Source organism: Actinia tenebrosa, unplaced genomic scaffold (genome assembly GCF_029948245.1).
Source record: "Actinia tenebrosa isolate PJP-AT-01 unplaced genomic scaffold, QUT_ActTen_1.0 PGA_scaffold13__45_contigs__length_12533684, whole genome shotgun sequence".
NCBI lineage: Eukaryota > Metazoa > Cnidaria > Anthozoa > Actiniaria > Actiniidae > Actinia > Actinia tenebrosa.
In genome coordinates, this window is record NW_028292573.1 from 9145478 (window position 1) to 9386746 (window position 241269).

Below are 241269 nucleotides of genomic sequence, written 5' to 3' on the forward strand. Positions count from 1 at the left end.
CGAATCCCTGATCCAAGCGATATTATACTAATTTCCTACTGGTAAATTATTGTAAAACCCTTTGAAGCATAGATAATGTTTTGACGATGAGACCTGTTAGTGACCTAATATAGTGCTAATGATTATTGAGCGTTATATTTGTAATAATAATGATAACTTTAATTTATATACCGTGCATATTTCATATGCATATGCTCACATGAGCGCAATTGTAAGTCAACAATACTGATGAACTAAAGACGCAGCACCTGGAGATACTAAAAATAAATCCGTTTTGTTCCATATATTTCAGGAAATTTTGCATAACATAAATATTTTCAGTTTTTGGTACAAGACCCTTCTTTTGCGGTTTTGCCTTATCTCCAATTGGCAATGAACCCTTTGAAAAATCCACTCCATACCGACTGCATGAGTTTGAAGTTCTTAGTAACTTATTTTATTTGTATTAAAAGTAAACTGACTATTTGTTTTACTGTATAATCATGCTTAGTACGTGTTGCAGCATAAGCTTTTAAAGCATGTTGGAAAACTCTAGATTTTGCTGTACGGCCATCCGTGATACGACTTGGCTGTCACACATACGTATATATATAATAATCGTGTTGCATAGCGTCAGCATTTCATTATTCACTGCCTATTTCTACTACGTTTTGCTCTTTTGTTAGCAACCATGAACTATAAAGTACATGATTATAACTCAGTAGGTACACTTCGTTGTCCTTTTTTGGCACTGTCAAAAATGAAGAAACCTATTGGGTAAGGTATGCCGAAAATTTTTTTTATAAAAACAAGGATTAATGAATTAGAATCGGATCGCCTTCTGGCATGTTCCCGATAAGCCAAATAAAAAGGAAGTGAAAGGTTTGTAATCAGAAACGACTTGGTAAAAATATCGTTATGGGTTTTGGAAGTGAAGGTCACGTTTGCATCCGTGAGAAATCATTTCATGTGGTAGTGCCCTGAGGGAGACACTTATATAGCGAGCTCTTCCGTTGATTACACAAGCAATAACTGAAGCACGTTCAAAGATCTTTCAAAAGACAATCACTTACTAACAACGGGATTCTTAGTTTTCATTTCTAATTTATTGTTTTTGCTCATTGATAGATGTGATTATCGTATATCTATATTTGTATCGTTGCGTCTACCTTCTCAGAAGCATATTCATAAGGCCATTAATTTTGAGTGAGATCATGATTTCTGCACCCACAAATTCTCCTGATAAAAGCATCTTATATTTGCTGTGTTTTCTAGTTTCCTTGCCCCCCACATTCTAACCCACGACATTTCCTATTCCAGTTATCGATCCCACAAGGTTGAGCTTATAACGGTTAATTTAGGACTAATAAATTTAACAATTTCATTTCCAATTGTCGTGCAATAACAAAGCCTTCCTGTGGTTAACCACAATGAGATTGCACGACAAACACGCCTCTTATGGAAGTGTTTTATACTTTCTAATATAAATACGCCTCCGGAAATACCTTTTTATTCGTATGTTGCTCGATGAGCTCCTTTTAGTAATAAGGGCCGCGGGAAATGAGACTCCACATCCTCTGGAACTGGCTTAGATGAGGTGAGGTTGGTTTGGCTGTTGACCAAGCAACTGAAGGCGTGTGAAAACAGAAGAAGGATTAGATTATAGAAAACTGTTTTGTTTTGAGGAAAGTTTGATTACAGAAAAGGAAACTAATTATTTAAAAAATGGATAATGCACAAACCAGTGTTTGAATTTTTTTAAACATGTTATTTCCCCCCCCCCAAGGATTGTAATAACAGGGACACCTCTTCAAGATGGTAGCCGGCGTGTGCACCCCGACTTAATATTTAAATCTGGTGGGTATGGCTGAGTGCGCGCAGGCTACACTATGGTTAATTTTTTAAAGGGGACTTTAAGAAAGTGTTTATTTTTGTGGAACAGGAAGAAAACAAGGAGAACCCGGAGAAAAATCCTCGAAAAACGCAGGAGAGATCCATGCAAGGCCAAACTGTACCCTTGCTAGACATTTTGGGATTGGATCTCAAGTAGCTTTGGCTAGATGGAAGAGAACATGAGCTGCAGAGCACAACAGCTCATATCAGTATATATCTACATTTATCCGAGTCCCTCAAAGGGGGTACCCATCACAGATAGTATATATAATCATAGTAGCTAGCCACTTTTTGATTTCTTATGACTAATGACGGTACAACGCCACCGTTATACGGTACGGAACTGATGCCACCCTTTGAATCAATAAAATAAAATAACTACTATTTCAATCGGATATCTAGACCACAGCAGTTATCACGTCCACGCGGGTTAGTACCGGCTATATATGACAGATGAACTTTTGGCCCGGTTTTACGTAACGTCTGGGATCGGCGTCACCACCCGCCCACCATTATTATATCTCAGTCTTTTTCCAAATATTTTTAGACGGTAAAGATAACACCTACGAAATCAGTTATTTTGAGATCATAAGCGATGATTTGAATTCTATCCCGACCACCTCTTGTACAACAACTGTATAATGCTGGCGCATTATTCTCAACAAAATACTAATGAAGATTCTGGTCAGGCGTTTAATTAGTCACAAACTAAGGAAAATTGGCCAATGTATTTATGGAAAATAAGGGAGGCCATTGCATTTAAGTTATTATTTATTTCACTATTAGCTATCACTAATATTGTTTTAGATCGTCACACACTTTAGCCAAACTATGCATTCGAATAACTGTTAGTAAATTGGTATAAATGAGAGTCAAATGAAATAAAATAAAAAGGAAAGTGGATATAACCAGCTAAAAACTAGTGTGAGCTGTGTCGGTGCGTTTCTAATGAAACAGTAATGATAAAAGGGTAAATTATACACCGTGAAAAGATGGAAAAATTTACTGACGTTTCGGACGCTAGTCCTTCCTCTTTTACTCCAACGAAGGACTAGCGTCCGAAACGTCAGTAAGTTTTTTCATCTTTTCACGGTGTATAATTTACCCTTTTATCATTACTGTTAAAAAGGAAAGTATGAGAAATTCTTCATCCCATGAAATCCTGTTAAATCAGAGCTGAAATCTTCTGGTACCAGCTGTTATTCTAAACTAGATATTTTTGGTTGTCATCATTTGACATTAACATTATCTATATTTTATGTATAGAGAAGCAGTAGTCATAAATTAAACTTTCAAAAATCGTTGGTACGTAGAGTAAATTATTCCCTTTTTTATAATCACTTCAGTGTCAGTTTATAGTTTATTGTTATTGTAAAGCGCATGGGACGATGTATAAATGCGCTATATAAGAACCCCCCATTATTATTATTATTATTATTATTATTATTATTATTATTATTATTACATTACGTGATCATTATTAATATCATTAATATTACATATGGTACAGTTATTCGTTCTTCTATCTTACTAGTACCAGTGATACGGTCAGCCACACAGCCAATAGTATCTATTGTACATCACGTGATCATGGTTCTATTAATATCATTAATATTACATATGGTACAGTTATTCGTTCTTCTATCTTACTAGTACCAGTGATACGGTCTGCTACACAGCCAATAGTATCTATTGTACATCACGTGATCATGGTTCTATTAATATCATTAATATTACATATGGTACAGTTATTCGTTCTTCTATCTTACTAGTACCAGTGATACGGTCTGCTACACAGCCAATAGTATCTATTGTACATCACGTGATCATGGTTCTATTAATATCATTAATATTACATATGGTACAGTTATTCGTTCTTCTATCTTACTAGTACCAGTGATACGGTCTGCCACACAGCCAATAGTATCTATTATACATCACGTGATCATGGTTCTATTAATATCATTAATATTACATATGGTACAGTTATTCGTTCTTCTATCTTACTAGCACCAGTGATACCGTATTTCTATTATTAAGACACGTTTACGATCACTATGCGCGCTAACTTAAATAACGCACTCGCTTTACAGTGTAACACAAATAAAGCATACATTTTCTGAAAGCTCACGGTAAACAGAGTTTATGAAAAAATCTTTAAAATAGACATTTTTTATAATAGTATTTCGCGTTATTGGCTTTGAAGAAATTTGACAATGCCTCAGTAAAAATGTCAACAGACATATAGAATTTATTCTATGTTTGCGAAAAATGAATTCAAGAGATAATAAGCTGAAAAAGGCTGTCTCTATAGTTTTCGATAAAACAATATGAAAAATATATCTTAGCCCGCTGTTTTATTCATTTTAGCCTGCAAAATGTGCCACAATGCCCTGTAAAGCTAATACAATATATGTTTTAGATCTCTCGCTATTTCAGCGATTGCTTTTCGAGAGTTTAATTAGAGTAAAACGGTTCATAACTACGTTTTCTGTACCCAGCTGTTATTTTAATGCAAAAATTCATCTCGTTTCTCTGTTAAAATCTTTTTTTAGCTGTGCACTGAAAAACTCCCTATTTTCGGCTTTCAACATAGGAACATCAAAAAGGAAAATTCCAAACTTCTTCTTGATTTCAGGATAATTTGGCAGCCGCTTTCTAAATATGGCAACTCTAGGACTGAGGGAACGTACACCGGGGCGCTCAAATCTGTAGGATGCCACTAGGATTATATACCTGATATTAGTGTCAAATAATAACAGAATTCTCTCTGGCTTGGGAAGAATTAAAACTGGTACCAGAAGCTTTCACCTGGATGAACTATTTCTCCTATTTTCCTTTTTTATTTTAGCGTTACATTTGACTCTTAGTTTGATTTTCATTTGCTAACGATTATTTGAACAGATAGTTCTACTTAAATCTCTTGTTCATCCATCCTCCTTGTGAAGATCTAAAATTCCTTTCGCAAAAACTGCCGGTTAATTATGTTCAATTATTCAACAACTCTGTCAAGACGTTCGTTACGTAAGTCTACTTGGCCAACCAAGGTCAACTAATTAAATATTAAACAATCCTTACACGAATCGATATTAGAGATACCTAATAACTTGATAAAAATATTAACTTAAACGCACTTGGCCTCCTGAAAATCAACCCACATAGATAACTTTGCATGGTTCAAGACATTTGAAAGTCAGAGTTCTAGAGTACTTGCTGATAAGAAAATATTCTTTCTTTCTTTCTTTTCTATTTTCTTTGATCTTACATCATTATTTGATTATGCAAGAATGCATTATGGCACCCGTCCCAGCCTTCATGGTTGATTACCGTTATTCAAAAAAATCATACATGAAACACCATGAAAAGACAAACCCCGAAAAGAAAGATTCACACAAGAAGACTACCATCCAACCAGTGCGAGAAGATTTCCTTCGTTACCGAAAATGGCGAAACCCCAGAAGATTGCAGTGGTTTGTTTTATGATGGTTCTCGTTGTTCTGACGATTGAGCTAAGCTTAGCACGGGCTGCCATCCATCGTAAGTGATATATATCTGTTTAAAGTACTTTTAACGACATGAATTCTAAAATTTTCCTTTTATATTGGTCTTGAAATTCCTGGACTTGGTATCGCGTGTCAGGGGTGGATCCAGGGGTGGTAATATAGGTGACTAGTCACCCCCCTTTTGCTCAAACTTCTCAGTATATTGTTTGTAACAGTCATCCACCTTTTACTCGAATTCCTGGTAAAACCTTTGTAGTAGTCAAATTCCTGGATCCGCCAGGCTGAATATGATTAGAGTTTGTTAGAACTCTCCCTTGATTCGAGGATTTTCCTCCACTTTTCCATTTCTATACAAAACCTATTTACGCTAAATTTCAAAAACTACCAGACGCGCCTAGTTTCGCTTACTTTTTTCATTATTTTAAATGGCTGTTTGTTTGTTTCGTTTTACAAGGTCTGTTGGACTGTAGCCGAGGAAAGTATGGCTGCTGTCCAGACGGTGTTACCTATGCCTATGGAAATGGTAGCAACTCAGAATGCTCAGGTAGGCCATAACTACAACCTACTCTTTTTACTGATAACAAACACAATGCGAAATAAGAAAACATAACTTGGGCTTCAGTCCAACTTACATTTATGGCTCATCTCAAAGAAAACCGTTGTTGCTAAAACCTTTTTCTTTAACTGTATTCCATTGAAAACTAACCTCCAGCTTGGACGTCCAGCCAACCACCTTGACTATACCTTTCTATCCTACATGCATGTATTACTATTTTCCTCCCTTGTTACTAGAATTAAGATTACCTTTTCTACTCATTCTTTTAATTCCCTTGTAAAATGTAATGTGTAAATGTAAATTATTTTACGTCGAACATGCCTATTTCTGTAATTATATTATGTGTTATAATTTACGCAATTATGTAATAATTGACTTTATCATATAACTATCCATAAAATACCTGTATTTCTCCTTTTCGAAAAAGTGATATTTTCAAATGTAAAAATAACATGTTATTTTCACATGTGAGAATATCGTTACCATGTGTATTTAAGCTATTTGTTTATGAATAAAAACTTTTTATAATAATAAAAAGCTTGTTAAGTCGATGTTATGGATAATTATATAATAAACAGAATATTACATGGCCGCTTGGAGATACGAAATTGATCTTCTCGTGTTGGAAATCTCTCACTCGTTCGCTGCGCTCACTTGTGAGAGATCTTTTCAACACTCGAAGATATATCTCCAAGCGCCCATGTAATATCCTCTATATTATAATTAAATATTAACATACGAGGAGTGATTGATTAGTATCTCGAGTCATGATTAAAGAACGGGATGCCAGATAGAATTGGAACGAATTTTAAAAGCGTTAATTTTTATGGAGGGAGAAAAACCGGAAAACCGGTAGAAAAACCCTCGAAGTACAGGAAAGAACCAACAAACAATTCTACCAACACAAGCCCCCCGTGACACGAACCCGGGTCGCATTGGTGAGAAGCAGCGCAATACAATGCACACTACCCTTGTTTCCCTTCTATTTCCTCCGATTTTTGTTTCGTTTTTTACAGCATCGCTTTGCTACGATAAAGTCAAGGATTGCGCAACTCGTAAGAGCAAAGTTGGATGTTATGGAGAAGGGATGCGTGACCTATGCCCCAAGACATGTAAACATTGCAGAAGCAGTACTAGTAAGTGGCTAAATCAGTCCAACAATGCCCAAATCCATATCGAAAAGCCTTGGATTTTCTAGGCCGCCAAAGGTAGCCCAAGAAATCCTTGCTTTCAGAACAAGATAAAAGATGAGATAATCAGTGATTATACTGATTCAAAGGATTGCCTACATTTCACAGGTCGATACTGGAGAACTGGACCTTCAAAGGATTGCGTCAATAGCAAATATGGATGCTGTTATGATGATGTTATTCCAGCTACCAAAAAAGATAAAAGACCAGGAGTTGGATGTCCTCGTGAGTAGCACTGGAAAGGAAAGGAAAGGAAAGGAAAGGAAAGGAAAGGAAAGGAAAGGAAAGGAAAGGAAAGGAAAGGAAAGGAAAGGAAGGAAAGGAAAGGAAAGGAAAGGAAAGGAAAGGAAAGGAAAGGAATGGAATGGAATGGAATGGAATGGAATGGAAAGGAAAGGGAGGGAAGGGAAGGGAGGGAAGGGAAGGGAAGGGAAAGGAAGGGAAAGATGAGAGGAGAGGAGAGAAGAGGAGAGGAGAGGACAAAAGAAGACCGAGATCAAATTAATTGCTATGACATCTTTTCCCCCAGGCTGTTACGACCTTTTGCCTCACACATGCGGGCAATTTGGAACACCCTCTGATTGTCGTTCCAACGATCCACGCCTTCGGCAATTTCTCAAGAGTACTTGCTTCAAGAAATGTGGCATTTGCACAAGTATGTTTTTAATTCCTTTGTATATAGCAATTTTTCCCCGAAGCAAGACCCCAGGGCCTATACAACCTTTGGATACAAGTCACCTGCTATTCCGACTCGCTGTGTATTTACATTTACATATTATATCTGAATAATGAATTAGTCATATTTTCCACCACATCACTCATCGTATATTTACAATCTTTAATTTCGACTCCCAACTCGAGAGCTTTTGCTATTATCTATTAATATAAAACGTTTTGAACTAAGCCGAAAATACAGTAATTTGTATGGGGTAATGATATATACAAATGACTATATCTCAGCTGATATCGGTCCGATTCACGTCAAATTTGGTGTGTAAACGCCTTTTTTGACTGTCTATGGAAATTGTTAACCAAAAATATGATCAAGCGTCATTACTTGAGTACTCTATTATAGTTATTCTAGAAAGTCGTCATAATAAGAATATTTTGACCTTTTTATCATCTATCCGTCTTCAAACTCGGCACCATTTTGAAAATCGAGAGATGGAACGTGACACCACGAATTAAACACTGTTCCAGCCCTTTGCCCAGAGAAACTCCCTGCCTCCTAGTTCTGTCTCAATACATAATTTGCTTTAACTAGATTTCAAAGAGGTGGAAAAGAGAAAGGAAGTGAAAGGCTGGTAAGTAATAGATTAAATAATTGACTTTTCTTCGAGAATTAGTTCTTTTAATACCAAAAAACTTTATTTTCTTTTCGAGTCCTTTGTTGCTCTACCTTAGCCTCTCTCTTTTTTGAACAATATTTCATGTATTGCAGTAAAGGTCCGTCGAATTTCAAAATGCAGTTTGTATTGTTGAAGTTGTGCATTCTTTATTTTGCCGTTGGTATTTGTGAATTATTGTACACTAACAAAAAGCTAACCCTAACTAATTGAGTGTGTAATTAATGAACGCAGCGGCCAGTATTGTACTTAAGGACTGTGAAAAAAGGTCTTATATTCTCCATTTGTAACCGGCGTAGTAAGTCCCTAGATCTCGCTTACTCTGTAACCTTACTTATCGTACGCCATGGCTCTTATTTTAATAGGAGAAACAAGTTTTACTGAAGACCTGGCACGTAAAGGATCATCATGCACGTTGGCCAACATCTGCAGCAGTCTTAAACTTAATATTATATGAACTTAAACTCAAACTTGATATTAAATTGAAATAAGCTAAAATTATATTAAATTGACTTTAGTAGTCGGGAATTAAGAAAAATGCTACGGTAATCTCTTTAAAATCAAAAACAAGTCCAAAGAAATAAATAAATTACTAGTACAAGGTGTGAGGATTTTTGAGTGCTTGAGACACAACTTGCTGCTTAAGATTTAATTCAAAGAGAAAAACATTGTTTATATGAAAACTCCATCAATACGTAATTACCTGTAGAAGTTACCAGCTGCTCCAGAAGTGTGGGGAAATTACCTTTCTCATACTCATTAGAACACCAGCCAATCAATGGGTTATTTTTTGGGTCACATAGTGTTACTTGAAACCTTGTAAAGTCCTGTGAAAGGACTCTCTGTCATCGTTTTCCTCACTATCAGTAATTCCTATTTCATGAGTAACAGTGTCAGTTTCTTCGTCGCTATCCAAATCTTCAATATCCTCATTAGTGTCCTCATGAATTATCATCATCTTCAGTGTCCTCGCGTACGTGAAGTACCATCTTCTTCATGTTCTTCCTCTGTTGTACTTGTCGTAGTATTTAAAAGCTACATAGACAGCCAAGGATATATTACTTGGACGTTCTCACTTTTGAGCTCGAGCAAGTTGTGCTTTTTTAAAAAGAGGTCCAAGACTGCAACCCTCTGCTTCTTAAGCATTCCGCTTTCTTGAATGTCTTTCCAGTCATAATCTTCGTATGCCTTAAGTTTCTCTGCATGCTTCCTAATTTTTTTCTTTTCATTTGCCCTTTTAATTTTTTTCATTCGAAGGTACTACAGATGTTCTACATACTTCCTAACCAGATCCTCTGCAACTGCAAATTTCCTTGAGAAATTCTGACGATGACAATTATAATACTACTCTATTTTGTAATGGCCCACCCTTTTAAGTTGTCAAATTTTATCAACAGCCCACCCCTTTGAAGGAGTTCAAAATTATGTGACCCACCCCCGGATTTTGCCCCACCCCCTAAACAGAACCCGTTTAGTGTTTGTTCGAGGTATGCACGAAACGTAATAGCCTTCTATACAGACCTGACTCACCCTAAGAGCGTATGCCGGTAGGAGACTAGGAAGCACCTAACCTTTTTTAAAGTACTTCACGTATAATTCCATTTATAAGAGAAGCGTTAAATTTTATAATAACCAACAAACAATAACTAGAACATGTCAGAACATATATAACAGCTAAATTGTTCTCGTTCTCGTTCTCGTTCTCGTTCTCGTGACTTTACCTACTAATTCTCAACTTTTTTTCTCCCGAGTCCATACCATACGAGAGTACGTATATAGAGGTTATCAGTCGGCTAAGCATCTGATACGGCTGTGTATTTTTACGAGTCATGCGGCACGTTACAGTCACGTTAGAGAGTATGCGGCACGTTACAATCACTTAAAAGATAGAAAATGTCGACGATCACCTTACAAGAATAAAAACCGGCACGAATAGTTTGCTTATAAATTTGGAATTGGATCTAAAAAAATAAAAATTTTGCTACATTATGATGATCGTCAATGTGACATAAAGATAAGGTTTCCAGATGCGTCTGACCCCGAGTCCATATTTTCTACCACGGTCCATGTCAAGTCCAGTCCATGTTCTAGACTATGCCATTTGGTCTTTTTCCATATCACGTGAATCCACGCTACACTGACAATGTGATGACGGGATTGCCAAACTAGCAAAGCATAGGTCAAGCTATTAATCTTGAAAAGAACTGAAGAGCATATTTTGTATCATGTTTTTTTCTTTTTCCATATCACGTGAATCCACACTACATTGACAATGTGATGACGGGATTGCCAAACTAGCAAAGCATAGGTCAAGCTATTAATCTTGAAAAGAACTGAAGAGCATATTTTGTATCATGTTTTTTTCTTTTTCCATATCACGTGAATCCACACTACATTGACAATGTGATGACGGGATTGCCAAACTAGCAAAGCATAGGTCAAGCTATTAATCTTGAAAAGAACTGAAGAGCATATTTCGTATCATGTTTCGTAAAGGTTAGTTATATAGTTAAAGAATAAGAGCGTTGTTCAGTCGTGTTACGTACAAACAACCAAGATGAGTGCTGCTGTTCGTGGAACCATGTTTGGTCTGTTGCTGATCTTCTTTATTTTGACTGCCAGCAACAGCATCTTGAATGCAGCCCCAGTTAAAGGTAAGTATGTCTAGATGAGTGAAAAACAACTGAAGACGTGTAGTTCACTTTATTTCCGGGTTTTTTTGTTGCAGATAATGTTTGTTCCAAGCCGATGGACATCGCCTTCATTATGGATGTCTCGGGAAGCATCGGTAGAAAAGGATTGAAAACGATGAAAGGCTACGCGAAAATGGTAGTAGACCATTTTGGCATGTCCGATCAAGGGAATCACTACGCTATAATGACATTCGCTAAAGACCCAAGAATCCTAGTAGACTTTAACACGTTTACTGGAAGTACAGCGAAAAGCGCCAACCTGAAATTTAAGATCCATCAAATGCATCGTATTGACTGGAATGGAGGTTCATTCATTGATAAAGCTTTGCTTGCAGCAAATAGCACACTCTTCACCGTTGGAGCTGGCATGAGACAAAACGCATTGAAGGTTAGTTGTAGTGTTAGGGGTGTTTGTTGGCGCTGATGAAAATTTAATTTAAAATTATTAAATGGAATCAAGTGTATTCTACCAATAAGCTGATAAGCAGCTGTAACCGTTTCTATCCTTGGCTTGGGCCAAGCTCTGCCACGCCGAACTTTTATTTACAATGGCTCTTTTTTTTCTCTCTTTGTGTAGACTTGTAAACACCACAGTAAAAACCCGCGTATAAGAACCTAGGGTTTTTCAAGTTAGCCTAAACAGGTTCTTATATAAATGGTATTTAGTGTTAAATTAGGCTAACTAGGTTCTTAATTAGGTTCTTAACTTTTGTTCAAGAAATAAAGTAGTATTTTTTAATACTGTAGTCTGATCTTTAATGTCCAATTACAGTATTCTTGAAAGCTTGGGTAATCAAAGGTTCATCTCAGTTTCATTTTAACTTGGATTTTCTTTTTTCAATAAGGACATGTTCTTTACAGTAACCATGTACAGTTATAGTGTTTATAGCATTATTGTGTACAGACTGTGTTATAAATATATTTTTGAAAAGATTGATTCTATTTTTTCTTCTTTTTTATAAATAAGAACCTGTTTTAGGATTTTAGCCTAAAATGGTTCTTATGTGAAGGGTGCTTAAAAAATGAAATTTTAGCCTAACAGGTTCTTAAATTTTAGGTTCTTATACGCGGATTTTTACTGTATTGCAATCGTACCGCGAGTCATTTGTTTCTATTTCTGTTTTACCTTCTGCGCAATCTCCGCAATCCCAAAGCCTGCGTTTCTTCAGCGAAGGACGATGGCTCTAGCTGGCATCAGAGCATGGCACAATCCATTTTTTTGAGACCAGGATTTTTTTGGACTTTCGGTATCAGAGAGCGCATGCGTTAAAAGACTTGCCAAAAATAAGAAAAACATGTTCCCGATTTCTAATTCTTACTAGATTTTTTAATTCGATTTTTACTTTGATTACTTTGATTTACTTTTGTTATATTTCACTTCCCGAAAATTGCGCATGCGCCAAAAAGGGATTGTACCAGAGCCCTCGTTCCTCGCCGCAGGCTAGAAGAAACGCAGGCTCTGGCTACGAGATTGAATGACAAATAGCTATATGTAGTCAGACTACGTTTTTTTGTAAATATTCATTTGTTTTGTTTTAGGCTGCTATTATTATGACAGATGGCATTCAAACAAAACATCGGGGACCCTTCACTTCTCCATATAAAGCCGCACGTGGATTGCAAACAAAGGGTGTTCAGTTAATTGCAGCGGGGATTGGCACAGCTGTCGATGTAATCGAGCTCATGGACATTACAGGGAAAATGGAAAATGTTTTCAGTGTTGGTCGTTTACCGGAACCAGCGAATTTAGAGTTGATTGCAAGAACACTGTGCTCAAGTAAGGATTGCTAACAATTGTAATTTCTAAGGTTTTATAAATAATTTACATGAAATAGTCTAAGATAAAGAGAAAATAAAATCCACTTTGTTTCTCGTCTTACCAATCCATCTTCTTTATCCTTCCCTGTCACGCGTTACCTTCTCCTACCACTACTCTCGCAAACTTTGTTTCTTATCCCCATAATTGTGACCTGTGTATTCATTCTCTCTCATAATTTGGCAATCAGTGTATTTGGGAACCCCTTGTTTCGCGCGACCGGGATTCCTGTGTTAATAATCCCATCATGCCCCGGGGAGGAAGACAAGATGGCCCTGCCCTGAATCAAGACGCAGTGAAGACGTAGGGGACTACGATGTTTTACAATCATATTATCTACCGCCAATAAGTACGTTGTTATCATGAAAGATAACAAGGATTAAAGGAAGATTTGTATAAAAACAGCCCCGATCTTAATAATCTCGATCCAAGCGGACACAGGAATTCAGCTTCATTCGAAATCATGAAACTGAATGCATACCCTAATCGGTCCCATAATTCCTTGCCATTCATTTCGTTACCAGTTAAACTTTAAATATTGTAATTATATTTGTCGTTGTTGTTGTTTTACAGAACCGACTGCAGTCCCCACCACTTCAACCCCTTTGAAGTGAAACATCTCTGTCATTCACTGGAATCGTCCCGCAAGACGTCTTTCAAAAACATGATGATTGTAAAGTTTAGAGTTCTAGAATCCCAATGTTAATTAAAGATTGGCCGCATTATGAAAAGAAAGTTTGTCACTTATCTTTATGCCCCTCCACTTCTCTTGACTCTCTTGTCTCCCGAAGCGGGTTTTTATTCAAGCGAAGCGGGAATTTGTCGAGCGGGGACGCAGAGGGTGACAGTCTAGTGATACTTGTGTTTTAACTTGGTAGTCGCATTAGTAGTTATTTCTAAATATACGTTATCTTGAAGGTATATGTTTCTCACTCATACTAAAACCGTTCTAATATTTTACGAGGAGGACCCAGAGAAGGCCTGAGTCTGCATCTCACTTGCCACTTTTCTTTTTTTTATTTTTTCTTTCTTTTTTCTCTTCTTTTTTTTTCTTTCTTTTTTGCCATCATTGGCCAAGTGCCATCATTGGCCAAGTGACACCATTGGCCAAGTGACATCATTGGCCTAGTACCATCATTGGCCAAGTGCCATCATTGGCCAAGTGCCATCATTGGCACCAAAGTCCCAGGGGAACCCTTGTACCAGTGACCCAGCGGCACCCTTGAAGCAATGTCTCATAGTTTTTCTCTGTCTACTCCGGGTTTTATCATGCAACCTGTAAAACCTAACATTCACGCTAAATTGCAATTCGAACTGTTAGGTCGCTCTGCCCTGACGCAATGCTGATCAGTCCCGAGGTCGTTACAGGGTATCGATAAAATTCATTTGATGGTTATATAAAACCTCTAATTTGACTTCCTTACCAACTGAGTCTGCGTGTGAGTACAGGTTGTGGCAAATGTTCCAAAACGCATCCCACATGGAAACAAGGGACCATGCAAGCTACCCCGTCAGCAACACGGGCGACATACTGGGTCTGCTGGTCATAGCAAGGGGTTAATCATCTACGGTCTAGGGGCCGATTAACCTCTCCCTTAGGCTTCGGTCGAGCTTCCTGATCAGTCTGTAAATCCAGGGATAGCGGTGTCGGGGTCGAAATCTCCGGCGTAGCCGTAAATGCTTCGCGCTGCCATACGACGGTTCAGCACTCGATGTCTGGAAGTATGGTCCTCAATTAAAAAAAGTTTAAAAAAATACCAAATTCTAATTTCTTATCAGTTAATTTTTTTTTTTTTTTTTTTTTTTTTTTGATTTCGAAGATAAATTTGGGTAGGGCAAGAGGAGTAGGCCCAATCGCAAAAACCTTAGCAACAAAATAAGTGTACAGCAAACAGATGTCTTTCGCTACAGAAAAAGAAAAAAAGAAAAAAAGATTACCTAAAGATAAAGAGTAGATTTTATTGTTATGACTTAATTTCTATTTTATAATTGATAAGTATTTAGAACTGCAAACATGATACTCTCTGTCAGTTTACTTCATTCGAGTTCCTCCCGATGACAATTAAATGGGATTGAGGTATGGATAAATGGCAATCCCTCTAGCACGTTATTCTATATGACCTTTCTATGTGCTGTCTCGTGCTGTCTATATAACTCTTGCCCAGACGAAAAACTATAAAGGATTCATTTGCGGATGTTTACAGTTTGCACCGGGAGCCCAGTTTAGAAAAAAAAATTGTATTTCTATATATAGACGACATAGTGAAAACAAAAGCGCGTGAACAGCTCTATTTTGATCGTAATGATAAAAGGGTAGATTTTACACCGTGAAAAGATAAAAAAACTTACTGACGTTTCGGACACTAGTCCTTCGTCGGAAGACGAAGTAAACGTCAGTAAATGTTTTCATTTAAAATCTAAAATTTATCCTTTCATTAGAAACACCGACGCAGCTTACACTAGTTTTTAGCTAGTTATTTCTTCTTTATATTTTGATCGATTTTTTTACATTCGTTTTCCTCGATCAGATACAAAAAAGTAAATAAAAAAATAAATAAATAAATAAACAAATAAATAAATAAATAAATAAATCAATCAATCAATTAATGAATGAATAAATGAATGAATGAATGAATGAATCAATCAATCAATCAATAAAAATAAAAATAAAAATAAAAATAAAAATAAAAATAAAAATAAAAATAAAAATAAAAATAAAAATAAAAATAAAAATAAAAATAAAAATAAAAATAAAAATAAAAATAAAAATAAAAATAAAAATAAAAATAAAAATAAAAATAAAAATAAAAATAAAAATAAAAATAAATAAATAAATAAATAAATAAATAACAATAATAACAATAATGATTAAAGTCGATTTTCCTCCTAGTTTATTTTCCTCTTTCAGTGTTATCTAAATTGTGCTCCCTGTGGTACAAGGTATAGACTCGCAGCACAATAATCTATAGTCTTGGTCCACATTTCAATCAAGCTTTTTGCGATCTACCTTCCCAAACTATTTTAAGCGTTTGTGCGAAATGCTATTGAATTTTAAAGTATCATCAAGGCGTTTACAAGAAAAGCCTAAAATGAGGCTTAAACTTCACTAAGTCTTCACTTTGTTTCTCTTCATCTTCTTCGATCTTGATCGTCATGCACCCCAGAGAAACAAGGTCCTTGGATGACATATCGTGGATGGCCGCTGACAAGCAAAGATCGATGCCATTCACGGTTTGTACTACTTTCTTGAGTTGAAGACAGATGGCAGCTTCGGTGTTGTGGAGCTCTACTTTACTACAAGCGGATTTAAAACGACGAGAAACTAGAGTAAAGTTAACGGAAAGAAAATTCAAATTAGATTCCATTCCTGGACTACAACCACATGGTTCAAAATCCCTTGAGGTAAAGATACAATGAAACAGTCACCACGTTGGTTGATCTAACGAGAGAAGCTAATGAGGATTTGCCACCTTCAACCATCATGGAGGCTATGACGTAACATGCACCTTCAACCATCATGGAGACTATGACGTAACATGCACCTTCAACCATTATGGAGGCTATGACGTAACATGCACCTTCAACCATCATGGAGGCTATGACGTAACATGCACCATCAACCATCATGGAGGCTATGACGTAACATGCACCATCAACCATCATGGAGGCTATGACGTAACATGCACCTCATGTATGAATGACTAAGTTGATTTTCTATACAAAGAGATTAGGACCAAAAGGTTGAAATGATGTAAACTCTTCTTCTATATCTCTCTATATCTCTAGCTCTTCCCAATTCAAACCATGACTAGTCAACAAATGCCCACCTTTTTAGTGGAGATAGGTAGCGTTTGCAGCCGTTTTAGTATTTCGTACTGAAATTTCCTCCTCGCTAACATCGTTAGTAGGGGAGGAAAAAGGGGATGAGGGAGAGGGAAACTGGAGGTATGACCAAGACCAAAAGAAAATATGGGGGAGGGGGTGATTGGCTTAATTTGTATACGCACCTGGAGTGTATACTCTGAAATGTTTGACCTCATCCACCGCGAGAGAAACCCATAGTCCCTGGTCAGTAAAACCAAACATGTCCATCAAAATGACATCCTTATACCTAACCATAGACCTTTTATCTTGGACGCAAGGTTTTCCCTTTACAGACTAAATGTCATTCTCTTGAGAACGAGATGTCAAAAAATATAAAACAGTCTTCCGTTTTAGATACTCTATTTCAAGGCTGAATTACGATGCTGAGAGGACTCGAGATAAGCGTAGGATACCACGACGCGGCTCCTTTTTGAGATAACAAATTAACGAAAAACACTGTTTTATTTTTCCTGTAAAAATCGAAATTCAGAGCCAAAGCGCATGCGCAAGTGAGCGTTTTAGTTACCATTATGTAAAATGGTATTACGACCAACCAGAGCGCGCGAAGGAGCTCAGTCATTTTGAAATTTTTGTTTGAACCATCTTCATATTTGTCCTCTCATGCTCAACCATTAAACAAAGAAATGATACTCTAGAGAATGACAAATGGTTTGAAATAGGGAAAAAACTTAACGCCCAAGTTAAAGCGGCTAAAGAGTGATTTCCTTTGAATGCCATTTCTACGTTTACTGGTTGCTCTTGTGAAGATATATATATCGTTATGGAAAAAATTCGAGCAAATAAAGAGGTCTGAAAAGAGGTCCGAAAGAGGTCTGAGACAAGGAAAGATTACACCCAAAGTCAAAGCTATTTCATTTTAGAAATGAAATGAAAAATACGATAGGGAAAAAAGAGTTTATGGACACCTATAATAAACATTGTCATCGTCAAAGGTGATAGGCGATAGGCCATTCCGACATGGAAATGGTTTAGTTGAATACAAAGAACATTGAATGGTCTCAACATTAAGGTCCATTTCAGTTCTTGAAGAGAATAAGAAGCAGAAACACAAGTTATTCCAGCTATTCTTGGATCTTGGAATGACCTATCTCCTGTATCGCTTTTCGCCTATCGACTTTATTGGCAACGTTTATTGAAATAGGTGTATCCATTTGATTGTCCAATTACCTTTCCTTTCTGGCTGGCATCGACTTTACCACATACTGACAAGAAATAAAAAGTTTAAAGTGAGTACAAACTTTTTTAGCCTTGTTCTTTTATGGCAAATAAGCAGCCGTCGCGTGTTGTAGCCATAGTATAGTGACTGCGCTATATTGTTAACTACACGCTGTGATTAGATGATCGCTGGTTACGGTATAGCGTACCGCGTCGTGTTGTAAGTCACTGAGAACAAAACGTTTCACACACATAACGAAAAACACTGTTTTATTTTTCCTGTAAATATCGAAATTCAGAGCCGAAGCGCATGCGCAAGTGAGCGTTTTAGTTACCATTATTATGTAAAATGGTATTACGACCGAAAACCGAAACGCAATTCACCTTTTTTCATACATCGGTTCAATGGTCAAACACAAAGCATTCAGTTGAGATTGAAAGGTTGAAATTTGAATGATCCTTTGAATTATGGTATTACGACCGAAAACCGAAACGCAATTCACCTTTTTTCATACATCGGTTCAATGGTCAAACACAAAGCATTCAGTTGAGATTGAAAGGTTGAAATTTGAATAATCCTTTGAATTATAGTACCTTGGCGCCTCGCTTGAGCGCTTTGTGTTTGACCAGTGAACCGATGTATGGAAAATGGTGAATACTGAAGTTTCAACTTCTCTGTTGCTCAGGGTTAGACTCGATTTTGTGTAGAATATTCATGTGTTCCAGTGAAAGTACGTCGAATTTCAAAGTTTGTGTTCGTTTGAAGATGTACATTCTATACTTTATTGTTGCATGGGCAGTATTTGTGAATATTTTGATAGTACAATAAGGCTAACCCTGAGTCGAGTAAATGAGTGTTTAGTCAAGGAACACAGTGGAAATCGAAGTAGGTATATTTATAACGTATACTTACCTTTTGTTTGGTAGCGAGGAGATAGCACGACCTTTCTACAGCAGATACACTGTCTGGGCTGAGGGCAGGTACAGGTGTTTGAAGTCTTCCCATCCGCGTCGGCTTGTTTCTCCACGTCACGTGGTGCAAAGAAACCAAGAAAGTTTTTCTGATGGGTATGAAAAAATAAACTTCAACCAAGTATCAATCTTAGACAACCCTGCACGAATTAAAAAAAAACCTCTGGGCTGATCTAAGTCAGGGCACGGCTTACTCACAGATCCGATACCCTGAAACAACCTCTGGTCTGATCTAAGTCAGGGCAAGGCTAACTCACATTTCAAACCCTGAAACAACCTCTGGGCTGATCTAAGTCAGGGTATGGCTAACTCACAGATCAAACCCTGAAACGACCTCTGGGCTGATCTAATTTAGGGAACAACTAACAGATTGGATTGAAATTTAGAATGTTAGGTTTTTCGGAGGGAGAAAAGCCCTCGAATCAAGGAAGAAATTAAACATACTCAAATATGTTAGGCCGAATTTTAAAAAAAATTTACTTTTCTTGCTTACCGTTTTTTCCTCGTTTCCTGATTCGTCAGAATCTCTAAACCAATCAGCTTTCTCGAGCCCAGTCTTCTCTGCGTTTTCGTTGACTAGGGCTCTAACAGCCTGGAGGATTTCAAGAGGACTCTTACTATTGGCTTCTTCAATTTCCTTATAGATACAGCCCAGCTTGAAGGTCTTGTGAATCACCAGGGCCTTGATTTCTATCGAGAGACAGGCTCCATGATGGTGGGGTTTGAACGATACATCGGTGAGTTTGAGACAGGCCTTGAATTCTTTAACCAGGGGGATTTTGAAACAGATTGGAGGAGGATTTTGGACTGAAAAGAATTGGGAAAATATCCGTGAGCGGAAAAAGCTTTCTTTGGGGGAAGGGGCGGAGCAAAAATAGACAAACGAAAGAACAGCTGACAGTATTTCTAAAATGGACAAATTGCTTGCTTTCAATCAGCTAATAAGTCTAGACCTTGAAATCTCCTTATCTTTTCCAAATGGTGGTCAAAAACTGATCACCACATGCTTAGCCAATTCTATTGAATGAACATTCCACACGTGACAGGAAATGACGTCAAGTGATATCTAGCAATTGACACCATGCATTGAACCAAATAATCAGTGATCAAGAGAAGGGTTGCTGGGATTGTTACTAGGGACTTGTGTGTTTGCTTACAATGATTATGGCAAGATGGCAAGCATTTTTTCAACCAAAACATCATCATCATCATCATAATAATAATAAACAATAAATACTTAGAATATAGCAAGATGGCAAGCATTTTTTCAACCAAAACATCATCATCATCATCATCATCAATGCTTTATTTAACGAGGGTGGCACATAATAGTATAAAAATCCTAACAAACTTGTGGCCCTCAAAAACTATGCATTAATTACAATATACTATATAAACCGATAAAATCTCTCATATAGAAAAAACAATTAATCCCTTTTTTCACTTTTTATTCTAAAAAGCATTGAGTTTTAGAAATGCGTTTTTTAAGAAATAAAATTATTATTATTAAAGATATAAGAATGAATATAGATACAAAAATAAAATAAACATAATATAAAGATTCAAAATAAACATAAAGGTTTTTCACTGAATGAAGAGAATATTCCAGCAGAAAAGTTACTAAAATATATTGAGAAACTAATGGAAAACTCACTGAGTTACTTTGATCTGAAGCCATTTGACTTTTTTCGTTTTTTTTTTTAATTAAATATTTTGAACAAAGGGTTTTCTTTATAGTAACTTGACTGAAATAAGGATTTGCATTTCATCATAGATTCAAACATTGTATCAAAAGTGACAACCTGCCTGAGACATGTTGCCGTCACGGCATGCACGGCATGTCCCCATGTTTTGACATTCTTTATACTTTATACATGCACTAATGACGCACCTGATACCTCGGTCTTGAAGATGGTTTTACCATCCCACGTGATGCTGATCTCTATACCCTGTTGAGTGATCATGAGTAGACGAGACTTTACTTAAATAATCATAGTTAATAGAGGGGAATGGTTATAAAACTTATTGTTATATGTCTTTGTTCACTTTTTTCAAGCGTGACCCTGCACAATCCTTTGTTTTACCATTATTGGCAATGGCTGAGTGAACAGACAAAACTCTTTCTTTTGGCTGCTAGTTCAAAATACTTTATTTATAAGAGATATTTGAATATTCCTTACAATAATCCCATAGACGAAGTTTATGTTTACTTATTTTGCAATTTCGGATGAGCATAAATCAAACATTGTGCACGGTCAAGACTGGTTCAACATCAAAAGCGAACAAAGACCTGATAACAATAGGTTTCATAACCATTCCCCTCTATTAACTATGAAATAATCGATGATGAGAATGTATGTTGGGGTGCGGCCGTACTCCTAGATTCATTCATCTTTATCCATCAGTATCTGAGGACTGATTCACACCTTACAATACATTTTCAACTGACTCGTCCCCAGTCGTCTCTCTCTCTCGCACGCAAAGCATCAAGGAAAGGAAGAGACGACGTCTCCTTTCTTCCTTCCTTCCCTTGATGCTTTGCGTGAGATAGAGAGAGACGACTGGGGACGAGTCCGCATTTTCAATAGCACGCGCAGAATCATCTAGCGACGAAGTAGGTTACATTTTAGTCGGACGTCAATTAAGGCGCTTCTATGACACTCCACAGGCACGTGCCCTGTTTATCGACATGACATGAAAACACTTTAATTGACGTCCTCAAAAACACTAGTTTGAGCTTAAATTAAATAATTGACTTACTATCTTTGACGCGAAGAAAGCAATTTTCACGCAAACTAAAATGGAAATGAAAAATGTGTGAAACCATCGCAAAGAGAGATAGAGAATTGGAGAAAGGTGAAAGTCTCTGTTGCCTTGGGCGTAATGCTTTCTTATTTCAGACCACGTGTCATTCCCTTTAGAATGACTCTTTTAGAAGATATATTAAGAGGAATTTTTTTCAAAAAGCGCCAAAAACTAGACTTTCGTATGAGTTTTGATCCCAATTTTCGTTTTGGGTTAACACTCAAAGATGTTTTGTTGCATTTGTGTTAGAATGTTGCTTTGCCAGGCTTTAAACCTCATTTTCGAATAAAATTTTTGCTTTGGGTTAACACTTTGATTCCACTTTCATCGATCATCTCCACTTCCAAACAAGTTAAACTTTCTGAATAACAAGATTTTAGCCTTGTACAACAGTATTTCTTCGAGAAAATAGTTTTTGGCGCTCACTGCTTGAATACGAAAAGAATTCTCTCTTAATATGGATGCAGCTCAAATCATGGGTTTAAAATGGGGTAAAAGTGACCCCCCCTCCAAAAAAGGGCATGACACGGGCTAAACTTTCTACTTTCCATCACAATTAAGCATCTCTTACAATTATTTAGCGCATTTTTGAAAAAGTTTGGTTTTAGCGTTTATGATACGCGCACCCCTACATTTTAATATGAAGTGAAATATGATACAATCAGAGGACGACATATATATATGTATATATTATTTTGTGCCTATACCTTCATCATCGACATGAAGTTTTTTAATCTTGATCTTTGTGCAGCGAGAAAAATCATCGACGTTCGTCATGTCGCTTTTATCTTTTGACAAAACCATACGCGAAAAAATCAAAGGCTTAAGTTTCACATTTAGAATTCCACACACACACACACAAAACACAGTATGAACCAAGAAATAGTTACGGGTTGGCTAATTTTTTTCTAACCTTTTGTTGCAGCATTAAGTTGCAAAGTCGTGGCAAGGACGAAGAGAAGAAGAATCAATAGCTTTGCCATGTTGTTCACGCGCCTTTTGAGCTTTGCCACCAAAACTGATTTCGCTCGTGTAGAGGAATTCCAAAGAGCTTGCGAGTCGCGAAATGATGTTTTTTTTCAAAGAGGCCTTTATATGTGAAAACTTTAAAAACTGAAACTAGAAATCGATCTCGTTTTCGTCAGGTTATTTTTTTCTCTTTAAAATGTATCGGTTTCTCATCTTTACCGCGGTGGACCCTCACCCTGAATATCATCTTCTAGTCCATCCACGTCACCGAGTGGTCAAGAAACTGAAAGTTTTGTCAGGAATCAAAACTACATTTTCTTTTGCTCGATTATTTAGAATTATTTGGCTAATTTAGAGGGTTATCTAGCTAGTGTCGCGCTAAATACTTATACATTTTCTCTCGGTTATTCTGGCTAATGCTGAGGGTAATCCAAAGTTGCCGCTTAGCAATAATAACACCAAGAAATACAACCGATAAAAAGTGAAATCAGAACTTAAAGCAAAAGTCATGGACCTGCCGAGCTGTTGTTTTTCCTGACTTGTAGCCAAATGCTATTTCCGTCACACAGGGTGGAACACAACACCAACATATATATTCATATATATGTATATTTTTCCAAAAACAGCAGAAAATGAGCTAGAAAAAGAAACTCGAATAAAGATGTGACAGATGCTTCGAAAGCGAAGAAAGCGAAATAATTCTACATCACGCGGATGACATTATGCCAGTCTTGAGCTTTTTAGATATATAAATTCTTGCATGAATCAGTAACTCGAGAATATTGAAACTTCAAAGCTCACGATGGCAAGGCTTCTTGGAATACTGGCTTTTCTTTGCATACTTGGAAAACTCGCTGCTCTTGGTGGTAAGTATATTCAGAAGAAGTTCAGAAAATCTTTAGGCGCTATTTACGGCCCGTAATAATCGTTAGTTTCTTCCATGTATATAGTTTTAACGACTGAGCCAATCCATGCAGCCAGCATTCACAAAATTTCCTTGGAAAGAATCTGAATAAAGAGAAAACGCCTACAGTCGTTTTCATTACAGTTTGAAATCAGTCGGGCTGAAGTTTTTTTTGGATTGAAAAAAAAAAAAAGAAGTAAATAAACGAATTAACAAGAATTAGTTTCATTAGTATCTATAAAGTAATCACAGTAATGATAAAAGGGTAAATTATACACCGTGAAAAGATGAAAAAACTTACTGACGTTTTGGACGCTAGTCCTTCGTCGGAGTAAAAGAGGAAGGACTAGCGTCCATTAGAAACACCGACGCAGCTCACACTAGTTTTTAGCTAGTTTTAAAAATCAACCACACCCTAAATCCATTGTTTGATGTAGGTTCTTAAATTCGGCGGAAAACCCAGATTCTTAAAGCCGGCGGCGGAATTGATATCAACAGGGGAGAACCGGGCTGAATTATAAACCCGGGATAGGTTTTTAATTACACGGATATATCGTAAGCACTCTATTTACAAGAGCAACAGTATTTATAAGCAACAGTAACCTACCTCTCTGAATTCAATATAATTTAGTATTTCGTGAATTTAGGACTTAGATGATATTTTAAACCAAGCGGCCCTCGGTCTTGAATTCTAATGCAATTCGCCCTAGCGTTTGAACCTTTATATCTCCTCTTAGTATCTAAACGCTAATTTTGCGGAGGGAGGGGGAAAATCGTCGAAGCACAGAAGGGAACTAACAAGCAACTCTACTGACATATGATTGTGAGTCTGGGGGTCGAGCCCATGATCAACGAGGAGGTTCAAACGTGTATATTGAAGTGATATTTTTACCAAATACTAACTTCAGTCCTTTTACCAGAAAGCTTTTCAAACGTTTTTTCCCCAGACTGTTTTTAGTCTTTCATGGTTAAGTGGGCAGTTGAGTTTTATTGGATTTATGGTTGCAGATGAAAACAGTCCAAAGGTAGTGGTCTTCGGTGAGGGCGACTTTGAAGTGAAGTCTGATGAGGGAGCCCGAGACAGCCTCGTGTGGCAAGCAACAAAAGGCCAAAAGCCCGTTGCATTAAGGATTGAAGACCGCAAGTGCCAGTGCTCTGGAACGTCTTGCAATTGCTGCGCTAAAATCAATCTCGTGATTTCTACAATGAGTGGTATGTTATGCCATTTTTGAAATCCCTTTTTGCTGGATGTATTGTATTCTTGGTGTTGCAGGAAGTATTGTATTCTTGGTCAGGTTTCTTGGTGTTGCAGGATGTATTGTATTCTTGGTCAGGCTTGTTGGTGTTACAGGATGTATTGTATTCTTGGTCAGGTTTGTTGGTGTTACAGGATGTATTGTATTCTTGGTCAGGTTTGTTGGTGTTACAGGATGTATTGTATTCTTGGTCAGGTTTGTTGGTGTTGCAGGATGTATTGTATTCTTGGTCAGGTTTGTTGGTGTTGCAGGATGTATTGTATTCTTGGTCAGGTTTGTTGGTGTTGCAGGATGTATTGTATTCTTGGTCAGGTTTGTTGGTGTTGCAGGATGTATTGTATTCTTGGTCAGGTTTCTTGGTGTTGCAGGATGTATTGTATTCTTGGTCAGGTTTCTTGGTGTTACAGAATGTATTGTATTCTTTTAAATATCTTCCATATTTACAAATTCCTTCACAGTCTGTGCAGGCTTCACTTTTAACCCCAGTGCAAAGGTCAGTACTTGTTCGAACACATCAATAGACAATGCCTCCAAGTCGAGGCTGGACATGATAAAATACAGTAAATGTATGGCTACATCAAGTCGAACCTCGACTTGAAGCCATTGTTTCGTGGTCACTGAAGTAAATTTTGTTAAGGTCTACTAGTTTAGTTCACTTTTCGTTAATTTTAATGAAGCTATACTTCTTTTTTTAACATAGACGTTGGATTTCACGGTAACAGTGGATGGCATAGTGGTGTTCAAAAAGACTATTTCAGGTATAAAAAAAACTCCTTGCTTGGTCTGAACCTATTTTGCTAATTAATAATAGGATCAAATTGGAATTTAGAAGTTGAATTTTGCAAGGGGATGATCTCGGGAGAAGACTCAAGGAAAAAAAATCCCCTCGCATCACGGGAAAGAAAATCTTTTACATTTATCATTGCATTTTCTTATTATCATTTTTTAGTTGACAAGCCTGTAAAGTACTGTCGCGACTTTCCAATCGGAGGCAAGAATGCTAACATTTGTCTCGGACTATCGGATATATCCTTCAAAGAAGGTCACACTGGTGCTTGCATCTACATCGAGATCAACTATAAGTTTATTCACTGGAAACAAGACCTGGGTTGTATCTATGAAGTTGTTCAGCCCATCAACAACACAAAGCTCAAAGCTATCAGTTTCTTTAAGAAATAGTTAAATTGCTTGCATCACCTTTGGGTTAAACCTTAAAACAAAGCAATTTGTGATTCGCTAGTTGTGTTTTAGTTCCTAATAATAGTCTGTAATATTGAGTTAAAACTTGAAAGTCAAATAAAAGGGATCAAGAACGCATCGAGAATTTTATAAAAAATAAAACAATTGGACGTGAAATTTTGTAGTTTACTACTTTTTTCGTTCCAAAAATTTGCATTTAGATAAAATGAAATAAAACTGTCTCCATGGAATTCTAATGTTGTCTTAATTTTTAAACAGCAAGTTCTCTACCACGTATCACGTACGTAACGTCCTCAAATTTTATTTTTGAAAAGTTCCGCATCTGGATCCGGTTGTACCACTAGAAATTCTTCTCTCAGCGAACACGATTCAAGGCTATCATCCCAGCAACTTTTACCACAAGAAAAGACGATAACAGTTCCGAATTCAATCCCTTGATTTTTACTTGAAATATCTTCTGAGGGAGTGTCAAGTTCTCTATTTGAATCCTTTCTTCCATTTATGAGTTTATCATCAGATATTTGTTTATATTGAGGGTTTGTTCTAGGTTTATCTGATGTCTCAGGTAAAGCTGAATGTAGTGAAGATTCTTTGATTTTTAGCAAGACTACCAAGGCTGGCATAAGTTGTAATTCATAAACCCTTTGTGAGCCACAATACTGACATCTAGGTACTGCTGACATGATATCTGATGCTGTAGAGGATGAGATCGATAACGGCATGCCATTCCACTCATATCTATCCATCATGTGCATCAAAGATAATAATAATTAGAATTATCATATGACCCCTATCTGCCCAGGCGCGCGCTCTTAAAAAAACCTTTGGGAAAATGGCATGAGCAGGGCCGTACGGCTTTGAGCGAGCAGGGCTGTATGAATCTGTATGGCCCTGCTCAAATCCACGTGCTTTCTCTTTTGTAGCTTTTATTTAGTATTTCTTTCTTTCTTTTATTTTATTTTATTTTATTTCGTAACAGTCATACAATAAAATGCTTATTGACTGAGTGGGAGGGCCGTACGGGAAAATATTTGGCTCTCCAATACTTTGAAATTCCAAAGGCCTTCATTATGGAAAACATTATTAAATATTCTACACAAAACAAGGTGGGCCCAGCTGAGCAAAAGAGGACTGTGAAATGGAGTATTCGGACTGCAAGAGGTCCACCTATGTTTCACAGTTGCTGTCACTTCTTTCAATGGTGGATTGATTAGGGTTAATCAATGACCCTTGAGAGGCAGGGGTTTGTCTGTCAACACCTATCCCCCTCCCCCTGGGGGAAGAAGACTAATTCATTATTTTAGTGTAGTACTAACCTTATGCACTGCTGTGGGCACTGTTGTAAATGCTTCTGGAATCTATGAAACCCCTTGTCTCCATGAGCTACAATGGTCTTCTCATAACACTCTGTTACAATTTCATCTTGCTTGGCATTTGAATGGTTCGGAAGAGATAATACTTCATTTATGCTCACACCCTCTTGTTCTTGGTAACACAACAGAAGTTGTTTTTCATGACTGGTCAAGCTAGTTTCACCAGTTTTTTTGTTGCTATTGTTGGTTTCAAACACATTGATGTAGAATGGATGGAAGCGGGGCGCATCTTGATTCATATTGTTTGATATTAAGGGCTTAGTGCTACTATCGGTTTTCACTGGTAATTGGTTTGTGTCTTTTACTGTATCCATAGGATTAAGGGATAGCTTGCTTGCAGCATATTCAAGTTCTGTAATGACAGGATCATTCCAATCATCTGCACTATGGGAAGTAATCAAAACATAAATGAATAAATAAAAAATTAATAAATGAAGGATTGGAAACATTACTGAAGGATGTAAGAAAGGAAGGGGATGAATGCAGGAATGATTGAATGAATGGATTTAGATGAAGGAAGGAAAGAGGGATGAAACAAATTGATAAAAATGAACAGACTTGTGAATAAAATAATAATTGAATGCAGAAAGGAATGAACAAATGAATGGATGAATGAAAGATGAATGAAGGAATAAATGAATGAACAAATGAATGAAAGAATGTGTGAGGGTTTGAGAAAGCATTTGACATACTCTCCCCAGTCTCCTGTATCATCACCCCAATCATCTACAGAATTACTCTTCACAGCATTCTGCAAGCATAAAATGAAAACAATCATCACACATTATATATCATTTAATATTTATTCCAAGAAGAAATCTTATCTTTCTTTTAAATATACCTTGTCAGCCTCTGGATAATCGTTTTTCTCTAATACTTGGGATCTTAGGATTGTCCAACTAAAATGAATAATGACAAAATAAGTCAATCTTCCTCCTCCTAGTCGGTCTGAGGTGGTTGCATATTGTGTATAGCTCTACTAATCTAACTAGAATAAGCTTACCTTTGTGGTTGATTCCAACAAGATGGGTTAACACAACCAAAGATATACAGCGTCCTGTGGTATAGAGAACCACTAAGAGGACAGTAGATTTGTGAAACAAGAAGAAGTTGTCTTTTACACAGCTTACACGAAGGGTATTGATCAACCAAGCTAGTCATCCAGCTCTGAAAAACAACACAAACTTTGCTTGACACAATCTCTACTATGAAAAATGCTATGTATTAAATAATTAAATGGAAATAAAATAACATACAGGACGTCCACCAAACTTATTTGTACTCCAATTACACAGTTTATCGTCATTTTCTTCAATTCTTTGGTCTGGAAGTCCCAAAAATACCTGACTACTGTCCGCCATTTTTAAATGTTCACCTGCGCACAGGGAACCCATGATATGATACATTATTCCACAGGAAACCCAATTCCAATTTCTACTCATCCACTTTGAACTAGATTTTATCCAAAATCAATTACCACTAGTTTTCAACTGTTTTAGAGGCTATATTCTATTATATCTGGAGAAGTAAACATCCCACAGAAAAAAGCTTCGATAACGATGCCTTTTTTTCTTGGTGTTATTCAGTCAGTTGACAAATGAAAGGGGTCAGTAATGCACAGCCCCCACCCCAACGGGCTTAAATCGCTAAAATTAAGGCATACAGGAATGATGGGAAAAAAAAAAAAAAAAAAAAAAAAAAACGATAAAAGATACCCTAAATTTCGAAAAAGAGGCAAATATTTGCGTTGCTGTAGCAACTTTGTGATTAGTTTGCCCTGGGCGTGCCCTGGGTAATTATCAAATTGTCCACGAAAGCGATTCTTTTAATTAAGAAGACAGCTTTTTAATCAGTTTGAAACGTTCTCTTCAGCAATGGAGATCCCTCATCCGACGAATCGCAGAAGGGTATAGGGAAGTTCAAACGAAAATAGATGAAAACTTAAAAGAACAAGAAATTAGTTTCCGTGGTAACTGTAAACAAACAAAGAGAATCTAGTTCTATAAAATTTATGTATATTCTGTGCATGTTATAAGTAGACTAACTGCTATGCTATGCGTTTACTAAGCTACGAGGCTCGCACTGTGGACGGAATGGATGAGAGGAAATCTCTGCGTATACTTCGATGCAATGAATGTACTGTTTAGGTTTTTGTTGGTCAAAATGTAGCAGGTAAGCCGGCCACAAACTAGAATTCAAAAATTTGAAACAGCCGCAAAGTGAGATTTTTTGTTTTTGTTTTATTGCTTCTTTAAAAAAAAGTGTCGGATCCCGGCTATATTATGTATATGATATACTACTGGTGTATTCACTGCTTGGTTCGTGGTTCACTTTAATATGTAATCGTGTGCTTAAAACACGTATTAGTAAAAAAAAAAAAACGTTTCCTGCCAAGTTACTAAAATGATTTGGGTTGTAATCTTCCTTTTCTATCGAATTCAATTGAATTTAGGTTTTGTAGCTGAAGGCTGAAATCTGCGGTAGTTGTTATAAAATGGTCCATCTGAGATTGTCTGAAACGCCTTAAGAAACTAGAACTTTAGCGTTTTATTGTCGACATCAATCCGCTGGCCAACTCCCAGATGAATCTGGGCACGAGATTATTGATGGCACTTTCATTTTGTGATTTCTAAAAATCCCTTAATGATTAGCATCAGTATTTCTTATACCCTATTCAAAACCAAGTAACTAATATATATATGTATATATATATTTAAGTTCTTTTTCTAATTCACGTCCAATTTCCCGCGGTCTAAAACGGTCCCAAAAAATTCTTTCCGAAGACGTTCCGAAAAAAACCGGTTACTGTTCATTATGTTCCGATGAGTTTCCGATTTTTAGGCGCGCGGCTTCATTGAAACGATCAACAAGATGGCGGCCAGTTCAGGTTCTTCTTTACCACCAAGGCCAGTTAGTGTGCCTTTACTCAGTAGATCCTTGTGTTCTGACTTTCCTTCATCAAGAAATGCAAAGTGCAGGTCCAAAACTCCACTGGTAGGTCAAAATATCCGTTAAAAATGTCAGCAATAAGACATTCGGATTGTTGTTGACAGTTTACACAGGATATCTTTGATCAATTTGTTTGTTTATACTCTTTTGTGCGGCAAATAATTCACGTATTTTTGGCATTGAAGGCTAGATTTTTTATTTCAGTATTTTTCAAAGTATCGCCTTCCATTATAGATCTTGATCAGTGAGATTGGTTTGAGGTGAAAGCCTATTTTTCAGTTGCTAATTAAGGTGAATCGCTGGGCGAGAAACCCTTCAAAACTACAGCTTTGAAAAATGTCTATCCTTCGAATCTAGTTCTCCTCAAAATGAAGCCCTTTTTTTCCAAAAAAATGAATTCAATACATATATTCAAAATAACAACCATATTTATTCAAATGCAACCAAACGCAAAGCTGTCAAGAAAGCGTAACTACAAGAATGAATTTTGAATTGTAAGAATGTTATAATTTGACAGCTGATTAGAAAATGGTAAAATGTCAAAATTAAGAAGGTAAAATACTTCATTTTTCTCCGTTTTTTTTTGCTTATCCACTTCAGATATAAGGCTTAAGATGAATTCAAAACTCCTGCTACGCAAAAAGGCGATATATTATTCATATTTGATAAGGAACTGGAGTTTTTTCGATTGCTTGCTTAGTGGTGAATGTAGTGGATTTTATGGATTTGATGTGTGTTGGTGATAATATTCAATATTTTTCTTATAATACTAGTAATCTTTCTTTCCCTATATTTGTCTTATTTGGTCCCTGGTCCAACATCTGCACAGTGGGTTTAGTCAAATATTACAATAAGATTACAACATTTTTTCATAGAAGAAAAAAACAAAACGAAAAAAAAAAAAAAAAACCAACAAAAAACCAAAAAAAAAAAAGAAAAAAGAAAAAAAAAGCACACACACACACAATATTAGCATTCTAGAATAGTAAAATATAAATTTTGTTTTGAAATAGCTAAGTTATTTATGGGTTCTTTGACATCATTTTCGTGCACAAATTATTTTAATTTATCACATGACAGTAAATGTAAAAATTTAATTCAGTGTTAAATATAAAATTAGGTTAAATTCTAAAATATATTCTTTTAGCTGTTACATTTAAATGTCTTTTTTAAATATTTTTTCCCATGATTTCCATGTCCAATAAAGTGTTAGCTGCTTATATAACATAATGGGTCTGATAAGTGGATTTACCGATTGCTGTATACATTAGATAGGTTATTGAATTAGCAGTGAATGATACTATCCATTTTAAGAATTTTAAAAGCTTATACAGATGCAGTCTTTATTTTGGAAGGAAATTTTCCTAGTACTATTCCTATTGTAATATTCATTTTATTTATAATTAACGATATTCTTTTTCTCTTGTTTTTTTTTTCTTTCTTTCTTTCTTTCCTTTTTTGTGTTATTCCATGAAAATAAGTATTAGAGAAAAAGGTAATTTAAATACTGAAATACTGAAGTGATTGTCATTATAAAAATTAAAATTATTGTAGAAAGGAATTTTAAGATATGTGAAAGAGATGGGTAGATAAGAAATGATAGGATACAAAAGTTGGGTAGAAGTTTAATGGGAGAATGACCAAGGCTATTGACATAGCAAGTATTTAACCCCATTATTATCAAAGCAAGAGTCAATATCTTATGTATCATTTATAAAATTAATGGAACATTTATTCCACAGGATAATAAATCCCTTGGCAGATCATTAAGAGGATTAGGTGGCCTCCAAGATACCTTTGGTACACCAAGTTACCCATCACCGTTAGACCGCATTAGAGGAGGCTTGTCATCATCTTTACAGGACTCAATGGATTTGAATGCAACCTTTCCCAAAATGCACAGACCTAAGGCTATAAAGGAAGAAGTGGAGATGGATACACATAATAAAGCAACACTCCATCAAATAACAGGTATATTGAACTGGTCATTCTGAATGGCAAAAAGGACCTAAAAAAATACAGCTTGTGACAGTGTACTAGCAAATATAGTGAAAGATTGAGAATAAAATTATAATGATATACCTCCTCAGCTCCTGAGCATAATGTTTTCCCATTTCAGACCACATGTTATTCTCCTGAGAATATGATTCATTGTTTGAATTGTATACATATTCATGCATCTTCTCTTGCACAATAGTTAAAAAAAGAAATGATGTTCTAGGGAATGACATGTCTGAAATGGGAAAACATTATGCCTAAGCCAAAGAGGTTTATATTGCTTTCATTGAATGCCACGGCATTTGGCCAATAGCATGCACTTGCCTCTCACCTCTGGCGTCTCAGGTTTGATTCCTGGACTCACCATCTCATATCTGAGTAGAGTTTGTTAATTTTCTACTCTTGATTCTAGGTTTTTTCTGCATGTTCTCGGCCAGCTTTTCTCATTCCACTAATTTTTTTTTAGACCTGCTAAATTCCAATTTGATCTGTGAATTCACCATATTATGCCAATGACTTTGATCAGCCCGATCAGCCCTGAGGTTGTTTTAGGAACCAACCATTTTAGAGTATTGATAAATTTAAAATTTCTTTTTATTTTTTGGTTAATGATATAAAGTTAAGAATAATCTTGTCCTTGCAGGTGACTCCCTGCATAGTTTTAGTTTTTCACCTAGTCACTTCAGAGGGTCTTTTGCTGCCAACATTGACGCTTCTAGACTCAACACCTCTTGGCAGTTTTATAACTTTGTTGGCGGAGCTGGAACTGGTGCCATATTCCCCACCACTGTCAGAAATCCTGTAAGTATCTACATGTAGAGAGCAACATGTAAGTTATTACCAGTATCTACTGTATGCAGGATATTGATAAGCTGAGGCGCTTGATATACATGTAGTGCCACCATATGCTGGTGGAATTATAAACTCCTAAAACATGATTGCATAATGGCTGTAATTTAAGGGAGGAGTTTGTGAAGGAATATGATACTTTATGATGAAAATGTCATACTAATACCATGTTGTCATATAAATTTTGTCGTCATCATCATCATCATCATCATCAAATATTACTGTAGTGTACGCTACACAATAAGTGCCATCACTAGTCCACTGGTCAGTATCATCTCCATCATTCAATGGTTGTACACCTTCACTGTCATTCTGATTATTATACTGTCAAGTTTTATCATCTTACGGTACATGAGGTACCAATGAAAGAGCTTTCAGACTCTATATAAACTTTACTTTTACATTACTTAATGAAATAGAATAAAGCTATCCTGACGATCAATGCCAGAACATCCGAGATCCTGATGGCTAACGACATGGCAGTAGAGCTGTTCAACTACCCAAGAGATGAGCTGATTGGCATGGAGATGTCCACCTTATTTACTGACACCCATAGGGAGAAACAAGAATCCTTGATGGAACAGCATATTGAAGGCAGTGGAGCTGTTGTTATGGTCTCCGGCAAAGTGGTAAGCTTCCTGCAGCCCCACAAATATCTAGTGCTCAATAAATCCCTTTTCCCAATGAGTACTTATCTAGTTATGATGATAATATGACTGCTTTTTGTGGTATGGGTGGCCTAGTGGTTTATCGCTCACCTCTCACTGCTGTGCTCTGGGTTCGAGCCCTGGCTTAGACTGGATCATATGTGAGTTGAGTTTGTTTGATGCACTGTTCTCTCCCTTTCCAGGAGAGTTTTTCTCTAAGTTTCTCTAGTTTTCCTCCCTCAGTAATAATCAACATGATGTTACATGTGGTTGAGTATTGCATATTTGTAAATATGAAATGTAGTGGTAGTGTAGTGTGTGTGGTGCGAACCACACAGAAGAGCCCTGTATGGGGAGTGATGGTTGTAAAAGGTTTTTTTTGTAATGGCATAGTTTCTACCAGCTATATATATCTGTATCTATCTATAAAATCATTATGGACAATAAAGGTGTTGTAGCATTAGTACACATACATGTACATATAGGATCACATGTGAGTAGAGTTTGCTAGCTAAGGTCTCTCCATTAATTGGTTTAACTGTTATTCTTTGGGTTTTTCTTTGAATGGTACCATTCCAAACAACTAACAATAAAAAGTTGCACAATATGTAAAACTTGCAAGTCTTACGTTACAAACTTCTGAGAGTCAAACCTTTTCAAAACCTACTTGTTGCCTCATGTCTAAGATGCTCGCAAATGGCAGAGTAAAAAATCAGTATGTCATGTTCATTTTCCATTTTATGCGATATTTGTAGCTTGAAGCAGTGGACAAGACAGGGATTATTTTCCCTGTGTCGTTATGGATGAAGAAACTATCATGGGAAGATGATCCCCGTTGTATTGCTATAATGGAACCTGTTGAACGCAAAACAGCCATGTTACTTTTCAATGCAGAGGTAAGCAATTACACCCAATACATTAAATATACTAGCCAATCAGAATGCAGAAAACCCTAAGTTGTATATTTCACATGATTGTGTGGTTATTCCACCATTTCTTCCCATCGGGCATTGCAGTATGGTCAGACATACTTGTCTGTTGTGCATGGGGTTGTAAGGATGAGCATTATTTTTTGCCACAATTTGTTTGCCTTTATTACCACACCTTGTGTACCTGACTCAATGATTAGTGACATGGTTTGATTTTTTTTTTTACCTTCCTGTCGCCAAGGGCGTCATTCTAGAGTGTGAGCCACAGTTTGCCTTTCTTCATGGTTTTGCTGATGTGAATGAAGTAAAAGGGAAAAATATCAAGTCTTTTATTCCTTCTCTCGTTCTTCCTACTGGTACAACTCTAGAACGGGTAAGTATTTTTCCCACAGTGAAAGATATACAGTACTGAAAAATCACACTTATAAGGCTCTCTGATTAAATCCCCACTACTCTGCTAACACAAATACAGTATCCTTCCAGTTACAGGGTTACAAGCCTCCCAGGTCAAAAGGCCACAAGTCTGCTAATGAAAATATCCTTCCAGTCATAAACCCCCTTAGTTACAGGACGGTGTATAATCCCACAAGACAAGTGTAGCCAATAAAAATTTCCTCCTAGTTATAAGCTCACTAGCATGCGAAACACAAACATCCTCCCACTTATGACCCACCTCCCCCCTTTGGATTATAATTCCACCTCTGGTATATCTCATGTTTATTGTATTGATGCTATTAAAAAAGTTGACTGGGTACATAAAAGAACTTAGAAATAACTGTTTCCTCTTCATATTAATCTAGTTTGTATTTGAATATATAACCCCACTAGCTCCTCCTGGTTATAAGCCTATCAAAAATATTCATTAATTACTTTGATTTGATTGGTTATAGCATGTAAAAAAGCAGCAAGCCACAGGAAGAACAAAGGATGGCTACAACTTCCCGTTAACCGTAGTCATTAAGCCTAAAACACAGCAAGAGCTTAAGAAGGCCGGATGGATCATACCAGATGGCTCAATAGCATACAAGGGATTAGTATGGGTGTTTGCTAATATCAGTGGTCTGATCAGCTTCACGCCAGATGGTGTCATACAAACATGTAATCACAACTTCTCGTTGTTCCTCTTTGGTTACCAGGAGAGTGAACTTGTCGGCAAGGTTTGTACAGTACTTTTGGGGACCAAGGGTAGTGCAGCAGTTGCCTCTCACCTCTTGGGTTTGATCTTACTGAACTCTGCATCACATACAACAGTGACTGCAGAGAGGGAGGGGCTCAGTTTGCTTATGTCTAGCTTAATGTCGAATAATTTATTTCAATTTCTTGTTATTTACAGCATGTGACAGCCATTCTACCCAATTTCTATGACGATATGGATTTGATTGACGACAGCAGTATGCCCTTCCCACCATTTGACTATGATGACGAAGGGATCATTCATTATAATGTGAATAGCGATGAAACCAGACAAAAAGATTCTTATGCCAAGAATGTTGTGCACACTCTATCTTCACCATGTAAGTGTGCATTCAATACACCAGTTTACATTTCTCTGTTTGAGCTCAAGCGGGGTTAGCCTCGCCTTTCTGTAGAATATTCATGTATTCCAGTGAAGGTCCATGAAATTTCCAAGTAATTGTATTGTGGAACTTATACCTTCTTTACTTTACTGTTGGTGTTTGTGTATGTTTCAAAGACACTGATACGAAGTTAAGCCTGAGTGCATGTAAATGAGTTTGTACTCAAGAAACACAGCAGTAATTTGGAACTCAAAAAAGATCTATTAGCTCAAGGCATAGTAATATTAAAATCCTCTTGAGTCTGGGGTCTACTGTTTTGTCCCTGGTCTCTCTGGACATATCTCTGGTTTTTTTTTTAAATGCCAAATTTTCTAAGTATGATAAAAAGTAATTTTAAAGAATTTTATTGTCTAAGTCTTTAACAAAATCTGCAAATCCCTTATATCAGTCACTGATGACTAACTGCATTATTTATCAAGATAGTAACAAAGATTTTTACATTAATTAACTCTATCAGGCAATACAGCCATCAATGACATTTCAACGCAAGCAATCATGGGTGACAGTCAACAAATCACCAAAAGTTCTTTATTCCCAGGTAAAGTTTTTTGAAAAAAATACAGGTCTTATTAATAAAATACATTTTTTTAATTGAAAGAGATGCACCATTATATGTATCTGCATGGTAAAAGTTATTCACAAATTGCATCCCAAAAGGCATCCCAAGCTGTATTATAGGCATGGTCACATGATGGTGCATATTTTTTAAGGTCTGAAACTCAAGAAAATCAATTTTGCACATCAACTAACAAAGACTTATTCCTATTTTATTTATTCCTTTTTTTAGATCTTTCAAGACTGAATGAATCCAACAGCTCTGACAACACAGCAAGTCTGCTCAACAGCACTAACTCTTCTGCCGCAAGCTTCCACACAACCAAAAGCATGTCACCAAGATGGCTATCAGAAGGAACCTCTACTACAACTAATTCTGAGACAACGTCCGGCATACAAAGATCACATCAAAGTAGCATAACTACTAATTTTGATAGCATGAGTTGTAACCCTAGTATACCAATGACAGAGGATAGCGGCATTGGTGGGTCTGGTGGAAGCACTGATCAACCCATAGTATCCCAGCATTCTTCTGTGCCATCGATTGTCTCTTCACCACAGACACAGAACACACCCTTCAGTAACTATTCGTTTCAGACGGCAGGGAGTCATTTGCTTACTAGTTCAGATTGTTCTCTGCAGCTCAACTTTGGGGAACTCATGATAACTAATGATGGTAAGTAGGTTGTCTGAAAAAAAAAAATCATAAATAAGCAATAATAATATTAATAAAATATAATAATAGAAATACAGTCAACTCTTGCCATGGCAGAATTTCTTGGAACCCTCACAGGGTGTCCATAATAGGATGCATTGCAGGGGAATTCGCTCCAGAAAATGTCTGCAAGGCCATAGTTGACATAAAAATTTGGTTATTAAAGCCAGCATTTCAGATTGGCAACACTATATATACTATATTACATTGGTAGAGAAAAATCATCATGCAGGACCTCTCTGAAAAACACCTTGATGATGTGAGCCTCCTGCTTAAACATTGTTATTAAATTGTTATTATTATTATTATTATTATTATTATTATTATTGTTAATCAACAATATCATGTTTCATCTATAGTATCTGTCAGTGTTAAATTGCAGAATAATTTAATTTTTTTTACACATATTTTTCAGACTCAACAGAAAAATCCTTAAACAACCATGATCCATCAACAGACATATCCACAATGGACGAATCATCATCAACTCAAAACAGCAGCAATAATGCATTCAGTCCGTTAACACCATCCAAACCCCCGGTCACTTCACATGGGTTGACCTCCACACCCAGTATAGTCACAGCGGCATATGAGACAGAGGTGGAAGGTCCTGATCAACCCATTTGTGAAGGCAGTTTCTCTGGGAAGGGAAGACACAGAGACGGAACACCTTTAGCAGTTATTTTCCAGGTCAATACTGCTGCAATTTATCAACATTATTCCTTAAAAATTAATTGTTATCTACCTCCTGGTTGTGTGGGATCAATGTCAGTGGTTCAAGTATTGGTTGGACCAACACTCAGGGTCTCAAAACGACTTAGTAGCCTGCATAGCAGTGCTTTGGGGAGGGGGAAAGGGGATGGGGGACATTCCCCCTTCACAAAGTGCCGCTACTGAGCTATGACTTAGCATAAGATGCTTTCTTTGATCTAAGAATATAATTTCCAAATTAATGGTTTGGTCTACAAGGCAAGAAAAAGTAAATTTGATAGCCCACTTCTGAGATATCCTTTGCTTGCCATGCATGAAGGTTTCAATTTGAGGCTTTGTGCATAATGCTCAGTAATTCATTATAACGTGAGAAAAGAATTAGTTATTTAGCACATCGCCTTGTCCTAAAACCAAGCAAAGCTTTTCTCAGAAGTAGGCTATTTTAACATTTTTATTTATTAAATAATAAGTAAAAAAGTCAGTACCCATGAATAACTCACAGTGAGTCACGTTATGTGTTCATTTCCTGCAGATTAAGAGAATAGAACTCAACGACGGTCGTATGCTGTTCTGTGCATGGATATCACGTGACCCTGAAGAAGACCAGTCAACAAACAATTTTGCTTTATTTGCCAGCTTTAATAGTACACTAGAGAATTCGTTTGCTAATACAGGAGAGGTTAGTACTAATACTACAAAATAAACCAGTCATTCTTGCCCTGCCCAGTGTTTAAATTTGCACTTCTTGATTGACTTCTTGACACCATGTTAGACTACGGTCAAATAAACCAATCATTCTTGCCCTGCCCAGTGTTTGAGTTTGCACTTCTTGATTGACTTCTTGACACCATGTTAGCTATGGTCAAATAAATTCTGTAATTCTGTACCTGAATGTACAGAATGATATGGATATTGTAATTTTAATTCATTATTTGATTGATGGTAGTCTACTGCCAATAACCTGTTGTTACTTTTGTCTTGATTAGCACATGGCAATGAAAACAGTCAGTAATGAAAGTTTGATAAAAGGTTTCTTTTGGATTATTTCTATGAAACCCTAGTACATCAACCCCATATGCTAAGCATTCATCTTCCTTATTTTGGATCCCCTGGATTCTCTGATATCAGAATCAGAATCAGTAGATACTGGTGATTTTATGACTGATTTGTTGATCATATATTAAAATAATTAAATGTAATAACAGATGCCTGTCACATTGACGGATGGTGGTATGGTAGAAGAACCTTCCCCAGGGAGAGGAGAATATGATGAGAAATATCTCACTCAGCATTCTATCGGCAAAGGAGCATTTGGTTTTGTGAAGCTTGCTCAGAGAAAGTCAGATGGATTACAGGTAAAATATTAAGTATTCCAAATAGTAGTTGATGGAAATTCTATACCCATTGACATAACCAACCTGTGCAGATCTGTAGGGGTTGTTTGAATGGCTAGTGTCCCTCTTTTGAGTTTAAAAAATAAGTATTAAGATAAAAAGTAAATAAAATTGAAATGTATAATTTAAAGGGGAAGCAAAAAAAAAAATCAATAATCTGTGGCTTACTCTCTGATCTTTTAAAGTAATGTTCGTCTGTTTTTCTGCAGGTGGTTGTTAAATTCATAAGAAAATCTAAAGTATTACCAGACTGTTGGGTAGAAGATCCTCTAGGCAGTATACCATTAGAAATAGCACTGTTGGCCAAGCTGAAGCACCCTAATGTCGTCAAGGTACACATGACAGTTTGTCCTCTTTCAATTATTGCCTACAATTTTCTGACTCCCTCTCCCACTGGCTCTCCTCTGCCTTTCCCTCTTCCTCTGCCTCTCCCTCTCCCTCTGCCTCTCCCTCTCTCTCTCTCTCTCCCTCTCCCTCTCCCTCTCCCTCTCTCTCTCCCTCTCCTTCTCCTCTCCCTCTCCTCTCCCTCTCCCACTGCCTCTTCTCTCCCTCTACCACTCAATACCTCCTCCTTCCATGTTTCATTTTACTTTTGACCATTTGAGAGTAAATAGGTGCTTAATTGTATTGCAGATGGTCAATGCATTTGAAAATGAAGAGTTTTTCCAGCTGGTTATGGAGAAACATGGTTCAGGGATGGATTTATTTGAGTTTATTGACAGACAGCCAGCTCTGGATGAACCTCTGTGTGCTTACATTTTTAGACAGGTAACCATGATGATTTATTACGTGTACATACAGTGTATCATTAACAATTTATTCTTCCTGTTAACTTAATTATCAAGTCACTGTCAGAAAGTATTGACATGTCTTTTGACCCACTCAATCTCCATTTATGACATGAAAAAAAATTAAGCCCAATGCTTTTTTTGAAAACTAAGATCTCTCCACTGTTTGGTTAAAGTGTGAAAATATTTATTTGGGTGACGAAAGTTGAACTGTGCATAATTTATTAAAGATATTACTAATAATAATAATATTCAATAATAACTTAAAACTCTTTTAAAAACATTTTATGAAGTATTGAAAAATAATGAAGTTTGCAGGTCCCCATTGAAAAACCTTTTTAGAGATATGGGCTCACTGTTTAAATACTGTAAAATATATTAAATACATAATAATATTAATAAGTTTTTATTGACACCTTTTTTGCTTATGATTGTAGCTAGTGTCTGCAGTATCATTCCTTCATAACCAAAGCATCTTACACAGGGATGTCAAGGTATGTAAAACCACAACCTTTATATTTCATACCTTGATAAGAAGGGAAAGAAAATAAAATGGGAGAGAAATGGAAAGAGACAGATCCTCCCTTTGCTTCAATCAGACATCTGTTCTAAGGAAATTTAGCAATGAAGTTAAACAGATTGCAAAAAGTTTAAACATGAGCCACATGAGAGGGTCATGAAGGGTAAAGTGGGAACTGGGATTCATGGGGAAAATGGGATTTAGGTCACTGGGAATGTGGAAAAGATGGGGGTGTGTACATTTTTTCAAAGAAAAAAGTTTGGTATTTGTAAAAAAGGAGAAATTGTTGGGAAATGGGATTGGCACACCCACCTCCCCTCCCCCTTCAGGATCTTCTTACTAGTAAATAGACTCCCAAACAATCATAGTTATTTGAGGCATCAAGCCAACCAAATCACATTATTATGACAGTGTGATCCATAAAATGGTCTTTAACATGTACCTGTTGTTACCTCAACTTACCTTATAATTATTGCTTCCAGGATGAAAACATCATCTTAGATGAAACTTTTAGTATCAAATTAATTGACTTTGGGTCAGCGGCCTACATGAAAGAAGGGAAGTTATTCTCTACCTTCTGTGGAACAATGGAATACTGCTCTCCTGAAGTTCTGCTGGGAAATAAGTAGGTGCACTGATGAAACTGTACTAATGACTTTATGATCAGAAGATATAACTATAGCTAAAAACTAGTGTGAGCTGCGTTGGTGTTTCTAATGAAACAGTAATGATGAAAAGGTAAATTATACACCGTGAAAAGATGAAAAAACTTACTGACGTTTCGGACGCTAGTCCTTTGTCCTTAGTCCTCCGACGAAGGACTAGTGTCCGAAACGTCAGTAAGTTTTTTCATCTTTTCACGGTGTATAATTTACCTTTTCATCATTACGACTTTATGATCAGATTGTTAAAAAACTTATAAAACTTATATTTTACAACCACCCCTTAACACCCCTGAACTAGAGATGTGGTCTATAAGAATTACATTAATTATTCAATGTCCCTCATCTAGATATAGAGGCCCTGAACTAGAGATGTGGTCTATAGGAGTTACACTATATACTTTGGTGTTTGGGGAGAATCCTTTTTATGACGTTGAAGAAACAATTCGTGCTGAATTACATCCATCATTTCCAGTGTCACAAGGTTAGTATATTAGGATATTATCAAATATCAATTAAATTGTTAAACAAAGGGGAGAAAAGAAAGTATGGGATAGGGAATATCAAAGGGAGCAGAGGGTGATAATGCATGCAGGAGATAAAGGGGTACAGAGGGATACGGTATTGGAGCTACAGTGATGTGGAGTGGTAACAAAGAGTTATTTGAGGCAGAAGAAGGACAATATGGCATAGTTGACAGAGGAATACCAGACATGGGGTAGAGGAATATACTATAGGAGATACAGTAATAGAGAGTGGGTGGTAACTTGGAAGAGTTATCTCCTGGTAGCTGCAGTGTAGTAACTGTGTTGTTAATCTACAGAGCTAATGTTTGTTATATGTTGGTTACTGCACCCTGACCCAAAATGGAGAGCAACAATCCAAGACTTAGAGACAAATGAATGGATCATCCAACCAGTAGAAATAACAAAGTACGATTTTGAAACTGTTTTAGGTAAGTTAAAGTAATTCTTTTTCATGTCTCGTATAAGCCTTGTTAGCAGGACGTAATGTTTTCTTATTTTAGATCATGTCATATTCTCTTGAGAATAAGATTTACTGTATTCATACATGTGTCATTCTCATCCACATCTGTGAAACAAAGAAATGATACTCTAGGGAATGACATGTGGTCTCAAATGGGAAAACATTATACCCAAGCTAGAGAGGTCAATTGACATGTGCTGATGTCTACTTGTTGCATATTTTCTATAGCATCAGGGGAAGAGGCAAGCCCTCATTTTCCACCTCCTCCAACATCAGCGCCAAATGATGATTTTGAAGATGAAGACGATGATGATTTATCCCAGGATGAAGTTATAGACTACGAACAATCAGACCTCAAACTACTTCAATCTGCCATGCAAGAGTATCTGAGTAGATCTAGTGATAATAGTGATGGTGACAAGTAGTCTCTGGTAGATTTTCTGCCTCACAATCCCAGATTCATATATTGGATCTTAAACAAGCATCTCCTGTTATTTGCAGGTCATTGTCGGGGCTTAAAATAATGGCTGCACATCATACAATGTCCGGCCAGAGCTAGGACTTGTCCAGTCAAATGTTTGCCTTGCTGGTCATTTTGACCATGTAACGTTGAGCCAAAAATGAGGCAAGACTAAGCTAAAACTAATTAGGGACACTAAAAGATGTTTGAGTATCATCAAGAGAGGTAAATTTCTTAATAACGAACGTGCCATGTAAATCCCTGGTTGGACTATTTTTAGTAACCGGATGCAGTTTTAATTTTGCCTTACCCTATTCCTGTGTGTCATCAACTTGCGCGCGCGTGCGATTTCCGTTTATTGTTTTGATCACTAAGAATGAAATGGAAAGAAAAGGGCACACAAGTTGATGATGCACAGGAGTAGGTAAGGCAAAATTTAAACTGCATCCAGTTTCTAAAAATAGCCCAACCAGGGAATTACCATGGGAATGTACAACTTCCAAAGGGATAAACTTTTAACCAAATGAATATTATCAAAACTTCTAAAAATAGCATTATCTTGGGAATGTGTTAATTTGTTAATTTTTTAAATTTTATTACTCATTCAGCATATTATTATTTAGTGTGTTCCTTTTTTAGCATTTTTCAAAGTTATATTTTTTAATGGAAAAAGCTGAACACATATTTATAATTCATTCTGCACATCCCAGATGTGATGCTATTTTTAGACACAATCTTTTTAAAATTGTCCAACCAATGACAGTAATATAAATCATATTTATAATTATAAATATTATTAACATTTTAGTATTTATTACTAAAAAAATGAGTGTGGTGTTTTAAATAATATTATTAAATATTACAATCATGGTTGTTTTAATTACTAATAACAATATCTCATATTATTGAACATATCAATAAATTAACCATGTACATTTTATCATAAACTTGTGTGAACTTTTCTTTAAATTGTTGATTTATTAGAGGTGCATGAGTAATATCTACTATGAAAATTAGCTAGTATACACCTATTTTTAAAACCTTTGTCATCGCCAAAGGCGATAGGTGATAAGCCATTACGACATGGAAATGGTTTCGTTAAATACAAATATCATTGAATTGGTCTCAATACTAAGGTCCGTTTTCTTGACGAGAATAAGAAGCAGAAACACAAGTTATTCCAGCTATTCTTGTATCTTGAAATGACCTAATTATTGCTTCTCACCTTTGGTGATGACAACCTATTTTTAAATAGGTAAAATTATAAACACGAGCCATCAGGTGAGTGCACAACACATAGTTTACACGAAATTGCAAGTGTCAGGATAAAGCAAAGCGTGTTCTGTGTCATAAAACATTTCAGCAGAGAATACAAAGAAAGAGCAGAATATATTCCAACAAATGGTATACCATATACAAATACTTGACCTTTAAAGGCAATAACTTATTTTAATTATTTCATGTATTTAAGTATAATACAGTTTTATATTGGCTGTAATTTAAATTCTTTATCAATAATTTTAACACTTATTAAGCGGAATAACATTTTACAACTGAGGTTTTATCGGAAATTCCATTCAAATTAATGTTATGTTTTGTGAGCAGCATTTCAGTGAAAATGCTTGCAAAAGCATTTTAGTCTAATATTACTAGTTAAAAAAATATATTTAGTGTGTACTAAAATATCTAATTTCACTTAATAACTGTCTAGGTTTTCATTGATTACTCTAAGATATTTATTTATACATAGTGAATAACATTTTCTTGTTATGTTTCTTATTAAAATTATTCACAGGTTTTCGTGAATGACAATGTTTTTCTATTGTAAATAGTACTGACCACTATGAAGTACTAATAGTACATTGTGTAAAAATACTATAATTAAAGTAACAAAATAGAAAAATAAACTATAAAATCTTAAAGAAGATTGGTCTTGAGTAGGATGTGAGAGGAATTTTTAGATGGGTGGTAATATTTCTATCCCTAAGATTTCAAATTATTTATTAATAGTGTGTATTTCTTAACTCCCTTGCAGAAGTTTGCTGTGACTAATATACCCTTTTAGTTTTGGCATATCATGTTTTATTTCAAACCATGTGTCATTTCCTAGAGTATCATTTCTTTGTTTAATGGTTGTGCATGAAAAAATTGAACCCAAACAAAGAAACTTAAAATTTTAAATTCTCTGGTATTAACAAAAATCTAAAAAAATGACAGTTAAATTCTCTTTAATTAATACATGTACATAAAAATTCATAGCCATGATATCAATTTTTTTTTTTTAATCAAAAATTTCCCTTTGATTAGTTTAAAAAAATAATTATAGCTGCAATTATTTATTTTAATATCTGTGAAAAAACAATTTGTTTCGTTGCAGTTACAAAAATAATTTTCATCTAGTAATTACCAGGTATATATATATATATATATATATGATATGATATATGATATGATATGATATATGATATAACTTAGCAAAGCATGAGTAGTGGATGTACTCCATATAAAGGGGTGGCTAGCCACCTTAAACCGATCCACTTCGATCTGCCCTTGTATAACTATTCATTTTGATAGCTGAAGTCGCCCTTTGCTTCACCATAATATACCACATATGATGGCAAGATGTGATGAGATTTAAAAATGACCAATTCTTTCCCATCAGGGGAGGTGTGGGAATCGTAGCCTGTCTGTAATGGCTCTCCATCGATGAGATGCATGCAGCGATATGCTTTTCCAGGAAGAACTTGACATAGCAGCAGTTTAGACGCACCCTTGATGTATGTCATGGAATAGGAGGGGTACTCACTGAAATATACACCCCTGCCGTAATTACCTGAGTTAACAAAAGAACAGATTATAACTATATAAGGCTGCGTTTATAAAGTATAGCAGAGGGGTAGGGGGGGAGCAGGTGCAATCTTTAAATGACAAAAAAATTCTTAAGACCCACACTTGAAGTCCCCCCAAAAAATAACTATTTCCCTGGGCAATCTCTCAAAGCTTCTTCCTAAAATTTTGCATCCTCCCAATTCTCTGAAAAAAAATTTCAAACCCTCCCATTTTACTGGTAAACATTTTCCCAATCTCCCCTAAATTTTACCTGCCCCCCCCCCCCCCCCCCCCCAACCCCTCTGCCATACATTATGAACGCAGCCTAAGCATCAACATTAATAGAAAATTAATAATGTTGCCACTATAACCTCTCCTGCAGCTGAAAGTGAGATGGAGAAAATGAGATACACATCCTATGCTATACTGGTGTGATTAATATATTAATACATTATAATTAGTAATTATGCATGGTTTAAACGATTATTGGATAGGTAGAAGTATAGAACCCTTGTAGGCTCTTAACCATGAATTCAGAAAACCAGGTTTCTTGGCTTCCATCAATCAAGTTTCCAATAGTATTAGTTAATTTTGGTAATATTTGATTGACAGATACCAAAAACCCAGATATTTTGAGCTGTGCTGGTTGCACGGGTGGTGTAGCGGTGAGAGCGCTTGCCTCTCACCAATGCGAACCTGGTTCGAGTCCCGCTGAGCTCGGTGTCGTATGTGAGTAGAGTTGCTTGTTGGTTCTCTCCTGTGCTTCGAGGGTTTTCCGGGTTCTCCGGCTTTCCTCCCTCCGTAAATCAACTTCTAAATTCCAATTGGAATCCAGTGGAAGAAGAGCCACTCGTGGAATCCACTGTTAATCCCATTATTTATTTATTTATTTAAAATAGGTGTAATGGCTTGCAAGCAAACTGAAAATCTACTTATGCAATTCTTCGATTGCACGTTACGTCATCGAGGCCATGTTGGTGCCATTTAACAAAAGATTTCTCATTAGCATCCATTGTTAACGGCACCACAATGGCCGCCATGGTTTTGTCTTTTGACTCTCTTGGGAATGCTTGCAACTCATCAATATATTAAATTACCAGAATCAGTTGCATGTTCAAAGTTAGCATCACCAGGCAGTCTGAATCCCGTCTGTGCAATAGAATGGATATTTTCTTCTTTGGTCCCATGGAATGCTAGCACAGGATAAGAATCACTCTCTCCTCTCATCTGCTTCAAGTTATCTTGTGCCTTCTTGAACATTCTCAGCAAGATTGGGTTAACGATATAATCTACCTTAGTGACACGGTATTTATTTGCTGTATCAACCAGCCGATAAAACTGGGACTCTGAAAAATTAAATTGTATACATACAAATGATTCAAAAGAATATTTATATTTATAAAACCGCCTCCCGGTTAGCTCAGTTGGTAAGAGCATTGGTCTGTTGTGTGGGAGGTGTTGGCTCAAGCCTTGGCCGGACCAATTAACACTCAGGGTCTTAAAATAACTGCGGAGAAGGTGCTGCCTTTGTTATTACATCTGCAAATGGTTAGACCTTCAAGTGGCTTGGATGACCACTTCGAACGGAGATCCCGTCTCTCAACACCCATCATTACTAACCAACATCGGAGGGACGTAAAAGAACCACTGAGGATGTAAAGAAACCCTGGCAGTGACCACCCTCAGTGACTACACCTCATACTAACTACCTCTCGTTCTTAACTTATTGTAAAGCGCCTTTGAACATATCCATATGGAAATGCGCGCTAAATAAATATCTGTTACTGGATTGAAATGGATTTATGACAGTTATGCCTGAGAGTACATGTGGGAGGGGATATTGTCAAAACTCAAAAGGGTTAATTTGACATCCAGTGCAATCATCCCCCCAGGTCCCACCCTTGAAATTGTCTATCATTATCTTGAACAAAAGACAGATACCTGCTAAACGAAAATGGATCTGGGCAGCAGACCCTTCTTTGTACTCTCTCTCAGCAAACAAAGGGAAATAAACCATCTCATCTTTCTCCAACGCTTCTATTTCCCCCTCAATCTTAGACGTTTTTTCCAGCTGACTGTGTACTCTTTTCAACATCTTATTTTTCTCAGCTATGATCTTATGTGTATCGTTTAGTTCTTTTTTCAACATGTCTTTGAGTTCAAATGCGCGTCGGATAAGTTCTTTGCGTTCGTCTTCAGTCAGGATCGAGTAACAACGAAGAATACTTGTACCTCTGCTGAGAACTGTGTCGTCACGAGGGATTCTAAGCAAAGCATAATTATAAAATAAAAATAAGTATAAATAAAAATGAAGTATAGAGTGCAAACAATATAACCGTGAAACTTTAGCAATACTAAATAGCACAATTTCATGCAAATTCCATTGTTTTCTATTGTTTAATTAGCACTATTTTGTACTATTTAGTAATTACTGTTTCACGGATTAATTGTTTGCTCTATAAATAATAATGAAAAACAATTATAAAAGATCTCGCGAAAAATTAAATTCTATACAAAGCATTTATCTTTAATTTAAACATAATTATAAATAACGATAAAAAACAATACGACTACGTTTATTTTCATTGTTTGAGAAAGGTGTTAGACAATACATAATCACATAGTTAATATGATAATCACACCGGCTGAAAAGTTAAGGGGGAAAAAACGGCTGATTTTTACCGCGAGAACCCGTGAACTGGTATATCATATGGTACTCACGAAGAGCTAGAGAGAGTGTTATTGATGCCATCTTCTTCATCTGGTTTATCTTCGTAGTCATCCATAACTTCTTGTGTGGCCTCACATGACTGATAGCCTTCACTAAGTTCCACTTCGTCACACTCGTCTTGTTCCTTCACCGAGTAGCTTCCATTCTCGTTGTCGCTGTTTTCTTTAGATTCCTCAGTGACCGGATGTCTAAACTCTGCAAAATGAATCAATTCAGTTTCTTCACAGTCTACTCCCTTAGGGCAAAGTGGAAGGCCTTTATCACTGTTTGCATGTCTTGGTTCTTGGTCTCGTGCGTGACACCTCTCTACGCTATTGTTCTCCAAACTTTCGGGGTGTTGAAATTCTTTCTTATGCTGTGAACTACTCTTAAAGCACCGTACACTATATTTACACATAGGTCTTGTATCTGTGGTGATATTTCCATTATCATTTTTAAGATCATTGGGTCGTATTTTAGGCTTTTTCTTGACCGGCTCCAGATACTGTCCCTGATCGCTCGCCATGTTAACTCACACGGCAACACGTGGTGAAGACAAAAAGACTGGAAACTAATTAAACTTATTGTAATTCGACCCAGTCTCTGTTAATCGCACTCATCCAAGATGGCGGACGAAGCGTCATAAATCTTCCTTTTCTTATTTTAGTCTTCTAACTTCCTTATTTTAAACTCAAAATAGCTCTAAGCACATGATTTAGTCTTTATATGCGTTTGTTTAATCTTTCAAGGTTATATTACAGTGAACAGAGTAGTTATTTTGGATATATATTATAAAACTATGGCGAATATTCCAACTCCTGTTATCTCACACTTGTCGAGTAAAGACTATCAAGATGTTTACGAGCCGGCTGAGGATTCATTTCTAATGATGGATGCTTTGGAAAAAGATGTTGAGTTCCTGAAAGAGCGTAGGTGAGAAAAAATTCTAAGTTGATTGGAAAAAATTATTTGTTCTATCTTAGCCATGCCATTAATGAGAAAGGACTTCTGTATGGCTACATGTAAACAATATACCGTTAATATAAAATGATATGGATCCAGTGATATACCTCTTAACATTTCTCATATCAGACCACATGTCATTCTCTTGAGAATGAGATTCTTTGTTTGAGGAACTTTGTATTTATTTTGATACTTTGATATTACGGAACTGTACCATGGAAAACACACCTCCTCCCGCCCCCTCCCCCCCCTAAACACACCTAAGACACTACCCCTGCACTCCCCATGCCGTTGTTCCTACTGAGGGTCCCGGGTATGGGCTTTCTGGCTCGTAGGATTTGTTAACAGTAAAGTATACTAACATCAGATTTGTCTTGTGATCAGACCCACTCTTTGTGTTGAAGTTGGCAGCGGCTCTGGGGTACTTATCAGTTTTCTGGCCAGTATCCTGGGGAATTCTGCTTATTATTTGTAAGTACCTGATAGGTATGTTTTAAATATTTGATATTCCAAAAGCATGCATCAATGGGCTAATTTTTCCTTTTTTGGGGTTAAATGGTGATTTGGTAGTAGTGGTATCAATCTACTTCATCTAATCTATTTTACAGGACAACAGATATCAATGCCCAAGCTGCAGTCTGTACAAGAAAGACTGTTGATGTCAATGGATACCACGTCTGTCCAGTTGTCACAAATCTCGTAAGTATAAATCAATGATCACTCACCACCTCCCATTGTGTGGAAGGGATCACAGTATTGCATAACAACACTTTAACATCTGGGTAGAGACTAAAAATAATGTTATCTGGTAAAGCTAACCCAATCTTTGTTTATGTTAGGCATCCAAAGTCTTGTCCGAAGAGTTTTTCTGTATTTTTGGTGGGCAGTGGGGGGGGGGGGGGGGGGGGGAGGAGGTTGGCAGTAACCAAAAAGCAAGATGACAATGATGGGCTCTGAGGACAAAACTAGCATAGAGTATATACGATAAATGCCTGGGAATTAGCAATATAGAAATCCCAAATGATAGGCTTATAAATGATAATGTATGGTGCTGCCAAAAACAGAGCTTGGGTTAAATGAAATTTAACTCCCAAAATTCACGACAAATCTTTTGACTTTGGTTATGATTTTTTTTCATTCCCTTGAGAAATGTTTTGTTTGTGTTGTATCCATATTTATGTGTCTTCTCATGCAAAACTATTAAAACAATTAAGAAATACTCTAGGGAATGACAAGTGATCCATATTCACTGTAGTCTCATGCACAGCCATTAAGTTTAAAGAAATGATACTCTTGGGAATGACAAGTAGTTAGGAATGAGAAAACATTCGCACATGCACAGTTTTCCTAGTGCAATTAAAATCTTGTCCCACAAACATTTGCACATTATCTCTTTTAAAGAATGCTGCAAGGACTATGAAGCATTTTATTTCATTTTTACAGGACAGCAAAGAATTGAAAAACAATGTATAATCATTTTTCCATGATTAGATTTTTGAATTCTGAGATATTCTAGCTAATGTGTTGAGCTTGTAGAACATGGCAACGGTAACTAAGGGGAGTTGTTCAAAACCATGAATTACACTGAAGGCAAGGAGGTCTATTAACATTCATAGCTTAGCAAAATAGTCATAAGTCATTTTCATTTCTCCCTCTCACTCTTTCTGTGTGTATGTTTTTTGTTTTTTGTTTTTGCAGTTAGATGGTTTGATACCAAGATTAAATGGTAAAGTTGATGTCTTGCTATTTAACCCTCCATATGTAGTAACTCCTTCACATGAGGTCAGCAAAAATAGATATAATTTACTACAGATAATGATTTATTATATTTTTAATTTGCTGCAAAATATTGAATTGTGAAGTGGGCTTCCTGTTGGCACAGGAAACCCAAGAATGGTATTATGTAGTAAGCACTCTAAATGTATAATCTAATTTAAGGTTGGTAGTTTTGGTATTGAAGCATCATGGGCTGGTGGTGTGAAAGGTAGAGAGGTAGGTTATCTATGTTAATATCTATTTCAAAAAAGGTCGATATGTGATTAAGCAATAAGAGAAATTTAGATCATTAGTACGAAAAGTACATCAACAATGTTTCAGTCGATGATATTGACTGCGTCCCTGTAAAGGAATTAATGGTCAACTATTCTTAGTTAGCATTTTTTGTAACATTTTCCTTGTCAATTGAGATTGAATTTCACCTAGCAAAGTTCGACAAGCGTTTACAATCAAATTGAAAGATATTGCAAAAGGATTCATATTTCATGGGCTTGCTTGGTAAAATCATGGGAAATGCTAATCAAAGTAGAATATACAATGCTCAATTCTGATTGGTTGATCTCTAGTTTGTCCTAGTGCTGTCAACCCAGCTGGTGTAGTTTATAATGAACACCAATCATTAACTTATTGCCTATCACCCAGACAACCCTAGTTTTTTTAAATAGGTGTACATAACTACCTTGTGCTTGTATATCGTTTTGCCGTCATTTTAATTATGTAACATCTTTGTTTATGATTTAGGTGATTGACAAATTTCTGCCATTAGTGCCGTCATTGCTTTCAAAAACTGGCTGCTTTTATCTTGTTACGATAGCAGAAAACAAACCAGGTAATATTACAAAACAAGATATCTTATGTTCTTCTGATTAAGGACAGTCTTTCAACCAGCGGTATAGCAGTAGTCCTAGAGTTTGATGCATACACAAAGAGTTTATGATGGAAATGTAAGCAGGAAATGGTTGGCTTACACAATGTAGAATTAATACTGAGAATATTGCAAGAAGGGTTATAGGCACTTAAAGACTTACTGACTGTATAACTCTAAGTTCACAAACTCAATAGTAGGATAACTCCTTTCACATTTACTGATAGTGTCACAAATTTTATTACAGAAGAAATAAAAAAGTTGCTACAAGATCTTGGAAATCTAGGCTGTACTACTGTGATGCAAAGAAGAGCAGGTCCAGAAAGACTATCTATCTTAAAGTTTACTCATTGATACTAGTTACTGATCATCTATATGGATGAGATTCTGAGGGAGTGTCATTATTGTGCAGAAATGGTACCAGTTACCACAGCAGATATTTGACAACAAACTGCTCTGGTCCAGTCGAGTGGTTTGCCTGAGTTACAGCTGAGGTAACAGGAACATTGAGTGAAATCATTTTGTATGATCCATGAGCCACAATTCATCCCACAAGCACAACCAATAGCTTTGTAGCCAGCAGGGCAGGTGGCATTGTTTCCATTGGTCTGTACCGGAGTGCACTTCAGTGTAGGAACCTGACCAGGAGGACCATCTCTACCTGGTACACCAGGAGCACCATCTTTCCCCGGTACACCAGGAGGACCCATAGGACCAGGAACACCATCTTTCCCTGGAAAGCCATATTCCCCCTTAATACCAGGATAACCTTGTTCTCCCTTCAAACCAGGATATCCTTTATCTCCCTTATCACCACGATTTCCACTAGCACCAGTATCACCCTTTGGGCCAGGATGACCAGGATCTCCTTTAGGACTAGGATACCCTTTTTCACCAGGTTGACCAGGAGCACCATCTTTTCCCGGTACACCAGGAAGGCCAGGAGGACCAGTACCTCCCCTTAGACCCATAGGACCAGGATCACCATTTTTACCAGGTACACCAGGAGCACCATTTTTCCCTGGCAATCCTCGCACTCCCTTTACAATAGAATAACCAGCACTTCGTTGTCCAGGTGGACCAGGATGTCCCACACAACCAGGATAGCCTTGAATTCCTTTTGGACCTGGTTCTCCCTTGAAACCAGGATAAACGCTTTCCCCTTTTATACCGGTTAGACCCTGTCTCCCTGTGAATCATCAATATTTACAATTTGTTAGGTTTATCTTTCTATCCTTGTTTATACCAGTCTTGTTATCATAGCATGCTGGCTAAGCGACTTGTGCCACAAGTCATGGTCATCACAGATCGTAGCAGGCAAACAAATTTAGAAAAAGTTGACAAGTTAAATAAAATTGGGAGAAAATTTTCTTCATTGATCATTTTGTGCACGTAATAATTGCAAAACAACAAATTCAGAACAATATGGTTTTCGCGCGCATCTTTGTTTTCCTATTTGTTTTTCCTATAATTAAGTCTACTTTTTATGATTTTAGATATAGTCTTTTACTTTTATCTTGAAATTGGGCTTCCTGTGATTGCGGCCAGATATTTATTTCGATGGAGAGGCAAGATGTGGCTTTTGGAAGTGGATAAATTAAATGAACGGTGTCTATTTGTTTTTGACAACGCCAACCAAAAGTAAAGCTTTATTTTATTTGATGCATTCTTTCAGATTTAAGTTTTGGTTTTTATGTACAACGAATCTGAATATAACGACCAAAATTGAACGGCTTTGGTTCAGGACTGACTAGCCTCGTGTTCACGTGAAAATATAGCCAATCATAATGCAAATAAGCTATTTCAAAAAAAGTTAGTGAATATTTTGTCGCATATTGCATGCTGCATATAACAAGCCTGTAATGCACTATGGGCCTTGTGAATTTTATTTGCAAAAAGTCACGACAATATCTGAAATTTTCCTAAACTTTGTCCGCACAATTTTCTGGTATATTTTCTTTTGTGTTGACATTATTTACACATGAGTATAATAAAGGTTTTCAAAAAGAAGCTTTTTAAGATTTTGTCATGATCATATCACGAATTTATGATGGTTTTTGGAACTACACCAACTTTTATTGGAATATGTATTCCACAGAAATATAAATCTATACGGTGGCCCATAAGGGACTGATACAAATTTTGCTACTTTTTTTCTTTGTTGGTTTTATTTCAGAAAGTTTCTGAATATTTTTTGATTTCCCAAATCAAAATTTTCAGTTGTCACACCACGAAATTTCAAGTTGTCAAGGCAAAAATTTCGAGATGCCAACACAAAATTTCGAGATAAAATGTTGAGTTACAGCACGAAATGAGCAGTTATAATTCGAAATGTGAAATTTGTAACTAGGAAATCCAACTCTTTGAAATGTGTCAAACTTTTATTTGAATGTGAAAACCTAATTCAGGTGTGCATGACCCTTAAGGGCCACCGTAATTTACTTAAATAACTCTACACTAATTCACTTGTGACCTTTCAGTTTATAATAGAACAAGCATAGCATCTATGACTAGTAATAACTAACCCTCAAAGCCATAATCGCCTTTTTCGCCCTTCACTCCTTGAACCCCTTGAGGTCCAGGGGGGCACCTAGGAGGCTGATGATAATAATAATAATAATAATAATAATAATGATGATGACGATGATGATAATGATGATGATAATATAATAGTAATGATGATAATGATGATGATAATAGTAAAAATAATAATGATGATGATGATAATAATAATTAATAATAATAATAAATCATGATGGTGATAGAGTGATTGCGGCAGGGACAGTGATACCTATCCTAGTCCCTTTGCAGCTCAGTAATCACGTGCTGAGTAATTCAGTGAGAACAAAGGGCCTATTATAACAACAATAATGCGATGACGGACATGCAGTGGAAAAAAATGACTTAGACATTAGAGAAATTACTCTTCTTATCGATCACATTTATTATTTGATGGAAATTTTTATAGTTATTCTATTTTAGTACTTATACTCTTTCTTCCATTATTATTTAACCTTTCAACATTATTATATGAATTACCATTAAGGTGGCTCAACTCCCAAGACGTTTTTCGGTAGTTCTAATCAATAGGACATAGTACTCTATGGCTACTTCAGGTTCACACATTGATACCCAACAGTCTAACCATATTAAAGTTTGTAAGTTTAGGATTCAATTTTTATGGAGCTGATCACATATAAGGTTACCATGGTAACACTACGTCAGCTATAATGAAGGTCATTCTTTTCATTAAAAAATTAAAAACTCAAGTTTTCCACGGAGAATTATAAAAAAAACAACACTTTTTATGATGAAAGTGCGTTACTTCATCTTTCATTTGACACTACAGATGTTCAAATAATGCGAAATGTTCAATTAGCCGAATAAAAGAAATTCCACAATACCGAATTTCTGAATATTTTGAAAACTGTTGATGATAAAAAGAATATAGAATTTTGGAGACATTTTATTGTCTATTTTTTGAGTTATTTCAGAAAAACAATTACGTGTGGGAACGATATGTTCGTGACGTCATCAATATAGTTCTGGTTCTGCGCATGCTCGTGCACAACCTAGCTGGCGCGCTCGTACAAAAACTATGTTGAGCCACCCAGTTATAGGCTTTTAGTAAAAATACGCAGGTGATTATAGAAAATCTCGTGCGCTGATTGGTCAAGAAACTCACACTATCACACGATAATCACCTCGAGCGAAAATCCAAAATTGCGGCCAGCCGCTTTGTTGTTGTTACGGGAAAAAAATGCCTTTCATCTTCTTTTTTTCTTTCCTTTTTTGAAAGAATCGCCTGCTTATTTAGACTAAAACAATTATTTGCCTCAGGCTCAGTGATTATTGGGTAATATTTACCTCGCCGCTGGAAGACTCGCGTCTCGGTAAATATTCCACGATATTCACTTCGCCTTCGGCGAATAATTGTTAAATAGGGGAGCTCCCGCGCAAGCGGAGCACCATACCTAAGAAAAAATGGTAAACAGTCGAGTTGATTTTTCATGGCTTGGCTGACGTCATTTCCGTCCGTACGTACGGGCGTCCGTGTACACAACACAACGATCCCGCTTGATGTCAAAGCAAAACTACTCAAATGCACAGAAAAAATCGCTTTAATTATAAACCAACGACAAATTTAAAAAAAAACAAACTTGCATTTCTTCAAAGATGGATCAAGAAGTGTTCTTCAAGAATTCAGGTGTGTGTTTTTTTAGCAAACAATAATATATTACTTAATACTCATTTTGACAAGAATTTCCAGGAATTCAAAGCTTAAAAGTTTTGGTCATGAAAAACTTTGTCGAAGAATCTTCCAAGAACAAAACTAGCCCCTGGGGGGGCTGGTAATGAGTTGTGTAAAAATATCATATAAGTGGGAGAGTATACTCGCGCAAAAAAAGAAAAAAAACAAAAACAAACAAACAAACAAACAAACAAAAACAATGTAGTGCATTTCGATTTGATTTCAATGCATAGTTTTTATTTATGGAAGAAATTATCTTCATTTCGAATAAGAAATAATAGAAGATTTTTTCCCGATCTTATTTTTACCTTTGAGTTTCATTCAAATTGGGCAACCTGTGACTTGCGTATCGGGAGCGTTTTTAGGCAGTGCCTAAATGTATATTAAAGTATTTGTCTAGGAGGTCCCTCGTGGTATCGTCAATATAAGATTATTATTCTTATTATAAGTGTGCTCATTATATTTAAACGCCGTTAATGGATAACTTACATATGAGCATAAGGAATATTTACATATTCCTACATATCTACATATCTTTTATCGTACTAGTCAGTAGTCTTGTACGTTAATGTCGTCACGCAACTCTCACTTCCCTAACGTTGCGTGACGGCACTAATAGCGGTCAGTTACTGCCAAGATAAATTATGCTCTCCAATTCTCAAACCCAAGTGAGTGGTTCAATCAGGTCACTCATATCCCTGATTCGTTCGGCATATTTTAGCACAAAATATTTCCTTGCTACAGTTAGTTTATCACTAAATAGATCACAGTAGCTCAACCAATCAGAGCGCAGGATTTGCGATAGACCGTTGACCGATCTTTATCATCGGGTATAAGAAAACTGATCTCCCTTCGTTAGTGTAAGTAGAACAAGCTCGGTACTAAATAAAACTGGATGGCCAAGTTTCAATACTTACCCTAAATGATAGTGCACAACATATCGTTTGGATCAACACAAACGCTAACACAAGAACCTTGACTCTGACTAACATCATGCAACTACACCAAAAATGGATATGTTCTTGATACCAGGTCTCGGTTTGAATGGGTGATCTTAAAGGACGTTTTGTATTTTATTCCTGTCGAGATCGTAACCAGAGCGAGATATTCTCTGGCGGATTAATGAGGTCAAAAGGTAATCTTCATTTCAATAACACGTATTCCGCCAAAGTCTTAGGCAGAGCAGAAATTATTTGATTCCAGTAGCCAGCTCGATATTCTGCGTGGGGTAACGAAATCTGCTGATGAGGTCATTGAAATGATTCCGGCATCAATATTGGCAGAGCAGAAATGAAACCCAATACTTTAGTTTCGAGTTGTCTGTTGCTCAGGGTTAGCCTCGTTTTTGTGTTCCATGTGTTCCAATGAAGGTCCGTGGAATTTCAAAGTCTTTTTATTGTAGAAGTTGTGCATTTTTTACGTATTTCACTGTTGGTATTTGTGAATATTTAAACACTGATACTAGGCTAAGCCTGAGCAAATTTTTTCTTTGTAATCAAGGAACAGCAGTAGTTTGGGACTCGAAAATGTTTTCAAGTCGTTCTTCTTTGTGCTTGACGGGTATTTGTAGTCGGGTTAAAATGCAATCGATTGTCATGTAAAAACATCGTATTGAATCTGCCCTACGACATGGCTGCCCTACTCCGGCCACTCTGGAATTCTATTCGGTTGTTGATGTTTTTTGCGGTGTATTGTTTTAATTCTACCCTTTTGTACCAGAGGTTCATAGTTGTTCCCTTCAGTCTCTTTTGTTGTTTCGAGCTCTGGAATTCAGGGTAATTAATGAAATTCCGACTTCCGCTAGCTTGTGCCACCCACATCTTCACACTTCCAGTTTCAATTCCGTGCAATTATGTGCCTCGCTGTAAAAGTATATTAATCTCCTAAAGCCATTGGAAAGTAAAAGACAAGTTACATAAAAACGGATGTGAACTAAAACATGTAGCTCTAAAGAGATTTTAAAAAATAAACTCATTTCCTAAATCTTAACTTAAAAAAGCGAACGAAGAGGTTTCATTTCACGCCAATAGGTAGTCGATACAAGTTCAGGTAAATTTTAAATACATTGCTAGTCCATAACGTAGCTAGGAAAGCAAAGATTCAGAGTCATTTTCTTAGATTCGATTGACCGCCTGATCAAATTTCTTCCTGCGCGCTGATTGGCTGGTTTATAATGGGCCGTCAAAACGAGATCACGTGGTTCATGATCATGCTTAGTTACCCCAGTTTACCCTATACCTAGTTTCATGTTCTGGAGATAATCACATCTAAACTTGATATTTTTTACGAAAATTATGGGGTATGACCTAGAGAGCATAATTTATCTTGACAGAAAGACTAGCTGGGTCGTGCTTTTTCCGTAGCAAGAAATAAAATGATGAATTGAGGATGTGTGACCTATTGGACAATTCCCTGGGGTATGAACAAGAGAGCATTATTTTTCCTTGGCAGAAAGATAAGGCCATAAAACCCTGTTCTATTGGGTTACACGTGTCATGCTTTTCCACGAGAAAAAAAAAATTAAAAAATTTGAATACCACATGATACTTTCTCGTAATTGTCTGTTGCTAAGCCTTAAACTTGATTGTGCATAGAATATTCTTGTTTCCGGGTGTAGGTCTGCAATGTGGACATGTTAAAAGTTTCGTACTCGTCTGTAATACCATACCCATCAAAGTTAAGTAGATCCTTGATCACGTTTGATGGGGGTACCACTTGGAATTGGATTTCATTTCTGCTCTGATCTGCCAAGGATTTTGCCGGAATATGTAGTCCAATAATGTTATTAATACTGACATGACCTCATGATTCACAGTCAGTTATGCGCCGGAGAATATCGATCGGCTTACAATCCAAAATGAATTGAAATACGTAAAGAATAACGTCAACAGAAATTGCCCATTCGAACCGAACCTTGGTAGAAACAGTAACAACCATTTTTGGTGTAGTCGCATGATGTCCACATTCAGACTCATTGTTATTTTGTCGGTGTTTGTGTTGATCCCAACGTCATGTCATTGCGAACTACAAGGAGTCCATCAAAAAAAGGTGAGTAAAAGTTCATTCAAATCAGTATTTATCCGCTAGTCATGTTTTACATATAATTTCATACTGACTGACGAATGAGGATTGTCTATTTGACTATTTAGATGCAAGCGATGCAGATTTAAAACTGATGAGGTTTGGATATGGGGAGGTGGGGAGGGGAGGGGAGGGGGGGATCATTTGAAAGCATCATTTCTTAGTTGTGCACGCTTTTACATAGTCAATTGCGATAAAAGCAAGATATTCAACCACAGAATTTGCGCAGAATTTGTGTTCAACCAACCATGCAATATCAAGCTTAGGAGTTACTTGTTGTTTCTCTTTTTGTGCTTTAATTTTTTTTCTTTTTTTCTCGGTGTGGAAACGGGAGATAGTAAAAGCGCCAGACCGGTTTAATTTAGCCCGCAAAAGTTTTTAGAAAACTTTCTAAGAAAGCTACTGTATTTGGATTAAGAATTATAGGATATCCTATGCTTGTTTTCAAGATGTTGAAAGATGTTTTCAATAGAAAAATGGTGGAAACTAAGCCTAATTCGCACAATTGATTCATAACTCGAAAACTAAGACGTTACTTTTTAAAAACATTGTTTGCAATAACTAACTCTGTTTTTTCTATATGCCAAGTCGATGATGGAAAGGAGATTTTATAAAAGCGCCAGACTGGTTTGATTTAGTCTGCAAAAGCCGTATTAGAAAACTTTCTAAGAAAGCTACTTTGAGGAATTAAAGCTAGTTTAAAACAAAAACAAAGAAAGGAAAAAAAAGAAAGAAGAATTATGGGATGCCGTGAGTATTTTCAATATATTGAATTTTTGATATCAACATCTGGTAAGCCTTTTAAAAGAAAAATGGCGGAAACAAAAATAATTCGCACAAGTGATTCATAACTCGAAAACTAAAACGTTATTTTAAAAAATATTTCTTATAATTGTATAAAAGTTTTGAACTGATCGTAAAAAACGTTCTCAAACGTTAAAAACACCAAAAACACACGCTTTTTTATGAAGCTTTTTCATGAAGTACTAACTACTTTTTTTCTTTTCCAAATTACAAAAAAAATTCGCCTAAGTTGTTTTAGGATATCAAAAAAAAAAAAAAAAAATTATAAATTTCCAAGCACTTCCCGAGATATTTGCATTTATGCTTTGATATATAGCTTAGACATGTTTTGTGAGTGACCTGTTGAACCACTCACTTGAATAGCGCAGCGCGCTGATTCTAAAAATAGCATAAAGATTCGGACAAACATTGCATTCTGTTTAGCCGCTACGAGGATTATACGAACCGATTTATTATTTTTACTTAAAGTTACAATAATAACCCATGTAAATTAAGATCAACTGCGATCGACTGTGAAAATTATCTGCTTAAAATAAACTTGTAAGTTTGTTTGTCCGAATTTCGTCTTTGTCTTCGTTTTTATGACGTCACGGCTGCGCTGCGCTATTTGAGAATTGGAGAGCATAATCTATCTTGGCAAAGTGACTGTGATTAAGCAGAAATTGGTCCTTGATCAAGTGTAGTTATCATTAACAGACTTAATAGACCCTAATTTCGTTGTTTTATTTTGTGTCTATTTGACTACACCAGGAATAATAGTATGTGTTTTTTTTGTTACAGGTTAAATACCTCCACTATGAGTGAAATGTTCTGCTATCCTATTCGGCCCTAAAGCTATTTTGCCCGTTATTCCGTATTCGTATGTTCATATTTTTTCTTTCTTTCCTAGGGGAATACTTCATGCCCTCCTTGCCACCCTGGACCTGCAGGTTTTAAAGGACAGAAAGGAATAACTGGCGAACCTGGAAGTGATGGTAATTAATAGTTCAATGTGAAATGCATGGTTTTGGTAGGCATTCCATGGAATATCCCATGAAATATCACAAGAAACCGTTGAAATATCTGAGTTCGCAGAATATCGAACACTAGACTTTCGTATGAGTTTTGATCCCAATTTTCGCTTTGGGTTAACACTAAAAACCTTTTTTAAACAGTTAGAAACTGATGTACTATGATAAAATGCCTTTTTGAAGCGGTATTGTACAAAGGTGTTTTGTTGCATTTGTGTTACGGTGTAGCTTTGTCAGGCTTTTTTATAGAAAATATATGGGAAATAATTAAATGAAGGCCTAAACCTCATTTACGAATAAAATTTTTGCTTTGGGTTAACACTTTGATTCCACTTTCATAGGTCATCTCCAATTCCAAACAAGTTAAACTTTCTGAATAACAAGATTTTAGCTTTGTATTGGCAATAATTACACCTGTTGTTTTAGAATAATAATTGATTCCTATTTTTATCTTATTTTTATTTCCTATTGTTCAGTATATGACAGCGCTCTTACAATTTCCTGTAAGGGACTGGTCATAAAGTATGTCCCCCTCTCCCCCCCCCCCCCCCCCCCCCCCCCCCCCCCCCTCGCTATACTTTATGACCAGTCCCTAAATAATTAACAAATAGGTCTTTTCCTAATTCGCTTGGATGACCATGAAACAATGGTTTGAAGTCGAGACTGAACTTGATTCTTTTATTCATCAAGTTCAACCTCCACTTAAAACCATTGTTTCGTGATCAGTCAAGCGAATTCGGGAAAGGTTTATTTCCGATATAGTATGGCGTGGTATGTCCTCTTATGTACCACGGCTGTTGACCAATCAGAAAGTGAGAAAACTTACATTTGTGGTAAAAAACCAGAATAGAAAGAAAAACATGATAACAAATGGTATATATTGATCAATCACAGGGTTCCCCGGTTATCCCGGTCAGAAGGGAGAAATAGGTGTACATGGTTTCAAGGGAGATGCAGGTCCAAGAGGATATCAAGGTATACCTGGTCCTATGGGACCTCCTGGTGCTCCGGGAAGACTTATTCCACGTGGACGGGATGGTTTGCCAGGGAAAGATGGTCCTCCTGGCGTACCCGGTAATAAGGGTGCTCGTGGTGCTCCGGGACCTCGTGGTGATTGGGATCATAAGACAATGGGGCGTACTGGTCCTATTGGTCCTCCTGGTATACCGGGAAAAGATGGCTTTAAAGGCGTAAAGGGAAGGAGAGGTTTTACGTATGCTGCTCCTCGTGGTGATCGTGGTGAATTCGGTGAACCTGGTGAAGTGGGACGTCCTGGTAGAAAGGGACAAAAAGGTTCGCAACTTGTTGGTATGAGAGGAGATCCTGGCATTGACGGAAAGCTTGGTGATCCTGGCCAAGATGGTGCTCCTGGTGATATGGGTCCTCCTGGTGTACCAGGGAAAGATGGTTCTCCTGGTGTACCGGGGATAAATGGCGCTCCTGTTCCCATTCCTACACTTAAGTGCATCCAAGTAAAGACCGAATGGAAACAATGCTAATTGCTCTGCTGGCTACAAAGTCACTGGTTGTGCTTGTGGGATGAACTGCGGCTCATGGATCATACAAAATGATTTCACTCAGTGTTCCTGTAACCTCAGCTGTAACTCAGGCAAACCACTCGACTGGACCAGAGCAGTTTGTTGTCAAATATCTGCTGTGGTAACTGGTACCATTTCTGCACAATAATGACACTCCCTCAGAATCTCATCCATATAAATGATCAGTAACTAGTATCAATGAGTAAACTTTAAGATAGATAGTCTTTCTGGACCTGCTCTTCTTTGCATCACAGTAGTACAGCCTAGATTTCCAAGATCTTGTAGCAACTTTTTTATTTCCTTTGTAATAAAATTTGTAGCACTGCTATAAACCACTCTGTTCTGTGGTGCTTGTTGTAGTTTCGTTTTGTAGTTGCTGTATTGTTTTGATGAAATTTAGATATATTTAGGCTAGCTTGACACCCAAATTTTCACACTTTTGCAGAATCAAATTAAAAAATAAAAGACAAGTAGTTACTTAAAAATGAAAAAAAAACAACAACACACACACACACACACAAACCAAAAAACAAAACAAAACAACAACAACAACAACAACAACAACAACAAAATAAACAACAACAGGTAGCTATATAGAGATTACTTACCTCGTCCTGATGCTTCAATGCAATACCCTTCCAATATTGCACATTGCCTGATTTATTCAAGCCGAGAAAACATTACTTAAGAAATAGAAAACGCGCGCGTGTGCTGTGTGCTGTGTGCTATTATAAACCACGCGGGGATTGGCAGAACACAAGAGAAGTGATAGGAGAAGCACAAAGCGTAGAGGAGTGCGGTGCTTCTGACAATTATTTGAGTGTTCTGCCAATCCTCAAGTGCTTTATAACTCCACACAGCACAGCAAGTTTTTTATTTCTTTTATGAAATGCAAAGGGCGCGTTCGTGCTGTGTGCTCTCCTAAAGAACAATCAATTTTCCAACCAATTAAAACGCGAGATTTATAACAGTTATTGATAATGAGTTATAATAATGATGGTTGAGCATTGGGACTACAAAAATGCCGTTTGCATTGCAATGAGCGCAAATAAAGAAAGATATTACACGTATTACAATCAGACTTTGTTCTTGAACTCAGAATAAATTCTAATTTAAAAGCTAGTCGGCTATAACTTATGGGGCTTTCCGATGGTTTTGGGGGCATTTTAGGGTGTCTATATAGTTATCATAGTTACCAAAGAGGCCGCCGTGTTTTAAGCTCTGAATGACCTGGGCATAAGTTTAGTTACAGCTCCCGATTCCGATTCTGATTCCGATTCTTTGGTTCACACTTGATCACAAGCGTCATAATCGGAATGGGAGTTGGAAGAAAAAAAGCCTTCCGATCCTTTCGATTCCGATTCCATCTCCCAGATGTTAGCAGATCGTCCATAATAACGCGTTTATCAATCGTCTTTTGTCATCTGGTTACGAACATTACACGAAACTTACTTCCGATTTCAAAGTTCGTTGGGCAAATCCCCAGTGCACTACTTCGATGATACGGCAGCCATCTTGGATCGCGATGCATTGTGTGGCATCCAGGGGGGAAGGAATGAAGCTTTGTTAAAGTAATGACGTTTGCGTCATCTTTGTTTTGCTTTGCCCCCCGCCCGCCTGGCAAGATGGCTGCCGTATCGTCGAAGTAGTCGTTTTAGTTCCATTCAGTGTGAACTTGGTTAGATGAAAATTTACGTCTATATATAATTTAAATATTTATTGAAGACGCAAGATTCAAATGAAGAAATATTTCACCATTCAACTATTCACCTTATTTAGAATCAATACTGAAGGTATCATATTAGGGCCGGGGTCCGGTTAGAGGCACTTTGAGCTTATTTTGCCAGGCTGTTGGTTATCAAAGCCCACCCTAGACATATATTAGACAACATGGGTTTTAGAGTTCACAAAATCAATAAGATTTTCCACATTTATACTGACATAAACTTTATTGCACAGGAAATAAAAAAGTTGCTAAAGATCTTGTAAATCTATACTGTACAACTGTTAGACAAAGAAGAGCAGGTTCAGAAAAACTGGTATCTATCTTAAGGTTTACTATTAGATACTACTGATCATCTATATGGATGAGATTCTGAGGGAGTGTCATTATTGTGCAGAAATGGTACCAGTTACCACAGCAGATATTTGACAACAAATTGCCCTGGTCCAGTCGAGTGGTTTGCCTGAGTTACAGCTGAGATAACAGGAACACTGAGTGAAATTATTTTGCATTGCCCATGAGCCACAGTTCTTCCCACAAGCACAACCAATAACTTTGTAGCCAGGAGGGCAGTTGGCATTGTTTCCATCGGTCTGTACTTGGATGCACTTTAGTGTAGGAACTGGACCAGGAGGACCATCTCTACCAGGTACACCAGGAGTACCATCTTTCCCTGGTACACCAGGAGATCCCTTAGGACCTGATGCACCTTTTCTTCCTGGGTAACCAGTGTCTCCCTTATGACCAGGAAGACCTTTTTGTCCCTTGTCACCAGGATTACCATCATCTCCCTTTTCTCCAGGATTTCCCGGCCATCCCGGATATCCCTTGATACCGCGTACACCAGGATTGCCTTTAGGACCAACAGCACCATATTGACCGTGTGCACCAGGCAAACCAATTTCCCCCGGTTCACCAGGTTCACCAGGAGGACCAGGATACGTCTTTAAACCCGAACCAGGAAGTCCCTTAGGACCAGTGGCACCTTTTTTACCGGGTATACCAGGTTCACCACGAAACCCTGACAAACCAGGGTCTCCATCCATACCAAGGTAAACATCCATTCCTTTTACACCAGGAGGTCCCATTAGACCAGGTTCACCTTTTGGTCCCTCACGACCTTCCTGTCCCTTAGGACCAGGATCACCTTTAACTCCTTTTGGACCGTGTAGACCCGGTAACCCTGTGAATCATCAATATATTCCATATGTTATGTTTCTTTTTCTACCCTGCGCGCGCATATGTTTTTTTTGGGAGAATGGGGGTGGGGGGGAGGGGGTTAATTCTTTCTGATCAGTTTTAACGTTTCATTTATAGAAAGAATATGAAAATTATTTGAAAATTATTAGTTGCCTATATTTAAATTTTGGATATGACTTTTTCAGGTGATCTAAGCACGCACTTCCGGTTACTATTAACCATCAGAAGCATTTTTGTTCCATCGCCAAAAGTCCCATGATATCTCCAAAATCGAGGAGTCGTATTTCAAGTTCACCTTACATACATACGTCCTGAAATATAGCTTTACATTGAAAAATTCTATGTTTCATGTACCAGAAGAGCTCCCTTTTGTCCTATCAGTAGTTAAAATTAATAAAAGCAAAACATAAAGGCAATTGAAGTAAGCGAAATCACCGTTTTCTTAATTAATCACCAGCCGCCATTTTGATTACCGTGAGATATTATGAAATAGGAGACTGGGTATTAGGAACTCTTCGATTTGACAAACAATCGGCCTTTGCGCGCTTCGAGCCGAGATCACCTGATTCCTACACCGTTGAAAATACAACCAATTTAGATTGAGAAAAATCGCTTCGTATATTCGTCGGTAAAACACTGTTCCTTCCCATCAGGCCTTTCAGCCTAGGTCGCCTATAGGTGTATTTTCAATCGGCCATGAAATACCCAACGAGGCACTTGTAAATTTTGTTACATATGTATACAGAGCCATATGCAAAAACTTTGACCCTCTTGTTCATACATACAAGTATATAAAGAGCATATTAGAAATCATGGGATATCCTCCCTGATATTGTTTTCGAGATGTCCATCACTAGGGCTTTCTGAAAAAGAAGAAGAAGAAGAAGAAGAAGAAGAAGAAGAAAAAACGGCAAAGATATCCCATAATCTTTGATATACTTTTGATATACTTTATAGATACAATCCGTACGGCCCTGCTCGAATCCTGCGACCGTATTGACATAATTTGCAACTTTTAAAATATCTCTTTATTTAGGGTCATATGATAAAATGCTTATTGACTGAGTAAAGTCGGGTCGTACGGGAAAATATTTGGCTCTCTGCTGAGCCTCGTGTTTTTAAGCTTGCTTCTCTCGTGCTCTACAGCTCCCAGGGTGTTTATATCATAGTACAGAGACATGGCCGCGCGTTTGTCACACATAACTAGCCATTACTTACCTGCGTCACCTTTAGCGCCTTTAAAGCCCTTCTCGCCTTTCGGTCCTCGAAGACCTACAGGAGGACACGTAGGAAGCCTAGGAAGCCTAGGACGCCTAGTGGACGGACGCTGTTGACGGATAACATTAAAAAGAACTTAGATTGCTTAATTACACTAGAACGGTGCAAAATTACCCTGGGTTCAAGAGGGATACTTTTTCGCGCAAAATAGATCACATATCTAGTAAAAGGAAAGTGAAATATAATGTTTTTACATTAAATTAAATGCTTTTATATTAAGAGAGAATTCTTTTCGTATTCAAGCAGTGAGCGCCAAAAACTATTTTCTTGAAGAAAGGCTGTTGTACAAGGCTAACATCGTGTTATTCAGAAAGTTTAACTTGTTTGGAAGTGGAGATGACCGATGAAAGTGGAATCAAAGTGTTAACCCAAAGCAAATATTTTTATTCGAAAATGAGTTTGGCGCTTTTTGCCATTATTGCTCATTATTGAAAAAAATTTCCTCTAATATTAAACGATGAAATATTAGTTTGTCTCTATCATTGAATTATCATATGTGCAGATATGACTTGATATTTTATCTGCATTTCATGAGTAAGTAACGGGCAAGATAGCTTATAGGCCGGACAAGGCATAGCAAAACATTTCACTCAGAGTAAAGGTATTTAACCCGTAACGAAAAAAACACTACTATTCCAGGTGTAATAGTCAAATAGACACAAAAGAAAACTATGGAATTAGGGACTATTAATGTGTATTAGTCAACGACGGAGGACAAAGTAGCGTCCGAACCGTCAGTAAGTTTTTTCATCTTTTCACGGTGTATAATTTACCCTTTCATCACTACTGCAACATCTATTGCATGTATGGGTTTAGTGAATTCACTCTAACCCGTGAAATATTCAGTAGACTTAATTGAAGGTAATTCCATTGTTTTATTAAATTGCGTCTGGTAGTGATTACTACGCTACACTTGAACATGTAAATCAATCTAACAAACAAAAGTAGTGAGATAATTGAAATTAAGCATTTTGGGATGACAATCATAGTATTTTAAGGCCTATGCATATGATGCAATAACTTTCATCAGAGCATAAAGATCTGGAGCTGACCTATATATCGTTCATCACTCTAGTTTACTTGCCAAGATAAATTATGCCCTCATTCTTAAACCCGGAAGTGATAACCCAGTTCAATATAGGTCACCCATATCCCTGATTTGTCCTACACCGGCTTTCGTGAAAACAATATGAAAACACTTCCGGCATCTCATTTTAATGAGTAAAAACAAGCATAAAAAGAGCACATCAATACACTAGACTAGCTTGCAGAAAAACATGTTTTTCGCACAAAGCAAATATTCCAGACTGCACTTGGCAAGGAAATGGGATTAGTATCGATTACCGAATCTGCTCTCATTTGAGTCAATACGAAGTTCCTCATGATAGACCGATCGTCAAGTTTACGTAGCACTTGAATAAACTAAAAAACCTGTTGTCCCTCCATCCTGTCGCCAAACTATTGGAATTTAAAAGATGACTTGGGGATATTGGAAAATCATATAACTATGAGAAAAACTTTCAAACCCATGAATAAAAGTACGAATTAGGCTTTACTCATATTTTTACAATAATTTCTCGCGCGCTGATTGGTTATTTTTTTAATCATCAATAAGAGAACAGACAGATGAAGATGACGTCAAAGAGCGCACGCTCTTTCAATTGGTTGTTTTGATCGCTAAAAATGAGAAGTTTTTATGGTTTTTGTTATTGTAAAAAAAACAAATAGACATCAGTTTTCTATGTGTCTGTCCTCTTATTGACTACAAAAAATAAATATAAAATAGAATAAATAAATAAATAAATAAATACAATGATCTTTATTTAAGTGTCTAGTCGTTCTAGCGTTTCGCACTAATTGGGGACACTTTTCGCTCACACGCACTACCACTACATTCAGTGTTCTATGCACACGACGCTCAACTCACATGTTGATTTTTATCGGCTACGCCTAGTGGATCCACACTACTTTGACAATGTGATGACGCAATTTATCGTCAATAAGAGGACAGACACATAAAAAACTGATGCCTATTTGTTAAATGATGGCGAGTATTAAAGGGATCGGACCACAACAGCAACAGCAGCGAGAGACGGCGCATTAACGGCTAGACATTATTGATTGACAGAAACATCATAGGCTCCTATAAACACATAACATTACTACAGTACTGTATTTTTCATGCGCAACTTGTTTGTTCGTATGATGTAGTTAGTTAGCTTTAAAAGTTGAAAATTGACTAATTTACAGACGTTTGTATGTCTGGGGTATACGCTAAATGATAGATGTGAAATGAATAACCGTGAAAAAAAAAAAAAAAAAAAAAAAAAAAAGACATCTGATCCAACAATCCGCCCTTCTCCCCCTCCCCCTCTCCCCAGCGAAGCTCACATAGATAAAAAGCGGTTCCTTAGTATGAGCTTAGCAATACATATACTTCAAAAGTCCACGAATCTTCAATAAAACACAAGAATATTCTACACAATATAGAAATAGGCTAAGGTTTAGCATTCAATCTCCATCCCTTAGTGTGAAAACTGAGGAACAACAAGCTAGGTTCGTATACTAAATACAACTGAGTGATCAACTTTCTGCTTACCGTATATTTCCGCTGAAAAAGGAATGCACGACATATCGTTGGGATCAACACAAACGCTAACACAAGAACCTTGACTCTGACTAACATCATGCAACTACACCAAAAATGGATATGTTCTTGATACCAGGTCTCGGTTTGAATGGGTGATCTTAAAGGACGTTTTGCATTTTATTCCTGTCGAGATCGTAACCAGAGCGAGATATTCTCTGGCGGATTAATGAGGTCAAAAGGTAATCTTCATTTCAATAACACGTATTCCGCCAAAGTCTTAGGCAGAGCAGAAATTATTTGATTCCAGTAGCCAGCTCGATATTCTGCGTGGGGTAACGAAATCTGCTGATGAGATCATTGAAATGATTCCGGCATCAATATTGGCAGAGCAGAAATGAAACCCAATACTTTAGTTTCGAGTTGTCTGTTGCTCAGGGTTAGCCTCGATTTTGTGCGGAAAATTCATGTTTCAGTGAAGGTCCGTGGAATTTCATAGTGTTTGTATTGTAGAAGTTGTGCATTCTTTACTTTACTGTTGGTGTTTGTGGATTTTCAAAGACACTAATATGAGGCTAAGCTTGAGTTAATTTTATTTTGTACTCAAGGAACACAGCAGTACTTTGGGACTCGAAAATGCTTCGAAGTGGTTTCCCTTTGTGCGTGATGGGTATTCATGGTCGGGTTAAACTGTGCAATTGATTGACATGTAGAAACATTGTATATATTGAATCTGCCCAAGGGCACTAGGACACCGAATGTGGTTGGATTTCTATAAGTTTTTTTTCCTTTCGATTATTTGAATTAAATTAACGTTATACTTGTTTACTTATCTTGTGTCCGTGTTCCTTCGTTCGCTGTTGTAATGCAGACGTTTTCATCCCAAAGGTCAAACGGTTTGAATAGCCTATGAGCGTTACTTCTTTAACGGCCGTTCCCAATCTCGTACCCAGAGTCCTTATTTCTTACTGCGCGTGCTCGACGAAATAATTGGGCTCTGGAAAACTCCAATATTTCCTGTGCTGTGATTGATTCTCGAGAACAAAGGAAGATACCGGAAGTAAAAATTACAGTACTAGGGAAAATAAACACGATGGCGTCTCGAATTAAGTACACCAAAAAAGCCTGTAGGGCCGGATTTTTCAAAGTTTTGCCGGTTTTGTAATGGAAATTGTATTGATGTCCATCCAATAGATATTTTCGGAGTTAATTAAACTGAAAACCATCTTCAAAACCTAATTTTCCAAGCGCAAATTCACATGCTCGTTGAACATCGTCCGCCATTTTGAATTTACCTAGTCTGTCATAATGCGCATGTGCGAGAAACCCAGAATCTGGGTCTTCCGGTTTGGAGTTTAATTTTCCAGAGCCCAATTATTTCGTCGAGCATGCGCAGTAAGAAATAAGGGCTCTGTGTACGAGATTCGTACTTGACTCTGTTTGTACCAACACCAACGCGACCGCGCGATGCTCCTCACGTCAGTAATATTCAATCGTCCAGAGTTAATATGGTTAATCAAATATATGGAACTTGAGGTGGCTGCCCTATAAAACCGGCTACTGTGGAATTCTATTCGGTGCCATATTCTATTCTATTGTTGGTGTCATCTAAAAACATAAATTCAGGGAATCTTCAACGTTAATTTTGTGTGTGTGTGTGTGAAATGTTTAATTGTCAAATCTTTCAGTCCTTTGGACAAAAGAAAAAAAAAAGCTTTTTGTGATAAATCTACCCGCTTTTAAAAAGATTTGATGTCCACTTTACTAGATCACGAGCAAAGATTGTATTGGAACTGCTATTTACTCAAACTTCAGTCAACCACGTTTTAGTAAGTCATCCGCTAAATATTCACATAAACTTTGGTAACCAAAAAATATTGAGAATTTGCGCTAAAATAAGATGAATAGACAGAAAGACAATGCGCTTGAGTAACCTATGAACCACTCACTTGGGTTTGACAAGAGAGCATAATCAGTTTACTTGGCAAAAAGACAAGGGTGATGAAAGTCAATTATGTATCATTTACCGTTAGAACAGGTAAAGGGCTCAGATGTTCTTATGCTCTAAGGAAAGGTATATCTCTTGTCGCAGGGTCGTGACGAGGGATGTGGGATCAGGGGGGGGTTAATTGTAAAATTTGTAAAAATATATAGGATCTTTTATACCACAGCTCGGCAGTAGCCTGTGCTCACTCTCACCAAAAAAATTCGGAGACTTGGGAAGCCATTCAAGTAGGCAAGAATCGGTTAAACTATGATAAAGTAATAAAAAGATATAACTAGCTAAAAACTAGTGTGAGCTGCGTCGGTGTTTCTAATGAAACAGTAATGATGAAAAGGTAAATTATACACCGTGAAAAGATGAAAAAACTTACTGACGTTTCGGACGCTAGTCCTTCGTCGGAGGACTAGCGTCCGAAACGTCAGTAAGTTTTTTCATCTTTTCACGGTGTATAATTTACCTTTTCATCATTACTATGATAAAGTAAGTTTAATAGATATTTTATAATTTTTCAACTCCAAAAACAGAATGAAAAAAAATAATAAATAAAAGCAAAAGCTTGAGTAGGTACAGCTTTAAGGTCACCCATCCAGGTATTAACCCACCTTAGACGGGCTTGACTCAGTACATATTGAAAACCTAAGTTTTTACCAGTGGGTCACGGTTCCATGAAATTTACACAACAATAGCGGTGAAAAGAATGCACCGGATAGACTAGATTTTTTTAACATTACATTTTCAACCGATTCCGTGCGTGGCAGAGATGCAAGGGATTAGCCGATATGGTCTGGGGGCCGGCTGGTCTCTCCCCTGATGCTTCGGCTAGAACATTTTCTTGCGTAATTCGTACACCCAAGGGCAGAAGGATTTAATTGCCGTCAGGTCCGAAGTCCATACGACGCCCCAGCTCTGCGGATGTCTCGGGGGTATGGCACAGTGGAATCGATTTTTTAAAACCTTTTTGACTTTGGTTCAAATCCCACCGTAAATAAATTTGGTTTTTTGCCAGCGCTGTGTTAGGATAACATAGCAGGTTCGTGACGAGGGATTTTTTTCGATTGATCCCAAGCTTATACGCCTTTGCATCGAAGCGAGACGAACGGTGAACTTCCAATGATAGAGGCATGCTAATAATTGTCGAAGGTGTTACTAAAAGGTCCCTAACTTTGCATGCTCACCGTTCGTCTCGCTTCTATGCAAAGGCACGGCTACCTTTCAAGATGGCGCAGGGAACCGTGAAGGGGACTATTCCAATTGATATTCATCAAATCATCAAAACTTTTCAAGGTCAATTTGAAATTTATTTTGATTTCAACACAGATTTAAGAAATAACTCTAACTCTAATTTCATGATTTTTTTGTGTGTTAGTGTGCTTTTTTCTTTTTCTTCATACTTTCATTAAAAATAATCTTGTCCACTAGCACTTGTAAATTTACTATTTGATGTGGCTGTCGACTCGAGAGTTTTTACCATTTCGACAGCCACGCACGACCAATCATGAATTGCTATTATTTCATTGTTTTTTTAAAATTCAATTTTATATTTGTATTTCTTTCCTATATATTTGAATATTGTAAACAAGTGTGTGAATAAATAAATTTTAAAATCTAAAGTCTAAAGTGGTATAAAGGGGGAGTCTAGCTTTCCAGCGAAGGGTGGCGCACCTGGTGTACTGGTGCTATGGGACCTACAGGTGTACCAGAGAAAGATTTACTATTTCGACACTAAAGTACATCCAAGAACAGACCAATGGAACAATGCCACCTGCCCTGTTGGCTATAAAGCTATTGGTTGTGCTTGTGGGATGAACTCTGGTTCATGGGTCTTACAAAATGATTTCACTCAGTGTTTCTGCTGTAGCTCAGCAGTAGCTCAGGCAAACCACTCGACTGGACCAGGGCAGTTTGTTGTCAAATATCTGCTGTGGTAACTGGTACAATTCCTGCACAATAACAATGATACTAACTCAAAATGTGATCTCATCTATATAGATGGTTATACTTGTAGTTCAGTTGTGAAGGTTGAGATGGGCATGAAAAAAGCTTATTTATAACCTGTAGGACGTTGGGTCTGGGTTTTGGAGCGAGAGAGGAAAACTAAGGCAACAAGTGAACCCAACCAAAACCATGATTTTCCCTCCAAAAACCGCGCGTTTACCCGTCAAACTCAAAGACGCAGGCTGCTATGCCACTGGCTCTAACACTTTGATCCTTAATAAGAATAATATATATATTGCCTTGTCTTATAGGGCTTACTTCTAATGAACAATCACAATAATAATTAATAAAAGATAAGTTCTCCTTAAAAATTGTATCACGATATTCAGAATAACTTCAAAATAGAGTGCATATATAGAGGGAATACAATACACTCAACAAAATTACTCGATTCAGATTGAACAAGAGGAGTACAATTAAATCCCAAATTGTACTCTGTAGAGTCCCAATTAAATTCCTCTATTTTGTTGAGCGTATTATAAACAAAAAATTGCACAATGTTCTCGTACAATTCGGAATTTACTTCTGTACGTACGTCCGTGTACACAACACAGGAGTCTCGCTTGATATTTCAAAACATTGCTTTGGAACAAATTACAGACCAACAACATATATTAAAAAAAACTTCCATGTAGTCAAAGATGGACCAAGAAATATTCTTCAATAATTCAGATTTGTGTTTTTTAGCAAGCAATCGCATATTTTTACTTTCTATGACAAGCATTTTCTTTCGACGAATTGACAAAAAAAGACTTTCTTTCAAAACTTTTAATATTTCTATAAATAAGCTTAAATTATTTTAATGCTGAATGAAATATAAGGAGGAGAGCATATTACAACGAATATTCGCCCTTTATTTAGCTCTATAAATCTTCGAGAATTCGGTTTTTTTAAATCAACTGATCGCATCGTATGTTTTTCCGGCGTTCAAGACAAAGGAGCTTCACCTCCTATCGTGCGGTCCTATCGACAAACTTTCAGCTAGTATGTTATACAAATGAGCTTAAATTTGTGATGTTGAGAGATAAGCTTAGTGTTATTGTATAAAGAGCGGTACCTTGTCTTTCATAAGCTAAAAAATATTCAAAAACATTTAAAAATGCCAATTTGCTGACAAAAAAAAAAAAATTGTTATTTTGTATTTTGCATTGCATCTCGCATTTTTTAAATTATTTTTAACTGACACATTTGGTTCTCACGTTCAGGGCCTTCATTTGACTAGTTTATTTAGTTAATGATCTCCAGATAGATACCAGGAATTCAAAGCGTAAAAATGTCGACCATGGAAGACTTTGTCGAAGAATTTTTCAAGAACAAAACTAGCCCCTGGGGTGGCTTGTCGTGGGTTGTATACATGTGACAAGTACTCAGCACCATTAAGGCATGGCTCTTTTGAGGAAGTGATGGGAAATCAGTTATTTATTCATATCTTTGACAATTTACTATGAATCTTTCCCAAATTTGGCTCGTAGTAGTAATTCTTCAAGGCAAGCAATTACCGCATATCTGTTACCATGGAAACCAGGTCACGTGACCACAAGGCGGCCATCTTGGATTTTTTAAACAAATCGTTTGTAGTCGTATTGAAACTACTTCAAAAGTCCTGAAAATCCATATTCCTTTTGATATTTGCAATACCTATATGGATCTAATTGGATATCTTGGAAATTATATTAAGTTTAAATTTTTAGAATATTTTTAATTTTTTGGAAAAAATAGAAAATATTCTAAAAATTAAACTTAAAATAATTTCCAAGATATCCAATTAGATCCATATAGGCATTGTAAATATGAATAGTAATCTGCATTTTCATGACTTTTAAAGATGTTTCGGTACGTTTACAAACGGCTTGTTTAAAAATCCAAGATGGCGATCTGGTTGTCACGTGACTTAGTTTCCATGGTAACCAAGGCTCTAAGGTTCCTTCTTTTCACAAAAGACATTAACTTGCCAAGTTTGGGGAAGAATCGTAGAAAACTGGCTATGATATAGCTAAACGGTTTTTCATTTGAGAGCCATGCCTTAATGATGCTGAGTAGTAAGGTCGAAACAATCATTCGAAAAAAGATTCGCCTAAAAAGCTCGTCCAATTTTGAAAAATTTCAAAACATCACTCTTTCTTATAAATTCCGAGTTGTACTCGAGATGTACGTGCGATTTCCTATACAAATTGTACAAATTCATAGTGCAAAGTTTTGAAAAAAGAAATATTTTCATTTGTAGTTGCGTAAAAATCCAGAAAAATCAAATCACTCGATTCAACTTGTTTTCTCAGCGAACTTGACTCCGGTTTACTGATCGTACGATAATAATTTGTGCACTTTCTTTCAAAGTTTTTCACAAATATATGGTATGCACTCTGAGATGTCGATGTTATTTACCTGGTTCATCACAAGAAATGTGGCATCTTTAGTTATATCGAAAATCCCCCTCAGATTTTTCAAAATGTACAACATATGAAGGTAAAATATGACGTTCGTTGAAGATAATGAGTTGATGCATCGCTGGTGAAAGATGAGAGTCAAAACCGTCTTTCAAGGCTTCTCCATCAATGCGTTCCTCACAGTGAAACGCTTTTCCTACCAGAACCTGACACAGCAGTAGTTTAGATGAGACTCCACCTCTTTTCATGTATTCCCTTGCATAGGAAGGGTATTCACTGAGGTATATACCACGACCATACCATCCTGAGAGGTAAAAACAAGTACTGAGCACGCACACAGCGTAATACCAATAGCAATAATAACTTCGCCTTTTCATACTTCTGGGGACTCAGCTTCGATTCCTGGACTCTGAAACACACAGTTTCCGAATTTCGATTTCCGAATTTCGATTTCCGAATTTCAAATTCGATTTTAATTTCGATTTATAAAATAATTGGGATACTACACGCGCTATGATTGGTCGAAAATCATGTTTGATGAGAGTATCAAAACACGCTACCGTCAATTTTAATCTATCGCGCGCGCTCATTGGTCAGTTTGAATAAGACTGCACGTAGGGAGAATTTTCTTAGACTTTGCATTTTTTAAATCTTTTCGCGCGTTTGTTATTTTATAGACAAATCAAAAACAGTTTTCCGTATTTGATACTCTGATCAAAACACGCGGGATGTTGAGAGAACACGAGAGGAGCGTAGGAAACCACGACGCGTAGCGGAATACTGTTTTTGATCTGTTAATTCATTTTAAATAATCGTTCGTTTTTCCTTATTCATAGTAATCAACTCACCACTATCGTTTGCTTGTTTATAGCCAGGATTACCTGGCATTCGAAACCCTGTCTTAACAATAGACAATATACTTTCTTCACTCGTCCCATGGAAGGCAAGAACAGGTTGACAATTCTCTTCGCCTCGTGTAGATCTAAGCTTTTCTTGTTCCTCACGAAACCTTTTCTCAAGAAAAGGGTTAACGATATATTCCACCTTAGTTACGCGGTAGTTCTTGTTGTCATCCTCTAGACGAAAAAACTGAGATTCTATGAAAAAATTTGAGTAAGTTAGTGGAAAATATGAACGAAGTGTCTAGATACCCAGCACCCGGCAACCAATTTCAAAATACTAGATACCCGGGAGTTTTTGATTTTTGAAAAAAATCGTGAACTAAACACATCTTTGCCCATTGAAAGTATTCTTACTTTATTTGGAATAGTCAAGCGCTTTTGCTAGCGGGTATCTAGTATTTTGAAATTGGTTCCCGGGAGCTAGAAAGTTTTCTAAGTGTCTTCGAATTGACTTTCGTATTCTATGCTGAGAAAACAGCAAAAGGGAAAATACAGATCTTTTATCGTTAGCAGAAGCGCTTGACTATTCCAAATAAAGTAAGAATACTTTCAATGGGCAAAGATGTGTTTAGTTCACGATTTTTTTCAAAAATCAAAAACTCCCGGATATCTAGTATTTTAAAATTGGTTCCCGGGTGCCGGGTATCTAGACGCTGACAAACACGAACAAGGTTCAGTTTCTCTTCATGAAATTTAAAACCGTAACAAGCTGACTGTACTTAGATCAGCCCAGATATCATTTCAGGGTTCGATCTGTGAGATAGCCATGCCCTGACTTAGATCAGCCCAGAGGTTGTTTCAGGATTGAATTTGTGGGTTAGCCGTGCCCAGACTTTGATCATTGAGCTAGCCAGAGGTTGTTTAATTTTAGGAGTTAAAGAAACGCTTTGGCGCATGCGTACATTTCAGCAAGTTTTCCTAGAATTCAGCCGCGGTTACGTACTTCCGAAATCTAATCATCAGACCATACAAAATATGTAAAATTCTTATATTCTTTGCCCTAGTCACGGGTACATAATTTTATTTTTATTACTACCAAATATGTGTTTAAAGAACCTACTGAAACTCCTTTGGAGCTATGGAGCTAAATTCAGTGGTTAAAGATTTAGTCCTTATTTTGACCAGATTCTATTGATTTATAGGGAAGTCGGTAAATATCAGTGCTTTGATACGAACCTGCTAAACGAAAATGCATTTGAGCGTAACTATTAGGTTTATGATTCCTCTCTGGGTGAAGAGTAAAGCGAGTGAACTCGTCTTCTTCTTCTCCTTCCATTTCAGGCAATCCTGGGAACTTGGTATCCTTTAATTGTCTTTGTAGTTTGTAGTTCGCTTTTAACATGGTTTTCAAAAACATTTTGCGCTCATCTTCTGAGAGACGAGAATAGAGTTCAAGTAATCTGAGAAAGAGATAGAAAAAACAATCTTTTATTAGTGCAATTTGTTTTTTCCCCATCAGAATCTTGCACATGAAGCTTAATTAACAAGCGCTGTAGCTTTGGTCACTCTTTGAAATAATATTTTTTAATATAAAATTCCTCGATAAAATTCCGATAATTCGTTTCTTCGATATGTTTTGACGTGCAGAAGTATAATAGCAGTGTACGAAAACCCAAGTACTCACCTCCGACATTCAAGGTGCTCAGTGTCATGATTGGTTGGTAAGCCTTCGTCTATCTTCTCCTCTTCTTGTACTATTATTCTCGTTTCTTCACCACATTGTTCCATGATATATGTTTTATTTTTTTTAAACGATTCACTGATTCAAGAAACCTTTAATGACTAAACGATTCAATAAAAATTATCAACCTGGTTATAACGTTCCTTGCCTGCCCGTAATTTTTGGTTTTGTTCACGAAGTATATGCTGCATTATTAAGCGTTATAAGTAAACGAAAAAATTTTTTAATAGAAAATTGCATAATCAGACAAAAATGACATTACGACCAATTTCCACGAATTTTAAAGATATTTTTAAACTGCTTTGAATTAATATTGTTTAGGCCTGACATTTGACGTCATCGAAACGATGTTTCGCTCGGACTTATCGCCAAGTATTTAGTGGCCTTTGGCTAATATGTTAGGGTATAGAGTTCTTTCGCGTGTCACATCTTAAAGTGTAGTTTGTGGTACAGAATCAGAGAAATATATACAGGTTTTACGAATGGAAAAATGGAAGTTTATAATTCAATTTATAGTGTGACCTTCCCTTGATCGATTACCGAATACAATAATGCTAAAATAATGTAGTCAAAACATGTTAAATCAGTAGCACCTGTTGTGGGGGAAAACCCTAGTCTGAAGGGGAATGTTTGTTTGTTCCTTCATGACATCTACCTGCTTATGTTATGATATGGGGTTTGCCCAAAACAAGGAAATGGGATCTATTTCGGAATAAAGACAGGGATCGTCACAACGCGTGCCCAACATATTTACTAAAACTCACTATTTGAGATCTTCAATGAGCACGAAAACCCCAGACAAACACTCAAAAATATGACATGAAATAGCAAAACTTATTTTCTGAACACTGCGACGGTGGCAAAGATATTATATTTATGTTATTAATGGGAAAGACAAACACCAGGGGAGGTAAGGGGAAGCTGGGGGGGCAGTTTATTACTTTGTGACTTACCTAACCGGCTAAATAATGAAATAGAGAGTTTTAGATTGACTTTTTTTTCTCCCCGCAAACGGCAAACGTGACCACGTTTTCATAGTTTTCCTGTATTTTACTTTATCTTTTACAAACCTTCTCACCAAGCGCAAATACTCTTTTGTTTTTCTACTACTTGGACTTTTTACCATTCTTTTTCAGTAATTTAAAAGAATTTTTTGCTGGTCAACTGACGTTTCACGTTTGCCGGGAACGTAAATCTAAAACTCTCTAATACCTTCACATTGTCCTCATTAGTTTCATCAAAAAACAGAGTTTAGGTATTGATATTGTTACAGTAAAACCATTCTAAACACATTTCAATTTACAGGTGTAACCCTTTTACTAATACTATAATTATGCATTTATAGACAATAAATAACATTATCTCTAACTAGAACTCTTAAATTTGCAAACTGCAAACCTTCTCGGCAAAGACAAGTATTCTTTTGTTTATCTACTACTTGGAGATTTTTTCGATTCCTTTTTTAATGGTCAACTGACGTTTCACATTTGCCCTAAACGATAATCTTAAACTCTCTAGTGTCTTACGACGGTGGGTGGCAATGTTTGTTCTCATGAGATAAAAAGCCTTTGTTTCACCCGCATAAATCTATTTTCAAGCACTTGAATGCGAGGCCATGCGTGCACAACCTTTTGTTTAAATCAACATGGCTACCGCCGCGTGAATAACAAGGCAAACACCAGGCAATGTTCTGAAGGTGTCAGCTTTTAAGCGAGTACCTCTATTAAAATAGAGGTACTCGCGTAAATGAGTCTATTTTTTAATCTTTTCGCCATGGGATTCAACTAAAATTCATTATCTGACTCGGTAATTCAATAGAATTTCACTCGAAAAACCCGCGATATCGCACTAATCGCTTCGTGATTCGTGCGATATCGGTTTTCTTGTGAAATTCAACGTGAAATTCCCTTAGTCTCCCCCATAGACGTTTTTAGTGTCGTCACGCAAGGGAACGTTGCGTGACGACACTAAGAACGGCTGCAGGGGAGTCTAGAATTCCCTTGTCACCCAATGGAATTTACTATAAAATCAACTTCTATTCAGCAGACACCAGACAAGATCCTAAAAGAGACCCCTGAATAGGTCTAAACCACTTTACTAGGTTCGAAACAAAGAAATTAAAGGTTTTTAGACGTCTGTAGCTCCTTCAACAGGGCCTAGATTAATGTGAATCTTGTGTCGTTGAGTCTCGATTCTTGTTTCCGGTTCCTGTCCACCCTTGATCAATGTTGATGTGGTATGCTTGTAGTCATACTGCATTATCATAGAAAACTGAACAAAAAACGAGTGTAATCTTTGTTAGTTTGATGTTAGAAGAAACTGATATGAGTGGGAAACCGTATACCACAAATTTGTTGCGTACTGTAACAGTACCGCATCTTAACATAGCAGTAGCTATATCCAACGTTGTAGCATGTCGTACGGTGTACATGCTGTAAGTCAGTACCTTACATTACCCACTTAAAAAAACATTCATGGGAAGCCATATAAATGTTATGGTATGTGTCGTACCGTGTACATGCTGTAGATCAGTACCGTACGTTTCCCACTCATACTTGAACCATCCCTATGGGAAGCCACATCAATGTTACGACATGTCGTACAGTGTACGTGCTGTAATTCAGTACCGTACGTTCCCCACTCATATGAAAAGACTGCAGGTTGGAGAGAGACTTTTTGGGGGGGTTCAACTTTTTTAGCTTGGGCGTAGTTTTCCCATTTAAGACCACGTATCACTCCACCTTAGAGTGTCTATGTTTGTTTAACGTTTGTGCATAAGAAGACATGAATATGCATGCATTTCAAACAACGAATTTACTTCTCAAGAGAATGACACGTGGCCTGAAATGGGAAGACATTACGTCCAAGGCGAAAAGCTCTATTTCTTCACTAAGCTTCAAGGGAAAGACTTTTTCCTCCTACCTTCACATCCCCTACTGGTTTCTTGGGCGTAACCTTAACATAGAACCATAGTTTGTTGGCCTGCCTATCAGCAACCACTCTACAGGATAAAAAAATCCAATTAATGCTCGTGTTTAACTGATAGCTAAATTTAATTGAAAAATAATCTTAGTTACTCCGACGAAGGACTAACATCCAAAACGTCAGTTTCACAAAGCTTTTTACAGTGATCCAATTTATCCACAAGTTCCTGCTGTTTTATTCATCAGCAAAACCCATGAAGCTGTGTCCTGATTTTGATCAGCCCCGATGTTGTTTCTGGGTGCGAACTGTAAAATAGCCATGCCCTGAATTAGATCTGCAAAGAGGTTGTTTCAGGGTTTGATCTGTGAGTTAGCATTGTCCTGACTTAGATCAGCCCAGAAGTTGTTTCAGGGTTCTATCTGTGAGTTAGCCGTGCCCTGACTTAGATCAGCACAGAGGGTGTTTCAGGGTTCTATCTGTGAGTTAGCCGTGCCCACACTTAGATCAGCCCAGAGGTTGTTTCAGGGTTTGACCTGTGAGTTAGTCATGCCCTGACTTAGATCAGCCCAGAGGTTGTTTCAGGGTTCGATCTGTGAGTCAACCATGCCCTTATTTTGATCAGCCCAGAGGTTGTTTCAGGGTATCGATTTGAAAGTGTTTATTGTGTATAATAGTTATGATGTGATAGCACAATTGGACCTAAAATCACCTCGGGTCATCACTGAACAGTTCTGCAGTAGTATCAGAGTCATCGAACTCAGCAGCCTCATCACGTGCTCCCAGAGCTAGAGCACATGTTGGTAACACAACCTACGGACAGACAGACAGACATCACACAAGCTAGTAAATAATACAGCACAGATTGCAATTATCATCGTCATCACCATTACTAGTAACGTCATATTGTTCACCATCCTTATCATCATTACTATCATAGTTATTAACATCAATGTCATCATTGTGGTTTATCACCACCACCATCGGACCATCATTTATCACCATCATCGCCATCATCATCATCATCATCATCGTCAACATTACATCAACATAATTATCGTCATCATCATTATCACCATAATCATCGTCGTCATTATCATTTATTATTATCGTCGTCGTCACCACCATTATCATCATAATCTTCATCGTCATCATCATCAAGATCATCATCATCATCATAATGACAATGATGGTGATGATGTTTAGAAGTAATATTTTCCTGCTCTACCGTATAAACGACTTACCTCTGCAGTAGGAACAAACGCTCTACTCTCACAGCGATTGTCCACACGTCGTTCTGTCTTCCTATCAAACAAAGCAGATGAAACAAGGCTATCTGTTTTCCTTTTATTCTTCGCGTCTTTCTCTTGTTCCGCTGTTTCACTGGCTCCTTTTTCTTCATCAGCATTGCTTTTATTTTCCTTGCCGTCGTTTCCCTTCTTTTCTTCAGTTGGCTCATCTTTTTCTTCCTTGACAGAATTCTCTTCAATCTTCTCATTTTTTTCATTCTTAATTTCCTCTCCTTTTTTTTCGTTGTTTTTCTCGTTCTCTGAATTTTCTTTGCTGTCTTCATTTTTCTTATTTTCATCGTCTTCATCATCATCCTTTTCATATGAGTGAAGAGTGACTTTAACAATGCTCTCTACTGGATTGGTCATCGATAGAGTGATCTGTGCCTCCTGCAAAACAAAACACATGTATAGACTGAATTATATAGTACCTGCTATGCAGATGACGAGGTGGCCGAGTGGTTAAGGCGTTGGACTGCTAATCCAATGGGCTCTGCCCGCGTGGGTTCGAATCCCATCCTCGTCGAATTATTTTTTTCATTCTCTACACCATCAAAAAAAAATTATAAACTCTTATTTTATGTTTAAATTTTAACCCCCATATTTTTTTCCTTCTATATTTGTTTAAATGCAAATCTTTCTCCTTTGCTTTAACCTGTTCAACAAACCTGGTTATAAAAAAGGCTCGGGACTTGCGCTATTCTTAGTCTTGGCACATAATAACTGGACAAAGAAAAGGAAACAATATAGGATTAGCATTTAATAAATTATAAATATATCTTTTTCTTTCTTGAAGATTTAGTGAATAAAAAAACTTCTCAATGGAAATGCCACTCATATGAATCTGCCGTACATTTATCCACCCATTCCTTCATTCCCCCAATTATTAATTCCATCCATCCATTCGTTTGTTTATTCATTAAGTTTATCGATACAAAAATACCACTGTGTTCCTACAGAATATTCGCGAATACTGACAGTAAATTAAACAATGCACAACTTCAACAAAACAAACACTTTGAAATTCTACGGCCCTTCAATGGAACGTGTGAATATTTTATGCAAAGCCAAGACCGACTCTGAGCAACAGAGAATTGGAAACAAAAAAGCCCTAAACACAATGAACTATAGAGGAAATGAATTAGGAATGAATTAGGGGTCAAGAGAGGAAAGCGTGGCGGTGTGGTGGAATGGAATGAGAGGGATGTGAAATGAGATGCATGCATCTAAGGCAATCACAGAATGATACGCACACAGATCCAAGCTGTATCTTGAACTTGATGGAAGAAGGATTGAACTCAGGCTTGCTTAGGTTGTGTTCACACTCCTGTAAAAAAAAAAAAAAAAAAAAAAAAGAAAAAAGAAAATTATTCTAGCCAATTACATAATATCTCAATGCTCTTACAATAAACACACTGGGAGTTACTGTAAGTAAAGTGACTAATATGCTAATGCTTTTTTTATATATTTGTACACTGCTGAGAATAGCATATTAAACACAGTACCTTCACCTGTGTAATGCGATAGTATTGACAACATGTTAAACTCTATAATTACCCTGCATCGCTGTGATCTCTTGGCTAGCAGATGTTTGTGTCTTGTGTGCAGGGATCTGACAATGAAAAAAAACCGTATTACAAAATCTGCAACCTAGACCTAAGAATAAATTTAGTTTTTGCTTTTAATTTTCAAAACTTAACAGCCAGGTCAAAAGTGAAAATGATGAAGGTTGTATGCTAGGGCACTACCCCTGCCCCCTGCCCCCCTCCCCTCTCCTCCTACACACACACCCTACCCCTCCCATCACCACACAAACACACAATTTATGCACAATGTGCCCCCACATTGGTCTTGATACAATCAAAAATCATGCTTTCAAAAACTGATGACTAAAGTCTATGCAAACAGACTTAATTCCAAATATTGATCTTTGGGATATCTATGGTCAGACTTTGATCAGCCCAGAATCTGTTTTGAATTTCAAAGGAAACTGATTGATTTTGATATGAATCGAAAATTCCTGAATGAAATCTAATAGACAATTTTAAATAGCTTTAACTAGTACCATGCATACAATGGCTCTTTAATTTCTGTTGAAAATAAGTTTGTCCATAAAATATATACCAAGAAATGAGAGATGGACACAAGAAAAACGGCGTAGTAACGTAGCTACATACTTTATGCCAGTAGGTTGGAGGTCTGGGTTGGCAAGTCTTTGTGATATATGAGGAACTGAAAGAAAAAAACAAACAAATTATCAACTTGGCCACCCTTGCTCCAGCTGGAAAAAACAAAGATTTTATTTAAAGTTTATTTGAATTATTCTTGTTACTTACCTCTTTCTAGAAACAGTGGTAGAGTGTAGAATTCCTCAGGAAGAGTTTCAACATCTTCTGTTGCTTTGCTTGGTTCTTTTAAGACTATTTCAACATCTTCCATCTCTTTGCTGAAAAACCAAACAAATGGTAATACCACATCAGAGCCCAAGGCAGTATATATAATGGTACCTTCAAAGCCTTGGGGCAATACAAAACTGCTTGTCCATCCATGTTCATAGTATTGTGCACATAATATTTCAATAAAGTTGCTGGTGACCGGCTCGAAAAGTCTTTGCAAATTGACTGTATATGTACATTTTATGCTTTGAAGTCTCACCTCTGGGGTCTCAGATTCGATTTCTTGGGTCAGCCTAACATGTGAGTAGAGTTTGTTTCAGGAAAAGATAAGACTTGCTCCAAGCAGACCTCTCTGATACTCACAAAGTCACAAGCAAAGCAAGGGGGAAATCTAGTGTTGAAGTCGTGAGAAATCGACTTGTTCATCCTGAAGGATTTTCATTTGCCTTTTGCGCCAATAATGGCATGCATTTCTGTAGCATGCACTAAGTCATGTATGTTGATAAAGAATGTGAGCATAATTCAGCGACTCATTTTTGGGCCACCAAAATTGGCAGGAAACTTTGTCCAGCACTTGTGATCCTGGTTGTACTGCCTGTGCTTTATTCAGCAAGCGCGAACTAATATATGGTAGAAGAAGGTGCGAAAGTCTAGTAGGAGGTCTTTCCCTTGAGTTTAGGGTTTTTCTCAGAGTACTTTCTCTCCTCATAAAATTCAACAAGCTAAATTCCAATTCAATTCGTGACTTAACATGGACTGACTTCTCTAAAGATCAGCCCAGAGAATGTCTTAGGTTTTTGTTAGAGGAATCAAATAGAAATCAGTTGTTCTTAGAGTATAAAGCACACTTACCCTTTACCCAAATGAGCAGTTAGATAAGAAAGACTGCTTTTTCTCCTGCTCAGAGAGGACATGCCCAATCTATCCTATAATCATAAAGATTGATATTAAAGTTGGTTCATATTCTGGAGTTATTCAGGGTAATGAGAGTCAGTGTTAGTAAAAAATCAAACTTTTAAAGGAACTTTAAACATGTTCTGATCATCCGCATACTCTGATACCATATTTGCCAGATCATTTGAAATGAATTATTTTCTCTTTAACCTACCAATATTTAACTTTTTTAAAACAGTGTTTAAGGAATCACATTATTAATTTATTTGTTTTACAGGGGCTATTCAAGTGCCTTAGCAGCTTTAATAGATAGTCTTCAAATTCTAATAACTTTTCAAGGATCGAGTTGGCTAGCAGTAGAACAAATCCTAAAGGGTGCTATTTAGCTTTCTTATTTCAAAGAATATAATTATACTTTAAAACAGTAGGAACTTGTAGATAAATTGGATCACCGTAAAAAGCTTTGTGAAACTGACGTTTCGGACGTTAGTCCTTCGTTGGAAAAAGTCAAGGCTTAACCCTCAAGGCTTAACCCTTGAGCAACAGAAAACTCAAAACTGGAGTAATTTTCGCATGAACTGCTTCCAACTTGGATTCGATTACGAGTGAAAACTGGGCTTTAGGGATGACTCAAAATAATCAGATAAAATTCAAAATCTTTAAATTTTTTGATTCAAGGTTAAAGAAATGTCAAGACAATCAGTTTAATGGCTAGTATGTCTTGCACATTTTTTATTAATGCACAAGAAACAGGTTATTTTGATTAATTAAAAATTAATTTGTTGATATTCTCGGAAAAAATTCAGAGTTTATGCTGGTGCTTTTAAGGGTAGAAATCATGTATAAACTTTAATATCAATTATTATAACAAAAGTTTAAGTGTTTAAAGGGCTTTACCTTTTTCTTTTTTGGAGTGAACTGTCCATTCATAGAAGTACCAGAAGTAGTCATCAGAATAAAGTTAATTGGAGAGATATTATTTCAAATTATTATTTGAAAATCATAATCGGTGGATAATATTACAATTAATGTGTTTTATATGATTTATTTAGGATAGATATTGCATGTACATCATGCTTGCTTTGAGTAAATGGGAGAGACTGTTTTAATTATCAAATATTGATTGATTCATTCATTCATTCATTCCTTCATTCATTCATTCAGTCAGTCGATCAGTCAGTCAGTCATTCATGTATTTCATTCAATTATTCATTCATTCAGTCAGTCAGTCAGTTACTCATTTAATCATTCATTCTATCATTTAGTCAGTTGCCCTGTTGGTCAGTTAGTTGGTTAGTTTATCGGTTGGTTGGTCGGTCAGTGGGTCATTCATTCCATCAGCCAGATCTTAACATACATGTGTTATAATCTACATGTATTATTCTATTACTTACAGCCAAATGCATATAGTTACGTCTCTTGGATAACTTCTTCTTTTCTCTCTCTACTTTCTCTTTTTGTGCAAGCTGCCTGTAGAAGTCAACTAGGGTTCCAATCTAAAAAGAGAAAAAAATGAATAAATGGATGAATAAATAAGTGGGATGGATGGATAAGTGGATCCATGAGTAAATTAATGAATAGTAAATGGTAGATAGATGAGTCAATGAATATTTCAATAAATGTATTGGCCAAATGAATTAATAGGATGGATGAATAAATGAATGGGATAAATAGATGAATGGATGAATAGGAGGAATGAGAATAATTTCACTTTAGATAAGGAATCTATGTAAGAGTCTATTGGCAAAAGTTTATTTGAATTATCTGGATTTTTAACCAGTTGACCACTCACCCGTTTAGCAGATGGATTTTCAGGGTCTGGCCACCCACCACTTGCTGAAAAAAATTTGAAATGATCAAATTGACACCTTGATGTACCCTCAATAGGTATGGATATTATCTGGAATCACTTCATTTTGTGCTCACCAACAGTCCGGTCCTCCATATTAACATCTCTAGAAGACCACCTACAAAATCCACAAGCAAGATAATACACTTTCTTTGCCTGAGGTGGTGTCTTTTTGTCTTCAGAAGGAATAGCCACAGCAGTTGCGCGTGTTGATAGAGTGTTTCCACAGCTGGGACAGTCAAAACAGTTTGCACACCTAAACCAATAAATGAATAAATAAATCAAAATAACAACGATAAATATTTTTATTGATAATATCAAACTCCCATCATTGGATTAATCTGGATTCTGTTTGGCAATATAACATAATCACTAAACATGGTGGTAATCAAACACAAATCGAACCTTTGAGAATCGAATAATTCTTTAGTCAATTACCCAAATTGAACTGTACTTAGTCCAGCAATCAAGCTTACCAAAACATTCCAGTTTTTTTTGATTGCTTAACCATTCATAAAACAGCAGGAACTTATGGATAAATTGAACCACCGTAAAAAGCTTTGTGAAACTGACGTTTCAGATGTTAATCCTTTGTCGGAGTAATTCATAAAACAATTGAATGATTGTCTTTGAAATACTTTTTTGTTTGATTTTATTCAATTAGTAACGTCGGGTTAGAGAATAGTACTATGCAGCCCCCATTAGTAGGAGACTAGTTAGAGAAAAGGAAGAAATATTTTGTAAGTAAGTTTAAGTTATATTTATACAGGGTAACTCCAATTAAAGTAAGCTCAGTAAAATAGCTCATTTAATTTAAGGTTAATATATTGTTATTTTTTACATGTCTGTTTTATTCATTTTTGGTAGACAATTTCTATTAACTTATAAATACAAGCCACCCATATTAGACTGCCTACAAGATCATGGTGAGGGCTTTTACGTATATGTATTATAAATGCATTTTTCTCACAAAACTGGATGATACTAAATTATGACAAAACCCAAGATTGAGAGATACTGAGGGAATAAGTTGGCAAAACAGATTTCAGATATATACGTGATGAAGAAGGTTGACCATGAATTTTAAATGAGACAATGAATGATCTGTGTGTTGGGTTGGTTTATAATATAGTCTAAGAATACGTTCTTTTTACCGGTTTTTCTTGAGTTTTGCTTCAGCTGATGGCATATTTTCGAGGCAATTTGGACAGTAATATGAATCAACCTGATGACAAAATAAAAATGGGACATTAACTAAACTTCTGTGGACTGTAACATAATTTTAAATGGTCCAGATATTGACCAAGGGTAGGGCTAATATAATTCAAATTTTCGCCCAAAAAACTAACACTGTTTGCTCTTACCTCGTGTGAAACGCAAAGCTGGCACCTTAGTTTAATACAATGGCGGCAGAAATAGAGTCTAGTGAGAGGAGAAAGAGCAGAACAAGTGCAAGAAAGAAGAACATGTTCACCGTCAGCATTGAGAAGCGACGCCATCTTGGATGTGACAAGGTGGAATATTTATGTTACTGATCACGAAATGCAAATCAGCCAGCTGTGCATGTGTAAGACTCCATGGAAATAAAAGGGAGACTGAAAAATTTAATAAATCTGGCGACTATCATACCTTCAAGATGACAAATATAGAATTAGGATATAGGTCTTAGATATTTATATTTTTTCAATGATAGCTTTGAAAGTTTGTAGACAAATTCGCAAGGCACAGGGGAGGGGTGGGTAGAGAGGCCGGCCCTAGCAAAATTTGTGCAAATGTACTACACAGAACTACACAGTACCTGAATGGTAAATATAATATAGTAGTCTAAATAAATACCCTTAACTCTGTATTTGAAGCAATAGATAACACTGAACCTGATAATCAAATTAATGGAGGGAGGGGAGGCACCACAGGTAGCCCAAGCTTGGTTTCTGTGGTCATGTGGTTATTGTTTTTTTCCCTCTTATTCCTTACTGGGGGGGATCTTAAGACGGGCTAAATTAAGAAATAACCACACAGAGCAAAAGAAGTGCTATTTATCAATGATCATACATTTCCTTATAACATGACACCACCGAAACCAAGCTTGGGCTACCTGTGGAGGCACGGGTCATAACTGCGCGATTCAGGAACGCCTGCGCAAATTGAACACAATGTGTATCAAAAGAGATCAAAAGGGAACAACTTTTGTATTAGAACAATTATTTTGACAAAGATCTCTCAACCATGATGAGAAATAAATCCTGTTTATGCACGAATAGACGCCAGTCTAATATTGCTAGGCTAAGATCTGGAAGGAATGTGGCTATGAATAATATTGATAATTATAGCAATGGTAATGATATGGTAGAAGTTTTTGAAGACACATTCTGTTGTCAAGGATTTCTCACACGTAAGGACGGAACGTGCTCAGTTCTTGTTAAATTGAAGTTAATGTGTCGATGCTCGATCAAGTAGGGATTCTTTCAAGACTTTAATACTGGTCTGTACACGTTTATCTATGCGTAATCAACGTTAATTCTTAGCTGAAATCTTACAACGAACTGTCATTGCGAAATTTATTACTTCAAAACTTATAAAAAAAAGACTATGGAAGACAATATTCGTGACAACGACTACGAAAATGAAAGCACAATATATTCCAACGACATGATCACTTCAAAGAATGAGTTTAACGGGGATTCAAATTCAAATTCTTCCGAACAAGATGTCGACAACTGCAACGAAGAAAGATGTTCTGACGAAGTAACAAAACTTCGAGATCTCCTTCCCTTGAGGACGGACATCGACTTTAAAGATTGCGATGATTTATTCTTGTTAACATTTTTACAAGCTAGACGTTTTAATGTTGACTGTGCATTTGATCTTTTGTGTAGCTACTTCGATTTCCGAAAGAAAAATCCCAACTTTTTTAAAAACGTTAAAGCATCTGAACTTAGATATATTCTTGAAGATGGCTTTCCCTGTGTTTTGCCATATTCGGATCCAGAAGGTTCCAAAATAATGGTATTGTTTGCTGGGACATGGGATATTGAAACTTTTAATGTAGAAATAATCCTCAAAGCCATGATTCTAAGCTTTCAACATCTAAGTAAAAACATTCAAGTACGGCAGAAAGGAATTCTTTTGTTGGTAGATTTCAGCGGATGGACCACAAATCATGCCAAGAAACTTAATATTGGCTATATCAGAAAAATTACTTCAATATTCCAGGTAATTATAGAAATGATAATAATTGTGGTATCATTAGGGAAAGAATGTTAAACTGATAATTATATGTTACAGCCTTGATGACAAAAAGGTCATAAAGTAAAGAGGGTTGGGGGTAAAAGTGGATTTGAAGGAGTTTTCTTTCTGTTGGTCCAATTCCTGCAGGAAAACATGGGGGGTTAATCACTTTTCCAACCTTAAAGTGATGAACCTCCGAAGTTTTCCTGCAGAAATTGCAAATGTCTAATGTACAGTTTTAGACAGCTAAAATTGTGTGATGATAATAGTAAAAATAATAATAAATAATAATAATAGTAATAATTTTCCACTTTAGCTTATGAACAGTCCCTAACCACAACTTTGCTACATTTTTCCTTAACAGGAATGTTTTCCAATCTGGTTTCGAAATATTCATTTCATCAATCAGCCTTGGTATGTGAATGCTCTCATTGCACTGATGAAGCCATTTATGAAGGACAACATCCAAGAGAGGGTAAGTGCATCGATCAACGTAAGGTTCATGGTTATATTGAAAAAAAGCTAATTGCCTGATTGTATAGCCAGGGCAGACTTGCCCCAAGTTGACGTCTCTTGTCTCCTGTGATAGCATTTTATTTGAGTGAAGCAAGAATTTATCAAGCGCAGCAAGCAAGAGATTGTTGCAAGATTTGTCACGAGAGGTAGAGATACACAAAGGGTGGTGGGCTTTGTGAAAGTCTACCAGGACAGGAGTAGGGATTATGGAGTCCCCCCAACTATTTGAAATCTGCCAGGGACTGTGAAGAGGAAGGGGTTGGAGTTGGCTATATCCACCCTCCTACCTGTTCCACTTTTTGCTAATATCCATTAAGGCACATGCAACCATCATTGAATATTTTTGTCAACTTCAACAGATTTTTCTCCACGGTAACAACATGACAACTCTCCACAATCATATCCCACCAGAGGACCTCCCTGCTGAGTTTGGAGGTAACAGAACAGAAGTTGACCAATGCTTTTGGGCCAATCATCTTTTGGCTGCTGAGAAGAGAAGTCTTAAAAGAGTATCAACTATACGAAGAGGGAATAACCCTCTAAGATTGTCAGCCATGGGTATTGTTGATGATGAGCCTTCAGAAAGTGAACCTTTGTTGAGCAGTCTTTCATAATTAGTGGCAGATCCTGGATCTTAAAGGGTGGGGGGTGGGGGGGTTGTACAAAAATGGTCACCTCTTAGAAAAAAACTGAATCACCCTAGGATTTGCCATTGATGACATTCAATGACGGCTCCTTGGACAAACAGTCAATGGCTAGTCTGCCTATGATGAAGGCGCGTTTTCATTTTGCCTTTTATCTTTTGATTTTAAACTGTAATAAATAGTGCTTTTCTTAGTTTAGGTTAGCTTAGTTTTATCTCTTGTAAATTAGATCTGAAAAGCCCTTTAGAGGGAGATCGATAAAGTTATTGTATTGTATTGTATCTAAAGTTTGTTTTAAATATATATCATTTTTAATCCGCTAACCATTGTCCAGAGTTTCTAGAAGTAGGCCCTGTCACCTCATGAAGGTTGCGTTGTAGTAGGAGCTGAGGTTAAAAATTATCAATGAAAACTAGTATGCATTTGACGACTTTTTTTAATAGTGAATGTCAACAGCGCGTGTAATTTTTAATGCAGCGGCGGCTATAAAAGCGCGCATCGTATATACGTGTATAGAGGGCCATTCTCTGATAAAAATGTTTTTTTTTGAGGGGGTGATTCAGTGGAGAAAAAATAATTAGAATGCTAAGAAAAATAAAACTTACTGAATGTTGGTTTATGCTGCCTTACTTATGTCGGGAAAATATCACGAGTTCATTAGCTAGCCGCATGCCGTCCAGTTGTGGCATCTTTCAATCGACTGCCACAGGTACATCGTCCATTTCCCAAAAAAGCTTTACATATTTACCCTTTATTGGACTTCCAAAATGTATTTACTATGTCAAGGCTTTGCCCTTGACATGTAAATACATAGGAAAGGATTGAAATCACAGCCCTAGTAGCTACAGACTGCAGAGTACATGCCCGGGTGGGGATAAATACAGGAAAAAAGTTACGGTGGGGCACGGTGCGCTGCGATCTGTGACGCCGTCTATTTAGACTCCGCTCTAACAAAAGCATCCAGCTAGCATATATATAGTGCGCGTTAAAAGGGTGCCAAATCAATTTTATATTGAACCCCTTTAAAGACTATAAGTTCGAAAGATTTCAATGTCAGTTGTCTTTCAGCAATTTTGCCGGACTGGTTCATGGAAGAAGCAGAGTAACTGGAAGCGAGCAAAATGTTCTCCCGTGTATAGTACCTAGGGGATATAATAGTTATTTACGGAAAGACATCCAACTCAGATGGGATTCATTATTTTGAATGGTCTAAGTAGCTCTAGTGAAAATCAGTAAAGTATATGATGAAAGGATCTTGGACATTTTTTTAAAGGGATGGCATATTTTTTATACGGGATTGCGAATTTCTCCTAGGGGGTGGTAGTGAAGGGATATTGTTAAGTCCGACAAGTGACCTATATAACGCTTCAGTCGTCAGTGATCGGACGGAGGTACAACAGGCGGTGCAGTCAAGTAAGTTTGGTCTGGGCTCTCAAAATAAGGTCAAATGGCTCTTCCTAAAAGAAAAAGCAACGAAAAGATGAATAAAGGTAAGTCTCGAAGAGTTTAAAGCAGTGAAATGAAATATTTTCATACAAAAAAGTTCATGATTATTGCGGCAACTCCCCGACTCTCACACATCCGGCTTGAAGCTTCCAGTCATTTAAACTCAAGAGTTTCCTCGACAAAACTTTAAATATGTCCCTAGATTTGAGCAGCGATATAGACTCGTTGTCCCTTCATTTGATTCGCAATTTATAAACTGTAGCTTGAAGTAGTTATTAACTCATCATGAGGACGTATTTAGAGCATTATTTTAAGTGCAAGCTGCCTGATTCACAATGGCGGTCGTGAGTACGCTTCATATAACTCTACACAGGTACAATTTCAAAAGTATTTCAAACTTTAAAATGTATGCAAAAATATTTTTCTAGGACTTAATATATATTTTTAATCTAAATTCCAAAATTTAAGGGTTCAATAACAGACTTTGATGGACTTTGGTTAAAGTTTTTGTGAATATAAATGTGTTTATTTTCATGTTTGATCAGCTCTGCTGTCAATTTTTAATGTATTCATTTCTGGTCGATTTTTTTATTTTCACCGTCCCGAAATAAGAAAATAATTTCAGATGCCCACTTAGCTTGAAATCTTTTGCAATTTTTTGCCTAAAAATATATATTTGGGCAGTTTATATAAATTAAGTTAAAATCAACAACAATAAAAAATACATCAAATTTTGTGTTTAATAAATTAATTTAATTTTTTCTTTAAGTAAATAATTAAACAACTGTGTTTTATTTTAACAAAAAAAGAAAATTAATGTTACTTTTGAAGAAATAAAACTGTTCTCACATATTAAAAAAAAAATTTTTTACATGATTAAATTATTACCAAACAAAATTTTTTGACTGGATAACGATGCTATGCAATTTAGATATGTCTCCTCCGTATATATATATACTTGCAATACTTGCAATACTTGCAAGAACGTTGTCATACGAAAATAGAACATTAGTGATTAGTGGGATAGGAATTATATTAAAAAACAAATGAAGATCACTGAAGCTGAACTTTTTCTTTTGTCTTTTAATGTATTCCTTTCTCACTAAATCACTAATGTTCTATTTTCGTATGACAACGTTCTTGCAAGTAGGTGTATATTATTTTTTATCTAAAATTTAATTGAACAATTTTGTAAGCAAATATTTTGTTAAGAATTTTCTTAAATATTTCATTGCGACATCTTGTTTAAGCTGTGCAACCCACCTGGTTTTTTTAACAAAGTAAGTGGGTTTTACTTTAACATTGGTAAATTTTACAGAGTTCAAAGCTTTTCATTCACTGAATTTCAATTGGCATTTCAATTTTCAATTTAGAATTTGATTTTTGTGGTAGGAGGAAAATCAGAGATCCCAGAGGAAAAACCCTTGAAGCACGTACAGTATATATGTTGTCAAGCATAGGACTTGAACCTGAGTTGCTTGGTGAGAGGCAAGCTTTCTCACCCCCACATCAGCTTACATCACTTTTACTTTACTGATGTTTTATACCTTTAATTCTTATCAGAATAAGAAATAACAGGGCTAAAGATATGGCTGGTCAAGATCATGAAGCCCTGTCTGGCCAGATTCAGAACTTATCAGGATCAGCAATATTTTCGGCCAGATTTAAATGACTGAACAAAAACCTAATTTGGCCAGTCGTCATGATTGGCAACTGACAGCTGCCATTTTTTGCAAGCTGTATGTATAGCAGCATTAGAGGATGGGGTGGGGGTGGGGAGGGAAGGTGTCAACATTTTTGGGTAGAGGAAATTAGAGAGCAAATCTTCTGCAAAGGTGGTAGCAATTACATTTAGCAATCACATAAAAGCCACCTTCACTAGGACTTATAACTTCTTTTTGTTTGACTTTATAGTCTTAAATTTATCCTATTAAACTCATACGCTTTTTTTTTAATCAATTTTTTTCATTTTTCTTCAAGATGACAACAAAGCACAACCAGAACAAAAAAGGAAAAAGAAATATGAAGAAGGAATCCCATCACCATTGATTTGGCAGGCTGTCATTCTTGTGGTGGTAGCAATATTTGTAGCTTGTATAGTGTATAATACAAACCTGTGGCCTAAAGGTGGCAAACTACACTCACAGACAGACACAACACAAGACAAACAACAATCAGTGAGACAAGAGAAACAAACAAAAAAAAATACAAAAACTACCAGTTCGTCGAGTAAGAATAAAGAGCCAGAGAAGCAAAGCATACAGCCCAAAAAGGAAAGCTCTGCACCTACAGGGACAAATAAAGAAGCTAGGAATGTAGCAGATCAGAAGCCTGATCAATTTGCAGCAATCACTAACAGTTATGACGCGAATATATCAAAGGAACTTAAGAAAGCAAATAACTTGCTGGTGAAAGGCAAAATAGAAGATGCCTTGAGAAGGTGAGTTAACAATTTTTTTATCCATTCATTAATTTCAGAATTTATTCTGTTTCATTATTTCATTTATTCATTCATTCTAGAGGTAAACTTTATTTAGGCAGGGTGGCCCATTCAGCAACTAGATATAGGCTGGTATTCATTCTTTTACCCATCCATCAATCCATCCAGTTCATATTTTTCAAATGTTTTTCATTTCATCTACCCTAAAGCCCAGAGTTATATTATTCTCATTCCTCCATTTGCTGTTTCGGTGAGAAGCTGGCACTTAACTTTATAAACCTATGCTCAAAGCAAAATAGAACCAACCTGATTCAAGGGTATATCAATCCTTAGATTCATTCAATCAATTACCTTATGACATGAAATTTTCGCGAATTTTACGATTTCGTGAAACTTGTTAATGGATATCGTGGTCAATCAATGACTCAAAAATTCATGTACAAGCGTGAATTCCTTATGGATGTTGTGAGAACTTCTTTGTTGTTTATGTTGTCATTTAGACCCGCCGCTGCATCTTTTGTTAATTTTGACGATATTGTAGATGAAAAGTCGTTCTATTTGATTCAAGGATAAGTTAAAATAGTGCCTTACTTAAAAACGCGAAATTAAAGTGATTCAAAATACATAAATTTCCCAAAATCAAGAAATTAAAGTGTCGCGAAAAACACTCACTGTAAGATCGCAAAATAAACGTGTCACGAAAATTTCATGTAATAAGGTATGCCTCTTTGTGACTCTAGATTTCGTGGATTACTTGATAAAAATCCCAAGAGTCCAAGAGCCCATTATGGTAAGGCACAGACTCTAGACAAACTCTCAGAGAAGAGACAAAGTAATGAACTACTACAAGAAGCCATTGATTCCTATGCCAAAGTCCCAGATGTGTTGGATTGTCCTTTAGAACTAAAGAAGCTGGCACTCACAAGAATGGCTGATAGACTGAGCTTTTTTGGAAGATTGAGACAAGCAGCACAAACTTACAAGAAGCTGTCAGAACTCTTTCCTGATGACATGGGAATCATGAATGACCTTGGGGTGCAGTACCTTATGTATGGTAATAACAATGATGCTAAGAAAATATTCAGAAAGGTATAATAATTGATCATCAACGGATATTAATTTATTAATCAAATATATTTTATAAAGGTTCGTCAAGAGTGCATAAATTTAATATCACGCTTGTCATCATGTCAATTCCCGGTTGGGCTGTTTTTAAAAATCTAATGCAGTTTAAATTTCGCCTTTCAACCAGTGCACACTTTCTTTCATTTTATTCTTCTGTTTTGACGAAAAGAGTGCAACTACATTTTTCCTAAAGAAATCATCCTCTTTTGAAATAACTACCAAAGGGGAAAAAAACATGCTACAAAAATATTATACTAGAACTACCATTTAAACCAATCCATGTGGTTAGAGGTTTTTATAGATTCGTTTTCATAGAAGGTGCCCACTAACAAGGTCATGTTTCTAGGTCTTGAAGATAAATCCAAACAGTGGCTTTGCAAAAGCACATCTTGGGTTTATACTCAAATCAGAGCTGAAGTATGAAGAGTCAGTTCCTTTACTTAGAGAGGGTATACAAAGTGGAGAGCCAGAAGCTAATGATGGGCGCTTTTATTTTCACCTGGGAGATGCTTTGAACAGATTAGGGAAACCACAAGAGGTGAGTGAAACAAAGTCTACAGGTTACTGTCAACCTTCACGGGCAGTTTCAGTTAAGAATTGTTATGCACGTTTTCACCCATCCTATATATAAATAATATATTTTTCATATAGGCTTATGAGGTGTATGTACAAGGTGCTAACAAAGGTATCTTCTTGTCACCTTATCAACGATCCCTCTACAATGCCGATACACCTTTGAGAGCAAGACCTTGGTGGAAGCCTGAAGAAACTGGGTACATTGATGCTATCAGGTTAGAGGACTGTGTGAGAAAATGTTAATGAACCATGTTTATGATATAATACCTTCCATCTCTCACATCCCACTCTTCCATTCATCCCATTCCATCCCATCCCAACTTAACGTATGTGAAAGTCTAAGGCAGCACCTTCTCCTAGTTATTTTAAGACCCTGAGCGTTGGTCTGGCTAAGGCTTCAACCTCAACCTCCCGCACGGCAAACCACCCCTCTTACCAACTGAGCTGACTGGATGGTGGTGTATGCATCCATCCCATGCATCTTTTCAATCTCATCCATCCATCAAATCCCATCTGTTTTGATCCATCAATTAATCCACTCATACTATCCAATTCCATCTATCTCATCCCATCCCAACCTAATGTATCCATATCATCCAATCCATTTAACCCCATTCGTTTGATCCAACAAGTCATCCATACAGTACATCCAATCCCATCTATCTCATTTCATACATTCTATCTATCTCATCCCACCCCATCCTATGCATCCATCTAATCCCATTCCTTCTATCCATCAATCTATCCTCTCATCCATACCATCCCATTCATCTAATCCCATTCCTTTTATCCATCAATCCATCCTTTCATCCATACCATCCCATTCATCTAATCCCATTCCTTCTATCCATCAATCCATCCTTTCAGCCATACCATACCATTCATCTAATCCCATTCCTTCTATCCATCAATCTATTCCTCTCATCCATACCATCCCATTCATCTAATCCCATTCCTTCTATCCATCAATCTATCCTCTCATCCATACCATCCCATTCATCTTATCCCATTCCTTCTATCCATCAATCTATCCTCTCATCCGTACCATCCCATTTTGGCCATCTTATTCATGCATCCATCTCACTACATCCCATCCATCTAATCAATGTCATCCCATTTTACCCATTCAATCCCATTTCACTTATCACATCCCACCCATGTATCAAACCCATCTCATCCATCCATCCATCCATCTATCCATATATGCTTCTCATCCCATCCATCCATCTATCCATGCATCCATCCATGCATTCATCCCATACATCTATATATCCATCCCATACTTACATCCATGCATACTTATCCTTCCTTTTAGATTAATTTATTTTGTCCCAATTCATAGGAAGCTTGAGAGTAACTGGAAAACTATAAGAGATGAAGGGTTGTCTATCATGGATGAGAAATCAGGTGGATTTGTCCCAGAAGAAGAGAACCTAAGAGAAAAGGGTGATTGGCTACAGTTCACCTTGTACCTACAAGGCAGGAAACTTAAGAATAACTGCAGAAAGACTCCTAAGACGTGTGCTATAATGGATAGTATCCCTGAGTCAACAGGATGCAAAAGAGGACAGGTAATAAAGTAGAAAGGTTTTGCAAAGTTTAATTTAGTGTGAATTTATCTTTAAATTCGTATATGGATTAGAGCAGTATTTGTAAAACTGTGAAAAACTCAGTGCCGTGATCGTGATGTTTTCTGGAATTTAATTGGCTGATTGTTTTTCCATGCAATGGGATTGGACTTCCAGTGCCGTGAACCCTGTTTGCCAGTGTCCACACAGTGTTTAGGCCTTGCTCAGGGTATTTTATTGGATGCAGAGTCTCATGCAATGTGATTGGTCTCATGCATATACCTTGCCCTATCATGACTGTGTTTGTGCTGCAAGCAGTCATACGAAAACTTCTCTATCTAATGATAAAAAGGTAAATTATTCACCTGTGTTTTACTCTGACAAAGGACTAGGGTCCAAAACGTCAGTAGGCTCGGTTTTTTCATCTTTTCACGGTGTATAATTTACCTTTTTGTTATTACTGTTTCGTTAGAAACACCTACGCAACTCACACTAGTTTTTAGCTAGTTATCTCTTCTCTATGTAATGAGTTTAATAAATACCATAATGATAATAATTTAATATCTTCAGGTGAAATTTTCTGTAATGCATCCTGGTACACATATATGGCCACATACAGGGCCAACTAACTGTCGCCTGAGAGCACATCTTGGACTGGTTATCCCTGAGTCTGTTGCGATCCGTGTAGCAGAGACCACAGGGTAGGTCATTAATCAGGATATAATTATAATATTAAAGGTCATTGCATCATTGTGACAGTATTTAGCCAGGCTTTCTTACTAACATCTGATGCCTCTTTGCACTCTATTCTACTCTACTTATCAGGCCCATCACTAGGGCCTTGAAAGGGCGTTTTTCTACCAATCTTAGTTATGCCATTTCTTGGAAAATTAAAATAGCATTCTTATGAAGGTGGAGAGGAGGGGTGGGGGTTGGTTTGAACCATCAAACCACCCCTAGCGACAGACTTGCTAATTGTCTCTCACTTATTTCCTGACTAGCTTTTTCCTGTAAAAGTTTTCTTGATTCACTTGATTCTCTTCATGTTGCGTTGCACTTCTCTGGGATCGACTGCATTGCAGTGCACTGTTGCACACCTTGGCATGTGACTGCAGTCCCATCTCTTGCTACCTGCACCCAGCATTGCACTGCATTTAACTGCACTTCTGATACCGAGACATATTTTATTCAATATTGTGAAGTGTGTATTTTATATTGGCTACTTGTAAATAAAATAATGTATATTGGAGTTTATAACCAATAAAATGAAATATAATGTAGTAATAATGAATGATATCAGCAACCACAGCCAGCTGTAATAATCAGATTCCCCTTTTCCTTTTCCTTTTTTGATATATTTTGTATATATTATCCTTCCCCCACCCCCATCTCCCATTCCTTTTCCTAATTCACTCACTAAGGATGCTGTATAATATCTTTTTAGGACTTGGGAAGAAGGCAAAGTAGTTGTAATAGATGATTCAATAGAGCATGAAGTATGGCACAATGGAACCAGTTTTAGATTAATACTCATAGCTGATTTCTGGCATCCAGACCTAACGCTCCAGCAAAGAGCAGCTTTATCTCCTATATAGATGAATAAGCAGCCTAGATGTTTAAAGAGTGGAAAGCGCTATCTGGTAGATAAATCCTTATCCCGTGGATAAGTCGGTGCTGTTATTTAATAAATTTATGCACTGGTCTGATAAGATTTATGCATTGGATAGCACTGGTGACTTCGGACACCCTCGGGACCCTCACTTCATATCTGTAATAGTGAGCATCTGCAATAGTGAAAATTATTTATGGTAATTTCCTTCTCAATATTTTCCTAAGAGATTTTTCTCCTATCTGTAATAGCATGTTGTCCATTATATCGGGGTGTCTGTGAGGCGAGAGTTCACTGTAATTAGTACAAAATAGCAACAATAGACCTCATTTGTGGTGTGACAAATGTTTTTCCAATTCAGCGTGACAAACCTCTGTGGGAATGAAGAGCTATTGTTTTGAAACTCTTCGGGATATCGTTATTCTTTTCGTATCCTTTGGGATACTCATGAAGTTTTTGAAGAGTAAAAACAAAAGGAAATTAATCCCCTGGAGGTTCGTCACGCTGAATTGGGAAAACATTGTCCCATCACGAATAAGGTCTATTGATGAAACAATTGAGAACAATTTATATATGTATTTAGTGCTGCTATAATTTCTGTGCTATTTCATGGTTACGATGTTTGCTGATTGCAGATTTAATCGGCAAGTACATAGTACATTAACATAAGTATATGCATGTTCCATTTAAGCTGCTCTACTCATGTGTTGAATTGATGAATTAAGAGAAGAATCTGAATTAGTTTGGTTATATGGCAGTTGATTTTTGTTGGCAAACACTGCCATGTTTGGCATGCAATGCTTGCCACATTGTGGCAGTGGCACACTGGAGCAGCAAATGATTCAAATATGGACCTGACCCTACAGTTGTAGTAAAAAATAAGTTCTTTCTGTCTGAATCAGTTGTTACTCAGAAGCTGCTCTGGAATCAAAATTAGTTGTTATTGATACAATTCAGTGTATAATAAGCAGCATAACACGAATGCACTAACATTTAACTCCTGATTGTAAGCTGCACAGCTGGTAAAAGCCTGTAAAGTAGTTTACTGACCATGTAGAGCGAAATGTTAATGGAAATGTCAATGTGAAATTGTGCCACATAAGAAACTAAAGTTATTAGCAGCATCTGTACGTTATCTTTGTTTTTTAAGGCATTTTAAAAAGAAATTTTATGCATGTAAACAGAAAAATGAGTTAAAAATAGATCCAATTCATTTCACACCAGATTATATATCATTATTAACAATTTTATAATATTGTTTATTTATATAGAGTTGTAATTTGCAACATTTCTAATTGCTGAAAGCAGAAATTGATTATTAAATGGTCATTAATAAAATCTATAAATATAATTTATTTGTTTTTATGGTATATTGAATGAAACTAAAGCTATTTTAATTAACTCTTTGGTTACTTTTTTTATATTTTAGAAATATTTTTACATATTCAGTTCTAATCACAGCAACGACTGCATTCTTTTTGGCTTAAATTTACAAAGGTAGACAAACACAGGGGTGCCCCTCTTTAGGACTTTTAATTGGACTGGTTGGTACTTGCTATCTAGTAACTCCCAGAGGGGATTTTCGAACCAATTCGTGAGATCGGTCATACCTCTACTATATACATGAGCAGGGTTTGTACCTCTTTACCTTGGTGTGTAATGTTTTCCCATTACCAATCATGTGTCATTGTGCAGTTCCAAAAATTATCCATACCCCTCCCCACCCCTCACACAGAGGAATTTTTTTAAGACACCCCCCTACCCCCCAGAAATTCCAATTTTCTTCCATACGAACTCTCTAATTTTTGTTCTTTCTCTGACCCCCCCACCCATCGGAAATTCCAAATTCCTCTGTGGGGTGGATATGGATAATTTCTGGAACTAAACATTCCCATATTATACATGTGTCATTCCCTAGTTAAACAGTTTTACACGAGAAGATGTGGATACGAATCAAAATTTCAAAAGAATAACACCTGGTCTGAAATTCACCATTTTCCATATATTGGTTCACTGGTCAAACACAAAGCACTTAGTCGAGGTTGCAAGGTTCCAATTTAAATAATCCTTTGAAAGTACCTTGGTGCCTCGCTTGGGCGCTTTGTGTTTGACCAGTGAACCGATGTATGGAAAATGGTGAATGGACCATTATGCCCAAGGTTAGTCCAACGTAAAAAAATCAACTGTTGGGGATTTCATAAGGATGAAGACGAGAATATCTTAGGAGGGTGTTAATCTACTAATAATAACAGCAACCACCATACACTTTGAAAAAGAAACACCATTAATATATTCTATAAAAAATATATAAGCTTTGAAAAAATATCTGTAAGTTTGATAAACATTAGGACATTCATTTTGATATTATTAACAAATTATTGATAATTATATGAACTTTAAGCAAGGTACTTTTTAAATTGATGGTAAATAGATAAGGTGCCTGGGTAATGGCATGAATGTCATTTTTTTTCGATTTATAGAATGATTACATACACTTATTTTAATAAACACTGTCATTGCCAAAGGCGATAGGCAATAGGCATTAGGTGATAGGTTATTCTAAGATCCAAGAATAGCTGGAATAACTTTTGTTTCGGCTTTTTATTCTCGTCAAGAACATGGACCTTGGTGTTGAGACTAATTCAATATTCTTTTTATTCAACAAAAACATTTCCATGTCAGGATGACCTATCGCCTAACGCCTTTGGCAATGGCAATGTTTATTCAAACAGTAAACTAATAAAGGGTAGTAGATCTTATTTGCATTGTTTTCTTATACTCTAGCTTCTAGAAACTGTTTCATGATCTGAGGAAAATCATTCTCATTCTTCCAGTTAGTGTTCTTAGAAGATGTTTTCTTTCAAGGAAGTTGAGACCAAAAGAATGAAAAAAAATATATCCTGGAAAAAAATGACTGATAATTTCCCTATATTTCAGTGGTTAAAATAGAAAGGATGAAGAAGTTTACAAGATGGTTAAAAATGCTATTTAATAAATATTCCCTTTGAAAGTTGTATTGAAAAAAATCATGTGGCCTCATTACCTCAAACCCTATATTATATAATGCCATCTCTAGCTTCCCATGACCTCAAACTAAGGGCCACTTTACATGGAATTGAGTAAGTGTAAAACTAGGATATTTTACCATGGATATTTTGAACCTCCATAATTTCAAAACTTTTTGCCTGGTCCCCACGAGGTTCAAGATAACTATAGACTTCACTGTATTTAAGGTATCTAAGGTATCTATGTAAGCTTTGGTTGTTTCAAGTGATATCTAACATGAGAAAGAACATTTCATTTGATAATCAAACCATGAGTAGGTGTGTTGAAAAGCATATTATGTATGTACAATTTGTTTTCTTGGACAATGGACGGAGCCTGAGGACAGAACTTTACTGGATAAAAATGCTTGAATGACTTAAGAACATTTAGACTGTGAGCTGTTCTACTTTTCCTCCAGACTCAGTTTCTCCACATGTGTCCATAGGAATCCTAAAACACCCCTCTTTACTGAGTCCGTTGGGAAATGTGGGACTGCTTGCAGCCTAAAGCAAATTTGGAAAGCGTCTATATTTAGTGAATGTATGGAACTAAGTCTTTTGGCCCTTTCATTTCAAATGTTGTCATATATTACCTTAATTATTGAAGTAATGTTATTCTACGACTCAAGGAGCCTATATCTCTTTCTTAAATTTGACACAGGATCTTTATACAGTAATGGGTCAAGTCTGACCTGGGACTTAACTAGCGGCATGTAACCAAACACATCCACTAATGCCTCCAAACACTTCTGAAAAGTATGGAACTGTTGTCTTAATTTAGACCTTTTGGTATTCTTGCCAAGACCCTCGTGATAGTTCTTGATTGGCAGGATCTTTATTGGGGGAAGTCTGGTGACGTCAGCAACTAAGAAGTTCATTGCTAAGTGTTCACACATTCCTTTATGATTGACCATATGATGGACTTTCTTGGGTAAATAATTGGTATATAAAAAATTATAATATCTGAAAAGAAAAGGATTGAAATGATTTAAAATCAATTTATTTAATTAATATGAAAAGGAAAATGGGGTGTCCTGAGCTTGTTTTCAAGATAATCAGAATTTAATAGATGCCTACGTGCGAGGTTTTGAAGCAAACCGCAAACTGGTTGGCTCAGTTGGTTGTGTGTTAGAAAAATTAACTTTTCTTAAGAATTTGATATAACGTAGATTTTTATGAGTTTTTTTGAATAAGCTTATAAAAAGTGTAGAGTCCCGTGCAAACTTTGAGGATTTTGCCCTCTTGAAGTTCAAAACATGTATGGTTCTTCGTGAGCACTCATCGTGGGCTCAAATCGAACATTCAAAAGCAAGCAGTCACCTTAAATGAATGAATGAATAGATTTCATGAATGGAAAAGAACACATGCATAGGATGGAAATAGAAATGGGAACTGAATGGATGGATGGATGGAAGAATATGATAGCAAAAAGAATGGATTCACTACAATATGACCTATATAATCAATGACAAGCAATTTGATTTTTACCTATGATAAAAAGCATCTGTAGTAAGAACAATGGAAAACTCATTCTCGTGGACTGAGGAATACATCCAGTGTGATTTCCCGTTATCCCAGTAATGATCTCTAGATTGAAAGCCAACAATCCTCTGAGGGAAATCTTTCCACACGTTAAAAGCAAAGTCAATCTGAAACAGATACCTGCAGTTATATTCCTACTCAATTTAAAAATACTGTAATAAATAAGTGAGGTTAAAAGGGTAATCTTGTACTTCAATGACCAGCCAACACATGTCGGTGCACTATCCCGACTGCTAGTCGATAGTCGGCCAACCATCGGCCATGTGTTAATAATAATAATAATAAGGAATAATTTATATAGCATCGATATCCTTAAGTTCAAAGACGCTTTACAATATAAAAATGTGACTCCATAGATTTAAAATTGAAAATAAATTTAAGAAAAGAATTACTATTTCATGAATAAGAGTGAGTAATGTGTTGAGTGATGATCAGCCGAAGCATGCCCCACAGTTCTGGTACTTCTTGGGGTTTTGTTGTGGGTCGATGCAGTCGGTAAAATGACAGTGAAGTGTTGTTGACTCATTTTTTTCTTAACCTCGGAATAGCTACAGTGATGCTTCTATTTAAGCTTCATGTATAATGTTAATATCTAGGTACAAACCTCATTGACATTTAGCTTCACATCATCATTCAGTGATAATATAGCGTCTGTCTCTATCAGAGACCGAGGGATAAAGCGACTATTTACTGACTGGAAATGAGAAAGAAAACAATTTGAGGATTTGCATTAAGAAGTCACATGATCATTACGAGCATTAAGAAGTCACCTGAAATATTATGTTGACCTAATGAAATTCCTCTACACATAAAATCATAAACAAAAGAAATCACTCAGAGTGACTTTAACACCACAAGTAGGACCACAAGTTTTTAGTGTTTTTACACTATTAAGTCACATCCTGTGGTGTATTTTCTAAATAATAATCAACTACACTAAACCATGTGCTTTGATGCTCGTCTCTTTATTACACACATGCGCACTCGCACGCTTGCAAACCTAACAGGGGTGGGGTGGGTAAATCCACCAACACTACATCTCTCCCTTTTTTTAAAACATGAGTTCACACATGGTTGAGCAAAACAACAATAAACTAAGATGCCCAAAGTCTTTAACTGTCATAACATTTAAACATCATAAGCTTTAGCAAGCTCACAGTCAGACAAAAGTTATAGGCCCAACATAGCCCAGTACATAGTCATCAAACCTTGCAGGTAGCATCCTTGCACGAGTAGGTCGAGTAGCTTGAAGGTTAGGATTGCAGGGTTGACCCGGATGGTCAACCTGGCTGGCTTGGGTAGGTGACATTCCTACTGCTGTGGTCGCCTTGAAAGTTCCTCCAGGAGGTTGATCATCAAAGCAGGGGTCAATCTCATCAAGCTCTGAGGTTGTGGTCCTGGGTTCAGGCACATTTTCTCTGCTGCCGTAGAATTTCTTTAAATGGGTGACATTCCTGTGATACTGAGATCTTCCATCACCAATGAGAACACTGTTTCCTTGCTTCTGAATCACTGTGAATGGTGATGGTTTGAATGGTGTAGATAGCTTGTTCTGTCTCTCCTGTTTGACCAGCACTTGATCACCCTCCTGGATCTGACTGTCTTGTGCTCTCCTCTTGGCGTCTGCGTACTGTTTCCCCTTCTCTTTCCATTCACTGTCTCTATCTCTCACCTCATAGTCCCAACTGGTTTCAGTCAGTTGGGGTAGTTTTGTGCGAATGTTCCGCCCATATAGAAGCTGTGAAGGGCTTATTCCTGTTGTGCTGTGTGGTGTGCTACGGTGCATTATCAGAAACTTGTTCATCTCTCCTCTCCAGTCCCTTCGTTCCACTTGAGCAATGCGTAACCTCTTCAGGATACTGCGATTCTGACGCTCAACTTCTCCATTGGCCTGGGGCCAGAGAGGAGTGGTTCTCCTATGTTCAATGCCATTCTCACGCAAATACTCCTCGAACTGCTCACTTACAAACTGTGTTCCATTGTCTGTTCTTAATGACAGTGGTAGGCCATAAGTAACAAATGCTTGGTCCAGGAGTGATATGATCTTCTCGGAAGTTATGGATTTGGTGAAATCTATCTCAAAGAATCTACTGTAGTAATCCACCACGACAAACAGGTAGTCACCAGAGGGTAATGGACCCAACAGGTCAGCAGCTAAGTGCTCCCATGGAGCAGAGGGCAACTCAGTGCGGGTCATGGGCTCGGGTTTGTGAGGTTGGCTAACCAACTGACACCCATAACATTCTTTGCAGTGCTTTTCAACTTCCTTGTCTAGTCCCGGCCACCAGACTTTAGACCTGAGTCGTTGCTTCATGGCTACAATACCTGGGTGGCCTTCATGGGCTAGCTCTAGTACTTGACATCGGAGTTGTTTGGGCACTACAATCCTTGCTCCTCTCAACACAAGTTGACCAACCGCTCCTAACTCATTCCGCACTGGCAGGTACTCTTTAAATTTGATGTCATCCCATCTTCCATTAAGCAGACACTCCCTGATGCACATCAACTCTGGATCATGTTCTGACACTCTTTCCATCTCGTGTGTGGTCAAGGCACATGGGGTCGCCTCCCGAGCTACAAACCTAATATAATGTTCGGTGGTATCATCTGAGCCAGTAACTGATGATGGGGACAGAAGTCGTGACAGTGAATCAGCGATGTTGCTTGGGCCAGGGATGTACTTAACAGTGTATGTGTAGGGCTGCAGTCTTAGGAGCCATCTCTCAATCCTTGCACAGGTCTTTGACTTTGGTGTAAAAATACACTCTAGTGGCTTGTGGTCTGTCCACAGTTCAAAATCAGCACCAAAGATGTAGGCATGGAACCTCTCGCATGACCAGACTATGGCCAAGGCCTCTTTCTCCGTCTGTGAATATCTCTTCTCAGTGTCACTTAAACTGCGGCTGGCATAACTAATTACTCTGAGTTCTCCTGCTTGTTCCTGTACCAGAACAGCTCCCAATCCGACCGGACTGGCATCTGCAATCACTTTGGTGGGTGCACTTTGGTCAAAGTATCCCAGGGTCTCTGCATTGGTGAGTCTCCTCTTCAACTCCTTGAATGCTCTACTCTGCTCTGGACCCCATTGAAATGGCTCTTGTGCCTTTGTAAGCTTTCTCAAGGGTGCAGAGATGGTAGCTAGGTCTGGGATGAACCGTGCAGTGAAGTTCACCAGTCCTAGGAAACTCCGTACTTCTGCGGCATTTGTAGGCTCTCTAGCCTCAGCAACTGCTCTCACCTTTTCATCTGCTGGTCCAATTCCTCTTTCTGACAATACATGACCCAGGAATTCTATCTTTGGCATTTTGAATTGACACTTGGCACGGTTGAATGTTAATCCCCTTTCTGCTAGCACCTTAACTACCTCTGCGACTCTTCTATCATGCTCCTCTTCTGTTGATGCATGCACAATGACATCATCAATAATATTCTGAGCACCATCACATCCTTGCAGGACTTGCTGGAGAACTCTCTGATACATTTCCGGGGCACAGCTGATCCCAAACATGAGGCGTTTGTAGCGGTATAGGCCTTGGTGGGTTGAGAATGTAGTAATATCCCTCGATTGTGGAGCTAACTCAATTTGATGGTAGGCTGACTTAAGATCCAATTTACTAAACACTTTGCTTTGTGTCATGTCTTGGATGACTTCATCAATGGTAGGTATAGGGTACCTCTCGCGCTTCACAGCCATGTTTGCCTGCCGCATATCAACACAGAGTCTGATATCCCCTGTGGATTTTGTAACAACTACTACTGGGGATACCCAGGAACTTGGACCCTCAACCCTCTCTATGATATCAAGTTCCACTAGCTCATCAAGTTTTTGGCTCAGTTTATCCCGCAGGTGGTAGGGTACTTCGACGCATTTTTTGGGCCACTGGTGTGACCTCTGGGTCTATGGGGATCTTTAGTTGGAAATCCTTCAACTTTCCAATACCTTCACAACAATTTGGATGTTTATCCAGAATACTAGACTGTCCCTGGGACCCATCTAAAGACATGTTAAGGGCATTGATTTCTGGTCCCAGCTTTAACACTTCCTAGCAATATTGCGGTATCCCGACCAAGGAGTGCTGGACCCTCTTCTTCAATCACAATGAAGTCAACACCACTTGCAAGTCTTTCCCCGATGGACACTTGGGCTGTAAACTTCCCAGCAACTGTCAAAGGTTCTTTACTCCCATATGGAAAGAGGTTCTGTGGACTACGGGTGGAGGTACATTGAATCTTGCTATCTTTCAGGTGTTCCCACAACTTCCTGTCAACAACATTACAACTAGCACCAGAGTCAATGATCATTTCAATTGGTATTCCTCCCACTTGAACCATTACTCGACCATTAACTGTACCATCGGAGCTACCATGAATACTAAATGCATATTTATCTTTACCTGGTCCTTGGTCATCATCATCATATTCAACTTGCCTTACATGTTGTCTCCCACCTTTGTTTCGCTCACTTGGCTGGGTCCTACACACTCTCTCGAAATGTCCAGTTCCTTGGCACTTCCTGCACTGCTTACCAATAGCTGGGCATTTAGGGTCTTTGGACCTGTGTCCTTCACGTCCACACGAGAAGCAGGTGATCTGACCCTTTCTTCCATCTCTCCTTTGGTCCCGCTGTACATAGTTTGTCTCAACAGTCACCTTATTGACTTCCTCTGATTTCCCTTCTATAGCACGGGCTTGCCTCTCTGACTGTTCCATAGCTCGAGCAATCTCTTTTAACTGTGCGAGGGTCAATCCTCGGCCCTTTTGGAGTAGCTTCAAACGAAGATTGTGCGATGAGCACAATTCAAAATGCCAAAGATAGAATTCCTGGGTCATGTATTGTCAGAAAGAGGAATTGGACCAGCAGATGAAAAGGTGAGAGCAGTTGCTGATGACTTGATCCCTTATTTGCTCGTCCACTGCTGTATTTTCTCCTGAATTCGCAGGTTTGGGCCTTCTGTCGCAGTCTGGTGATAAACTGATCCACAGTTTCATTAGGAAGTTGACTCATTTCGCGAAAACAAAGTCTCTCGTACGGCACGTTTGCCTGAGGTTTGAAGTAATTATTCAATGCTCTAGTCGCTAGAGTATAAACACTCGCTTCATCATTCGTCTCCTCCATCAAGGTGAAATAAATATCCTGTACATTCATTCCAGCAGTGTGTAGAAGTAGTGCTTTCTTCTGTTCCGGGTCAGCGACTCCCTTGCCCGTAGCAAACAGCTCAAATGCACGTAGCCATCTTTGCCATCGGGCATCAAGACCAGCCGAGTCCGTGCAATCAAATGGCTCCAAGCCACCTAATTCAGATAAAAATCTGGCCATGTTGTCTTAAAACGATCAATCTATATCTAAGATTATCTTTGTGGTGATCCTCGTCGCCAAATGTGGTGTATTTTCTAAATAATAATCAACTACACTAAACCATGTGCTTTGATGCTCGTCTCTTTATTACACACATGCGCACTCGCACGCTTGCAAACCTAACAGGGGTGGGGTGGGTAAATCCACCAACACTACACATCCTACACATCCTCTTTAAGTAAAGTCTTTATTATATTATTATTATTATTATTATTATAACAACCATATGAAATAAGAACTGAGAGCTCAGATTTTTTCTGAGTTCTTACATTTCATGTGGTTGTTGGAGAATAATTTCTTTCATGACAAATACTACCTTGAAGTCAGGTCTTATTATAACCAATGGCACTTTAATCTGTGGCCATCTCTTGTTCTCAGGAATTGCAGTGTTTGACATCCACAAGACCAAAATCTGAAACAAAAATAACATAACAGAGCTAAATAAAATAATTAAATAAATTCAAGAATCAAGGATAAATGCTCTCACAGACTCCTAATGCAGAGGATAACAAAAAAGCCAGCTCAAAAATTCATAAAATAGATTATGCTAAAATATCTCAGTAACTGACAGTTACTATTGCAACCAATTTCAAGCAACTGTGCCTGAAATAACCTCTGGACTGATCAACACTTGGGCCAGGGCAAACTCACAGACTGAACTGTAATTTAGCTTGTTGGTGTTGCAGAGGTGGGTAAACTGGGGAAGCCATGGAAAACCCTCAAATTGATGGAGAGACCTGACAAATTTAATACGCTTGAAAACACAGAGGTGAGAGGCAAGTGTACCATGCCACAATCGATGCTCTCAAATGAAAATATATAGTATCTACAGGTATTCACCATCAACACTGATAAATTACAATAAACTCACCATTGCAACATTTTTAGATTCTGCAACACGTTGAATTAGTCTATAGAGAGGAGAAGATTCTTTGATTTCAGGCAACGATGTATAAATAACAGCAGTAAATGCACTCTTTTCTTTGCATTGCTTTGAATTGTAGAAAGGAAAGTCATCAAGATTTCTTGAGTAGGATGAAGAGACAACAAGAGCTCCTGGATAATTATTCCACATGGCGTAGCCTGCCGCTTTACTTTTTAATATTCTTGACCTAATGACCTGGAGCAATGCAAACAATTTTAAAGATTATTACACATATGACAATAAAATACTAAGTGCTACTTCTTAATATTAATTGGACACCCTTTATTAAATAGAGATTCCAGCTGAGCGAAGAATACAGCGCTCAAGGCATGAGTGGACAAAATGACTGGCCCTAAGCATAAAAGAAGCTTGAAACAACGAAGCAAACTGACTGTTAAGTGAAATGGTTTTATTCTTCCTTTCAATATTTCTGCTTCTTGTTGGTATATGTATATTATATTTTAGTCAATTTAAGAAAACAGAAAAATATACAAGTTGGGATAAAGTAGCCTGGGAATGAGGACCAGCAGCCAAACACCTAAACGCCCTATGATTTCCAATCTTACCCCCCCCCCCCCCCCACTTTTTTTCCCATACTTGTCTCTTATACAAGGTCATAAATATATGTAGATGGAACGTTCTTACCTCTAACGCAGTAAAAACAATTTTTTCGACTGAAGAAAAATATGCATTCCACAAAAACAGTGCTTGTTGTTTCATTGTGAGTACTTGACTTTTACTGTAGGATCTAACAATCCCAGGAATCTGCATCAATAGCTTCTCGTCACCATTTATTAATGCTTTTTTCCAGTTTATTACTTCATCAAATGGTAGTTGCCAGCCATCGCTAAGTAGGACAGGGATACATCCAGCTTGTAAAGCTTCTAAAAACCGAAATGAGCCAAGACGTCTGCCCCTTGGCACTAGACAAAAAGTTGCGTTTTGTAATAATTCTTCATAGGAGTACCTAAGAACAAAATAACACATCAAATTGGTTATGCTTATTATATTTATTAATAGCAATCGTAAAGTGTAAAACATCGTAAAGTGTTAAATGACAATAGCATATGTTAGCGCCATATAATGGGCTGCTTAGAAATTTAGCTCTTTATGTCTTTGTAGAAGAGCCTTCTCTAATGCGGCTCCTGAATTATGGAACAATCTACCACAGAACATTAGATCTTCTATTTCAATATCACAGTTCAAGCAAAGGGTTAAAACCTGGCTTTTTTTAGTTTTTTTTAGATATCTATGTTTTTACTTTTCAACGAACTTTAATAATGATTATTATTATATATAATAGCCAATTAATGTTGAAAGTTATTTCAATCATTGATTCATAATTTTATATAAAAAAAGTCTATCAAATGTGTATGTATTTATAAAGTTGTTTCTAATAATTGTTTAAAGATTTTAATGTATACCACTTAACCACACTAAATATCTATATAGTTATACTTTTATATGTTTTATCAGATCTTTTTGTAAAGCGCTGTCAGAACCATGGGGATATTAGCGCTATATAAATCATAATTTATTATCATTATTATTATAAAAACACACATTGGAATATACTTAAAAGGGATTAGAAATCCAATACTAAATATTACATTCCATGCTGCTCTTATGATCCTCAGTAATATGTGATACAATTATCATTATGCAGTATACTGTACTTTTAGTGTCAGTAACAGCTATGTTGTAAAGTAAGGTAGCTTTATAGATTAACATAAATGGCAAATATATTACATATTCTATAATATTTCTTAAGGTGATTCCATCTAAACTAGAATAATCCTAAAAGCTCAGAAGCTCGAAATTTCTTTAATGAAATAAGCTTTAGATAGGTCTACATATATCAGTATCTAGTCAAGGAAACATTTGAATGAAATATTCATTTATAAAAATATTTATTAAAAACTAAAACATTTTATGGAAGTCTGAAACAACCTCTAGGCTGATCTAAGTCAGGAAACAGCTGTGAGCTGTGGCTGATCAAAGTCATGGCATTGCTAACTCACAGATGGAATCTTAAACAAAATAACTTTTGCACTAATCCAAGTCAGGGGATGGCTATCTAACTCACAGATGGAACACTGAAACAACTTCTGCACTGATCTAAGTCAGGGAATGGCTAACTCACAGATGGAACGCTGAAACAACTTCTGCACTGATCTAAGTCAGAGAATGGCTAATCACTAATCAAATTGGCATTGAGCAAATTTACATTAATAAAAACAATGTCTCTCACCCACAGGAAGGCTTAACCCACTCTGGCAATCTTCTATCAACTTAGGGATCTGCTAGCTTTGTTAAAAAGCAGAAACAAAGCAATTAATTAAGTTATGGAAAGAATAGCAGCAGGACCGGAACTACTGTAGTATACAATCTCCTGGAATAAAGTCTAATACTTGACCAACTGAGCCAACTGGCTGGCAGTTAATTTTATGTGTGTGTAAAATTACCACATGCCAACCTTTTTGGTGTATCTACCTCTAGAGTTCAAACCAGACGGTCATCATACAACAATGACACAAAGCCAAGCAAAACAGAAGTACTAATAAGATTAAGTATTTTAGAATTAAGCTACATGCATTCAGATCAAAAATGATGCTTAAACACATCAATATATTATACAGTATGTTATAAACTAGTTTTTCAAACTCATGAATAATTCATTAGGAAAACACAACAGAAATCACGACCGTGAAGAGTGTTGTAAATCTGATACAAAACTGTGTTCATTTGCATAAACTTTAAGTTGTATTTTCTTGGCCAAATTCACTTTAATTTTGAAAATTTTAGTGAAACACAAAGGTACTAACCTAGACGTTTGATAAGTCATATACAGTATTCGTGTCCGTGTTGTATCAGATATACAATCACTCGGCTACGCCTCGTGGTTGTATATCTGATACAACACTGCCACTCATACTGTATTATATTACTTATTGGACCTAAGAACTCCAATTTCGAGAATAAATATTATAATAAATCAAAAATTTAAGATAAGAAAAGATTTAGTGACATTATTCCAGCATAAGGAAGAACAAGATCACAGCATGTAGAAATGATAAAAATTAACACATTGCGCTATTCTGATATATATTTCCATAGATTGTTTGTTATTTTATGCAAATACTAGACAGTAACTGATTCAAAAATAGCTACAAAATATAATGAACTACATGCTAAATTTATTTTGTTGATAAATATAACTTTGAAACAGGAAAGCATGCATTTATGTGACAAATTATCCCCTTGGTAATGTTTACCTTTTGATATCCAAAAGCTAGTTTATTTTATAAGGCATAAGGTACATTATAAGCCCTTAGAAAAAGTATATTTTCATTTTACATAATCCCTATTAGAAAAAATTCAAACGTTTCAAATGTTGAATTTGAAAAAAAACCTTTATCTAATTCAAAATCAAAAGTTGATTCAGGCATTTCATAAATTACATACAATGTTTTATCAGTGAATTTGCATTTTGAAATTTGTATTATCAGGAATTCAATCTCAATAGTTTCACGACAGGATTAGGGGCTTATGTAAGCTTCTAATAGCAAGAAACCTCCTTCATAAAGGACGGGGTTTAAAGCAGTGTATAGCCATTCCCTGTGTTAACACCTCACCTAAAAATTACTAGAACATAACCTCAATTAAACAATCCAAAAGGATAACCACAAATAAATAATCAATTCTAGAGGGGGGAAAAGAATAAAGAAGGGCTTAAAACATTTCTTAAGTTAAGCCAGACGTCGTTTATATGAACCAAATCATTTACCTCACACAGGATTTATCTTAACCATTTTAGTCTAGATCGCTGAAGATTTATCTCGAAATGGTCGTTTTGTTGAATAATATCTTAAAGGCCTTGGGAACGGTGTGAAAAAAAAGGAGTTTTGTCGCACCTATTCAGTTTCTATGGCAAAACATTTGAATAAGAATAATTACATCACTCTGATAGAACTGGCTGTGTAGAAATTAAAGCTGGGAGCTACAATATCAAAGTATAATTCCATATCAGACAATCACTATCGTTAATGAATTTATATACAATTACTAAAAGAAAACTCGAATTTGCTCTAAGGTTCCAAAAACGACAAATCATCAACGATCGAACGGATTTTTGACATCAATTCATGTTTATTTCACACCTAGTTCATATGTCAAGGAAATCTACACGCAAGAAATGTAAAATAAATATCTTGACTCGATCGGGATAATTTGTCGATCTAGAGTAAGGAATAAGTTTTAGTATTATGATATGGGGTGTTAATACACAACAATAGCCATTAGCTACATACTGTACGCTAATGAATTACCAGATTGTACTTACTTGTCATACTCAGCGTTGTCTCGATCACATCGTTCGTCCTTATGTTTGGCCCAGTTTTTGCCATGCTTGCATGTTGTCAATAGTACTATGTCTTTAGCGTTGTGTATATGGTATAAAGCATTTCTAGACTCGCTTCCGATTCCATGGAGATAACGCTTTCCTTTAAACGCTAGTTTGTATTTTCTCTCAAGGGGGAAGACACTTGCTGAATTAGGCAAATTTCCCCCATTCTTGTATGGATGAGTTTTAGGTAGAAGCGGTAAGCTGATATCATAACCTGGTCTAAGTGTACTCGACGACAAAGATGCTTTAGCTAAAATTGCCTTTTCAACGTCGAACCCTAAATCTTCCACGTAATCAGGCCATGTCCCAGAAAAGAAATTCAAAATTACATGATTTGTTCCGGAATTCCAGTACGGTAACGAACGAATTTTCTCACCAACTTTCCTAACATAGTCAGGACTTATCCGATCTCGATCGAGACTATCTACACTTGGAATAAATAGGCAAGCTTCGGATGGATTTTCTGTGTAGAAGCTACTCTCTTTTATGACTTTTAAAATCTTTGCAAATAATGGACAAAGTTTTTCGCCAGGGCGGATAGGATAGACGTAAACCTTGAAGTCTTTCAAGCACTTGGTTCTATCAAAGCATGTCTCCATTCTGCACTTCTTGGTCTCAGATGAAAGAGTCCGAAACTTCTTACGATCCATTGGGGAAGATAACACATCGTACAGTTTATATTCATCATCATGAGTCATAAAATCAGGCTTCAAAAGTTGTTGTTGTAGGTTTTCGAGGTTGACATTTGAAGAACGTGTTAGCTTAGAGCCAGTGAAGATTCTAAACGCTACGAAAATACAACAGCCGATTAATCCGACAATAATAATCAAAGAATATCTCTTCTTTGCGTTCATGGACGTCCTTCAGGTCTGGAGACATCTATCCAGCTATACCTCATTCACAGAGAAGGATAAAAGCTAGGGGAAAGTCGTGGAAAAAGGACGAGAATGGTTAGAAGCGCCTTTTGCTTGATCCATGTAAGTGTCAACTGGAAATGATTGTATTTGCCGCATGCCAAGATGACGTCACATTTTACCGGAAGTGGGAGAGTCTTAGACCGGAAGCTATTAACACATACTATATCCTATCTTTGTTTTTTTGCAGTCAGTACAATAACTGAGGTCACCGAGCTTACTCATACATACATACATACATACATACTTTATTCGTCCTCTATAAGGCTTTTCAGAATAAAGGGCCTAATTAATTACAATTAAAATAATACTATATATAATTATATAAGAAGCAAAAAGAAAAGATCAAAGAATAAAGTAAATAAATAAATAGATAAATAAATTGTACATTTAAATTACATTAAGGTTTTAGAAAATCTGAAATAAGATGTTGTTTTAATGTCCGTTTAAAGTCTTTCACGGTTGAGCTCAACTTAAGGGCAGAGTCTAGTGAATTCCACAATTTGACAGTTCTATAGTAAAATGATCTTTGTCCAGTAGTCGTTCTGCAAAGAGGTATCTGCAGCTTTTGCGAGTTTCTTGTCGTACGCTGCGTGATGCATAAGGGAATAGTAAACTTAGGAACATTAGAAACAAAATAGAGGCAGGAAGGAAAGCTCAATCACAACTTTGATGCTTTGAAGAGCGTGCATAATTTATGAACTTGGGGGTTGGGTGGATGTTGATATAAAGTACGCCTTTGGTGGCGACCCTGCAACTACCCTTCTTTACCCACTTTACCCTCCTAACTCTTTTTTGGGTTCCTGTGGACGCAAGTAGCACCGCGCTTACTATGCTCCAATCTCCTCACGCGTCCACAGGAATCCCAAAACACTCGTTTTTACTGAGGGAAAAGCGGGACCGCTATCTAACAGTCTATTACCCTGCACAAAACTAACGAATGTTTCCAACCCCCATTTTCCCTGAAAAGACCGGCAGAATATCAAATGAGTATGATACACATGACTGCTTTATATTTCTTGGAATTTTTCTTGGAATTTTTCTTAGAAATATTCTTTTATAGTTCTGCGTGTAAAATGTAGATGTTGCCATATTTGCATCAAAGATAACTGTAATGGTCAACTGCAATAATAATAATAATAATGATGATGATGATGATGATGATGATAATAACAATAATAATAATAATAATGATAACTTTATTGAAAGTATCTATGGATTTAGCAGTTAAAACTAATTGAGGACACTAACTAAAACTAAATGAAATGAATTAAGATATATTAATTGTCGATAAAATTTTATATAGCTGTTTCGTTTAGGGCTTTCTTTCCAGACCTATGGTCGTTTCCGTGAAAACCAGCATTGAAACGAAGGAGGGAAGAAATACAAAGAAAGAAGAAGGAAGCGCTCGTGACTGGAAAAAAGGAAAAAAGAAAATTAACTTAATCACGAAAAAAAAGAAGGGCAATATAAATTAAACTATCTTTTGTACTGTCTTCGATTATATTGAGCAAGCAAGACGCCCTACAGGCGTTCACTGGGTTGCCTGATCATACACAGAGGCCTAGGACAACTGAAGTAGTTTATGTTAGCCAAAATTAAAGATAATGGAATGTTTCAAAGAAAAGAACAATTTCGTTTAACTCGTCTAAGTTGATCTTCTCCCTTAAGGTTTTCTCTACATAATGCCTCAAAATAATTGCAGGTTCTCGGCCCTTTTTTAGGCTATGAAATAAACAGTTTTGCGTTATGCATGTCACACTACTTGTGAATTTGATCTTATATTCTCAGACAGAATCACCAATTCATTTTCTTATATTCTTACAATCCTTTGTTATTATGTAAATTACTGGGGTAGCTGTTTATTTTCCTTGTCAGGCAGAAATTGCGCAATAGTATCCAGAAGTCTTCACTGTACCACCCACTAGTCCTTTGCGGGCATATGATATAGAGAGCCAAGTGCAGTAAATGTTCTTGTCAGCAAACTTTGCCAGGAAATAGGAAAGGATAGCTCTACTTTTCGCGGATTGATATAGCTTATGTGACTGATAGAACGTCTGATCGAACTTTTACAGTCTTATAAGCAACCGACTATAGGAATAAATCTTTTTTCACTAAAACGATTCATTATAAGCTTATTGTTGAAGATTTAAATCTGATAAAACTATGAACTAAAAAATAAATAAATAATATTATAAGATGAGTTTCGAACACACGATAAGATAAGATTTTTTAACCCACCAAAAGAAATTCAAAAAAAAAACAAAAAACAAAACGATTCCACTGTGCCATACCCCCGAGACATCCGCAGAGCTGGGGCGTCGTATGGACTTCGGACCTGACGGCGATTAAATCCTTCTGCCCTTGGGTGTACGAATTACGCAAGAAAATGTTCTAGCCGAAGCATCAGGGGAGAGACCAGCCGGCCCCCAGACCATATCGGCTAATCCCTTGCATCTCTGCCACGCACGGAATCGGTTGAAAATATAATGTTTAAAAGTCTGGTCTATTCGGTGCATTGTTTTCATGGCTATTGTTATGCTGATTCACCTGGAACCGTGGTCCAGTGGATAAATCGTTGTGTTCAAGATATATACTGAGTCAAGCTCGTCTGAGAAGGTTAAGCACTTGGATGGGTGACCTAAACATTATACTTTTCACGCTTTCGCTCATTTTTCCGGGTTTTTTTATTTTTTATTTATTTTTCAAAATAATAGAATATAGAATAGTGATTAGTGAAAATTTTGTATTTTTGAGTAGCCATTGAAATTCCTGTCTTGAATTCTAGCAAACGAAAACCCCTCGGAGAGAAACTGACGAAACTTCCGGCCATTTAGTACTTTCTTTTCTTTTCTTTCTTTTTTCTTTCTTTTTTCTTCTTCTTCTTCTTCCTCTTTTAGGAAAAAATGATTTTTTTCGTTGAAAAATGATTTTCAGTTTTCGCTTAAAAAGATTACAACCAATCTCAAAACACAGGAAACCCAGGCTGAAAAGTCCGGAAACAGACCAGGTCATCCATGACTGCAACAAATTATGCATGACTGTTGTCAGGAATACAACATACAAATGGAGCTCGGATTTTATTCTTTTTGCATCTTATCTGGACTTCTTCTTGCCGTCCTAGTCATTCTCTGGATTTATACAACAAACTCAAAGAAATCCAATAAAACAGTTCCCTCAGGAGTGGTGCTTCTACACCAATCGAAACCTCACTCTACGATTGTCAACCTCTCTCCGCCATGTTTGAAGTTGGAAACATTTCTTCGCATGGCGAAAATTCCTTATGAGTGTGACTACTCCTTAAAAAGCTCAAGCAAAGGAAAGAGACCGTGGATAGAAATCAATGGAATAGCAGTTGCAGATTCCAACTTTTGCATTGAGTTTCTCAGCAAGGAGTTTAAGGTTGATGTTGATAGTCACTTGACTGACGAGGAGAAGGGTTTAGCTACTGCTCTACGTGTTATGCTGGAAGAGAACACCTACTGGTAAGACTAACTATGGACTGATAGACCGATGTGTTCATGTTTCTGTGACCTCTACAACAGAACTTCAAGTGGTCATAGTTTTTGTCTTCCCTCTTTCAATATTTCTGACCGTTGTAAATTAGATGTATAAAAGACGACAACGAAATACGAAACACGTTAACAGGGACGGGCCCCTGGGGTGTACAGTAGAAGACATAAAGACTCCAGCAGGTAGACGTTAAAGCTGAGAACTTGTCTACATATATCAGTCTCTCACCTCTACTCTCTCGATCATCACTCTATCAACAATAATCTCTCCTTAACAACCTTGGCTTGTCCTGTTTGCCGTGGCCTGTTACGTGATCTTAAGAATCACTACAGGGGATGGGGTAGGGGATTGTGTTTGGGAGACGTACGCTACTGTCAATACGTATGTGAGGGTCTGAGGAATAAGAGGCATAGCCGAGTGTTTCTCTGGCTCTTCGAATGTTTCGCAGCTAGCTCACGGCACGGATTGTTTATATCACAGTACAGAGACATAAGCAGCCGTTTTATATTGCTTTTATAAGATTTTTGAACGATTTATGGCACGAGCGTGTCTCTGTTCTCTAATATAAACATGGTAGCCAGCCAATCAGCGCGCGTGTTATATCTCAAATATTTTATCCAGTTAATCTGCACATCACATTTATTATTATTATTTTTTTTTTCATTTAGGACGATTGTTTATTATCGTTGGTGTAGTAGCTATGCACCAGAGTTTGGTCGAATTGTACTTGATTCCATTCCATTCCCTCTGAGAACTATCGTGTTTTGGATAGCTCAAAGACGTGTCCAGGGCTACTTGTAATGGCCATGGAATAGGACGCCACTCGGAGAAGGAAATCTATGGCATTGCTGAAAGAGATCTTCGTGCTGTGTCCGCATGGCTGGGCAAAAAGAAGTTTCTATTTGGCAACCAGCCCTCACTGGTTGACGCCGCTCTCTTCGCTCTTGTTGGTAATATTAGCTGGCAGATGGTTGAGAGTCCACAGGCACATCTAATCGAGGCTGACCTGAAGAATCTTGCTGAGCATGCGCATAGAATGAAAGAATTGTTTTATCCTGACTGGGATGAAATAACCCGTGGCTCACAGAAGACAAAATCTACTTGATCGAGTACGACATGGCAGTCACTACATCCTCTGCTGGTTAGTGTATTTTTTCTCGAATGTTTGCTCAGGTAAACCTAGAATGCTTGAAAATACTCTTGTGAGTTACGATCTTTGATGCTAGGTGGAGTTAATTGGTTAATATAACCCTGTACTTGTTGCTAGGCGGAGTTGACTGGTTAATATAGACATGTACTTGTTGCTAGGTGGAGTTGATTGGTTAATATAGACATGTACTTGTTGATTGGTTAATATAGACCTGTACTTGTTGCTAGGTGGAGTTAATTGGTTAATATAGACATGTACTTGTTGCTAGGCGGAGTTGACTGGTTAATATAGACATGTACTTGTTGCTAGGTGGAGTTGATTGGTTAATATAGACATGTACTTGTTGATTGGTTAATATAGACCTGTACTTGTTGCTAGGTGGAGTTAATTGGTTAATATAGCCCTGTACTTGTTGCTAGGCGGAGTTGACTGGTTAATATAGACATGTACTTGTTGCTAGGTGGAGTTGATTGGTTAATATAGACATGTACTTGTTGATTGGTTAATATAGACATCTACTTGTTGCTAGGCGGAGTTGACTGGTTAATATAGACATGTACTTGTTGCTAGGTGGAGTTAATTGGTTAATATAGACCTGTACTTGTTGCTAGGTGGAGTTAATTGGTTAATATAGCCCTGTACTTGTTGCTAGGCGGAGTTGACTGGTTAATATAGACATGTACTTGTTGCTAGGCGGAGTTGATTGGTTAATATAGACCTGTACTTGTTGCTAGGCGGAGTTGATTGGTTAATATAGCCCTGTACTTGTTGCTAGGCGGAGTTGATTGGTTAATATAGACATGTACTTGTTGCTAGGCGGAGTTGACTGGTTAATATAGACATGTACTTGTTGCTAGGTGGAGTTGATTGGTTAATAAACATGTACTTGTTGCTAGGCGGAGTTGATTGGTTAATATAGACATGTACTTGTTGCTAGGTGGAGTTGATTGGTTAATATAGACATGTACTTGTTGATTGGTTAATATAGACCTGTACTTGTTGCTAGGTGGAGTTAATTGGTTAATATAGCCCTGTACTTGTTGCTAGGCGGAGTTGACTGGTTAATATAGACATGTACTTGTTGCTAGGTGGAGTTGATTGGTTAATATAGACATGTACTTGTTGATTGGTTAATATAGACCTGTACTTGTTGCTAGGAGGAGTTGATTGGTTAATATAGCCCTGTACTTGTTGCTAGGTGGAGTTGATTGGTTAATATAGACATGTACTTGTTGATTGGTTAATATAGACCTGTACTTGTTGCTAGGTGGAGTTAATTGGTTAATATAGCCCTGTACTTGTTGCTAGGTGGAGTTAATTGGTTAATATAGACCTGTACTTGTTGCTAGGCGGAGTTGATTGGTTAATATAGACCTGTACTTGTTGCTAGGCGGAGTTGACTGGTTAATATAGACATGTACTTGTTGATTGGTTAATATAGACCTGTACTTGTTGCTAGGCGGAGTTGATTGGTTAATATAGACCTGTACTTGTTGCTAGGCGGAGTTGATTGGTTAATGTAGACCTGTACTTGTTGCTAGGCGAAGTTGATTGGTTAATATAGACCTGTACTTGTTGCTAGGCGGAGTTGATTGGTTAATATAGACCTGTACTTGTTGCTAGGCGAAGTTAATTGGTTAATTTGTTGATATGGGGAAGTGATTCGTTACTAGACACGATATATTGCTATAGGCAGACCATTGTTAGAGTTAGATATGCGTTTCTACTTTTGCCTATAAAAGTTCTCTTAGCGAAGGTATAGTAACTTTTAAAAAATATGCATGGTCAAGCTGAAAGCAATGTGATGGCATCTAGGCAGCCATCATACTGTCCATGTATACGTACGTACGAATACTGTCTATCTCAAAACATGTTTGCCAATAGACCAGTTCGAATTCCAAACTACCGCTGTGTTCCTTGATTACAGACACATTTACACAGGGTTAGGCTCGTATCATTGTCTAAATATTCACAAATACCAACGGTAAAGTAAAGAATGCACAACTCCAACAATACAAACACTTTGAAACTCGACGGACCTTGACTGGAACGCGTGAATATTCTGCACAAACTCGAGGATAACCCTGTGCAAATGAGTCTGTAATCAAGAAACACAGCGGTAATTTGGAATTCTAAACAAGTCTATCCTAGAGTTCTTTTTTTCAGATAGGCTAATTGTATTTATTTTCCACTAATTAATTGGTGTTGATTGCGTGCTTAATAATAAAACATGATTTACTTCCGTCGAGATGAGTTTAAGCAGTCATCATTTCGGAACCGCTCTAATTCCTATCCAATTAGCAGTAATTTTAATTAGGCAATTACTGTTTTTTGTTTATTTTAAAATCATATTTCAATGCCTTAATTGATAGTTCCGGGACGTGTGTTGTCACTTTATATTTACCACTGCGACAATACTTGACGCTTCGTCGTCGTCGTCGTATTTAATTTTCACAGTCAGTTTTCATTTTTTCGCTGCTTAAAAATATTCCTAACATGGGCTGTCCTTCTTCTGTGTCGGTTAAACCAAGCCTCAATGGTAGAGAAATAGCCCTTAACCGCAAATCACTTTCGTATGAAAAGGAAGAATACCGTAGGATGCTATTGCCTGTCATCAAAGAAGAAAACGATTCTATCTACGAAGGTATGACAAGGAAAAAGAGTAAGATTTCAGTGGAAATAACGTTTATCGATGGGCCCAAATACATTAAATCTAAAGCCATGCAAAATACTATTCAGGAAAGGTTATTTAGCCCAAATTACGACAAAAGTCGGCGATTGAGGACCGGAGAAGAATGATACCATACTACAGACTGTACATCTCAGATCACTGACGATGTTGGCCAAACCTCGAACTCCTTCACATAAGGCTGAAATAACGAGCGTTCGACATCGTGTAATGAAGACTATAGTTATTTAACAGACGCGTTTGGGCGTTAATCCTTGGAAACTGTAGATGCTACTCCATTGCACCACTGACTCCATTATTTAAAAAATTGCAATGACCAACTCTCAGTCAAGAGATAATTATATATAAATGTTACTTTAGGCTTTTAATGTATGTCTTCATACAGAATATTTATCTCGACAATAGGCCACGTTCGAGATATTAAAATTCTAGCAAGATACCGTGATATAATAATAATCTTTATTGGGTAAACTAATAAAGCAGTAGGCTTATTTCCAATTAAAATAATAATATTTAAAATAATTTCAGTTGCCGAAGTAGGAACGTCGTATAAGGTACATTATTTTATTCCAACACTAATGATTGTATTTGGTGATCAACATGTTTGCACCATACATGTAGTATTATATATGTAGTATTGTATATTATAAATCCTCGCAATCAAGTCTGAATCTTAAGATATCGACCTATATATAATGACTACACAATAATAAGTAATTTTATATAATAGATCAGATATTTTTCAGTTAAGGAATTTGTTAAAAAAACTATCTTTATCCGTTGTAAATATTAATAAATTTCATGTAAATATTCTAGTAATAGAGTTCGATTGATTTCTGTTTTTCCTGAAGCGTCATTTAAGGGAATGGCATGATCTAAAATGATGGGAAATTATTACGCTCAGAGTAAAGAAATACATATTAGAGAGTTTTAGATTGACTTTTTTTTCTCCCCGCAAACGGCAAACGTGACCACGTTTTCATAGTTTTCCTGTATTTTACTTTACCTTTTACAAACCTTCTCACCAAGCGCAAATACTCTTTTGTTTTTCTACTACTTGGACTTTTTTGCGATTCTTTTTCAGTAATTTAAAAGAATTTTTTACTGATCAACTGACGTTTCACGTTTGCCGTGAACGTAAATCTAAAACTCTCTATTCCTGTGATTTAACTTGGCCCGTAAACGAATAGTATGCACAATGACTTCCATTGTTGCTTTTGTTTTTGCTTTGTTTATTTGTTGGTTTTTTTTTTTCCCCCTTTTCTTTTCTTTTCTTTTCTTTTTTCCTTTTTTTTTTTTTTTTTTTTTTTTTTTGCTTTGACTGTTAGTCACTATAATTATTAGCCATTTTGTGGTCGAGGAAACTGGGTCGACGATTAAGTATTACTGTGCATCGTGGGACTTTTTTAGCCAAGATAGCCGCCATCTTTAAAATGAGCAACTCGACAGAGTTTTTCTTCAAGCAGAATAAATACGCTATTTTTTTAAACAGGCCAATTAAAATCACCCTAATGCTTTGGGTTTGTGTTTGTCGTTTTGTTCAGCAATGATTCGAGCCTGTTCTAGAATCGTCTTTCTTCTTTTGATTGAGTATTTAGGTTTAGATGACGCTCCAATGTCGTGTTTATCCTGACTGGCTCCAAGACTTGTAGCATTAGGATTGTAGAAGCAGCCTAATTTGAATTCTTTCTTAAATAAGAGTAGTTTGAATCCTAACGATATGCACCCGCCAAACGTATGATCGTAAGACATGTTGGTGAATCTTATGCATCCTTTGAGAAAACGAACAAATGGGATGGAAAAACAAATGGAAGGAGGATTTTCAGCTGAAAAAAAGAAAGCAATTACAAATAGTATTAAATTGTTGGCAAATTAAGTTACAGGTTAACTAAGCAAGGGAAAAGAATAATTCGTAGTAGTTTGATTCTCCAGGGCCGTGGCTGTTTTAAAGGCATTGTCGCGCTTAAAGTCGTTGTGAAAACAGAACCGTACGAATGCTAAAACGGCACAGACTAAATCTTTGACATATATTTTCTTACAGATCTTAAATTTCGTAGTCGTTGAAAAGTGCAGACGTGTACGTATAGGAGGCAGTTTTCTTCACAGAATCGCTTTTGGTCCCCTAGGCGGCGGAACGACTTCGAAAAAAGAAATTTTTTTAAAACCTAAAACAGGCTCCCACTCATTATAATTAGCAATCAAAACAGAGCATGGAATAGACTGCTTCATAATGTGTTCTTCAACAAAAATGTTAAATTTTTAAACAGCCATGCAATGAACAAGAGCCCGGCATCATCTATATAGCATCGTCCACCTCACATTTCTTTTTTATCTCAGGGGAGAGGAGAATTAAAGCCTTTAACCTTTCACCGGCTTCGCTTCGTTATCCATCTGATTACCTGATATGCTTTTGCTAAAGGCTGTTTGACCCTTCCATGTGACAGCGAACTTCAGTCCCTAGTGTAAAACCATGACCAGTTGGATAAATAATCTGATTATGATATTGATTCTAAGAAAATGTACTCGTCATTTCCACACTCCGTAGAGAGCTTTGAATATGAGAGTGGAACATAAATTATACGACTGACTCTTACCATCTCTTCTCTCAAGAGAGTAACTTGCACACAAACTACAAAAGAAAGGTACTTTAGTTCAAATGAGATAATGACATAGGGTTGAAATAGGCAATCGACAGCCTAGCCTTCGATGTTTGGCGGTCCGCGGTTTTCTCGTAGGGAGCGGTGAGAGATATTTCGCCGCAAACGACCGCAGACTACCAAATAACGCAGGCAACGAACAGCATCTTACCATCAGCAATGTTATGAGATACATCCACATCAAGGCAGCATTCACATGTTTGGTCTTCACAGCCACAACCAGAGTCCATCTGCTGAACTGGTCTTTGAGCTTCAAAAGAAAAAGGAAATTTACCGAGAAGGCAACCAAAACAAGGCGGTTGTGACGTCAGGAGACATTTATTCATGCTTACCTTGGTGGTGCTTTTGGTCATCACCGCTGACCTCATGTTCTGCAGAACCTAACACCGTCTCCCCTGAAACTTGTGTAACAAATACACGAGACAAAAATATCAGCGCAAAAGAAAAAGTAAGATTATTAGTGAGATTATTAGTGTCATTTAGTATAGTGATCCTTAGACTTTCTCAAGGTCTCTCTAATCGTCTCCCGTTAGGTAAGCGGCCATCTCTTCCCTCGAAGCTAGGCGTACCCGTGCCGCTTCGCTCACGGCGCTCACCACCAGATGAGCTGTAAGAACATCTCCTAGTGAGCTAGAGTTAGCCGGTGCGGCTTGATGCAAGCCTCTGACAGTGAATCAGTATCGTTTGTGTCATTTTATATTTGTAACAGACATGAGCTTTCGTAAAACGGCCAGCTTTCCCTTATTTGACTCCTTTTCCATATATAACTTTATTTGCATGAACTGTGTTGTTTGAATGCTTGGGGGTCTATATAATCCGCGTGTTAGCTCTATACTTAGTATATATACCTCGTGTCCTGTCTTCTAGCTCTTGTTCACCACTTTGTTCAGCAATTCTTCCTGAAGCAGCTGATTTTCCAGAAGATTCTAAAAACAGGAGAGCAATATGAAATCTGTAAATTCTTATGAACTCGAGTTTGCTCGTCGGACATTTTGTATTTCATGCATTGGGATGACTACCTATTGTTAGGGTGGACAATCAAGCATAGCCTGGCCGGATAGGTCTAACACGGAAGCCACAATGAATAAACAAAAGAAATAATGATAAAAACAAACAAACAAAAGACAAGTAAACCTATCTATATGACCTGAACCCATTATGTACTAGGAATAGAAAATGTTTGGATTAGATATTTGTTTGTTTGTTTGTTTATGTCATGGGGGTCTGAATGCAAAATAATTGCTGTTAATTAATTTGCCGACCGTCAATGTGTCGGCTCAGTTTATATATCGTCAGTTCGTGCAGTTTATCGGAAATTTATTAATAACGCACGAGAAGACCTGGTATAAGCTGTATTTACAAAACGATGGACCTTAACTTGTGTGAGTGTGAAGACCCAATAAATAAATTAAAGATAAATAAAAAATTATCAATGACAAATACTCCGGGTTCTCCGATATTAGTCGCTACACAAAAATGAACTTCCAAATTCTAATTCGATCTATCGGTCGTCCGTCTACCTTAGAGTGGAAAAAGTTGGATAAATTAAATCATAAAAAATTATGAAAATTTTACGAGAGGAAGAAAAGTTAAAAGGAAACAGTTTATCATTTAATTCTCACCAATTTCTCCAGTTTTTTCAATCTTTTCCTCTTCTGCGTTGCCATTTACTTCCAACCAAGCTTGGTCCAACATCTCATCCAAAACGTCATTCTCATCGAGCAACAACAACACGTCAGGATATTCCTGTGGTCCTGTGTTGTTATAGCGATCTTTATTGCCAGCTGACGTCACCTCCAGGTGTATTAATAGGCACGTCAGTAAACAAATCGATTTCATTCCTTCAGTTTAACATCAATATTTACGTTTGAGAATCTAAACAATTTTTTCTTTCCAACATTCGTATAAAGTGTTTAGATAATGACAGTGGTCTTGGTATGTGGTTTATATGAATTGAATTCACGAGTCATTGAATACTTATCTATGTCCTCATGTCTTGATCACTATGATATCAGTTTATATTCCCCAACCTATATTCTCTAAAGGTCATATTTCAGGGTTCTGGGTACATTTTTTAAAAGCAAAAAAAAAAAAAAAAAAAAAAAAAAAAAGATAAAAAAAACCCCTTTATTTTCTTTTAATTTCGATAAACATTGTTTAAGTTCTTTTCGTCACATTATTTAAATCGATTAATGATTTAGCGTGGACAAGTCTAAAGCAATTGTACAACCTGTTATCGGAGACTGCTTTTTGACATGAGCATCACACGCCTCGCCGGGCATTGACTTACAAAACCAAAGTCAAACTAAGAATCAACAATATCTATAACCTGGCCTGAAATTTAGCAGATCAAATACAGTGTTCCCGTGTTTGATACTCTGATTAAAACACGCTGGATGTTGAGAGAACATGAGAGAAGCGTAGGAAACCACGACGCGTAGCGTAGCGGGCTGATCTAAGTCAGGGCATGGGTAACTCACAGAACCCTGAAACAACCTCTGGGCTGATCTAAGTCAGGGCATGGCTAGCTCACAGATCGAACCCTGAAACAACCTCTGGGCTGATCTAAGTCAGAGCGTGCAGCATGGCTAACTCGCAGATCAAGCCTGAAACAACCTCTGGACTGAGCTAATTAGTCGGGGCATGGCTAACCCACAGATCGAACCCTGAAACAACCTCTGGACTGAGCTAATTAGTCAGGGCATGGCTAACTCACAGATCGAACCCTGAAACAACCTCTGGGCTGATCTAAGTCAGGGCATGGCTAACTCAAAGATCGAACCCTGAAACAACCTCTGGACTGAGCTAATTAGTCAGGGCATGGCTAACTCACAGATCGAACCCTGAAACAACCTCTGGGATGATCTAAGTCAGGGCATGGCTAACTCACAATTAGAACCTTGAAACAACCTCTGGGATGATCTAAGTCAGGGCATGGCTAACTCACAATTAGAACCTTGAAACAACCTCTGGGCTGATCTAAGTCAGGGCACGGGTAGCTCACAGATAAAAACTTGAAACAACCTCTGGGCTGATCTAAATCAGGGCATGGCTAACTCGCAAATAGAACCCTCAAACAACCTCTGGGCTGATCTAAATCAGAGCTTTTAAAACCGGAAAACCCTGAGAATAACCCTCGAATCAAGAGAAAGGCGTACCCAACGAACTTTACTGATTTATTTATTACAATTTGGAGACCATGCAGCTGTGTTACTATTTCTTAAATCTTTATTACTTGCATTAATAAGAAGGCCTTACAGATTTGAATTATCTTACTACTATTCTCAAATATTATATTTTTTACCATCTTAGTTTCCAAATCTTTCTACATATCGTTTTATATCTTTTGCTTTTACTTATTCAGTACTGTCTTGTATACTTTTAAAACATCACTGTTTTGTACCTTTAAAGGTTCAACAGTTCAATAGCTAGTTGTCGACACTGGAACGCCTGGAATGACAAATTCACAATGACAAATTCACCTTTGCTTTTTTGGAATAGTGTATGCGCATACCACGAATGGTGGACAGAGCGGAGTACAGGGACTAGAATAGTGTATGCGCATACCACGAATGGTGGACAGAGCGGAGTACTGGGACTAGAATAGTGTATGCGCATACCACGAATGGTGGACAGAGGGGAGTACAGGGACTAGAATAATGTATGCGCATACCACGAATGGTGGACAGAGCGGAGTACAGGGCCTAGAATAGTGTATGCGCATACCACGAATGGTGGACAGAGCGGAGTACAGGGACTAGAATAGTGTATGCGCATACAACGAATGGTGGACAGAGCGGAGCACAGGGACTAGAATATTGTGCTCGTCGTGGCGTTTGGGGTAAACATGTTTACAGCTAGTACGCATTGTATATTACAGTTTACTGTAGAGACACAAAAAATAGACTTTTGGTGGACGTCAATGAATGTGTTTCCATGTATGACATTGCCTGAAGAAAACAAGATTTTTAGAACCTTCGATTCCTAAACTGCGAGCGGTCCCACTATTCCATCCAAACTCAGCAAGGGCGAGTCTTTTGGGATTCTCTTGGACGCGCGTAGTTTGGAGCCGAGTAAGAAAGGAGAAGAAAGAGGAAAAGTAGGCCGCTAATTTTCCTCTCTCTACTTCGCTTACTCTGCTGCTTACTCGGCTCCAATCTCCACGCGCGTCCACAGAAATCCCAAAACACTCGTTTTTACTGAGTCTGGAAGGCACTGCGTGGGTTCGCTCTGCGTCTATCAATTCTTCACGCCGATTCCGCGCTTGCCAATGAAATACACATCAATTAAAATCGGTAAAAAAAAAGCTGATATTTGATCTGTGTTCAAAAATCATTGTCCAGTACTCACACCGTCTAATCTTGATCGCCCGTTCAGAACAGCTCACAAAATTCAAGTACACTTAAAAAGGCTGTTGATCTCGGAGACATCGTTTGCTGTCAGCGTCCCTCTTAGTTGTCCTCCAAGTTTCTTCCACGGCATTCCTCGTGCGATAATCGTGGGTTTCCTCCCAGGATCAATGGAAAACAAGAACCGATCATAATGCATGATGGAAGAGGTGTCGTATGGTAGGTTCAGGGTATCCAACATACCGTGACTGTACTTTCTAAAGTTCTTGCTTCGGCCTAGAAAATAAATAAGCAAAGGATTGAGAAAAGAATATGAAAACGAAGGTCAATAATCCCCAAATTTCGATAGTATTTTTAGTGAGCCCTTGTAAATGCAGCGCCGAAGATATACAGCTATTCTAAAAAAAAATTCAGTGAACATCTTGTTGCACGTTGCACTATCGGTGATGTGAATGCAAACATGATAGAAAATATGTTTGAAAATGTAAGTTCAAAAGACCTGTACTCGTTTTATATATTTTTCGTCGAGACAATCTTTTAGGTCTCTGACTCATCGAAAGTAAAAGAATGTTCAGACAATGACAATAGTTTGAATCCACACTATTATTGGTAAACTAACGAGCGGGATTAAATAAATATAAAATAGCTATGACAAAAAATTACTGTGTACTATATCATTTGGAATTAACTAGCAATATTGCCTATCTCTCTTCGTTTTTTCCCCGTTCAAAAATAAGTAATTTATGAGACTTTTTTGTTTAGAAGAGGAAGAGGAAGAGGGGAGGGGGGAAGGGGTGGGGGTAACTACAGGTCACCCATCCCGATATTAATCTCCCTCATTACGTGCTTATGACTCAGTGTCTTGGAAGCCCAAATTATTTCCATGAAATTGAAACCGCGACGCGAGAACTTAAAATTCTTACACACCCGTATGTCCGACTTCCATCATATTTCCATGGTAATGAAAAAATAATGGAAGTCGCGACTTCCAAGACTTCCAAAGTATTTCCATAGTATCATTAGTAATCTAACAGGGTGATGGTACGGCGGTATGCTTTGGGTGGTCCTAAATAGATCTTCTGTGGAACACCCTTTCTCTTTTAACCTTTCTTCTAGTTTTCAGATTAGAAAGTAATTGCTGTAATTACTGTAATTGCGGTTTGCAGACGCTAGGTTTCATATATTGAATTTTAATAAACCTCATGATCAGTATAAGATAAACATGGGGAATGTGTTCGAAGCCTTCCGCTCAACCACACGGAAAGACAAATTTGTTTGAATTTTTTTACCTCGTTTGATGTTGTTCCATAGAACCTCCACATACTTGTCTCTGTCCTGTCGACTTTGCTCATGCCAAACCCCTTAAAATATCGTCAAAATAGACAAACTTTGATTTAACTTGAAACAGTAAACTCCCGCGGGAGTAAACTTATGTAGTATGTTAAGTGTCAATGTATATTGTACAGACGTCGGTCTTCGGCCCTTCTGCAGTGTTACCACAAACTGCGTTTGACAGTTACAGTTCGCATACAAAAGTATAACCGGTGATCACTTGAATGTATTCGCATAATTTTATGCATGGGCTTTTAATGTTTTTGATAAAACGACACATTTGTTTGCAAAGCTAAGCTGACTGGATTTGCCAAATAAGGCTTGTAAAAGCTCGTTTAGCAGGACTGACTAGCTTCTCATACATGTGAAAACGCTTTTATGTTTCCACGTCAACATGAGGCTAGTCAGTCTCTAGTCAGTGCAGAACAAATTCAAATTGGTCGCCATTTTTCGATTCGGTGTATAAAAGTATGGGAATACATAAAAAGTGGTCATACTTTTGTGCGTGGCGCTGTAAGATGTACCGGTACTCAGGTTATGTTTTAAGCTAGCTAGTTTTCAATTGTCAAACATCATCCAAACTTTGATTAGCTAGGCTAGAAAGACAGAAAGATGAAAAATTGATCCTGCACTGATAAGAGTAAAGTAACTTACCGAGCGAGTGCATTATCTCGTGGATTACCACCCCAGCATAATTACAGCCTGCTCCAAGGTTCAACTTCTGACCTCCTCCTTGACGTCCGACACTTGATGAACAACTGACGGGTTGAAATCAAAGGTACGATTTATGAAAGTTGATTATCATAGTGTAAGGAATAGTTTGGTAAACAAAAAGGTGCCATATCAATAACGGTTCCCCGTATCGTTGTCCTAACATCTATACTATTCTTGAGGTGCAACCACATGACTTAAGATCTCTTGTTGAGATTATCGTCAATCAAGATGGCGGCTATGACTTAACATGCATTCGGCCCAATAATAGGAATGGTACCAATTTTATTACCCACGGCATTTGAGCACTGGAGGAATAAGATGATCGACATAGTAGTCAGGAGAAGGGAGGGTTCAGGATAACAGCATGATCTGATATGAAAAACCTTTTTAAACATCAAGCCGAGCCCGCTGTGTTCGGTGTTGTATGTGAAAAGAGTTTGTTGATTCTGAGGGTTAAAAAGGTAAAGTACCTATATTTAACGTCGGTATAGTTACTTCAGTTGAAATTCAACTGCTATCAATGGAAGCCGAGGGTGCGCACTTTACCCCCTCTCTCCATCAGTGCTCTGTTTTTTAAGAGTATTCAAAGCTGAAGCTACACGGATTAGAGAGAGGTCGAAACAGACGTGGAGATCCTAAAGGATCGAATCGTGGAGCTCAAGCTCTGAAGGTCGCGCACTAACCAACTGAGCTACGCCTTCTCCGGGTTCTCCGGTTTTCCCCCCTCTACAACTCCTAAGTTCCAATTCGATCAGAAAACGGAACGAGGGCCACAGGTTTGTTTGTCACTCTATTAAGTGCTACCCTCGTAAAGAAAAGGACGGTAAATATCTACCGGAGAGGAATGGTACCTACCCACGACCTTTGACCAAACGAATGTGATCCCCGTTATAACCACTCGAGACCTTTTTAAAACGAACACATGTTTTTGTCTGGAGCTCATTCACTGCTTGCTTGATCTTTGCGTTCATGTAGCCTGAAAAGATATGATTAAGCAAGTCAGCGGCTGTCATAGTCGATCCTTTTTGAATTTGGTAAACATACCGCTGTATTCAATGACAGCAAACTCATTTATACAGGTTTAACCTTGTAATTAAGATCATTCACAAAAGTCAACTGTAACCGTAACTACAGTGTAAATAATGTGCAACTTAAGGCCCTGTTACACGTTGAAACTTATAGCTGAAACATGCTTGCAATGGCGTTGCGAGACGCGTTTCACCAGGGTGTTACACGGCGAAATTTCGTACTGAAACTCGTTCGCGACACAAGTTTTGCTTGCTCGAGAAGAAAGCAGTTTTATTTTTCGTGAAACTTTATCGCAACACAAGTTTCACAAAATCTAAATTGCGCCTTATATCACCCCCATAAAACTTATCATCTCACCATGCCGCTGCACACAAGTTTCAGTTAAAAGTTATAACGTGTAACAGGGTCGTCTTTAATTTGTTTAGATCCTTGGACGGGAACTCTTCATGAATAGCGCTGACTTCTTATCGACGCAAAACTTGTATAAATGAGTCTGTACTCAAGGACAGTTCAGTGATATTTTACCAAATGAGAAATAGGACTTTTGGTAAAGCGCAAACGGTTTGAAAGTTGACGAGCAACTAAGAGGAGTCTTAACAGAATAACGTGTTCTCCATAGTTTCGGAAATGATGGGGCGTCTAGGTCTGCGCATGTCGCTGGTGTTTATTATAAAGTCTTTATATATTATTTTAGATATAATTTTAGACTTGAATAGAGACTTTCTCGAGCTGTGATTGGTCGAGCGACCGGTGATTCTGACACGATAATCACCTCAGGCTCAGTGGATATTCCACCGATAATCACTTCGCCGTCGGCGAATAATTGTTAAATAATTATTCTTGTTTTCATTATTATCAGATCATTTATACATTAGAATCCAGAAATTTGACTATTATTATTCAGATCAGATAATATTTTATCACACATTGTGAGCCAGTAATAGATCAGGTTTCTAATGCCCCAGTGGGCATCTCCCAGTGGAACATGCGCAATGGAAAATTTAAATTATTATCATATTAATTAACTAACTCACCCAACTTTGGTGATACGTAATAAGGAACCACTGTTGACCATAATCTGTTCTTGTTTTTGATGATATTTCGCTTGCTGCCTTCCGATTGGCTCATGTCATCCTCTTCCTCCTTGTCTTCGTCATCAGGCAGAAGTATGTCACCCTCAAACAAATCAACATTGGCTTCTGTAACAAGAAATCATACGTATATCATGTAAGCATAGTTGAAAGTTGAGGCTTCATTGCCTAAATATATCGTAAGCGTCTAGCTCAATCTGAATACCGCTGTGCGCTTTGGTCACAAGCTCAAATAAACGGGCATGTCCTAAGTTTGTAATAATACTTCATCCAGTTTCGATTTCTTTGTTGCTCAGCTTCAGCCTCGATTTGTGCATCTACTATATTCACGTGTTAAAGTGAAGGTCCATAACATTTCAAAGTGTTTGTATTATTCGCTCAGTGTTGTGCACTTTACGGTTGTTATTCGTAAATATATCGACACTGTAGTAAGGCTAATAAACCTGATAAATGAGTCTGAAATCGAGACACATGACAGTAGTATTTTAGAAATACCAAATAGTTCCATTTTGAATTGAAAATTGAATGACGTAACATCACGAACCTTCGTTGGCCTCTTCGATGTCTTCGGTCAGCGGTATATCGTCATCGCTGTCTTGACTTTTTATCAGGCGAGAAGCATCATTGACTGCAACAATGTGCCCATGAACGTTCCCTCCTCTCTTTGCGTTCTCTATTGAAAACGAATTACAGAAAATATCAGCTTTATATTATACAAAAAATTGAAAAATGCCTTGAAAGTGTCAAAAAAGAAAAAAAGAAGATACCAATTATGTTAAAAATATACATGCCAAAAAATTTTTCAAAAAAAAAAAAGCGTCAAAAATATTAAACATCGTCTTCATATAGATTCTTATTCGTTACGCTTGAAACTTAAGCAGAAGCGCACTTGCCTCTCACCTTTGGGACTCAAATCAGGTTCGATTCATAGATCTCGCATCGCATGTATGTGAGTACAAGTTTGTTAGGTTTGGTTTGTCCCGTTTTTATTTATTCACAATTCCCATTACACTAAAATTCCAATTCAATTTGCAAGTTAGGCGTGCCTGACTTGGATCACCCAAGCGGATCGTTTTAGGGTTCGATTTATAAGTTAGGCGTGCCTGACTTGGATCAGCCCAAAGGTTGTTTCAGGGTTTTATTGGTGAGTTAGCCATACCCTAACTTAGATCAGCCCAGAGGTCGTTTCAGGGTTCGATATGTATGAGTCAGCCGTGCCCTGACCAGTTGATCAGCAGCATAGAGGTTGTTTCAGAGTTTGATAAAAGATGTAACAGGCTAATTCTCCTACCTTGGATTTTCCTCGCCAACAGGTCATCAAACACTTCGCTGGAAGGTTTGGGAAAAGGCGGCTTTCCTGAGAGGCGATGAAGGAAAAGGAAAGAGAGTGAGGAAGGAAGGAAGGAAGGAAGGAAGGAAGCAAGAACAGAAAGCAATTAAGTAAGTAAGTAATTAGTTCATAGGATTTTTTGGGGGACAAGTAACCGCAACACTGCTAAAGTTACAAATATGGTTTTTCTCAATATGTTTACCATTTGAATAACATGTTTTTTTCCCTCAATTGTTTTACCATTTGAATAACCATTTGAATAACGATCAAGACTTGATCTGTCACAAAAAAGAAGATTATTATCCTATAAAGGCACCGATCCAAAGCTTCAGTAAATGGGTTAAAGTCTGTTTTTTTGTATTCCTCGATTATCTGGCTTCATTTTTAATAAGCTCCAATGCAGCTCAAGGAAGTTTATTTAATACATTTCTAATCTACAGACTGTAACTGCTCTTTGCATTTTCCTCGTTTTATTATTTGTTCGCGTCCACCTGCGATTTATGCCTCGATATGCTTCGTCAGATCCAGACCAGCTGGCTATGCATTTCTCAAAGTTTAAGCTTCTACATGATAAAGCCTCAAAATTTGTCCAGCTGTCAAAGTGTCCTACCAATTGATTCAAATTCTAATTATAAAAAAATATGAAAAGGACTCTGTATTTTATTTAAAATGCCGTCATTCAAGAAAGGTGACTGGGTTTGAAGTACGATAATTTCCGCGCGTGTCAAAATGAATTACTTTACGCTAGAATGAACGATTTTAATGTACAAATACATTGTTATGTATTTCTATTGAATGATATGGTATAATAAAGGCTAAGAGAGTAAATATTTGACATGCTTTATTATTAGTATGAATATTTGATAACTTACAAAACAAAATTCGCATAACAAAAAAAAAAATGTATAAATTTTCTGAAGGTTTTAGCACGTTTTTGAGAGCTTTTTTCAATGAAAATTTCTAGGATTAAAGTAAATATTTTCCCCTGGTTTTAATAGCTTCAGGCTGTCGGATCTTTTTGTCTAAAATCAGATTACTGTACTACAATCCGGAATAAATCTTCTTCAACGACAAATGAACGAGTTAACTACTGAATAAACTGAAATGCAGTGTTTGTAAACATTGACCAAGAAACAAGTGCTAAAACTGATTATACACATGAAGTTGATACTTGAAGGTTTGTGAAGGTTACATGTTGCGGGTTTTATTTATGAAAGGAATTTTGATCGTTGATTTTTCTGCAATGCACTGCCAAACGATATAAAAGAAGCACCGTTTCTGAAGCCTCATTCATAACAAAAGCTTTATACTTTCTAATACACAGGTGAACACCTTGCATAGAAATGGACCTACCTGATGCCAAAGTTAATGTTGCTACGACGAGTGCAGCAAGAAAAGCGACTGTTTGCAGACCCATCGGAGTAGCTTTTCTGTGAAGACAGTTATCAGTCCTTTCGGATCAGGTACGTCTGCAGTAAATAGGCCAGGGGCAGAAAAAACAAAAAAACAAAAAAACAAAAAAAAAAAAAAAAAAAAAAAACACTTCAATAAAATTACAGCTTATATCTTATGATTAAATTGAAATTTAATTCTAATCTGCAATCTTCATTTCATCTCCTTTTTCTATCTAGTGCATGTGTTTCGCGTTCAACTTACCTTCTCGCGATTCAAACTGTTTAAATAATAATAACTTCCGGTTTTTTTTTAATCAATTATAAAATTAAATTTATCCTCCTCCTATAGTTTTTCTTTTTCGTTCAGTGTTTGAGTCCAGCAGAGCATACAGCGAGTAAAGAGTAGCACGCGTGACGCCACACGATAGATTTAACAGACATCAACTATGAGAGTTAAGTTGATGTCGGTTATGTTAACTAAACAAAAGTTTAAAGAAAATCATAATATTTAGACAGAGATCTGTTCGTCTGTCTTAGTTGACTGTTTTCTTAAACTGATCTATATTGTTTTTTTTCTCCCAACAACTTTGCCCAGTTTTGTACTCGTATTATCACTACCAGGGATGAAATGCGTTCTGTACAACGCTTCGCGTGGTAATTACACCCTTCAGTCAGAGTTTTTAGCAAAACGCTTTACAAGTTCATTTTCAAGCTCGTAATACTGCTATTTATGTTGATTGAGTTGTCAAGATTAAACCACTCAGTAGACAACTAGACAGACTAGACTTATCTTTTAAATCATGCATGTCAGAACTTAATGATTGCTTTCTTTTTTCAAAGCTACTGGTGACCTCATTGTATGGCCTATTAAACTTTTTATCATATCCTTCTAACGTTTTCTATCGTAAAAACATACTCAATAAGTACAAACATTTTGTAGACTTAACTATTACCACGACATTGGGAATTGGAAGTTTATAGCTAATATGTTCTAGATCATTGGAAAGTGTAACGATAAGCATCTTTTTTTTTGCACGTGTCCAATTTTCGCAGGGCATTAACACCCTACGCTACACTACGTACCACGATGTTTTAGTTTGAAAATTTTTAAAACAAACAAAGTTTGGGCGCTCTATACTCAGGATGATCTTGAACGAATCCCGTTTTACCGTAGCTTTACTTGAAGACATGGCATGAAATATAGTATGAAGTTGTACGTCAGACACTAAAGCTCACTATCCGCGTCTTGGATAAGATTCAGTCCCAAAGCCATGTATAGACGTGGTGAAAGGATTGTTTCAGACAGCGCTTACTTAGGTTAATTCCGATACTGAACAAACGAGGTTTTGACTTTTGGTTTCATTATAAGGTCATAAATAGGCGGGTGTCGACTCAGTTTTCTATTTCCAAATACACTTTTCTCCCTAACACATACATACATACCTTTAATGCAAAGAATGTGACCAATAGCCGTTAAGCCGAGCATGCAGCACGTTTGAGTTCAGCTTGAACCGTTGACCGTTTATATTTACAACTTGTATTCAAATTTGGATAATTTACATAACGTCATTGGCGCGTTAAAGTTGTGCTTTTCAAAGTTCATTCAACTGGTGTCTCTTTTGCATGTCAATACCCACAAAAGGAGTTTGTTTGTTCTAAAATTAAATGTAAGACATATGAATACCTGTCTTATTACTGATAAACTGAATACCAACTGATTGATGAATCGATATTTCACTTTCTGAAGAAAAGAATGGAGTGATGATTTGTATGACAGCTGCTGGTATCGAAGTGTTTTTGTTTTGCACGAACAACATGGTATTTTTCAAAGCATCACTATACTCGTGTGGTGTGACCTTTACATCAACCTGAGAAGAGCCTGCCAATGGAAGTATCCATTTGTTGGTTAACTACTAATTTTTTCGGCCGAATGTCAATTAACTGTAATACTTGTACGAGCACTTGCCATAGTATTTAGTAACAAAGTAATGTAATGACAGTTAAATGTTAACTACTAATCTTAGGGTTAATTGTCAGTTAACTACTGACTTCATTGGCACCCTCTGGATACCTGTTTATCGGGTGAACGTGTCTGCCACTTTTCAGGAAAGAACTAAATCCAACATAAATTACCTTACAAGTTTATTCGTTTCGTACCACGACTGTGAAGCTAAAAGTTTCGCCTACAGGTTAAACTAGCCTTTTGACCATAAAGAAGCATGCCTAAGAATGTCCCCTGTTACTAGTTAAGTCTAGTTATGAATCAGCCGTATTTAATATCTGCGTGTCCTGTGTTGCATGCGCAATTGCTAGTAGTTTGCACTACGTTCATTCCGATAGTTTTAAAAATCTGCTTTTAGCATCGGCCCGGTATAAACGGCAAAATTACGTGTTTTATGTTCTATTATATATCGTTATGTGGTGAGAACACTAGTCAAGAGTTTTCATTTGAAAAAAAGTCTTTAATCATTTTAAAGTAGGCGATCACTCATTATCAATTTTATTTACAACAATGAAAAAATTTTATCCCCAGAGGCTCTATAACCCTATATAACTTAAATAAAACATAATATTAAATAATATATATGACATGATACAGGTATATTGATGGATATTACAGTAGTAAAATTCAGATAGGAAAAATTTATATTATACTGCAAATATTCAATTATAATAAAAAGACGTCCGTTCCTTTCCCTTTTCCTTTTTTCCCTATATTCTTTTTTTCTTCTTCTTTTTTTTCAATATATTCCTCCTCTCTGGTAAATTTTTCAGGCCAAAAGCTCAGACTTTTAAAACAAGGCATTTCTATAACACCGGAGCTCTCTAATACTACATAATGACTAATAAAATAAATACAAAAGATAGATAAAACTGAGGCTTTTCTTTTCTCCCAATAAATTAGCTACATAATACTTGTTTCCTTTTTTTTTTTTTTTTTTTTTTTTTTTGGCGAGAAAAAGTATGAAATGACATCTATTCATTGACATCTATTCATTGACATGTAATGTAGCCCTGTAAATAATTTATTAATGTGTTCCATGCAGATATATAAGTACAAAGTAATCCTTGGACAAGTCTAATGAGGGGGTTTTAGGCGGAGCAGTGAAGGGATCGTCAATTGAATGACATTTGGTCGGATTAGGATAGTTAATTTTAAGCTGTAATATGCACGGCACAAACCTAAACTCACAACTGCTGGTGAATAACTTTTAAGTCCATTCATTATTTGTCCTGAATTGCATACAGTAAGGATCTGTCTTTTCTTCCCTTTTGTGGTTTAATGCCAACCTTTATAGATTCAATATAGGTTCAATTCAGAAGTTGACTGCATCCAGTAACTTCTCAAGGGACCGTTACGTTGCGTGGGCTGAAATAATGTATCAGCATGTGCCTCTAAGCTGCGAAACATGTGCTAAAAGTAATTAGGCTCATGCTCGCGCTCAAACTTAAAGAAAATATATTTGCATCTTTACTAAACTGTTAGATATATGTCTTGATAAAAATACTTTCTTCTAAATTAGAAAAAAAAAAAAAAAAAAAGGAAATGTAAACGTGTTCTTTAGTGATGTTACATTTTACTATCGGAAAGAACGAAGCTGTTTACTAACTCAGTAGGTAGTGTAATTTATTTAATAACTATTTTATTGATTGGACAAATTATTGCTAAATCGTGAAACGATTAAACACAGTTCATGTAACTTGCACGACCCCTGTAAGAAAAGAAAAGAAAGAAAAGAAGAAAAAAAAAAGAAAGAAAAAGAAAGAAAGGAAGAAAAAAAAGAAAAGAAAGAAAGAAAAAAAGACAAGATAAGAACAGAAAAGAAAAGAAAAGAAACAACATACTCCACCCACCGCCACCCCGAACCGCCCGACCTCCCCTCAACCACCCCCTCACCCCCCCTACCCCACCCCCCCCCCTCCACGTCACCTCCCCTCCCCCCCTCCCCTCCCCTCCCCTCCCCCGCCCCTCCCCTGCCCCGCCACCACGCCCCCCACAAAAGCAACAGAAAGCAGAAAGTATTTTATAGCAGGCAATCCTAAATCTAATGACTAACAGGGCAAACCTCTAAACAACCTATGGGCTGATCAAAGGGCATGGCTAACTTACAGAACGAACCGTTAATTAAAACAACCTCTGGGCTGTCTAAATCAGGGCATGGCTAACTCATAGATCTGGTTTCACAAGTTGATTCCTGATTCCAGATAACCTCGTGACTCTACACTTCTAGTTCTATACGTACGTTTTTTGCTAGTGAATTCTGTTTACCGTTATTGTTAATCTCCCCCCTCCCTACCCCACCACTCTATTAATTCATTTCTATCATTCATCTTATAATAAAAAAAATAGGCGGGGGGGGGGGGGGGGGGAGGGGTATACAACCACTTGTCAGTCTTTAAAGAATTGTTTCTGCTACTTATGAGTCCACCCAAAATACGTCCACAACTGCTTTATAAAATGCTCACATACGATACGGAATTAATATAGTATGTGGTCTTCTTACCCAAACTAGGCACTAAATAGTAACAACTGTACTAAATAGGTTTAAATGAAAAATCCACAAAGCTTTTCGCTGTTGTATCACAGCGTGGGACAATCACAACAGAGCTAGGCTCCAAACTTGGTGAAAGCCCAGAGATCAAATTAGAATTTAGAAGATGATTTTTGAGGGGAGGAAAACCGGAGAACCCGGAGAAAACCCTCGAAGCACAGGAGAGAACCAACAAACAACTTTACTCACATACGACATCGAGATCGGCAGGACTCGAACTAGGGCCGCATTGGTGAGAGGCGGCGCATTAGCAGCGCACGCCACCGGTGCTTCCCAAATAGGTGAATATATTATAACATAATAGAAATTACTATAAATCAACAATTATTGCCATCATACATTTATTCGAGTAAAATGTCTATGTATACACTTAATCCAATAAAGTTAGTCACCAAAGACTGGTAGAAGATCTCAAATCCATCAACAGTTATCAAGCGCTTGAAACATGTAAAATGTATCTACCCATAATCCTTGTCGGTCTCAGCTTTGTAGCTTTTCAGGTGACTAACTTTATTGAAACAAGTGTATACTAACACTTGATACCGAATAAAAAAGTCTGTCTGTCTGTCTGTCTTCAATGATTACAAATTCCTTGTATTTTTCACGTGCAATTTATTCCAGGTTCATTCACAATAGTGATTGGTACAGGTTGAGATAAACACGTATTAGTTCAAATTCGATTTGCTTTGCTCTTTTCAACACAAATGTGCTTTTAAACGTTACATAAGCTCTATATATCTGTCGTCCACAAGCGTCCACACTTTACTTTGAGCGTGAAAATGATGTTATGTTAAACATCGAAATGTCACTTGTTTCTCAAATCGCTAGTTTTTTTTTACAATACAATATTGACCTACAAGATCTTTAAACAGATATCTTAACAATTTGCTGAAGTTTTTTTGATCACTTTAGCTTTACGTGAAGAAAAGTTCTTTACAATTATCAAAACTTTTTACTATATAGTTTCGCGTCAACTGAAGACAATGCATGCGACGGATCTTTGCGAGGCGTCATCCATGAAAACTTTATTAAGGTTGCGGTATTGCACATGCTCACACCGTATGGTAGAACAAAAGCAACCATTATCGGAAAAATATTCCCTCAAAAATAAGCGAGCGAGGGTTGTGCGCTTCGGCCATCCTTAAAGTCGCCCTTGTTTTTTTCTTATATAATACAAACAACTCCAGCATCTTCTGCATGGACACAGTTGTGTGACCCCCACGGCAAATGGGTACAGTCTTGAATCCTGGTTTCGTTTCCAAAGCACCTCACATCATCCAACCATATCGTACCGGTTCCTCTACAAAATGCAGCACTTTGGGGAGCACTGTGAGCGCCTCTGAACCCAAGCTGTCTGCAAACTACACGAGCATGAGTCATGTCCCATATGTCATCACATACCGTACCCCAACTGCCATTGTAATAAACCTCTACTATTCCTTCTAGAGTGTTTGATCCTCCAGTCAGTCGTACACCTTAAAAAAATATGATAAAAATAATTTTACTTAAATATTTACTATTTATAAAAATTATATTTACAAAAATCATGGGATAGCCTCCCTTATATTTTTTTCGAGTTGTCTATCACTAGGGCTTTCTGAAAAAAATATCAAGAACGATTTAGCGCCCTGTCTGATACACTTTCGATATACTTGTATTTATATTTGAAACGGCCATAATTTTTGCAAATGGCTGTAAATATATATACACTTGATTGCAGAAAGGTTGTAGTATACATTTGTACATATATCTAATGAGATGCAAGATATCAAATGATATATATATATATATATATATATATATATATATACCTAACCAAAATAATTCTGCAACTTCAGATATATATATATGTCTTTTGTTTTTCTATTGTTTAGTCTGTCGAGAACAAAAGACGTATATATATCTGAAGTTGCAGAATTATTTTGGTTAGGTATATATATATATATACACTCGATTGCAGCAACGTTGTAGTATACATTTATACATTTATACAAATATCTAATGAGATGCATAATGCAAAATAACCATTTTCAACGCTTACAACCAACTGATTTATAATCTGTACGATCTAAAAGACAAGAAAAAAATATTTTGACAGTCATTGAATGAAACAAACAAGAAATAAAGCGATTTTTCTGTTTTGCATATCATTAAATATACTGAATAAATTAGATATATGTATAAATGTATACTACAACGTTTCTGCAATCGAGTGTATATATATAACATACACACTTGATTGCAGAAAGGTTGTAGTATACATTTATGCAAATGCCTAATTTATTCAGTATATTTAATGATATGCAAAACAGAAAACTCGCTTTATCTATTATTAGTAGTATAGGGGATGGGGGTTCCAGCGCAACGACCACCGGAGGATTACCCGCCTAAAGTACCCCCCTCGATTCGTACCGCGATTACCCGCATCCCGCGTCTATGTAAAATATGTTAGTCTATATATGGAGTGCGAAGATTGTAAGAGAACTTTTAAGAAAGAAGTGGACTTGAAGAAGCATTTAAAGATGAAGACGAAATGTATGAGCAGCTATGATTGTGGATGTGGTAAGAAGTTTGAGACTAAGGTTAAATTGTTTTGGCATTGTCAGGATTGTGAGTATGACTACGACGATCTGAAAAGGGTCTGGAATTAGGTATAAGATATCTCCTATTATATAGATGGAATCCCAAAGCAATTTCGAAACGGTGCCAATACCCGGTAACGGTGAGATTGATGTTAGACAGTTTTGGCGCCAGTCAGAAAGGAAGGTCAAGAGAACGCTTCGAAAAGGCATAGAAGAATTAGGAGCCCTGAAAGCGAGTATAATGGTAGAAGTAAGTTTGTCAAAAGATGAGGCAACGACGACAGCAATGCTGCGATCAAAGTCGTTAGTGATATTAGAGTCCACGAATCTGGATAAGTCACTCAGCGAAGCCTTAGAAGCAATAATGGAGTCGCTGTCTAACTACACGAAAGAAGGATCAGGTTGGACAGTGGAGGAGGTAGAAGGTATGGAGGTTAGCATGGCAAGGTACGTACCAATACGAGGAGGAAGTTACGTGCCCCTACCAACGTGGGTAGAAAGGAAAAAAGCCATAGTCAACGTAAAAAATGACGACAACCGCTGCTTTATGTGGGCAATACGATCCGCGCTGTATCCAGTAGATAAGGATCCCTGTAGGACAAGTAAGTATCCCACAGACGATTTAGAGTGGGATGGTGTGGAATTTCCCATGCAGTTGATAGACATCCCCATATTTGAGGAAATAAACGATTTAGCAATTAACGTTTACGGAGTCAGAGACCAAACGATAGTACCACTAGTGTTGTCAAAGAGTAAAGGAGAACGAATACACCTTTTCTACCACGGCGGACATTATTCGTGGGTTAAACATATTAGCAGACTGTTTTACAGACACACCAAACACAAAGGTAAGAAATACTTCTGCGATTGCTGCTTATTATCCTTTACCAGCGTTAAAGCTCTAAAGGATCACGACGAAATATGTCGCGGAGTCGAAGAAGTGGCGCAACGGATCCAGATGCCCACAGATAAGAACCTATCCTACTCAGACCATCAAAAGCAGATGCAGGTGCCTTACGTGATATATGCAGACTTTGAAGCGTTGATAACTAAGGAAGAGCAGAAAAGTGGTGCCACGAATAAGGTGGGATTACACGAGATTTGCTCCTTTGGTTACATAGTAGTCAGATCAGACGGTAAGGCCGACCCTCCTGTAATTTACCGAGGTAAGAACGCAGCTAATGAGTTTCTAGAAGCATTGCGAGAAGAGGAGGAAGAGATAAGAGAACAATTAAGACACCCAAAGAAGATGGTATTTACCAAAGAGAACCAGGAGGCTTTTACCAAGGCAAAGAAATGCCACATTTGCCAACATACGCTTCTCCAGTTTGGAAGACGAGCCAAGAAAGCGTGGGACGAAGATGGAAAGTATTTAGGAGAAGCTCATTTTAAATGCGGGAAGTATGCTAAGAAGGGTGAGAAGCCGGGAAAGCCCTCCACGCATTGCATTCACTGCCACAAAGCATTTGTTGAGGATTTCTATGTGGATAAGGTTAGAGATCACTGCCACATCACGGGTAAATACAGAGGTGCGGCTCATTGGAAATGCAACATAAACTTCAAAGTAGATCCAGAAATGGAAATACCCGTATTCTTTCATAATTTAAGGGGTTACGACAGTCACTTACTCTTACAAGGAACGGACGGCTCCGAAGTAAAGTGCATACCCAACAACAAAGAAAGGTACATGTCCGTAACCGTAGGCAAGCTGAAGTTCTTAGACTCGCAGCAGTTCATGGCGGACTCCTTAGCAAACTTGGTTAAATACAACACGGAGTTCCCCATTTCCAGTCAATACGGCGCGGAAAGGAAAGGAGTCTACCCATACGAATACATGGACTCCTGGGAGCGATTCGAAGAGCCCCTACCACCCAAAGAGAGATTCTACAGCACCCTAAACGAGTCTGGTATAAAGGACGAGGAGTACCAGCATGCGTTAGATGTGTGGGAAAAGTACTCCTGTGAGAATATGGGAGAATACCACGACATCTACCTACGTTCAGACGTAGTGCTGCTCGCGGATGTTTTCCAAAGCTTTCGAAAGATGGCAATGGAATACTACGGGTTGGATCCAGCGAACTTCTACACGGCTCCTGGACTTAGTTGGAGTGCGCTTCTAAAGAAGACAAACGCGCAACTGGATCTCCTAACGGAATACGACATGTACCGCTTTATGGAAGACGGTATCCGCGGCGGTGTTTGCGGACCCAGCAGACGATACGCAAAAGCGAACAATCCCACGGTGGAGTACGACCCGGAGAAGCCAACCACATACATCTTCTACTTAGACGCAAACAACCTCTACGGTTGGGCAATGTCACAGTACTTACCTGTACGCGACTTCGAATGGGACAACATAAAGCCCATAGAGTTTTACCTAAACGTAGGTAAAGAAGACGACAAAGGTTACATGCTGGAGGTGGACCTGGAATACCCAGAGCACTTGCACGACGCGCACAATGAGTTCCCATTAGCACCAGAAGCAATAGAAATACCATTTAAGCAGCTGAGTCCGCTGCAGAGGGAAATGTGCCCTGGCTACAAACCCTACAGGAAGCTAACGATGAACCTGATGGACAAGCGAAAGTACGTGGTGCATTACCGCAACCTGCAGTTCTATGTGCGCCACGGCTTACGCGTGAAGAAGATCCATCGCGTTTTGAAGTTCACGCAGGAACCATGGATGCGCTCCTACATTGACTTTAACACACAAAAGCGCACGCAGGCAAAGAATGACTTCGAAAAGAACCTGTTTAAACTAATGAACAATAGCGTATTTGGTAAGACAATGGAGAACATCCGCAAGCGCGTAAGCATAAAGATAGCCAGCACCAGAGAGGAAGCAGAAGCATACGTATCACAGCCTGGATTCGTTAGATACGTAGAAATGTTAAACTTCTACGTGATTCACATGAAGAAAGCGAATCTATTCCTGAATAAACCCGTATACACGGGGTTTACAGTGTTAGACCTATCAAAGCTGCTCATGTATGAGTTTTACTACGACAAGCTAAAACCGAAATACGGTGATAAGTGCCGCCTCTTATACACCGACACCGATTCCTTGATACTAGAGGTGCAGACGGAAGACATTTACGAAGACTGTGTTCCCGACATCGATGAATACGACACCAGCGATTACCCACGCGACCACTTTCTTTACTCCCCTAAAAACAAGAAAGTAATCGGGAAAATGAAGGATGAGATGAAAGGAAAACCCATCGTGGAATACGTGGGCCTGAAACCCAAGATGTACAGCGTGCTAAAGCTGGACGGTGTAGAAAAGAAAGCTAAAGGCGTAAAAAAGTACGTGGTTAAGAAGGACATAACCCACGATTCATACTTAAAGGTCCTGCGTACGCGTAAGGAACAGCGACATAAAATGAACAGCCTGCGCAGCTACGGACATCAAATACACAACGTTACACAGGAGAAGGTGTCACTGTCTGCATTTGACGGTAAGAGGTGGATGTGTGATGATGGTATCCATACGATAGCATTCGGACATCACACGATAAGCAGTTCTTCCATGACGAACCCACGTGTGGGGCCATCGTGAAGATAATACAAGATGGGCTGACCCTTCTTAGCTATCGCACTTCGGATCTGGTAAGTTTCCAAAGACCAATTAGGATCCGTAGCTCTTTTGGATCCTCCTTCTAATTCACCCGGCTCATAGAGATATCGAACCGTGACATTACCTAATCTTTTTTCATGGGGGAAGACCGCCCTCGAACTTCTGACGAAGGACTTGTGTTCCACGTGTTTCTTTTTTATGGCATCCCTGGGTTTTATTCCCGTAGCCCTGGCCGCCTCGTTGTTCAAAGCCGCGATGACCTGGGGGAGCCTCTGAGTCCATTCCCTGTTGCGTTTGGAGGGATCTTCCAGCTCTTTCCAATACTGGTACCCAAAGAGACGCTCGGCCAAGGTTTTATTAAATCTTTCGACGATGCTCTGACCCCTGTGGTACTCAGCTTCGGCTCTCCTAATTTTAGTGCTGTGGTCTTTCAGGGTCTTAGTAACCACGCCCATAAACTCTGTCCCCGCATCCACTTGCAGCAGCTTAGGCCATTTCAAGACGCGCTTATAAATCCTACCTAGGGCTTCTGCGACTTCCCCAGAATCCTTGCTGGTTATGGGTTCGGCGTCCTTGTATCTGCTTGCGATATCAACTACGGTCAAAGCGTATTTATAGGTCTTTCTTCTCACCTTGTCGTGCGGTAAGAAAAGCAAATCCGCCTGATGAACTTCATTGGGGGCATTTACGGTGAAGCTGGGTCTGGGAATGTACTTGGGCACGGGAAGATAGACTTGCCAGAGGGTTTGTTTTCTTAGCCAGTTCTTAGCCGTTTCATCTGATACCCTGGCCGCGGTCGCGAGTTTTTTAATAGCTGACGCTCCTTTCCAATAGCCTTCAGGCCCATAGTAAATCCTTTTAAGTTTGTCCTCAGTTCGGCCCATTATATGAATAGAATCGCGCTTCGCTTGATTCAAGCGAAGGATAAAACAAGATTGATCTTACGTCCATTGAAATCCACCGTCTTTCCGTCCACTTTAATGGTGATGTTTATGCTTTCCACCAAATTAGACAAGTCATAGCTCAAAGAAATGGGAGTGTATTCTACTGGGTCAAATGGATTACCCTTAGGTAGAAACTTGGACATAAGAGAAGACTTTTCTCCATTGTTGTAACTATGGACTAAATCGCAATAGACTTCGTAAGAGGATGCGACTTTCCATTTCACATCATATGTACTGCCGCTATTTATCGTGGTACTAGTAAGACCCAGGAGTTCTACCAATGAACTGTCCTTCAAATTAGCGCTTCCACTATTTTTCTTGAACTTCATTTCATGGGGTAATCCTGTGGTAAGAGTATATCCATGCTTTGCTAGCTCCTTAGCCAGTGTTATGGGGGTGTAATGGGAATCTGGTATTTTTGGTTTGGTGCCGGAAGTTCCGATGACAAAGCCATTAATTAAATTATACCAAGAATTGTACAAAGAGCAACTAACCAACCGAACCCTTTCCGCGCGGATGGGAGGATTCAGACAAGTGGTAAAGTCATTCTTGTCGCTTTCCAAAAAGACGATCATTATATTAGATACGCCAAGGCCACGCCTCCTGCCAGCCCTGCGACTCCTACGAAGACCAACTCACTATTTTTTTGTTTCTTAGAAGGCTGGTAGTAATTCTTAAAGTCAGGCTTCTTTAACGCCACTGTGGGATGCGCTTGCGCATAAAGTTTAAAGGCGTAGTCTGTATTTTCGAAGTTCTTATCCGCCTGCATCTTGTCTTGGCAGTTCTTGTCCAACCAATCCCTGTAAGCTTGTCTTTTTTCATTCCAAGCCGCCACGTCTCGCTGATATTTCTCCAGCGCTAAGTCGTGTCTTTTCCTTTCGGCGTTAGATTCTGCGTTTCTATCACCGCTAACTAATTTATCCAGATATCTACCACCATAATTAGCCCCTGTAAATGCTAAAGCTGCAATAACTCCACCTGCGACTAAGCTAACCATTATATGTTAGGTAGGTACTTTTCCTTCCGTAGGTAATCCTTTAGCATGATAGCCCCGCCCACGGCAGCGGTCATCTTAGCGAAATTAGCGAAGCTCTTGCTTGGGTCTTCAGTAAAGTCTTCTTTGAGCACTTTCTTACCCACCCAACCAATACCCGCAACGATGGAAGTAATAATAGCTGCTTCTTCAACAGTTTTCAACAACGCGGTCGACATTATATTACAAAGCGAGAAGGTTATTCCATTTCAGGGATTTTGCTTTTTCTAACCTCCACAGGTGCGCGATATGTTGGGGCCTCCCACTTTACTTCTGGCTTCGTAGCCCGCCATTGTAAGTAAAGGCTGCCTGCTGCTATAGCAATTCCTATCGCGCCAATGACGTACCCAGGATTAATAAAGGATTCGCTTTCGTCCTCCACCTTTTCTTCTTTTTTGGCTTTGTTCTTCCTGTTCATCTCCGCGAGCTTCTTTCCCGCGGCAACTCTGCCTGCAGATTTAGCCTTGGTAATCTTCTGCTCGGGTTGCTCTGCCTTCGACTCTGGTTCACTCATTTATATCTAAGGACTTGAAGGACTTGACTAAGTACTTGAGAATGACTTAAGGACGACTTGACAATGACTTAAGGACGACTTGACAATGACTTGACTAAGTACTTGAGAATGACTTAAGGATAACTTGACAATGACTTGACTAAGTACTTGAGAATGACTTAAGGACGACTTGACAATGACTTGACTAAGTACTTGAGGCGACTTGACTAGGTACCTCAGCAAGTGCTGCCTGGAAGACCTTTTCGACTTCTCTATCCTTCTTGAAGTCCTTCCAAGATGTTCCGAAGGAACCTAGTACCTCCTTCAAGTCGACGTGCTGAGCTACGTGAAGTGCCGCAGAGGCGACTGCCATTAACTTACCGCACTTCAAAGACAACCAGCCGCAGGTTATCTTAAGTTCTTGGGCGATGACATAGTCCTCGCTAATGTCCTTCCGCAGTTGCTCCACGTCGTCTATGGGCAGCGCAAGTCCAAGCAATTTAGTCGCAAGTCGGATAGCGGAGTCTGCGACGGCGTCCGTGGTCTTACTTGCAAGGGCGGCCTCGTACCTCTTATGGAACTTCTTAACCTCCTCTTCTGACAACTTGTTAACTTGCTCATGGGTAAGTTCCTTGCCTATCATTTCTTTACACTTCCCCGAAGACACAAGGATGTTGAGTTGTTCCTTGAGGTTACTTTCGTCTAACTGTGTGGGGACTTCATCTAAGAGCTGCTCAATCTCCGTATACATTAACGTCATAAGGAAACCTCAAAGAAAAGATCATCTTGGAATGTTGATGCGTCTTTAAATGCCGCATGTATTCATGCAACTGTTCCTTGCTTATCTCACCGCCGTAGTCGCTTAAGATGGTTTCCAGGTCTGACTTGCTCGGAGTATAAAATACGACCAGGGAGCCTATGTTTTCCCTGAAGGGCTTAGAGACGCTGGTAAGCTGCTGCGAGAGTAACCAAACGCTGATATTGTCATGCCTACCGCTGAAAGCAAGCTTCACCAATTCGGAGGTGCGCTTTTTTACGTCATCCCCACAGGCAATGTCATCCAATATGAGTAAAGTCTGTGTATCTTTAGGGAATTGCTTGTGCCAGAACTTAAGATGGCTGGATAACTCGTTGGGGTCTAAGATATCTACGAAGAAGTCGTCATCATTCCTGCCTATGCCTTCCCAGGTAACATTATTCCTGTAGGTGGGGCATAATAGCACGATATAGTCGAAGCGGTATCTAAAGGGTCCTAATAGCTGCTCCACGACAAATTGTGTCTTTCCACAGCCGGTGGGTCCTACTATCAGAGCGTTACAAGGTATGTGATCTGGGTTCATATATAGATGGAACCAGTGGAAGCAATGCAAAGAATCGTAGCCGACGCAAAAGATAAAAAAGACACCATAGAAATGCAAAGGGAGGAGATAAACCGGTTAAAAGAGCGCGTGCAGGAATTGTACGATGAAATGTGCGGTCTGAAGCGTGCAGAACGGTTTGGCGCCTTGTTGACGATGGCGACGTGGGCTAAGGAGTCCGTTAAGGACTTCATTCAATATCCCCCCTAGAATGTTAACAATTAGGTTAAGTAATTGTTAAGGAATGACATACCTCGAAATAAAGATGTCTTAGAATGTTAACAATTAGGTTAAGTAATTGTTAAGGAATGACATACCTCGAAATAAAGATGTCTTAGAATGTTAACAATTAGGTTAAGTAATTGTTAAGGAATAACATACCTCGAAATAAAGATGTCTTAGAATGTTAACAATTAGGTTAGATCTTTGTTAAGGAATAACATACCTCGAAATAAAGATGTCTTAGAATGTTAACAATTAGGTTAGATCTTTGTTAAGGAATGACATACCTCGAAATAAAGATGTCTTAGAATGTTAACAATTAGGTTAGATCTTTGTTAAGATGTTATATAGTGGTTATCGTACTGTTATGTATAGATGGACTGCGCGGCGTGTAAAAAGAAGTTTAGCTCCAAGCAAAGACTACAATACCATGTCCGTAATGGTGTTTGCACAAAGAAATTGAGTAAAGTTTGTAAGGATTGTGGTAAGGAATTCAGTACTGTTCAAAAGATGCGACAACATCAGGACAAGCGTATTTGCATACTTTGCAAGGGCTGCAATAAGGAATTCCCTTTGGGAATGCAGCAACACTTAAAGAGAGGAGTTTGTGATCAGACCAGGCAGTGTGGTTTCTGCAATAAGATACTTAGTAGTCGACAACGTCTTCAAACGCACCGGAAAACGCATGAACTAAGTTATAAGTTCCACTTTAGGAGCTACGACTTAGAAGGCGTGGATTGCTACCAATGTGCGGATTTGATGAGTCGCTGCCCGCATAAAGAGGATTACTTAAGGAATCGCATAGATTACCATAAGAAAATAGTCCGTACTTTCCCCTCCTTTGAACGCGCCGAAGGCGTTCCGTGGACTAAAAGGGAGTATTGGAGGCAAGAGTGTGACCGTTGTGGTTGCATCAGAGAAGAAGAACATATCTTCAACTGCTTAACAATTACTTAACCTAATTGTTAACATTCTAAGACACTCTTTGAAATAGCTTCCGGGTGTCTTAACAAAGATTTAACCTAGATGTCAACGTTATCAGACATCTTTTTTTTTTTTTTGAGGTATGTTATTCCTTAACAAAGATTTAACCTAATTGTTAACATTATTGGGTGTCTTTATTTCGAGGTTCCCAGTGTCTTAACAAAGATTTAACCTAGATGTCAACGTTATCAGACATCTTTTTTTGAGGTATGTTATATGCTAGCCTACGCAGCTGCCTTTCTGGGAGGCATTCTAATTACCCTTTCAATATATGGACTGTATTACTTGCGAACTACCTGCCGACTGCATTACGACTCCCAAAGCACGTAAAAAATACACCTGCCTTCATTGCGACAGGGTATTCTCCGAAGGATCCTTTGTGGGGCATTGGTGCTCTGCGGATCCTAAAGCAGACGTCCTTACGAATGCAGAGGACTCTCAGGCTCATACTTGACTACGTCAAATGCCCACCTGCCATCCTTTTTACCATGACTCATAACATGGGTAACGTCCTGCCCTTCGATGGCGTACCTTATCCTATCGGGCGCCCAAAGGGTGTATGTTCTTTTTTTATTCTTTAAGACCAAGCGCAGGCGGTCCAAGTCTTCGAAGACCACATAATTCTTTATCTCGTAGATTTCCCCTATTCCTAAATCCTTCCAGCGTGTTTGGATGAACTTTAACTCGTTAAATTTATCCTTGTCCATATATTCTATGAAATATCTTTAAGTGTGTTGCCAAAGTCTCCGAGGTTTTAAAGACCTTACAACACCACCTGCAGGGAATTCGTAGGTGCTCAGCATACGCAGTGATCTCCCTGCAGATTTCGTCGTAGTCGCTGCCTACGAGCACCTTATAGCCGTTTTCTTCATACCTCTGTAAGAGTAGTTGCTGATCTTCAGATAACCTGCCGTTGCCTTTCGGGGTCTTTAGCTCTATGCAGAATCCACAGTAATGTGTATGCGCATTCAAGATCATTAAGTCGGGTTGACCGCGTTGATATCCTTTCTGCCAGCACTTTATACGTTTGCCAACCGAATCCTGCAGTTCACCCAGACCAGGGGCTATGAGCATTTGGGGGTAAAACCTGCGGATGTAGTCCACTACCTTTTTATGTAAGTCGAACTCATTTTCTATTTTGAATACCAACTTGTTTGGACCGTCGAAGCGCTTGTCTATTGCATATTTACCCGTCTTACGCAGCGTGGGTAGGACTTCCTCAAAGACCCAATCACGAAACTCCACAGCTTTGGGTAGTTTGGAGCTAAATATCAGTTCGTACAAACCAGGTTCGGATATAAACACGGCATTTGGTTGTGCGTTAGCGAGGGGGCGGTGATTCGCAGCCCCCTGTAGATCGACCCATCTTTTCTGGTATTTCTCAGATACGTGTGCTCTAATTGCATCTTTGGGGCGCTCATAGCCCAACGCCAAAGCCACCTCCTTCGCTTTGAAGTACAAAGTTTCGCCTTGCACTATGCATTGCAGTTTCGTACCGTTGTTTTCAAATATTTGCAGCATTGTATATCTAAGAAACATTTTAACCTTAATAGGCAACACTTTTAAGTTGGTTCATTTCTACGCTCAGTTGCGCGTCAGACACCACAAAGACGTAGCAGTTTATCTTGTCGCCGTCGCCCGCGGAGGCATTTTTGGTGCGCTTGATCTCCAATGTTATGCCATCCTGGGTGTTTACCAGCCGCAGACCCTGACCATGTAGGTCTTCGTCGTTAATGGTGCGCATGTCAATCCATAACGCGTACTTATCATTAAAGAATTCCTCGGGGCTAATTTGGTCGCCAAACTTGCGCATTGCCTCCCTGTACACGTCTGCGGGCTTTATTCCCTGCGAGTAGACCTTGTTTGGAACGCCGTTTATGTTGACCCCTACGTTAGTAATGTTAGGGTTGTGAAAGGCTTCGGAGTCGCGCTTACCAGCCTCGTAGGGTTTGGCAAACACCAACATCAACCCCGTGAGACTTCTTCGGGGGAGGTTAATACTTTGGTTAATAACCTCATCCGTCTTATCCAGGAAGCTAAACGTCTTATACATCACTACGTGGTCGTAAAGGAATGCCTTCCCGGAGCTGTATTCCATGCCAGCGCTACGTGCCAGATCTTCGCTGTACACGGTCTCGTACTGCAGCTCTAAGTTGGTGATAGAATAAGGATCGACAGCCCCGCTAATCGCGCTGTCCATGCCTCCAATAACGTTTGTAGTGTCTGCCAAGGTTACTTCAAACTGTAACTCGGATAACTGCCTGGGGTAGTACGCGCCATGACTCGTAATCACTTCGAAATCCAAAGGGATAACGTACTTGCTACCATAGGCGGTCTTCACCCTCGTGGCGTCTGCTACTGCGGTTGCTCCGCCGGAGTCCGTAGGCGCGGGGTTGGTTTCACTGCGAAGCTTACGAATAATAACGCTTCCAATTCCCTGCTCTATCTTTTGTGCACGGTCAAAGGCTGTTAGCCACAGATCCTTATACGTGGCATACAAATCGTACCTATTCAAATCCAAGAGGGATTCCCCTGCGAACTTGATTCTCATCTTAGAAACGAGGTTCCTACCCACGTTATTGACGGTATAGCGCTTGTCCTTGGTGCTTGGTTGTATTGCTAGGTCAAACCTTAGCGCCAGGGTGCCAGGAACCAACACTAGGTTATCCGTTAGGCGGGGTACGCCCACATACAGCGTCTCCCCGGGCTTTGCGCTAGAAGGTGTGAATGTGACTCGGTGAAAGGTGCGTTCTGCTTTCAGTCCGCCAACCTGCTTAGGTAATACGTTGGGATTTAACTTTGAGCTTATCATATATAATGGAAGTAGAAGGAACGGATTTTGATCCCCTTACCGAAGAAGGCCAAGTCGATATTAACGATGAAGAATATGAAACCCTGCTTCCTGATGACAATGTAGACCCCCGAGGCCTTTTTGATAAATTGCTGAGCAAGTATGGCGTCAGGGCCCGCGATGCTATGCGTTCCTTGAGAGATAAATTTAGGTCTAAGAACCCCCACACGCCTATTCCAGAATACTTACAAATGGAATCCCTTGGCGTGCGGTCGGACTTAACAGCGGACCTCATCAAGGACCTAAGAGAGCGATACCCAAGCCTAAACCTGGCTACTTTGGACTTCCAAATAGGAGACAAAGGGCAGGTTCAAGTTAGAGAATCGGGTAGGGAAAAATGGCACAACCTGTATCAAAGGAAGAATTCCCGCCTGCTTAACAACCAGCTTCCAAAAGGAGTCACAAATGCGCTGGGAACGCCCAACTTGACGATGCTAAGCACTTTGACTCAAAAGGAAACAGAAGCTGCTAAAGGGGCCTTTGTTAGAGGTATTTCGAAGCCTGGCTACAAAGATGCCCTCAGATCCGCAATTAAAGTACAAGAAGAGCAGTGGGTAAGACTCGAACAATTAGAGACCGTCGAAGAGGAAAAAAGCAAACAACTTAAAGAACTTCCAAAAGATAGCGACGCGACTGGAGGCTTAATGAGATACTTAGAGAAAATAAGGGCTGAAAGGGAAGCACTTAAGAATGAAATACAGGAAAATAATATAACCATCGATGACCTTACGCGACAACTCGATATGCTAACCAAAGATGAGGGTGGCATCACTAAGCTCCTTGATGATTTTAAGGAGGATAACATAGCATTACAAAATAGAATAGAAGAATTGGAAGACGAATTCATGAAACAAAGTAGGTTAACCACTGAGAGTCATGCCGCTGAAATTGCAGACTTTAGAGCTAGGTTGACTAAGCTGTTGGATGAAAAAAGCGGTGTGGTAAAAAGGTTACAGACTGCGGTAAACGAAGCGGCGGGGAAAGACGTAGAACTACAGCGCTTAGGACAAGAATTAATGGAGTCTGTTAACAGAGAAAGACAAGTAATGGTGGACAAGGCAGTGGCGGAGGAACAAATACGGCAACTTCAACAGGCCGTCGAAGACTTGGAGTACGAAATAGATCGACAGCGAGTAATAATCGAAGATCAAACGCGCCCTGAAGAAGAAAGGGAGGCAGCCCAAAAGGAAATAGAAACCCTTCAGGAAAGAGTCGCGGAATTACAAGCGCAAATAGAAGGTAAGGAAAAGGAGCTGGGGCTTACCACCAAGGAAAAGGTAAAAAGAGCCCTTTTGAAGTATGGCGTTCCGCTGGCATTCGCGGTCGCTATTAGCACCGTAGTAGGAGTTATCCTATCCGCGCTTAAGGCTACAGGCGCGGGCGTAAAGAAATTAGGCAATGGACTAACGGCCTTGGGAAAAAAGATGGCAGCCGGTCTTCCTGGGCTGCTGGGTTTGGTTGTTTCCTTGGCACTTAGGGCCGGCGGAGAACTGTTGAAGTTTGTGGGGAATAACATTTGGATATTAGTAGTAGCTATTGGGGTGGTACTCTTGAAGAAGATGAAGGTTTAATCTTATCTGGGTACGTTACTGGTGGCTTATCGTCGTCAGGCATCCGAGGTGTTCTCGACTGGGGATAAGTAAAGATAGTATTCGCGCCGCCTTGATAATGCGAAACTAAAGGTATGAAAGTCATAGTACTAATGGTCTTATGACTCCAGGTAGCATCCACCGGGGGGCCAGCTGCCGGATAGGTGGTATTTATCCCAACAATACCCGAATGGGTGCTCCTTGTGTCGCTTGGACGAATTTGAAGCCTCGCATGTTGACAATTAGCTATTATGTGAAAAGTCACCGGTGTTAGGTTCTCCGAGCTCGTGGTCGTGGGCTCAAAAGTGAAGTGGGTTAAATGCCTCTTATTATTTTTTTTCCTGTAGGGTAGTAGTGGGTGGTCATTCTCATCAAGGATTCTAAACCCAACATTGCAATCATTCCACGTACTAATGTTAATAGTGCATATGATTATACCAAGACCTCCAACCTTCACCTGCAGGTTGGTATCATGCCAGCTATCGTCAGAGTACTCCTCCTCCTCTAAATAATAAAAAAACGAATCTTCCTTTACATGTGGGTTATTCATATATACCAGGAAATAAGTTCCCTTCTAGAGGCTAACTACCGTAAGCACGCTAATAGTCTTGTGATTATAATTGTAATCTCTTTTATCATCTATGCTATTTACCGTAACCTTCCCCGTATCGTCTACTCTTATCTGCAGCTTTACCTTCCCATGACAATCGGCGACCATATGAAAAGTCCAAACGGAATGATTTTCAAGGCTGCTGGGGTTAGGCTCTACGGAAAAATGTGCAGGCTCCCTGTTATTATCTTTTACGCGCATGGGCTGCAGTATTCCGTTGTCGTCGCAGAAACGAAATCCTACGTTTGCATGGCTGCTCGCGCCAATGCAAATACTACAAAGGATTAACTTCTTTCCGGAGTAGTTCAGATCTACAGACATACCTGTGACATCAACCCAAGATGCTTGGGTGTATTTTTTCTCGCCTGTGTAAGTCGTATAGACACAATCTACTCCAGCTACGTAGGGGTTGTTCATCGCCATATATAATAGCTCAGACCAATGCTTGCAGCTGCTAGGCCGGCTTTTAGTAAGTTATGGTCATATTCCTCACGTATCGCAGGCATAACCTTCTTTACTGGTTTCTTTGGTTCGGGTTTTCCTACATGCGCCTTCTTCGATGGTTTTTCTACCTCTTTTTTTGGTTTCTCTACGAAGTGAGTAATGCCCTTGGTCATGTCAGAGTTCACGTCATTCACCCCAAACTTCATGTCCTTGGTAGCTCGCTGCAGCTTATTGTTATAACCCACAACGGAATTGGTGTTAATAACCAAATTACTTGGCATTAACCAACAACCAGGCGACAAAGCGTAATCTAGTCGCACTTTAGACTGCTGCACCGCTAATTGATATCTCTGCACCGATTTAGATATGTCATTTTCTATTATTGCAGACTCAAATAAAGTTAGGAATTCCTGTTGCGTTTCCTGTGAAGCGCCTTGGGATCCAACAATGGGGTTGCGGGTATTTACCTGCGCCCCCAGGATGCAGTACACGAATGCTTCAATGCTACGGTTAATCCTGGCTAGGTTTCTTAAGCCTTTTCCTTTCATTAACACAAACGGATCCCAAGTGCCGGGGTAGTTTGTTTGAATTCTAGTAATTAATGAATTATTACCCTTATCACCACCCATATCGCTAAACTCTAACTCATCACTTGGATATTCCTGATGCCCGTAGTCGGCTGGCTTCTCGCCGTTGGCACCCCAAACATAAACAATGCCAAGCCCATGCGTCTTACCCTCCTTATAACGAAAATCTTTTTGCTGTGGTTTGAACTCATTAATTAACCTTTCCAGGGCTGCGGAGTCGTAGCGGTTATTCATTGGATTAAATGCCCCATCTCCCGGTAGGGGTACGTTAAGCTCCTTCAACAACCTCCTTACCGTAAAGGCAACGTGAAACCGCATAAATGAAATGTGGAACATGTCCGCGGCAACACCACAACCTTTAGTGGCAGCCCAAATAGCAAAGTTTAACTGCTGTGACCAATACCGCATGTTGGGTCCTGCTAACCATTCCCTGGCCTCTTTACCTGACGTATGCTTCAACATCGTCTCTTTAAAGATATTCCTTACTACTACGTTAAATGATTGCTTACCCACTAAAATCTCTAGATGCGTTACCAATTTTTCGAAGTTGTTTACACCACCTTCAGCATCGTAAAATGGGTAATCTTCCGTGGTTAATAATAAGTTTCTAGGAAAATTGGGTGCTTTATGCTCGGGTTTTGGTGACCTTTCTTTATGAACGGGGTGTACAATCGTCAATTGCTGCACCTGATCGACCAGCGTAGGTTTCAAATCCTCATTACTGTACATCCTAGAGCCGTTATAGTAAATCCCATCGGGTCTTCTTTCAAACTTACTAGAGCCTGCATGTGGAAACATCTTCCTAAATGCTCTCCAGTTCCAGTGATCCCGGTTGTCGTGATGTGGTTGCTCCTCTACGTTATTTCCAAAAGCGTCGTACATTAGTATATATAATGGATGTTATACCATCAGCGCCTCCACTCTATCCTGATTTACCTACAAAACCCAATGAATTGAATGCCGAGAACTTCCGCTTGAATAAGGCAAATCTAATCCTCGCTTACTTGGAAGGGCAGACAAAACACTATGAGGAGGTCAGGAAGAAATACGTCAGAGCCCGGAGTACGCTACATAAGATTGCGATAACTTCAGGGTCCATATCTGTTGTGTTAACGGGCTCCGGCGTTGCTACTTCGCTTACTGGGCCGGGAATAATCGTTGGGGTTCCTTTGGCCGGCGTCGGGGCAGCCTGTGGTATTATTTCTGCTGTTGCTACGGGCATTATGAAACAGTTGTCAAGCAAAATATCCAAGCATGACACGACAATAGCTCTGTCAAGGGCTAAAGTAAATACAATTACCGATCTTGTCTCAAAGGCTCTGCGTGACAGAAAGATAGACGACGTAGAATTCTCGCTTATTCTGGCCGAAGAAGACAAATACGAGAAATTAAAGTCGGACATAAGAAATAAAAAAACAGTCGTAAAAGATCTTTCCGAGGAATCTCGCAAAAAGATCTATCAAGAAGCGAAAGAAGAGCTTCAAAGAAAGCTTGCTCAGTAAACATCTGCTTCGAAAAGAGCGTGACGGGATTCTATTTACATATCGAACGTCAGTCTAGAAAATATGCGTAATCGAATGTCTGAAGCTATCATTGACGTCCGCACATTCCTGAGCGCCTTAACAACCAGCGAGTTTGAAAGTGAATATCGAATCTACTTTCAAACTCGCTGGTTGTTAAGGCGAAGGGGTATGATTGGAATGTTGTCTATTGTCTTACACGTGAACAACTCATTATTCTTTCTCGGTACGCCACTTCCGCCACGTGAAAGTAAAAACCCGCCTCGCAGCTGTCATATTATTACGTCAGTCGCCTTGGAATCCATCCTAACAGGGGGTGGTTGGGGCCAATTTTGTAAAATATTTCGTAGATTACGTCAGGGTAATAAGGAATATCCTTATCCAGCCGACAAAACATCCACTCGGCTCTGCTCATATCAGAAACCTCAGGAATAGACTTACCGGTAATTTCAGACAAAAGATAGGGAATAGCTTTGTAATATTTCCCTAGTTTTAATTTTTTCAACGTTTTCCGTAGACTTTGTGGGGTTGGCTCTTCTAAGTGGTCTATGATTTTCTTCTTTACTTCGTTGTCTAAATATACCGGCCGATAACCTTGGATATGACTCATCCAGTCCCTAAAGTATTTTATTCTTTTGTATGGGGTCTTCTTACGACCTCCATTGGCGTAATATTGCTCTTTGGTAGCATTTGGTACGGCATTACGAATATTCTTACCACACTCGTAACACTGTGCTGACGTGTCGTCTTCTATTTGCATTTTTTTACCACAACAAATATACTTATTTGGCTTAGTAGGTACAAACTTGGGTTTTAAGCACTTTATACAGAAGTCATAAACAAACTCTTTACAATCTTCGCACTCCATATATAGACTAACATATTTTACATAGACGCGGGATGCGGGTAATCGCGGTATGAATCGAGGGGGGTACTTTAGGCGGGTAATCCTCCGGTGGTCGTTGCGCTGGAACCCCCATCCCCTATACTACTATTATTTGTCTCATTCAATGAACGTCAAAATATATTATTCTCGTGTTTCACATCCTACAGATTATAAATCAATTGGTTTTGAGGGTTAAAAAAGTAAAATTGCAATATGCATCTCATTAGGTATTTGTATAAATGCATAAATGTATACTACAACGTTTCTGCAATGGAGTGCATATATATATATATATATATATATATATATATTACACTTGATTGCAGAAAGGTTGTAGTATACATTTATACAAATACCTAATTTATTCAGTATATTTAATGATATGCAAAACAGAAAACTCGAACAAACGAACAAACAAACAAAACGAAAAAAACAAAAACAAAAACAAAAAAACAAAAAAAAAACAAAAAAAAACAAAAAAAAAACAAAAAAAAAACAGAAAAAAAAACAAAAACAAAAAACAAAAAACAAAACAAACAAACAAACAAACAAACAAACAAAAAACAATATGCAAATAGGACGAGTGTTCTTAAGTAAAACAACCTAAAAGTGTACAAAGCCATATATTTTAGTTAAAAGGATGATTTGCAAATAACCAAAAACAGAAGTACTTTCCACAACAGCATTTTTATATAATGAATTAGTCTTGAATTTACGTCATCTGATTTGCATATTGATATTTCAAATGTTTATATCTCCGAAAGGAAAATTGACAAACCAAAATACTGCAACCATACTACTACACTATTCACATATAAGTGATTTTGAAAGTAATAAAAATTTCCTTGATATACACTAAGCATATTCATAAGCAACCACTAATATTAATAGGAAGTTTGGTTCTACCCAAATATAAAGGGGCTATCTAAAACTAAGAAAATTAAAAGTTAAATTCTGATGATCTGGGAACAATGGCCCATATAGAACCAGTATTGAATGCCCCTACAGGGGCGTAGTAGCCAGGGGGCTAGCCATCCCCCCCCCCCCCCCCCCCTCCCACCCCATCTCTTCACCGGTCCATCTTATAGACCTAAATCTCTAAAATTTCTTTCTGTAGACTAGGCTAGAAAATAACAATAGCTAGAAGAGTTTTAGAAATAGATGTAGGATTGTTTGTATTAGCAATATATAAAAATACCTCCACGTTGAGAGTAACCGTTACCAGTGTCACACAGGCAGTAGAAGGACCCGGCGATGTTTACGCAACGCTTGAGGGAACCATGACAGTTATGAGCACCAGTAGAACACTCATTCACATCTAGATCACAAGAGATCAAGAAAAAGAAGAGACTTATTCGAAAATGAAACTGAGATGGTTGATGGAGTGCACAATTGAAAGAAAATAAAAAGATATGAATAACTACTTTTCATTTACCTGCACAAACACGACCATTCCAATAATTTCCAGAACTACACTGACAGGTGACAGAACCAAGGGAGTTTGAACAAAGAGTATTTACTAGATCAAGAGATCACGATGAACTATATTAATATACAAAGAAAAACTTTATTGGTAGAAAAAAAGGAGGCGCTATTTTGAACGATGAAAGGTGAATAAATACAATTTTTCTCATTTTTCTTTGTGCTGTTGCTGTTTACCTCCCTACCACGACCATGATTCTTAGGTTCACTACTAAGATTTTAGAGGATTAAAATCTTTAATGCAGTCCAAAATCTTCCTCAAGACATTGTTTTTATTTTATTGCAAAAACCTAGCGCGCGTGGGCTCTACACTACTTTTTACGCTCAGTCGATGTTGTGTCTTGAGCATGCGTAGCCCTTTGCAATTGAGACGCACATATTAGTATTCTCCAAAGGAAGTATACTAAGGTATACTCCTTTTGCACGCATATTTAACTAATTCGTTAGCCCCAAATCTTCCTTGGGAGATTTCAAAACCGCTTCCGGATGTAAGTCACTTGGGAATTGGACCAGGGGGTATATTCAACCGAGAAAACCAAAGAAAACCGAGCTGATGTAAAAAGAAATAATATTCTTTATTTACCTGCACACGTGTTTCCATTCCAATAATACCCAGAGGTAGTACACTGACAGGTAAACGAACCAACGATGTTCAAGCAACGAGTATTGGCAGTAGGACAGTTGTGAGCACCGGTAGAACACTCGTTTACATCTGACAAAAATATGTAGAATATTTAGTAAATTTATTAAGTAACTTTTTACGAACCGAGGTCGTTAGGCATGAGGTTTGTTTTGAAGACCGACGGCACAGTTTTAACCTATCCGGATTGACTTTCCAGTGGTTTTTATAATCAAGTTTTGGATGTTGTTTAGTAATGATATCGCAGGATACCGGACCGCGGTCACATATAGAAAATACCGCAAAACAGCCAATATTCAGAACGCACTTCGACTTGGCTTCGACTTTGGCGGGCATCTGCTATAGGGTTCCCTATAAAGTGATTATGAAAGGGCGGAGCTAACAGATCACGTGACATAAATTTGTCTACGCATGCTCTATTTCGTTGACTGCTGTAATTCAAGACAGCCGAACTAGAAATATTAATTCGCCATCGTAATCGTAAACAAGGATTTTGAAGCAAGATGTTAAGGACTTCTATTCTAGGATTTTTAAGAATCTTCAAAATTCATGGGCAATATATTATTTTGGTTAACTATTCATGCTTTGATTCAGCTATTCAAAGCAGTATTTTTTGTAATCGAAGATCAGTTCTAAAGGATAAACTTAGTAGTCGTGTTAAAGAACTACGCGCCTGATTAATGGCTTCGACTTTTAAATTATTTTGCAAGCTGACCCTATTCTGATCACTCGATGCTATATTTTAAAGGTATTTTGGGTTTGAAAGCTGCTACAAATAAATGCAAGATATATATAAGTTTATTTGAGTTTTGATTTTGTTATTAAGACAATAAAATGATGAAAATAAATTTCTAAAACTCATGCATTTTTGACCTTCGCTTGAGATCAATCGTATTTCAACTTCTAGTTCACTGAAAATTTTCTTTTAGAAAATGTTTATTAATTCCAAAACCAACAGGAGGGAATTTTGCATGCGCATGCACGCATCCGCTGATGCATATTAAGGTGATTGCAGGCTACAGAGGTGGCCACTGACCCGTGACGTATGGTTTGAGCCTTGTTTGAAACATGGCGCGGTCGGAGCGGTCATTTAAATTGATATTTTTGGTGGTTACATTATTTGTAAACGAATTTTATTGCTCTCACAAAATGTGTTCAGTATTTAAGCACTACGAGAACAAAGCAAAGTCAGCCACAAGTTTTAAAAGTGACTTCAAGCAGTGTTTTGTAATTGAAACAGCTAGCGAGCAACTGTGGATATGTTCTACGTGTAGAAGGCATGTCGCCGAATTTCGAAAAAGCGGAAACTTTCCTCAACGTAAGTAGCTTTTTATTTTTTCATAAATTTACATAGTTTCATAGTTGCATCGTTTCACAACACATGAAAGGACTATCACAACGCAAGTCATATTTATTTCAGTTCTTTTTTAATTCAAAATGCTTACCATTGACATATTCTATTTCAGGTTGCGACCTCCAGACAGAACTACAGGTATTGCGAACAAGACTATTTAATGAATTCACTGTGTCCAATGAACCCCCTATCTACGACTCTGAAATATTTGAACAGTTATGTATTTCATCTGGTGCGAAAACAATTTTCAATAGCATTTTTTCCGCGATGACTGATGCTAGACACTCTGCAAATCGACAAAAAACCAACAGGAAAAGAACAGTGGCTATAAACTATATCATCTATAAACTTTGTTAATGTTTGCAAATGACAAATTTCTATTCACGGTTTTTATGCATATATTACTTGCAAAAAGTTAAATTTTTTTGGTATAAGCAGATTTTTTGCGGCATGAAACTTAAGATCATATAAAAACACTGTTATCGAGCAACACAATTATTACAACCTAAGGATGGAGATGAATTTTGATTAGCCTGATGCTTCTCGTAAAAGGAAGATATAATTTATACATAGGCTTCGAATTCCCTCCAAAAAAACAATTTAAATACACCTTGAAGCCGATTTTTCTCTCTGAAATAACCTGTATTTTTCTAATGAAGAAGGATTTCTGGTAATAAAAAACCAACACAGAAGGTGGAGATAGCGTCTAGTGATGGCTACTCGAACATTTACTAAAATTTAAACATGTAAGTGATTTGATATAGAATAAAGATACTTTTTGTATATGTACAAAATGTCGATCACAGTTAGGGTTTGCCAAGATATTATAATTATTAATAAACTCTTGCCATGTGTATCCATATCTATACGATGTACCTCTGGTACTGAATATTTGAGAGTATTTTACTTGTGTTGTATGGACAACGAAGGCAGCCATGACACTTTGGCAGTGTATTCTTCGCGCTAAAAAGTCCATTCTGTCAAGAAAACTAATCTCTTTTTTCATCATATTATTTGACCAGAAGATGAACTAGTCGTATCTTATTTCATAATGTTTATAGCACTGGTTTATAGCACTGGCACACGAATTTCGATTATCATGAAATTATGGCATAAACGTTTTGCTCAATTTGGCTTTCATCAACTTTAGTAGCTCTGTCAATGTCTTTCGAAACTTAGCAACTTATTTCCACTTCTCCTTTGGATCTCTGAAACCGGGTAACGCGGTCTACCCTGCTACCAGTGTCTCGTTCTTTTTTTTTTTTTTCGTCCTGATTCCTCCCCAACAAAATGGACAAGTTGAACAATAGTACCCAGGGGTCTTCAGGACATTACCCAAGGGACCGTTGCGGGCTCCTGCTATAGAGTTCCGGTCTATAGTCCGGTCAATTAGCATGTACAAGCTGTCAATCAAATTCACCATGTTGCCAAGTGATTAAGAGAGGGCAGAGCCAGCCGATCACGTGACGTAAATTAATGTCTACGCATTACTTCGAAGCGAATATTTCTAAGATTTTCAATGATTATCATGGGTAGTAGGTTTTTTTGGTGAGCTATTCATAATTCAGTTCGAGCAGTATTCTCTGCACGATTAAGCGAAGATCGGTAAGAAGAACATGGTTTCAAGACCAATGTTTTACGATAAAGCTGGACAATATAGACATTTTTATAGCCTATATTTATGTACTTATACGAACTGTTTTGGCTTTAAAGTCTACTACAAAGGAACACGAGGTACATAGTAATATTTATTTTAAAATTCCATTTGATTAAAGAAGCGTTATGATCTCCTTTAATTTTCTCTAAAAAAAATGGCGATTCAATTAAAAAATATTCTTACATTAGAAAATCATAAAATGTAAAGAAATTCTGACAGAGGTCTTGATCAAACATAAGCCTGTATTTACGTTTTAAATGAAGCATTTAGATTTTAAAGCAGTTATAAAGAAAATAGTTATTTATAAAGGAACATTTAGAGAAAAATTGCATGCTTGCATCCATATCCTTAAGATCATATCGAGGTCAAGGTACATAATTTCCTCTTTTACAAAAACTACAATCAAGTAAGCTATATGAAAATCCGAGGTACGCCCAACTTTCATTATGTTATGATCCAACATTTGATTCAAAAGTTGAAGATCGGATTTCTCATCATATTTATAGACTTTATGATATTAACAAACCTGTACACGTCACTCCGTTTCCTTGGTAACCAGGTTTACACTGACAAGTGAACGAACCACCATTGTTTGTGCAAGTAGCATCAGAATGGCAGTTGTGTGTACCAACAGTACACTCGTCCACATCTGTGAACAAGAAAATGATTAATGTCGTTATAAGGCCTATTTTACTAGAGGAAGAAAATACGATTTCAAGCAAGACCTTTAACAGGCTGCGTACTGAACAACAGAACAGGTTTATTCTTCCATTAAACGCTGCCTGTTTGGCATCTAATCTGATCGTATCTGATATGCAGTCATCCGCTTAGTGAATTTCTAACCGGAATTCCTTTCGGTCTAGTCGCGTAGGCTTGGAGGCCTTCAAACCACGATGTTTTATTTTTATTTTGAAATGACTATTATTACAAACCTGTACACGTCACTCCATTGCCTTGGTAACCAGGTTTACACTGACAAGTGAACGAACCACCAGTGTTTGTGCAAGTAGCATCATTATGACAGTTGTCTGTACCAGCAGTACACTCGTCCACATCTGGAACAAAATTGGGATAATTTGATATCTTTAAAAATAATTTTAAGTTTATTTTTACCATTTCACGAATCTTCTACTCCACTGCACTGCACTCTTAGTCGTATCTAAAAATAGTTGAATTTTTTTATTTGCCCAATTAAAATCATGATTACATTTGCAACGTCTCTTTAATTTTCCGAATTGGCAATTTTCCATTAAACTAAACGATGAAATTTAAACCTCATTTTTGCCGTAACGTTTTACTTAGACCTGGCCCTGCATAAAATGATGCAATTAATGGATGAAAGCTGTACAGAATGAAAAACTGCTTGTACTGACAGTTAAAGTGCCTGTCAAGCCTACAGGATCTCTTCCTGATTTCAAAGCCCTTATGACATAAATAGGGATGAACTTTACTTTCTTTTTGATATTTCTTTTTGTTGCCGAGATATTCAAAACAGAAGCTCAGAAATCACGAAACGCTGACGTCAACCCCGGATCCTTGTAAAAAGTCCAATCATCAAATACAGAATATCTCTGTGATATTTAACTCGAAATGACCGAAACTTTTGGTGGTCATAGCGCACTATAACCACCAAAAGCTTCAGTCATTTTTAGACAATTTCAGGTTTTCTCAAGGTTCTATCTGTAAGATAGCCTTGCCCTAACTTGGATCAGACCAGAGGATTTTTTTCAGGATTCTATATGAGAGTTAGCCGTGCTCTGACTTGGATCAGCCCAGATTTTATTTGTCTAAAGTTTCGAATTTGAGTGGTCTTTTGTAAGAAGACGCAAATTTTGATGTACATACTCAAGAAAAAAAGAATGAAGAAGTTTGTGACTTAAAAGCAAAAACGTCACCTTAGAAAAGTTAATGTTATGTAGTCATATACTAATGCGATTCAGGGAATATTCTGTCAATCTCGCACAATTTGTGCAGTAATTTGAAACTCACCATTTTGGCAGTTGTTCCCATCATATCCTTTCTTACATTGACAGCGATATTCCTGCCTGTTTTTCTGAAGGATGCAGGTGCCACCATTATGACAGGGTGTCTCTGCGCACGGGTTCTGGAAAGAGAAAAATGGTTTAAGTTATTGGTTTCCTTGTTAATAATTCTGGAAGAACAAGAAACTATCTTGACTATAATCTTTAGAAATTACCTGGATGCTGAAATGAACAAATGCGTTGTTTTGTATCATGTTCTGCGGGTGTGTATGTTTATCGGTTGATAGCAGCTCACATACGTGAAGTCCATTATTCTTGGCTGTGGTTTGAAAGTTCATCGATTGACACCAAGGAACCCCAACACAGGCAAAGACACACTCCATTTTCTCAGGAACTTGAGTGGTTTGTTGTTGAATGTCTTTGGTGTGGATGGGAAATGACAAAATGGACTCAGGAAAAGCATCAAAAAGAAAACCTTTGTCCTTGTTGAAATAGTCGTCCTGCTCAGTACATGTGATGTAGTGTGCTTTACACAAAAGCAGTACTAAAGCTAACCAGTTCATAACGAATGGCTACTGATTCGACCTTCGTACGTAAAGGGGGACGAAGGAATAACGAAAATGATAAAAGTCGGCACAAGCAACGGTTTTAATTTTACTTTCAATTGCTTCAGCTCCTCCCACAAGCCTAAAATTAAAAGGCCACGAAATAAAACGCCAAATCTGATCTCAATCCGGCCATTGATCGGGAAAGTATTAATTAGTAGTAAATATACTAATGTATAGTGTAATTTGAAGCAATCATTCGATACCTGCTCATTTAATAAAACGTTGTTTGTCTTCTAAAGTATATGTTAAGTACCTAGGTGTACTACTACGTCGATAAACACCTGAAATGGGAAAAAAAAAACATCGATCTCTTCTTAAGTAGTAAAATAATAAATAAGATAAAATAAAAAAATAAAATAAATAAAAACTGTTGGAGTACTATCAAAACTGAGACTTTTCTTACCTACAAATAGTCTACTTACAATGTATATGTCTCTTTTTCACCCCTTATTTATGGCGGTAGATGTGTGTCATAATTAACTTATTAGATTTTACATAGTCTTTTTATTTTGGGTACCATTTACATTGGCGAATGGATAGTGACTTTTCGTATTCTGATACTCACTTTTCACATTCGGATAGTGACTTTTCGTATTCTGATACAGTCTTCTCATTCGGATAGTGACATGAACATTTGGAGGGGAGGGGAGGGGAGGGAAAGGCTAGTATTCAATAGTCTAGTACCCAGGACTTCACGTCTAGATTGCACGTGGGTTTGTTGGTGTTTTTCCAAGATGGCGGACGTGCCAGTGGGAGCTGGTATTCGATCCTTCTTATTGGACTTACTGAGGCAGGTAGAATCTCCAGATCTTTCGGAAGAGACCATTGATCATGTTGTGTTTAGACTGGAACAGATTTCACGTCATTTGTATCGAATAATAGTTATGTGTTATCCTTCAGAAGATTCCTTAATTGAAGCTGTTGGCGATTGTATCAACATGTTGTCCAACTACATTTCATTTTCCAACTCGTCTTCCCATGTTACTGCTATTGAATCGGGTGCCAGGGGCCGTCCAAAATATTGTATTACTCTTGCGAGCATAGAATTCCTACTTATCCCTTGATATATCACCAACTGTTTTATCATCTGAACTTGCTGGATTATTTCATCCAGCTCATCATCACTCAAAGTAGACCATTTATCACCAACAGCAATCCCATACTTTTTTAAACGTCTGTTAATGGTGCTACGTGAAACCCCTAGTGCTTTTGCAATGTCTGTAGCAATGTCTGTCCTGGGTACTAGATTGAATACTAGCCTTTCCCTCCCCTCCCCTCCCCTCCAAATGTTCATGTCACTATCCGAATGTGAAGACTGTATCAGAATACGAAAAGTGACTATCCGAATGTGAAGACTGTATCAGAATACGAAAAGTGACTATCCGAATGTGAAGACTGTATCAGAATACGAAAAGTGACTATCCGAATGTGAAGACTGTATCAGAATACGAAAAGTGCTATCCGAATGTGAAGACTGTATCAGAATACGAAAAGTGACTATCCGAATGTGAAGACTGTATCAGAATACGAAAAGTGACTATCCGAATGTGAAGACTGTATCAGAATACGAAAAGTCACTATCCATTCGTCAATGTAAATGCTACCCAAAATAAAAAGACTATGTAAAATCTAATAAGTTAATTATGACACACATCTACCGCCATATATTTACGCATTCGAAATATTTTTGTCAATCTAGATGAGATTCACTCGTACAATACTTGATCCCGCACACTCCTAAAAGTTTTATTGAAAATTTTCAAGACTTGGAATACAAAAGCGTTCTCTTTCAATGTCGGCGTTAACTTTTGGAATAAAATCCCAGAACATTTACGAGGTTATCAAAATTTTGCTTCAAAAATGAACTTAAACAAATGCTTCAGGATTGTCGTAAAAATACCGGGTGATCATGTTGGAATCTCCCAGCTTCCATTTACGAGGAAAATGCCATAATTAGCATGGAAAAAACTAAAAATGTACTTAATTAAAAACTTGCAGGTTTTTTTTTCTCTTACTCTCTCGAAAAGACTCTTTTAAATTTGTATTAATAAGAAAAGCCTATATCTTAAGTAAGTAATACTTTGTATTGTAAATATTTGATATAATTTAATAGCATTGTTCATCATTAATTAATAGCAATTGTCCTCGAATAATTAACTATACATTTTTTTAACTTATTCCTTCTCTTTTTTCCTCTAGTTCTAACTTAACTAAGGCCGCGCTTACCCAATAACGGACGAATTTTTTAACCGCGCTCAAAAATTTGTACGTTTAGGGGTTCCGTTCACGCGGGACTGAGCTATCCAAACGAAAATATCGTACGCCTAGCCGTGCAAATTTGGGAAGCCGGAAACAGTATGTTTTGCGCATGACATCCGGTTAAATGTAAAGGGTATGTACAGGTCGAATTTTTTACCGGTTAAAAATTCATCAGGTACAGTGTAAACACAGCTTAATGATCACATAGATGGAATGTGGAAGACAGCGCAATTGGTTATACTTTCTATTTTAGTCTTTTTCGCATTAATTCCCATCCTCCTGACGAAATTAAGCGGCTGGTTAATGCTTTGATCATATCTCAACTTGGTTATTCTAATAGTTTACGTTATGGCGGCCTTCCAAATTATCAGAAAGAAAAGTTACAGAGAGTGCAAAACACTGCAGCAGCTGCGCCTGATCGATTGGCAGAAGGCGCAAAACGCTCAGATCATATTACACCCGGTTTGAAGGACTTTAATTGGTTACCAGTTGAGTCGAGAGTATTGTTTAAGATTAATCATGTCTTACAAGATCCTCCATGGACTTGACATGATGAAACTTAATCCATTCAGCTCCTAATTTTTTCCCAAGGAAATTAAAACAGCAGATTTCATTTTCACATCTTACACCAAAATACGAAAGATTATAGCTGAGATGAAATGGAACAAGTACAGCATTATTTTTGAAAACAGCGAAAAGGCCAGACTACCAAGTTATGTTGAAAATTTTAAATTTAATTTATTTCCCAATCGCATTTTTTTAGATTAAAACTCATTCTCAATTTTATTCCGATTTGTCTCAGCTATAAATTTGCTTATTTTTAGGGCCAAACCGACCAAATGTACACCATATGTTATCTTTATTTTATTTTTGTAATATGATATCATAATTACGTAGAATTGAAGACGTCATTACACATCAGAAAACGATCAATTTCACAAATTGATTTTATGAATAGGTTGAAAACATAAGAAAAACCTCTTAGATATTCTACTTTTTTTCCATATAGCAACTGCGTGACAGGTAAATACGTAATACCCCCCTTTAAAAATATACAAAACATATCCATATGATACTAAAACAATAACAACTAATCTTCTTATGCATTTTAATCATCCTCAATTAGATCTTTTTTTTTTTTTTTTTGAAGAAGAAGAAGAAGAAAATAATCGAAAGTTAAGAAACAGATAAATACCTTCACTTCAATAATTTGGTCGAGTTTACTATAAATGAAAAATCGCACGACCTTCTCGTACAATTCGTTAATAGTCGTGATGTTTTGAAAGTTCTTTAAAACTGCTATCTCGCCTAAGGGCTCTTTAAAGGCTAAAAGCTCTTACATATTAATAACGACTTGCAATTTTTTGTACTTATACAAAGTGGACGAAGATTATGAAACAATTTTAAACTTGACATTTCGTTTTTAAAGTTTTAATTTTAAGATTTGTGGCGACAAGTTTACTCCAATTTTCTCGACGTTTCGACATCATTTTCAAGAGTGAAGAGATCATCTGAATTGCAAGAACTTATAAAAATATCAGAGAATAAATTCAACGAAAGCCCTATGGGACTATTTCCAAGCAAAAGTCTCGATTTTGAGGCTTTAATGGCAATAAATATATAAGTCCCCTGCTGTTACTCCAACTCCACCGCACAGCAAGAGAGAGAGAGAGAAACACGCCCACGAGAATAACTCAAGCAATTTATGATTATACGAAACCAAAACGGCCAGTAGTCCTAACAACTACGAATTGTTAGGAAAAATCAACAAGACGAAATTTGGGGTAAACTTCAAATACTATTTTCAAGGAAAACAGACTGTAATCTATAAGAAGTAGAGTACACAAACATTTAAATGACGATTTTTCCCATTTCCAGTATACACTGAATTGCGAATTATTGTCGGGTTCAAAGCATAGTGTACATAGAAGTTTATAATCCAAAATGCTTCTAACCCTCTAGACGTGAACGCTATGATATACTGAATATGTTATCTTAGAGAAAAACATCTTCTTTTTCTAATTTTCAAACATTGTTATCATTCTATAGTTTCCAGTTGCTATATATAGTTCACTATTCTGTGCAACGCACACCTGCAGATTTCAGTTTCGGCTTAGTGTGAATTTGAAGATAAACATCCCAGCTAGGGTTTGTTTTCATGTTCACTAAACAACATGCTGGAAACTTCTTGTTCCACTGTTTAGAAAATATAAAATAAACATAAAAACAAGATTGAGTTGTGTATTATATGTAGTTTTCTGTAAGCTGTCTCTCAATGAATCACATTTTTTATCTACACCTATTTTTAAAAACGTTGTCGGTCGGATATCTGAAATCGATATCTGAGACTGAGAAGCCTCACGCTGCAAGTTAATGTATATACAGCCGAACAATGTAGTTTTCTTTTTGATTGGAAAATGAAGAATGACTAAGTTAGAAATGCGTTCTTTGTATTTTAGCACTAAAAAAAAAAGTACACCAAGATCTCCCATTTCAGTTCTTGGACGGACAACGTTTTTTGAAATAGGTGTATATAGAAATATGGTTTATAAATGCTTTTTTAAGTCACCTCCAGTTAAGAAAAAAAATGTAAAATCAAATTGTAGAAAATCGAACTGTAGAAACATGTCTTGGTAAAAACATGGAACTTAAAAGTGTCGTATTTCACGCTCTTAAACTTATTCAAATAACATTATGTAATTATTCGTCTATAGTCCTTGAGCTCGTTTAGTTTTCTTAAATATTTATATTCTCCCTAGAAGTTTGGGTGTCATGGTGACCCCGAAACAAACGCGGTTGCTATACGGTGCTTTTCTACTGTTTGCTGACTGAAGTTCACGGAGTTTTTGATTCATCTTTTTTTGTAGCTTCGGTTCTTGTTTTTATTAACGTTTGTGTATATTTTCGGGTTTTATTTATTATCGATAATTATTTTTCAGTCTTTTCTTATTTCTATATTTTTATTCAATGTTATTTTGTCACCCTTAGCCATAAAGCAGGGGAGAAATCATAAAGTCGTACATTTTTAAAACTACTTTAAGAGTCAACAAGTTCCCTGATAAGATAACCTGCTAACGATTCAGGATGGCATCTTGCTGAGTAGATCAATACCACTTACGTCTGAATAATTAATTGCTTAATCATCAAGGGTGGACCTTTGCAGTTTTGGCCATTTTACTTCCTATCCTTCGAGTACGAAGGATTGTTTGTCATTAATCATGACTTGGCTGACTGTAGTGCTGATGTTATGTACTGTACACTACAGCAAATGTAATGAACACAGCGACAACAAGTATGATGAATTCCTGTTTAATGCTTTCCCTGAGTCCATTTTATCCTTTCCCATCCACACCAAAGACATTCAGCAACAAACCACTCAAGTTCCTGATAAAATGGAGTGTGTCTTTGCATGTGTTGGGGTTCCTTGGTGTCAATCGGTGAACTTTCAAACCACAACCCAGAATAATGGACTTCACGTATGTGAGCTGTTGTCAACCGATAAAAATACTCATCCGCAGAACATGACAATAAACGACACATTTACTCATCTCAGCATCAAGGTAGGCGCAGTTCTTTAGTTAGAGAAAGGATGGCATCCGAAATTAAGTGTCATGCTTATTTTTTCAAACAGACTAAGAAAAAACCCTCTCCAGTTCCAAGTGATTTTCGAATTGATTTTTACGGAGAAATACAAGAGAAAAGTCCTCGATAGGGATAGAAGTAACCACAATACAATATGTTCTGCCAATTGATGTATTAAAAAAGTTTATTTAGCTGAAACGGTAGGCAAGAAAATTTAAAGAAAGTTTTTAAAGGTTTTAATCAGAAAAACTAACGCAGATAGATTTCGACGTTTCGATGACATCCTGTCATCATTATCAAGAAACTAACTGAAAAAAAATATTTACATAAAGTAAGAAACAAACAAACAATAGTTTATTGTTCTAAGCTATGGGTTTTGAACTGAATAATTTCAGTCAGCATACAAAGTATAATGCTCTTTCAAATACAGTCAATGTCATTAACGTTGTCCACCGAAAAAAGACATTTACACATTTACACATTTAGACATTTAGGCATTTACACATTTACACATTTAGACTAAAAGAAATATCACGTGTTTCATTATGTATTCTTTACCTCGTATGCGTCAGCCTGAACTTTAAATGTAAAATTCATTTAGTGAGGATTTAAGATGGAGAATGGCTAAACGTTCGAGAAAACACGTGATATTTCTTTTAGTCTAAATGTCTAAATGACTAAATGTGTAAAGGTCATTTTTCGGTGGACAACGTTAATGACATTGACTGTATGTCAAATTAATATCATCAGCTTTGTTTGCTTAAGCCTCTTGTATTGCTTGAAATGTTTTTTTAAAAGAATATTCACAAAGCGGAGAAAATAATATTAATGTCCATCAAGTCGGCGTCACAAAGTATGCTAGATACATTTTCCTTCCATTCTTTTTGTCCTTTTTAATGTGAACTTTAATCTATTTTTCGTCGTGTAGGATTAAATCTATTAGTATCATTTAAGTATGTGGTGATAATTTCCTTTTTTAACAGACTCCTTGTGAACAACAGCCTTGTCTTAATGGTGGCACCTGCAGCCTTCAGAACAACAGGCAGGAATATCGCTGTGAATGTAAGACAGGATTTGATGGGAACAACTGCCAAAATGGTGAGTCCTAAGCCATTGTTAAGTACTTTAAACTCTTGCATACACATGACACGACTATAAAAGAGTATGTACGTACAGTAGAGGAATCTTGTTGAGTGAAATTCGCTAAAAATGAACAAAATTATTGAGTCGTAAAAGCGCAATTTTCAAGGCCAAAAGCCAACTGCCTCGAACAAAAATATTCGTAAAAATACGAATATTTAATACGAACTTTAACCATCCAGAACAGTAATATTATATTTGTCTAAAAAAGAAATTGTAAATATTTTAGAAAGTTTAGATTTTTTCTTTGCTTTTTCTTTGAACATTTCCAATATCCACTTGTGAAAATTGCATGTTTTCATCTTTCCATATTTATTTAATTAGCACAATAATTGAAATTGCGAATCAATAGTTTTTGCGACATTATTTCACCACCTTATCACAATCGGACATCGCTAAACTACCTACATTTAAAGGTCAGTGTCTTCCAATAAATTTCAGACAATTTCAGTCGGCACCTTTCATGTTTTGACTGACGGCAGCGAAAAACATAATTTCAGCGTGCAGCTCGCAGACACAGATTTCGCATCTTTATGAAAATTGCAGTAACTGGTTGATTGGCCGAACATTACCATTATCTTATCTTGGCATGCAAAATTAAGAGTTAAACTAGCCCAAATCTCTTCAGAAATCATGCCATAGTTAGTTTATGAGCTTGCGGTGTTCCATAAAAGTAGGCACGTAAATTTAACTCGAAATAGAGAGTTTTAGATTGACTTTTTTTTCTCCCCGCAAACGGCAAACGTGACCACGTTTTCATAGTTTTCCTTTATTTTACTTTACCTTTTACAAACCTTCTCACAAAGCGCAAATACTCTTTCGATTTTCTACTACTTGGAATTTTTTGCGATTCTTTTTCAGTAATTTAAAAGAATTTTTTATTGGTCAACTGACGTTTCACGTTTGCCGTGATCGTAAACCTAAAACTCTCTAATAACTCTAAATAAACCGGAAACCCGGGCAACCCGGAGAAAAACACTCGAAAAACAGGAGAGAATCAACAAACAACTCTACTCACTTACGACACCACAAGCCTGGCAGGACTCGAACTCAGGTCGCATTGATGAGAAAAACAATTATTCCTGAGTGGTTTCTAGACACTCAATACTAGTATAGATCACTGATCGGCATTAATGTCCCGTTTGTCACGTTTGTCGCGTTTGTACCTTTGTCAAAATTAGATACATTTTAATTTGTCATAATTCATTTCTGGGCTGATCAAAGTCACTCCAAGGCCAACTCATTGATCAAATTCAAATTTAGTGTGTCAAGTTTTGCGGAGGGAGGAAAACTGGAAAAACAGAAACTGAAAAGAATTCGAATCTAGGTAGATATAGAGATCAACTCTTTTCTTACATGTTATCGCTTATTACATGAACCTCAGCCAAATATGACGCGCAAGATGCAATTTGTGACCAGCATGTGCTTCCCACATAGTGATGTGAAAATCAACGATGTTTTTGTTATTCACATAAAGCTATTAATAACATTATGAATATATCAGCGCCATAACAGGATGCTTAAAAATTTAGCTCTTGATGTCTTTGAAGTTTATTCTTGATTTGAATACTTTTTGATGCTTTTTACTCTTAGAATCTCTTTTCTGAGTATCTCTACTGTAAAATTATGCTTTTTTATTCGAGAAAGGTTTTACTATCACGCTGTTTCTGGTGGAAATGTTCTTCTGGTTTTCAAACTTCCCGCCATTGTACGTCTACTGGTCATCGTTATCGTCAACTTCCACTGGATTTTGGGACCTGGGAAACTATGAAATCTCTTGGAATACTACGGCAATTCAGAGGAAAACGTGGTGGACGATCTAAAGCAAAGGATGATGATATTCGTCTGATAAAACCAATTATTTCCCGATCTACCAAGAAATTAAGTATTCAGAATTCGTCCCTTCGTTCACCTTGGCTGAACACCATGAATAGGCACAACAATTCACATCGTGGAATAAATACGAACAATCTATACTATCCTCGCTGCATTCCTTCATCATCAAATGTTCATAGAAGCTCTAAACTTTTTCTATTAAACTGCAGGTCTGTATGCAATAAAGCTTTGATTATAAATGACTTTATTATTGAAAATGATATTGAGTTGCTATGTTTAACTGAAACTTGGTTGAATACAAATAATTCAAACTTACAATTGATTTTAAATGAATTAACTCCTAAAGGCTATCTTTTTTACCACATGCCCAGAAAATCTAGAGGAGGTGGTGTTGGTTTACTTTTTAAAAAATCTCTTAAATTAAATAAAATTTCGATATCTAAATTCAAGTCGTTTGAGGTTATGGGCATGTCTTTAAACTCATCTCCGTCTACCATTTCAATTTTTGTTTTATATAGACCGCCTCCATCAGGTCGGAACAAATTCTCCATTCCAATGTTTTTTGACGAGTTTTCTCAGTTTCTGGAACAGTTTTCTATTAATTCTGCCTCATTTCTTCTTGTGGGTGATTTCAATTTTCATATTGAAGATCCAACTAACTATCATGCTCTTGAATTTCTTAACATTTTGAATCTTTTCAATTTGTGTCAGCATATTAAACAACCTACATTCAAAGAGAAACACATGCTTGACCTTATCATTACCAGAGCTGATAGCAAATTAATTGATAAAGTTTCTATCTCTGATCCTGCTATATCAGACCATTCTGCTGTGTCTTGTGAACTGCTTACTAAAAAAACCACCTTTTGAAAAAATTGTTTCAAAATGCCGAAAGATCAATTCAATTGATATTGACACATTTAATAGTGATATTGCTCGGTCCTGTTTAGTAACCTCACCAGCAGATGATATCGACAGCCTTACTTTACAATATCACTCTGAACTGTTGTCAATTCTTGACTCGCACGCTCCTCTCAAAGAACGTATTATAACAATGAGGCCATCAGCCCCTTGGTACACGGTAGTGATAAAATCTGAAAAGATTAAACGCCGTAAACTTGAGAGAACCTGGCGAAGTTCACGTCTAACAATTGATCGTGATCTATATGTTGAGCAATGTTGGGTTGTAAAGCGTCTTATTCAGAAATCTAAGAATGAATATTTTTCCAGTATCATTAATGATAATAAGTCCAATCAGAAAGTTTTGTTTTCTACTTTTGACAAATGGCTACACAGAAATCCTGAGCAACCTTTTCCTGCCGCTCCTACTGCTAAACATCTTGCTAACTCTTTTGCTGACTTTTTTGTTGGTAAAATAAAAGCTATTCAAGATGATTTTGTTCTACATCCAACCTACGTAGACAACCATCTACCTTTACCAGTGTCTAGACATCTGAATTCATTCTCTGCTATTTCATGCGATGATCTGTCTAAGCTGATACTTCCACTTCTCAGCAAATCCCGCGATCTAGATCCTCTCCCTGGTGTTATTCTTAAAGGTAGTATCGAAATACTCTTTCCATCTATTACAAAGATTGTCAACTTATCTTTAAGCACTGCAGCAATGCCAAGTCATCTAAAGGAAGCATTAGTAAGACCAGTTCTTAAAAAACATCAGATGCCTCCTGATGAATTTTCCAGCTTCAGACCAATATCCAACTTGAAATTTCTCTCTAAAGTCGTAGAAAAGGTGGTTGCCACTCAACTAGTAGAGCACTTAGAGGAAAATCATCTTCATGAAAAATTCCAATCAGCTTACAAGAAATTCCATAGCGTTGAAACAGTCCCTTCTGAGAGTTCATAATGACATTCTTTCAAGCTATCGACCGACAATCTGCAGTCATTTTGGTATTACTTGATCTTTCAGCTGCTTTCGATACCGTTGATCATAGCATTCTTCTTGAGAGGCTCTCATCTAGATATGCCATAATTGAAAAATCCCTTCAGTGGTTTAAATCCTACCTTAGTGATAGATGCTTTCGAGTAAAAGTAAATGGCGTCTCATCTTCTCTTCAACCTCTTGAATGTGGTGTCCCACAGGCTCTATTCTGGGACCCATATTATTTCTTTTGTACACTGCACCAATTGGTGATATTATGCGGAAGTGCAACATCAACTTTCATCTATATGCTGATGACACACAAATCTATTTAGCATTTTCTACATCTTCATCAATTGAGCTCAATTCAGCGAAACGGCAAATTGAGACCTGTGTTTCACAAATTAATAGATAGATGACTTGCAACAAGTTGAAACTTAATAAGGACGAAACTGAAATTCTTGTCTTATCAAACCCTCGTCGTCCTCTACCACCCATTGTATCTCTTGAAATTTCGAACTCTACTATTACTCGATCTACATCACCTCGTAACATTGGTATCATCTTTGATGAGAATCTGTCATTGGAAGATCAGATACTTTCCGTATGTAAGACCTGCTTTTTTCATATTCATAATATTTGGAAAATTAGAAGATACTTGAGTCGTAATGCATGTGAAACTCTTGTCCATGCCCTCATATCTTCGAAACTTGACTTCTGTAATTCTTTACTTTATGGTCTTCCCAAAACTTCTCTCCAAAAATTACAACATGTACAAAACGCAGCTGCTCGACTTATTACTTTTTCAAGAAAACAAGATCATATTACTCCCATCTTATATGACCTGCACTGGCTACCTGTAGAACAGCGTATTGTCTTTAAGATTCTACTACTCACTTTCAAGGTCTTACATAATCAGACTCCTTCCTACTTATGTGACTTGTTGGTTCCTTATGTTCCATCACGTTCCTTACGATCAATGTCTCAGAATCTTTTAGTAAGGGAATCTTACAACCTGAAACAGTATGGTAGAAGAGCCTTCTCTAATGCGGCCCCTGAACTGTGGAACAATCTACCACAGAACATTAGATCCTCTGTTTCAATATCACAGTTCAAGCAAAGGGTTAAAACCTGGCTTTTTCAACAAGCATCCTTTTAGTAGTTTTATTTTAGATATCTATGTTTTTACTTTTCAACAAACTTTTTATAATGATTATTATTATGTATAATAGCCAATTAATGTTAAAAGTTATTCAATCATTGATTCATAATTTTATGTAAAACAATAAGTCTATCAAATATGATGTATTTATAATGTTGTTTGTAATTATTATTGTTTAAAGATTTTAATGTATACCACTTAACCACACTAAATATTTATATAGTTATATTTTTATATGTTTTATCAGATCTTCTTGTAAAGCGCCGTTGAACCATGGGGATATTAGCGCTATATAAATCATAATTTATTATTATTATTATTATTATTATTATTATTATTATTGACTGAAAAGATGCATGTTTTTAAAAACCTATGGTAACTTGTTATGACATTGAAAGAGCTATACTGACTGAAGGCCGAGCATGAATTGAACAGTCGCTGGAATAAGACATTGATTAGAATCATTAGGAAACGTTTTTCACGTGTTCTGGATCTTTCCATACGAATGTCAAATATCAACTGAATTTCATGTTTAACTCAGTTAGGTCCAGGGCAAACGTCGAACTAACCATGAGATTATTTAAGTCGAACTTATTACTTGAAATAGGCTCATGCCTAGTACAACGTTTGCCTGCAATTGAGAACGACCCTATTGAATAGGTTCAAGTCCAGCATAAGTTCGACAAGCCAAGTCGGACAATACGACTCCGGAGCGACTTTGCGGCAAACGCAGTTTAAAAACGTGCCGAACTAATTTCATAAATTATGCAAAATGGTAAATCAATCATGCAAGTCGCATGACTTACACCAAAGCCGTGAAAACAACCACTCCCCCACCTCCCAAACACTCATAAGATAAGAGCGGATTTTGAAAAAACCCACTAAACGACCTCAAATCGGGCTGAACTTCGACAGAAGACTGAAAAAAGTAAATGCAACAACTGCAGCAAGTTTAATTTTGACGCAAATTGTTGAGTGAAACATTTTATTGTCATGACTTTATCATAACTCTCATACATTCCCTTATAAACCATACACAGGAACCTTGTTTTTCTGCCTGTGAGAGAGACCTAACGATTTTACGATTTGTATCTTGCCTATTAGGGTTCTACCTTTCCAGATTGATAACGTGGCTTTAAAGTTTTCAAAAAATATTTCAAAGTTGTTGATATTTCGATGATTGCCATTTATTAGAAAAATATACTCCTAATATTTTAATTCCAGTCTCACGTGAAAATTTATCCGCTTGAATTTTTTTAATGCAAACATTCTAAGCCTTTCTAAGCCTAACGAACAACTTCACTCATCCAATCCTATTTAATCTCTCTCTTAGAACCAATTACAAGTTTCTCTGCTACTGGTACTGGACGAACTGGCACCATCCAGTCATACACTGTGTCAAGTACAGGGACGTACCTGATACGTGCAGGAGGGGCACGTGGTGGTACTCATTCATACAACTATGGTACCAAACCGGGAACGTACTATGGTGGACGAGGTGCTACCATGGAAGGCTTTTTTCAATTATCCTCTGGTACTGTACTAAATATTGTAGTCGGTCATCGAGGAGGAAACTCAGTTGAAGTGAAAGGAGGGCAAGTAACAACAAAGACTGCAGCACAGCTTGGCTTGTCTGTTGAAGATAACGCCGGTACTGGTGGTGGAGGAGGCAGTTTCGTGTATACCACAAGCAACTCGCTTCTCATTGCCGCTGGTGGCGGTGGAGGAGCATCGGGAGGTTACAACGGTGTTGACGGTCAAGCAGGAACGAGCGGTACAGCCAGCGTGGGATCGAGTACATCATACGCAGGAGGCAGTGGAGGTAGCCCGGGAGCGTGTAACTCTGGTGGAAATTACAATGGAGGGGTTGGTGCTGGTTGGAATGGGGAGGGATGTTTAAGATCAGGCACTTCACACGGTGACCGAGGTGGATCACGACTTCAAGGGTGGGTCGGAGGCCTTGCTGGGAAAATGAATAGTGGTAATAACGGTGGACCCGCTCCTGGTGCAGTTGGAGGATTCGGAGGAGGAGGGGGTGGGTCAGAAGATAACGGAGCATCTGGAGGCGGAGGAGGGTACTCAGGTGGAGGTAGTGGTAAAGCATCGTACCAAGCCGGTGGGGGTGGGGGATCGTATTGTAGTGGTACCAGTTGTAATGGTGTAACAGGAGGTAACCAAATCGACAATGGTTTCGTGACAATCAAAATTTCAACGTGAAACAAGTTATGTAATACATCAAAATGGTTAGTCAAATACCTTATCATAGAATTATATGAAGAAAAAAGCGATTTTGTGCATTTCAGATCACATTCTCATTGAAGCAACAGGTCATTTTAGATAACTATTCTTACATCGTCTAACGTCTATGATATTCTATTTAGTGAAGGTTACTTTAGATACTTGTGCCGAACGTGCCGATCAAACATGATCAAAAACTGAAAAAAACTTTAGATATATCTATACGCAGGGGTGTGTATACATGATATAACCTACTACACGTGACCTTACACCACGTGATTATCATTATTAGATATCTATGTACAGGGGTGTGTATACATGATTTACCCTACTACACATGACCTTACACCACGTGATAATCATTTATTAGATATCTATGTACAGGGGTGTGTATGCATGATTTACCCTACTACACATGACCTTACACCACGTGATAATCATTTATTAGATATCTATGTACAGGGGTGTATACACATGATATATCCTACTACACGTGACCTTACACCACGTGATTATCATTATTTGATACCTATGTACAGGGGTGTGTATACATGATTTACCCTACTACACGTGACCTTACACCACGTGATTATCATTATTTGATATCTATGTACAGGAGTGTGTATACATGATTTACCCCACTACACGTGACCTTACACCACGTGATTATCATTATTTGATACCTATGTACAGGGGTGTGTATACATGATATAACCTACTACACGTGACCTTACACCACGTGATTATCATTATTTGATATCTATGCACAGGGGTGTGTATACATGATTTACCCCACTACACGAGGCCTTATTCACACCACGTGATAATCATTTATTAGATATCTATGTACAGGGGTGTATACACATGATATATCCTACTACACGTGACCTTACTCACGCCACGTGATTATCATTATTAGATATCTATGTACATGGGTGTGTATACATGATTTACCCTACTAAACGTGACCTTACTCACACTATGTGATTATCATTATTAGATATCTATGCACAGGGGTGTGTATACATGATTTACCCCACTAAACGTGACCCTACTCACACCACGTGATAATCATTTATTAGATATCTATGCACAGGAGTGTGTATACGTGATATAACCTACTACACGTGACCCTACTCACACCACGTGATAATCATTTATTAGATATCTATGTACAGGGGTGTGTATACATGATATACTCCACTAAACGTGACCTTATTCACACTAGGTGATTATCATTATTAGATATCCATGCACAGGTGTGCGTATACATGATATACCCTACTACACGTGACCTTATTCACACCACGTGATTATCATTATTAGATATCTATGCACAGGTGTGTGTATACATGATATACCCCACTAAAAGTGACCTTATTCACACCAGGATGTGAATATGTAATCATCGAATAGCTCGAAGAAGTCTCCTATCCAAACCTTTTTTAGTTTTCTAATGAAAAATCGAAGGGTCTGGGTACAAGAATGCTGTTTTTCTAGCAACGCGCGTTGACCGAGACAATAGTCGCAACATGGCAATTGTGACAATACGCTAGCTTCAATCAGAGTATGTAACTAAGGTACCGATAGATTGATGGCAGTCTATTGCCCAATTTCATCGTTCGCGACTGTTGTCTTGTTTCTCACGCGTGGCAACGAAAACAATGGAAATAGGACACGAAGATTCCCTAGTTACCAGATAAGTCCTACAAGTGAAATCATATCAATACTATCCAAGACATCCCGATAAAATTATCACTACAAAGCATACATTTTTTCGGGAACATTTGAAAACAATGATTGTGGGGGTGAGGATCCAAAGCAAAAGCAAATGTAGTCATAAAAACAAATAAAGAATATAGTCATAAATTTTTGTGCGTTTTTATTAGTAACAAACCCTAGTTCGGATGTTTATCTTCAAATTCACACTAAGCCGAAACTGAAATCTGCAGGTGTGCGTTGCAAAGAATAGTGAACTATAGCAACTGGAAACTATAGAATGATGACAATGTTTGAAAATTAGAAGAAAAAAATGTTTTTCTCTAAGATAACATATTCAGTATGTCATAGCGTTCACGTCTAGAGGGTTAGAAGCATTTTGGATTATAAACTTCTATGTACACTATGCTTTGAACCCGACAATAATTTCGCAATACAGTGTATACTGCAAATGGAGGCTGTGCGGTGGAGTTAGAGTAATAGTAATAGTAGGGGACTTATGTCCTATACTTTCGCCTTATTCAGGCTAATGACTATCTGTATACATTGCCATTATAGCCTCAAAATCGAGATTAATTATTTTTTTACGAAGATTACGAATGAAAATTATTGCTTTGAAATGGTCCTATTTGGGGCATAAGTTGATTCTCTTTTATTCTCTGATATTGTTATAAGTAGTTGCAATTCAATTGATCTCTTCACTCTTAAAAATGATCTTGAAACGTCGAGAAAATTGGAGTAAACTTGTTGTCACAAATCTTAAAATTAAAACTTTAAAAACGAAATGTCAGCTTAAAATTGTTTCATAACCTTCTTCCACTTTGTATAAGTACAAAAAATTGCAAGTCGTTATTAATATGTAAGAGCTTTTAGCCTTTAAAGAGCCCTTAGGCGAGATAGCAGTTTTAAAGAACTTTCAAAACATCACGACTATTAACGAATTGTACGAGAAGGTCGTGCGATTTTTCATTTATAGTAAATTGACGTGAAGGCATTTATCTGTTTCTTAACTTTCGATAATTTTCTTCTTCAAACAAAAAAAAAAAGAAGATCTAATTGAGAATGATTAAAATGCATAAGAAGATTAGTTGTTATTGTTTTAGTATCATATGGATATGTTTTGTATATTTTTAAAGGGGGGTATTACGTATTTACCTGCCACGCAGTTGCTATATGGAAAAAAAGTAGAATATCTAAGAGGTTTTTCTTATGTTTTCAACCTATTCATAAAATCTTTTTGTGAAATTGATCGTTTTCTGATATGTAATGACGTTTTCAATTTTACGTAATGTATGATATCATATTTCATTTTTCTTGAATAAAATATGGTGTACATTTGGTCGGTTTAATTGACCCTAAAAAATAAGAAAAAGTATAGCCGAGATAAATTGGAACAAAGTTGAGCATGAGTTTAACTCTACATAAAGCAATTGGGAAATTATTTACATTAAAAATTTTCAATATAACTTGGTAGCCAGGCCTTTTCGCCGTTCTCAAAAATAATGCTGAGCTTTGTCGTTCCATTTCATCTCAGCTATAATTTTGCTTATTTTCGTGTAAAATCATGAAAATGAAATCCTGCTGTCCTAATTTCCTTGAAAACAATTTAGGAGCTGAATGAATAAAGCTTCGATCGCCTTACGTGATTGTTATATATGGTGGAGGAACTAAAAGCACATTGGTGAGACAAGCGAAGCGCGCGTGATGCTTGGTGCTTTTTTTATGAGAGACACCAGATATTGCAGAGAAAGTCCATGGAGGATCTTGTAAGACATGATTAATCTTAAACAATACTCTCGACTCAACTGGTAACCAATTAGAGTCCTTCAAACCGGGTGTAATATGATCTGAGTGTTTTGCACCTTCGACCAATCGATCCATCGCAGCTGCTGCAGTGTTTTGCACTCTCTGTAACTTTTCTTTCTGATAATTTGGAAGGCCGCCATAATGTAAACTATTAGAATAATGAAGTTGAGATATGATCAAAGCATTAACCAGCCGCTTAATTCCGTCATGAGGAATGGTATTAATGCGAATACGACATAGAAAGCATATCCAGTTGCGCTGTCTTCCACATTCCATCTATGTGACTTTTATTTTTTTCCATAGATACTTTATTAACACAAAGACGTGACAATTAGCAATTTACAATATACAAAAAGCAATACATGTTTTTCCTTATATTTCCTTGTATTTCAAGTCTTGAAAATTTTCAATAAAACTTTTAGGAGTGAATCTCATCTGATTGACACAATATTTTGAATGTGTAAAGATGCTTTGTTCACTAGAAACTTCGAATATTAGATGTGTTAGGGAATATATACAAGCAACGTAACCGATAAAATGTTATCAGTTGCTTAAGCACTAAAGATCCTAGAGTCGCGGCACTCGGCTACTCGTGTGACTCTTAAACTTCTTTCTTGCTTAGCAGCTTCCCGCGTGCATCCTAAACTAGATGGAAGCACGTTAATCAATGATCAGTCCTTTATTTTAATACAAGTTTTATCGGCTTCGCCCAAGATGCTTATTCCATATAAAAATAAGGGGTGAAAAAGGGACGTATACATTGTAAATAGAGTATTTGTAGATAAGAAAAGTTTCAGTTTTGATAGTATTCCAACAGTCCTACTTATTTTATTACTTAAGAAGAGATCGATGTGGTTTTCCCATGACAGGTGTTTATCGACGTAGTAGTACACCTAGGTACTTAACATATACTTTAGAAGATAAACAACGTTTTATTAAATGAGCAGGTATCGAATGATTGCTTCAAATTACACTATACATTAGTATATTTACTACTAATTAATACTTTCCCAATCAATGGCCGGATGGAGATAAGATTTTGTCCCCTTTTAATTTTAGCTTGTAGGAGGAGCTGAAGCAATTGAAAGTAAAATTAAAACGTTGCTTGTGCCGACTTTTATCATTTTCGTTATTCCTTCGTCCCTTTACGTACGAAGGTCGAATCAGTAGCCATTCGTTATGAACTGGTTAGCTTTAGTACTGCTTTTGTGTAAAGCACACTACACCACATGTAATGAACAGGACGACTATCTCAACAAGGACAAAGGTTTTCTTTTTGATGCTTTTCCTGCGTCCATTTTGTCATTTCCCATTCACACCAAAGACATTCAGCAACAAACCACTCAAGTTCCTGATAAAATGGAATGTGTCTTTGCCTGTGTTGGGGTTCCTTGGTGTCAATCGATGAACTTTCAAACCACAGCCAAGAAAAATGGACTTCACGTATGTGAGCTGTTGTCAACCGATAAACATACTCACCCGCAGAACATGATACAAAACAATGCATTTGTTCATTTCAGCATCCAGGTAATTTCCAAAGATTATAGTCAAGATAGTTTCTTGTTCTTCCAGAATTATTAACAAGGAAACCAATAACTTAAACCATTTTTTTCTTTCCAGAACCCGTGCGCAGAGACACCCTGTCATAATGGTGGCACCTGCATCCTTCAGAAAAACAGGCAGGAATATCGCTGTCAATGTAAGAAAGGATATGATGGGAACAACTGCCAAAATAGTGAGTTCAATATTTTGCACAAATTGCTGGGGATTAACAGAATATTCCGCCTGAATCACATTGGTATATGACTACATAACTTTAACTTTTCTAAAGTGACTTTTTTGCTTTTGAGTCACAAGCTTCTTTAATTTTTCTTCAGTATTTTTAAAAAATCTTCAAAAACAGTTTTTAAGTTTTAAAAAGGAATTCTAAAAGAACTTAACTCCCGTCGTATTGCGTAAAAGATCCGTGCGTATGTATATCAAGATTTGCGACTTCTTACAAAAGACCCGCTCAAATTCGAAACTTTAGACAATTAACATCTGGGCTGATCCAAATCAGATCACGTCAAACTCTCAGATAGAATCCTGGAAAAAAACCTCTAGGCTGATCCAAGTCAGGGCAAGGCTATCTAACAGATAGAACCTTGTGAAAATCTGAAATTAGCTCAAAAGACTGAAACTTTTAGTGATTATAGTGCACTATGACCACCAAAAATTCCGGTCATTTCGAGTTAATTCTCACATAGATATTCTCTATTTGATGAGTGCACTTTTTACAAGGATCCTGGGTTGACGTCAGTCCTTTCGTAATTTCTGTATTGAATACGTCGGCAACGAAAAATAATATCAAAAAGAAAGTAAGGGTCAATCTTATTTAGGGCTTTGAAATCAGGAAGAGATCCTGTAGGCTTGATAGGCACTTAACAGTCAGTACATACAAGCAATTTTTTTATTCTGTATAGTTTTCATCCATAGATTACATCGTACCATGCAGGGCCAAGTCTAATTAAACCGTACGGCGAAAATGTCGTTCATAACTTTTTATCGTTAAGTTTAATGAAAAATTGCGAATTCGGAAAATTAAGATGACGTTGCAAATGTAATCATGATTTCAATTGGGCAAAAAATAAAATAAAATAGAATAAAATAAAATAAAATAAAATAAAATAAAATAAAAATAGAACTATTTTTAGATACGAATAAGATTTCGCCATAGATGAGCATATAGCACGTTCCTTTCAAAAGAAGTGGAGTGGAGTGGAGTGGAGTGGAGTGGAGTGGAGTGGAGTGGAGTGGAGTGGAGTGGAGTGGAGTGGAGTGGAGTGGAGTGGAGTGGAGTGAGTGCAGTGCAGTGCAGTGCAGTGCAGTGCAGTGCAGTGCAGTGCAGTGGAGTGCAGTGGAGTGCAGTGGAGTGCAGTGGAGTGCAGTGGAGTGCAGTGGAGTGCAGTGGAGTGCAGTGGAGTGCAGTGCAGTGCAGTGCAGTGGAGTGGAGTGGAGTGGAGTGCAGTGGAGTGGAGTGGAGTGGAGTGGAGTGCAGTGGAGTGGAGTGCAGTGGAGTGGAGTGCAGTGCAGTGCAGTGCAGTGGAGTGCAGTGGAATGGAGTGGAGTGCAGTGGAGTGGAAGATTCGTGAAACGGATGTGAACAAGTGTACTGCTGGTACATCATACTGATGCTACTTGTACAAACACTGGTGGCTTTTTCACTTGTCAGTGTAAACCTGGTTACCAAGGCAATGGAGTGACGTATTCAGGTTTGTAACTATATAGTCATTCAAAAAAATATACAAATAAAACATCGTGGTTTGCCGGCCTCCAGCCTTCGTGAATAGACCGAAAGGAACTCTGGGTAGGAATTCATCAAGCGGGTGAATGCATATCAGATATGGTAAGATTAGATGCCAAGCCTGCAGCGTTTAATGAAAGAGTTAACCTGTTCTGTTCTGTAGGCGGCCTGATAAAGGTCTTACTTGAAATCTTAGTTTCTTCCTCTAGTAAAATAGGCTTTGACGACATTAATTATTTTCTTGACCATAGATGTGGACGAGTGTACTGCTGGTACACACAACTGTCATGCTGATGCTACTTGCACAAACAATGGTGGTTCGTTCACTTGTCAGTGTAAACCTGGTTACCAAGGAATCGGAGTGACGTGTACAGGTTTGCTTCTATAATATACACCTATTTCTGAAATCGTTGTCGCACCAAAAGCCTCAAGCACAACCCAAGACCGCAGAGAAAGCCGGTACTTTTAGCTGTAATTAGTTTTTTCATGGTGCATTTTCATTTATTGACTTCGCAAATTGCTCCAAGCAAAGTTGCTTGAGAAAATAATTAGTGTAGAGCTATAGCCACTTGCATGAACCTATGAATAAATCAATTCCAATTAAAAGTACCGACGTTCTCTGCGGCCTTGGCTTGTTACTTGAGGCACTTGGTGCGACAACGATCTTCGAAATAGGTGTATAAAGGATGCAACAGTTCTTGATATAAGATAATGAAACATGCATAGCAAGAAATGTACTATTTGTGTCAACACTTCTTATTATCAAAGGCTGGGCAAAGGGAAGCAAACATCATTATAGCTTGCATTTACCCTGAAAATTCTTTCTTTCTTTCTTTCTTTCTTTCTTTATTGTACGCATATTGATGATTGCATTATAGTAAATATAATAATAATCAACATATTGAGAATTACAATATAATAACTATAACAACAAGAATTAACTAATTTACAAACAAACAAACAAACAAAACAAAAAACAAAAAAACAAAAAAACAAAAAATTAAATTAAATTAAATTAAAGAAAAAAAAAAAAAAAAAAAAAAAAAAAAAAAAAAAAAAAAACAAACAAAAAAGAATTTTTAACGATTTAAAGACTTAAAGAGTGCAACAATTGTCATCATTCCATGTAAGATAAAACATTCTAATGTTACTAATATATACATTTTGTCAGGTGGACATGCTGTCTATTATTTTTTACTGCGATATATAGTTCTCTATTTTTTACGGTAACTCCAAAGGGACATCCGAGATACAACGTATTTGGTGTGGTAGAACTCAAATAATTCGAGATAAAACTATGTATCCTGAGATGGCTGACACGCGATAAAATGAATACCAGCAGAACAGAATAGATCCTACCGTGCTTCCTTGTTGGGATATCTAGATACACTTTTGTCATATCCTGTTTATGGATGACGTCATGATTCTACATACGGGACATGAGAGAGGATTGAGTGTAATGGCGGACCGCCATGTGTTCCTTGTTGTGTTAAATAAAAGCAGTAGTTAATCCTTATTTTCGACTCTAAGTTACAACAACTTTAGATGAAATTTCACATTTTACAATTAAGAGGCTGTCTCTGTAAGAACCTCATAACCATTTTGGTTGAAAAAACAGATTTCTTTCAAACTTTGTGTGTGAGTGTGTCCTTACAAGGTTATTTCCAAAACACATTTTGTTTTGTGTCTCGGCGCTTTTTTGCAAAGTTTCAGGGGGGGTCCCCTTGGGGGCCAAATTAGTGATTTTGACTACTCATTCATGAAATTTGGGCGATGTTTAAAAATTCGTAAATCCATAATAAATCATCACAACACTAAATCCTTCCATATTATAGTAGACATATATCTTATGCAAAGATGAGTAGCCTTAAAGTTAAATATGAACTTATTTATATCTAGATATTTCAATTTTACCGACCATCGATAATCGACTTTGGCCAGTTGGCTAAAATATAGCTTAGGAAAAAAAATCAAAACTCAAAAGTTAGACTTCGTAGGACTATAATATTTGAGTACTGCAGATATAAAAGGTAGTTCTTACAGAAATTAAAATAACATTTTGCGGCCAGCAGGTTTTGAGAAGTGAACAGGTCGACAAACATTCAGTATTTTTGAGATTTAACGTATTACGTCAAAAAGGTGCTAATAGTTTTGAATGCGATTCATCTTTAAATGTATATAAATTCACTGTTTAAACTGATCTAATATATTTTAAAAACATATTTTAACCACACAAATTGTAAAAAAATGGTTTTAGAAAACAGTATTGGAATCGAAAGACTGATATAAGGTAAAATGCTGTATACTGTCATAAAAAAACGATAAGTTCACTCGAAATAAGTAGCTGTAAATTATTTGCACGATGCACAAATATCAATCGATGAACAAATCACAATGACTATTTGTTCATATTTTGCCTACAACCAAAAAGAAATCCAAATAATCTAGATAAAACACATGCCTTTGAAAACGAGTCATCATCTGCAGTTCGATACAACTGTCATCTTGATACATTTAGACGCAGAATTATCCACTTTTAGTCTTCAATTTCGTCCGCAATGAAGTCTTTGAATATAGTAACATACTAAAACATTATTCTTGTAAATTTATCGAGGATATTAGTTTAAAAAAACTGCCTCGTTATTTTCCTGAGTTCATCTTGTAGTTACTCTTTTCTAGTATACTAGTAGTAATAATCTAGTAGTGAAAGCCGCTGACCAGCAAAATAGACGAACATAGTGGATTATCGATTAATTAAAACCTATGTAAATCTATATTTACATATAAACAATTAATCAAAAAATTAAACAAAGTAATCTATATTGGAACCCGGCACCTTAATTTGTTATCAATAGTTGTCTTGTAGATTAATGAGTAAATCCTGCTCCACTCTTCCTTTTAATTGGCAAATTATCTCCCATTTTCGCTAAGAAGTTGGAAGTTCAAATTTTTTTCGAATCAAAAATTGATGAACTTGCTTCGTTTTTATGCCATCTAATAACAGCATTTTATTATAGATGCATGAAAATGAGATGCAAATGAGACAACAATTATTGTATCGGCCCATAGCATCGCTCGTATGATTCTTAAACAAAATAATTTCTCATTGCGGGCTCAACTGTAATAACAGCTATTCCATTATAAAAGTTAATAATATAGATGCAAAAAATTTTCACTTCTGATTGGTTGAGAGCAGTGCTGTTTTCCTGAAACACCAGTGCAAAAATGTGAAACGCCAGTTCAAAAATATGAAACACTTTTCAGTGATTGGTTGAAAGGACAAGAGAAATTCAAACTAGCCAAGCAGATCACAGCAGTTGTCATAGCAACAGAACAGCCTTCCCTCTTTGGAAGTTCTCAGAAAATTCAAGATGGCGGATTTTCATCTTAAAAACGGATTCAAAAATGCTAAAAAAACAAGCTTCATCAGTTGAAAACCAGCAAAAAAGGTTGAGAATGGCAAAAGGAGGACTCGCTGCTTGTCATTTGAGAATTAAGAAGGAAAAAAAACATCAGTTGGGGCTTTTTACAGCTGTTCAAGGTCACTTGACGCGAAAGTTGAAGCGAGAGACGCCTTGAAACTTGATGTTGAAACTTCAAGAGCTTTCGCCTACTTTATCCGTAAAGAGGTACATAATACTTCTGTACAAAGAAAGCAGCTTATTCAACTTTCCTTTGAGTGTTTAGGAATTGAAAAAAGAGGATATTTGATGATTTATGTGAGTTTTGCAGAATTTCTTCGCAATATGCTTACTTGTTTTCTCAAAAAATGTCAAATATTTGAAGTCTTGAAGATGAAAAAAATGATTTCTAAAAAACATGTTTTTACTTTTTAAAGATCAAAAGTAATCTTTGTTATTCATACTTCTTTCCTGTCTTGTAAATAAAATATTATTTTGTAAACCGATTTTTGACAAAAACAAACGAGTTCTTCGCTTCGTGCATTTTTTCCATCTAATTTTGGTTCGAAATTTTTGCATCTATATTATTAACAAGAAATCGCATGGTATTCTCGTATCGGGCTCGTGCGATTTTGAACTTTTTGAAAACCCGTGAGTGCAAATTTATTCCAAAGTGCATTCGAAACCATGCGATTTCCTATACAAATGCGAGAAGTCATTTTCTGTGCATAATTTATTTGCTTGATATTTCGATCACTCTCCAGTGATCATCATCAGAATGAATTATAATTCAAAGTTCAAGTCATTATTATTAGTTATTTCATTGCTATTAGCTATTCCATTGCTTTTTGTGAGATTTTAATTTTTATTGTTGAAGTGATATCTTTATATTTACACTGTTTATACTTGTTTAAACTTCTAACCCAGTTTGCTGGAATAGCTTTAATCAGACTGCACCAAGTTAGCCAATCCAAGTTTGTAAGACCCTTATTCAATGCCTCTTGCCAATTAAAACCGATGTTAGGTCTCCACATGTCCTTTATATACGGTATATTACAACTAAGAAATCTTCTAAGGTTTTACAAGTTTCACAAGTTTTTTTATTTCCACTTACAACAATATAAAATAATACATAAAAAACATAAGGGTAAATTATTATGGTGGTAAAGTGCAGGAATACGACCCAAAGGGTTAACGAGGAAGCTTCCTACACCCTAGTATTGTTAAGAAAAAATATGGTTACTTACTCAACTAACACAACAATTAATATTGATGAAGACATTGTTCCACAAACGTTGCTCCAAAATAGATTTAGGGTCTGCATCATCTGCTGTCGTATGGCAGATCTCTGCCCATACTTTTAGAGCACTCTCATAAGATTTGGGTAGGTCATGAGGTAATTCAGTGATATCTTGTACACAAGTAATTCCTCCTACTTTCCCTAATTTCATCAGTTGTATATTCTTCCATTATCTAAAAGTGCTATCTCGTAGTCTAACTATCCAATTAAGGCTTGCATTAAGCATACTTTCAAAATCAGGGAGTTTAAGTCCTCCCTCCTTTTTCGTTTTGTATTTGATTTTTGAAATAAAATGAACTATTTCGTCCTTAATGCTTGCTTCAAACAGTCAAAACGTTGAAAAGTGACGAAAAACTATCCCTGTTTAGTGAGCCGTAATTGTCCAAAGCTTGTTCTTCATTTCTGGAGAGATTTTAAGTTTTTTTCTTTCTTTTTTCACAAGAAAAGATTATTTGATACAAACTTTAAACTCATCTAAGCACATTCTCCAGGACATCTACATCTGACTGACCGTAATTAAATTCAGTACAGGTTTAGTTCAGGTTTTGGCAGGTTTTTTAAAACAAATCGAAAGACATTTACGGATTCTTGACTGTTTACATGATTTTTTTCCGAACAAAATATGCTTGAAGAAACATAAATCAAATCTTCGATAATTATCCAAGGAGCAAATACACCTTAATGTCCACATGATGTTAAAAATAAATAAATTAATAAATTAAAGGCTGGTTACCCTAGCTTGTAACGATAACCTACACAGTAGACTGACAATAGTAGATCTTATTAACCGAGCGGGAGGTCTGTACGGGATAATCTTGACCGAGGTCGGAATGTACAGACCGAGGTCAAGATTATCCCGTACAGACCGACCAAGCTCGGTTGATAAGAGTTTTATTATATGACCACTTTTCATTGAAAAGGACAAAATGTTTTCGCCGTAAGATTAATATGCGATCGGACCGGTTAATACCGGAGAATCTAGACCAGTCCGCGATGCGATCTATCCAATCAGATTGCTCGATTTGATAGTGTCCAGGCTCTAAGATTCACGGTCATACGATAATATACTAGAAACACGTTCTGCGCGTGATCACGTGATGCTAATAGCATGTGACTTGGTAGCCACAGATGTGTCAAGTGGCGTCAAGGGAATAGAGGCCAAAGGTTGGCTGCTTAATAGAGCTATAGCTTACTGCAGGAAAAAAGAAAGCGTCCTTGGGAGTTTGAAAACTGGCAGTAAAACAGAAGGTGGCAGCACAATAAGAATTTCTAGTGTATTTTTTCATTTCCCTACTCATTCTCATTAATTGTTCTTTTTTGTCCTTTTCGTCAGTGTTCCTTTTTCCCTTCCTCGCCTCCATGTGAAGCTGTTTTTCTTTCTCTCCCACTTCGTACCTATTAACTTAGTTTTTCTTCCATACCGACAGATGTTGATGAATGCAGTGAGTCCCTTTACGACTGTCCTCCGGGATCCACTTGCGTAAACGTTGTTGGTTCGTATATCTGCAGATGCCCAGTTGGTTATGTGGCACTCCATTCCCATTGTCAAGGTAACCGAGACAAACACCATTCTCATTCGTCAAAATATATAAAATTCTAATAACATGATTTTTCTTTCCGAATTGGATCGCCACAAAGATTATGCGTTTATTAGTGCGTAGCTGGTTAATATACAGTGATGTCATTTGTTTTGATTGATTATTGTCAACCAGAAAACTATTCGAACTGGCCATAAATCCCACCGGAGATGATTTAATGATATGCAAGAATATATAACAAGTAACCGGCAATTAACCCAATGTTAGTTGCCCAAACCGACGTGATGAAGAATATCGAACCTGGTAATATCAAACTGGTATGGTGGGGCCGAACGCAGCGAACTTCAATCCGGCTTTTAATTGGATCGAGGAAAAAGCCATAGAAAGGAGTTTTGAGGAACAGCCGAATTTTTCTTTTCCCTCCCATCCGCCCACCTTTTTTCCACCAGAGTCTCACTAGCTCTGTCCTTTGTCTCTCTGGATCTATTTCCATTGTTCCGCCACTGGAACAATAGATCTTAATCATTCGATCCCAATTCTAAATCATTGATTCGTGGGACAAAGGCCAGTTTGGATGTACTACTATTGGAAAATGCCGGAAGCACAACAAAGTTTAAAACCTAATGTTTGAAATTGTTGGCAAATTAATACATTATGATAAAATTAAAATATTTCATAAACACAATGTCCACCCAATCGATAATTCCATTTGTAAGGTTTGATTTATTTTTTTCTTCGCAGATATCAACAAGCATCGCGATTCACTAAATAGTTTCTTATATTTTAGAGAAGACAATATTTTGCGGTATTGTCGTTTCAAAATAAAGGTTTCTGATTGGCTAACAAGCGACGAAAAGGAAAGCTTGAGCACGCGCGCGTCAAATTTTACGCTTATTGCTTGCGCAATACCGCGCGCTCGTAAGGAGAATTTCGCTTTTAATCAAAGAAAATCGGTCAGTTTTTTTTCCTTTTTGTGTGTTAAATTCTTTATAATCGCGATACAAAACTAATTACGAGTTTGAGACTATACCACGAAATATTGACGGCGTTGGAAGAAAATACCGGTATATTCAGTATATTTTCTCCCAACTAGCCGTCAATATTTCGTGGTAGAGCAGATGTAATTAAACCGCGAAATAAAATCAAACTAAATACCTAAAATAACTAATAGTATCTATTTAGGGACTTATAGTACACTCAACAAAATTACTCGACTCTGATTGGTCGAGAGGAGTACAATTATAGCGTTAATTGTACTCCGTAGGAGTACCGAATTAAGTCGCTATGGCAACACGGCCAAAACAATGTCAAAACAATTATTTTCTATCATTTTGTACTTAAAAAGCATAAATAAAAGTTTAAAGCCGTAAGAACTAATCTCTTTTATGCATTTCAGTTGCACGATGGACTGGAATCGTCCGCCAAATAGACAAAGATGAACGGCGTCGCTTCGCATTTTTTACTGAAATTTTGTTAAGTGAACTATAAATATAAAATCGCACGATCTTCTCGTACAATTTGGAATTAATAGACACTCGTAATGTTTTGAAAGTTCTTTAATTGTACTCGCCTAAAGGCTCGTGCAATTACAAGAACTTTCAAAACATTACTCGTGTCTATCAATTTCCAAATTGTACTCGAGATCGTGCGATTTCCTATACTAATAGTTGCTATTACTATTAGAACATTCATCATACAAAGACAAATCTTTTGTTTAATAAATGTTCTGATTGAGTGATAGCAACGATTACTCACTAAATAGATACTATTAGTTAGTATTTAGTTTGATTTGATTTCACAGTTTAATTGCATCCGCTCTATTGTCGTCTCAAAATCGTAATTAGTTTATAATGTCTTGGTTCGCATAGTTGTCATAGTAGCGCATGTTTTGTTAATACTCTTGGATCTTACAAATGCGTCTGTAATAATGGATATGTTGGTGATGGACGCACTTGCAATGGTATATTAAATAAATCCAATCCCTAATTAAGGGGAGTTGCAGTCAAACTTTGTGAGAGAGGGCACTCTAGAACAGTGTGGCATCAAGCGACGGTAACCGTTGATTATAACCTCAGAAATCAAACTCGAGACCGCGAAGGTGACGAGTGCACTACCACTACGCCAGCCTTGCCGATTTGTTAACTATTATCTTTTTACTTAAGTTTTGTAGAGTAACTACTAATTTTTCATTTCTACTCTTTATTATTAATTTCAGCGATTACAATGTCCGCTTCCTACAGTTGTGGCATTCTTTACCAGTCTACCATCCCTCATGGTGGCGAGATCATGTCACCAGGCTACCCAACACAGTACAGTGATAATCAGAACTGCTATTGGACTATCTCGTCGAACACCAATATCGGTCTTTACTTTAAGACATTCAATACAGAAGGTTGCTGTGACCACATTAGAGTCTATGATGGTAATTCCACTTCGTCTCCCCAACTCGGTTCTTACAGTGGAAGCACATTACCTTCCTATATAACAAGTTCTTCAAATCAACTACATATAACTTTTAGAACCGACGGTTCAGTAAAAAATACTGGCTTTTCGGCTAAATATGAAGGTAAGTAAGGAATAGTCTATGAATGACTTTTTCCCCATTAATAGATGGGGAAAGATAATGAAAAATCACAATAATCATGGGTTGTGCCGTAAACGTGACGTTGCGGTTTTCGAACAAACAGCAATAATCTCTCGTTATGTGATTGTGTCAATTCTGTCACACAGCAACAGTGTGTATCGGTGTCGTTTCACAGTTTTACATAAAGCAACTATATTTAATTTTGTTAATTCGTCCTTGCCTTATGATATAGCAACCTTAAAATAGTCAGTTGCTAACAAATCCGTGGCATTGTTTCATAATCAAATCGGAATTTCGATGATGATTTTCGGAGGGAAGAAATTTGGACAACTCGAAGAAATCTCTTCGAAGAAAAGGAGAAAGAAAAAAACAATTTTCACATATGATGGACACACCACCCGTGCTATTATCTATTATTATCAGTTCCTTTAGTTCAAATTCAGCAGCTTCCCTATTACTGATAAAATATATCCATATTTCGGTCATAAACTGTGTTCGACTATATCCTTATCCAACAGCATTGGCTCCAGGATCCCTGCGTCTTGTTGGCGGTTCCTCTCGCGTAGGAAGAATTGAAATGTTTCACCACAGTCAGTGGGGAACAATATGTGATTACAACTGGGACATGAACGATGCAAATGTAGTATGTAAACAACTTGGATTCCCAGGGGCAATTGAAGCACATTACAGCGCTCAGTATGGTCAAGGCACTGGGCAGATTTGGTTACATGAGTTAGCGTGCACGGGCTCCAAGTCAAACATTCTCCACTGTCCTAGCGCGCGATGGGGCACCCACAACTGCTCCCATACTGAAGACGCCTCTGTGAAGTGCCAGAAAAGAGTGAGACTTGTTAACGGTGCATCTAATTCCGGTCGTGTGGAGGTGTACCATGATAGCCAATGGGGTACGGTCTGCGATGATGCGTGGGATATGAATGACGCTAACGTAGTTTGCCGTGAGCTTGGATATTCCAGTGCTTCGTCCGCTCCAAGAAGTGCGAATTATGGTCAGGGGACCGGACCAATATGGATTGACAGGACTCATTGTGTTGGCAGTGAAGACTCCTTGCTATCGTGTGGTTACCGTGGATGGATTAGTAACAACGCCGGCTGTAGCCATATTGAAGATTCTGGCGTCGTTTGCCAGTAACATATTGTCTCAACGCTTGCTTTGCCGATTGCAAGAAAAAAAAAAGGACCCCAAATGGACTGAGACTAGTATAGTAGATATAGTAGCTTTGTTGTATGCTAAAAAAATATTTTTTGTTTTTGCTGATTGTAAGAATTCGCTAGTAATTGTTTTAGAAAATCTTTTAGCCTCGTCTTGTAGGTTACTTTAATCTTTTTCTAAATATAAATAGTTTATTTGTAAAAGAAAGAAATGGGGGGAAAACGAGTGTAAGAGCTACTTTTGGACTTAGTATGACACCAAAAATAAATGTTTTTGATTTTCCTTTCAAATGTATGTTGTTGTTGTTGTTGTTGTTGTTATTGTTGCTCGCCATGCCACTGGGTGTCGGATTTTCATATTAACATCGTACTTAAGAGAAGATGTCAGCAAAAATCAGACAAAATCGAATATACGCCGGCAACAGTCGAAGAATCGAATTCGCTCATTTTTAGGAAGACCTTGAGGCGATATAAACCGTGCTATACTTCATTTGCCAAAATATCGCTTTATTTCCGAGAAAAACGAGAAAAACCAATTGGTGCATAAATGACCCTCTAAAGAGCCAAAATACTATTCAACTTCGAGGGCCTCGCGTGCCTTTGCAAAAATGTGTATGGGCTTCATTGTTAAAAAACTTTTTTTTAACATTGTCTTGGCTTTAAATCTATGAATATTTTAAATCTTCCAATGAATTTACGTTGGCGGAATTTTTTTCATTACCAAGTTACTTTGGCATGTCATGAAATATAAAGAACTTTCAAAAAAATATTTAAACCATGTGCTATGTAAAATAAAACGTCTATATTTAGAAATTGAGAACTTGAAACAATGTTCTAATCGAGAGTAAACGTTGCTCTAATCGCTTTGATTCTGCCACTTTACAAGGTTACTAATACAATGGCTTTATTATAATGAATGGATTAGCCAAGATTTATTTTGTAGACCCTTAATTGAAGCTTGTATTATTTATTATCATTTCTTTTTGGCATCAGAGTATGTTACTAAGGTACCGATAGATTGATGGCAGTCTATTGCCCAATTTCATCGTTCGTGATTGTTGTCTTGTTTTCACGCGTGGCAACGAAAACAATGGAAATAGGACATGAAGATTCCCTAGTTACCAGATAAACCCAACAAGTGAAATCATATATCAATACTATCCAAGACATCCCGATAAAAATATTACTACAAAGTATACATTTATGGGGAACATTTGAAAACAATGATATTGGGGGTGGGGTTGGGGTGAGGGGTGGGGTGTATGAGGATTTAAAGCAAAATGTAGTCATAAAAACAAATAAAAAATATAGTCATAAAGTTTTGTGCGTTTTTATTAGTTAAGTGGATCATTGAATGTTCTTTACCTCACCAAACCCAGTTTTTTCTCGGTCAAAACTATTTCTCTTCTAAAGAGTGAGGTACTGGGTAGAATTCACTAGCAAAGACTTTTGGGAATACTACATTCTCCTTAACTTCCAGAAAATCTCCACGGCTCCTACTAAAGTCCTATAGAATTTGCCACTCCAGGGTGGACGCGCGGAAAGCCTTACAGGTTTTGCAGCTCACTTGATTAAGGCTACCAAATAGACCCTTTTCGAGTTCCAAATTACCGCTGCGTTCCTTGATTACAGACTCATTTACTCAGGCTTAGCCTGTAAGATGTTAAGAATACATGACTGTTTAATTTGGTAATTAATGGTTTTAATATGCAGGATATATCCTTAAAGGTGGGGCGCAGGATGATAGGATGTGCAAATGAAGGAAAGCGCACTTTTCTATACAATAGCTGTTATTGCAGTTAAGCTCGCATGAAATATTCTTTTGTTTTAAGAATCATACAAGTAATGCTATTGGGTCGATACAATGCGTGTTGTCTCATTTGCATCTCATTTGCATGCATCGATAATAACTGATATTGTAAGTGCAATTTTTATCAAATTGCTTCAGGCGTTAACTGTAAGTGTATGATTTGAGGATGGATTTGAAAATTATAGTTCTATCTCAGTCGTTATCATAACATGAATACCTAATAATCAATACATTAAAATTATTAGTACTTGTAAACTTTGCATTTAATTACTTTGTTGACCTTGGTTACCACTTTTTGTAAGAACCGTTTTCTTTGTTCCTGTTTTGACATCCACTATATAAACATTCAGTGACCCCATGCTTGATCCATACATGCTGTACGAAAACTGAAGACACAGTCCAGAAGTAGTGACCAATATTTTACTTGTGAGCTCTGTTTTCTGGTTTTGCTGTACGGGCGACGAAGCCTCAGCGTAGACGTAAAAGGATTCAAAAAATAAGCAATTTTTTAACGATAATGCATCAGCATAGAACTATGTTTATGACGACAGAAAATATTAAGGTAAATTAAACTTTGAACGACAAGGTATTACCAGCTTCGAAATGTTACTTTTTAGAACTGTCTACTATTAGAATGAGCAGAGCCGTAACTCGGGAGGGGGGGGGGGCAGGTTGCACCCCTTCACAAAGGTCAAGGTCCAAAGTATACCACGGTTTTTATTGCCTCATGGTCTTCCTAACCCCAAAGTATGAGCGAATAAATTATCATACCTTGTCAGTGCCACGAGCATTCTAATGTAGGAGAGTTTTGTTCGAGGCAGGTGCCTTTTTACGTTCTTAATTTTGCTGGAATGAACTCGTCAAGCCATTAAATCAAATAGTAGCGAAACAGCAGCTTTACCAAGAAATTCCATGCAAAACTTTATTTTACGCAAGAATTAATTTAATTTTTTTCCCAACTCAATTATATTTTCTAATGATCTTTAGCGATTTCCACTCAAAAAGATTCCTCTACTGACTGTTTTATAGTCTTGTAATGTGCCTTCAAAAGTTTAAAGTAGTTGATATTGGGTTTAGAACTCACCATTTTGGCAGTTGTTCCCATCAAATCCTGTCTTACATTGACAGCGACATTCCTGCCTGTTGTTCTGAAGGCTGCAGGTGCCACCATTAAGACAAGGTTGTTGTTCACAACGACTTTGTTAGAAAATAATATTTATGACAGATACTTAGAGTTTTTATTCTATACGAGGAAAAATAGATTAAAGTTCTTTAAATAAAGGCAAATCCCGTCGTTTTTAGTTAGAACTTGTGAGGTTTATATGAAGAAATGTATGGAGTTTAATCGCACGGCTATCGATCTTGTTTGCGGAGTAGAAAATCTAATTTTGTTCTTTGTCAATCGCAATAGTACTAATGAAAACTCGGTCTTTGAAAAGAAAAGAAAAGAGTAGAAAAAAGGATGCGCCGACTTGATAGACATTGATATTATCTCATTTTTAATATTCCGCCTAACATTTCAAGCAATAAAGATTTTTTAACATAGCTATAGAAAATACTTTAGCAAGCATGTTTGTAAATTTGACTTTTATTTGAAAAAAAGATGTATTAACGAGGAATACTGACTAAAATTATACAGTTCGTAACATATTTTAACTAAAACGCCCCAGCGGATGAAAAACGGACGAAACGTGCGAAGGAAAAAAAAAAGAAAAAAAAAAAAAAAAAGAAGAAAAAAACTCTTGAAAGTTATTGTGCACAGCGTTAGCTATTTTTTTTAAATAAAGGAATAGGGACTTTGGAAAAGAGCATTAAACAGGAAGTCATTCGTACTTGTTGTCGCTGTGTTCATTACACTTGCTGTAGTATACTGTACATAATATCAGCACTACATTCAACCAAGTCATGGCTAAAGACAAACGATCCTTCGTACTCGAAGGATAGGAAATAAAATGACCAAAACTGCAAAGTTCCACCCTTGATGATTAAGCAATTAGCTATTCAGACGTAAGTGGTATTGATCTACTCACCAAGATGCCATCAATCGTTAGCAGGTTATCATTTAGGTGTTTTCACGTTGTTTTATATATATGACATTTTGAAAATTCTACTGAGCAGAGCTCCTTTTTTTGCCAAAAAAATGTTAAATTTTTGCCATTTTAAATTTTTAAAAAATGTTATGATCTTGTATATACACTTTTATATTCATGTTAGGTCTTTGGATACATCTCTCACAAATGAGAACATCAAAGACAAAAGCGCCTTAATGAAATTTATTGACGGTGCTATGCAGAGTAAATTTTAGCAATGTCGGGAAAATAGTCGTATAGTTTTTATTTTCATTTCATTACATTTCATTTTTCCCTCTTTTTTCCCCTCTTTTGGGCAACCTCAATAAAGAAAACCGAAAACATAGAAATGAAATTAGCAGCTGGAAAAACAACAATTACAAACAATAAATATTTCAAATATGGTAATTTTCAATGCTTTGCAATTTATTAGAAAGCTAAGCTTTGGTCTTTAAAACGGCGATGAGTTGGTTACCAGTGAGTTTCAACAGAATACAATAGCGCCAATCAAACCAAAAAAGAATTTTTTAACAACTCCAAACATGGTGAACTTGTAGCGCAATGGAAGAAAAAAACTTTTATAAATCAAATTCATGTATCCATTCCAGGTAAAAAAGAAGAAAACATGTAACTGAGAATCCGATTTTTATTCCAGAATAATACCACTCACAAAGATTTATTTAATGTGTAAATCAGTTTTATTAAGTATTTCGTACCAACACATTGAACATGAAAACAACCTTAGCTCTGATGTTTTTCTTCAAACTTCTTAATGAGGTGAATTGATCTTGGAAACGAGCGGTGCATACGTATCTCTTTCGACATCTGGGAAATAATGTTTTCGATACCGTTATTATAATATTATTATCAATTCACTAAGCAAATTCCCTCCTGACCTATAGACCCTTTGCAAAAAGCCATTTGTAAAAAGAAGCACTATATCAAGTACTTGAAACAGTTTTCAACAGTTTTCAGGCTTCAATTTCAATAAGATATTAGGTCTTTTGCATGATGGCGCCATCTTTTTTCCTTATTAAAATTTGTATTTCCTCATGGAAAATAGTGAGACAATTATAGGTGCAAATTAACTGAATGAAAAAAAGAAAAAAAAAAAAAGAAAGCGCGCAAGGGAGTCTAGTAGTGGTAGAGTAAACTAATGACGCTATAAGGCAAGAGATCTTTGAGCAAAATTTCAGTTTTCCAGTACAAATACCGAAGAAGAGAAACAAACGTTTTGAAATTAGATTTGCAGGAATAAGAGAAGCAAGGCTCGAGCAGAATAGTTTGCATGTTTTTGATATACATTTTAATTGATGGTCATGAGAAACTCATAAAAGGGTTGAGGTTACAGCCATACGTTTCTTGCGGTACGATGCTCCGGAATATTTAACTTTTTTCTTCCCCGCGTCCTCTTGCATCAAAATTAAATTAAAGAAGGATATCCCAGATGTTTGTTTGAAATATTAAATAAATCTCCACCGAAAGGAAATCCAGAGTTTCAAATGCGAGAGAAAGGCGGCCATCTTAAAACCAAACTCTTTTTAACCCCCTTATAAGTTTATTTTGTAATTCTACTACAAATATTTGTCCTCTAAGTCTTACTTTGAAACAATGCGTAATTGTTAATTCACTTGTGGTCTTACAGTTGAAGTCAGATTACTAGATTGAACGAGCATTCGATTTATGAAAACTAGGGCATTACCTTTTTGCATAGGGTCTATAGCTGTTCAACTCGTTTAGCTGTTCCAGCTTTTCAAAGTAGCTTAGCCCCTTTCAGTTACTCATATTTCTATTTCTGGTAAAATACATTTCACAGTGTAAATGAAGTTGAAGTTAGGTGTACGCTGCTAAGAAATATGTACCTTTTGCAACTGGAAACGCTAGAATGGGAAAATATGCCAAGGTTTGAACAAGGAATTAAGATTACGTTCAGCGTTTCACTTGGATGACGCATCGAGAACGACAAAGAACATCCGTTTCCAAATCCATCTAATTCATCTATCTTTTCCGGTTGCTAAAGGCACTAAATTCTTCTGTGCTTGTTCGCTTCATATTTCGACTTGTATCACGTGAATTTGAAAGGAGTTACTGATAATGATAATACGAATAATGCTAAAAAAAAAAGTAGATAATAAGAGAACCCCTAGTGTACATTAGTAATAACATAGTTTTCAACAATTAGTGATCACCACGAAACCATCATATTTCTCGTTCCCACCCGTTACACCACTACAGCTGGTACCACTACAATACGATCCCCCACCCCCTCCGGCTTGTTCTTTATGAGAGCCACTACCTCCCCCTGAGTACCCTCCTCCGCCTCCAGATGCTCCGTTATCTTCTGACCCACCCCCTCCCCCTCCAAATCCTCCAACTGCACCAGGAGCGGGTCCACCGTTATTACCACTATTCATTTTCCCAGCAAGGCCTCCGACCCACCCTTGAAGACGTGATCCACCTCGGTCACCGTGTGAAGTGCCTAATCTTACACATCCATGCCCATTCCAACCAGAACCCCATCCCCCATGAAAACTTGCACCAGCTGAGTTACACGTTCCTGGGTTACCTCCACTGCCTCCTGTACCAACATTTGATGGATTAGAACCATTACTGGCTGTACCGCTCGTTCCTGCTTGACCGTCAACACCGTTGTAACCTCCCGATGCTCCTCCACCGCCACCAGCGGCAATGAGAAGCGAGTTGCTTGTGGTATACACGAAACTGCCTCCTCCACTTCCAGTACCGGCGTTATCTTCAACAGACAAGCCAAGCTGTGCTGCAGTCTCTGTTGTTGCTTTCCCTCCTTTCACTTCAACTGAGTTTCCTTCTCGATGACCGACTACAATATTTAGTACAGTACCAGAGGATAATTGAAAAAAGCCTTCCATGGTAGCACCTCGTCCACCATAGTACGTTCCTGGATTGGTACCATAGTCGTATGAATGAGTACCACCGCGTGCTCCTCCTGTGCGTATCAGGTACGTCCGTGTACTTGGCACAGTGTATGACTGGATGGTGCCATTTTGTCCAGTACCAGTAACAGAGAAGTTTGTTGTTAGCCCTAAACCTAGGAATATAATATTAATTTATTTCTTTTCTTTTTTCTTTTTCTGCTTTCCTTTTAAAGTAAGGTGTAAGCTAGTAATAATAGTAATCAACAACAACATCAACAACAACATCAACATCAGCAAAGCAAAGCAAAGCAAAGCAGAGCAAAGCAGAGCAGAGCAGAGCAGAGCAGAGCAGAGCAGAGCAGAGCAGAGCAGAGCAGAGCAGAGCAGAGCAGAGCAGAGCAGAGCAGAGCAGAGCAGAGCAGAGCAGAGCAGAGCAGAGCAGAGCAGAGCAGAGCAGAGCAGAGCAGAGCAGAGCAGAGCAGAGCAGTTTTTTCAACTTTGTTAAAGGGCTAATTGTAAAATTTTTATAGCGTGTGCAAGAATTATAACAAAAATTAGATGATTAAACTTACAATTAATGCAGGAATATTCTTTTTGTCTGTTGTTTTTGCTGAAACAAAAACTTCGCCTAGGACAAGTGTTCACTTCACAAGTATCCTGTAAATTTTATAAAATAGAAGTTAATAAATATCAACGCTTTCCGAGTCTGCTGCTTTGGGAATAAACCTCCTCGGCTTGGGCGTAACGTTTTCCATTTCAGACCATTTTATTGTTTAACGCTGACGCTCGACTGCACATGAGAAGGCACATGAATATGGAAACAACTCAACTGAATAACGAAAAATATAACTATTCTCAAGGGAATGACACGCGGTCTGAAATGGGACAACATCACACCCGAGCCGAGGAGATCTATTTCTTATTAATGAAATAAATATTAATAAAATTTATTAATTATTAATGCTATAGCAACGAGTGTTCCAGCTATGTATTCACTTGTATAGCATTGCTGGTTGTAGTAACGTAACTGTTATGTTTTAAATATGAAAGAATAGATTCTAATCCCATTGGCACCCTCCTACTAGAGTAACCAACAGATTCTACTTTCAACTAATTAGCAGTTTGATAGTTGTTGAGATTACTTATATAACATGCGAATTGGTTGCTATGAGCAACGAATGTTTTTTAAAGTGAATCATGCGACCTTTGAGTTTTTGTACCTGTTTTTCTTATCATTTATGATCGACATACATCTGCAGTTATTTTGTTTAAGAAAAAAGACAAAAAATCTTAAAGCTTAAAAAGAAAATAAATTGCTTTAAAATTAGTACCTTGATGCTGAAATAAGTAAATGTGTCGTTTCGTGTCATGTTCTGCGGGTGAGTATGTTTATCGGTTGATAACAGCTCACATACGTGAAGTCCATTATTCTTGGCTGTGGTTTGAAAGTTCATCGATTGACACCAAGGAACCCCAACACAGGCAAAGACACACTCCATTTTATAAGGAACTTGAGTGGTTTGTTGCTGAATGTCTTTGGTGTGGATGGGAAATGACAAAATGGACGCAGGAAAAGCAGTAAACAGGAATTCTTCATGCTTGTCCATATGGTCATCCTGTTCATTACATTTACTGTAGTGTATTGTAAATAACATCAGCACTACAGTCAGCCAAGTCATGGCTAAAGACAAACGATCCTTCGTACTCGAAGGATAGGAAGTAAAAATGACCAAAGCTGCAAAGTCCAACACTTAATGATTAAGCAATTAGCTATTCAGACGTATGTTTTAATGATCTACTCACCAATACCATCAATTGTTAGCAGGTTATTATCTTATATCAGGGAGTTTGTTTAACATAGCCTTAAAAATATACGACTTTAGGGCTGTTTTACCTCCTGCTTTATGGCTAAGCGCGACAAAATAAAACAAAAATAAATACAAATATACACCTACTTGCAAGAACGTTGTCATACGATATTAGAACATGATTTAGTGAGAAAGGAATACATTAAAAGACAAAAGAATAAGTTCAGCTTCAGTGATCTTCATTTGTTTTTTAATGTAATTCCTATCCCACTAAATCACTAATGTTCTATTTTCGTATGACAACGTTCTTGCAAGTAGGTGTATATAGATAGAGATAGGAAAAAAAATACCCCGAAAAATAATGATAAATAAAACCCGAAAATATAAAAACGAATAATTAAATCAATAATCAAAACAAGAACCGATGCCGCTAAAGAAATTATGTTTCAGAAACTTCATTAACTTAATAAGCAATCAGTAGAAAAACACCTTGTTTCGGGGTCATCGTGACACCCATTCTAGGCAGAACTCATTGGTGTTGATGAGGAAGTACAGAATAGGCTCAGGAAAAGCATCAAAAAGCAAACCTTTGTCGTTGTTGAGATAGTTTGTCATGATGAATGCTGGTCAACAAGAGAATATGAAATAACATTATATTCTCTTGTGGTCGAACCTCCCTGATCGAGAATCATCAGACCAAAATAGCAGCGCCCCTTACTTTATTTAGATTCAATTCATTAACTTGTTTTAGTTCATAGGTAACTCGATTATCTTTGATATACCGCGGTCACTTATCCAACTTAATCCGGCTTTGGCTAAAACTTGGAGCTTGTATGTCTAAAGCTTTTGTTTCAACTAAATTGAATTGGCTGATACCAACAAAGAAAACAAGCAGCTTTCAACCTTTTATTTATTTATTTATGTGTATTTTTTTAAATTTACAGATGTTTATTAATTTTGTACCATTTATGCTTAATTATCTGAATCGCCTGATTTTTTTCTACAAAGATAGAATACTTTGAAGGGGGTTTCAAACTACTGCATGTGGTATAAATAAGAAACCCTGGTTGGTCGATGAGCTCATGAATAATTAATGAGTATAAGATATTCGTTTTAGTTAAGAAATCTTCCAAAATTATGCTAAGCTGAAACTCAGTCCAAATAATCGGCAAACCGATCGTGCAGTGGTTATCGTTTAACATGCAGTGCAGCAACTAGTTTTTTTTTATGACAGCTCAATATTATTTGCAGCAATGTCACCTATATGGGCTTCTGTAGTTAAAGGTGGATTACGTTTTTGCAATAAAATGGACTTGGTTGAAATGAATTATGAAATCAATTTATTTCTTAACAGACCGATGAAAAAAAAACCCACCCCGGTTTAATTACTTCATTGTCCTTACAAAGCCTCTTAGAATTGCATAAGTGATTGAAACAGAATTGTTCAGGTATAAGTTATATATGGTATATTATTATAAGTAATCCCTAGAACAAGTGTAATCTTTAATGTAAGTATAAGTAATGCAAGTGTGAGTATATAATTTAAGTATGTACACGGGATTACATGAAAAAGCGCAAAAGTTTTTTATAATTGTTCGTTTTATCAACCATAAAATTAATAAATGAAGAAAAGTAATAATAAAAAAAACTCTTGTTATTTAATTGTTATCCTTTTAAAGTCTTCTAGAAAAACATAAAAAATGAAACGAAATCACTACAAGTTAAAATCCAGGTACATTATTAAAGCATTAATTATTTGTTGCAAAAGAAACACATCCTTTTCTACCGGTAACATGAAATTACAACATCATTTGAATGAGTACATTTATGAACCCTTCCCCATCCCGCGTGACTACAGTCTTGAAGTCTATTTTCGCTTCCTGTGCAAGCTACTTTACTCATCCATATTGGACTATTAAGATCTCTCCTAGTCACGCTAAAACCATCGGAATCTTTGAACCCAAGCTGTCTGCAAGCTACGAGAGCATCAAGCTTGTCCCATCCATTCTCGCATACAGTACCCCATTGATCCTTGTAGTACACCTCCAAACGTCCCCTGTTACTCTTTTCTGTCCCAGCCAGTCTTATCGGTGTTCCTTGAAATATAAATGATTTTACCATATCTCACTAGTTGACAAACCCGTGAAATTTCACTACTGTTCCCAGTGGGAAATATTTTCTATAAATCCCCACTGATCCCCAGCCCTTTCCCGAATAAAACGGGCAAAATGGTTGATTAAACAGGTGCAAGGTGAAAGCAAAAAAATAAAATAAAATAAATAAATATATGCTTTTTGTAAATATATTTCAAGAAATCGAACTTCAAATATATAAATTATTCCAGGGGTGTAGTGCCGCTTAAAGAACACCTGAATGCAATAGCAAAACTTACCAATGATGGCGTTGTTTCCAGATTTATTGTACGATTCACAACGATAGTCTTGTCTGTTGCTATTAAGGATGCAATGAGTGTCGTTCAGACATGGCTTCTTTGCACATGGGTTCTAGTAAGATGACAAAAAAAAAAAAAAAAAAAAAAAAAAAAAAAAACGTTTTTGCAGTTAACCTCGTCAGCACATCAACTAGTTATTTATCAACAACGTTAACTTCAATAAACCTCAGGTTTGATTAGGTTTTGCGGGGGAAAGAAAATACCGGAGAACATGGAGAAAAAACTTTGCATTAATAATGGACAGACCCGAAACGTGCTTCACTCATGTGAAAAGGAATCGAGGAATCACGACCTAGACCCCAAAAATAAGATGTCAGTGCAATGCTGTTGCACCTCCTGTGATACCCTAACACGACAGTTAATTTTACATATATAGCATTCACCTATGAGATAAGCGATGATAAATTACTGTATGTACGTACCTTGATGCTGTAAAGCGTAAACGTCTTGTTTTGTATCATGTTCTGCGGGTGAGTATGTTTATCGGTTGATAACAGCTCACATACGTGAAGTCCATTTTTCTGGGTTGTGGTTTGAAAGTTCATCGATTGACACCAAGGAACCCCAACACAGGCAAAGACACACTCCATTTTATTAAGAACTTGAGCGGTTTGTTGCTGAATGTCTTTGGAGTGGATGGGAAAGGATAAAATTGACGCAGGAAAAGCTTCAAAAAATAAACCTTCGTCCCAGTTGGTATTGTCATCATACTGGTCATTACATGAACCGTAGTGTACTGTACACGATAGCAATACTATTGCCAAGAATCCGGACATGACCTATGATTACCTATCCTTCCTGATCGAAGGACGTTCAAGACTGACCAAAATGACAGCATGCAAACTGTATTCAAGTAATGAACTCCCTTATTCAAAGCTTAAGGTAAGTGGTTTGCCAAAAAGAAATGATAATAAATAATACAAGCTTCAATTAAGGGCCTACAAAATAAAACTTGGCTAACCATTTATTATGATAAAGCCACTGTATTAGAAACCTTGTAAAGTGGCAGAATTAAAGCGATTAGAGTTTCATGAGGTCATACAACACAGTCAAGCGCACACAACTTGTATTTTTGTTGCAGGAACTCCTTTTTTGGATCTGCACGAATTTTCGGTGCCATTCAAGCTACACGAGGAAATGCATGTGTAAAAGAGTTTTAGAGTCCAAATCAAAATATAATTCAAAAATTTTTTTAAAGAGTTTTTCTTAATAACGGAACGATTTTACGCCCAATACATTAGTAGATATCAATAATTTAGGTCATCTATCAGTGGTTCCACAGAGGGGCCCTTCTATTGAAAGCGGCTGATTAAAGCTTCTATTGAATTCAGCTAATGAATTTTATAAAATGTTGGTTTATGCAGAGAAAGAAATACAAAGAACTCAAAGAAAAACTAGAAACTAAAAATATATAGCATAGAAACATTAATTTCTTCACTAAGTTGTTGCTCTTCTACACATATGCATACCCTGTCAAATAATCGCTGAAATTTGCGTACTTAGTCTAAATATGAAATCAACGGTAAAGTTTTCGAGGCAATAACATCTCTCGTGTTCAAACACCTGTGTGCAACATTTTAAAATAGTTAAAAATAACAATTCCAAACATATTCTGTGAATTGAAAATTAAAGTCCGGGGTTGTTTCGTGTTAATTTATATCTACAAAACACACAAAGGAAAGAAAAAGAAAGAAAAAGAAAGGAAAAGCATCTCCGTAGTTTCGGTTAACCACGTAACAACATTTGGGCGGATCTAAATAATACAAGGTGGCTAATCAAGTAACAAAAAATTGGACTTTAGCGTTCTGGGTACTTCGGATGGAAACCGGAGAACCAAAGAACTCACTAGACTCTTATGTTTTATTGAGTACAATAACAATATAAAAATCCGAGACCCAGTGGCATGGCGAGAAGTGAGTGCGCCACCAATCTCATCTCAGCAAGTGTCCAAGTTTTTCATCTTTTGACTTTTATTGACAACAACAACATAAATTTGAAGGGAAAATCGATAACATTTATTTCTGGTGTCATACTAAGCCCAAAAGTAGCTCTTACACTCGTTTTCGCCCTTATTTTATTTAGTTTTTAAATTTAATTTATTTATTTTGCTTTTTACAAATGAGCTAAGTTTAAATTTAGAAAAAAAAATAAAGTAACTAACGAGAAGAGGGTAACAGATTTTCTAAAACAATTACTAGTGAATTCTTATAATCATGATGAAAAATAAAATAAAAGCATACAACAAAGCTACTATATATAATAGTCTCAGTCCATTTGGGGTCCTTTTTATTGCAATCAGCAAAGCAAACGTTGAGACAATATGTTACTGGCAAACGACGCCAGAATCTTCACTTTGGCTACAGCCGGCGTTGTCACTAATCCATCCACGGTAACCACACGATAGCAAGGAGTCTTCACTGCCAACACAATGAGTCTCGTCAATCCATATTGGTCCGGTTCCCTGACCATAATTTGCACTCCTGGAGCCGACGATGCACTGGAATATCCAAGCTCACGGCAATCTACATTAGCGTCATTCATATCCCACGTATCATTGCACACCGTACCACATTGGCCATCATGGTACACCGTTGATGAACCGTTGACAAGTCTCACTCTTTTCTGGCGCTCCACAGAGGCGTCTTCAGTATGCGCGCAGTTGTGGGTGCCTCATCGCGAGCTAGTACAGTGGAGAATGTTTGACTCGGAGCCCGTATAAAGCTCTAGTAAGCTGCGTGACACAACATCTCGATTACTACTCATTCAATTCAATCCAAGTATATACATTCGATTCATTCTAAATCTATATTCAAATTCAATCCAAGTATATACATTCAATATCAATGCGCCAAAATATATTCAATATCTATCCGACTTGATTCAATTTAATCCGCCAAAACACATTCAATCCTGGAGAATGGGGCGAGCGGTTTGGGGTAGCCACGGGTAAGACTGAAAGTAATAGCTGGGTTTCCAGAACATGAGTTCGAGAAGCCATAAGCAGCCACCATCGTGTTGTTGTTTGTTTGAAGTTTGGTAACTTTGGTAACTCAGTTTAAACATGGAGAAAAAAATTAAAGAAGCCGCAACCCTTTTAAAAAAAGCATCAGATATGTTAGTGGCAGGTAGCTCTTCTTCAGGATCAGGTGGAAGTAACAGGAATTCTGCTTCAGGTATCCCAACAGTCCAACACCGTTCGACGTGCGAGATCAATGATGGAGCAAATCTCTCAAGGTGGACTTAATCAGAACCAGCGGTTAAGGGGAAATTCCAAGAAGAAATTGCGTGTCGCCGAGGCAATGCCATTTGAATTTTGTATTTTGGCGGGTAAAAGGATAAATGGTTAAAAGGGTGCCTTTTTCACATTTCTCTAACCTCGACACCTGCGAAACACGGTCACACATCTGAAAAAATCTGTTAACATTTGGTCAGCTACGATTTCAAGCTCACGCCCCCTCATGTGAATGAAGAACAGAAAATTTAGGGGTCATTTAGGATGTTTTGTCACGCAGTTTACTTGTGCTATATAACTTTAGTTCAAGCAAATGTTCAGAATGTATGGGCAATTTTTTCCAATGAGTTTTGGCTTCCGCCAATCCAATATTTGCTCACAACTGGAAATTTGATAATTGGCAGCCAGCAAAACTGACGAATTAAGTGTTCAACCAAAATTAACCCATTGCGATTATCATGAACAATAAAATCAAGTCATATGAGCAAGGGCGGATCCCCTTTTCAGCAGAAAAAAACGATGCTTTTTTATATTGTTTCCCGTTGTGTTGACGGAAAAAACTCAATTAGCCCCCTAAACTCAATTAGCCCCCCCCCCCCCCCCCCCCCCCCAACCCCCCGCTAAAATTTTGGCTGCACCCGCCCTTGGTGAGACTTGGTAGCTCAGTGGTTAGAGCATGGCACCGGAATTTACCATGGCACGGGTTCAAATCCCGTTCAAGACTCAGAATTTTTTTTCTGATTCTTATAATTAGCAGCTGCATAAGTTGCTTAATATAATGCGCAGATCAGCTCAATTAGATACATTATATACGCAGAACATATATATATTTATGTTATTTTTTGCTCGCCAAGTTTTCGTTTCAGCACATTTACTAACAACAAACCAAGCATCCCCGCGTGGTAGGAAAGAAAGTTGCATGTGTACCACCCATTGTAACTCTAAGGCAGAACATTATTCCACCTTTTTTTCCTTTAAATTGCTTATCCTGAGTATGATTTTACAACCTTGATGTGTTTTTTATATTCCATTTAATCCCTATTAATGTTCAATTATTGTGATTCTACAGAGTTTGCCTCTTTATTTAAATCAGTTTCATAACAGTACACTCAATTACAATAATCTTGCCTCATCTCCATTACTATTGTATGTCCCACTTCTATAGAATATTTTTGCTTTTACACTTCATGTTTAACTGCTTAAGGTATCAGGGTACCCCAAAATTGCACAAGAGTGTCGATTTTTACATTTTTACATTTTGTGATAAAATATATAATATTCTTCGATATTCCCCCCAAAACATTTCAATAGTGATTTTTAATAGCGAGTAATGAGGGAATAAGGGAATTTGACTGATTTAACTGAAATTTTTAGGAAGTCATCTTGGATAGTTGTTCTTTAAAAATGTGTTTCTGATTTTTTATTTTTGCTTGTTTCCAAAGTTATCGTGGATTTTGGCTTGCATACCGGTGATATAGCAGCGTCATAACAAGAGCGTATAAACAAGCAACGGGGCAACTAATCAAAAATCGGAGACACTCTTTTGACAAGTGATGTCTTGTGATCTCGGAAAGGTAATAAGCATTGGTTTCCGATCATTAACGGCTGTCATCGAACTCCGCGAAGATGCCACGGTGAAAATTTGAATAATTCTTTCTAACTTAAAAGGATAAATGTATTTTACAAAAAGGAAAAAAGGAATAGTTTCTACATTCATTCAGTTTTCGGAAAATGTATACTTTGTTATGACTTTAATTAAAAGGTTTTGCGCTATAAAGAGATGAAAGCACAATGGTCTGAATGGTCGCTAGGGGTACCCTGATACCTTAAATGTATTTGCTACAGCTACAATATAAACATAGCCCTGAAGGACTGAAAACAATACCCGTGCTATATAACGATGCATCTCTATGGAAATGTGCTACTTAGATTCCGTCCGTTACAGTGGTCAAAACTAGTCATAACGTGTTTATCTAAAAAAAAAACAACAACAGAAAAACAACAACTCTTCATTGGCATTTCACAAACAACCATTTATCCATTCACGAGGCTAATACCCGGATTTAAAGCGAATATCAATAATCTCTTGTTTCTCACGAGACTTTATAACCCAGATATTTAGTAATGTATATAAAATACTGAACAAAACCAAAATATCAGTAGTGGTAGAAGATAATCGATTTTGACCAATGATTACAAAGGAAAACATGTCTTCAATTCTAAAACTATGGAAACATGGAAGGCATTTTCAAAAATTTGTAATAATGACATATCCATGCCCCATGCCCTTATAGCAACACGTATTACTTTGATCGGTTCCAATGTTAAACGACCCTCCACCACCCCCAGAGGAGTCAGCGTTGTTATCCCCACTAGCACCCCCAGAGTATCCTCCTCCTGCTCCTGCTCCACCACCATTACCATAAGCACCTCCACCTCCTCCAAAACCACCGGGTACTGAGTTCTTATAAGATCTTCCTCCAGCTCCACCTTGTAGGAATCCTTTGCCTCCCTCTCCACCTCTGCCTGATCCCCCGTAGTGATAACCACTGCGACCAGAAGAGTAAAAGCCACCACCACCACCCCCTAGAAATAATCAACAGATAGTTACAAACCACCACCACCCCCACCCCCTAGAAATAATCAACTGATAGTTACAAACCACCATCCCCCTAGAAATAATCAACTGATAGTTACAAACCACCACCCACTAGAAATAATAAACTGATAGTTACAAACCACCACCACCACCCCCCTAGAAATAATCAACTGATAGTTACAAACCACCACCATCACCACCCCCCTAGAAATAATAAACTGATAGTTACAAACCACCACCACCACCACCCCCAAGAAAAAAATCACAGATAGTTATATATCCTCACTAAATACTCATCGCGTCGTAGTAGTTAAGTTATGGGGAGAAGTCTGCGACTGTTGTGATAATGAGATAAACAGCGAGGACAAGAAATATAATTCTCATACTCATTAATAATTCATGAGTAAACCAGCCAATCAATGGACTATTTTTGGGTCACATGATGTTACTTGAAACCTGGTAAAGTGGTGTGAAAGGAATGCATTCAGGCCGGAGTATCTGGAACAAAATTAATTCAGTCCTAGGACTGAATTAATTTTTGTTCCAGTTACTCCAAGTCTAATAATTAATGAGATGAGAAGTCATTTCAAAGCCTCCAATATCGGACTGGACGAGACGCGGCTGCGCCTCGGACTGGAACTAATTGCTTAGACTTGAAATCCCGTCCAGTCCTCATTATCGGCTTTGAAATATTACATACTGTCACCACCAGGCCTAGAGAAGGGGATGGGGCACGAATCAGCTTCTGAAGCTCTGAATGACGTGGTTCAATACCAATTGTGCCAATTTAATTTATAATTCTATTGTATAAGACACCATTAAAACCATTTTACCGCAATGCCTGACGGGAACGAACAATGGAATGACGTCGAATATACGACGAATTTAATTGCACGTTTTCTAAAATGTTTTTTTTTTTTAGTGTAATTCGATAATTATATTTTAGCATTTGATATTTGATTTTGACCAACATGAGGTTTCTCTGAAGTTATTTAATTTAGGGGTTTGGATTTTGTATAGATTTAGGTTGTGTAGTGTTATAGTGAATATCCTTCTCTACAGTAATATTTGCCATGATGACATTTTTAAAAAATCTGTACCTGAATTACTACGGCGGTCAGCCACTGTTGCTCCGTAACCATTAATTCCTCCAGCCCACTCACTCCCCCCATGTCCCTGATTACCAGATGTGGACACACTAGCATCCCCTCGGGAGTGTCGTTGTTTAGCAAATTCGATACCAGCTCCTCCACCAGCAACAATCAGGGGGGTGCTATCGTTTTTAACCACAAAGCTACCTCCTCCTCCACCAGAAGATTTGGATACAATATTTATTCCACCCTCTTGTCCCACGAGTATTTTGATTAGTTCTCCTTCTAGAAGTTGAAATGTACCAATCATACGAGCACCCCGTCCACGGTAAAGGCGGGAATTTTGACTATCGTCATAGCCACCGCTAGCGCCAACAGCTTCTATTCTATAAGACCAAGTAAGTGGTACTCTCCATATTTGTATTCCAGATAATAAAGTAACCTGTCCTTCATGACTTTGACCATCGTAATGACTACCAATAGATGTTGGACCAAAACGACCTGTTGCGCCAAGATTGGTGAACGTAATGTTTATGGGGGGAGGACCTGAATCGAATTGAACAATCTTATCAGTCATCAAAAACGAATATTTTTAAAAAGCCATCTTTTTCTTCTTATTGGCCGAGGTGGTATATCATGAAAGTTGACAAAACTGAAATGTAGCCATTTCGCTTCAACACCTAGGCATGAAGCCACATGCGCTGGACAACACGATATCAGGTTTCACTTATTTTGAAATTTTGGAGATTTCCGGACTTTTTCAGGATCCAAAACTGCATCATCATGAAAGCTGGTAAGCAAAAATCGATGCTAAATTTTCATAATTTTAGTTTTAGGAGTCCTGAATGTAAATGAAAATATTTTAATGAATGAATTATCAGATTACTCTTAGCTAACGCCAGTTTGGTTTCGTTGTTTCTAGGGCCTGGCAAAAAAATAAATGATTCAATAGTTGAGTAATCAAGCTCAGGAACGACGTATATCTTATATCCAGCTTATTTTCTGTTTTGCTGCTAACAAAGTAAGCATATCTATTTCATTACTTTCATTGCGGTAAAAATACTCTATACAAAAACGTAAAACTCTTAATAAGGATAACCAAAAGATCGCTAAGTAAAAGAAGCATCAATTTTTGCTTACCAGCTTTCATGATGATGCAGTTTTGTCCTGAAAAAGTCCGGAAATCTCCATATTTTCAAGTTAAATGAAAGACATCCATTGTGATTTTCACTAAACCTGATATTGAATTATCTGTAGTTATCTTTCATTTTTCAAAGTAAAGCCAACCAATAAAGCAAAAAAATATCGACCATAGATAACTTTGTGGAAGGAATTTTCAAGAACAAAACTAGCCCTGTGGGATGGCTTGTGGTGGGTCGTGTACACGTTACAAAAATCCTGTGCGGTAGTATAGTAAGGTCGAAATTCGTTCTTGCCCGAGTCCTACGCAGGTAGGAACCTTGACATAACATTATATAGGAAAACAAAGGCGCGCCAAAAAGAAATGTTCTAGTGTATTTTTATTGATTTTGTACTCTCTCGCATTACGCGCACGGAGAACATTATCTTGATCTCGAATTAAAAAAAAAAATTATTCAATTTTTCCGATTTTATTTTCACCATTCACTTTAATCTAAATTGGGCTCTCTGTGCATAAACTAATTATGGCATAAATTATGAAGTGATTTGGGCTAAAAACGCTAAACTTTGCTATTGATTATATGGGATTGGTATTTTTCAATCAAACTTCACTGACTTTATCGTAAGAAATGTATTGGGAGACACTGGTCTTTGCTTGTTGGCGATATTTTGCGCGTTTGATTGCAGACCAATGCCAATTGCACTCCACTCAGTTCATTAATTAGACAGGTCTTGTTGATATGAGAGTAATTAGGCACCTATATAATTAATAGGTAATGGGCTTTCATGCTCCCCAATCAAGAAATAATTATAATCGAAAAATTCCTCTGACTGCCAAATTGGACTGGGCCTACGGCCTCATCAAATTTTGTCAGTTCTCGGAATTTTCCTTGTCCAATTATTTCTTAATTGGACAGCATGGAGTCCTATTACATAAACAAATGGTCATAGCGGAGCTCCATACTTAAGAAAAATTGGTAAACCATCGAGTTGACTTTTCATGGCTTGGCTGACGTCACTTCCGTCCGTCAGTGTACACAACACAGGGATCCCGCTTGATGTCAAAGCAAAACTACTCACAGATGCGGCTCTCAAATGCACAGAAAAAATTGCTAAGACAAGTTATAGACCAAAAAAAAAAATTAAAAAAAACTTTCATGTAGTCAAAGTTGGATCAAGAAGTGTTCTTCAAGAATTCAGGTGTGTTTTTTTAGCAAACAATCGTTTATTATTATTATTATTATTATTATTATTATTATTATTATTATTATTATTATTATTATTATTATTATTATTTTTACAAGCATTTTTCTCGACGAATCTACAAATCAAAGACTTTCTCTCAAAACTTTTTATATTTCTATAGATAAGCTTAATTTATTGCTGGAGAATAACACGGAGAGCCTATTACGACAACAAATATCCGTCCTTTCAGCTTTGTAAATCTTTAACAAATCTTTAACTATCGTATGTTTTTCGTTCAAAAAAAATGCAGCTTTGTTCGCCTCCTATCGCGGGGTCCCATCGGCAAAACAAAGAAGACTTTTATTCAATAATTTTATATCTTTCTACAGATAATTTAATTAATTATTGAATGAAATATAAATTTACACCAAATATTCAACTCGGTTTATTCAGCTCTTCGAGCAAGTATGATCATAAAAATGAGCTTAAATTTTTGTTGTTGAGAGATGTTATTGAGTGGAACTAGACTTTCACTTTAAAAAGCTAAAAAATATTTAAAAATATTTACAAACGCCGATTCACTGACAAGAAATTCATCATTTTGTATTTTTTATTGCCTTTTGCATTATTTTCTATTTTGTCTCAGTTGTACATGTTCTTGTCAAATTTAGCTGAATGTTAACTTCGTCTCGTTCTGTAAAACATGTATAATTAGAACTAATTTTCTGCTCGCCTTAACCAGTTTTCAAGTCTGTTTTTTGGTCTCGATTTGCCCTAAATCTCCAGATTTTCGATTTCAATGAAAGACATCCGAGGTAAATTTCACTAAACTTGATATTGTATTGGATTATCTGTAGTTATCTTTCGCTTTTCTTAAAGTAAAAGAGATTGAAAGCCTAAAACTGTCAGCCTTGGAAAATATTGTCGAAGAAAATATTCCAAGAACAAAACTAGCCCCTGAGGGTGGTGGTGAGTTGTGTACAAAATTCCTAAGTCGGAGTGTATACTGGCGCAAAGAAAACAATGTAATGCATTTCGATTCGATTTCACTGCATGGTTTTTATTATGGGAGAATTTATCTTCTTCTCGAATAAAAAATTATTGAAAATTATTTCCCCGATCTTATTTTTAACTTTCAGTTTCATTCAAATTGTTCTCCCCGTGACTTCCGTATCGGGAGCTCCGCTTTTAGGAAGTGTCTAAATATATATATTATCTCAGCTGATATTTGACCGATTCTTGTCAAAATTGGCATGTAAACGTCTTTTATTTTATACATACTGAGATTTTCTTATCAAATTTCCCTGTGTAAAAAACAGGTTTGCAGACCACTGTCGAGGCGAATCGTGTTTTCGTGGTCATCGCGGGTAGCTTTGTCGAGCAGCTTTCAAATATTTTCAGTGTATTCAAGTTGTTCGTAGTTCAAATCAAACTTATCTAATCAAAAGCTAGGAGATATTTGTGAGGATGACTGAACAATCAAGACGATTTGTGTCTCTAGACAAACCTAGACAAGTTTATCGAAGACCAAAAAAAACAGAAATACTCTTTCGAAAGCACGAAAAGATGTAACTTTGCCGACTGAGTTTCTCAACTCCAAAAATGAAACGAGAAGAGTCGAGGAAATCCCTCCAGAAGACTTTAATGGACAAATCAGTGAATTACAGTGCTGTGTCAAACGAACAACAGAAAAAAACGTCTTTGATTCTGAGTGGAAATACTACAAGTACGTATATAGAAGAAAAGCCAATGTCGAGTTTACAAAGTGCTTTGGGCACCGAGTGCCGTGAATCTTCATTCATGAAAAGTTCTAGTTTCCCTGCAGCAGGCCCATTCAGTGGAGCAGTTTTTCAAGGAGGACAGTTTAACATAACAATAAACACTTAAGCAAGTCGCTGACTTCCACCAATAACTCATTAAAGTCAACAGAGTCAACACGTAGCTTCGTGACGCACCAAGCGTGTGTTTGAATCGTCAGACGAAGACAAGCCCTCCACTTTGACAAACTAAGTTAAGACCTTATTGACCTACCGATTTCGGTTGCTTATTTCGTTATTTTCCAACTTACAGTTTCATATTTAGTTTAGAATTTAAACGTTTTGCCATTTACTTTGTACCAGATATGTTTTTTGATTTAAACAGCGATATTTTTACATGTAGCTTTTAAGCTTTTAGCTTTTCGAAGAGAATTTTAAAATACAGGAGTTTTGTATTTTTTTAAGAGAACCTATTAAAAGTGAATAAATGAAAACGACAAAATCTCAGCATGTGTAAAATAAATCAATTACAGCATGGAAAGCGCTTCGCACGGGATTTTCCAACTCGTTGGTTTTGTATCTGAAATCTCACCCGTTCGCTGTGCTCACTCGTTCGATTTCAGATACTGCACCAACTCGTGCAAAAATCCCGTACGCGCGCGCTTTCCATGAAGTAATCTCTATTTTTGATGGTCTATCTAATTTGTTAGCTAAATATAAGATAACGCGAAAATTAATGTTTTTAGACGAGTTTTGTTCGAGGCAGGTGGCTTTTGGCCTTGAAAATTGCGCTCAAGTAGGCGCTCGTCAAGTAAATGTATTGAATCAAAACAGTTACCAATCAGCTTTAGAAAAAGAATTGAGTCGTCTTATGTGCGTGAAAGATGTTTCCAAAATAAATTTAACTTTATGAGCGCTATTATGAAGCATTAGAAAATTTTTTTTTTTTTTTTTTTTTTTGCTTTTTCAGACTAAGAAATTCCGTGCAAAATATTATTTAGCTCAAGAATTTTTTCCCTACTAAATTATTTTAATGATATTCAGCGATTTTTACTAAAGAAGATTACTCTACTTTACTGTTACTTTAAGTCATGTGAAACGCCTGCAAGAGTTTATAGTATTTCATGTTGTTTGCTTGGAACTCACCATTTTGGCAGCTGTTCCCATCAAATCCTTTCTTACAACTACAGCGATATTCCTGCCTGTTGTTCTGAAGGATGCAGGTGCCTCCATTTAGGCAAGGTTGTTGTTCACAAGGAGTCTGTTGGAAAAATAGAATTATAAATCAATACTTAAATGAATTATACACGAGGAAAAATAGATTTGAAAAATCCGCATCAAAATGGAAAACAAGAAAGAAAGAAAGAAAGAAAGAAATTAGAAAAAGCATCCAAGACACTTTTGTCATGCCCACTTGATGGATAATGATCTTTTCTTCGCTTTGAAATGTTGTTAAAAAACATTGTTACTATTCATTATCATTTAAAGCAACAAAGACCTTTTGTTTTTCCATAGAAAACACTTAAGCAAACAAAGCTGATGATATTAAGGAGGCTCTGGGTAGTTTTGGTGTGGCACACCTAGCCGCATTGAAACGGCTACAACTTCGTCTTGAATAACTCGAACTGCAAGCGCTTTTCACACAATGTCAGAAAAGGATTAAAAGTTTCAAAAATGATAAATTAGTTTAAAGCGGCCTTTTCATTATGACATAATGATGACGCAATGATTATTTCCAGCGTGTCAAATTTAAACCCTCAAAATCGGGACTTTAATTTCTTGGATTCAATATTTTTAGTAGCTAGAATATAGGTACGGATATAGACACTGCCCTTATTGAGTATGAATCAAATTGTGACTTTCTTTCCAACGTTATGGATTTTTTTATATGAAGTTAAATGACCCCATTCATTGTCAAAAGCGATAGAAAATATCGATAGAAAACGGCATTAAAAAAATCATCGAACGATTTTTTTCTAAATGAAGTCACAAAAGATGTATCTTTTACAAATATTCTCCTTTAATTTCATATGTATTGAAGGGTTTTAAGGCAGTCAAATAAAAATAAGTACGCTCACAACTAACAGCACACGACAAGGAATAACACGGAAGTCAAGCGTGAATAATCAACAAGCAAACGTGAGCGAAAATAGTTGTGAACGTACTTATTTTTATTTAAGAGTTATTCAAGACGAAGTTGTAGCCGTTTCAATGCGGCCAGGTGTGCCAGACCAAAACTACCCAGAGCCTCCTTAATTATGACATATTTGAAAGAATGCATTATAACTTGTATATGGACTAAGATTATACTTTTATAAGATAATGCTCACTAAATAATAACTCAGTAGAATCAAACATGGAAAGTTTTTTTTTTATTCCTTTGCCAACCGTTTCAGCTAATTTCACAAATTGGCAAAACATATTTGTTGCATTATGACATAGTTAAGTTCTTTCCCATCGAGGACTTTTCTTCTTTTTTCCTCTCTCCGTAAAAACCAATTCAAAAATCAATTGGAACAGGAGAGGGTTAGTTTGCTTGCTGCATAGAATAAGTATTGCACTTAAGTATGTTTTAGTGTTTTTTTTTCAAATGCCATCCTTCCTCTAACTAAAGAAGAGCGCCTACCTTGATGCTGAAATGAGTAAATGTGTCGTTTCGTGTCATTTTCTGCGGGTGAGTATGTTTATCGGTTGATAACAGCTCACATACGTGAAGTCCATTATTCTGGGCTGTGGTTTGAAAGTTCATCGATTGACACCAAGGAACCCCAACACAGGCAAAGACACAATCCATTTTATCAGGAACTTGAGCGGTTTGTTGCTGAATGTCTTTGGTGTGGATGGGAAAGGACAAAATGGACTCAGGAAAAGCAGTAAACAGGAATTCATCATGCTTGTCCATATGGTCATTCGGTTCATTACATTTGCTGTAGTGTACTGCTGCACACAACCACGGAATTACAAACAGCAGGGCCATTATTTTTGATTTGCAACCCTCGTTCCTTCCTGATCGAAGATCGACTAACCAAAACAACAGCGCGCAGTTATTTAATTTAAAGGTTTATTAGCATTAATTTATTATAACTTTGTCTAACACCTCCATTGTCTTAGCAAATAAAATCAAATAAAACTATTCTATAGGACCAATAATTGCTTTAAGCTTTTAAAACTATCAAGCAGATCTGAGAAAAAATGTTAACCAATGAGAATCGAGAAAATTTGTAAAATCGAGGTGTCACGTTTTCCTACTGAAATATGGCTTTCCAGGCCACCAGTCGCCACCAAATTAATTTGATTAAGGAATGACTATGTTATGTAATCAGATTAGATTGATCTATCTTGTATTCGATATAAACTGAAAATAATAAATTTTTTTCTACCGTTGTTTAATTAGTGATTTATTTTTTTCTACTAACAAGCACTTTCCCCGTAAACCAATGTTAACCAATGTTAACCAATGAGAATCGAGAAAATTTGTAAAATCGAGGTGTCACGTTTTCCTACTGAAATATGGCTTTCCAGGCCACCAGCCGCCTCCAAATTAATTTGATTAAGGAATAACTATGTTATGTAATCAGATTAGATTAATCTATCTTGCATTGGAGATATAAACTGAAAATAAGTTTTTTTTTCTTCTACCGTTGTTTCAATCAATCAAATAATCAAACAATCAATGAAATATGGATAGATAGATCAATAGATCAATTCAATAGAATGCGTAAGTGGAAATCCTTTTGTTAGAAGTGCCGCTCTTTTACTCCTAATTGTTGTTCTTACCTTTGTGCATTGTATTGTTATTTTTGCTTTAGTTTTTCCCTTTTTTCTTTTAGTGTGTATTTTTTGTTAGGCTGGTCTTTACATGGGACTCTAAGTGTCCTGTTGACCATGCCCTCAATTAGATATTAACACCTGGTTGTAAAAAGTCATTGAATAAATAAATAAATAAATAAATAAATAAATAAATAAATAAATAAGATCCAAGTGAGTACTTAGTAATGTATTTGATCTACTAACAAGCATTTTCCCCGTAACAAACAAAATATTTTCCTACAGCCCATGCTTGGATAAGATTCTTCAATATTTCTACTTGAAAACGTTATGTTTTAGGAATGCGTAAAATACTTCATCATTTGTTACATCTTATGTTTCATTATTTTTAAAATCAAAGACAAATGTTGACATAAGTACATTACGTAATCAAATTAGATTTCTCAGCATTCTAGTATTCGAAATATTTAAGTTAAACAGGAGTCTAAAATAAATGTGAAACTTTTTTCTTGTTTTAAGTTCAGTTCGAAATTAACTAATAATACCATTCTTTATTGGGACCTTCAAAATGAAAAGAAATTTCGTAATTATTGAGCGCAACACTTTAATTGAGCGCAACACCTTTCTTTGGCGCTGTTTCTAGCGTCATACAAGGGTACATGGGCACGTGTTTGACTAGCTGCTTATGTAACCTCGATGACAATTACAAGTATAGATGATTATGTTTCATCAAACAAAAGTTTGCTAAACTTGGATAAAAATGCAAAAAACATTCTGCATGTTGCTCGATTAAATGGCAAAAAAATAAAAAATAAAAATAAATAAATAAAAATAAAAAGATAGAGCAAACGCGAATCGGTAATGTTTTATACAAAAAAAAAAAAAAAAAAAAAAAAAAAAAAAGCCATGGTGAAAATTCGAAATTATGTAATGCAAGCAAAATCGTTACTCTATACCTTCCGCTGCGTCTGGTAGGAAACGGCGAGTTTTCTTTTTGCTTTATACACCGACGGCGTTCAAACAAGTTTCCTCGTCAGGTGCCTTTTGTATCATCTTTGTTCAGCTACTAACCGCTTGCTATGCTGGCAGCGCACTTGACAACTTAACAGCAAGACTACACAAACACTCAATAATATAATTCTTAGTTTAATTTCATTTTATGGTTTAGAATACATTTTACTCATAATGAACGGGTACCTTTTCCTTTTTTTCCTTCTATTTTATGCCTAAGAACTAAAAGATATGCATCAATACTTCCTTCCATGAGTTTATGAGCCCCTTTTACTGAATACAAACAACACCTGCGTCTTCACTATGACCGCAATTATGTGTTCCCCACCCCGAATGACTACAGTCTTGAAGTCTTCCTTCGCTTCCGGTACAGCTCACATTGTCCAGCCATATTGGACCAGACCCTTGACCATATGAAGCACTATGGGGGGCACTTTGAGCATTAATGAACTGGTTCAGTATACAATTTCTATACAAATAATTTAAAAGTAAAAAGTTTTTTGTATGTTTTTGTTTCATGTTCAAAAATAATGAATTAATAAATTAAGGTGGCTGGACCCCCTCACGCTTGACTGCTACCTTCCACTTCTGGAAAGCTGGTGCATAAATGTGTTTTATCCGATTGCAAATCTTTTTTGCACATAAGTCACATAAAGATTGAATTAATGTTTGATGTAATTTTTAGTGAGAACGGACGTCATAACACGTGATTATTTAAATAATCTCAAATATCTCATAATTAGCTAGATAGATTTTTTCAAAAATCCCTACAAATGGAGGCATTTAGTATATAATTATGTGGTACGAAGCATTTTAGTGTTGAACGCTCTGCAAGGCTAAAATTATTTTCTAAACGAAAACAAAAATTTCATCATAATCACGTGTTATGACATCCGATCTCACTAAAAATTACATCAAACATTAATTCAAGCTTTATGTGACTTATGTGCAAAAAGGATTTGCAATCGGATAAAACACATTTATGCACCAGCTTTCCAAAAGTGGAAGGTAGCGGTCAAGCGTGAGGGGGTCCAGCCACCTTAAGCTTTGTATAAAAAAATTAGACATTTGATTGGTCGAGAACGGTCGTTCGAGCCCTTTTTAGTCAATCAGCAACAGGGCTGCAAATGTATTTGCTGCCAGCCAAAATCCATTTACGTCCGCTGGCCAGCGCTTTCAAGAGGGCAGTTTTTTATAATTTGGCTTAGCTTATTGATGATAATGAAGCGTAACAATACGAGAACCAAGAACCACATTTGTTGCTATGATATCGTCATCGATCAAACTACAATTAGCGTCTAGAACGTACCACATGTTTGTCCATTTCCATAATAACCAGGATTACAATGGCAAGTGAACGAACCAATGGTGTTTGTGCAACGAGCATTGGCATGACAGGTATGACCACCAGTAGAACATTCATTCACATCTGTGGAAACATGTAGAACTACAGATATCTTTCATTGACAATAATGGAACAGAAACTTGTATAGTGTGAGATGATGTACACAGTACTTCTATTTGAGTTAACTGAAGTTGAAGAGAGATCCGGATAAGAATGTTTTGCGAGGTTAAACAAAATGAAATGAAATCATTGGAGTGAAGTTAGATATACTACCTAATAAGTGTTCGCCTGTTGTTAACTATTACTATACCTGTACACATCACTCCATTGCCTTGGTAACCAGGTTTACACTGACAAGTAAACGAACCAATTTTGTTTGCGCAACGAGCATTGGCATGACAGGTATGACCACCAGTAGAGCACTCGTCCAATTCTGATGAAAGGACCACAAACAAACTGACATTTGTAGCTTCTTCACAGGTAAGGAAATGACTGACCGCTCTCTTGGTTTAATTTAACAAAAGACTTGTTAATCATATATTTTCTTTTATATATCAACCGTTTCACTCCTACTCCCTTGGAAATCGCAGAGGTATAGTTACATAGCTGAGAGGTTCATCAGACTAATTTACGCCCAAAAAATATTGTTAGAGAAAAAGCCTACTCAGAAATGGTTTCGTAATAATCGGTCATAGATTAATTGAGCAGCAGGTAGGGGGACTCGCGGTCACCCCCCGGAATTACATGGGTATTCCCCGCGCTCACGTAAAGGCGGCCGCCGCGGGTATTACCCGTAAGGTCGTTCTGGGTATTGCCTGCGTAATTCGATTTGAAAAGCTCGCTACGGGTTTTACTGGTGCCCCGCATTACTTAGAAGAGTATATTTTTACCCATTGTTTCGGCAACCATTTTCGGCTACCTTTTCTACTCCCGCACGGGTATTCCTGGTAGGCACATTTTGCTTAGGAAAAGTATTTTTTTGTGTCCACTGCGCTGGCAGCAAGCACCAGAAATGTCCGTAGGGAAGTAGGTGGAGGCGAAATGCCTCTCCATGGTAGCAAGGGCCCCAAAACGAGTCCTCGTAGCAAGGGCGCGGCAAGACACCGCTACCTTTTGGAAAATCCATAGTAGTAGCCCAAAACCTTCGACCCCTATATATAGAAGATGGAAGAGCAAAAGAGTATTTCGACTACATTGCAAGAGATGGGTATACGAGCAAAGAGTAGGCTACTAGCACATTTGCTGCTGGACAATGCCTGCGACGGAAACCTGCTGCCAGACATATCCAAGTGCGACTACTTGCGGGGCAACGAAGGACCAACCAGTCTGCAGCCGCTGGAAGGATTGCCTCCTTTCGTAGACGATGTGTTTGTCTATGGTTTTGTTTCCGAAGAGAATTTGTATGGAAAGAAGCTGCTTTGTAGGAATGCGAAGGCAATAGTCTCCAAGATATCCATTGCAGCCACGGAGACATTTGGGGTGTTCCTACCAACCAGCGTAGTGCACACGTGCAGGCAGGGAAACATAGTAGACCGCGTCTCCAATATGGCAGCCAAGTGGTCCAGTTTGCATGGAGAACCCGCCGCGGTATTCGTAGCCAAAGTAGACACCTCGGAGTTGTCCATAGAAGCCGTAGACGAAAACATTTCCAAGTTTGCTAGGCTGCTACAAGCACACGGATATGGAATATACTCCGTGGACTACACACAGGATTTCTCCGGAACTTTGGATAGAGCTGCATTGGTGCGTCGTTTGCGGGAGTTGGGATACGTGCCGCAGCATAGTAGCGGTTGGCTCAACGGTACGATTTTGGAAAACACGCATGCTGTGGGAGAACATGTTTGCACTTGGATGGAAGACGGAAAACGTACGAAAATATACAACAAAATAGTCTCCAACTTCGAAGCCGGAGAAGTGCAAAACCCAGTAGGAGCGAAGTTGGCAGAGTACGTGGATTGTCCGAACGACCACCTGCGTAGAACATTCCTGCACCCAGACGTGCAGAAAAGAGGATGCAGCAGAGTGGAAATATCCATCTACGGCAAAGACTTCTCCAAATCCCACACCAATGCTATAGCGGAGACCATAGAACCTTTGCAGGACATATTCGTAGTACAGCCGCCAAAGAATTTGTGGTTGGCTCTCGCAGAACACTTGGATAGATGCTGCTGCATTTGCTGCGAAGAGACGGGAGAAATATTCCTAGCGTGGTACTGCAATTTGGGAACACGGCGCATAGCCGGTGTGCGAGTTCGAGGCAACGAAAAGTGGGAACAATGCGTACTTTGGATGATAGCAGAGTTTGGGTTCCGAAAATGTCCTATATTCCGCGTGGATATCCTAGGAACAGACCCGGTGGAAATAGCTCCACTGCGCTGCTACACGAAGGACTCCCCAACCATACTAGCGGAGTCCAAGTTTCCCACTCGAGTGCATGCAAATGCCCCCACCATTGCCACGATGCTGCCCCCAACGGAACACGTGGAGTGGGTTTGGCGCACAAAGAAGGCACAAAGGATCGGAGTAGAAAAGAGTCCGTTCGGCATTTTGGAAGTGCCTTCCTCCCGCAGAATACCCTTCCTGTCCAAAAGAAAACGACAGCAAAGATTGGAAGACATACGGGACGATTTGGAAGGCGACGAGTGGGTCGAAGCCACGAAAAGATACCACGCAGAGCTGTCGGAACAAAGGCAGTCCATCCTGTGGCAAAAGGAAGAAGACAGGAAAGCCATAGAAAAAGAGTTGGAAAAATATAGGAAAACATTGGATAGAATGTCCAGAAGAACAAACAATCTACGCAAATTGTTCTTTGGAGAGGACGTAGCCAAGCGCTTTCTAGAGGATTCCGTGCCTCGCAAAATACATCGAATGCAAGAAATACCCGCAGGGGACTACAAAATACTAGGATACGCAGTACCCAAAAACGTAGATGCCGCTTGGCCTGCCAAAGGGCACCGAGTAGCTTTGCGCAGGGGGGCAAAAGAAACTTCCGTAGCATGGGCTGTGGATGCGTTGCTGGATGCATTTGCAGTCGGGAAGTTCGAATCAAACGGCAACATACACACTGACATACCTGGAGAAGAAATATTGGTGGAGTGGGAAAACAACATAGCCACTGTCTTCGTGCCCGAAGGACCCGGTTTGGATACGTACTACGAATTGGCTAGGAAAATAGACCATTCGATACCCCGGAATCCAGGAAAGCTACTAGAAGTGCCGGCGCCGCCAAACAAAGAATGCACGCAGGCTTTGCATATGCAGCCGGGCGAATACCAATGCTGGAAATACGCCAAAACCACCTACAGAAAAAAAGAAAGGACAATCCTGTTTCTCTCCGAAAAATGCTCGGAGTGCGTATTGGAGGGCTGCACGGTAGAACATGCAACCACTCCGGTATGGGGACACTTTCTGGAGGAGCAGAAAATAGACTGGACGTCTCCACCACCGCTATACTGCAAGATTGGTAGAGAAAAGACAACCAAGGCAAAGAAGAAAGACAGACTGGCGCACGTCTCTACTCCGGAATCCTAGGCCTGCAAAGGGCGTTCGCCTCTACTCCATCTCCGGAATCCTAGAATTTCTCTGCGGCTCCGCTGGATGTCTGTAGTAGACAACTTTGGGTGGTTGCATGCGCGCCCAAACAATGGCAGCTATGCCTGCGACTGCAAATAGTACATTGCCGGCTATTTGCCAGTCTATTTTCGTGGATACTTCCTCTACTTCGTTCTCTATTTCTTCCACGTCTATTTTCTCGAACGAATCTTCTTCCTGCTCCATTTTGGCTAGCAATTCCTCCTTTGCGTCTCGGAGTTCTTCTCTAGCTTTTTGGAGATCGTCCAAGACTATAGCAAAGGAATCCTGCACTTCTAGGAAATGTTTCTGCAGGTCTGTAGTTGGTAGCTTTTCGGGGATTGCTACCTCCAGACCATTCTCTCGCTCTATCCTACGAATCTTTGGTATTCCTATGCCGTACTTTTTGGCTGCCTTTTGCAGCCCTACTCCATTTCTCCTATCTTCCAACAATCCTGCGATCTCTTCCTCGGATAGTATTTTGGGCGTTGCCATATATATCTACGAATACGGTTCGAACATAGCTAGGTACCTATGGATCCATAGGGGTATTCCGTGGGTCCATAGGATATAGACATGTATCTCTACATAGCTGCGGGTATGGTCGCATACGCGCTAGGAAAACAAAGAACTACACAAATACTTTTGGAGATCTTGGAAGGTCTCTACCGAGCGCAAAAGACTTTGCAAGGAATTCGCATACCAGGCTACATAGCCACTTTGGCGCAACTACCACGAAATAGATAGAGGGTGTCGAAGGTTTTGGGCTACTACTATGGATTTTCCAAAAGGTAGCGGTGTCTTGCCGCGCCCCTGCTACGAGGACTCGTTTTGGGGTCCTTGCTACCATGGAGAGGCATTTCGCCTCCACCTACTTCCCTACGGACATTTCTGGTGCTTGCTGCCAGCGCAGTGGACACAAAAAAATACTTTTCCTAAGCAAAATGTGCCTACCAGGAATACCCGTGCGGGAGTAGAAAAGGTAGCCGAAAATGGTTGCCGAAACAATGGGTAAAAATATACTCTTCTAATACTTTATGAACGTTAACTGTAAACGGTAATTACCTTCAGGCATCAGGTCTATTATCTTTTCGGCTCTTTCTTCGTCCATGATTTCTTCTGTGTCTCCTTCTGTGAATGTCGTGAAGGCGAAGTCGGCGTCCAAACGATCCAATACCTGAGTTCGTAGTTTGCGCACAGTTTTGTTTCGAATGCTTTTGATGGCGTCCATCTATATCTATGAAATATTTTAACCTTTGTTTGCGACACTATTTTAACTTAGTAATGCGGGGCACCAGTAAAACCCGTAGCGAGCTTTTCAAATCGAATTACGCAGGCAATACCCAGAACGACCTTACGAGTAATACCCGCGGCGGCCGCCTTTACGTGAGCGCGGGGAATACCCATGTAATTCCGGGGGGTGACCGCGAGTCCCCCTACCTGCTGCTAATTGATTATCAAATTGATTTGTTTTCCCAGATGTTTTTTATCATTGATATTAATCATAGATTTGTGTAATTTATTACATTTGAGATTTTGCAACTGTTCATTACATTTGTGTTCAACTATTATATTTGTGACTACTGCATGGCTAATAAGTTAGCGTCATAGAACTGACGAGATGCGTTCTGTAAAATTTCCGAATCATTATTTTCAATTGAAGTAAAGTACAAACCTCGTTTACAAGTATAAGCGTTACAGGAAGAACATGTGACGTCAACCCATTCGTACCCTTGTCTCGGCCCTCGAGTTTGGACACAGTGTTGGTCCCTTCGGAGCATGTCTGGCCGGTTTGGTGCCCAGTAAGTAAAATTCATTACAGTTCCATCGATCCATGTAAAGTTTCCATTGCTCCGACGATCCTGCAGTCCAATCCATCCAGTTTCTCCACCGTGTCTGTGTTGAACGTAAATGTTTTCTTCCTGGCTTGTGACGCTTGCTAGGCTAGCGTTACGACTGAGACAGCTTGACTGTGCTGCCTGCCACGTGGCACAGGACGAGTTGGTCAAGTAACAGAAACCATTAAAGTACCTCCATCCTTCACCACAGATGTCTAGTAAAATAAAAATATTTGAAACTTGTATCTTCCTCATCATCGATAATCTTCATTCAGTATCACCACCACCATTACTACCACCACCACCACCACCATCATTATCGTCATCACCTTCATCATTGTCATATATCATTATCACCTTGAATACCACCAACAACATCATTAAATCAACATCACCGTCTTCACCAGCATTATCATCTGATATTTTTGTTTAGACCTAACGAATCAAATACCTGATACTACGACAAACTGCATTGTCACCGGATCATACTGATTAGCGTACAGCTCCTTCATGCAAACACGGAAGTTTTGAGACCATCTTGATCCATCTTTGACTACATGAAAGTTTTTTTTAATTGTTTTTGGTCTACAACTTATCCTAAAGCGATTTTTTCTGTGCATTTGAGAGCCGCATTTGTGAGTAGTTTTGCTTTAAAACCAAACTAACGGGGACACAATAGCGGGAGTTTTAACAGTGAGTGTGCCCCCGACTACCGGGGAAAATGTCTGATTTTAACACCACTCAAATGTTAAATTCCCCGGTATTTCGCGGGGGTACGTCGGGGGGTGGGGGTTTCAATTGACTAGTGCATTAGACATCAAGCGGGATTCTTGTGTTGGGTACACGGACGGACGGACGGACCGAAGTGACGTCAGCCAAGCCATGAAAAATCAACTCGATGGTTTACTACTTTTTCTTAAGCATGGTGCTCCGCTATAATTAGCAACTGGCAATTTTTGCTGCGATTTTTGTGGCAATTTTCGGAAAATTAAAATATTTTGTCTCATCCTTCAAAAGAGACATTCGTCTAGAAAAATCTTGGTATCCTGAATAAAACTTTACAAGAAATTCTTTACCATTATTTATTATGGACAGGATCGCCGAAAAAAATCGCAGCAAAAATCGCCGCAAAACTCGCTAGTGTTAACGGGGCTGAATATACTGCGCAGATCAACTCAATTACATACATTATAATCGCAGAACATATTTATATATTCTATATGTATTCTCATACACAAAGTCAAGTTTGCTATTTTTTGATCACCAAGGTTTCGTTTCAGCACATTTATTAACAACAAAATCAAGCATCGCCGCGTTGGAGGAAAGAAAAAAAACTCTAAGGCAGAACATTATTCCGACTTTTTTTTCTTTAATTGCTTATCCTGAGTATAATTTTACAACCTTGATGTGTTTTTATATTCCCACTTTATGTTAAGGTTCAATTATTGTGATTCTACAGAGTTTCCCTCTTTATTTAAATCAGTTTCATAACAGTACACTCAATTATGATTATCTTGCTTTATCTCCGTTACTATTGTATGTGCCACTTTTATAGAATATTTTTGCTTTTACACTTCATGTTTAACTGCTTAAATGTATTTGCTACAGCTACAATATAAACAGAGACCTGAAGGACTGAAAGCAATACCCGTGTTATATAATGATGCATCTCTATGGAAATGTGCTACTTAGATTCCTTCCAACTCATTGGTCAAACCTAGTCTCATAACGTGCTTATCAAAAAAAAACTTTTCTCATTGGCATTTCACAAACAACCATCTATCCATTCACGAGGCTATTACCTGTTTAAAGCGAATATGAATAATTTCTTGTTTCTCACGAAACTTTATAACCCAGATATTTAGCAATGTATATAAAATACTGAACAAAACCAAAATATCAGAAGTGGTAGAAGATAATCGATCTTGACCAATGACTACAAAGGAAAACATGTCTTCAATTCTAAAACTATGGAAACACGGAAGGCGTTTTCAAAAATTTGTAACAATGACATATCCATGCCCCATGCCGTTATAGCAACACGTATTACTTTGATCGGTTCCAATGTTAAACGACCCTCCACCACCCCCAGAGGAGTCAGCGTTGTTATCCCCACTAGCACCCCCAGAGTATCCTCCTCCTCCTGCTGCTCCACCACCATTCCCATAAGCACCTCCACCTCCTCCAAAACCACCGGGTACTGTGTTCCTATAAGATCTTCCTCCAACTCCACCTTGTAGGAATCCTTTGCCTCCCTCTCCGCCATTGCCTGATCCCCCGAAGCGAGTACTGCTGCGGCCAGACGAGTAAAAGCCACCACCACCACCCCCTAGAAATAATCAACAGATAGTTACAAACAACCACCACCACCACTCCCTAGAAAAAAACAACAGATAGTTATATATCCTCACTGAGCACTCATCGCGTCGTAGTAGTTAAGTTATGGGAAGAAGTCTGCGACTGTTGTGTTAATGAGGTAAACAGAGAGAAAAAGAAATACAAATACTATCACCACCAGGCCTAAAGGAGGTGGTTGGGCACGAATCGGCTTCTGAAGCTCCGAATGACGTTGCTCAATACCAATTGTGCAAAGTCAATTTATAATTCTATTGTATAAGACACCATTAAAACAATTTTGCCGCAACGCCTGACGGGAACGAACGATAAAATGACGTCGAATATACGACGAATTTAATTGCACGTTTTCTAAATGTTTTTTTTTTAATAGTGTAATTCGATAATTATATTTTAGCGTTTAATATTTGATTTTGACCAACATGAGATTTCTCTGAAGTTATTTAATTTAGGGGTTTGAAATTTGTATAGATTAAGGTTGGGTAGTGTTATAGTGAATATCCCTCTCTACAGTAATATTTGCCATGATGACATTTGTCTTCATTCTGTACCTGAATTACCACTGTCAGCCATTGTTGCTCCATAACCATTAATTCCTCCAGCCCACTCACTCCCCCCATGTCCCTGATTACCAGATGTGGACACACTAGCATCCCCTCGGGAGTGTCGTTGTTTGGCAAATTCGATACCAGCTCCTCCACCAGCTACAATCAGGGGGGTGCTATCGTTTTTAACCACAAAGCTACCTCCTCCTCCACCAGAAGATTTGGATACAATATTAATTGCACCCTCTTGTCCCTCGAGTATTTTGATTAGTTCTCCTTCTAGAAGTTGAAATGTACCAATCATACGAGCACCCCGTCCACGGTAAAGGCGGGAATTCTGACTATCGTCATAGCCACCGCTAGCACCAACAGCTTCTATTTTATAAGAACCAGTATGTGGTACTCTCCATATTTGTATTCCAGATGATAAAGTAACCTGTCCTTCATGACTTTGACCATCATAATGACTACCAATAGATGTTGGACCAAAACGACCTGTTGCGCCAAGATTGGTGAACGTAATGTTTATGGGGGGAGGACCTGAATCGAATTGAACAATCTTATCAGTCATCAAAAACAAATATTTAAAAAAAGCCATGTTTTTCTTCTTATTGGCCGAGGTGGTATAGCATGAAAGTTAACATAACTAAAATGTAGCCATTTCGTGTCAACACCTAGGCATGAAGCCACATGCGTTGGAATAATAACAAAACCGAAAGTTGGCTTCACTTGCTGCATTTCAGTGCCTTGCTGCAGATCAACGTTATAGCAGCGGTTGATGTATCTTAGTGAAATATCATGTTGACCTCGGGATCCATTGTTTCCAAAGGGATATTTAACCACGGTATGTGTGTATGTGTGTGTGTGTGTGTGTGTGTATATGTATTTGTGTATGTATGTGTGTATGTATGAGTGAATGTATGTGTGTATGTATGTGTGTATGTATGTGTGTATGTATGTGTGTATGTATGTGTGTGTGTATGTGTGTATTGTATGTATGTATGTATGTATGTATGTATGTATGTATGTGTGTATGTATGTGTGTGTATGTGTGTATTGTATGTATGTATGTATGTATGTATGTATGTATGTATGTATGTATGTATGTATGTATGTATGTATGTATGTATGTATGTATGTATGTATGTATGTATGTATGTGTGTTTGTGTGTATGTATGTGTGTGTGTGTGTGTGTGTGTGTTGTGTGTATGTATGTATGTTTGTGTGTGTGTTGTGTGTGTTGTGTGTGTGTGTGTGTGTGTGTGTGTGTGCATGTGTGTGCGTGTGTGTGCGTGTGTGTATATATATATGTATGTATGTATGTATATATGTATGTATAAATGCCGTCGCCCATTTGTTTGCCTTATGTAACGAAGTTAATATATTCAATAGAGAATAGCCATGGATTATGATTAAAACGAAGTTACGTAAGAGGGATCAACTATAAGACAACGCATTGGTGAAAAAGCTACACCACCAAATGAAAGAATAGTCTATACTATAAATATAAGTAAGCCAAATTAAGAGAGAGAAGAAAGCACTTGACTTGAGACGAGAAGACTAGAGCAGCGAAGGAACAAAACAGCAGAGAAGGATCGACTAATTCAGCAGAGAAGAACCAGAAACAACAGAGAAAGACCAGTTTGGAACAAGGCACAAGAGGAAGAGAGAAATACAGAATAACACGAGAAAGGACAAGCAAGAAGGACAGTAAAATGAACATTGTTTAGAGTTAGAACATTTCAGTTATATTATACGCCTATTATTCGTACTATTTGAATGAATTTAATTATAAAGGAATATTTCCTACATATAAGTTCATCTAAGTAGCAACTATTTAAGCTGATAAGATTAATAAGATCATTGAAATTACAGATTAAAGAGAACTAGTATTCAATTTTGAGTCGAGTTGCCGTTTCCAAGATTAACGTCTTGACACCTTATCAGGACTATTTCTTACGATTTGTGACGTAATGACTTTGCCCCCCCAAAATTTTTGAAAAAAAAATTTTTGAAAAAAGAATAACAACAAAAAAACATATTAAAGCGAAACGAAAGAGGAAAATAAATTATTACAACCTACAAAAGTGCGAATTTATACGAAGTTATCCGGACGGGCTACCTGTGCACTGCGAACCCGGTCAGAGCCTGGAATCTGCACGTGGGAATTTGATTTTTTATTTTATTTTGGATCAGTCCCCCCCAGCTCCTAGGTCCTCGCTACGCCCCTGTTTGGTGCCGAAGGTACCGAGTTCGATTCTTGGTGTCTTCGCTTAATTTTTTCTAAGTGAGGAGAACCAAAATTTCTAAGTCACACTCGTGTGTTCGGAAACCTATGACGTACTTGGTTAATCCGTACACGACGATAGTACCGTTCGAAAAGTAAGCCGTTTTTCAAATTATTGTTCAAGTTATATCATTCTAGTCTTTTAAGACTAGAATGATAAAATTTAAAAATTTAAAATTTAAAAATTCGCTACAATAAAATGCATTCTATCTCAAGTGTTAATTCCTTTCTTCCTCCCTTTTTTCCTTCCTTCCTTCCTTCCTTCTTTTCTTAAATCGAGAAATTTCATAAAGTTTGCTAACTTTGGAAATAACGGAAAATAAACCTTTTTTATAAAAAAGATACCGTCAAGTGAATTTGTGGTTTAATTGGCACAAGCTAAAATCTACCTGGACCCGGTTATACAAAGAGCGATAGAGCTATTCAACGGATAAATCTTATCCAGTGGATAGGTTGAGGCTGTTATCCAAGAAATTAATCCACTGGATAAGATTTAACCGTTGGATAGCACTATCCACCCTTCTCATACTCATTAATAAATTTGACTGGCAATAATTGATAACATTTTGTTTAGTCCTATATAGAGACATGTTTATTGCCAGATAACAATGACATATATGTACTAGCTTTAAATCGGAATTTTAACATTCTCGAAGTAATTACTGTTCGTATGTGTCTCTTTAACTTTGAAAAACTAAATCTTCGCAAGGCCGAGTGTGTTACATGAAAACGAGGCATCCAGGGACAAATGCAAAGAAATAATATGGTGTCAATGCAAAGTACACTTGTTCAGTTGTTCTGTCTTTCTTTTCTTCTTACATTCAGAATAGCAAAAATTTTGCGGCATCAATTTATCAAAAAATATTGTAAATTTGTACATTTGGCCCTGGATGCCTCGTTTTAA

The 241269-nt window shown here is 37.5% G+C and overlaps 25 protein-coding genes, 1 long non-coding RNA gene and 1 other non-coding gene across 30 annotated transcripts in view; 13 read left to right on the top strand and 14 right to left on the bottom strand.

The window, feature by feature from the left end:
- The first annotated feature begins 5245 nt into the window (after positions 1-5245).
- On the top strand, positions 5246-9068 carry LOC116302151 (uncharacterized). Its single transcript, XM_031711371.2, has 7 exons — positions 5246-5409; positions 5830-5919; positions 6948-7067; positions 7230-7346; positions 7651-7776; positions 8386-8425; positions 8833-9068. Exons 1-7 carry the CDS (start codon positions 5316-5318, stop codon positions 8849-8851), a joined length of 606 nt encoding a protein of 201 aa, XP_031567231.1. The 5' UTR covers positions 5246-5315; the 3' UTR covers positions 8852-9068.
- Positions 9069-10962: 1894 nt separating this feature from the next.
- Positions 10963-13711, top strand: LOC116302167 (cuticlin-6). The gene is made up of 4 exons (XM_031711389.1): positions 10963-11121; positions 11196-11548; positions 12700-12937; positions 13550-13711. The coding sequence occupies exons 1-4, from the start codon at positions 11025-11027 to the stop codon at positions 13588-13590; spliced, it is 729 nt and encodes a 242-aa protein (XP_031567249.1). The 5' UTR covers positions 10963-11024; the 3' UTR covers positions 13591-13711.
- A 2133-nt stretch (positions 13712-15844) lies between these two features.
- On the bottom strand, positions 15845-22873 carry LOC116302155 (uncharacterized). Its single transcript, XM_031711376.2, has 9 exons — positions 22707-22873; positions 22501-22581; positions 21749-21783; positions 20880-20937; positions 19482-19795; positions 18930-19077; positions 18029-18063; positions 16984-17041; positions 15845-16298 (listed from the first exon to the last, which is right to left on the bottom strand). The coding sequence occupies exons 1-9, from the start codon at positions 22774-22776 to the stop codon at positions 16048-16050; spliced, it is 1050 nt and encodes a 349-aa protein (XP_031567236.1). The 5' UTR covers positions 22777-22873; the 3' UTR covers positions 15845-16047.
- A 598-nt stretch (positions 22874-23471) lies between these two features.
- On the top strand, positions 23472-26352 carry LOC116302156 (uncharacterized). The gene is made up of 5 exons (XM_031711377.2): positions 23472-23628; positions 24675-24878; positions 25381-25415; positions 25623-25680; positions 25872-26352. Exons 1-5 carry the CDS (start codon positions 23565-23567, stop codon positions 26099-26101), a joined length of 591 nt encoding a protein of 196 aa, XP_031567237.1. The 5' UTR covers positions 23472-23564; the 3' UTR covers positions 26102-26352.
- Positions 25565-28858, bottom strand: LOC116302154 (uS5 assembly chaperone PDCD2L). Its single transcript, XM_031711374.2, has 6 exons — positions 28752-28858; positions 28499-28662; positions 28337-28394; positions 28188-28246; positions 27439-27879; positions 25565-26860 (listed from the first exon to the last, which is right to left on the bottom strand). Exons 1-6 carry the CDS (start codon positions 28854-28856, stop codon positions 26416-26418), a joined length of 1272 nt encoding a protein of 423 aa, XP_031567234.1. The 5' UTR covers positions 28857-28858; the 3' UTR covers positions 25565-26415.
- A 1500-nt stretch (positions 28859-30358) lies between these two features.
- On the top strand, positions 30359-44183 carry LOC116302160 (PAS domain-containing serine/threonine-protein kinase). Its single transcript, XM_089029085.1, has 20 exons — positions 30359-30489; positions 32187-32415; positions 33086-33243; positions 33711-33920; positions 34694-34834; positions 35109-35240; positions 35758-36024; positions 36201-36381; positions 36902-36982; positions 37232-37675; positions 38130-38404; positions 38958-39104; positions 39631-39780; positions 40029-40151; positions 40453-40587; positions 41045-41101; positions 41610-41752; positions 42140-42273; positions 42613-42744; positions 43005-44183. Exons 1-20 carry the CDS (start codon positions 30367-30369, stop codon positions 43199-43201), a joined length of 3459 nt encoding a protein of 1152 aa, XP_088885211.1. The 5' UTR covers positions 30359-30366; the 3' UTR covers positions 43202-44183.
- A 1383-nt stretch (positions 44184-45566) lies between these two features.
- Positions 45567-49366, bottom strand: LOC116302161 (uncharacterized). The gene is made up of 4 exons (XM_031711383.2): positions 48787-49366; positions 48007-48329; positions 47163-47411; positions 45567-46069 (listed from the first exon to the last, which is right to left on the bottom strand). Exons 1-4 carry the CDS (start codon positions 49299-49301, stop codon positions 45795-45797), a joined length of 1362 nt encoding a protein of 453 aa, XP_031567243.1. The 5' UTR covers positions 49302-49366; the 3' UTR covers positions 45567-45794.
- A 39-nt stretch (positions 49367-49405) lies between these two features.
- LOC116302166 (methyltransferase HEMK2) lies at positions 49406-53761 on the top strand. The gene is made up of 7 exons (XM_031711388.2): positions 49406-49708; positions 50123-50209; positions 50347-50437; positions 51437-51520; positions 51677-51730; positions 52256-52343; positions 52627-53761. The coding sequence occupies exons 1-7, from the start codon at positions 49575-49577 to the stop codon at positions 52731-52733; spliced, it is 645 nt and encodes a 214-aa protein (XP_031567248.1). The 5' UTR covers positions 49406-49574; the 3' UTR covers positions 52734-53761.
- On the bottom strand, positions 52596-57869 carry LOC116302165 (uncharacterized). The gene is made up of 3 exons (XM_031711386.2): positions 57549-57869; positions 54905-54977; positions 52596-53568 (listed from the first exon to the last, which is right to left on the bottom strand). Exons 1-3 carry the CDS (start codon positions 57624-57626, stop codon positions 52781-52783), a joined length of 939 nt encoding a protein of 312 aa, XP_031567246.1. The 5' UTR covers positions 57627-57869; the 3' UTR covers positions 52596-52780.
- A 1563-nt stretch (positions 57870-59432) lies between these two features.
- Positions 59433-63399, top strand: LOC116302164 (uncharacterized). The gene is made up of 3 exons (XM_031711385.2): positions 59433-59679; positions 61406-61490; positions 62421-63399. Exons 1-3 carry the CDS (start codon positions 59584-59586, stop codon positions 63023-63025), a joined length of 786 nt encoding a protein of 261 aa, XP_031567245.2. The 5' UTR covers positions 59433-59583; the 3' UTR covers positions 63026-63399.
- Positions 63400-64994: 1595 nt separating this feature from the next.
- Positions 64995-70729, bottom strand: LOC116302163 (uncharacterized). The gene is made up of 3 exons (XM_031711384.2): positions 69865-70729; positions 67206-67314; positions 64995-65970 (listed from the first exon to the last, which is right to left on the bottom strand). Exons 1-3 carry the CDS (start codon positions 69952-69954, stop codon positions 65174-65176), a joined length of 996 nt encoding a protein of 331 aa, XP_031567244.1. The 5' UTR covers positions 69955-70729; the 3' UTR covers positions 64995-65173.
- A 2404-nt stretch (positions 70730-73133) lies between these two features.
- LOC116307176 (uncharacterized) lies at positions 73134-79068 on the bottom strand. The gene is made up of 5 exons (XM_031717326.2): positions 78763-79068; positions 78315-78538; positions 77085-77333; positions 76235-76540; positions 73134-73797 (listed from the first exon to the last, which is right to left on the bottom strand). Exons 1-4 carry the CDS (start codon positions 78864-78866, stop codon positions 76263-76265), a joined length of 855 nt encoding a protein of 284 aa, XP_031573186.2. The 5' UTR covers positions 78867-79068; the 3' UTR covers positions 73134-73797; positions 76235-76262.
- Positions 79069-80111: 1043 nt separating this feature from the next.
- LOC116307175 (dynactin subunit 4) lies at positions 80112-89691 on the bottom strand. Of its 2 annotated transcripts, XM_031717325.2 has the most exons (16): positions 89534-89691; positions 89324-89394; positions 88247-88425; positions 88113-88156; positions 87715-87816; positions 87218-87238; positions 86279-86352; positions 85367-85476; positions 85208-85262; positions 84588-84642; positions 84284-84357; positions 83699-83753; positions 82986-83420; positions 82454-82554; positions 81742-81820; positions 80112-81090 (listed from the first exon to the last, which is right to left on the bottom strand). In XM_031717325.2, exons 1-16 carry the CDS (start codon positions 89666-89668, stop codon positions 80947-80949), a joined length of 1734 nt encoding a protein of 577 aa, XP_031573185.2. In that variant the 5' UTR covers positions 89669-89691; the 3' UTR covers positions 80112-80946. The 2 variants fall into 2 exon arrangements, with proteins under 2 accessions (XP_031573185.2, XP_088884749.1); XM_089028623.1 differs by lacking the exon at positions 87218-87238.
- Positions 83475-83556, top strand: Trnas-gcu (transfer RNA serine (anticodon GCU)). The gene has a single exon. It is a non-coding gene; the product is annotated as a tRNA-Ser (tRNA).
- A 638-nt stretch (positions 89692-90329) lies between the features above and the next one.
- LOC116307181 (clavesin-2) lies at positions 90330-93170 on the top strand. Its single transcript, XM_031717329.2, has 3 exons — positions 90330-91382; positions 91762-91872; positions 92273-93170. The coding sequence occupies exons 1-3, from the start codon at positions 90759-90761 to the stop codon at positions 92525-92527; spliced, it is 990 nt and encodes a 329-aa protein (XP_031573189.2). The 5' UTR covers positions 90330-90758; the 3' UTR covers positions 92528-93170.
- A 738-nt stretch (positions 93171-93908) lies between these two features.
- Positions 93909-102672, top strand: LOC116307172 (aspartyl/asparaginyl beta-hydroxylase). The gene is made up of 8 exons (XM_031717322.2): positions 93909-94047; positions 95984-96443; positions 97184-97532; positions 97915-98106; positions 98220-98359; positions 99487-99715; positions 100283-100413; positions 101157-102672. The coding sequence occupies exons 1-8, from the start codon at positions 94005-94007 to the stop codon at positions 101305-101307; spliced, it is 1695 nt and encodes a 564-aa protein (XP_031573182.1). The 5' UTR covers positions 93909-94004; the 3' UTR covers positions 101308-102672.
- A 1621-nt stretch (positions 102673-104293) lies between these two features.
- LOC116307177 (exostosin-1) lies at positions 104294-117574 on the bottom strand. The gene is made up of 7 exons (XM_031717327.2): positions 116531-117574; positions 112834-113155; positions 112135-112383; positions 111580-111675; positions 106512-106601; positions 105854-106014; positions 104294-105328 (listed from the first exon to the last, which is right to left on the bottom strand). The coding sequence occupies exons 1-7, from the start codon at positions 117445-117447 to the stop codon at positions 104983-104985; spliced, it is 2181 nt and encodes a 726-aa protein (XP_031573187.2). The 5' UTR covers positions 117448-117574; the 3' UTR covers positions 104294-104982.
- Positions 117575-120500: 2926 nt separating this feature from the next.
- On the top strand, positions 120501-125674 carry LOC116307184 (failed axon connections homolog). Its single transcript, XM_031717332.2, is given in 3 exon segments — positions 120501-120992; positions 121689-121823; positions 121825-125674. Coding segments are annotated over 3 exon segments (888 nt in total). The 5' UTR covers positions 120501-120540; the 3' UTR covers positions 122126-125674.
- Positions 125675-126180: 506 nt separating this feature from the next.
- LOC116307174 (uncharacterized) lies at positions 126181-129451 on the bottom strand. Its single transcript, XM_031717324.2, has 7 exons — positions 129139-129451; positions 128365-128442; positions 127849-127917; positions 127668-127766; positions 127454-127488; positions 127259-127316; positions 126181-126685 (listed from the first exon to the last, which is right to left on the bottom strand). The coding sequence occupies exons 1-7, from the start codon at positions 129353-129355 to the stop codon at positions 126363-126365; spliced, it is 879 nt and encodes a 292-aa protein (XP_031573184.2). The 5' UTR covers positions 129356-129451; the 3' UTR covers positions 126181-126362.
- Positions 129452-130726: 1275 nt separating this feature from the next.
- Positions 130727-138829, bottom strand: LOC116307179 (hatching enzyme 1.2). The gene is made up of 9 exons (XM_031717328.2): positions 138715-138829; positions 137323-137388; positions 136576-136704; positions 135975-136139; positions 134767-134887; positions 133852-133955; positions 133155-133226; positions 131867-132141; positions 130727-130966 (listed from the first exon to the last, which is right to left on the bottom strand). The coding sequence occupies exons 1-8, from the start codon at positions 138776-138778 to the stop codon at positions 131909-131911; spliced, it is 954 nt and encodes a 317-aa protein (XP_031573188.1). The 5' UTR covers positions 138779-138829; the 3' UTR covers positions 130727-130966; positions 131867-131908.
- LOC116307180 (uncharacterized) lies at positions 136033-138914 on the top strand. Its single transcript, XR_016119511.1, has 3 exons — positions 136033-136167; positions 137345-137471; positions 138686-138914. It is a non-coding gene; the product is annotated as an uncharacterized LOC116307180 (long non-coding RNA).
- A 4986-nt stretch (positions 138915-143900) lies between these two features.
- On the bottom strand, positions 143901-171077 carry LOC116293132 (uncharacterized). The gene is made up of 8 exons (XM_089028626.1): positions 170319-171077; positions 170111-170225; positions 169054-169176; positions 168648-168770; positions 165054-165182; positions 164424-164507; positions 164187-164306; positions 143901-144783 (listed from the first exon to the last, which is right to left on the bottom strand). Exons 1-8 carry the CDS (start codon positions 170664-170666, stop codon positions 144473-144475), a joined length of 1353 nt encoding a protein of 450 aa, XP_088884752.1. The 5' UTR covers positions 170667-171077; the 3' UTR covers positions 143901-144472.
- On the bottom strand, positions 159353-161845 carry LOC148911780 (uncharacterized). Its single transcript, XM_089028625.1, has 2 exons — positions 159875-161845; positions 159353-159445 (listed from the first exon to the last, which is right to left on the bottom strand). The coding sequence occupies exon 1, from the start codon at positions 161462-161464 to the stop codon at positions 159965-159967; it is 1500 nt and encodes a 499-aa protein (XP_088884751.1). The 5' UTR covers positions 161465-161845; the 3' UTR covers positions 159353-159445; positions 159875-159964.
- LOC116307182 (uncharacterized) lies at positions 166238-167276 on the top strand. The gene is made up of 2 exons (XM_031717330.2): positions 166238-166428; positions 166577-167276. Exons 1-2 carry the CDS (start codon positions 166260-166262, stop codon positions 166819-166821), a joined length of 414 nt encoding a protein of 137 aa, XP_031573190.2. The 5' UTR covers positions 166238-166259; the 3' UTR covers positions 166822-167276.
- A 5094-nt stretch (positions 171078-176171) lies between the features above and the next one.
- On the top strand, positions 176172-201899 carry LOC116293130 (uncharacterized). Of its 3 annotated transcripts, none has more exons than XM_089028624.1 (6): positions 176172-176530; positions 177536-177650; positions 191867-191989; positions 197744-197866; positions 200070-200420; positions 200957-201899. In XM_089028624.1, exons 1-6 carry the CDS (start codon positions 176189-176191, stop codon positions 201586-201588), a joined length of 1686 nt encoding a protein of 561 aa, XP_088884750.1. In that variant the 5' UTR covers positions 176172-176188; the 3' UTR covers positions 201589-201899. The 3 variants fall into 3 exon arrangements, with proteins under 3 accessions (XP_088884750.1, XP_031556384.2, XP_031556386.2); XM_031700526.2 differs by lacking the exons at positions 176172-176530; positions 177536-177650 and adding exons at positions 189332-189859; positions 189953-190067; XM_031700524.2 differs by lacking the exons at positions 191867-191989; positions 197744-197866; positions 200070-200420; positions 200957-201899 and adding an exon at positions 183903-186676.
- A 16222-nt stretch (positions 201900-218121) lies between these two features.
- Positions 218122-235703, bottom strand: LOC148911781 (uncharacterized). The gene is made up of 6 exons (XM_089028753.1): positions 235629-235703; positions 235015-235392; positions 230080-230202; positions 229737-229853; positions 219573-220109; positions 218122-218459 (listed from the first exon to the last, which is right to left on the bottom strand). The coding sequence occupies exons 1-6, from the start codon at positions 235687-235689 to the stop codon at positions 218122-218124; spliced, it is 1554 nt and encodes a 517-aa protein (XP_088884879.1). The 5' UTR covers positions 235690-235703.
- A 1402-nt stretch (positions 235704-237105) lies between these two features.
- LOC148911782 (uncharacterized) overlaps positions 237106-241269 on the bottom strand; it is a 24689-nt gene continuing 20525 nt past the window's right edge. Inside the window, exons 4-5 of the mRNA XM_089028754.1 lie at positions 238084-238617; positions 237106-237506 (exon numbers count right to left, since the gene is read on the bottom strand). Of these exons, the coding sequence (XP_088884880.1) occupies positions 237169-237506; positions 238084-238617 (872 nt within the window). The 3' untranslated portion in view covers positions 237106-237168. The remainder of the gene's footprint in view (positions 237507-238083; positions 238618-241269) is intronic.

What these genes read in the sequence shown, in the direction of transcription:
- LOC116302151 (XM_031711371.2), top strand. Translation starts at nt 5,316, where the DNA reads ATGGCGAAACCCCAGAAGATTGCAGTGGTTTGTTTTATGATGGTTCTC. An exon ending in ACCAGGAGTTGGATGTCCTC is followed by an intron (nt 7,347 to 7,650) that starts GTGAGTAGCACT and finishes CTTTTCCCCCAG; the next exon opens with GCTGTTACGACCTTTTGCCT. An exon ending in GAAATGTGGCATTTGCACAA is followed by an intron (nt 7,777 to 8,385) that starts GTATGTTTTTAA and finishes TGCTTTAACTAG; the next exon opens with ATTTCAAAGAGGTGGAAAAG.
- LOC116302167 (XM_031711389.1), top strand. Translation starts at nt 11,025, where the DNA reads ATGAGTGCTGCTGTTCGTGGAACCATGTTTGGTCTGTTGCTGATCTTC. An exon ending in GAATGCAGCCCCAGTTAAAG is followed by an intron (nt 11,122 to 11,195) that starts GTAAGTATGTCT and finishes TTTTTGTTGCAG; the next exon opens with ATAATGTTTGTTCCAAGCCG. An exon ending in TGCAAGAACACTGTGCTCAA is followed by an intron (nt 12,938 to 13,549) that starts GTAAGGATTGCT and finishes GTTGTTTTACAG; the next exon opens with AACCGACTGCAGTCCCCACC.
- LOC116302155 (XM_031711376.2), bottom strand. Translation starts at nt 22,776, where the DNA reads ATGGCAAAGCTATTGATTCTTCTTCTCTTCGTCCTTGCCACGACTTTG. An exon ending in CTTTCTTCGCGTCAAAGATA is followed by an intron (nt 20,938 to 21,748) that starts GTAAGTCAATTA and finishes ATCACTCAACAG; the next exon opens with GGTATAGAGATCAGCATCAC. An exon ending in TTTCAGAGTATACACTCCAG is followed by an intron (nt 16,299 to 16,983) that starts GTGCGTATACAA and finishes ACTTTACTCTAG; the next exon opens with TTTCTCGTCGTTTTAAATCC.
- LOC116302156 (XM_031711377.2), top strand. Translation starts at nt 23,565, where the DNA reads ATGGCAAGGCTTCTTGGAATACTGGCTTTTCTTTGCATACTTGGAAAA. An exon ending in AAAACTCGCTGCTCTTGGTG is followed by an intron (nt 23,629 to 24,674) that starts GTAAGTATATTC and finishes TTATGGTTGCAG; the next exon opens with ATGAAAACAGTCCAAAGGTA. An exon ending in GTTCAAAAAGACTATTTCAG is followed by an intron (nt 25,681 to 25,871) that starts GTATAAAAAAAA and finishes ATCATTTTTTAG; the next exon opens with TTGACAAGCCTGTAAAGTAC.
- LOC116302154 (XM_031711374.2), bottom strand. Translation starts at nt 28,856, where the DNA reads ATGGCGGACAGTAGTCAGGTATTTTTGGGACTTCCAGACCAAAGAATT. An exon ending in TGTTGGAATCAACCACAAAG is followed by an intron (nt 28,395 to 28,498) that starts GTAAGCTTATTC and finishes TATTCATTTTAG; the next exon opens with TTGGACAATCCTAAGATCCC. An exon ending in TGCCCACAGCAGTGCATAAG is followed by an intron (nt 26,861 to 27,438) that starts GTTAGTACTACA and finishes CATGATGGATAG; the next exon opens with ATATGAGTGGAATGGCATGC.
- LOC116302160 (XM_089029085.1), top strand. Translation starts at nt 30,367, where the DNA reads ATGGCGGCCAGTTCAGGTTCTTCTTTACCACCAAGGCCAGTTAGTGTG. An exon ending in CCACCACTGTCAGAAATCCT is followed by an intron (nt 33,244 to 33,710) that starts GTAAGTATCTAC and finishes TTAATGAAATAG; the next exon opens with AATAAAGCTATCCTGACGAT. An exon ending in CGATTTTGAAACTGTTTTAG is followed by an intron (nt 42,745 to 43,004) that starts GTAAGTTAAAGT and finishes TATTTTCTATAG; the next exon opens with CATCAGGGGAAGAGGCAAGC.
- LOC116302161 (XM_031711383.2), bottom strand. Translation starts at nt 49,301, where the DNA reads ATGGCGAGCGATCAGGGACAGTATCTGGAGCCGGTCAAGAAAAAGCCT. An exon ending in AACACTCTCTCTAGCTCTTC is followed by an intron (nt 48,330 to 48,786) that starts GTGAGTACCATA and finishes TGCTTTGCTTAG; the next exon opens with AATCCCTCGTGACGACACAG. An exon ending in GATCCATTTTCGTTTAGCAG is followed by an intron (nt 47,412 to 48,006) that starts GTATCTGTCTTT and finishes TTAATTTTTCAG; the next exon opens with AGTCCCAGTTTTATCGGCTG.
- LOC116302166 (XM_031711388.2), top strand. Translation starts at nt 49,575, where the DNA reads ATGGCGAATATTCCAACTCCTGTTATCTCACACTTGTCGAGTAAAGAC. An exon ending in GGGAATTCTGCTTATTATTT is followed by an intron (nt 50,210 to 50,346) that starts GTAAGTACCTGA and finishes TCTATTTTACAG; the next exon opens with GACAACAGATATCAATGCCC. An exon ending in GATAGCAGAAAACAAACCAG is followed by an intron (nt 52,344 to 52,626) that starts GTAATATTACAA and finishes ATTTTATTACAG; the next exon opens with AAGAAATAAAAAAGTTGCTA.
- LOC116302165 (XM_031711386.2), bottom strand. Translation starts at nt 57,626, where the DNA reads ATGATGTTAGTCAGAGTCAAGGTTCTTGTGTTAGCGTTTGTGTTGATC. An exon ending in GTTGTGCACTATCATTTAGG is followed by an intron (nt 54,978 to 57,548) that starts GTAAGTATTGAA and finishes TATTATCATCAG; the next exon opens with CCTCCTAGGTGCCCCCCTGG. An exon ending in AGGCGATTATGGCTTTGAGG is followed by an intron (nt 53,569 to 54,904) that starts GTTAGTTATTAC and finishes GATGATTCACAG; the next exon opens with GGAGACAGGGTCTAACCGGT.
- LOC116302164 (XM_031711385.2), top strand. Translation starts at nt 59,584, where the DNA reads ATGATGTCCACATTCAGACTCATTGTTATTTTGTCGGTGTTTGTGTTG. An exon ending in AAGGAGTCCATCAAAAAAAG is followed by an intron (nt 59,680 to 61,405) that starts GTGAGTAAAAGT and finishes TTTCTTTCCTAG; the next exon opens with GGGAATACTTCATGCCCTCC. An exon ending in TGGCGAACCTGGAAGTGATG is followed by an intron (nt 61,491 to 62,420) that starts GTAATTAATAGT and finishes GATCAATCACAG; the next exon opens with GGTTCCCCGGTTATCCCGGT.
- LOC116302163 (XM_031711384.2), bottom strand. Translation starts at nt 69,954, where the DNA reads ATGATGTTAGTCAGAGTCAAGGTTCTTGTGTTAGCGTTTGTGTTGATC. An exon ending in TTTTTCAGCGGAAATATACG is followed by an intron (nt 67,315 to 69,864) that starts GTAAGCAGAAAG and finishes ATCCGTCAACAG; the next exon opens with CGTCCGTCCACTAGGCGTCC. An exon ending in AGGCGCTAAAGGTGACGCAG is followed by an intron (nt 65,971 to 67,205) that starts GTAAGTAATGGC and finishes GATGATTCACAG; the next exon opens with GGTTACCGGGTCTACACGGT.
- LOC116307176 (XM_031717326.2), bottom strand. Translation starts at nt 78,866, where the DNA reads ATGGAACAATGTGGTGAAGAAACGAGAATAATAGTACAAGAAGAGGAG. An exon ending in AATGCATTTTCGTTTAGCAG is followed by an intron (nt 77,334 to 78,314) that starts GTTCGTATCAAA and finishes ATTTTTTCATAG; the next exon opens with AATCTCAGTTTTTTCGTCTA. An exon ending in TAAACAAGCAAACGATAGTG is followed by an intron (nt 76,541 to 77,084) that starts GTGAGTTGATTA and finishes TTTACCTCTCAG; the next exon opens with GATGGTATGGTCGTGGTATA.
- LOC116307175 (XM_031717325.2), bottom strand. Translation starts at nt 89,668, where the DNA reads ATGGCGTCGCTTCTCAATGCTGACGGTGAACATGTTCTTCTTTCTTGC. An exon ending in TATGGAGGACCGGACTGTTG is followed by an intron (nt 88,157 to 88,246) that starts GTGAGCACAAAA and finishes AATTTTTTTCAG; the next exon opens with CAAGTGGTGGGTGGCCAGAC. An exon ending in ACCACTGTTTCTAGAAAGAG is followed by an intron (nt 85,263 to 85,366) that starts GTAAGTAACAAG and finishes TTTTTCTTTCAG; the next exon opens with TTCCTCATATATCACAAAGA.
- LOC116307181 (XM_031717329.2), top strand. Translation starts at nt 90,759, where the DNA reads ATGGAAGACAATATTCGTGACAACGACTACGAAAATGAAAGCACAATA. An exon ending in AAATTACTTCAATATTCCAG is followed by an intron (nt 91,383 to 91,761) that starts GTAATTATAGAA and finishes TTTCCTTAACAG; the next exon opens with GAATGTTTTCCAATCTGGTT. An exon ending in AGGACAACATCCAAGAGAGG is followed by an intron (nt 91,873 to 92,272) that starts GTAAGTGCATCG and finishes CAACTTCAACAG; the next exon opens with ATTTTTCTCCACGGTAACAA.
- LOC116307172 (XM_031717322.2), top strand. Translation starts at nt 94,005, where the DNA reads ATGGCTCTTCCTAAAAGAAAAAGCAACGAAAAGATGAATAAAG. An exon ending in CAGGATGCAAAAGAGGACAG is followed by an intron (nt 99,716 to 100,282) that starts GTAATAAAGTAG and finishes TAATATCTTCAG; the next exon opens with GTGAAATTTTCTGTAATGCA. An exon ending in CGTGTAGCAGAGACCACAGG is followed by an intron (nt 100,414 to 101,156) that starts GTAGGTCATTAA and finishes ATATCTTTTTAG; the next exon opens with GACTTGGGAAGAAGGCAAAG.
- LOC116307177 (XM_031717327.2), bottom strand. Translation starts at nt 117,447, where the DNA reads ATGAACGCAAAGAAGAGATATTCTTTGATTATTATTGTCGGATTAATC. An exon ending in TTGTTTTTACTGCGTTAGAG is followed by an intron (nt 112,384 to 112,833) that starts GTAAGAACGTTC and finishes GCATTGCTCCAG; the next exon opens with GTCATTAGGTCAAGAATATT. An exon ending in ACAGATGCTTTTTATCATAG is followed by an intron (nt 105,329 to 105,853) that starts GTAAAAATCAAA and finishes TTTTCTTTTCAG; the next exon opens with ATATTATAATTTTTTATATA.
- LOC116307174 (XM_031717324.2), bottom strand. Translation starts at nt 129,355, where the DNA reads ATGAAATCGATTTGTTTACTGACGTGCCTATTAATACACCTGGAGGTG. An exon ending in ATCTCATAACATTGCTGATG is followed by an intron (nt 127,489 to 127,667) that starts GTAAGATGCTGT and finishes TTTCTTTTGTAG; the next exon opens with TTTGTGTGCAAGTTACTCTC. An exon ending in CTTTAGCAAAAGCATATCAG is followed by an intron (nt 126,686 to 127,258) that starts GTAATCAGATGG and finishes TCTTTTTTTCAG; the next exon opens with CTGAAAATCCTCCTTCCATT.
- LOC116307179 (XM_031717328.2), bottom strand. Translation starts at nt 138,778, where the DNA reads ATGGGTCTGCAAACAGTCGCTTTTCTTGCTGCACTCGTCGTAGCAACA. An exon ending in TTACGTATCACCAAAGTTGG is followed by an intron (nt 134,888 to 135,974) that starts GTGAGTTAGTTA and finishes ATATCTTTTCAG; the next exon opens with GCTACATGAACGCAAAGATC. An exon ending in ATGGAACAACATCAAACGAG is followed by an intron (nt 132,142 to 133,154) that starts GTAAAAAAATTC and finishes TTTATTTTCTAG; the next exon opens with GCCGAAGCAAGAACTTTAGA.
- LOC148911780 (XM_089028625.1), bottom strand. Translation starts at nt 161,464, where the DNA reads ATGTACGACGCTTTTGGAAATAACGTAGAGGAGCAACCACATCACGAC.
- LOC116307182 (XM_031717330.2), top strand. Translation starts at nt 166,260, where the DNA reads ATGTGTTCAGTATTTAAGCACTACGAGAACAAAGCAAAGTCAGCCACA. An exon ending in AAGCGGAAACTTTCCTCAAC is followed by an intron (nt 166,429 to 166,576) that starts GTAAGTAGCTTT and finishes ATTCTATTTCAG; the next exon opens with GTTGCGACCTCCAGACAGAA.
- LOC116293132 (XM_089028626.1), bottom strand. Translation starts at nt 170,666, where the DNA reads ATGAACTGGTTAGCTTTAGTACTGCTTTTGTGTAAAGCACACTACATC. An exon ending in CAATGGAGTGACGTGTACAG is followed by an intron (nt 168,771 to 169,053) that starts GTTTGTAATAAT and finishes TCTTGTTCACAG; the next exon opens with ATGTGGACGAGTGTACTGTT. An exon ending in GAATGGAAACACGTGTGCAG is followed by an intron (nt 164,508 to 165,053) that starts GTAAATAAAGAA and finishes CTCTTGATCTAG; the next exon opens with TAAATACTCTTTGTTCAAAC.
- LOC116293130 (XM_031700526.2), top strand. Translation starts at nt 189,512, where the DNA reads ATGAACTGGTTAGCTTTAGTACTGCTTTTGTGTAAAGCACACTACACC. An exon ending in TTGTTCATTTCAGCATCCAG is followed by an intron (nt 189,860 to 189,952) that starts GTAATTTCCAAA and finishes TTTTCTTTCCAG; the next exon opens with AACCCGTGCGCAGAGACACC. An exon ending in AATCGGAGTGACGTGTACAG is followed by an intron (nt 191,990 to 197,743) that starts GTTTGCTTCTAT and finishes CCATACCGACAG; the next exon opens with ATGTTGATGAATGCAGTGAG.
- LOC148911781 (XM_089028753.1), bottom strand. Translation starts at nt 235,689, where the DNA reads ATGAAGGAGCTGTACGCTAATCAGTATGATCCGGTGACAATGCAGTTT. An exon ending in GCAGTTTGTCGTAGTATCAG is followed by an intron (nt 235,393 to 235,628) that starts GTATTTGATTCG and finishes TTATTTTACTAG; the next exon opens with ACATCTGTGGTGAAGGATGG. An exon ending in TGACCGCCGTAGTAATTCAG is followed by an intron (nt 218,460 to 219,572) that starts GTACAGATTTTT and finishes GATTATTTCTAG; the next exon opens with GGGGTGGTGGTGGTGGCTTT.